A 288,358-nucleotide genomic window follows, 5' to 3' on the forward strand; every position below is an offset into this window, starting at 1 on the left:
AAAGCAGAGGAAGTGTTTTTCATGTGAGTGCCACAGTTACTGGCCAGCTCTTCAGCAAGAAATGAATGCTTAAACATTTGCACTGTCACCTCTTTGTCTGCTGGAGATCTCTTACAGAAGTGCAGTTTGTTCTGTTTCAGTATCTCTAAGGAAATAAGACAAACCAATCATAAAAAGAATTTAGGAGAGTTGTCTCACTAGTCATGTAAATAATGAGCAGCTATACTAAGCCTATTTCATTTAAATAATAATACAAAGAGTTGATACTGATCTGGTTTATGCACAGACTCCAAAGTGTTTTCCATTGACACACAGAGAGCATTCCTCCATGTTTGGGAATGGGAAAACAAAATTGCACAGAGGTTTGCCCAGGGCAGTGAAGAAAAACACAGTCAGAATAGGAATATAAACCATGACTCCTGGCTCCAGTACATAAAGCAAGGAGAATACGTATGTGCCAGCAGTAATATTCATGTTAATGAATAGGCAGCAATCTGTTTAAAATTGTTTCTTTCATAAAGCCCATTTGTCAGTACACCAGCTTAGCTGATCCAACTGCAGCAGATTGTATTTGTATTATCACAGAGACATTTGGGGGAGGTCAGCCCATCATACTGTAGCATATTGTTGGCTTTCACCTTCTTTGATGAAATTTTTTATTTTCCATAAAGGAATTAATTTTAAAAAAATCTCTGAACCAATTCCTTAATCTTTTTTTGTTTTTACATTTAAGGAAAGACAATTATTACCAGCCAGCACTCCAGTATTATTTAGCATAAAAGGAAGCGTGTCCTGCCCAGCACACAAAAGAGAAGAGATGTTTTAAACTGTAGACTTTCTCTTTACTTTAGCATGAGGGTGTTAATAATTATTCTCCTTACTCTAAACCTTTAGTTATTATTTAAGTTAAAGGTCAGATATGCGAAAGGCTTGAGATAGATACAACTCTGGAATCTCCTGATTTCCACAGAACCACTGAACAGACTGATTCTTCCAAAATTCACTGCCAAATGAACCTCCCTGCAGCCTGAGACAGACTGGGACCATCCTTTGGCAGGAGAGCCTTTCATTATGGACTTGTAGAGCTCCTGCAGGCTTCCATGTGATGGGAGATGGTCCACATGCCAAGAGACGGAAAGGATGCTCTTCCAAAGAAAAATCCAGTCTTTCCAAAGATTGTATGGGAAATGCCTGACAAATGATCTGCTCTGCACTAACTGAATATGACAAATATTTACTGAACAAAACAATGATCACCACTAATTGTGGAGCAGGGGTGAAAACACCCACACCTTGTTCACAATGGAGCCAGTTCCTGCAGTTCAGCAGTTGGTGAGAAGCAGCAGCTGTGCTGTAGGGTTGTGCATTTATTGCTCTTGCAGAAAAACTTGTGCAGGGAACTCCTGCCTGAGGCTGGGGAGGATTCTTACTTGCCTCATCCAGCTGTCCCCTCTGACCCTCAGAGGGACAATGTTCCATGGGCCAGACCCCTGTGTGTGCAATTCCCAGGTCAGAAGCTCTGCAGGAACTCTGACCAACACAGGATGAGCCCAAGGAAGAACGTGCAGCAGGGTGGGACCAGCTGCCACTGCACCCTTGCTGAGGATTCACACCGTGGGACTTCACACACTGTCCTCCAGAGCTCACAGCTTGTGTGTCTTCCTCATCCTGCCCATGGTTTTACCACTACTGCAGGGGGGTTCCCTGATGGTTCTTTCAGTTGAGGCATGGCCACTGAAAAAAGTCAACTGGATTTGAAACGTGAGCAAAGAATTCAAGCTGGATCCTGAGGTTTGGGTGAATGACATTAAGAATCAGTGTCTTCAAATCAGGTGCTTTACTGGGTCAGCCAAGTTTGATTCCTATTGCTGATGGCACTCTCAGCCATGTTTCTGGGGTGACTGCAAATTGAGGTGGTATCAAGCTGTGTTTATGGGGAGCTGTTATGTCTCAGAACTGGCAGGAACCAGGAGTCTCTAATCAGCAGGGCCAGGTGAACGCTGCAGTATTGAATTCTGCAGCTCCCTAACACTCAGTTTGATCTGCACTACCTGTTTGGTTTGATTATCTTCACGCCTTTCTGAGCTTCACAGGCAGGTTTTTGTTCAGAAACAACATCTGAGTCATGGCCATTCTTGTGAAAAAACCTCTTTTCAGATAATCCAGGTCAAGAGTGCACTTAAAGAGTCTGTTATTTTTTCCTTTCATTATTTTTTTGTTTAAAAAAGGCCTCTCATCCAACAGTGGGAAAAATTGCTACAAGACTCAGGTGAACCTTGAGACACTGTAGAAAGTGAAAAGCGAACACCTGACACATAAAAGTCTGTCAACTAATTAGTGTTCATCAGACTACTCACCAAAGATTTAAAAATAAAAGGCATGCTTGCATAATTCAGGATCAGACTGCAAAAGATTTCTGATTCTTAAAAAGAGCTAAGTTTGCTCATCTCTCTATTTAAAACAAGCAACCAGATCTGAGCATGGCCATTTTTTTGGTAAGTGAAGAGGAGATAAAAAAGATTAATCAGTCTGGAAACCTATTGCAGAACTACTCCTTTCTACTAATTTGTTACGTGCAAACCCATCTCAAAATTCACCTGGAATCAAAATACTAAAAATATCATTGCAAATGCTCTCCAAGGTTGTATGACAAAACAGTAAGGTTTTTTTTCAGAGTTCCCAGTGGTTTTTAAATTTGACTCCATGGAGCCAATGGTCAAATGCCTGTGGAAGCCTGGCTGTGCAGGGCACTACCTTGACAGGGCTCCAACCAAATTGCACCTTGTTCATACAATGGAAGTGCAAGGACTGTGCTCCTACTCCAGCTCTGAGTGCAAGGTAAGCTGAAGAAAAAAAAATCCCAACAAAAATAAGGACAATAAAAAAGAAATCCTGCAGGTTTTGCTGTTGTAGGTAAACTATGACAAGAAAATCTCTAGGACTGGTCCTTAGCACTTCTGATGGATTTTATGTCCTCTAGGACTGGGTGCTGAAAAGTTCTGCTGCTCCAGCATTGTAAGACACTATTTGTAGTTTGTCGGGCAGGACAAAGACACTCAAGGGATGTGGCATGAAATCTCCCTGTACTGGTGATGATTTCTGTCCCTTCCTCTCTCCCTACTCCAAGGAAGTGGGATTCAGAGGGGCTCCATACCAGGCTTGAGCCCCTCAGGTGCAAATAAGCATCCTTCTTTCCTGCCACCTCGAGAATGCAGGATATCCAACCCTAGCACAACATCCTCCAGGGACCCAGGGGGAATGAATGCTCTCATCCTTCCAGGACTTTGCATTGTCCCTCAGTCCCCACTGCCAGAGTCCTAGAGCTGCTGAGTGAGGATGTCCTGGCTGAAAGGAGAGCAGGACAAGGCACAAACGCTGTCCTTCACTGCTGTCCCTAAAACGTCACCCACCACTAGTTAAGGCTGGTAGCATCTAAAAGGTATAATCAACATCTATATAAAAACATCTATATCAACATCTATAAAACCTATAATCAACATCTGCAATTTGTTCACCAGCTTTCAGTAAGGGATTTGCTGGTATTTCTCAGTACTGGTGGGAGATGGTGAAGAACAAAAATTTTAGTCTTCTCATGCCAAATTAGCAACATCTCTAAAATCCTGCATCTTCTGTAAGATCTGCAATGCCACCATCTGACATAGAAGAGCCTCGTCTCCCTGTCTTGACTTTTCTCTGTCAGCTGCTCTAGGCAAGTCCCTGTCCTATCTCTCTGTCTCACAACTTCAAGCTGTTTTATTGTGTCATTCCTGTGTGCTTCTCACTCAGGGATTTGCCACTACTAACCTTCATCCTTTTCTCCCTCAGCACTGGCCACACAGAACATACACATGGCAGTCTAAATAATTTTGGCTATTAAGATTCCCACTGATCATCGACTCTTTGGACCCTGGGGTAGCTCCACTACTTGCTAACAGGATTTTAGACCACACCAGGGTGGCTTTCAGATGTACCTGAAGACCCAAAGATTTAAAAAAAAAAAAAACAGTATAGTCTGGCCAACATTGTAAAGAGTATGGGGAACAAACATATTCCACAGAATACTTTGGGCTGTAGAAATCCTGCCTGCACTGGGGGCACAAAGGGTTTCCAATTCCTGTGGAAGGGAAGTAATCATATTTTTCATCTGGTGTTGTTAACAACAACAGTGAAATACTTGAGAAGAGCCTGATTCTGATGCCGGAGGTACTGCTACTGATCCTGCCTGATCCTGCTCATCCTAATGGGGACAGAGTCTTTGTCCATGGTTAAAGGATCCTGGACAAAGAATGATGGAGCTGTAAGTGGGAGTTATTATTTCATACTGGCATTTCAATCAGTTGAGGCTCTAACTGAGGGGATGTGTCAGGGGGTGTTTCCATGGCACATGGAAGTATTTTAAGTACAGGCACAGCCCAAAAGCAGCTCAGATCCCACTCTGAACCTGCACAGCTCAGCTCTACAAAGCTCTCACAAATCTCATGGCTGGCACAAACCAGACTGCTGAACTTCTCTCCTGCTGCCTCTTTGATAGGGGCAGCTGTGCAAAGACCTTGGGCTTTTCACTGCAGCATGGAGAATACTTTGAGTTTTGCTCTCATTTCAGCAGGTGTATGTTTGAAGACCTAGAAAAAATAAATGGACATTTGCTTTCCTGATCACCTCTCCCTCAGCTTTGTTCTATCTGTTGTTAGAAACAGCGCAAACAGTAGTGAAGGAAAAGAGCTTAAAACAGGGCTCCCTTTCTAACTAAAATGCCTTTGATGGAATAACAACATAAGTGCAAATCTCAGCTGTGCTGGTCCCAAGACATCACAAACCTTCAGCATAGCAAGTAGCATTCTTGAATGCATCAAAATCTTGTCTTTTAGCATCTAATGCGAGACATTACAAACTAATGAAGAGGAAAAATGTATGCAGTGTTGCTGTAAACCAAATATACAGATGTAAAATAATTAAGAATAAACTGTTCCATAAAAATGCATGTCAATAAACCCCATCTGATAAAGTGATTTATGAAGAATTTTCTAGAATTGCTAAAAAGAATGATTTCTCGTTTGAGGCTCTGGAAGTCTTGAGTCACATTTTGTTTCTTTTAAAAAAATGTCTTAAAACACATGGCTTTACAGCTGCTGCTTGGAAAATATACACCTCCAAAGTCTGACTTTCATTTAAATACAAATGTACAAAATGTAAACTGAGACAATAGAGAAATTTACAAAACTTTTCTTTAAAAATAATAAAGACAAAATTCAGTTCTAGTATGATGCTATTTAAATACGTGCAAGTAGTCATGTTCATTGAATTTCTATTGCAATGTTCTAAAGAGACAAATTTGATTCACACAGTCTTGAGTGCCACCTCCACAAACAGACCTGAGTGGAAATTTCTTCTTAAAATGTGAGGCTCCACTGGAAGGAATGGATAGAAAATCTCCATTGTGGGAGATCCAGATTTTCTTTGTTTCACTCAAAGGTGGAGGCTCTCTCATCCACAGAAGCTCCAGAGATTATAGTGGAAGGATGCAACATGTTGTTTCATAGGACTGAGTTGGAACTAGCTGCTTCCAGTGGAGTTTGAACTTACGTGATTTGAATTTATGTGATGATTTAAACTGGCCTTTGAATTTGGAGAACTCTTTGAATTGTTCTGATGCTGTAGGAAGAGGCAGAAAATGACAATTAGATTTCCATAATATCTATGGTTTTATTTTTAAATCAACTTTGTTCCTTTCATGGTACTGACTGAGCTACAAGATTCTTGTTTGAAGATCTTTGGATGCAAAATATTCTTCATTTTCCTACCTGTAGTCTCTCTAGGTCAGCAGAACCATGGCAGTTCTTGAGGAATGCACCAAAGAAGACTCACTTGAGCTCCAGAAGCCAAATCAATTCACTGCAAAATGTCAGTATCTGCTAAATCTGACTAACAGAGAGCATACCTGCCAATGCTCAGGCATGGCTTTAACCCTACAGAAACAGAACAGCCTAAATATGTTACTGACATTTGCAAGGGGTTCCATGGTGCCTCACAAAAGCTACACATAATGTTTTATCTGGGTTGCTCTCTTCTTTATTGTCTTGGTTTCCTGCCACAACTACCTCCCTCAAAAATGCACATTTTCCTTTTTTTAATTTAATTTTTTAAAATTTATTTTTTTATTTTATTTTTTTAACCACATAAATCAAGGATTTTTACAAGAAACTTCTCAAAACCACGGAACAGTTTCAAAAGGCATTTCAGCACACCACATCAAAAATAGGTTGGGCAAGAAGTTTTTAACTGGAACTGCTGGTGGCAAGAAAAAATCACACAAGGTAGATGAAAAACTTGGGACATGGAGTTAAATGTGAGAGCCAGCCCTGTCCAAGATGCACTGCCTTTCTCCTAGCAGAAATATCACCAGAACAGGGCTGTGAAACCAGGCATCTACAGGAGTTTCCTGGTGTTAAGTCATAAAAGATCTCACCTGTCGCTTAAATATTCTCTGTAGCAATCCTTTCTTGGGTGGCTCTGGGGGGTAGCTTTTGTTTAGGTCTGGTGAAATAGTACCATTTGGTCCAAATACATTCAGCTCCTTAAAGCACTCTGTTTCTATCATCTAGTGGAGTATAGCGAGAGAGAGAGAGAAAAAAGAATTATTCATCTGCACTAAATAAATTCCAGTAGTGCTAGGTTCTTCAAAGTCAGCAGTGTGTGAGGAGAGTTAGCAGTTGGATTCCTACTGGTGTCTGTAGAGGGCAAATAGTGTGTATGAAAAACAGAGGCTGAGTCTGCTCTGTGTGTCTGCACATCAGACTTGTCAGAAGCTGCCCCACAAGACTTTCTGTACTTTCCTTCAGCACTGTAGAAAATATCAGGCAAAGATGGGCACACTTACAAAATCCCAGTTGGATCTGCTGTTCAATGCGGAGCTGGGTTCTGAAATCCACTCTGGGCTGTGTTTTGATATCAAACAGAAACAAAGACCCAGATATGGAAATGCTGGAGGAGTTCAGGATCCGGAGTGAACTGCTGCAGCTGGGGCTGACTGCAGGCAGTGGGTGAGACCAGGGTCACCAGTGGAGGATCCTTCTGTTAAGGATTTCCAACTGTATCACAGAAGGTGCTGAGAGCTGTCGAAACGCCTCTGTAGAAATCCAGCAGGAGGAAGTACAGTAGGATCCTTGCCAATTTACACAAATACACAGAGCCAACAGATACAGTCACCTGAACCTGACATCTGTGGAACATTACAGATCTTGAAAGAGGCCATTTGTAACTCATGAGAGCATTAGAGTCTGGCAAGTTATCCAGTAGCTATATATTACTGGAAACATAGACCTCCTCTTAAACCATCTGTGTTACGAGGTTTATTGCAGTAATTTTGCTATGATACATCCTTACCTCATTTTGCCATGGAATAGACACCGATCCTGTGGAAAACTTGGAATAGAAATCGTCATCTGTTTGGTCCAGGTTAACTCCTTTCACTGTGGAGAATTGCTCAATATCTAACACATCCTTGCAGTACACTGCTCTGGGCTATGTTCAGCAGAAAAAAAAAGGAGAAACGACAAGAGGAAAAATATTTCTGAGTCGGACCATGTGCTTTCATTCACAGATTCAGTCAAGTGAGAATGTCTAACAAGTGTGTGTCTGCATCCTCCTTCTCCAGACTTGCTCTGCCTGCATGTTTATCATCAAAGGCTGACTTCACTTTAAGCACATTAAGCTTCCTATTCTGAAGTCCTCAAAGCATCAGTCAAAGTGGGTTTTAGTCATCCATGTGCTATCTGGTTAAGAAGTGAGAGGAAAAGGACAGAAAGAGCCAAAAAAGAAAAATGGAACTGTTCAGTAGTCTTTTCATTTAGAGAGGGAACAACAGAAAACCCGAACGTTTATGAGTGGCACACTGGAGAGAGCTCTTAAAAGAGGCCTCAGACAGAAGTGCCCTCCTGCCCAGATAGCTGTGGAGTTTGCAGCTTAAAAGTTTAAAGGAATGTATCCTAATTGCTAAAGAAAACAGGAGGTTTGGCATTTTTCCATTGTTTTTATTAATAGCTCAGCTGCTGGAAGCTGCCCAGAATCACCTCTATTAACTCTTTTAACTTGGCTGCATTTCTTCAAAGAAACAGTCAGATGGCTTTGCCTTTTTGAACAACTTAATTTTCTGGGATGACAGAGACAAAACTCTTTGCAGTGATGCAACTTTCAGCTCGTATTCCAGCAGCCAGCCCCAGCGAGCAGAAAGAGTCTTCAATGGCTACCTATCACAGGCAGTGTGTGTGCCCAGAGATTTCCTATCAAGGGCACAGCCACCCTTTGGTGTGCAGGGATAATTGAGGGGTGGTTTGCGGGACCAGCCTGACCCAGCACTTGTGGAATCCTGCTGTCCATCCATGGTCTGCACAGACCAGGAGTCCGACTCTGCAGTACCTCATTTATCTAGTTCTGAGCACTGTGACCTAATTCCTGACAGAAGTCCTATTTGCTGAAGGCTGTACCCCTCTGCACTCCTGACAGCTGCAATCCACAACTTTTTTGTGGCGATGGAGTAATGTAGAAGAGGATGGAGAGACTTGATTTGGGTAACAACTTCTGCCATTGGCTATACAGCTTTGGGTGATTCAGCTGACTTCAGTAAAGACTGGGAGATCTATGGATGAAGTGTCAAATAAATTAAACTAGGGGTAGTTCTTGAGCTGTCAAAAATAGCCATAAAAACTTATGTGTCTTTGCTTTTGCCAGCATGTCTCTTAAGAGATGCCTCCTAAGCCTTACAGTTTTTATGCAGTCTGGCCGATCCCAAATTTGAGCCCAGAATTTTATAATTTTCTACATCAGAAAGAAATAGTAGCTTGTCTCTTATTTCTTCCCACCAAAGCAGGTTGTAACACCACGGGCTAATTGGCAGGAATAACTAGGGCACATAGCAAAATGTAAAGCAAAACCAGAGCAACTAAAGTAAACTTTTGTTGCATTCAAACCACTTTGGTTTGGTTGAGCTTGCAGCAATGGGAATGGGAACTGCCAAGATGTTACTTCCCTTAATATGTTAAAATAGCTGTGTTTACTTAGAACCATATGGGGACTTTAAGGATAGAAGCTCCAGCCAGAAAGAGAGCCCTGCAGGAGGGAAATAACCAGATAACTCTGCGCACTGGGCTAGAAACCCACACCACAAAAGGGTGGAAAAAGTTTTGTTGTTGCCAATGCAACGAAGACTTTCAGTATGTGTGAGCCTGGTGTGTAAATCTGAGTAAGGACTCAGTGTTGGGTTCCAACCCCCATGAACACCAAAAAGCTCCAAATGCTCTCTCAGGTCTAAGTCACCTTCTCTGCTTGAGGTGATACTTGATAGCTGAGCCTGGCTCAGACTCTCTGTAGTTTGCTACAGAGATGATCCAGTTCTCATGATGATCCAGTTCCACAGAGCTCTGGACTTTGTATTTCTGGTTTCATCTCTATAAACCTGTAAGCACACATGTGGCTTTCACTGCTGATTGTCCCAGGCACCACCTGGTTCTGAGCACACTTATTGTCACAGTAATAATGTGGATAAGGGAATGCAAAGGTTCCCAGTGCCTCCAGTGTTGTACAGGAAGGCCGTGGTAAAAGGAGTGGGAATGGATCAAGCCCCAGGTTACCAGCCTGCATCCACATGGCCACAGAGCCCTCTCTCCTCTTCCTCCCAGCCTCCCCACTTCAGCCCTGCCACTTATCACACCTTCCTGGGGTAGCTACCCGTGCAGAGAGCAATGAGAGCTCTGAGAGGGAGAAGCTATTTTAGAAACAAACCTCTTAAAAGAGGCCACTGGGGGTTCTTGCTATTGTACTTACATCAGGCACAAAGGGAGGATCCAGCATTCCTGCTTCTAACCGCTTGAAGTTCATGCTCTTGAAAAAGGGGTGTCTCTTCACTTCTGCTGCACCCTCCCCTTGACATCCCAGCCGCTGCTTCACGTCTTTGGTGAGGAGCTGAAACGTGCCAACAGGAATGGTGAGGGTGTCAGGAAGCAAGAGCTCCACAAAGATATTTTTATTTCCACTTGTTTTTCAATGTGCCCATAGGGAAGTACAGAAGGAAGTTGCAAATGCTGTTATTTAAAAGATGGATTTAAATGGATTAGGACTGCACTGTTCTACGTGATGGTGAAATCCTCAGAAAGTCACCTGCTGTAAAGTATTTACAGTCAAAATAGAGACCTTTTATTTTGTCTGCTTTCAGTGAACATTTTCAAGAGGAGGTCTCACATACCCTAGTAACATTGAAAGATGCACATTCATAAGTTCCATGTGCTTTGTCTCAGTTCTTTTGTTTCTCTTTTTATGTTTGTAAGAATAATTTTCCCTCAGAAGAACAGGTGCTTAGGAAAGAAAACCCCAAACTACCAAATTGTATTTCCCTCACCCACTGTACCACATTCCAGTGCATCACATGACACATTGAACCAAACCTTTACAGTCATGGGCTTATCTCCACTGAACTCAGGGGGTTTCATCCATGCACCCAGTGCCCAGTAATTATTCTCAGTTCTGCCTTGTTTGTTTTCAGTGAAGGGCAGTGCACAACCTCTACCTGCTACAACAAATCCTGCCTGTTTCCTGGGTCCCATAATGCAGCAATGCCCACCAACTGCACTCAGCATCTTTGGTTCACCAGAGAAGCAAGTCCATGAACAGAAACACTGTGATAATTGCAGGGGAGACTCTACAGCACCTTCCAGTGCAAGAGAGCTGGAGAGGGACCTTGCATAAGGGCATGTCACAAACAGACAAGGGAGAGTGGCTTTAAACTGAAAAAAGGTCAGGTTTAGAAAGGATATTAGCAAGAAATTCTCCCCTGAGGGTGATGAGCTCCTGGCACAGGCTGCCCAGAGCTGTGGCTACCCCTGCAACCCTGGAGCTGCCCAACTCCAGGGTGAAGCTGGAGCAAGCAGGTGCAGTGGAAGCAGCCCTGGCAGGGGCTTGGACTGGACGGTGTTCCAGGACACAAACCTTCCCGCGGCTCCAGCAGCGATGCTGAGCCGCCCGGGCGGTGCCGCCGGGAGGCAGCAGAGGAAAGGGCAGAGCGGCGGGGCCGGCGGCTTTCCCGGGACACGGGGGATGGAGCAAAGCTCCCGCCGCCAGCCCCGGCTTTGCTGGCCCGCAGTGGGGCCGAGAGGCAGCGATCGGCCCGGCCCGGGACAATGGCACCGACCCCGTCACCGAACACACGGCGGGGCTCGGAACCGGGCGGGGCGCGGCTGGGTTGGGTTCTCCGAGCCCGGACGGGCACCGGCACCGCGGGAGCAGCCCCGGCACAGCCCCCGGCACCGTCCCAGCTGCGGATGATGGATGCAAACATCTTTGGGAAGGCTGGGGGGGAGTCCCTGCTGCCCTGCAGGAGAAGGACCGGGAGCCAGGCGGGCTCCCCGATGGGACAAGGCTGCCTGGAGATGCTGCCTGTGTGCCCAGCTGAGGGCTTGTGTGCCCAGCTCAGGATTTGTGTGCCCAGCTCAGGATTTGTGTGCCCAGCTCAGGGTTCGTGTGCCCAGCTCAGGATTTGTGTGCCCAGCTCAGGATTTGTGTGCCCAGCTCAGGGTTCGTGTGCCCAGCTCAGGATTTGTGTGCCCAGCTCAGAGTTCATGTGTCCAGCTCAGGATTTGTGTGCCCAGCTCAGAGTTCGTGTGCCCAGCTCAGGATTCGTGTGCCCCAGAACCTTCTGCCTGGGCTGCTGAACAGCTCAAGCTGTCTCACCTCACCGAGGGGGAACTTGGAAATTGTTTGTTACTTATTTCATGTTGTGCTCTTTCCTCTGGTGCCTGTCTAGAGCTGGGGTTTCCTGCCCTTATCAGGGATTTATAGGGTCATGGCTCTTTAGGCTTCCCTGAATGCTCTGCTAGAATTGAGCATTTCTACCACCTGGCATTAGTGATTTTCTTATCTGACTTCCAAAAATCACCTCAGTCCTGCTGCTGTGCTGCTGGGGGACTCATTTCCAGCCTGAGATCGCAAATGGCTTTGGCAATCCATGTGCCCCATGGGTGCTGGGGCCACCCTCCAGCCAGGCCTGGGCAAACTGCAGTGGCAGCAGCCAAGCCAGAAATGGTGGAGAAGGGGTTTATAGACATAAAAAATTTTCTGCTCAGGTCTTTCTGCTGCTGCAGCAGCAATAGCAGGAGACTGGATTGTTGGGGGAACAGGTCTAAAGCCACCAGTGCTGGCCACAGTAGCCACCTTCAGCTTCCAAATAGCAGCAGCCCTTTCTTCCCCACACTTCCCTCTGCCTCTGTTGCTGTCTAGGTGGTGACATCTGGGCTGACAGATCACAAGTGGTTGATCCATAAATGTAAAAAGACTTGAGGAAATATCTTGCCATTCTCTGAGCAGAAAGATTCACATCATACTGTACCACATCCATCTGGCTCACTGCAAAAGATCTGCCTTCTCTGAACTTTGCTTTCCCTGCTAGAAGGAAAGAAGAATACTTTGCTTTCAGATAATTGCATTAGACTTTGAGTTCTCATGGTCCTGAGACTAGGATTTTTGTTGTGAGGGATTTTTTGTGTTTTTTTTTTTTGTTTGTTTGTTTGTTTGTTTTAATTTTTAATCCCAACACTTTTATGGTCTAGCCTACTTGAAGATGCTCACTTTGGAATTTCCAATCTGAATCAGGACTGCTCTATTCTGGATGGGCAAAGAAACCAAAAGTTCTTTTAATCATTTATTCTCATGTAAATAGGAGTTTTCTGACAGTTGGAAAGAAGACTCTGAAAGCAGAAAGACCACTTTTAGTACCCGTGGCTCTGATACACTTTTGGAAATGATACCTTGGATCTTTCAGCAACGGCTGAGGAGCAAGTGGTGGTAGGAAGGGATAGATTTGGACTTGTCTGGAGATGATACAGGAGACCTCTGCAGTCTCTGCTTTCAAGTCAGCCCTGAAGGGATGAAAAGGGGGTTATTTGCCATTTCTGCAGTCTGGATTCGGGGATAAGTGGGGAGACCAAGCTGATGAGTGAATTTGCCCTTGTCAGGATGTAAGATGTTTGGAGTGTGCGGTCAGAGAAAAGGGTAGCTGAGGACAGAAAAAGGCTGCCTGGGGAATCCTGGGTTCCTCCATGACAAACAAGGGAGTATTCAGTAACTTCAGATGCAAGAAGGAAGTTTCTGGAGCATGAATGCAGTTGGTTGTGGGTGGCTGGCCACTGCTGGTTGAAAGACACAAAAGGGAACAGGCCACTGGGAATAGGCTGGGACTGAAAGAACACAGAAAGGAGAGGATTCTCCTGCAAAACCCTGCTGCAGGGGAGCAGCTGACAGTCTCTTGAGAGTCCCAGGAGAGTCACAGTGGAGCAAAATTTAAGAAATAAATGGAATTTGAAAAGCTGTAGATGCAGCCAGCTCTAGAGATGGCAACAGGTGAAACCAGACATTCTTCGTGGCTTCTGTTGCAGATATCAAGATGCAGCATGGACTAGAATATTTTCCAGAAGGGAGAATCCTCCCTTTCACCAAAGAATAATGAGTCTTTTACCATTTCCTGCAGCCCCAGAAGCTTTCTGTAATAGTAAACCCATGCAAGAGCCTGAAATATGCATCCCATTTGGGAATCTGACACAGAAAAGAAAATGGAGATAACAACAGTATGCCATAAGTCACCTCTACACTTTTGTTTAATTCAGCTGCAAAGGGTTTATTTAACATAAATAGAGAGCAGAACAAAAGCAAGTCCATCAGGCTGATGAGAAGCTCTCCTGGGACAGCAGTGCAAGGGACCCCATCAAACATAATTTAAATGTAATTCTGCAGTAGAGCCTGCAGATAATTCAGAGAGTTTCAAATCTGGAGATGTCCTGGGCCACCCAACCATGCATGAAGTTAATGCCAAACAGCAGAGCTGTGTGTTCTGGTAAAAAAAGGCTCCAGTTGACACTGGACATTTAGGGTTTAGTCTACAGAGTTCATGGGCAGAGCATGACTAGAACAGGACTTTCAAAGAGAGTCTTGAGTAGCAGCAGTGAAGTTCCATCAAGATCTTGATATAAAGAGCTCTCTGATACTTTCATGTCACTCATTTGATCCCCACTGGGGATTCAAAGTCTGCATTGTCTGAGACTTTTTTCCATAACTTTGTTTTGATTCCTTTACAAAAAGAAACAACTGTTGTGAGGATTGCTAAAAAAAGCCCAAAGTCCCCAAAGTGCTGTTTTATCTTCATGTGATCAGTCAGTTCATATCCGGATCATACCATGTAATAAATAATTCCAACTTCTAAGATGTTAGTCCTAAAATTATAGGAGTAAGGAAAAACAAAAAATTGACACTCATGAAAGGAGACAAGGGGAATGCTAAAACCATTTCCACTGGCCCAGGTGATCAAGCAGTGTAAGAAATCACCTAGCTAAAGTTCAGCCCTGACACTGAAGTAAATATATTGTTTTAAGCAATTTTTAGACATTAGAAATGCAATTCTATGATCAATTACTAAAAGAGAAGAGAGATGACAGAGCAATTACCCTTTGGCACTGATAAACTTTAAGGTGTCATAATGCTGATTTCCATGGGATGAAAGCAGAAGGGAGAGATGGCAGCAGGAAGGAGTAGCTGTATGATGACAGAGCTCCTGATGGTAAGTGAGGAACAGAAAAAAAAATGCTTTTAAGGAAAACAGAACACATTATTTTTTAGTTGGTGGTGGGTGGGGTGGGCACTTTGGAAAGGGAATGGAGACCAGATACATGTAACAGCTGAGGCTGGAAGCCACATCTGGACATGGTCTACTCTAACCCCTCTGCTCAAAGCAGAGTTTCCTAGAGCAGGCTGTTCCAGATGGGCTTTGGGTATCTCCAAGTGTGGAGACTACACAGCCTCTCTGGGCAACCTGTTCCACCATTTGGCTACCCTCACCATGGAAAAATGCTCCCTAACGTTCAGAGGAAACTGAACTGCTCCTGTCCCTGTTTCCTTGGCTTCCTGTCCTGTTAGGGAACACCAAACCAAGAGTTTGGCTCTGTTTTCTTTACAGCCTCCCATTAGAGATCCCTTGTGTAGGGTAAAACAGGAGCTGCAGGGATAAAAGGCATCAGGGAAGATGAGTCTGTGGGAAATGCAGACAAGCAGGGCACTGACAGAGGAGCACAGCAATGTGGACCCATCCAACACTGCTGACTTGAATGCACTTCAAGTCACATCTTTGGATGCATGACTGCACTTGTCAGGGAAAACATGCATGAACATCAATGAAGTATGAGACAGAACAACAACAAACACGGAGCATTTCCTAGAAAGACTGGATTTTTTCACAGAAAAAACACACCAAGAGCAGCTATGTTATATGAGAACTATGGGTTGGGGACTTTCCCAGAAAGCCAGCTGCCCCTGCTCCTAATTATTTGTTATTCATCTCTGTTTCAGTCCAAAACGAGGTCTGATTTATGGGAATTTACTTACAAAATGAAACATGGAAATATGGGATGGATGATGATTAATGGGAGCTATGATATGTGCCTGCAAAAATGCAAAAGGGCACAAATATCCAGGAGGGGAAGGCTGACGTGGGGTGACACTAGAGGGTTTTCCTATGAGTAAATGGATAAAGGTAATGTATTTCCTGGTGGTGATGCTCTTAGCTCACGAAGTAAGTTCTGAAGAGAAGGTTGGGCAACACGGTGGGAAACATTTCCTCACTCCTGGCCTGAAGAGTCCACTATGGGAAAGCCTTTTGTGTTGGATCTTCGAGAAGGCTCAAGTTTCATTTATATATTGTGATGTTTAGCTTTGTTTTGCAGGTATGGTGGGTATTATATTACTCCTTTGTTTCCTTGTTAAGATGGTGATGCAAAGCAACAAAATTCTGGCTTTCAATATATAAAGCAAAAAGAATTTGAGAAAATCTTTGCATAACATAATTTTTAAAAAACATCACTTGATAAAATAAATTACTTTTGGATGGGAAACCACAAATGCCATCACACTCACTATCTGGACTTGGGACTCTTCCTGCCTCAATATATTAATGCTCAGAAAGGGAAAGGTTATCTTTGGATCCAGTAATAGTCTGCACAAACCACCTCAATAAACATGCCACATGATTGGACAGGGAAGCAGTAGTGATGAAGATTTCAGGAATATTTATATATAGTACAATCTTCCCTGAGGCAAGAGAAAGAACTAGATGATCTCCTGAGGTCCTGACTCCCTAAAACCAGAGTCTCCATGGGTGAAAGATGAAAATGACCACTACAGTGTGATGACTGTCTGCTCCCCTGGGAGTGTGGTAGGTCATCTACAGCACTATCCCATCAATGCTACATTGAATTCTTCTCAGCTTAAAGTTCTCATAGTTATTTTCAAAGTATATGCTCATTCTGTTATGCAAGGGATATAAAGAGTAGCAAGAAGGGCATCTAGAAGGTATGCCAGCCAGAAAAGGGAGGTTGGACTATGTGATCTTTAAAAGTCTCTTTCAACCCAAGCTATTTTGGTTCTGTGCCTCAAGCAGCACGGTGAAAGTTTTGCCTCACATCTCCATTTCAGATTAACAGCAGGACACACACAAGTTCTCTGCCACTCCAGCAGATGAGGCTCCTCACCTGGTGAGAGCTGAGATGCTCCCTGAGGAGAGAAGGCAGCCTGCTGGGGCACATGGGGTGGCCTGTGAGAGCCCAGGGCTGCCCCACATCCTCCTGTGTCAGCTTCACTGGGGGCTCTGCATCACCAGTTAAGGGCAGGGAATGGCCCAGAGCATCTATCAAGAGTGATGTCATTAATTACCACCCTGAGGATTCAGGAATGACTTGGTGCACTGTGAGCTAATGAATTCCAGGCACGATACTTGGCAGTGCTACCATTATTATTTTGCAAGGAGACTTCAGTGTCTCTTCATGCAGCCAGCCAAGCAGAGTGCTGTGGATCTGCTCCTTGCCTGCCTGTTGCACAAGACATTGGTGAAACTCTCCCTACCTATTTGTTGACCTTTCCTCCCCTTTGTTCTCCCTCTACCAGCAAACACAGATAGGTCATTGTCTCCAAAGGAGTCTTCACTCATTAGCAAAAAACACCCAGAAAAAGCCACATCCTTTTCCAAATTACAGTTCAGCCTTCTAAAGATGGATGTCAACAAGACACTGATGAATTCAGACACAGCTTTGAGATTTCTCAGAGGGATTGAGGATTTCTATTGTCAGACATGGCTATTGTGCTACAAAAATGACTCCCAGCTGAAGGAGTGAGAAAACATTTTGAAGAACAGCTCAACAGTATTAAGAAAAGCTGGATACCCTGGCACCCTGGGGGAAAAGCTGCTAACAAAGTTAGTGAGATGGGCCGGGACAACATTTGAGTGTCACAATAATTTCATTGCATAATCTTTGTCCTGCTTACCCCCAGCTCTCACCGAAGACAATGGAAGCGTGGGGTTTGCAGTTCCTTGCAGGAGACAATTAGATTCTTGCATCATCAAGTCCTTTTTATTTTTTTCTACAAGCTTATAAAAGACAGAAACGCATTCTTGACTGCAAACTAACATTCAAAGTCTCATGAGAATAGATACCGCTCCCTTGGCCATAAAACTCTGGAGAGGGCTCAGGATGACCATGATGAATCTCATGGAGAAACAAGACCAAATAAACACAATTTGAATGAATAGAGAGTGCAATCATCCCATCCACAGATGAGCTTGGTTAGTCCTCGTTTCTGCAGCCCTTCTATAGCACCCTGTTACTGCTCAGACCGTGTCAGACACAGCTTGTTAATGAAGCTGCCCCACTGGGCCTTCCAGCCCCTTACCATTTTACAGATGGACTTGGCCTCCTCAGAGAACTTATGGGAGTACACCTCCTCTGTCTCCAGCACTCTTCTGTCCACTTCTTCCCTCTTCACCTTTTCTTTCCTTCCACGGAACGGCGATTGCCCAGCAATCATTTCATAAATGAGACAGCCTAACCCCCAGTAGTCAGGGCTGAGTGTGTATCTCTGGTTGTTCAACACCTCTGGAGCTGTGGAGGAGAGTCAGATGCCTTGTGGAAACGGCTGGTATTCACATAGGCAAAGCACTTAAATGCCTAGAAGTTTCATTTTGGTGACTGAATACACATGCACAGAGAATGGTGGGTAAAATACAAAAACACCTCCTGATTGCAGTTGACGGCATTGCATGAAATGCAGCATGCTCCATGTCATGGTGTTCTCTCTACATGCTACATGCCTTGTGCATGCTGTCTTCTGATTTCTCTATCAACTCAGTCCAATTAAAAAAAAAATCATGAAAGAAGTTGGATCTAAATATTAAGCAGAGACCTAATTTTAAGATTTCCCCCCGATTTCTCCATTTAGGGAAGAAATTAAATGCAAACACAGATCCTGTAAACAGCCATGACATTTCTTCAAAAGCAAATTCTGTCTCTTTGGTCAATTCATAGCTTTTATTTTTCCCCTTCAAAGGAACTTTTGTGTTGCAACCACAGACAATACTTTTGGGCAGATAGCCACTGTCTTGCAGGCACCCTCACCTCCATGCATGGGCACAAACACACATCTGCACGTGCTCACAAGCACAGAGCCTTAGTGTGCACGCAAACTTACACTGAGATAACAAAATTTAGACATGACAACTGATTTGCTTGCTTTCATTAAAGTCTCCATATGGTGTAACAGTGGCTCACATCAGCTAGTTTCTATTCAGTCAAATAAGCATAAGCAATTTTTACTCCAAGAAATATGCCCACCCAGAGAATGCATGAAAATAATTACATTGAGTTTAGAAAACAGATCTAGCTAAATAAGGGAGTGTAGTTTTTGGGGTTTTTTTAGCCAATGTACAAATCTCTACTCATCCTCTGTGCAGCCTCCCCTGCACACAGAGGGAAGCTCAAGATGACAATAGGTGTGGACTTACCCATTTTATCATAACCACACAAATATATTGTAACTCCTATCCAAAGCAGCAGCTAGAAAGAAACCTTTGTTTTGGCATTAACCCTCCTAAGATAAATCTACACTAAAATCACTATTTGCTGTCTCGCCTTTCAATTTTCTTTGTTGATTTAAGGTTATAGACCAGCCTCACTGAGAGCTGTGGAGGTCCATCCTTTCACCCTCTTCTGATTTTCACTATCAAGATTTCTGCGAGAGTTGCTGCATGGAACTGGACCCAGCTGAATGTGAATATTTTAAATTCTTTTTCTTAAGCTTACTTGGCAGAAATATCTCTAAATCTGAAGTACTCTCAGTAAACTTTTAAAAAGATGAGCAGTGGAAGACTTACCCATATACCCTACTGTTCCTACTCTTCCACGGATTGATTCACCTTCGGGGATTTTAACAGCTAGACCCAAATCAGATATTCTAATATGTCCTGGAAGGAAAAAAGAAACAAAACAACATAAAGCAGATATAATAACTTGACCCAAATTTGTCCAAAACCCACAACTGTGGTCATTGCTAAAATTCTCCTGCAATTTACTGCTCAGACATTTTAAGAAAAGAGTGTTCTGAATCACTGAATTGGAGCAGTTTCAGTGATATGGAAAAGAGGCATTATTAAGGGCACTACAAAACAGTGAAATAAATGTTAACAGTAAGGCTGTGGACTGCAGTGGATTGTATTAGGTATTTTAAAACCCATGAAAAAAGGCAGAGAGAAGCATGCTGTGGGGAAGTATCTTGAGCTGATGACAGAGGATGGATGGGCTGACACAATTCTGTAACTCTGATGGCTGAAGAGGCTACATCTGGTCTGCAAGTCAGCACCAGATTTGATTATCACTGCCTTCAGCAGCAAATAGGTACCTGGGTTTGCATAAAGTCAGACTTGGCTCAGCAGAGGATGAAAGTACTTTCAAAAACGGAGATGGAAGCACAGATTTAGAAATTAGAGCTGCCTTTGTGTTGCATTGGCCTTGCAACAAGGATGAAAAAACAGTGAGCAAAGGCAGAGGGCCCCAGCAACGCTGAGCTCTCGAGAACAGCCCCTGCTGAGGGCACGGCTGCTTCCTTCCATCTGTGCTCCGAGCTCCAGCAGCTCACCCACCCCAAGACAGGAATTCTAGGGTATGCTGAGCCTCTACACCACTCCAGAGCATTATTTGTCTTTGTGCAATATATATCCTAAAACTAACTGAATCTACTTTAATCTCTGTAAACCTCTGAGACTTACCATAATCATCCAGCAGGATATTTTCTGGCTTCAGATCTCTGGAAATGAAAGATAGCAGTTATGGGTCTGAAGATGGTTTTGATAACATAACCATACAACTGCGTGAGGGCATTTATTACTTGTAATAAACCAGTTGAGTGTCAACTCAAACAGCAAGGAACTCCTGAAACCAATACAACCTTTTACAACTCACTTCACAGATAAGACTGAAACCATATGTCATTTTCTAAACTGGATTTAGAATTTTTCACTAAACCAAGCTTTTAGTTCCTAATCTACCCTAAAATGGACTCGTCCATCTAATCCTGTAAGCCCTGTAAATGAACCCCTATAGTCCTGTGTATTGTAAAATCCCTGTAATATTTTCTGTTATAAAATCTTACGGTAAAAATAAATAAATAAGGTTTTAAAATACTTTATTTAGATGCAAAAATGGAAATGGCAATCTGTTGGGCTCAAATTTTCTATGTTTGGCATCTGAGTCAGACTAAATATGTGAATGTGTGTCCATGCACTTGCACACAATCAATAATTTTGTTGAGTTTGGAAAATGTGGGGCAGAGGGGAGAATGCTGTGCCCAGATTAAGATTCTTCTTACAAACATCTGTAAAACTCTAGTGCCTGTGCGGTTTGGAGCAGTGCCATGAAAATTGGCAAGGTGGTCAGTCTGATGTCAAAGATGTGCCTTTTACTGTTCCTGAACAAAAGAAAATTCCCCAAATCTGTGCAAGGTATAAACTTCAGAAGTAAATAATACATTTAGCAGAGCCTTGGCAGATCATTCTTGTGAAAGGTTTGTCTGCACAAAACCTGCTCTACCAGCTGCTGCTTTGAGATGTTTCCCAGCCCAGCCACGCTGTCCCCTCCTTGACCAAGTCTGTTTTCCAGACCTCTCCAAGCCCAGCACAGCTCTGCAGCTGCTGCCATTCCCGGGCTGCTGCTGAGGTGGGAGCCAGGCAGGATCCTTCCCATCCTGCCCGTGCAGAATGGGAATGAAGCCAGCCTGGGAGATGGGACCAGAAGTGTCGGAGATGGCCATGCTGGGCAGGGAGTGTCCCAAAAGTGCCCCAGGACTGAGCTGTGCTGGCTCAGGAGCCCGAATGAGGCACCAGCAGCTGGGTGAGGCAGGGAAAACAGCATTGCTTCAATTCACCACATCATGCCCTGCCTTTTATCTAAAGACAGTGCTTAGCCTGGTGCAAATCCAAGCACTGCTTGGCCTCTTCTTTTTGTAAGGCCTCCTTGTATCTGTGAACCAGCTTGGTTCTGTTAACTTCCCAGCAAGAGGCGTTTCTGTGCAAAGAGCAAAGAGAGGGCTTGTACAAGAGAAACCCTTGCACCAGGGAACAGGGCAGAGCACAGAGGCTGTGCAGGAGCCCACCCTACCTCTCAAGCTGTACCACTCCAGTATGATGAATTTTCCTGTTCATGGAGAGGGCTATTTTATAGTTTTGACAATGCCAAGATTGGAATTTTGAAACGTGCCTTGTTTTTATTTATGATTTCAAGCAAGAACACAGAGCACTGTGAGTAATCTCTTCTTGCTTGCTTCAGACCTTCCTGACCTCCAAGATAAACCTTACCCAGTGCCCAGTGGTACCAAGCCTACTTTTCAAATAAACAATGCTGAAATATGTGAAGGGCAGCTGAATACTGAGGAGAAGCTGTGATTTTGTTTAACATACCACTGTGGGCTTTCCCTGCCTACCAGCAGAAGGTTTCCAATGCTGCAGCAGCACAGTCAAGGGCATCATCTATTTATTTCTGAAAATGTGTTCTAAATTCTGTAAGAATAATTTCTCTGAAGAACTCAGCCTTCGTCAGTTACTTCATCTTCTGCTCAGCAGTTATGAGTCCCACTTAAAACTGGGGGCCAATGATAAGAATCTTATGTGCAATTTGGGAAATGTTGTCTTTGACTGAGAAAACGAGGGACTCCTCAAGGACTCTGAGAACACTAGTTCAGTCCTTACAGTCCTCTGCGATTCAGGGCAACGAGAGGAAGTTTTCCTCCCTGCCCAGACATCAGTTGTCATTTCTGTTTTCAGACTTCTGGTTCCTCAGGGTCAAGGCTGGCTTCCTTTGCAAGGCCAGCACTTCCAAGGGTTCATGACTGAAACGTCCAAGAGGAATAAAACTCCCTGGTGGACACACTGACACGTAAAGCTACTACCCAAAGGCTCATTTGTAAAGTAGCCTTGCCCAAACATACTGAAACAACTGCTGGCACTGTGCCCATGCTCAAAAGGCAGTTGTTTGGCTGCGCAGGACAGCCTAAACAACTCAATTAGTCACTGTGGACAAGGCTTTACCATGTATTTGTGCAATGCCTGGGACAATGTGGACTTGATGCTGACTGGAGATTCCAGGCATGACTATAGTGCACATTTTTAAAAAATTACATACATTAAAAGTATTTATACAAAACAAAAAAGTTATATACACACAAACATATAAAATATAAAACAAACATATAAATACTTAATATAAATAATGTAATATAAAAGATCATATAGACATAAATAATTTGAGGACAACCAGCCGCTTTTTACATTTGCTTTCCATGAACAACCAGCTCGTTGACCTTTACTAACACAACTCAGTTGAGAAATGCTACACAAGTGCCATGTTTGACAAGGGAATTCTGAATGAGATAAATCTGACTCTGAGCCTGGTTGTTCTCCCAGGTCACGTCTGCAGCGTGCGTCAGCAGCGGCCCAGGAGATGGGGATGCATTTTCCAATGCTGTGATTTACTCAGGAGCATTTTGTTTATAGAAAATGAAATTAAGTCTGAAGAATAAGTGTTTTGTGCTGAATTATTCGCCTTGAGAAGGCGGTAGCATTTAGCTGCTGTATTTTATTGACCTATATAGCACTTCTCACAGGTCCCACAACACACTGCGCTATTACAAATGAGGGGTCTCTGCAGACGCTCCTGAAATACTGCTAGAAAATGTCACCTATCAGGATGTAGTATCATTCACCACCAAAATGAATGTGCCATCTGAGGTGTAAAGTAGCAGCTCTTTTAAGAGGAGCACGAAAACTCCTGCTTAAGGAAGTAGGTGCCATTTCTGACAGAGCCACACACGATTTTAGGTGGCCAGATCTGATTTGTTCTATTAGAAAATAGTATTAGTATGGCTTTTTACCAGCCACGTTATGAATGCACCAGACAATTTTTTTTCAGCGAAATATGATTGTGAAACACTATACTACCTCCTAAAATGTTTGAAAATGTGGTAGGAGGTTTTCTAAGGGGAAAGAAAGCCAGACACTTCACTTACAATTTGATTTTTCAATTGACATTAAACACTTAGTACCATTTTGTTCCTTGCGGAAAGAAAAAAAAACAACAACAATAAAAAACCTCCTTCTTGGGTGAGCACCAACTAAATCAGCATGTTATCTGTCTTCCCTCTGTGTACCAGCTAGCAAGATGCAAGGCAACTGAGTGTCACTTTGTTAGAGATCTCCAAGGAACAACAATATTGCAATTTCTACGCATACAAGCACATGCATCCTATGCATTACACACAGGAATATCAAACGATTTAAAGCGTGGCTTGGCTTTTAAAAATAGCATCTTATTGTCTATTAATCATTGTCCTTGGAAGTTCTTTCATCAATTTACAGGCCCTCTTCTGCTGTGAATGCCAGCAACGATGATTTCACAAGCGGGGATGATGAAGACAAACATGAACTGTTGTTTACAACTACAGTGGCTGCTGATTAAAAAAAATAAATCCTCACGGAGTCACAAGAACGCTGTCTGCAATCTGCTTGCTTATCCAGCCTGCCCTGGAAAAGTGCTTGTGTAGAGCTGCAAGCCAAACTGGAAGCTGAGAACTTTGGGATCTGCCCTCCTGGAAGTGGCAGTGGCGGCGCCGGGCAGCGCCGTGCCCGCTGGCTGCACCCATGGATGGTGGGATGCTGCCAGCAGGATGCCTCTGTTGTGTGGCTGGGAATGGGCTCCCTTCCATGGCTGGCACGCCAGGATCACCATGATTTTATCTAGCTTATCACACTCACACCAGTGGAAATCCATGCTGTCTGTCTCAGACACCCTCTTGGGATTGCACACCATCTGCAACAGAAGTCTTGCCGCATCTGACGTGCTGCAGCCCCTCGTGCAATGTAACCTAGCTAATTAAAATAGAGGCTTGGATGGAATGCTCTCCATTTCATCCCAACTAGGAACTTGATTTCTTACTGAAATCCCTTTAAAGGAACTTCCATCATTTTCTTACGTTGCCCAGTGCATGCTGAGGTAGGGTTTGGGGAGTTTTGTGCTAGTTCTGGATAATTTAGACAGGATGTATTTAGGGAAGCAACTGCTTCCTTCCATGATTATGTGTCATGTTGCATTTATACAAGGCTCTGTGAAATTTCAGCCAAAGCACTCAGGCATCTCAGCTGTACAGCACCGCAATAAGAAGGGAGGAAGCAGACAATTCTTTCCTACCCAGAAAAGACATCCTAAGACTCTAGAGAGTGCTTACCTGTACACAGTATTTTCTCTGTGTAGGTCTTCCAAACCACAAAGAATCTCTGCTGCATAAAACAAAGCTCTTTCCTCCTCGAAGCCTGGGTTTCCCATGTTGTAGATATGAAACTTCAGGTCACCTCCGTTCATTATGGTCAGAACTAAACACAGTGCATCCTTTGTTTCATAGGCATAGGCTAAATTGACCTAGAAAAATATTTGCAGCACAGTTGTGATAGTTCAGATGGCTGGTAAGAAAGAAGTGCTAGCTTTTCATTAAAGATTTTCTCCAGAAAATGAAAAAAAGACATTGACTGAATTTGGTATGAGCTTTCTTACAATGGCAAACATTTATTTTAAAAGTACAGAAAAATCGGATGTTAGGATTCTGCAGATTAATTTGTGGAATCCGGCCTATTTATCACCAGAAACCCTCAAGGCTCAGATGGCTTCAGAGGCTGGATAAACACACTAATTCCAGGCATTTTTTCCCATGTGTGAGACATCTTAGTAATCAAAGGAATCTACACCTCCTGCTGCACCATTTTGCATCTCAGTGAGTTCCCTTGAAGGCCCAGATACCCCAGTTCTAGGGTGACCAAATGGACCATCACAGAGATGTGAAGGTCAGCATCATCCCTGGGAAGCTCTGGTGGGTGCCCAAGGAAAAATCAGACCAGCTCAAACATATTCCATATTCATCACTTTTAAATGTGTGCCATCCTCTGGCAGAAGCAAGTAAACATCTAAGCAAACACCTTGCAATGTGTTGTATACATGGTGTTTTATACATGGTGTTTCCTGAAATAAGTAGAATAAGTAAAAAGAACATGGCAGATGCTGAGGTAACACTTTTTTTTTTAAATCTAAGGCAAGTTTTAAAGGAGTCACAAAAGCTGGTGTGACTCAGGAGAGCCCTGCATCAGGCTGACCAGCTCCACCTCATTGCTTAGATGCTTCTGCAAGCCAATCTCATCTGATCTGTTTGGGTTGAATCTCCTTCAGTCTCTTCTAAGCACCTCTCCCCCAGACCCTGGGAATTCAGGTAATCACACCGGATAAAGCAGCTCATCCTGCTGCAGCCGTGATGCAAGCCAAGGCTGTAAAACACATCACGCTTTACAGGCACGGGTCCCTTGACTGCTGCACTTCTCACAGAGCAGAGTGACTCGGCACAGGTACCTGCAGCAGGGCTAAGGTGCAAAGCAAAGGGATTCAGCTTCGGGCACCCTTCCAGGAGATGGAGAAGGCAATGGATTCAACCAGAACACTGCTCTGCAGGTGAGCAGTGAGTTCAATACTCACTACAAACTGACTATTGACTTTTTCTAAAATCTGCTTCTCATTGAGCGCCATGGATTCGCCTTTCCTCTTCTTTATCCTCTTCTTCTCTAATCTCTTGCAGGCGTACATCTTCCCCGTGGCTCGCACTTGGCAGGCGCAGACCTGCGAATTGAGCACAACAATTGCCGGGTAATTCGAAGCAAACGCAGTGTCTGGGCTGAGCTTTCCTCCTCACCATCTCCTCGGGTTTAGTCCTTTTAAGGCGAGAGACGGCGGCTTAGCGAGCCAGGCTTAGGCGGGGCAGCAGGGGGACTGACTACTGTTTCCAAACCTGCTGTGGAATATTGGTTTCATTATTTCACTTTCCTCCGCCTGCTTCCTCTCCTACCTCCCTTTGTCTGTGCAGCTTGCGATGTCTCAGTCCGCACCTCCCCTGCCTCTGCTGCCACCTCCAGACACCCGGGAAATACAAATAAAGGTGTGACCCCAATTCCATTGCCAATGCAACAGCTGAACGCAAAGTAACTCTCAAAAGTGTCTTTTTGAGATTACAGCGTCCTGAGGGGTTAAGCAGAAGTGTCAGCAATTAATGAAAATCAGCCTCTGTCACATCAGGCTTCTGTACCTGCAGTGTTTAAAAAGTAAAAAAACCACACTGAATAGAAAGTTTCTGAATTACTCACCTCCCCAAAGCCGCCTTTCCCCAGTACCCTGTACTGCCGGAACGTGTTTTTTGTTACTGGTTGCCTGAAGAAAAGGAAAGAAAGAAATAAATAACCCCCCCAACCACACTATGTTTAATGCACTCTTTGTGATTTATTTATTTCAGAGCATACTTTTGAAAAGCAAAATAGATAAATATTATATAATCCCATTATTTCAAGGTAATCATATTATATAATATATAATTATGTAATTACATTACTTCAATACTATGTATGGCTTGAACTTTTCAATTCCAACATATTAAGCTGTAATAAAATACAACACATTAGTGAGTCATCAGTATAATTTCTGCTAGACTCTTAAGACCAATGAGGGATCTGAATCTCCATTATACAGCTTTGGCCTTTGCTAAGCAAAGAGGAAGCCTGAGATCTTCCAGGAAGATTAATTCCCATGACATACAGGATGGGCTAACACATTGCTTTGCCTGGCCAGCAAGATGAGAAAAAGAGATCTAAAATTCAAACCACCAGAAAATACTTCTGTTGTGTTAAACAAGACATGAGACTTACATGAATCACATACAGAAACAATCCTGGGAGGAGGAAAGGTGGATTTATGTGAGAGAGCAGGAGGACAAGTCAGCCCATTCCCTCTGGGCTACCTCTTCCTGGGGGAGCATCACAAGCAAGAAGGGAGCAAAAGCTAAATTAAGGTTAAATAAGTCTGACCCTGAGGGCAGAGTACTCCCTATCACTTGACATGATCCCACTACAATCTCCTAGGCTTCCCACAAAATCTGCTCCACCAGAATGGCTCCAACTCTACATCCAGCTTTTACTTTGCCACTGCAGAAGTTTTGTAACAGGACAGAAGAAGAATTCTAGGCTCAGCGAGATCCCATTTTGTTTCCACCACCAAAGTTTTAGAAGGATGTCAGCAGTGAATTCCTGCTATCCTTGCTCCCCTCTGGCTGGTAGCCAGCCTGCAGAGGGAGCACAGCAATGTGGCTGTTTCCACCACAAGGATGATGAGGTTGATGACAATGAAGAATAAATGCTGAAGTAAAATCCTTTTATTAATGCCCATTACTGTTTTCCAAAGTAGAGGAAGAATAGTATGCAGACAGTAAAAGCTAGAAGAGGAAAATATGTTATTTTCAGTATTCTATGAGGCTGCTGCAAATGCTTTTGGGGTTAAAAGCAACAATTAGTAGTGATAACTACATGTTCAGCAATGTCTCTGGAATAAATGGACTCTGTGACTGCTCCTTTGGAGCCAGCAGGCTGTCAGAAGGAGCTGTTGGTCACTCCATGCTACTAACATCTGTTTGCTAATCTTTAAAACAATTCTCCCAGCTTCTCAAGACAGGCATCCATAGCCTGTCACTCTTACTGGAGGAATGGAAAAAGAAATCCTCAAAGCATTGCAGAAAATTCCTTATCCCTAATGTGAAAATAGATAAGAAATAGCCTGGCTAGAGATGAATCACCCGATGTTTTTTAATTGAAATGGAAGAGTAAATGCTGGGTTCAGTGAAGATGGCATGTGGAACATGTCTTGGCATGAAATGGCTCTTTCCTCTGCCCACCCCTCTCAAGCAGCAGCTTTGTGGCTTTCCAGGGAGAGGAACTGGCACAGCTCCTTTGATCTGCAGGCGTCCTGCTGACACACACCACTCATGGATCTGGCCCTAACTCATCCGCCGTAATTAATTCCATTTGTGGAAAATGGGGCTTCTCTCAGCTCAAGGTCACTGTCACCCAGCAGAGACTGTCTGCTACAGCACTCCCTGACAAGGGAAAGGCACAAGCCCCTTTCCTTACAAATTAATACCCACTAAGGCTGCCTGGTTATTAAATGTGCTCAGGAATGTCCAGCCAATAAATACAGTGAGAGGAGCCATGCGCCACATCTTTTCTCTGTTTAGAGTGATTTAATAACAGTGACAACTGGTCCAGACAAGAAGTCACCACATTCAGAGGGTAGCTAAACACAAAGACAGCTGAAGTTGCTGAATGTATGTTAATCATACCCAATATATTTAATAAGACATTACAAGGCCATTACATGGCAGAACATGAGCTGTAGCAGCAAACATTATCTCAACTGTCAGATTTTGAGCATATTCTACAGACTTTGCATGGAAAGTAAAAATAAACTTTCAAAATTACTCTTACTAAAAAAAGAAGTAAAATCTTGTGACACTTACCTTTCCAACCACTTCCACTGGAGAAACCTGTCGAAGTACATGCTGTTTAGGTACTCTTGGAATGGTTCCCCACTGAGGTGGTCAAGGACAGATCTATCTCAGATGAAAAGGATATATAAGCATTTTATAATCCTGAACTTCAAGCAAAAAAGAAACTAAACAAGAGGAGAAAAATCCAGGCTTCTTTTGTAGGATTATATTATTTCTACTTTATTTTGTACTTTATTTTCCTCACTGTTTCAATATAGAGATAAAGTTATGTGCTTGATATATTTTATAACAGGAGGCCTCATACAAGTTGAATACTGGTGCTGCTTGCTGAAAATTATCAGGGCAAAGCCAACTGGCTTTAATGGACTTGTACAGAGGTTGTTGGCCACCAGACAGTGAATGTTTTGCTTCTGTTAGTAAACTAAAACAACATCCTCAGGAACTGAGCTCCTAAACTTTGAGGGATGTTTACATCTGGATAGAAAATTTCTGCCTGAAGCCTGTTTCTATCAGGGAGACCATCAGAGGCATCATTTTGAGCAAAAAGATCAGTTTCAATTCCTGCTATATAGAAGCATTAGTACATGTGACTGAAGTCAAAGGGGGTTTCCTAACAGCTGTGTGCTTTATAGAGTAAAACAGAGGAAAGAAAAGTCTGAAGAGGGATGTGGATTTGCATCTGAACCAAGAAAAGAATTTTGGGGCTCACGCAGTGGAGTCTTTTGCATAATGGAAGGAATAAAGGAATTAAAAGGTCAGTCTGCAAATGTGAGAAGAAAGTCTGTCACTTGTGGCTGGCAGCAAACAGCCAGAGAGCATCAGACATCCCATAAGAAAGGCCAGAGGTTTGGAACTAAGAACACGTGGGCTGAGCTGGGAGCTCTTTAAAATGAGGGTGGTCATGTTGTTTAACAGCTCCTGGTGCTGGTTGTTGCTTTGTTTACTGGGGCTCCTGCATCCACCTCTGCTGGCAGCATTGGCAGGACAGAAGGTGGGTTTGGGTGAAAAGTGTCCAAAGAAAAGAGCATTTCTGTCTGGGTGTATACAGACACGTTTGTGTCCGTGTCTGAGGGTGTACAGACACGTTTCCAGATCTTGCTGGAAGGAGGAAATCCTCTCTGAATGACTGCTCTAGTCTGGAGATGGATAGTCTATGTCTTACCCTGGGGCAGTTCTCTGAGCAAACAAGTGACCATGAGTAATGTGTCTCTCCTCAGTTTAGTTCCTCCCTGTTAATGAGCTAGTATTTTTGGAACTTCTCAGCTGTTACATTATTAATTTTTTTTTGCAATTCTTGCACCATCGGTTTGGAGAAGGCAGGTAATTGTTCAGTATGCACAAGTCAAATTGTTGCTGTCTCCATTAGCTTTGATTGGACATAGATCATAACAGTTTCCCTTAATGGATTAAAGATCACAAAATAAAATAAGAAGTAAGATTTAATTTGCTTTAACAAATACCCAAATTCAAATCAGAATTCTTGGTGAAGTTGGAGGACAGCAGAAGCGGATAGTCAAAATATTAAAGGTAAAAGCAGGAGTTAAGTTATGCGATATATAATATCTATTTTTCTTGCAGACTGCTTTTTATGAAGATGTGAATGAAACTCATCCCATCCCTCCTCTTCCAGGACAGCAGCCTTCATATTTGTATGTATGCCTCCCTTTTCTGGTCTGACTGTGAACCCTTCCAAAATTAACATCATTCAACACCAGTAAATACCAACAGCAAGTTCTTAAAACTTCCTTTTGACCTCATTTTAGTCCGTGTGAAATGATCAGCGTATTTATTAACAAGGTCCCAAACCTGGCTCATTCCTGAGTTTCAGCTGGGATGAAGGAAGGAGCCTGCATTAAGGGGTGTCCAATGCTCGCCCTTCCCATTCAGTTAATTAAAAGCTGCACGTATTTTAAAAGAACAATAGCTGCCTTTCAGCAGTTGTTTGCTTTTTAGTTCCCCTCTTTGGCAACAACAAAGTGCATTTTAGAGGGAACTGTCAGCTTTCAAACCAATTTGAGAGCTGGAAAAAGGCAGGAGGGGGTTTGTGTGGAGCACAGCTCTGCCTTTGTCACTGGGACTGGCACCCACAACTGGTGCAAGTCACAGAGCATCTCTGCAGGACACCAGGCCAATGCAAGGAAACTGCCTGTGCCATAAGAGAGGGCCAGAAATAACCCACAGCTCCTACCAACGCAAAGAATAACTGGAACCAGAAAAGGTCAATGAAATGAGTCAAAACAATGAATGACAGCGGAGCAAATTTTACAAATCCCCATTACATCACCCAGGGAAAACAAACCACGCTCAGCCAGGAACCACATGGGCCCGCGTGCCATGATCCCTCCTTTTCATATTTTTATTGGTTTATGATCTACTGGCGTGGACCCGCTCGGGGGCAGGGCTTGCAAATGCAGATTGCATACCTGGAGCTTTAGCACATAATGGCACAAATCACTGCAGAAACTGATAAGCCTTTTCCCAGACAAAGGGTGAAATAATGCACGTTTGTTTGAACGGCACAGGCAGACAGAAAGCATTAAAAAAGCCCCGTTCTCCTGGTGAAGATTTTCTGGAAAAGCCATGCAGAGCAAGTTTGCACATTCCTCTGTCTAAATGGACTGTATAGCCACTTAATTTTTATTCACTTTGAAACAGAGATGTTTTCTTTGGATACATTATCATTGTAGCTCTTTTCACACAGCATGAAATCCACGGCTGGTTTACTTGGCTAGGACACTCTGTCAAATACCTGAAACAGTAAGTGCCTGTGTGCAGCGTATATAACGGCATGGAAATATTTATTATACTTCGTTCAGGTGAAATGACTTCACCACTGGTCAGCTCTGCCTCTAGGATTGTGAGCAAAGATACCTGTCTCGGGTTCAGACTGAAATGTCTCTCTCTACCTGGCACATTCCTGACAAGCTGAGCTGTGATGTTTGGGTATCGTGTTATACTTACTTTGTACAGGGAGAGAACAGCTCTTTGCAGGGGCTGTTTTTGAGTTTCTCCTCTGTCTGCTGGATAAGTTCTTGACTGACTTCGGGAACACAGGCTGGAGACTGGGGAGAGAAGAGAGGGGCACATTAACTCTCTGACGAGGTGCAGATCAACGTGTGAGAGGCACATTCATTATTTATGCCCCTGAGCTGCTTCCATTCAATTCCAGCGGTTGTGTAAAAGCAAAGGAGCTTTACGTCAAAGAGCAGTAAAATAGGATACCGTGGCAACTCGCTCCACATTCCACTCTATCCTCACATTGCTTTTCTGCCTTCTCCTGTACCTTCACCTCCTTGCCCAGCCTCATGAATATGCAGGACTCACTCCCTGCCAATTCTTTGAACTGCTCCCTTGCATCCCATGAAAAATGTGCTGGCCTGAACTGTGTACAGGCCATTCTATTAAACAAAAGAGAATTTGCCCAGTCTTTTCACTTCATGGGTGATTCATTGTGCTGTCTGAAAAATCCATCTTTTTCTTTCCTTTTTTTTTTTTAACCAGCAAAACAAAATAGGAGCAGAGCATTGGTACTTACTGATATAGAGCTACATCTACCTATATATAAAAAGAAGTTCACTAAAGTATCTGGACACATTACTTCATCCCTAGAAAGACAAAAATAATTCAGCAGCTTTAAAGTAATAATTTCAAAAGGAACTTTGCCAATGAACCACATAAACTCTTTTCATCCTCTCCTCCTTTTGGAGAGAATGTATATTCAACCCTGCAAAAAGCCCTTACCAGAGAGGTCTCTTGCAATATGCCTTGATGGTTAACCAGTTTAGGACTTTTTGCGACTAACTATCTAAAAAGACAGTTTTTTAGGCAGTCCATATTCTTACACATTGACTGTATACTGTAATTATATGACAAAGTATTTATCTGTGTGTGTGTGCACCTATTTATAGGCATTTCTTCCACGTACATGAACATCCCTTTATACAACCAGCTGGATTTGGGTATTTTCAATAAACACAGCAATAGATGATAAAATCCTCTTTCCTTGCAGAAGCCTTAATGCTCAGTAAAGTTCCCTGTCTATGCCCACAACCAGATGTGCTGAGTGGGTGGGTCACAGAGCATCATCCCTCATTCCTGGCCAGATGTTCTCATCAACTCACCCCTAGTTAGAGATATCTTGGCAAGCACTGAAATGCATTGCAGGCAGAGTTCAAAAATACTGGGAATGAGGACAGAGCAAGGGGCAGAGGTGGCGCCACAGAAAATCTCCAGCACGTTGAAAGCTGAATTAAGTCTTTTATCTTTTCCTTCCCACTGCTGAAACGTGAATATGATCCTGGTTGTGACATGAAAAAGTAAGTTTGTTCCACTTGAATGTTTTTAAATAGGAACATGGTTTACAGAACTGTCTGTGCATGCTGTGCAACACACTCTCACTGCTCAGCCTTGACAGACAATCTGCAGAACATGCTGGGGATGCCTCTGACCTCACTGAAACATTTCCTCATCTCCTCTGTATATTCCTCCATTTCCTCAGCAAAAGATATCGAGGGAACACCGACTTTTAATTACAGACAGAGTAGATCACTAATAATTAAGAAGTCCCACGGTTTCTTGAGAGGTAGATCATCTCCTCATGTTATCATCTAGAAGACAGAGACTAAGACAAAGCAGATTTTCTCAGTTTGATTGACCACTGAGGTAACTATACATGCCCACAACGAAATCTATCCCAGTTTTGGCTCAAGAGAGTACATAGAGGCAAGAAGGAAGCAATGAAAGAACTATGAAAAAACCTCAGAAGTCCTGTTTTCCAGTCCTACAGCACTGAAACTACTGGGGGAAAACACAAGGAAGCAGATTAAAGCAGAGACTTTTAAAGCAATGTTCAGATATGAACAAAAGCTTAATGATTAGCACTATTTCAGTTGATTTTAGGTAGAAACCAGATGAATGAATACCTCTAATTTATAATTTATGTACCCACTGTATACACATTTGCACACAAATGCTCACTGGTAGCCCAAAGTTGGTAGGTGGCTGTGTGAATCCAGGGGTCCAAGCCCTGGTTCTAGATGATCATCGCTCTGATTTACAGGGAACAGAAACACCCCTGAACTCCACAGTTTTGGGACTGCTGTGGACAAGGAGTGTCTTTTGATGTGAATGGAGCAGCACTTCAGTAAAATCCATATTGGAGCCTCTTACTGAAGTTACTACTGACTACATCTGGAACTTGTTCTGCATTTAGAGGTCAAAACTGGAATCCAAAAGCTAAGTACTAAACTGCATAATTAGTCATTTAGACCAAGTGACCTGATTCTTACTCATGCCAAGCAACTTCATTTCCCATTGGGAATTCATTTCCCAGTGAAAGGTAAACTGCCTTGAGGTTAGTGTTGAAGATCATGCCCATGACACATTACTAGAGTATTAATTCCATCAAACTTTGTCTGAGATCAAAGTATATTTAAAAATAAATTATAAGCACCAGCTAACTCTTATTCATGAAGAGGAAATTAAATCCTTGTAGTGAAAGGGGGGAAAGAATGAGCAAAAGAAATAGTAAGTAAGACAGTGTGGGAAGTATTTAAAAATGACGCAGACTGTGATTCCTCTCTCCAAGTTTGTTGGAGATACAGTCACCACTTGGTTTTTCAAAACCACTCATTTCTGACCTCTGAGTCTTTGCTTCCTCTGGACAAACTGGGAGCAAGGTAGCAATATCAAGGTAGGCAAAGACATGAACACCCTGAAATCCTGTGCATGGACTGCAAGCCTTAAGAGTGAGTGCAGTGCAAACACCTCCCTAGACCACTCCATTTTCTATAACAAGGAACAGAGTTGTTATTTTGTTTTTTGTTTGTTTGTTTTTTCCAAAGGCTGATCATTTCCTAAGCTTCTGTAGACTCAGAAAAACATTTTGTGTCATTCTACAGCCCTTCAGAGTTCAGGGCACCGCATGCCTGGGAGGAACATGCCCAACCCTTTCCAACTCTGCCTACAGTTCCAGGGAGCTTTTGTATGATCCTTCCTGCGAATCTCCCTGAGACTTCACAGTTCCCACTGTTCCCACTAAACAGCCATGGCTGCCACTTTCTCTGTGTGAACACTGTGCATATCCACAGCCTTCAGAAGCTCAAACAAAGCCAGAAACAATTACAAACCAAAACCCAACCCACCAACCTACTTCTGCTGCCCTGGAGAACAATTAGGTAGCGCAGGTTATGTGTGCAAGGAAACATTTGGATCCCAAGAGGGAAAGCTTCCAAAGGTAACACTTTGGCCATTTACAGATGAAAAAGTTCCCTGGAGGGGTGCAGAAGATTTCTGCAGCCACAATGAAATGGTTATTAACACCATTCTCCTGCTGCATTATGGGCAATGGCTGTAAAAACAAATTTGGCTTTTACAAGGGAACAGAGACACCTTTTCCAACATATTAAATGTCCTGTGGCAGCTAGGAGAGCCATACACCGTGATTAAGACCACTACATCTGAGCTTGTGACAAAGAATATTCTGCTAACTCTTCAGAAACACCTGCAGAAACCAGTTACACTTTCTTGCATTCAAAACAAAACACTGGGGAGTTATAACAAGTATAGTTCCGTATTTCCCCTAATGGCTATTCTGTTTCCTGGAGGCAAAGAAAGAGATTCTCGATCTCACTTACAATAATGTAAACAGTAATTATGCCAGTCAAATCCACTGATTAACACTAGGGTAAAGCTGATGGAACTGAAACCAGATTCATGGCAGCACAAGATGTGCTTAAGTTGGCCCTACAACAAAAATTTCTCTCATCACATCATCCTTATTGATCAGACATTTTAATAATAGTCCAAAAGTCCACACTACTTTTACCAGGTTTTAAACAAAATCTCCTACCTCCTGTACCTTCTGTTTTATGGCCAGAGACTGAAAACCTCTGTACAAATATTTTGCTGGCATAGCAATACCTCAGTTTTATGATACTCTCCCTTTTAATTTTTAAGAAAAGAATGCAACTAGGAATTGTGTTAGTGGTTATTTGAGAAACAAGAAATGGATATTCAATTACTTCTGAGTGCCATTAGCCCACCCTGAGAAAAGTCTCCACTACTAAATTCATTTTTTTTCTGTCTTTGTAAGACATAAGAGTTCTTCCCAGATGCTCTTCCCTTTCTGTGAATGGCATGAGAACAGCTGATATGTCACACACTTGCTCAGGGTTAGCTGTATTCCTGTCCACAAAAAGTCTGGATGCCAGCAGAGTCCTGTCCAGCAGCAGTGTCTGGTGCTGCCCATGGCCTGGCACCCCACTGAAGTACTGAAGAGTAGCAGAATCTGATTCAGATCTGATGAAAGCTCCCAGGCTGTGTGACTCCCCATTATCTGTCATTTTCAATGTCATGTTGCATTGCTACACTTGAAAACCTGGCCTCTCCTTTTCTGACAGCTTTGTAAGTTTTGCTACAGGCTGTTTCACTGAGACCTCCAAGACCCAGTCTTTGCTGAGTTCACTGAACAGGACAGCCATCAAAAAAACCTTCTCCTAAAGCCATCTCTGTGTGTTTGCCATGGGACTCACAACATCTCTCAGTGTTTCCCCTGTGGCTGTGGGGGGACATCCGACCTTTTGCTGATCTATCAGCAAATCAAATTCTTTATCAAACAAGCTGCAGTGCTGGTAGTACCAAGGGAGGCATTCAGAAGACCTTCTCTTTTACTTTTTCATGAAGATGTGTTATTTGTTCTACCTTTCCTTATGAGATAACTTCCAAACTTTACTATGCTCAGTCAAGATGTGTGTCAAGGTGTGCTACTGGTGCTCCCTCCAAGCCTGTGGGAGTGAAAGCAGGCAGCCAGCAAGCAGAGATTGGCACTTTCAAGGAACAGAAGCATTTTCCTGGCATCCCAGCAGCTGGGGTTCACAATTCTGGAACAGGGGTGTGGTGAGAAGAAGTGCGCCCAGTTATTCCCAGAGCTACAACACAAACCTGCATGGGCTGAGCTGGTTCATTGTATTTAATGCTGCCGTTTCCATGGGAGAAGTGCCCAAATGGGACAAAATGGACTGAGAGAGATGTGTTGAGGCTCCAGCTAAAGACATCCAGTTGGGGTCACCACCATTTGAGAAACCTATAGAGAGCTGACAAGAGCACCAAGTGTCTGGAGCATTGGGAAAGATACTTAGGAAAAAAAGCCCAGAGGAAAGCATCGAGGAACTAGATCTGTTTAGTCTGGAAAAGTATGGGTGAAACTTGATAAAGGTCTTTTAATATAGAAATGTTTTTAATAAAGAGGGCAGGGATCAATTATTCTGCATATTCTGCTCTGCTCTGGGGGAATGATGTGAAGAAATCCACTTAATTGGATATGAAGGCTTTTTATTCTAATTTTTCACACAGGAAAGCAGAAGAACAGCCCTATGAATATTATGGAATCTGTTCTCAGAGGTCTGAAAGACCTCCAAGGGCACTCAGACATCTGTTGATCATCTAAGTGTATTTGATCTCTGTTCAATGCAAGAGGCTCTTGAGCCCTTTCCCAGTCCTTTGTACCAATGATTTTGAAAAGCACTGGGCTTCATAAAGCACAGGCACATGGCATGGCCATGAGAACAGATGAGGAAGGGAGTTTGTTTGTTGAGTGCTCAGCAAAGGAAACCTGTAGCTCTGAGTAAAGGAGTAAGAATCTTTGCAAATTAACAGCCCTGCTTCAAAGACTTGTCTCAGTCCTCACTGTCTCCTAAAACAATAAATGACATGGCTTACAGATCCCTGAATTTCAGACCAGAAAATGGAAAGCATTGAGTTTGGCCAGAGTTCTTGAGTTTTACTGACTTTTTTAAAAAAACAGAGCAGGTCTGTAGTTTGGAGGTAATTCTTCATCCTTACACAATGACTTTCATCAAGAATCTCAAAATAGTAAAGCTTCATTGCAGGATTAAGTCTTCATGAGCTAGGTGGCAATCTCACAATATTTTACAGAACAGTGAACAGGAGATTAAGAAGTGTGTTTTGCAGAAGATTCAAGCATCACCTGTGACTGAAATCAAAGTAGTCTCACTGAGATAAATGAAAGCTGGAGATGCTCAGATTCCTCAAATCAGTCCAATTGTCACTTGCAATTAGTGAATAAAGAATGGAAACCTAGAAGTGAAGGCTTTCATTTCATACCAGCTCCTGCCAGTGGATGTGAGTCATCAGGGTGTCTTACAGCACAACTGTTCATCACTACAGAAACTATATGAACCAGAAAGATTCCACACTCTTTAGATTGAATAGACCTCATGCAATCTTCTGTCACAAACACAACTGCTTTCCTGGCAAGTTTCAGGCATGCAGCTGATACTGAAACATGATGAGTTATTTTCAAAGTCACTTGCGTAAAATAAATAACGTGCAGCATATGTTATGTTTCAGGTTATGAAAACATTCCACAACGAACTGGCTTAAAACAATTAAAAATGTTTCAGTCAATGGACAAAAGTTCAGGCTGTAACTTTTCTTGAGCTGCCTCTGCTTCCAAGCATTTGTCTTCATGATACGTGTATTTTCAGATGCTGACAGCAATGTTCCACATATAATCTGTTTGAAAATCTCCACACAGATTTGCTACTAGTAGAGATCTCAAAACTATGACAGAAACAGGCTAAAATGAACTTTTTGTGTGAGATGATGCATGATCAGACAAGAAGAGTTCGTACAAAAAAACCTGGAAATTCTGGCTTCATCCAGAATTCTAAGCTACAGCCAGGGAAGTTCTAACCATGCAGCCAGGGACTGACTGAGGGAAAGTGTGAAGGGGCTGACAGGGGGAATCCAAAATGCTTTAGATTGGGAAAGACCTTTAAGATGACTGTGTCCCATCAAGAGACTCAGAGGAGAGCAATGGATGAGGAGATGGAATGTCTTGGTTGCATTTTGATGTTGGGAAATCAAGGCTGGGCATTCCTGGTGAGGGAAAGGATCCCAGCACTGTCACAGCACACGCAGTCTCCTGATGCCTTTTGGTGTTACACAGAAATGTTGGAACATTCCTTTTCCTTTCCCTGTGTCTGATCTTATCTGTTCAGTTTGAGCTCTGTGTGTAGTAAGCAGCCAATTCTACATCAGCAGCAGCTGCAACACTTTAACTAATCAACTTCTGCATTTTCTTTTTACTTTTCTTTTTTTTCCCCCTGCCACAGTCATTTGGGTCTGTATGAGGTGAACCAGTAAAGCAAAAGGCTTCATAATTCCAGGATATTTGCTTTGAGATGACAGATGTAGGAGTTGGCAGTGGGGTGGATGGGGAGCAAGGAAGGCAGCTGTGTTATTAGTAGCCATTTATCTATTACAACAGTGTGTAGACATGACACCTAAGAATGTAGTGCCAGGCACTACAGACATGTCGTGAGAGCCAGAGCTTCCAAAGCAAACCACTCTCACCAGCCCTGGGAGTGGGAGCAGAGGCCAAAGACATGAAATACCTCATCCAGGATTACAGAGACAGCCAGTGGCAGAGAAAATACTGAGCCCAATCCCAACACCCAGGGCAGGATCACTTGCTGTATCTGAGTGAAGCAAATAATCAGTGTCTGTCAGCTGCAGGGTTTGTTTTGTAGCTGCAAGCTGATCTGGAGTCATGACAAATCTGTTTTCCCTCATATGCTACTAAACTATCAAAACACATGTTGACACACAGAAAAATGCAATGACTGGAGACAACAGAGCCCTCAGCAAGCAGCTGAGCATGTTCTAGCCTTGGAAGGGTTGTGCTAATACTACACAAAGGGCCACGCTACCGCCTCCGTTCTTGTAGACCTGAAGTAGCTCCAGGCTCCCTCGCCTGCCCTGGGCTCCTCAGGGTACCTCCTGTGCCTCAGCAAACCCAGCAGCAGAAAATGGACAAGTTTCCCCCCTGGGTTCCCAGTATCCTTCCTCTTTGGTGCTGGGATACAAGCTGTAGTCTAGAACCATGCCCTTCCTTGGAAAAACAGCAGCCTCTGAGGCTCCCTTTCTGACAAGTGCATAGGAAGTATATTAATTATTTTTTTGGCTCTCCTAGAAGTCAGCAACGGGGCCTGCTATCTGGCTGTACCTTGTTTTTCCTCTTCTCAGCAGACATTTTTGTAGCTGCTCCTTTCTAGAAGCTGCATTTCTGCTCCTGATAGTGGCAAACGAGCAACTGCCATGCAAATGGTGTGAGTCAACATGTTTCCTACATAAAGCTTTTCAGTCCAGTGTGGTTTCCTTGGAATGTTGACTTATTTGATTCAGAGAAATCTGGGGGCATAACCACAACAGGAGTTTCGGAGCAACAAAGGGAAAGACTGCCTAGGCTCAAGAAAGAGAAAATTCTTCCTGGCTCCCATTGGTGACCAGAGCTTAAACACCCAAAGACCCACAGAAAGTAATTTGGAAATAACAAATTGTCCTATGAGACAAAATGTAGTTGCTTCATCATCTCCTTCTGCAAGTCCAGTGAATCAGCTGCAGACTTCATACTCTTCAATTAAACACTCACCGCAATCCCAACCAGCTACGGGGGTTTTGGTACAGCTTATTTTAAGAATCTAAACTGGTCAGCACAGAAGATACGCTTTTGACTTCAATTAGGGAGAAATTTGGCCTCACAAGAAGTGCTTGGCAGGATATTATTTCTGGATCTTCAAACCCTAGTCCTTCCCTACCCATACTTTAAAAATTATTCTTTAGAAACATGCTCATAGAGGTTTCTTCAGCAAAGAAACATATTTTTCCTCCTTTCTGTAGATAATAGGTTTATTGGTGGAGGGGTTCTCATAAACCAGCCAGCTGAAATTGTTTAAAACAAGCTTGCTTTTAAAGCAGGGGAAGGGAAAGCTTTGTTTTACTTGTTGTTGTCCTTTTTCTGCCTTCAAAGCATTTTGCACCCAGATTAAAAGATGAAAACATGGAATAACCTGTACCTGTAGCAGTCGGCAGCATGAGGGTAGCTTAAGGAACAGAAAAGGGAAGGTTTATATCAAGCAGGATTTTCTGTCCATGCCACAGTGAGGCTGCTCACAATCCTCTGGATTGTCACAGAACCACTTTTGTTGGCAACTCAGTGGAGCCATGGCTACAGGGCATTGCTACAAGCAGTCTCATACAGATATGCGATAAAGGAGAACTATGTATTCCCACTGTTAGTAGCAGCAAACATGATAGGACAATTCTGAAAGCTTCTTTTCTCAGGAAGTTTTTTCCTCTTGTCACATGTGCTTAATAGGTTTGGATAACATCCAGCATCCAGACTTTTATCAGGGCCTTCCTACCTTTTAACATCCTCTTTCACTGATGGATGGCCTAAACATTAGCAAGCAACCTTATGTTGCAATAGTCATAGCTTGGCTTCCTCTGGTAAACCAAATGTCATCTGTTCCACTAAAAAAAACCCCCAAAAACAATAAAAACAACAACCCCTAAACATATAAACACTCCTTTACAACCTAAACCTTAGTGAATGGCTTTCTTGCAGGAAAACAAACAGATCCCTGCTTGAATTCACTCCTGAGACACAAGGCTGCAAACAGGAGTAACCCTTCACTTGCAAGCTGAAGCCTGATCCACACTGAGTTCCACTTAAGGGCTGTTTTGCCATCACTTGCAGAGGGAATTCTGTAAAATTTGCCTTCACCTTTTTCCATTAGCAGGTCAAAATCCTGAGGTCTCATTTGAATGAAAAAATGAAAATCCAAAATAGAGTCTGGGAAGGTCTTGAAAAGAATTAGGAAACTAATTAAACAAACATCAGGCAGGGACCAGTGGCCCACTCACAGAAAGACTGGAAACACCCAAGAAGGCAAACAAAATCACTGCTGGAAACAGGGTATTCCCACATCACCTGGATCACACAGTCCATTAACACCATACGGTAACAGCCATCTGCAAAGAGCTGAGAGGGAAGACATTTATTGTAGGGAATGACACGCTGTTTGCAGTGGCATATTCCACTCTTCCTCACTATTGGACAAACAACATCAGTGCAAGGATAACAAACTTGCGATATGCTTGGTTTTGACTCAGGTCAGAGTCTGACTTGGTTATAAAAAAATAAATTAGTATACAAGCTAAAGCTTGGCAACCAGGTTAAATGACTTTTTTCAGTGTTGTTGGATTACTGGGGAAAAGTTATTAAACAGGAATAGCTTGAAGTGTCACATATTCATAACTTAAATATGCTGATTATTTCTAAATAAATTTGTAAAAAATGGACTTTAAAAAAAATCTCACTTTTTACACTTATCTAGCAATATTTTAAGGAAATGAAATGCTTTTTTTTTTTTCCTGTGAAATTTAAAACTCTGTGATTCCTGGTTCCAATTTAAAATAGCACACTCTATCAGCTTACTGATTCTTCTAGTTGCATCATCCTAGCCAAAGGTGTCAGCCTCAGGCATCTCATCAAAATTTGCCTGACCCATTCTTGTGAGACTAATCAGATGCTGAAGTCTCCAGATGTTTTTCCAGAATCCTGATTTCCTATTACAATGAAATCAGGTGAGAAATAAGGCATGATTAACTTCCCTTCTGACCATGTGCCTTTTCATTTTCTTCTTTGCTGGGATCAAGCATGGGGTTGCAAGTTACTGCTTCTGAGTTTAGAACAAGGAATCCTGAGCTCAGTGAGACATTAATTGATCCATTATGCTTTTAGTTTCAGAAATCTGAAACTGAACCAACCATCAAATTTGCAGCAAGTGGAGGAATGAAAGGGCTGTGGAGGTCAGGTCTTTGAAGGACTCCTGAACTGTTGAGAAATTGTGCACAGAAACCTGTGAATGTATGCCATGCAAGATAATTTAATGTATTCTGCATTACACCTAGCACAGAATTCACTTCATCAGACTTTAATCACCTAAAAGCTGAGACACTCAGAGTCTCCCCACGCTCCCTGTAGCCAGTGGGCAGAAAGAGTCATCTCTCCAGTCCAGATGCCTCCAAGGCTGAGTGCTGGGAATGCAAGAGGCTGGACTCACCAGAGGTTTATTTTAATGTCATTCTGTGCAAACACACAAAAGCCATCTCCTCCAGATTTCTGGATGTTTTGCAAGTCAGTGTTCCAGACAGCTGGAAAAGGCTGATTCTTTTTTTCCCATGTGAGCAAAATTTTCAGGCAGAAGAAGCTTTTTCTGGGAAAGCTGAATGGACCTGAAAGTGTTTTAGAATTAACTTCCTTGGCCACTGGATAATCCACACAAACCAAATATAAGTCATGAGGGGCATGCAGCGGGGATAGGGAAAAGATGACCCCTGAAACACGGAGGAGAAAACTATAATTAGCATATTCATTAGCCAAAGGCAGGCAAATACAGCCTTCCTGTTGCCAGATAATCCTGAGCAGATCTGCTCTTTGTTTGCAGAGTGCTTTTGGATGGGCTGGCTGTTCTCTGGAGCAGCCTGGGGGGCCAGCCCTGCCTCACACACAGATGCAAGCCAGGTTTACATGTGCGGTTGACATCCATTAGTGGAAACGAGTTTCCATTTTCCAAAGGGTCAAGTCAGAGTAATCCCAGCAAACACAGGGAAGCCAGAAGGCTTTTGCCCAATGGCCAAGGCATCCCAATGTTTTTCCTGATCAAAAATGACAAACAGTTACGAGGCATGTACTCTGGGGAGTGTAACCTCTCCAGAAAAGCAGGGCAAGAGAAGCAGAGCTTCAACAGCTCTGATGAGCACAAAACCAGTGGAGTTAAAGACTCCAACCCAGACCTGCTACCAGTCTGAGCAAAGGAGTTGTAAATGCAGCCCTTCCTGAGTCTAAAGGACAGGATATGGGACCACCCAAGGATGATTCTGGGACAGCATCATCAGGACAGTGAAGGCTCCATGTTGTTTCCGCAGGCTCTCCTGCAAGTTTGGCACTACTGCAAGAGACAGAAGCCCTCACTAAGTGTTTAGTTAACTAACATTTGTATTATAAACAGTGGGTAAAGGATGAGGAAATAGGACTTGAGCAAACCATGAGAAAAAAAGCCCTTTTGCCTGAGACCACAGCAAAGGGACTCCTAATCAATGCAACACTGTGATTTTTCAGATACTCTATATTACAGCCCAGTTTCAGGGGCAGACAAATGTTTATTAACATAAATTCTGACTAGAAAGCATTAATTTGAGTAACACAGTTGCCGTTCTGCCACTCAGATCTTTTCCCAGAACTGAACTTTGGAAAGATGAGCTTTTTCAGAAAGCCCACTGAGAAGGTACTTTCGTGGACTCAGACACAGTGATCAGCAGAGATATTGATCACACTGCCTCTGCAACAACAACAGGAATTATACATTGATTTCTCTGGAGACTGGATTATGTATTGATTATGTGAGCTGCAAAGCAGAGGCCTAAGTAATGCTATCATGTCTGGCTAAAATGGTGCTCGTAGAGTAGTGAAGTCAATAGAAAGGGGAGATGAGAAATCCATTGAGGCAAAGGGCAAAGTCCCAGGATAATGAATTAAATGGCAAAATTCTCCTAGCTCAAGCGATGCCAGTATTTCTATTTAAGCATTTAGCATCCTGAAAAGTCTCCTGATAGGAGCCCAAAGGATGCAGTGAATAACACTTAGAGCAAGTAAATAATTCCAGCCCATCCCGAGTCCATGGAACGCACTGTGGACAGACAGGCACTTAATTCATTGCTTACTTCAGCTGGGTCATTAATGAAATGCATAGGGTTTAGAAAAATTTGAAAACTAGCCATGGAGATAATGCTTAGACCAAGCCTTAAGGGGCCATCCACTGCTGCCAGTGAAAAGGGATACTGTGCTGGCCTTTTATCAGCAAGATAATAAGCTTACAGGAGGACAGAGATGACGTGCTGTATGTAAGTGACATAAGCTGAATTTGTAGGAGAAAGATAACAATCTAGAAGACAGTCCCTAAAGGCTCACCTTTCAAAACACAGAGCCTCTGTCTCACATTAAACTCTGCAGATTGCTTTACAGAAGCTTAATGTTTCTATCTTACAGTGCTTCCCTTAGAATGGCATTCAACTTTTGTTCTGGCCATCCCAAAAGCTAATTATAACACGTTCCCTAGAGGCATTTAGTAAAACGGAACAGTTAGAGAAAGGTCTCAGGACTTGAATCCAATTCTTGGTATGGTGTGACCTGCAGGATTCAGCCAGAATCATTAAGAAGTGATAGATGAAACTTCCCCTTTGGGAGATGGAAGGGCTTCACTGACCAGCCAAGATTATTCATCCATATGCACAAGCGCTGAAGTTTGCATTTATTTTGGGGTTAAAAATAAGGAGGGGAAGAAATCTCCAGGAGAGAGGCAAAGATCCCTGTTGTCAAAGTAAACCACTTTGATGGTGCACAGAGATGGGAGAGGTGTCTGTGAGCAGGAGCTTGACTCATCTGCATGGCCTGGGCCAGCAGAAGGACTCATGTAATTATAATTTCATCTCACCCATCTTATGGAGATGTTTTCTTCTCCATAAAAACCTGATTTGAGAGACGGGCACATTTTTGTCAGTAGACAAGTGGAAGGCCAGGCACTGCTGGTCAGCCAGAGTCCCTTTCAAGGGACTTTATCCTCCCTTCCTTATCCTATGATTGTTCATAAAAACAAAGACATAGTTTTGTTTACAAAAATCCCCACTGATAGCCTTAGACTGGAGTAAGGAGGTTACTGCTGTGCCCAGCTAACCTCTTGCAGCAAAGAAAGTGCAAATATGGCCTTTATTCTGTGCATTTCCTGGAGGAAAGGGTACTGGACAGGAATTCAGATAAGAAAATTAATGCTGTTGCTGTTCTTCATATTCTGTGAAGTATTATAATGGGGATAACAATACACATTAGACATCCTGTTCAGTAACATTTTTAGTACCCAGCTGAGTCCAAATATAAACTATAATGGCATATGGAGACTGTCTTAAGAGCCATTTCAAATCAATTTAGTTTTATATAGCGTCTCTCCAAGTTTCTCAAGGTGATTTACAGCGAAAAAACAAATAGTGGGATAGTGATTTAGTAGAGTGAGGCATGGCAGCTGTCAGGCAGGAAGGCAAAAATGCTGCATGGAGACGTAAAACTCTAATTTAAAGCACTACTAAGGTAAATATATCTCTTTGCTCTTCCAGTACAAGAAGCAGTCTGGTAATGAAGCCAGGTTGGGTTCAGTTTAACTCAACAGTTCAATGGAGCCATTTACAGATGGAACTGGACCTAAAACTGAACCTTTTCCACTCAGCTGCTGAGATTAGGAAAAAAAAACAGGGAAGAAATATTTGTGACCAATTCATTTTAGCAGTTTTACCATCATATTTCACAACCTCAGAAATTTCAGACTTCCTGTGGGTTGGACTTCTGCCCTAGGGGCTTATGAAGTCAAGAAGGCAGCTTTAAGTGCCTTTTTTCTTGGAAATTGTTAAAGCCTTTTTAAAAGAAGCAAGATTCTAGTCAAGAAACCTTGACCTGGCTGGTGTGACAACCATTGTGCTGCTCCAGTGCATGAAGAAGGAATAATTTTTCAGGGAATGTTTCCCTCAGCTACAGGACACCTTTCCTGTGGGTTTTTGCCCTCCTGCTCACCCCTCAAGTGAAGCTGGTACAGAAGCCATGAAAACACTTGTATTTTGGTGTTGTTAGCATTGAAGATCACATGTGCTCCTGACATTTCCCACCCACCAAAGAGTTCAGAATGTGTTGGTGGATGTGTTGTGCTGTTAGGAGAACTTTAGGCAAGAGAGAGGGAATACTACTGTCTTCCTAGGACATGAGGACACAGAATCCTGGGACAGCTCAGTGTGAAAGGGACCTGGTCCAACCTTTCATGGAAAAGGGAGCCTTGATGAGATGATCTAGTGCCCAATAGTATCTTGAAAACCTCCAGTGCTGAGGACTCCACCACATCCTTAGGGAGGCTGAGGACTCCACCACATCCTTAGGGAGGCTGTTCCTATGTACCTCTTCTTTGAGAGGCCTAAACCACCCACGTTCCCTTCTACCTAAACCACCCACATTCCCTTCTACCTAAACCACCCACGTTCCCTTTCAGGTGCCAGGATTTGTCAGGATTTGTCACTCCTGCTGCCTGTAGGTCAGGGACACGGTGGAAGCCTGACCTGCTTGTCCACCAGGAGAAAGATTTCAATTCCCCAACAAGCAGGTAGGGACTGCTCAGGATGCCAAAGCTGTGAGAGCCTGAATTGTGATCACTTGAAAAAGTACCTCCTTGCTCTACTATCCTGGCAAGTGCAGGGCTCGTTTAGTGGCCTTGGGGCAGATGTCTTGCAGGCAGTGACTTTGTGAGTCACACAAGGCTGGGAGTCCTGCTGGGATGTCTGTTCATCTGGGAAAGTGCCTTCTCTTCTTTTCTGCCATACAAGAAGTGTATGTTTTATTAAATAAAGTGCATGTTCCCTATGCAAATGAACGCCCTTTGGAATGGTGATATACTGACATGCTGTATGTTAAATATGTATGCCCTTTAAAAACTGAAGCAGAACTAAAAAATCATTTATAAATATTAAAGAGCAAGAAGTCTAGTTTTTGTTTTCACTGTGCTTCTGATCCTGCACTCTGGGAAAAACACTCCTCACATTATAAGACTGAATTATCTGTCCAAGAACTAAACCTGTAATTTTATTCTATCAGTCAAGCTGCATGTCACGCTATTTTTGTATCAAGACAATCAGGTTCTTTGAAGCACAGACACACACCTACTTAAAAGAAGCTTTCAGCTGAAAGCAGAAGACTCCAGAAACAGCAGCAATTTGTACCTTTCAAGGGACTGATAATTAAATAGAGAAATGCTGATTCCAATGAAAAGAAGGTTTCTTTGCTGGCCAAATGATGTTTCAGTAGGACATTTGGGTCCAGATTCATCTGTTTGGACTGCCGACATCAGTCCTTTGAACCACTGACTTCTAACAGTTTCAAATGTGTCCTTGGGAGATAATTATTTGACAAGAAAGGACAGTAGTCCATCTGCATTCTTAACCTGACTACCTTAGTTAGGTATCTAAAATGAAGTTAAATCAATCCAGGCCTTGGTCTAGTTGTTTAAGTATTTGCTGTATGGGACACCTACTAGAAATTGTAGTATTCAACCCATTGTTACAGCAAAGTCAGCCTTGCCTCTAGGAAGCATTTTCTGCTACGCAGGGTTTCCACATCCCTCTGGGAAGAAGCAGAAGTTTCTCATTAAGGAAAAAAAGTGCAGCAAGGCCAATGCAGACATTAAAGCACCACCACCAGGGAGGCAGTTTTAGATTACAAGTGAAGGAGAGCAGCCCTGTGTTTCACAGGATCACAAAAGGGGTGATGTTGGAAGGGACCACTGGAGGCCATCCAGTTTCCTTCTGCTCAGAGTTGTTAAGGTGACTTGCAAATACCAGAAAAGTCTCAGGACAGAGTACAAATATTCTGTGCCAATTTTACATACTGAGAAACCAGGTACACAGGTCAAATAAGAATTACAGGGCATGGCAGAGAATGGAAACTCCAGCTCTGGATCCCAGTATTTTTCCTTCCTGTAACACCACCATTCTTTGTTGATGAAGAGGCAGCAGTTTTCAGCTTGGTTTTCACTGCACATTCACTAAATTATTCCATGTGCTTCTGGCTGCACCATGGATGGCAGGAGAGCCAATGGACAGCAGTGAAGTGCTTTTGGAAACCTGCAGCAAGACTGGCTGAAGTGAAGCAATGCTATCCTCCCCTCACTTTACTAGCTCTGCTATCAGCAAAATGCCTTTCTCCCTTTCCCGATGGGTGCTGGAGCAGTGGGAAATATCTGCCCTCAGAGTCTGTCGCTCGTTCCTCTGTTGACAAGAATTTTTAAGACAAAAGGTCATTTTGGTGGATTGAAAAAGCAGTGGAACTTCATGCCCCTAATGAATGGGCAGCAGGAACTCACACTGGCAGTGCTCAATGGCTGCACATGAAAGTAGCCAGGCTCAGTAAATGAAACCAGATCCCAAAATGCAGCCTGAGATAACTGAAAGTATGCATCCAAGTTTATTGTAGGAAAATGACTGAGTGGAAAAAGAGTGGTCTGCTCTGCCCCTGCACCTCCAAAACATATTGTACCATTTAAACCCTCTAGAAAGACATCTGCCAAAAATGTGATTAATTCTCCTGAAGGTCAAATGTATTTCTTTTGTAAAACAGTTGAAGCAGCAACTGAACATCTTTGATTACTCTTACGAAAGCAACTAAGGAAAAATCCTAGGACGGCTCTTGTGTTTGAAGCTGGATGTTTACTGCTTACTGGCAGTGACTTGTGTAGCAAAGGTGAAATGCGGTCAGGAAATGATTGTAACCCCCGCAAAAGGGTCAGTCCCAGAGCAGCCTGTCCCAAATCCCAGCAGCACATCCGTGCCTCTGTTTGGAGTGCCACCCTGTGGACACGGCTGCTCCCAGGAGCTGCTCTCCTTCCCACAGCCACGAGAGGTGACACTCAGGACCCTCCCTGGGGGACACTAGGATGGGTGACAGCACCTCTGAGCTCCCAACCCCACTGTCCCCTGCCAGTCCTGCCTGTCCCTGCCCACCCTGTGGAAAACGGTGCTGGGGGAGGAGTAGGAGTTTCTGCACCAAAATACAGGGTCTGCTATGAAAGACCATTTTTGCCTGTGCTTTCTACACAACAAAATATGAATTTCCACCACTACTTCTGAGCTGGATAGGGAATAATTGGGGCATCTGTTGGTAACAGCTGAGGTCTCTTGTATTACACCCCCAATGCAGGGTTTTTACACTGAGAAGAGACCAGAGAAGCCCTCGGCTCATCCACAGATGAATTAAGCCCCTGGTAAGTCAAGTTCATCCTTAGAAGTCAATTTCTGGATTGCATTATAATATTTTTTTTCTCTCTGGCTGTTCGTGTAAGACTTGCAGGTTTATTCACTGGAGATTGCCGCCATAAATTTTGGGAGTCTGGCTTACAAAGCCTGTAACAACCCTGTTTAGTAAAGGTGTGCCTTGCAGCCTTCCCTCAGTAATGCCACTTTGGCTGCCCCTTACCTCTGGGGTGAGGTATTTCATCATGATTTCCTTTCCTTTCTCTCCCAGCTTTTCATCTGGAGCAATTTCATATTCTGCCTGGAACAGACATATAAAAAAATAAAAGTCAATATTTGCACTCATATTTCACCATTATAACTTCATTTTGGATGTGGCCTTAACAGAACACTCTGTTTGAAAAATCCGAAGGACAAATATAATTTTCTGGTGGAAGTAAAACCTGTAAGCACAATCTTATTAAAACCTTTCCACTATATTTTGACCAGACCCTAGTAGTGCATCTTCTGGGGCTTTGTCTCTTAATTAACACCAATGTAATTTAATTAATTTATGCTTTATAACCTTGCAAAGCCAGCTTTCAGAAAGCATTCAGTGACAAGAGACATCAACTTCATTTGGTTTTGTTCAAAAGAAAGTGGGATACAGAAGGTAAAATTATTTCTCTGAGTAGTAGAAAAAGTGAATGTTAACCCTTGCCAGAAGGTATTTCAAGTGCCAGGTAAATATATATACATATATACAAGTATACATCTATACATCTATACATATATACATATTCTTCAGTATATTGTCTTTTTTGTTTAATGTGACTCTTCTATGTATTTATGCTTTAATCTTGGTCTAACAATACCCGTGCAAAGCAGAGACACCTGTCCATCACTATTAGTGATCCTTGGCTCAGTCCCTCCACGAAGCTGATTTCTTAGGTGAGTTTCTTAGGACCAAGAGGAAACAAAAGAGACCATTTAGAGGAATAAACACCATAAGCAAAATTCTCTTTGGCTTCCCTAGTGCATTAAAAAAGGGAGCACCCCATCCTCACACACAAAGTCTACCTATATTTTAAAATTCTGACTGTTCTAGGTATTGAAGCATTACTGACTTTGGATGAGCTTTGTTTACATTAGAAACAAAAGAAGTACTAAATGTGTACCACAAAGATATTAATCACTTCAGCTGAAGTTTTGGATTCATGGCAGGCATTCGAAGCAAACACGTGCTGCAGGGGACCCCAGTGGCTAAATGACAACAAATTCTTAGAGACATTCCTGCTTGGCACTGCCTGCATATGAAACTTTAGAGTTCAGATCAAAATATTTTCCAGAAGTAAAAAGAAATTAAAAAAAAAAAAGAAGATGACAGTTTTCATGACTGTATTAAAAAAAGGATCCCAGAAAATCCTGCCAAACCAATTAAATAACCTGGTCCAATACAAGCTGTCTGAGATGATAAATGAGGAGGAAGCTAAAAAAAAAATAAAAAAGGTAAATCAGACTGAACTGGCAAACACTTGGAAGAACAAATTTCAGAACTATTGCCCACTGGAAGATGTATATACTGCTCCAGGCTGGATGCAATAAATCTGCAGGCTGGCTGTAATGGATACCCCAGCTAAGCAAACCCAGGAACGACATGGAAACCACAATGTAGTAATAATGCTATTCCCCTTCTATCTGGCCAGTGCTCTTGTAGCTATTGCAGCTCAAGTCTGGAGCTGAATATTTACACACAGGCATAGCAGGTTGCTTGAACAGTCTGAAATTATGATCTGATTTGGATATGATAATGGTGACAAATAAAAACTATTAAATAAACAACGAAAAACTAAAATCCACAAGTACAGTACTTCTTCTTGAGCGACAGCTTTGGGATGAAACTGATTACATTCTCATAAAACTTAATAGAAGAGTTTAAAAAAATCTTTTATCTAATTTCCTGTCCTTTTAGATGGTATCTGAGTATTTCAGATATATTCTGTACTTTAAGAGCTGAAATGAACTGGGTCATTTCAGCTCTTAAAGTTCAGAAACTCTGAAATGCTTAGAGTGTCTTAGCAGCATTCTTCTCATTGTTTCTCTCTTTCATTTGCTTTCAAACTCTGATAATATATTGTCTCCCTAGCAAATAAAACTTGATTACATGTCACCATCTCCTATATGAAGTGCACCAGGGAGCTGTCGAAAAACTTGATGTCCTTTTTGCCATACATAACCTATAACAGTTACATCCCATCTGAACTGGACCATCTACAACAGGGAACAAATCAGGACAGACCAGAAGACAGAAACTCAGCAAGAACTGGATGTCTTGAAACGCAATTCCTACTGGGATCCAGCATGTGCAGAGCTAAATGCACACCTATACACACACAGAGCATCTAGTTCTGCCTCGAGATAGATAGCAAAGAATGGAAGGAAAGTTTAATTATACTTGCATTTGACATAACCAGGAAATGTGACATGGTGGCGGTGAAGGTGGGAAGTGACAGACAAGTGAGGATGTGAGAAGGAACCATAAGCTCCAACTGTGATTCACTATAGGTCTGCCTGTTCCATTTTGTTCCTGAGTTCATTATTATTTCTCCCTTAAGAGCCATTTTTGAGCTATTCAGCAACAGACCCTGGTAGATTTTCAGCCATGACCTGTTATTACAGGAGATGGACAGGGATGTCCCCATGCTCTCTCTGCCACCTGCCTGGGAAAACACCAAGGTCCTCAATTCCTGCTCTTGTTCTTAAATCACAAGATACCCCCCCTCCTTTCCCGATACTCAAAAGCATGACTGCAGTTTGCAAATTCCTAATTGCTAGAAATAACATCATTACTTAAAATCTGTGTGGAACAAAATATTTTCCATTATTCCTTTGATGAATCCAGGCATGTGTTTCAAGGTTCCTGCTCTGAAGTCTAAGAGCTTCTCCATGCCCTAGTTAGGTCAGACAGGGCCCTATTCATAGCCCATAAATGAGGGGAGAATTTACGATCACCCTGACTCTGTGGGACAAGCTGCAGGGAAGGCTCTTTCTGTGGGCAGGCACAGATCCTTTAGCCCAAATGGCAGGAGGATGTGGGCTGGCCACTGTCTGCTGCTAACCTTTCTTCTGGTTGCTGTTTTGGAGGTAGTAGTTACATTGGTGGCTCCTTCTGCCATAGAAGCAGCCCTGGTTGGATGCAGAAATGGGAGGCCAAAGTTCCTTCCCTTTGGAGCAGCTGCCCTCAGGATGGGCTGAGAGAGATCAGATGGAAAAATGCTCTTCAGCTGGAAAAGGGAGCAACATGTAGCCTGTGGCTGGCTGTGGGATGGAGCCACGGGCTCAGGGACAGCTCAGCTTTGGTGGCTGGAGGCTGCCTGTGATGGATGGACCAGGGCAATGACACAGGGACCCCACAGGGGCTGACATTGATTCTGACACATCAATTTATGTAGTATTTGATTTTCACCTTTATATTATTTGAGCTCCTGAAACTGCATGGCTAAAAATATGTGAAAATGGAAAAACATTTCTGCAGATCTGGGAGGATGCTCTCCCACAGCAGGCATCTGATGGCTGCCTGTGGCAGCATGGCATGGCCAAGGGAATCATCACCCCTTGTACCCACCAGGACATGGACATGGGAACAGACACTCCCACCAGAGCAGTTTTGCTTCTTGGTAAAAGTCAGGAACAGTCGAATCACATTTTGAGTATCTGCAGGAGGCTACTGGCATTCCAGTCCAAATTTTTCACCTCTACTTTCTCAGCTCCCTTCTCTGTTATCTGAGAATATCTCTCTGCTCAGTCCCTTCTCAGACTCCATGCTCTCATGCTCTGCCCTGTTATTGCTCTGTCCTCAGTGCTTGTCCTTGCACTTGCTTCCACTGGAGATTTAAAATCTGTGACTGAAAATTGGAAGGCAAACCCCAAACAGCTGGGATTCATAATAACTCACATTTCTAAATGAAAAGTGAACTTGAAACCATATTTTTCGTACTTAAAGGCAGGGCAAGAAGAGCCCTTTCAACTGTTTGAAAACACATTTTGAGTTAATGAGTTTGTTGATACCAACAAACTGGCATTTCTGATGGGAAAAGCCTTGAACAGCTTTAAGACACACACACACACACAGATGGTTTATATACCACAAAAGGGATTTAACCAAACGAAATCTCCCTAACAGCAAGACAGGGTTTTTACAAATGGCATTAAATGGATGCTCACTCATCCTTTCACCCCAGATAAGTGCAGTGTCTAGTGAAGCATTCAGCTGAAAAGTCCATGTGAGGAGATTGTGCCTCTCACCCCGGCTCCTGAGCCCAGATATCACAAGCAGAAACAACCTGGAGAGGCAGCAGGGCTATTTTCCTCCAGAGGTTGTATCTTTGTGTGACTTTAGTGCTGAAAAGTAACCTTGTTCACATTGGAGAGAAAATAATGACCAAAACTGTCCACATTCTCCTCCAGTCAACTTAAATCTGGTCCATATTAAATTGTTAAAAGCCCTCCCTTGGAAAAAAAAACAAAAAGAATGTGAGTAGATGAGGCAGGAAAGGGAGTCCAGAAGCTAAAGCCTTCATTTTAATGACACATAAAAATCACAGGAGAGGAGAAGGAAATGTCAGGAGCTGGGAATATGCTGATGAGAAGGAGACAGGAGCAAGAGGTCCCTGCTGAAGTGAACTGTCACCTTCTTGTGCGGGAGGCACTGGCTGTGGAGAAGGAAACATCTTGCTAGCACCTTGCCTGCTCACTGATCTGCCTTTTAACACAGGAAACATTTCCCCTCACACTTTATTTTAATGGCTCTCTTTCAACAACTCCAAAGTTGAATGATGTTGCTAAAATATTTGTAAGCAGAGCAAAGTGTGCTTCAGGGCTGTGCGTGATTCCTGGGGTAAGGGCTTCCAGAGGAGCCTGTTCAATCATAAACCATCTCCATCAAATGCTAACAGTTTATGCTCACACAGTTCCACCATCAGAGTGGCTCCATCAGGGTTTGGTGAGATATTCAGGGGAGATCTCTGTGGTTCCATGCACCCAGAGAAGCATGCAAAGCCTTCCTTCAGTGCCACAGGGGTGTTAGGTGGATATTTTATCTCAGCAATCAGGACCTCTGTCATGAGTTTGTTTGCACAATATCCTCAGTATGAGGTGGCTGTCTGTCCTTACAGCCCTTTGTGCCAGCTGGGACAAGGGGTTGCTGTTGCTCCATTTCCCAGACAGACAGACAGACAGACACACTGACAGGCACTCACTGGTCCCACAGCAGCAGTGGGAACCACCCACCCACAGCTTCACCAGAGCTGTGCTGCAGAGCTCTGAGTCTCTTTGTTCTTATCACTGCTATCATCTAATGTTGGGGCCTACTGCTTACAAACCACATGTCCTGTTAGTCTGGGCTACAATCGATTGTGACTAATCACCCAAACACTGCTCTCAGAAAACATGTAGAGATGTTATGCCTCTGAGCACTTTCATCTCAATTATTGGTTGAAATTGGCCAAGGTATTCACAGGTTTCAGAGGGAACTGACAGCTACACCCCTACATGCATGCAGAATTTAGTGATGCAAATCCTTTTTCTTCAGAAAGCAGCTTAACAACTATTTAACAGGCAAAAAAAATCCCCAAATGCAGCCATAATTACATTTGCAGGAGACTACATCAGACCAGGTTAGTTATTTCACAAAACAGCTGACATAAATGTCCAGTCAAGAGAGGATTTGTTTTGGTCTCTTTACATATTCTGGTCTGCAAGGTCTGGATGATTCTACCAGCCTTTGGAAGCAAAGGTGTGAGAGAGCTTAGTCTCTCATTAGGATGTTGGTAAATTGTTGAATGTCTGACTCAGCTTCTGGTTTTCTCCCAGAAGCCCCAGTCACTTTTTTTCCTTGCAGACAGCTGAGTGCATCAGTTGGAAAACTGTATAAAATATTGGGAGGCATCAAGTACTGGCTTCTGCCAGTGACTTACTGCATCACCTGGTACAGTCACTTAGATGGGCTCTGAAAAAGAGAGGTGGTTCTTCCCTTTCAAGGTGCAAAAAGCCCCGTGAGTCCCTCATGAACAGCTAAATATTATCCCCTTTTATCTTTTCCCTTTATTTGACATTACGCAAAAGCTCATTTTTTGCATCTTGTATTAGAAAAATGACTGTGAAGAAAAAAAGAAAAGAAAGGCTCTTGGCTTTTCCTGCTTGTTTCAGCAGGTGGTCTTGAAAAGGTTTCACATTCCTGGTGGTCTCAGATTAGGGCTGTAAAGTCAGAGACCTGGTCTCATTATAGGGATTTTTTTTTTTTTTTAAATTTTTTTTTTTTTTTGCCTAACATAGGGCTTGGCTTGAATCCCAGTACTCACTAAACACAGTGTGACCCCACCGGGCAAATTTCAGTAGCAATCATCCAATTTAATGGCAAAGGGCTGTGTTGCTTGACCTTAATATTGCCTAATGCAGGGATTTTCATGGGCTGGGAGCAAGCTCATACAGAATTTGAAATCAATAAACAAAGGCTGTTAATTAGTGTAAAAAAGAAGAAAGATAAGGATTCAGACCTCCATCCAGAGAGGCATTTTGTTTATCATCCTCATAGTGCCAGTCTGAGCCTAACTGGGAACAGACCACTGGCCCAGTCCAGGTGCACAGGGCAGCTCCAGTCTGCAAAAACAACTTGGGGTGGGTGCAAAGCAAAAGGATTTTGGGAATATCAGTTTGGGACTGCTCGGAGACAGACCTTTAACACAAAGGCAGTGCCACCACGAGCTTTTGCAGGGCTGAGGGGAGGAGGACACGGAGTCCCAGTGCTCGTCAGGGCTGCACAGGGCTCGGGAGGACAGAATGACCGTCCTGCCAGGGATTTCTGCAGGTGCCACTGCCCATCTGCCCGGGGCTGCAGGTGGCACAGGCGATGGGGCATTTCTGCAGGGCTGCCTCCCCCCAGGTGCATGCGTGGTGTTTCATCAGGGGCAGACAGATCACTGCACAGTGCTGGCTCAGGGCAGGACCGACACATTCAGGGTACCCAGCGTGTTCTGCTGGCCTTGAGCACAGCTGCACAGAGCATTTGTCAGATGTCTCACGTACCTCGATGGCTACACCTTTCACCAGAGAAAAATCACAAGCAGTGCTAGGAATAACAGGTGGAAGTCATGACCAGCTAAAACTGATTCAGATACAACTTATATCCAACGCTTTTTGTGATGCTGCAGATTTGCTGTGGTTACTGCAGGAGTTACACAAACCTTAAGAGACCACGTGTCCTCTCCAGACTGTTATTTTTACAGCTTCAGTGCCATCCTCACATTTCCCTGTACTTCAGAGTAGCTTCACCATGATGCAAACAAAACAGTTTTATTCCTGTTGGTATGCATTGTTTTGCTTCTGACTGTCAGTGTTAGCCAGGGAGCGAGAGATCCTGTGGACACTCACAAGTGACAAGCTCATCTTCCTCTTTGGTACCATTTCACCTTTTGGCTGATCAACACCCTCCCCTTCCACACGTTCCCAGCAAAAGAAGTCACCGAGAGACTTTTCCACTGTGAACAGCTGGCAGGACACATGGCCAAGAGCTGCCAGACTGGGAAAGAGCATCAGGTCCCCCAGGGCTTGGGGGTGATGCTCAGTGGCTGGGTCAACTGATGGCTCACTGGGGTGGAAAATGGAGCAGATTTGTTTTTCAGTGACTTCAAGTTATTTCTGTACCCTATGCCTCTGTTCTCCTATTTGAAAAAAACAAGGTGATTATCAGGATGTCCTTTGTAAATCACCCCAAACTCTGTGGATGAAAAGGCTTGGTAACATATATTAGGATTATTACACTCCCCATTCACTCCTGTCAGTCCATTCTCAACTTCCCTTGTCTCCTGGTGCCTCTCAGCACGGCAGCCTTCACTCCCATCAGCAGACATTACTCACAGCAGCTCAGCTGCTCGGGTGTTGGCATGAAGGGAGGCTACAGCAGCACCGTGGGGGTGACTGTCCTTGTCCCTCTCTGGTGGCTCATGTTCCCCAAGGCTGGCACCAGCCCCTTATGGGGCCAGCCATGTCCACTGCCCGCTCCAGTACTTCAGACACAAAATCCCACAAAACAGCAATTTCTTGGGGTCAGAGGGGTCTCCTCTGTCAGGGGAACATGCAAAACACCCCAAAAATACCACAAGAATTGACTTACCACCGAGTCAAGGAACCTAATGCAGCACTCGAGCTCGGGCCGAGTTTCACAGAACTGCCGAAAGAGAAGCCTTCCAATAGGCTGCTTTTCACATATGCTGCAGTAATCTCTCTCTAGAGGCAAGAAAGAGAAGAACAGAAGCATGGGAATGAGAAGAGCTTTGCCTTTTGGGTTGCTTATGAGTTAAAAGCATTGCAAGTGAGTGCAGAACTAGAACCCCAAATCAAAACATCCTCCTTCTCCTTTCCACCACATTTCAGGTATTAATGGCTTTAAGACTCAGTTAAGAGAGGCTGAATTTTGTAGGGCTGATGTTGGAAAAGGTCAAGCAAAAGCCATTCAGCTATTATGAAAAAATAATTTCATATTTTTCTGTGGTGGAAATGTATTCAAAGGTACAGCTCAGATTGGTGGTATTGGTGGGAATGTGGGGAGCAAATTACAAGTCCTTGAAATATGAGTCATACATTAAAGGATAGAAAAAGCTGGAATTTGTGGAGTCCTTCCTAGATGCTTCCAAGATATGCACTGAAGTGCCCCATATCTCTGGAAATGCTTAGACTACTTTCTATTAAACAATTATAGTAAATGATGCATTTTCAAAGGTTCAAAATTCCTGCTATTTAATTGCTGAGCATTAAGGAATGGATAGAGCATATGGCATCTGGCTCATTTCAGTTTCACCCAGCACTCCTTATAGAACCATATTTCCCCCTAAAAGCCATGTTTAAATACCATTCCCATGTGCTGGTGCATCCACATCCATCACTCACAGTAACGCAAAAGGTCCTTTGCCCATCACAAGGACTATCAGCAGGCGAGTATGGATGAAGGGCAGGCATCACTAACTGGCATGGCACCAGCACAAATGCCAAGGGCTTTGGATATTTTTCTGGTGAGAACAGAAAGTCCCCCAAGCCTGCTTGGAGCAGCAATACTTGCTTGAGACACGTTATTCCTCTACAAGTACACACATGTCAAACAACATACTGTGTTTCCTTAGGCATTCTTCTCACCACCCTCCTCGCTGCCATATGGCACTTGCTGTTATTATGGAAACAACCAGCTTCTAAACACATAACACAGCACTGCAAACAGACATACGAAACCCACACAAGTTGTCAGTGCCTCGGTTACTTCTCTCTTGGGCTTGCAGTCATTCCTGCAGTGTCTTGGACTCCCCCTCTGCTTTGGCACCCTCGTCCTTCAGCTCCTCCCACTCCATGGATGCAGGCACATGTTTGTGATGGAGCTCCCCTTTGCCATTGAGGCACCCAGCTGAAGGACCTGCTCATCTCAGCCTGTGCCCTGGGGACCATGTTCTGCAAATCCAGGACTTCACAGAATCATCACAGAATCATGGAATGGTTTGCGTTGGAAGGGATCCTAAAGATCACCTAGTTACATATCCCCTGCCATGGGCAGAGACACCTTCCACTATCCCAGATTGCTCCAAGCCTCATCTAACCTGGCCTTGGACACTTTCAAGGATGAGGCATCCACAGCTTCTCTGGGAAACCCATGCCAGAGCCTCAGCACCCTCTGGGTACATTTTTTCCTGAACTGAAAAAACGCTGTATGAGGTGTTAGACTACTGCCCTGTAGCTGGGTGACAGTGGGCAGGAGCAGCCAAAGCTTCCTCTTGTAAGAGGAAGGAGGGACCCTGCCCAGTGCTGCACCTGGCTGTACTTCAGGAACTGATTCCTGGAGCACTCCCAGGGTGGTCACTGGAGACATGGGCTGGGGATAGCTGAAATGCACTTTTAATTCAGTGTGGTCCTGCTCTAGTCTGGTCTTCCAAAGCAGTTGGGACCAACGCACCTGCAGCACTTTTTTGCTGGCACTGCCATTCCATTTTGGATCAGAATATCACTCAATTTGCTGAAAAGACTGCAATGTTTTGATGTTCTCTCACAAGTAAAACTGGATCAAAATCACTGCGTAAATCCTAACCTGACCTCCAGTCAATCTAATTATCAGCAGCCATCCCTTGGCACTGGTTTGTTTGCCTGAGCTGGAGCCTTCAGCATGGAACATCGTGGCACTGATACGTGTGGTGGGAAAACCAGTGGGATCACTGGGACACAGAGCAGCCTTGGGTGTCCTTGTGGGTGGTACCAGCTTGTGCTGCTTGACCAAGTGGCATTCTTAGTGAATAACTGCTGAAGGGATGTGCAGACATGTACAACGCTAAGGGAAGTGAAGGAGTCAGGAGAGTGGATCAAAACAGCCACTCACAACATCCCAGAGGCTCAGCAGCTCAGGTGAGCTCTCCTGGGAGGTGTGAAGGTTTGAGTACGTACATCTACCTGTTTTCTACTGCCTTGACTCATGAACTCTTGTGAGGGTGTGACTAGAACATACACCCCAAATACCAGTGCACACAGCCTGCCTGGTACGTCAATCCCCCCCAGAAGCCCAGACCTACAGCAAGCCCCCCATGCCAAATGAGCACTGCAAAGGATGAGACTGTCTGGATTCATAACAGTAAACCAGAAAGGAACAACACATTAATCTGCTGGTTTGCCTCATATTTCCTCTTGTACAACATCATTTGATGGACAGTAATAACGTTTGTTGTACAAAATGCAGTTAGTTTATCAAAGTTGTTATGACATGGTGACACCCAAGGTAGCAGAGGATGATCTTGTACCAAAAGGGCCAGTGAGAGCAGCTAAATTGCACATCCATAACTGTACTTCATAGCAGAGCAGGGAAAGAAAGCAAGCAGCTAAACACTACGACATATGTGGATAAACAAAACATAAATAAGACATGAGTACAGACTTCCTCCTACTCTACAGAACTTGGCCCACATGTAAGAAGGGTGGCCCATTCGTAATGAGGAAAAAGGAAATACCACAAATAATCTCTGAAAACACAACAGCCAGAGCAGTTCCCTGGAGCCATCCACTCCTCTGTCATTTGCATTTAACTGCTGGATATACTAACACAGACAATAAATACATGACAAAAATGCTTTCATTCCTTGTAGGTGACACAAACTATTTTCTTAGGCCCTGATCTTGCCATTGGCCTCACTAAATCAGCTAAAGGAATCCACACTCAACTAATTCTTGGGATGCACAGGCCTGGAGTGGACTAAGAAAGAAAAACATGTCTCTCAACTAAAGCTGAAAAAGGAGTGGATGGTTTTATTACTGCAAGAAGTGTTTTACCAGCGTGCTGCACCCCAGAGATGTGGCTGGAGCACCCCGAGCCGTGCTCAGGAGCTGCTGCAGGAGGGAAGGGATGGGGAGGCAGGAGGGAAGGGATGGGGAGGCAGGAGGGAAGGGATGGGGAGGCAGGTAGGCACGGCAGCCAGGGGCTCTCCTGGGCTGGGGCTGAGCCTTGTGTCGCTCTCGCATCGCCTGCCAATAAAAATATCCATCCAGTTTCAAAAGTTTAAAAAATAGAAGGAATGATTTCCTGAGGAAATGGAAATGTTAAACACTTGGAAGTGAAACCATATGCTTATGATGATGAAGTGTAACTAAAACAGCTCTGAGAGTGATATCTTTGGTAGTCAGACCCTCCTGCCTCAGTGCCATCCTGTTTAACACCTGCAAAGTCACCCAAAACGGGGGTGAAAAGCTGGGCGGGTCAAAGTCTTGGGAAAGCAGACACTTCTCAGTAATGCCAAATTCTGTATGTAGAAAATATCACAGGCAAACAATGCACATATGCAAGTGAATTCTCCATTTTCCTAACAGAGAAACAACACAGATTAATATAGAAAAGGTATTATATAAAATGCCATAATTAACATTCATAAGATAAATAAAGATAAATTATGTTTATTCATAATTCTACTGACTCATTTTTTCCCCGTTACTTCATAGCTTATGTATTGAAATACTAATTTCAAGAGCACCCAGCACAAAGAACATACCAAAATAGTTGCACCTTCACACGTCACGCTGTCACCATTTAAAGCCTATGGCCAAATTTGTTCCCAAACAGATATTCTGGTAAGGTTCTGAAAAATACCTAAGCCCATGCCTAAGAAAAATAGTCCTGTTAACAAAATTTCATGCCAGTCAAAACATATCATTGATGAAGTGAAAAGCTCAACACGATGTAACAGAGTTGCTGACGTCAAAATCCCCAACTTTCAATTAAAAGGGGGGAAAATCTAATATTTCAATTAGATAAAAACTTCCCTACGCACTGTGAAGATTGTTTGTTCTAATTTCTCCTTTAAATAACTTTCTTTTTTTTTGGCTGGCTCAAAATATCACCCTTTGGAGAGAAAACAGTGGTCTGCAGAGAGACCAGGTCCCCCCTTCTCTTTCACGTTTGCCATATACCTGTGGGTATACCTATGGAATGTGCTGAACTAAAAGAACAACTGTGGAATAACTCTTTGGCTGAAAATCAGTCTTTTATGATATTCAGTGTCAACTGCAGGTGTCTAAGTAAGACTGCTGTAAAAGTTGCACTTCTGCAACTCATTCTGAAGAGCTGCAAATCCAAGCCCTGCAATCAGCTGGAGAGGCTTCCTCCTGTAGATGTCCGTGGGGAGGGATGAGCTCAGTTTAAATGTCACTTTTAAAGTCTACAAAAGCCAGGAACATATTTTCAGCTTTTTGGTCATTTATTGGTGTGGTCAAGAATTGTATTTATGTACTATCTATTAAGCAACATTTTATTTTCCAACATACTGGAATCCCAAGAGCAGATTTCCCGAAGGAATGCACGGAGAGTTGCCAAGAAGACATGCACCACGCTGCTGCATGGGAACTTTTGGACTTGACCTCTGGATCCCTGCTATCCTTGGCATTAAATCAGAGGAAGAATGAGTAAGATCCAAATACAAAGTAATTATGCTGCCTAAAAAAAGCCCCCACAAAACAGTAACAACAGAACCCCACTAACAAACCAACCAACCAACCAATCAAGAAACAAACACCTAGAACCCTCAGTGAGGATGTAGGAAGACTTAATGTTAATTTCCTGCTCCTGCTCAGTGATCCAAGATCAGAATTAATCTTCCCTTCCCTATTTTTCTCCTTTAAGGAGAACCAAAACCATTCAGATGCTGTTCCAAGTCTATTATTTGTCTGCTGCTCTCTTCCTTTCACTTGCTTTGTCCCAGAACAACAAAAAGCACCCCAAATTAATGGAAGAAAGCATTTGAATGCCTCAGTCCCTACACTCAAGCTGGAGCAGCATTGGAGCCCAGGGGAGTAGCAGTCAGTTCCTAAGAGTGCTGGCACACCAAAAGTAAAACTTTCCTCTTCCAAGGGGCTGGGGCCTGTCAAAGTGATTCCAAACATCTCTGAGATAGATGGAAATTTCAGATAAAGATGTACCAAAATCACACGCCTCCCTCCTCAATCAAACCCAGGGACATGCTGCTAAAAGAGATCCTACTCAGCCCAGCCAAATATAAAAGCACTTCTGGGTTTTTTTGCCCATCTTTGCTTTCTTCATGTAAGTTTCCTTACAGGGACACACAATGAAAAGGAGGACAAAGGCAGGAACTAAGAGTAAGATTAAAGAATATGCAGCACAACTGAACTAAACAGACTTTCACAGCCCATCATACACTGTGCACTTGTAGCAATTTCCTTCTTTTTGTCAAAAAAAAAAAGACTAAACCCTTTGAGGTTCACAGAATTATTTTGTGCCCATTCAGAGTACTAATGGAAAACAAATTGCATCTTTAAGCACTGAATAACCCCATTTAGAGCTATATTAATATAAATACATTTTTCATTTAAAACCAGCAAGTCTAACACTGGTGCTTATAAAGATGTCTTATAATTTACTGCTGGTCTTCTCCAGCCAAAAGTGGAATTACCACTGTCTATGTATAAACTTAATAAACAGCACACACTAAACTGCCTAGTCTTTCAGGCTGATGAAAGTTGCTTCTTATCAAAGGATCCTTTGTGGATGTTTTGAAAGGATTTAAATTGCTTTGATTGCATTATTAACAGTTTCTGTGTTGCTCTTGTATTTCAGAATTATCTAGAAAGCTGGAATATTAGCTCTTGCATTCTACAAAAGACGGCTTTCCATCTCTAATAAAAATGCTTCAGCACAAAAGATAATCTTTGAGTTCAAGAGCAAAACCCCAAGACGGGCCATGTTAACACATCTGAAGATCTTTTTACTCTTACTCTTAATTTTCTATGGTCTTCAGTCCTGGAGATGTCATGGCCAGTCAGGACTTCATGAACTTTGCTGGGAACCCAGGTACTTGCAGTGGAAAATATTTCAGATATTTCTCTTTGAGAAACTGAAAATAGGGGACCACTTCTGATGAAAAAACGGGGATATTGCTGTTTAAACTGCAGAGCCTGATCAAAAACCTGTACAGTAATGTAGAGAGGGATCTCTTTTTCATGGTACCTATTTGGGAATGTTGCAGGAATGGGAGGAAGCAACAGGAGGGAAGTTCCTTGTACTTCTTGTCTGATTTTTCTGGGGTCTGAGGTTTGTTGGGTTTGGGTGTTTTTGGCGAGCGCGGGGGGCTGTTTTACAACGGAAACCTGTGGTTAACATGCTGAGGACTCTCCATTCTCCCTGTCTCCAGCAATGCATTCAAAAAGTGAGGCAAGCCAGATGGTTAGAGAGCACAAGACAGGAATAAAAATGTCACATTTCAGTCCATTCAAAAATTCCTATAAACTGTGGCAGTAAGTCATGTTATAAAATGAAATACAAGCATCCAGGCTCCCGTGGGAATTCAGTTACCAGCACAACTAATATTCTGTGCCCTGCAGACCTCAGTGGCAAGCTGTATTTATAAAATGGGGCTAATGGCACTGCCTGCCTCCGAGCAGCATGGCCAGAAAAAGTCCATTAAAGTGTGGGAGCCCCGAGTTACTGCTGGATGGCCCCGTGGCTCCTGGCTATTTACTTGCAACGCAAACTCCCGGAGCGGAAATTTAGTCCAGGAGAGCACAGCAGAGTCTTTTTCTACATTAACCACTATACTGTTCCAGAACTTCACCTGGCACTTCACAGAGATTAAAAACGACGACGCAGCCTCTGTCTCGGAGCGTATTTATCTTGGCAGGTCCAGAGCCCTGCAGGTGCCGGACAGCAACTCTGAAGCCAAGGGCTGTGATGAAGTTCTCTTGCTGGTGGCAAAAGCACACTCCCTCTGGCCATAAATATTTCATCTGCTTTCTTTATTTTTTAATAAAATATGGAAATTGTTACGACCTATGACAAGATAATGGCTTGACAGATTCCTTATTCTAAACAGCAGCTCGTCCCGGTCTGCAGTTCAAACCAGCCCTTCATTGCTGAGGAAAGCTCTAGACCTAGCACAGGAAGTACTGGGAGAGAACATATTTTTTGGCCTTCATTTATTTTTTGCCATTTGAATTTAGGATTTTCTACAAAAGACTTGGAGATCCTCATCTATGCTGTTACAGCGAGTGTTGTTCTGGCACTGACTATCTAAGTTTAATTAATTAAAAGTAAGAATGCAATCAGGCTTACTTGAGACAATGGAATTACCCCAAACTGGTTTTAAGTCCTGCCAACTTAATTTTCTCTGCTTGTCAGCTGTCTTTTTTTAAAACAAACAAAATGTAATCTCCTGATCATCTAACATCTAATGTAATTATTCAGATGCAGACAGTGTTTGCTTTGTGTAACTTCCCTGATTTCCACTCTTTTCATAGCATTAGGCTACAGGGATAAACTCCACACATCACAGCAGCATTACACTAGAGATGGAAACAGTCCAGTTGGACTGATATGGAAAATATGCTTGGAGAATATTGGAACAAACTCACAGTTTAATACACTTCAGTGATACATATGGATCTTCTCATTTGTTTTTTGAAAGCAGCTGTATTGAAGCTTTGCTCATGGAATTCTATTTGAAAGTCAAATCCTACAAGCAGTTGCATAAATATGTTTGCACGAGTACTTGAACCAGAACACATTTGTGGCTTTGTTGATTTTGGACAAAGATTTTGACAGGAGGAATAATAACCCACCCACCCTTTTGCAGCACCAGCAGGAGGAGGATCAAACAAGATCCTGTGATGTCAATATAATCACTGCACAGGAAAACATGAGTGGGGTCCAGAGGCTGGGGAGGGACCCTCAGCTCCCACAGGGGAGACATTTGGTCATCCAGCCTTGTGCCAGGAGCACAGTCAGATGGCAAAGAGAAAATGCTTCTGCCCCAAGACCAAGCTGTTTGTCAGTGGAAGACAAATTCTCATCCTAACAAAATCTGAGCTACTCTGCTGAGTTATTCCAGCCCTCCCTCAACACTTCTGGTATCTTCTAAAAGTAGAATACTCACTCAGGAAACTGCATCCCTTCCATATGGGTCACTGACCAAACCCTGTGTTCAAAAGCAGAAACTGCAGGGTCAAGGTTCAGCTGAAGAAGATAGAGTTTGCCATTAATGCTTGAGCCTCTCAATCAGAGAAGCAAAAATACTGATGTGTGAATTATGGGGTGCAGGGAAAGACAACAAATACTTGCTGCCAATAATGAAGACATTCTGCTGAAACCACAGAATATTCTGAGTTGAAAGGGACCCAACCATTGAGCCCAGCTTTTAAGTGAATGGCTCATATGGGGATTGAACCCCCCACCTTGGTGTTATCAGCACCATGCTTGGACCAACTGAGATGGAAAGAATGATTCCCATCAATTCCAGTAGCTCTTTGGTCAAGTCCACCTTAGTTTTCCCACCTCTCCTCTGTCAAGCACAATTTACATGAATAAACCACTCACTCAGTCCCTCAGTCCCTCAGTCCCACAGTCAACACCAGTAGGACACTGGAAATGCGTGCACCAGGATTAACCACCAGGAAATCTGGACTGGAAATGTGCAGCGGGAATATTTTAAAGTATATTTTTTTTAACTTAAATTATTAGGCACCATATTCTTAAACACATCCTTTCTTTTACATTTGGCTGCCAGTTAAAACAACGGTGCGCAGAAAGGGAACAAAAAGCAAAAAAGAGCAGGGAGACAGACTGACTGGCTGACAGACAGATGGGCAGGTGTGTTACGCTTCTAGTCAAAAAATTACCATTACTAGTAGTAAGCTGCTTTCCATTCCCATAAATTACACTTGAAAAGCACATGGCCCTGGATCAATGCCTTTGGTGAGGTTTCCCAAGCACAGTGTTTGAACAGTTGTCTCTGTGGCCAGTCACAAAGGTATTTAGGGCAGGGTGGGCTCCCAAACTACTTCCCACTGATCACAAAAGATGCCCCACCAACATTTCCCAGCACTTTCATGTGGTACTTGTGCAGCCCCAGGGGAAGGGCTGCCCACACCAAAACCCTGACCACCACCACCCTGGCTAGAAAAGGAGTTTGCCTTTATCTTCTTAAATGACTTTCAACAATGTCGCTGTGGCAAGGCCAGAGGACTGGAAAAAAAAATCCATCAAAGAAATATGAAAGCTCACCTCAGAAACGCCCTGTGAAATTCGAGGAACAAACACTTAGTTGTTCTCATTTTGTTCTCCCTTGGATGGGAATGACAGAACTGGATGATTTGTTCTCGAAGATCATAGCTACTGAGATTTTTTTTTTATTATTTGGGGCTTTTATGTCTACTCTGAAAGTTTTTAACTGAAATACCAAACTTATTTTCTGTCTAGTGCTGTTATTTAGACTCCTACCTGGTGACATTCTGGGTAACACATGCTGAAAGAAAATTTCATTGGAAGTTTCAATTTGAATGTTTAACGTTATGAAATCTACCGAACTGTTGCTGTTGTACATAGCACAAAATAAACACCTCGATTCCAGGAAACTAGTGGAGACATCTTGTGAATCACTTTCTTAAGACGAAAGACTTCTGCAAAACTACTCTGACTTCTAAACCAGTCTAGGTAGAAAGCAAAGCAGCTTTCCTTTTTCAAGATGAAACTTTTACCAGGTCAGTAAGTGGCAGAGTGTACAGAGCCACCAGCACAGTCACTCTGTGAGTGCATATTTAAGCAGCCCACGTTACTGACAAGCACATAATAAAACTATTCACAGGGATTACTTACTCTGCATGCTGCTCAATAGTCACTGCAAGTCCTAAGCATCCCAGCCATTTTATTAGTGAATCCCTTAACAGAATAGTAGATGCTTAGTCATTACTTCACTGCTAAATTTTCTTGGGTATTTTTCTTTCAATTTTTTCTCCTGATGTTTAGAAACCCCAAGCTTCAAATACAACAAAACTCCATACTTGTAAAACTCCACTTATTTTATAAGTGTTTTTCAATCCCAACCTTTAAAAAAATTGCACAAGAAGCTCAACTGCACCAACCTAAGTAATCAGAGACAATAATATACTGGAAAACATAATCAATTCTCAATGATTTTTAAGGGGTACCACTGACCTGTGATAACACTGCTAAATTACCACTTAACTGGATCTTTTGCTCAACGACAAGTGGCTTATTTGTAATAATACAGACACTGACTTTGCTTTGGTTTATACTGACAGGCTGATTTGCCTGCCTGCTGAGAGACAGCCCCCTCTGAGTGGGTGTGAAGGAGCTGAGCTGCTGAGTAAAATTGATAGGAGGAGTGGAAAGGAGGTTTTAAAGTCATTTAGAAACTCCAAATGCATTGAAAGTAACTTGTGCAAGAGGGGGATTGTCAGTGGCAAGTATTTCTTTCTCTGTTTTGACAGAAGTCTGCAGTACCAGGGATCCCTTCACACCAAATTTCATTCTTATGGAAACTGGATTGTCATAGGGAAAATATGTGAAAACTTTCGCAGTTTTAGAAGTTATTCTAGTATTTGAATTTTTTCAGTTTATCTCTTTTTTTACCCCCATCATTTCTTGGTTTATTTTCACACTGTCATACAAAACACATCTTACCCTTATGAAGTGCTTTTTTCCCCATTTTGTTTCCTAAATTTCAACATACAGACACAAATATCCAGCAACACAAAACAGTGGTGTTCAGATCTGCAAAACAAGAAGCCCAGACTATCACCTCCAAAGTTACTGAAAATATTTCAGTAAACAGAAGGCAAAATTAATAGGAACTTCAGGTAGGGTTGCCTACCTTGTAAGCAGTGATAGGATATTTAGATGCTGAAAACGTATTTAGACATTTTACTTCTCACTTGGAAGAGGATACTTCGACATGTTGAAGAAATAAATGAATAACTGAGGTCCTAATGCTTGCCTAAAGGCTTCTTCAGCACTCTTCTACCCAGGTGCTGAACGAAAACATTGCTTTGCTCAAATGTATCAGCTGGATACACTGAAATCTAACCCAGTTATCTCATTAACTTTTATAGCAGAGTGACACATGGCAAGGAGTAACTCTGGCATGGTAAAGCAGCCTCACAACTACATGAGAAATCCACTCCCAAATTATTCTGGTCAAGAACATACGAGGAAGTGAGGTGGATGAAGCCAGAAACAAGAACTGTGCAACTGCTCATGCTGCCTTTTCTGAGTTGGGCGACACCACCTTCCCTCTGGGTGAAGCATCATCTCTGAGTCTGTAAACACGAAGGGATGCTCAGAAATAGGGGAAAAGATCACTTTTATGGGGCAGACACTTCAATTTGGGTTACCCCTTCAATTCTACCAAGCAGAGGAGCCTCTTGTACTTGTACTTTCATGCTGACCTCCACAATGGCTAGGGCAGATGCTGTACATGACTTTTTGGTGCACAGATGTTTGGAGCAAGCTGTGTCTTCACCAGCAGTATTCTGTGTCCCATGTGCACAGACAGACTGTTCCTGTCACCTCACCAGTCACTGCAACCGTTGCTGGGAGTTCTCAAAAAATGCAATTCAGGATTGCTGTGTGTAATTATCCCTTTGGAGATGGGTAGGTTCTCCTGCAAGAGTGGGGTATGGGAACACTCAGCAAAGTGCACGAGGCTGGAAGAGAACCATCAGCTAAGGGTTAACAGCTCCATTCCCAGGACTGAGGTGCACTGTGTTCTTGGGTCCTCAACCCAGGAACTCTACAGAAGACAGGGATTTCCTCTTCAGCAGACATATAAAATTTACTTCTCTGAAAGGAAAAGGGAGAAAGGGATGGAAAAGAAGAGCCACATGGCTGATCTGAAAGGAAAGCATGCTTGCATCGTCACTGAAACATTAGAGACATTGTTTGAGTGCAGTTCATCCTTGCAAAAATATTATCCTCGTCTCAATGCCAAGGCTGGTGAAAGTATGGGCTACTTGCCATGGAAGTGCTGGGTATTTAGGCTAGACCTGTCATGGGGCTTATTTACTCTCTGTGCCCAACGCTTCAGACACACTCAAGTGTAGTGTTCATGTCTTGGCAGAAACTTCTCATTCATGCATTTTCTCCTGATCCCCTTTGAGGAGTCTTCCTCCTCCAACATTGCAGTGGTTGAAATTTCACTGCTTGCTGAGAAAACCAACACTGATTAATTTCATCCTACTTGCATGGAAGAGGTAAAGTATGCAGGTCTCCAGCCAGGGACAAGGAAATCCCTGCTGCTTACATGCCACATTGAATAAGCAGCCCATGGCTGAGGCCATTGGACTTCAACAGTCCTCATTCCACCCGCAGGAAAGAAGCAATTATCCATAGCAGCATGGGGAGCAAACAGGAAGTAATGCAACACATTCACTTTTGATTACAGAGTATCTTTTTTTATAAGACATAATATTCCACAAAGAAGAATTCAGCTGCAGCGTTATGCCGACGCACCCCAAATTATTAAAGGAACGTGATTGAGGTTGCAAAGCTAAGCCTCAAAACCTAGGAAAAACCTAAATTAAAGTTTCTGGTGCAGCCTGAATGGCACTGCTCACAGTGTGTGCGTTCTGGTGCAGTCTTTAATTACATCACTGCAAACTGCTTTTCCCACAGGGCCTCCGCCTCATTCAGCGCACAGGACGGACAGTGCTTAATAATGAGCAGCTATTCAGTGTTTGGTCCTCTCCTCTGGTTCAGTATGTGGCCCTGGACTGTATTTACTGCACACCAGTCAGGCCTGCTCAGAAGACACAGTGATTCACTTCCCCATGGACTTTTCTGTGACATTCCCCAAGGCAGCCTTTGAATACCACCGGTGTATTCATGGATCTATTTGCACCCCACCTTTGGGAGACAGAGACTCCAGTTTTGCAGATGGGGAACTGAAACATATCAATATTAAGGTAAAAACTGTCCACTGATTGCTGCTACATGATTTTCTGTGTATTTAAATTTAAATGCTGTTCTCTCTGTCCAAAGCCAACCTTCCATTTGCTACAGTTGGACACATTGGTAACCGAGACCCAAAAATCTCAAGGCAACTACTCAGAAAATGGAAAAAAGCACAATTAGAGGCCAACTGTGAAAAACTAATTTTAAGTGACTTGCCTGTCATCACATAAGATCCAGTTCCTTAGTATGCTTGCTATTCAACTGCTTTGGCTATGAGACCATTTCCTTTGATGCTGCAAATCCCCATTTAAATTTATCACATACTTTTTACCTCATGCAGTAAATGAGTCAGCCATTCTGTGCTCCTTTATTAGACAACCCAGTTCCAGCCCCAGACTAACTCAGGCTTTTGAACTGACTACATTAGGGCTCCTGGAGAAGAAAATTAATTATTTGATATATATACTGAAAGATGAATTTAAGCTGCATAGGCAGCCTTAATTCAAAATTTATTTTAGGTGCTTATTGTTTTAACACCTATTTTTGCATGCCTAATTTCCTAAGCTTTTAAGGAACTGAAGAAAAAAGCCTGCTGAGGACCAGTGGAGAAAATCTTGCTCATTTGGAAGAGTTTACACAAAAGGCTGGGAACTTTCGACTTGGCAACTTGAAGAATGTTCTTTTAACATAGCTTTTCTTGAGCTCTTTCCTAAGTTTTCTTTCAAACAGAAACTCCATCTTGTTGACACTCACAGTGATACCCATACCAGCAGAGCTACCCAGGGGTGTCAGTGTGTCTGCTTGTGCTGCCGGGAGCTGAGAAAGAAGCTGTAAATTGCGTTGGCTGATTACCCTGGGCTCTACGGACTCTGTGGACCATGACCCTCCTATTTTTTCTTTCACCTTCCCTTCCTAACTTTTGTCATCTTCTCCAGCAGTACTCCTCCATTCTACCTCCTCAAGATGAGCTATTTTCCTCCACTTCTACAGCCAAACTCAATCTCTCTAGACATTGAGTCCCAACTTCCCCACCCATCTGACCCTTTTCCTACACTGATCCTGTGCAGCAGTAGAGGTGGGATACGGATTTACTGCACACCAGCAACTCTGCAACAGCTCTCCAAGTGTCACCCTGTGGAAGACATCTGCAAGACTTTGAGCCTCAGTCTGAAGTGGCTGCTTTCTTTCACTGGAGGGAAAAGCATGGAGAGATCCTCCAGATGGGATCCTTCCCTGAAATGTACCCTAAATGGCCTCTTCCATTTTTTACTGAGAGGATGAACAGGTAGATGAGCTGCAGCAAAATACTGTTAAACTTTGTCAGTTCCCTCGGCAATGTGCAATGCAACATCCTCTGAGACTGCAACAGATCTCAGCCTTAGGATATTTAAGGAATAGCTCTAACTGTTAAATCACCAGCGCTCATTCCTTCACCAGACTGATGCTACTTCTTTGTCCTGATCAACCTTGGCTTTCACCTTCAGACTGTTAGTTTTAATAAAACAAAATTAAAAAGAAGAAAAAAAAAAGAAAAAAGAAAAGAGAAAAAAAGAAAAAAGAAAAAAGAAAAGGTAGCACAGAAACTATCCAGCATGGAAAATTTCAATCTACATAACTCTGGCCAGATCTTAATCTTATAATGTCCAATATTAGACAAATTCAATAATGGATGGTGCTGCCCAGCCCACCAGTATAGCAACCCTTACTCATAAGGTCTGACTTTGGGAGAAGTGTTGTTATTATTTATCATGTGTTACAGGGCCAGTTCTGTCCTGCCTGCTGGTGTTTGGGAACCTTGGCTTGGGATCCTCACTGGATGCTGACTGCAAAACTCTCAGAGGATGCTATCTTTGAGGGTCATATGGGAACCAAAACACAAACAGCTTCTTTTTCCAGAGTTTTAGTCTAAATATATAAACATAAAACATCAGAAGATGAGGAAAAATAAGAGTGACTGCATAAGACTCATGCAACATTCTGGATAATTTTATGATTTGTAATAATTAAGCATCTTTCTCATCTTATCAGGGATTAATATTACCTTTCTTTCCTTGAATTCCATTCAGTTCTTACGTTATACATATTCCACATGAGCACTCTCTTCTCCCAATACTTCTGGCATAAATCTGAGCCTCTTTGGTAAGGACTCATAAGGGTATGAATGTCTGGGCAGCCTGAGTAATGAAAGGCCATTTGGGGCCGAACCATTGACCACAGCTTTAACTTGCCAGGAAGCATAAAACATAAAATGTAAATTAGGTACTAATAACCCATTTTTCTTCTAAATCCTTGGTACAGATGCATGGCATGAAGTACAGATTATGTTTTGAGAGAGATTTTGGAGTAATTTGCAGTTAAAAATATTGCATGGGACCTTGTGTTGTGGCCTCAGAAGAGACTGAATTGTGAGTTGTTACTGCTGCCCTTGAACCCACTTCAGTCAATGGAAAGTTTCATTGGCACCTGCATTTGTTGCTTTGGGTAGCTGCCTAGCTACCAGCAAAACCCAGCACATAATACTGTCATCAGGAGAAAAGGAATGTGCAGTCCAGCAAGCAAGACATGCATGGAAAAGTACATTTCTCCCAGCATGTTTTGCAATCTCCATGCTATTCCCTCCCCATCTTCCTTTCCACTGATCTCATCTGTGGAGATGAAGTCAAGAAGAAAACTTAGGAAGTATCACTTGCAGGGCAAGACCATTTTACTGCCTGTGCATGACCAGCATCATCCCTAACATGGCTTTGACCCTCTGGAGGGGGCCAACCCCATGTGAAAAAATGGATGTACAGCTCTATTGTTCCTCTGTCAAGGGATCCATAGGCAGCTTGAGGTTGGCTGGGCACGTTTGGTTCCCATGTGAATTTGCCATTAGAGCTGTGGTCTTGGATTCTGCCAGCAACACTGTGTATGAAATTGCTGGGAAAGCAACAGTGTGCATGAAACTGTTGGGAAATGGAGCTACATGTTATGCAAGTCACAGCACAACATTTCTGTCGTGCTGCTTTCAGAAGACATATGAAGACATGTCCTTCATGTGTGAATTCCAGCCTCCAGCTACTTTATGGAAGAAGGCTGGAGCCATCAGATCCCCCTCAGAAACTATTTTTCTTGTTCTGTTCATTGCAACCCAGCTATGAGGAAATGACCAGCTTTTCTCTTTTTCACCTCAGCCTAGGAGTACCTAAAAATATAACCTGTGCAACTCACTTCTTGAATTAATTATGCTTCAGGTAAAAATAAAATAAATTTACTTGGCCTTAATGAGATCTGCAAGTGATTGTTCATCTCATGGCACACATCCTTTTTACGCAAAACCTGAATTCTTGTTATGTTTCAATAGGTCAGTGCACCTGATACAGCTGAGTCAAACCACTGCTCTACAGCTCAACTACTTCTACCATTCTTTGCACCTAAAAAAATGAGATAATTCAATCAATGCTTAAAAAAATTAAATAAATACCAGGGTTTTTTTGCATGTGAAGAGAGGAAACCTGGGGTTATGCCTCTGATGCAAGACTTAAAGAGAAGACAGGAGTCGATCTCTGCTGCATCTCTGCAGAATTGCCTTGCAGGATTAGATACCTTCTCCCAAAGAAGCAATGCAGGGGAAAGCAAACATATTTCATCATTTTATCATCCTCTCTTCCTGTTAATAATTTGTAGCATTATTACTAGTAAAGATTATTTTACTATGCTGGTGGCTAGTCATGGTACAGGAGCAAGAACATATGGAGGGGAGCATGGTGCTAGGCACTGAATAAACACAGAAAAACAGGGCAGTCCTACCCTGATGAGTGGAAAGGTTTAGAGAATACAAATAAATATTCATTACTTTTGGATGCCCGTCAGAGACACCCTCCAAGTCTTCTCAGGTTTGACTGCTATTATTGATGTAGCAAAAGCGAATCATGACTTAAACAGGGAAAGGACGAGACTTCTAAAAACACACATCCTGGCAAAACAGAAACAGACTAAGCGAGCCTCTTGAAGAAATATGCATTTGAGAAACTACCCTGATTTAAAAGATCTGGCTTTTTATCCTTTCCTCGCTGCGTGGACCTGTGGTACAGCAGCATGCTGGAGATACATCATGTGATAACTCAGGGACACTAACACTGTAGGAAAAGCCACAGTATTGCAAGACCAAGAAAATAAACCTTGAGATTACAAAGAAAAAAAAAAAAACAAGAAAAAGAATCCACAAAGTGTGGTCTAGCGCACACTATCGTTATTGATGTGAATCATGACTCTGTGATCCTCAGAGGAGGGTTTATGTGCCTCTCCATAAATCAGGTGTTAAGGGTATATACATTGCTAGCAAAGGACAAGCACCACAGTTTGCTTTCACATAATGATCCAGCAATGGCATTTAATTGAGCAGAATATAAACACCCAGGCTGGAATTTAGCCAGGACACTACATTTAGCATCCTACTCTAAATAAGAAATTCCATACAGGCTGCAGTGTCCAAGCAGAGCAGTGACAAGCTAAAGTAAAAGATCTCCTCTGATAATCCCTCTCGCAACAAATTATACAGACCAGAATTTACAGTCCTGGACAACATCAAGCGTTGAGTCGACTCTGGCTGAAACTGCCAAATGTGGTGGAGCATTTGGAGAGCATTTGCTGTGGATGACAGCAAGTGTCTTTTGTCTTGGAGTGTCCCAGCTAAGTCCCCTGGGGAAAAAACCAACCAGCCATCTGCAAGAGGTCTCTCTTCCACCCTCTCCTGCTGGCCAGCTTCCCTTGACTGATCACCGTGCTCTCAAATGAACTCACTCATAAATGTGACGACAGCCTCACCATTTTTTGGATGTCGGACTTCAAGCGAAAGGAAATCAGGGTGTTTGGAAAGTTGTCACCTTATCCTCTGCCAAGGACCAGGAGAATTTTCTTTCTTCATTTTTTAGGAGTGGCCAAACCACTGTTGAATCACACAAGTCAACATGGTGAGCATGACTGACTTGCCTTACTTTCCCCAGAACCAATCTACACCGTTCAACGACAACGGCTTGTGCAAATACTGGCAGGAAGTCAGCAAAAATATGACAGAAGGAAAATGTAAAATTTCCAGCACAATTAAGAAAACTAGTTTTGGTTACTCTCATCAATTGAGACTAATTAGATCAGTAAGAGTGGCCAGACCTGGCTCTAGTGTGGAATAATCTGCCTGCGTCTCTCACAAATGGTATTTCCACTGAACAGACCCAAGACAACACTCCCTTTGCCTTAGGTGTCTGTGTTGACCAGTCTGATTTCATCCATCCTGTCACCTGGTGCTGCCCTTGGCACAGGCTCACTGAAAGTACTGTAGCACATTATTCAGATAATTCCTCTCTTCATCCATCATTGTGAAAAGTCTTACAAATGTTGCAAGATAGTCCTGGAATTCATACAAAGTTCCTTGATTTCATTGGGAACTGCACTGTGGAGTTCTCCAAATCAGATAATTCATATAATTGAAATGGTCTGCTTCTCTTTTTCTCCCAATTCAGCATTCTTGTAAGACAACATTTTAATTTGTTATCTTCTTAAGTTTTTTACCAGGTTTTCCTGTATTCTTCATTCCAGCCTTCACATAATTTTTTCATTAAATAACTGAAAACACCTGCAACAAACCATGTCTTTCAGCATACCCTCAGAGGAGCCCAATGCCTTTGAAAAACTCAGTAAGCAAAGCCAGAGCTTTGAAATTTTCATGTGGGCATTCACATTTCAGTTGGAATATATTTGGGTTCAACAACAACAACAACAAAATAGGGAAGGTAAGAAATCACTGATTAACAAACTCTGTTAGTGCCCACAGTTAAGGGAGAGACCACCTTTTACTTGTGTCTGGGATCTCATCATATCTCACAGCTTTACATCAGCCCAGCCCATTGACTTCATTTCTGGATCCCACAAATCTCACTGTCCGTGAGTAGTTGGCTGTTGAGTCCTGGGTAAGAGCAGAGGTTTCAAAGAGCTACAGAAGTTTATTAATAATAAGGACAAATGCCTGAGACAATGCCTTAAAACAACCTTTCTCTAAAATTAATAGGGGCATAAATTCCACTTGCTGCAAATTAGAGACCAGGAGGTCCACGCACGATTCATTTTCTAACCATTCTATTTTCAAGTACCACAGATCAACACCATGAAATGACAGCATACGTACATTTTGAAATAAAAAATGCCTGCTAAGCCAGGCCAGCTGCAATGGGCAACACCATGAAACACCCTGGCACGTTCCTCTTCAGGTTGTGGGAAGCCTCTCAGACACATTAATTATTCCTGCAAATTCTTCACAAGCCTGTGCTGCCACTCTTTTTTCAGGCTGCTCCCATGCCCACAGCATTAACCATGTACAGTCACCCCTGTAATTCATGGGCTGCTTGGCAAGGGCCCTGGGAAAAGAGCTTCTGTTAACTCTGTTGAAAGATCACGAGAACTTCCACCAGCCCAACACCAGAATGCCTGTTGTGGTGCTGGCTTTGCTCTTCTCCACTTAATCTCGCCTTTTCATGATGGGATTTTATGGTGGCAATGTTTTCCTACTCATCTCATGCTGCCTGAGACATTAATTTTTGTATTCACTTTTCCCTTCCTTGAATTAGAGTGCAATCTTTTACCATGGCCATAGCTCTGTCATTCTCAGACTCTTTAACTCTGATCTGTTTGATTCCAGGGCCAAATATGACCCAGAGTCCACATTCCTTATGCTGACTGATAACTTCCTCCAGGCCACAGATAACTATTTGCTCACAGCAGTTCTCTCAGATAGGTCAGCTTTATTTATTACAGCACACTGACCACATGGCCTTGCCCTTCTTCAGCAACAGAAGCTGCAGAGCAATGCCAAGCCCTAATTCTCTGGCCCCAAGGACTTCCATGGGAGATCCACACCATCCCTTAGCTTTATTTGAGAGCAGACCTCGGACAGGACATCACATCTGGATATCTCTGGATACACTCTTGGGCAGCTGAGTGCCAGGCCAATCCAATAAGATTCGGAGACATTAACTGGAGCTTTCAAGCCTGAGGTGAGGAATAAAACTGATTTACTAAAACACATAGAAAAAGTCAGCACTTATGAGAAGCCAGATTGAAAGGAGGTTGTTCTGTCACTCAGGTTCAGGGCTGGGTTGGATTTGCCAAGTGCTTTTCTCCTTATGGCTGATGAGGAATCTGTGGGCTTGACATTTGACTATGGACCTCTCTGCAGTGATTCTGCCTCTCCCCTTGCAGATGGCTGAGAGCAGCAGGACGTTTTGCAATGGATTTTTCCTGCCGGGTTTCCCATAGCTGTCATTAGCTGGGAGCTGAGTTCCAGCTCGAGTGGAAAACACCACACCATAACAGCCCAAATACCAGACATCTGCTGTCCCTGTGCCCCAGGCCATGTCACTGCAGTCACTTGGAGAGCTCGAGATGGGCTCTGCAGTGTGGACTGGAGCTCTGCAAACACTCCTGGTGCAAGTTTTGTCTCCTCTGGGATGTACTTCCCCACTTCAGCTCTCACAGCCTGGATTTCATGACCCTCCCCCAGGTCATCCTGTACAGTCCATCTGCTTTCCCAGGCTCTGAAAGGGAGGAGAAATTTGGGGAATTGTAAGGCTGCTGTAGAAAAGGCTTATTTGTAACAGGAAGAGTTTATGCCTAGGGACATTGGCTCAGTGGGTAGAAATTGCAGGAGTATTGAGCAAATCTGCCCAGAAAGCAGAATGAGGAACTGTTGCTGAAGAGGCAAACACTTATTGACTTTCTGGGACAGGAAATAAACAATTTTTACAACCTGGTAAGTAAAAATATTCTGATTAAGACTTAAAGTCTATAAGCACAAAAAAAACCAAAAAAAAATAAGGAGAGAACAAGCAGCAAACACAGGACTTATGGTCCTAAGAGGAGAGAGGGAGGGATGGGGAAGTCCATTACATGGGGATTGTTCCAAGAGCCTACTTAAAATATTCAGTGCTGATCCCCCTGCCTTGTTGCTCCTTAAAAGAAATCACCTCTTACATCATGCCATTCAAAATGAATTATACTTTCAATTTTCCTTGTTTCTTGCTATATTCATATTAAACTATTACATTTTATGCAGGAAAGAATCCAGCAAAAGCAACTCATTGCATGCTAGGAATGGTTTTCTTCAGATGGCTTTAATGCTGAAGACAAAGGTCAGCAATTTACCCCAAACAAAGCATTGGAATTCAATCTTTCCTCTGCTTGGGAGCAGCATGATTCCACAGCCTTCACTGCGTTCTTCAAATACATTCCTACTGGAAAGCAGGGCTTTAAAAAACCTTTTATATCGTGGGGTTTTTCTTTTCTCCCTGAGAGACTTGAAGCCATGAATACTGTTTTAGGGAGCTGCCAAATTATCAGCAGAGGACCTCTACCACTTTACCTCTTCCAAGATTCTTGTTTAATTAACACATTCCACAGGCTGTAGGGCTCCTCACAGCTGAGGATTCCTTCTGATCCGTGCTGGAGAATGAGGGCATGGACAGTTCACATCAAATCCTGCAGCCCCCTGATCAGCTTTGCCTTGCATGCCAACTGCAGAGCCTGGAAATGCATCCCAGAGCAACGCGTGAAACCAGCAAACTGCGCTCTGGAATTGGGAAGGATGGGGAAGACAGCTGGAAATATGCATTATTTAAAATGCTGTAGGATGAGAGACAGATGCTGGCATGGCATTTGTGGAGTTGAAAGTCACCCAGCTCATGCTGCCAGTTGGCAAGCTAGCCTGGTATCAAACCCAGTTATGCAAAACCCAGCACCACAGCTGGCACCCAGGCTGGCAGAGCCGGCCAAGGGCCAGCAATCATGGTCACTGGAATGTTCCTTCTCTTGCCATTGTACCTCCACCCTGCACCACAGCACAGACAGGGAAGGCAGACTGCACCTGCCTGGGAGATGCACCATACACACAATGTCTCCCTTTCAAGGGCTGTCTATGTCACCAGGACCTAAATGTGCTTAAATGAAGGGTAAAAAAGGCAGGAAGAAAAGCAAAGGGGTGTGTTTGCTCTCTAATTTGTCTTGATGACCCACATATCACAGGCATAGAGCCTCCAGCTGAACTCCCAGTGCCTTCTCTCTCTGAGACAGTCAAAGGAAAGGCTTTCTGATCCCTTCCCAGTGCATGCTGTAAGTGGGTGAGTTGGCAGCAAGATGAGATTCCCTTCCTTATTGCTGCCTACCAAAAAGGGAAACCCTGGAAAACTGCCAGATCTGAGGACTTGTTAGGGAAATACGAGTTTGTTGATGGGAGGCAAAAAACAGATGAGGCAGAATTCCACATAATTCTGCCAGCTAAAGCATTGTTTTGACTTGCATCAGTAGAAGGAAGCTATCAGCTAATTTACACAAAGAATAAAGGCTTTTGGGGAGATGTGGTTTAGCATCACCAGCCTCCAGCAACGAGTGAGAAAGAAGACTAAAATCACAGAATCATAAAATAGTTTGGGTTGGAAGGGATCTTTAAAGGTCATCTAGTCCAACACCCCCCAACAATGAACACAGGGGTTTAGGAAAAAATATAATCTATCCTTGGGGATGGAGAAGGACAAGTTTTCTCACATCATATGAACAAGGAGGAAAAAAAGGAATATCCTTCCTATGCTAAGATTTACAGTGAGCACTAAAGAGCACTCTGCAGATGTCAGAGTCTATAGGTGCTGTACTAGGAATTGGGTGTGGGTGATGGTTACCTTCCACTTAGTTCAACGGTGCTATTGGGAACAAAATTCTATTCCCCCCCCCCCCCCTTTTTTTTTTTTGAACAGGGATGGCAGGTCTCCATCAGAGCTCCTTAGGATTTGGAACAGAGGCCAGTGAGTGCCAGAAAACTTGTGAAAACCACATGGCTACAGGGTGGATCCATGTCTTCCCTGTCTCTGTGCTGGCCCTGTTGTAATCCCAGTCTGTGCTGGTGCACAGAGCCCTTTGCAGAGCACAGTGGGAGTAACCACAACCTTGTGTGACCTTTGTGTTGGCAGCTCCTCTGCTAAGTTTGAAACTTAGCATTGCTTCTTTTCACTCCTTAAGATCTCACCTAAAGAAGCTGATTTTTAACTCATAAGAAAGCCCCCCGCCCCCTGAGGAGGCTTTGATGTAGATTCTAAAAAATCGTTAGTCCCAGTCATAAGACTTGGGGCTGTCCACGGCAAAGAACAGGGAGAAAAGGCTGTAATTCTCCCTTGCAGCTCTGACCACTGATTCATAGTCACACTGGCATAGACAATACTGACATAGACAATATTTTTAGAAGTTGGTTGGGTTTTTTTTTCCATAGAAGATAATGAGGTTATGGCGCCCCATGGACACACACAGTCTCCTGGACAGGGATGAAAGCAGTCTTAGAAGGAAAGAGTTTCTACCTTGGAGGAAGAAAGCCTCCATGGAGCTAAGGACAGTCATGAGGTCCACTTCCAGCACTGGGGCTGCTTAACAGCTGCCCTTTTCATGCTGGATTCTCCTCCCACAAGCAGAACAATTGGGAATACTCCCACTGATGATAAAAAGGGGATGTATCTTTGTTTATCTACAGCTTTTACCCCAGCTCACCCACTCTCCTGTCCTCTGTTCTCCATCTTCCTCGGGCACAGACCTGAGCACACAGAGGCTTCCAGGAGCCAAGAGTGCTGTTGTTCTCTCCCCAAGGACAGGTTTGTTCCCTCCCATATGGGGCCCACCCTGTCACCAGCACAGAGGTCTTTCCCAGAGATTTCCCACCTAGGTACTCATGGTCAGGCTTAGCAGGTTCAGCTGAAGAGATCTGAAAAGGAAATCTGAAAGGGATCTTGCTTGAAGTGGCAGGGCTGCCAGCTGGCTTTGGAGAGCTGATCAGCACAAACATGTCATACTTAGCTACATTAAATCAAATATTCCTTGTTATTCAGTAAGTTTCCCCCCACTTTTTCTCTCTTTTGCATTATAGAGTCAGTACTGTACCTTTGAGGGTGTCCCTACTTCCTTTTTAGACCTCTCTTGAAGCTCAGTGTGCTGAAGTCACTGCTCATGAAACAAACTATACCCACACCAAAAGGTCAAATGCAACGAACCTGGTGCTCAAGTGCTGAATGTTGTTTGTTTGGACTGGTCAGAATAGTTCTGAAGTGACTTACACCAAATTCTTCCTGTGCTCAAAACCATGTTTCTCCATAAGCCATGTTTACAAATGCCAAAAATATTTTGAACCAGGAGTTATGAAAGCCTGAAAGCACTTACTTATAGAGAGCTGTTTCAACATTGCAAATACTTGTATGTAGTTGAGCCAGGTCCTGTTGCTCATGAGAACAGCCTTTACCAATCTGTCAACACTGACCTAACTTATCCAAGAGAGAGCTCAGAAAATCAATGTGACGTGGACAGACCTTCAAAGTGCCACTGTGCAAATATAAATCTGGTGCAGGGCTGGAGGATGGTGAAATCTGGCAGGTACAAAGAAGTTTGCAACCATCTCCAAAGATTGTATTTTTGTACGTCATTTAATACTACAGAGACTCCCCATCTTTAGAAATCAACAGTTCTTCTGGAAAGGCAAAACCCTTCATGTTTTTCTTAATATGCTAAATTGAATTGTAATTTAAATGTCTTGGTCCATAACATATTTTTAAGGATTAAAAGACTTCAGACTATTTGTTGAACCATTTTTCACTGGCTTTACCAATGCCAGGACAACAGGGGGTTCTTCAACAAAATCAAGTATCAGTCTACCATCCTGCCCAAACTTGGGGGACTTTTTCACAGTTGGCATTATAGTACCCTGCTCTATAAATTTTGTTTATTTTCCTTAAATTGGACTTTCACTCATTGTTTCCATTAGTTCAGCTAAGGGACAGCAGTTTAGAGTACAGAGCATTTCATTTTACTTGTCTTATAATTCCTTGGCATCAGTTTAGCATGGTTAAAATGTGATTAATAAGTAAATAACAGTACTGGCACAACCAGGGGCTCCGTTCACAAATGGCCTCATAGCTCTTGCTTTGATCCCCCCGAGTGGAGGTTCTATTTTAATAGCAACATTTAGCAGAATTCATGGCCATGCCCTGATTTCTGACCTACAGAGCACAGAGAAATATTTCAAATTATCACCTCCAAGTATTTTCAAAGCAGCACAGAGTGATTACCTGAAAAATAAATGGAATCACTCAACGACTTCAGGGACTCAGCCAAACCACTGAAAAATCAGGCTTGTAACATTCCACATTTGAATTTCCCCATGCTGTCTTGAAATCAATGATAGGTGTGGGATTATCTTAAAAACCCTCAACCCTTCTTTTCCTTGAAAGCTGGAAGCCATGAGCACAAGGCCAACAACGGGCCATATTTCCACTAAGAGACTTTCCCTGGTGCATGACTGTTCCCAGAAAACCCTAAAACAAATCCCAGTCACAATCCTAGAGGCCTCTGTAGTAGTCAGCAGAAGCCAAGTCAAAATAACACTTCCTCTACCAGCTACTCCAAATGAGTTCTTTTCCTCAAGAAACGTTAACTTTGGCTAATCCCATCCCTCCCTGAAAGCCTGAGTGTATCCCCAAAGGTGAGGATTTCAGGCTGTTCACTTCACAGTATCCCTATGAAGTAGGTTTGGTAGATCTTTTCTCTCCTTGTTCCCTCCCTGCAGTTCCCTCCTTCCATTATAACAGGGCTCCCGCATAGTTTAATTTAAGGGAAACTTTCTCTCTGACTCCAGCAGAGCTGAGCAGAGCCAGCCAAGCTTTGTCCTGCCACCACCTTCCCATCACTACCAGGAGCAAAGCTGCAAGAGAGTCCTGCAGGAATAAGGAGCAAGATTTTACCACAAATGCAGCCCTACCTTTCATTCCCCATACCAAGCAAATGCTGAATTGGTTTTAAAATAAATTTCCTTAACAACCAAGTACTACTACTATATAACAGGACCTGTGAGTACTTCTATAGCATTTTACAAATCACTGCAAAAGTATTAATTAGACTTAATGACTCATATTACCTAATGAGATAATGAAAATCCCTGCAGCTCACAATATCTACTTCTATTTTCAGCAAGAGATGAAATGGATCTTGTGAAAGGATATATTCTCTTCTAATTCCCTCCCTGCATATCCCTGTAATAACACTGGAAAGTAATTCAAAGTGTGCAAGTCGTGGCATTTTTTTTCCTTCTCAGTTTGCAAAGGCTAATACAGTCTTTGCAACAAAACACAAATACAGAAGTTTAGTGACAATATTTGTTCCTTAGGAGGTTTTCTATTGAAGGATGACTGGTGGGGGCTCACTTTTTGGTAAGGAGATGTGGATTTGCTGCCTGTTCTTTATGGAGAATAGCAACATCTTTCTTGATTTCTTTCTGGGTTGCCCCTGCCAAGGTAATACTTAATGGATTAAGCCTTGTGAAATAAATTCTGTAAATAGAATGTGGACTGAGATCATTTCAACTCATTTCCCCTGCGTCCCCTTCCCGTCCTGGAAGCTGTCAAGCTCAAGCAGCCTGCAAGGAGCCTGTTCTCCCAGTGTTAGTCTTGAGTCTCACTAGATGCATAAAACAGCTTGTTTTTCACATACTTTCTGTGATGGCATTAAAAAAAATTACAAGGAAAAAAAAAAACAAAACCAAACCCTTCTCAATTCCACCCATAGCTATAAACTGGATACAGCTAATCTTGCAAGGGCACCAAACATTGCTCTGTTTGTCCACATTTGAGCACTAGAAACCTATGTTTATGATGGAATTACAGTTGAATCTGAAGGATTTTAAAGAAAGGAACTGAACCAACTGTGGGTTTGTAAACAAACAATATGGTTTTGACGTCAGCCATATCATTTCATGTGCTGGAACTGTTTCTATCATGTGGCCAGTTCTTGCCCCTGAAGAGTATCTAATTTAATTTAGATGTATTCACGATATGGGACAGCATGTCAAGTCCAAGAAACTACAGGGTAACTCTGCAGGAAGGTCTGTGCTGGAAAGATTGCATAAGCTGTGCTTTGAAGGAGCAACAGGGATCTTTTGGCTCAAGGAAGAGAGGGTAAAGTGATGCCTACTGCAGAAAAAGGAAAAAAGAAAGTGAGGGGAAGGCAAGTATCAAGGGGAAGGACTTTCTCCTTTAGAAATTAATCAGTTTGAGGTATTTTTCAGCATTAATGTAATCCAAAATCTCTGCATAACTTTTTCCAGAGCAATAAACCCTATCCACAGCTTTCAGGAGTCCTTCCAACTTTGTTTTCGGTCCTACTTGGGCTCTTCTCTCTGCTCTTTCTGTGCTGGCCCTGCAGACAACCACCATGGAGGATAACTCATCCCAGGAGATCTTCTGCTAGGCACCACTCCAGCATCCATGGGAACACTCACAACAAGCCCTAAGGTCCTGGTGACCCCAGGGGTGATGCAGAGCCCCACTCCCTCCCCTGAGTACCTGGGCTGTGAGCAAACACCCAGGTGAGGGGCTGGCACTTGGGTGACTGGAGAACAACAGCAAGATAACCCTCTGCTGCTGCTGAAAGTGGCTGAAATATGTCTTATGTTGCAGGTATCTAAGGGCACCAGTGTGGGAAAACTGCGTTCCATACAGGGCATTTGCTAAACCCACCCCAACCTGGCATCAACTGAATCTAAAGGGATGGTCTGTGTGGTAAAAAATTCTTTTTGAGCCTACATGTTTACCGGCTTGGGCCTTAAATGATATTAATTTCTCTAGACATATATTTAAGTTAACAGTATAACAACAACACAGTATGTTGTCTTATTTACTTAAATATTTTTACTAGACAGCTCCAGTAGTTCTAGTTCCCCAGGTTTTCCAAAAACCCAGTCATCCCAGAAATGGTGTAGAGTTCTGTGCTGGGTACTCAGCTCTGGCTGACACACATAATCTCCACCAGCATCTTCACAACTCAGCTACCCTGATTCCTAGACATTTCAGAAGAAATGAGGAGATGGGTCCCCTTGCAGTTATTTCATGCCATGGAATCTTGACTGCTTGTTGGAAACTTTTTCCAATTAAAAATGTAAGGGGTTGTTTTCCAATGAAAGCTAATGCTTTCTACCAAAAAAAAAAAAAAAATCTCAAAAACTTAAACTCTAGTTTTAGCCAAAAACATGAGATCAGCCTTAGGTGTAGGATTCAGACCAATACTACTAGACAATCACAGAAGTTATAACCAGCTGAGCTCGGTTATTTACAGTGGAAGGCAAGCTGCAATTCCTTCCTTTGATCTATTTGTTGGCTTCAGGATTACATTTCCTAACCACACTTTTTAATCACTGTAAACATGAGAGGTGAAGAATTTGGTGGAGAGAAATTTGGCTGCTTCTTTGTGTTTTTGATCAGACCAGGCTTTGGTGCCTTCTCTTTCCCAGTTCCAATGCCTGAGCTTTATAAGTGACACCACCAAGTGGCCTCAGGCTCTGGGATCTGCACATGGAGTGTATTTCCTTGCCTCCATCTCCATCTCCTGAGGGGATACAGCCCCAGGGGTGATGCCCTTCCAGGGAGGAGGGGCAGGGTGCCACACAGTTGCCCCACAATGGATTCTGACAAGCCATGATGTCCCTCAGTCTCTCAGGGGCAGCTTCCCTCCTGAGCAAGCCTGGAAACTCACACCTTGCTTTTGCAAGACCCCTCACCCATGAGTTTCTCTCTGCAGTGCTGGAAAAACCTCTGGAGTCAAGAAACCCAAGAATGGCTGGTGGGAATTCATGCAAGTTGTGCCAGCACTGTGCAGCAGAGCAGGGAGGTCCAAGCTGCCTTTGAACAACAGGGGTACAGCAGGAGGCTTTCTGCCACAGGATGGAGCTCAGTGCAGCCTGCAAAGCATTTCTAGGAAGCTCCACAAATACTCGAAGTATCTGAATGCCATTGCAGAGCATGCACCTCCAATTGTGCCTCCAGGCTGAAAAAAAATAATGTAGGTGAGGGTCTTGATCATGTCTGAAAAAGTACAATGCCCAAGAGAGCATGTGAACTCTGTGACTTCAATTTTGTCCCACTTACTCTGTTCACCAGCTCTACAAAGTGTTTCTCACACAGAAGTGTATTTTTAACAACACTGAAAAGAATGTGCCAGAATTGGAAGCCCAAGCTACTTTTACTCCAGGTACATGGGATGCAAACACCATGTAAGAGGTTAAATGTCAAAGGAAGATTTTTTTTTTTTAACCGAGAATGGCCAAATTAGTATTAATGAGGCTGATCTTTCTGACTGCGAAATCTCACTGAATAAAAATATTTGACAAGAGAAATCCTCAGTGTTCTCTTCCACCTGAGCATCATGCGCAACCAGAAACTGCTTTACCAAAGGAGTTAAAACGTTTTCTGCAATAATGCAGCAAATGACTGTATGCAACAAACAGACACATTCTGTAGCAGTTTCCCCACAAGGTTCAATCTATGGGGTAAAAAAGTCTTGATTTATTATATAGCATTTGGACAGTTGCAAATGAAAATTTGCCAAAGATCAGAATAATCAACTCTTTCACCCAGGCAGTTTTTTATGCAAGAAAAAAGCACAGAATGGGTCTGAGCAAAATAAATAAAAATTCCACACTTTTAACCAACAGAACCTTCTGCGTCATTCAGAAATATTTACAGACACCCAGAATCTTTTATCATCAAAAAGATGTTCTGGGCTTTCAAATTACAACTTTTTCTTACATTTTTGTTTACTGATGGCCTTTAAACTGGTGGATATCTCTAACTTGTGGCATCTCTTTGTGTCGAGTCAAATGCAGGAACTTTTAAAGCTGTTCCTTGCTTTTTTTAATCTTCCCTTGAAACATCTCTCTTTTGCTAAGCTGTCATCTGTGAGTTTTAAAGATAGCAGAACCCCATCTACAGCAGCATCCACCACATGAGTCATGGTAACTACGCCTCAAACATCAGTTTTTTATTGATTGACTGGGCCTCTGGTGCCAATATGGAAATCTTCCAACCTGGAAAAGGCCGGCTGTTTTAATACAATTAAATACAGCCAGGAAGAGGGCTGCAAATGGAAACATGCACTAGCCATTCATGGTATACAAGCCTCTCTCAGAGCCCAGTAAAGTGCAGCATCCCTGCTTCCCTTGCTTATTTAATTAGCACACAATGAAGGCCACTGAATTTCCCTGCAAAAGGTGTTGCGTACTTTGGACAAAAAAGAAAGGAGAAAAGAAGTTGCTTTTAAGTCCAGTCCAAAAAAATAGCTCCTTGGCTAAATGGTACTTTTAATAAAGATGTTTCCAGTGTTTGTTTATTTATCAAAAAGCAGTGTTTCTCTCGGGTGTTTTGATTTTTATTTCTGTGCACAAGAAGGAGGGGAAAAAAAGGGCTTTACTAAGCAAGTCTTTCAGTGAGACACCAGATGATGGATAGTCAAACACAGAGTCTCCTGTAAACACAGAGGTAACCAAAAGGTATGAACTGACTCATAATTGTGTCAACACAGGTCGCAGACCCTTGGTTTATTTCAGCCTTCCTGTTTTTCACAGATTTCTTTTCACACTACACTATTTTTTTAAAGACACAGACTCTTTTCAGTACATCTTAGCGGGGTGCAAAAGCACACACGTTTTTACACCAAAATGTGGGCATCTACACACACATGTAAGGCTGTACTGCCACAATTTCAACAGCAGCATTTTCCATCTATTGCTTATGGCTGCATTAAACTAAGCTGTGCAGTCCACGACTGCTCTAAATCAAAAAGTCCATCCCATTCCTGCCTCAGCCTTTTCCCAGAGGCTCTTGGGAAGCTTCCAGAAAAGAGGAATACAACAAAACCTCAACAGCCTAGTGCTCCAGTTCATCCAACCCTCTAAGACTCATGATTTTTTTTTTAACCTAAGTGGCAAGACTCTGACAAAAATGCTGGGAGGAGGACAGGCAGCAAAGAGGAATGTGATGAGCAGAACCTGCTTGTATTTGTGCTGATCTGTAAACAAATTGAATTAGTCTGCATCCTTTTCCTTGTATAAAGTTTAGAACCATGGTTTGGGTTGAAAGGTTGGAAAGATCATCTAGTTCTAATCCCCCTCAAAGACATTCCACTAAAAGCCTTATCCAACCTGGCCTTGGAGGAGAAAAGCCTTTCTGGGCTCTCTATTTCATTATTAGCACTGACTAGAAGGTTAAGAAGTTGTTTGGGTAGGGGCTGATGTGCAAACACCCCAAGACATTGAATCCCCTGCCAGTCCCAGAGCAGCTGGAGGGCCAGCAAAGATGTTTCAGTGCATTCCCTGTACCTGTGGGGACACTAGTCTGAAATCCTGAGATCCTTTTAAAGAACTTGCAGAAAATAACAACCGAAGAAGGGTTCTAGCCAGGGAAATTGTTCTTCCTCAGCAGAGGCAGGAAAATAAGTCATTTAAGGCCAGACTGCAGTGACCAGTGCTTGTTTCTGGGTGTCCAGGAAACACTGAGCCCAGTGGAAGGGATCTGCAGTTGATCCATCCTGAGCACACACATGGAAATAACTTAATGCTACAGACCCATCCACCCAAGATGTGTCCTGCATGAGGAGTCTGGACAACTGTTTGTCTGGGATGTTTCAACTTCAGAGATTTACTGAAAATGGTAGAGCCAGCAAGGACAGAGAACATTATTCAGGCTGAGCAGTGCCTTATTCCTTGTGTAATCACATCCAGCTCAACTCAACAAAAATCAGAGTTACAGAACCAAGATTTGGACCTTATTTCCCACTGTGGAAAAGGCAGTTGCTAAAATTCCAGGCTATCAGGTATTTACTGCAGTGACTGAAACCAAATCCACCCAGACATCCCACAATGGCTCTTGTCTGGTTACATCACCAAATCATTCACCAAAAAAATGCAAAACAAATTACATTAGGGTGAAGCTGACACACATACACACAAAATCCAGAAACTTCAATTCAAAACCAGAAATAATTGGGCAGACTTAATTTTTTAAGACTACTCATTTTAGGATAGTACATCTTGGTAAAGAGAGAACATTTTATCTGGAGTCATTTTCCCCTTTGGAAACCAAGACTGACAGAACAGTGGGGAGAATCCCCTTTACAAATTACAATATATAAGTCAGATTTGCTTCTAGTAGGTTCTGTACCTTTAGAAATTGGTTGGGCTTTATATGTTTGTCAACTGAGGAAAACTTACACTCTATTCTACTGCCTCCCCTCTTCTCTTTACCTTTTTTTAGCTCTACAACAGAAGGTGAAGCAAGAAAACTTTACTGAAGGAGACCATGAAACGAGTTTTCCAAACATTCCACATATTTTCTCTGCACAAACACGCTGTGGATTTTTAATGCAAATAGTGGCAGGGCACTGTCACTCAGACCCCAGGAGCTCACCCAAGTTAGACAAATTATGCTGCCCGTTATCTCAGTTGTTACAGATTCTTGCCTTTCATTCATTCCTTGCCAGTGGCTGGATTTTATGTGTAAGGAAGAAAAGGAGCCTCAAATGCTGAAGTTAACATCTTGTGTAAGACCAGCAATCCTGGGTTTTCCAGGGGAGAATGCAGAAGGAGATACCTACTATCCTTGTCTGCCAAGGCAGCAGTCAAAAGAATTCTGAAATTTGGCATGTATGAGCAGGAGAAATGCAGTGCTCTGAAAATGACCACTGCAAGCTCCTTGCCAAATCTGCAGCATTTGGCCCACATGAATAAAATAAATTAATTTAATTTTTTTTTTATATGTCCTGTAAAAATCCTCCATAAAGCTGTATTGTGGCTGTGAATAGGGGATGGTGCTGCTGAGCAAACCTGCCTGGCAGCAGCAGTGGCTGCTGCTTCAAACATCATATCCACACTATAATTAATACTAACCTTCAACTACAGCCAGCAGGTCTCATTTCCTCCCAGATAAGGAGATAATTATTAGAAGGGAATGCAGGATGTGATGAGGGGATTCCTTTCTGAAAGCGTTTTTACAGCCACACTAGTAGGGACAGTGTGAAAGCCTCTGTCTCACATGCCAGGTATTGTCCAGCTGTAAAATCCCTTTGGGTCCTGGAAACTGTGTATGGAAAACCAAGGGTCTGGATGCTGTCAGCCCCATGCCCTGTCCTGCAAGTGCATCATTCCAATCTCTCCTGCCTGGTCTATAACATCTTTTAGGAACAGAAAACGCTGAGTTTGCATGGCAGCACCATGGGAGGGAAACGTGCACTGCATGCCCACCTGTAAACTGATTTCCTGTAATGATGAGTACCTTTAATGCCTTTCTAATGAGCCAGTTCTGACGGAATGTTTTATTTAAGCAGCACTTCTAAAGAAGGGAAAAGCTCTTACCTATTGTTCTTCGGAGATCTTCACACTGGCTAATGTGAGGGAATTTCAGGATTTCCTTCCACTTTTTGCTTTTGCCTTTGCGTTTCCCTCCACCCCCTGCAGAGAGAGAAATATCAGGATTAGATTGCTTTGGGGGAATAGTTCCACCTAGAGTTTATCTGCCCAGTCACAGTTCTTATGGGTACCATTAATAATTAAAGCTGAGACATTGTGGGTTGATGTACAAGCAGATCCCTGGAAGTGTTCAAGGAAAGGTTGAATGGGGGCTCTGAGCAATCTGGTCTAGCAAAAGATATCCCTGCCCATGGCAGGAGGGTGCAACTAGATGACCTTTAAGGTCCCTTCTAAGCCAAATCATTCTATGATTTCATGATACAGATCAAACCTCAATTTGTTTGAACTTAAAATAGACCAAGGAGGTGGCACCTGGCAGAAGGTCAGCTCACTAAAAGTTGGGAGTCCAGGTTTGTTGCCCACCAGGTCCAGTTGAGATGACAGTGCTACCTCCAGCATCTCCCCTTCCCTAACCAAGAGCCACTTCACACAGTCAAACAATCCTGGAAAATTACAGTTCACACCTTTACAACACAGATATTCCCCTTCTGGTTTTGGCACAAGCCCTGATTCTATCCCAAAAAAGCACTGAAAACTGAAGATCAAAATTCAATTCCTGCCATCCCCTCCCACCCTCACATTACACATCCTGCCAATGTGACACCACTGCTGCTGTTACACACTCTGGTCACTGCTGCTTCCAGAGGAGAACTGTAGGAGAAAATTAATAGCTTCATCAGGAAAAAATCACTTATTGGTTCTTCTTTCTGTTCTGCTTGGAGAGGCTGTGCAGCCAATGGAGGAGAAGTATCTCTCTGGACATGAAAGCCCAGATGCAGATTGGGATTCTCCAAGTCACTGTATTTACTGCATTTCAGTCTCTGCACAAAATCTGATTTGCCTGAGTCTATTTTACATGCACTGGCATGCTGAATGACTAATTCAGAGCTGAGTTAATTCTATAGAGGGGTTGGTAGAGTCACAATTGCAGATTGAGAGTGTGTTGGGTCCTGCATGACATTGCAGGCTAAATTAGGAGAGCACTGACTCAAAAGACAGCAGACCACCAGAGAGAAAACAGGAGACTCGGAAAAAAATTACAAGTATTGCTCTCTGTGGGGCATTTCTGATCACACAATATCACCTTTGGCACAGGAGAGCTTCTTTTGCATCTCACATTTTATTCCTTTGCTTTGATGGCAAATGGTTCTGCCATCATAGACTCTGCCTTGAATTATTTCAAACTCCTTATTGACAAGAACTGATTGTGTTTCTAAGTATGAAATGTAGAGCTCAGGTATCTGCACTGGTCATACAGGAACCAGTTTGTCTGGGCTTTCAGGAGCACAGCACTGCTATCCTTTCCAGGAATTAGACTGCAGCAAGCACAGAGAGCTGTGACTGTCTCCTCACCACACAGTGTTAGCAACATAGACATAGCCCTTGGGTCTGTAATGTATTGAATGTCATGAATTCTGCCTCAACCCCTTCCTTCAGTGCATCCCAACCACTGCTGCTGAAGTCATTTCCTTCCCCATCCCTCTGCCCACAGCATCAGAGAGCTTGTCCTGCTCTCTTGGTCTTGCATGCTGAGGGCTTTAGGTGAACTACAAAGGGCTGCTAAGCATTTTGTGGGCTGGGGTGAGCACTGTGATCCTCTGTTACCAACTTCTGGAGCACATCTGTTCACACATGGCTCTGCTCTGGCTGCCAGTGGTTACAGGGGTTGGATTTAGCAACCCTGAGGGTCTTGACTGGTTTTCATGTCCCCAGAAGCCCACTGCTGCAATCCTGCACAGCCAGGCTGCCACCTCCACTTGCTCCTCTTTTCCTTCTCTTCCAGGGGCGTTTTCCTTTGTGCTCCTGCTCTTGTGCCTCATCAAACTGTACTTACCTTTTCTCCCTGCACCCTCCCTTCACATATTCCTCTGGGAAAAAGATCCTTCCACCAAGAATTCCTTCTTCCTTCTCTCTTCCAATCGTTCTCTATGGCTGCATTTCCTTCTCTGAACCATTCTTCCCTGAACTTTTCCTCTCTTTGTGTTTTTCCTCACACTCATTTATCTTAGAATCACATAATCCTACAATATACCGAGTTGGAAAGGACCTATCAAGAACATCAAGTCCAACTCCTGGCCCTGCACAGGACACCCCAAGAAACACGCCTGTGCCTGAGATTGCTGTCCAAATGTTTTTTGAACTCAGACGGGTTTGGTGCTGTGAGCCCTTCCCTGGGGAAGCCTGTTCCAGTGCTCAGCCACCCTCTGGGAGGAAAACCTTTTCCTGATACCCTCATTTCTGGCTGCTGCCACTGCAGCACCTCTGCCCTTACCAAGAGTCAGACAGAGATGGTGCTTGGGGCAAGCAGGAGCTCTCTGCTCAAGGGATGTGCAGCTGCCTGGGCAGCAATGCCTGCTCCAGCAGTATTTCCAAACAATTCTGGACACAGGAGGCAGTGGGGGTCAGCCAGGTGAAACCATCCTGCTCAACACTGGTACGTTTTCACCCACTGAAGCACTAGAGATTCCAGAGCACACCTGCTTCTCCAGCCACCTTTACAGAAGTCCTCCCAAAAAGGCTGCATTCTTTAGCAGCATCAAGCAACACAGAATATTACAAAACAGCCCTTTGCTCTAAATGACAGCTCTGAGATTTGCGCAGAGGTGATATGTTTCTTCTAAGCTGGGCCAGAACATTTTTAAAATCCATTCAGTGTAAAATACATATTGATGTATTTACATTGTATGATGTATTTCTGACATTAAGTTTCCATCAAAACTAGAGAAGGGCTCTGCGGTCCCCCGTTAAAACCGTGATCGATACAGCCAGCGTGTTCTCTTCTCTTTTGTGGCTACCCTCCAAAAATAAGCAGCCTTGCCTGATGAATCATTTGCTCTTAGCTGAGCGTGAAGTAGCGTTACTGCTTTGCTTGTGACGTCTTTATGTTAAAGATTCTGATCAAGTGCTTTAATCGACCTGACCTTTCCGCTCTCAGCTTTTCTTGTGGAGCCAGCAGTGTTTGCTGGCTCCAAACGTTAATTCTGGGGGGGGTTGAAGGACATTATGCAGTGAGACAGCTGAGACACAGTAAATTGTCTAGCAGAGCTAAAAGCTAAAAGGGGAGGTTTCTCTGAATAGGTCATGGTGCAGGTTGCAGAGGGAAGCTTCTCACACGTTGCTTTGATTGCTGCCTTTGCACTGTCTGCTCCATACAGGAGGATTTGCATTCTTCAAGGCAGCTTCTCAGAGCAGGACTTGACAGACGTGCCATGTTTTAGATGTAAATGTTTTCAATATAAGTTCCATCACGTGGTGTTGGAGGGTCAGACTGCTTTAAAATTTTGCTTTGCTGCTGACGACAAAAGGTGAGCTGCCTGCAAAAAAGCAGGAAAGCTCAGCCCCGCTTCCTTGCCTGCACTCAACCACTCAGCATTTGCAAACTGAGGGCTGAAGCTAATTGTCTGACATGTCAACCAGTCCTGCAGAAAACAAAAGCATTTGCTCTACATCTTACCTACTGAAAAATACATGGCATTTTTCACATCATCTTGTGATGCTGCATGGCAAGTCTAGCTCTGATCTCTGCCTGCGAGGAGAGAGACGTAACCAGAGGCACACGTGTAAAACATCTGCCAGCAGGAGCTACCCTTAGCCTAAAGTGCCTACCATTTCTTCCCCTCCATTATTCACTATATACTTACTCGCCTAACATCAAGAAGAGACAGGAAAAACACCAGTACATTATTAAGCCAGTGAGATATTAAGTGGCTTGTCCAAAATTAAATGAGAAATCAGAGGCAGAGGATGGAGGTGCAGATGAAGCTGAAGAAGCAAAGGCTTTGAGCCTGTTAATTCTGCTAAAGACAGCATCAAGCCATGCTCCTGCTCAGTTGATTGAAGATTATTCACAATACCAAGTAAAACACATTGTTGGATGAATTTATTCCAGCATCATGCCCATAGCATATTTCATTTGTGCCTCACGCCACCATTCAAGGTGGATTTTAAGGATGGATAATCTGGCTTCCTACTGCTGCTCTGCTCTTGCCCAAGTTGATAAGACAGCAGCACATCACGTGCTGCCAGGCCTGGCTAATCCAAAACAGCCAAATATTTCATCCAACTGTATTAACTGCAATCTAGTTAATCCACAGATCACTGCAGGATAACTACAGCTTCTATCTTCCACTTCACAACAGTACCTGGGTTGTCACCCAAAGCCTTCCCAACAACAGTAGAGAGCTCTATAACCTCAGAATGCAAGACCCTGATTGCACAGTGAAAGCAGTGAAACAAACTCCAAAAACATTGAATGTCTAAAAAGCCATGGTCAGTGTACTGTTTCCACTCACAAGATGTTTACAATTCTTCTCTTCTTCCTCTGCCACCTTTTCTCTGCTCTGTGCCATGGAGGTGTTTGAAGCCATGTGTTGTATATGGAATTGCCATATTAGATTAAGGTCTAGCCAGTACAGGCTAGACTGCAGGCAGCTTCAGAGGAAGATCTTGGAAAGCTGTTTCTGAAGTATTTGAAAAACATTAATTTTGTTCCATATTCTGTTGGTTAGATATGGCTAACAAAACAGGAAGGTGTATGGCTTCCAAGCAATTCCTTCTCCTTTTTTACCATCTGTGCTACTTAGAATAAGGCTGTTCTTATGATCCTGGTAAACGCCCTGCACTGTTGAATGCCCTCATGTCTCATGTGGGTGTGAATACCAGAGATTAACTGTGTATTTGTGAAGGAAAAGAATACTAATTTTAATCTTGTTTTCCTAGAGCCCCTCATCTTAATGAGACAGCATGAATAAAACTTACCAGCACATCATTTTCCCCTAGGAATTTTTCATGTCTAATGCATCCAGCCGCTAAGGCAAACAGTTTTACCCTTATTAGACCTGTTTCATGTGGAAGTTCTTCCAGGTTCACTATTCTTCTTTCATATTAGTTCCACCTACACTCAGCTGTACTAGCAAATAAAACTGGCTTGTTTTTAAAGAATGAAAGACTGCCTGCCCTCTGCCCTTCATCCTGCCTCTCTCCTGTGGGAAAGAAGAAAAAAAAACCCCAGGAACCTTGTTTTATTCTGAAAATATCTTAGATGATACTCCTGATTAACTTGTGCTTAAAACAAGCATTTACAAGTCTGTTAGGAACCTCTTTATGAATCCCCTCCCATCAGCCCAAGGAAAACACCAAGAGTATGAGGGCTGGACATCCAAAAGCAGGTGGGTGTCCACCACGCACTGGGGTGCAGTGCCTCTGCAAACCAGTCTCTAGAGGCTCTCTTTTATCAGATACAAAAAAAAGTCCACTGCAAGCCCTCCGAGGAGAATCATGTTGCACAGCTCCTCGTATCGACGCTAATCTGCCTTTATCTCCCGCAGCCGTTTTTGAGGAGCGCGGCTCCCAAGAGCCACAGACCATGATAAGGGTTTTGTGCCCACCTCCCCTGCTGCCACTGCACATCTGCTCAAAATGCTGCTACAAATGCCTAAGCCTGACAACAACTGTGTAAAACACCTCACTGCTTTTTTTTGGGAATGAAGAGCAGAAGTGTGTCATGTTTAAGCCACCACATTGATGGGAATTTCACAAGCAAAAGCACAAGCAGAGTCAGGCTGGCTTTGCAGTCTGGTTACCAGAGGACCAGAGGGCAAAATATTTTGTACACAACTGGCAGCTAAATTACTATTAACCTTGACTTACAGAAGTCAGTGTTGATAAACAATGCAGGAATATCTACCTATGATATAAAGAAGAGGTCACGTAATACTGCAAATACTGATAAGTGGCTGAAACATGACTTCAACAACACATTTTTTAATGTTAATAATAATGTTAATAATATGCTTTAGTAACACTCACTGCCCTGAAGGGACAGAGAAAGCTAAGGGATTAGTCTTTGAAGACTGATCCTCAGGGCTTAACTATCATATGTCAAGGCCATTTTGTTACTACCCTAGGAATATAAAGGAGTCTTTACACAAGCTACCTTCATGCCTGGTCAGAGCACATTGAAAGGACTCAAATCTAAAAATCAGGCCTTTAATTTCTTCTATTAGTCTTAAGTAGGCATCCCAGTTTGTGGCATTCTCCGCACAACTCTGCCTACATCTGCCACTGGATATTTTAAATGCATCTTTGAGACTATTTGAACCGGTTTTCTTTGGTTTTTGTGGGTCAGTTCACATATATTGGGTTTACATTTCACTGCTATGCTAACAGAGAGTTGCTTGGTCACAAATTTCCCTGAATGAAGGTTAATTTCCCGCAACATAAACACCTATAGCTTGTCTGTTATGGTCTCTCTCTCTTTTATGCCTTGTATTTAACTGCATTGTGTTTATCTGCAGCTGATACATGAACAAAAAGAGATTGTTGGCTTTTATGCCACAAACAAAAATAATCCAAAAGATATAAAGTCTGTGGAAGATTTACAATCCATTAAAAAACAAGCAAACAGTAAATCTTACAAAAATAAAGCCAGCTATAGTCTAATACAGAAAAATTAAGAAGAACCCAAAATTTCAATTTCCTATTCTTGACCTCAAAGTAAAACAAAGCTGCTGGCACAAAGCCAGGCATTTTTGTTGGGCTTAGAATGCACTACCATGTACTGGCTGATTCAAAGTATCTGGGGGGCTTTCTGGGGACTATTGAGAGGTTTTCTCCATCAATAGTGTGGATAACAGAAAATAAATTTAACACCTCCATATCAATGATTGCTATGGAAAACCATTCTTTAGAACAGAGCTTTTGAGATTCAAGGTAAACACCCTGTTGAAAATATTAAATCCCCTTCCCTCCAAACTGAGCTGAGACCGTATTTCAAAGTTCGACAAAATTCTGATGTAAAGACATTAAACCATTTCTCTATGATAACATTTGAGTCATCTCAGTTCTCTAACGTCAAAACATTATCATAGAACATATCAAATAGAGTACTAAGATATCACTGGAACAAAATGGTTATGTTAAATTGACATTCTTTACTTTGTTAAATAGATGTTTCTATATTGTCAATAAGAAGGTAGAAAAAGCAAATCATCTTTTCTTTTAAGCAGACACTTTCCTGCAAACCCTTTAATTTTTGACAAAACTTCCTTCTCCGAAAGGAAGATTCTTTTGTCAGAAATGTTCTCAACTGTCACATGCTTTGAAGTACACAAGAATTAAACAAGGAACGTGGTCTCCCCATAGCTGAATGTTTGAGTGACTCTAAATTCCCACATTTCTTACCAATTCCCTTGAGTTAATTTGCACAGCTGTGAGTTACACTGACTGTAAGAAACCTGCGTCCCATTCTTCCAAAGGAAGAATGCAAATCCCTGCTCCAGAAATCCTGCTTGAATAGGGCTTGATAACATCTTTCCAGGAAGGAACTCCTCTTTAAGCAATGGCTTTTAAACTTATGACCTGTTCTATATATTTATTACCCTGTTTAGCAGCACGCATGCAAGCTACCAACAGATGCCTCCAAACCCAAACCTGCAAATGCAGCTTGGGGTGGTCCTGTGCATGTTTAGGATGATGATCTTTGTGGGTTCCTAGTAATTCAGGATATTCTATGAGTCTGTGAACTCATCACCCACATACAGTCCATGTATAGCCCATGCAGACTGCCCAGGATAAAGCTGTGCTCCTCAAACAGCCCAAATGTTCTCAGGGATGGCCCCTAAACCCAAAACAACTTACAGGGACTCCTGGATCCTAGTTATACACTGAGATAAGTGACTAGAAACCTAAGAAGCTCTGCTGATTTGATGATCCATATTGTGCAGTTCTGATGTTTAGCAACACAACAGCACAATGTGCAACACGAGGCAAGGCAGGAGGACTTCAAGGAAACCTGGCCCTGGTATAGGCAAATACATGGGGCTCAGATCTCCTGAAAAATATCATACCTGTTCCAGAGGGAGAACACGCAAAAAACCCAGCCCTGAGCAGGAAACTATGTGGGCTCTGTCTGTCCCTCTCAAAGAGCTGTGTGGGCTTTTATTCCTGCAAATAGTTCTGCAGTATCTAAAAAAAAAATAACTTAGCCTCTGTGCTCCTGACATTTGAGTCTTACAAGGAGTATTTCTGAACTGTGGGCAGGAGATCCAGCTGGAGGGGAGGTGAGAATTCAAGTGTTCATATCAGCAGTCTGTAGCCAGGCTCTAAGAATTATGTTCTATTCTGCTTCTTTTACCCTCACCTAAATAAATTTACCAACAACACTAAAGAAAAGAATTTTTGTAAACATAATGAAAAATTAATGGCTTGAGACAGGCTGTTTTATTAGGCCTGGCTGATTTATTAGTTCCACCAGATTGGCAGAACCGGTAAAGCTTTGAGATGTCCTGACAAGAACCCAGAAATCCACAAGTTAAAAATGGTGAAAATTAGGCTGGGAACTTCCTTAGTATATGTACATGGGCTATACTGCCAAGATTGTTTTAAGGGAATTTCCCTTCTGTGACACCTTTTGCTTCCAGAGTCAGCCAGGAAGAAGAGCACAGCATCATAACATGTCTCAGACTGGGCCATCCCTCTATTTGGGATCAGGATCAGACACATCATTCTTCATCACAAAAGCAGATAATTACCATCTTCCTTGCCTTCTATGGTAAAATAACACACCAATTTCTCACACGGATGCATGTATGAGGAGCCTTCAAACATGCCATAGGGGCAATGTGGAGAGGGGGTGAAGCCCCCTGAAATGCCTGGCTACAACAAGCATTTGCCAGTTGCAGTGACTGACTGGCAGAGGGGAAAAGGTGTCGGCACAAGCTTTGATTTGGAGGAAGGAGTTTCTGTGTGAATACCAAGGAAAAGCTGGAAGACGGTGCACAGGACTGAGGCAAAAAGGACATGGCCTGCTTTAGGGGAGACTTCCCCCTTTCTTAGCTACAAAGCCTGGCTTTGGCCCCATCATCTTGTCCAGCAACAAGGTGCCAACAGTTGCTTTCTGTGGATTGTGCTGGCACAACCTGCTAGATCACCCTGAAACCACAGAAAACATCCTCTTTAAAAATCATCGACAGCCCAAAATGTGATGGTAACAGTATTGTATGCGTCAGCTTTTGGGATCATTATTGTAAAAGGTTACAGAAGGGATTTGGGTTAATGGAGGTAATCTGTGATTATCTGATGCAACAGATTGCTCTGCCAGTGACTCATTCCTTCTGCCACAATATACTGTGGGCTGCAGCTGCAAATAGCCAGCAGGATGGAGCTGGCTCCCAAGCTGAGACTGTCCCTGTTGTTTGGAGAAATCCCTAAAAGAGAGGGTGCCAAGCCATTGCAGGTGTGTGACAGCCTGGCACAGCTTTCCTGAGGGCAGTGGGCTGTAGAAGTGTACTACAGTCACTCATTCATGGGGGTTACTATAGCTACCAGTAGAAGGACTCAACACAATAAGCAGAAGTAAAAAAAAATAAAATTAGGAGGTAGAAGACAAAAAACGAGGAAACTTGCAGAGCAAAGGCAGAGGGTTCCTCTGATTAGCTAATGAAGTGCTTCAAAAGCAGTGACTGAAAAATGAGGTTTGAAGGTTGCATGGTGTAAGCGTCAGATGATGCAAGCAGCTGGCCCAGCTCGGCTGCCTCTCCCACCCACCCACTCACCCACCCGGCCGTCTTAGTAAACACAAAACAGCTCTGTGCCAGGGATGGATTAACTATTTCCTCATGGCTCACACAGTCCTGCACTTCCACTGGCTCTCGCTGCAGCCCTGGGCCCTGAACTAAAACAAGGTATTGATCTGGGCCATCAGCCCCTGGAGAGCAGTGTGGCAGCACAGATCCCAGCACCAGGACTCCAGGAGAGAGCACGAGCTAAGTACTGTCATAGCCTGGAAGATGAAGCAAGAAGAATAAACGGCACCATACAGCAATCCCACACCTCCCAGTGGAAAGCCCCTGCCTCTGGTCTGGATTCCTAAGGTAGCCCAGAGCACCAAAAGCAGCTGCAGCCAGGGATGGACACTTCTAATATGTACATAAATCTAAATAAATGTATGATTCCCATTCACATGCTTTCCTGACATCCAGCTGTTCCCTTTGCCTGCTGTTATCGTCACTCAGAGATTAATGTCACTGCCTGGGATAGCTTATTAGCAATTTTTATTACAAAACATATACATTTGGCTGGTGGTGGGCAAGAGCTAAGCCTTTGAGCAAATAAAATACTAGGACAGCTCGCAGGGAATGACAGAGAACAGATATCTGTGGGGTCTTTACCCTGGCTCTGAAAGCCAATAATGGCACGAGGTCAGAGATCAGCAGCTTAATTGTCCAGTGAATTAATGGTGGCGAACGTCTGTTTCCCCTCTTGTTAAAACTGACACCAGATATTTCAGAGAAAGCAGAAGGACACTTGGCTACAAAGGAATGTTTTGATGGCTGAGGCTGAGATTGTTGCCAGCTCCAGCCTATCAGAACAGTGCAGGTCAAACGAAGTCACCGTAGGAAACTGCTGCTGACTCCTGCACAAACCAGAACCTTCTGGGCCCAGTCAAGCAGACACAGATTATTCTGCTCACTTTGGAAAGAGAGATTGTTTGCTTGTATTTAATTAAAAAAAAAAAGTCAGATCTAGAGCTCTGAGTATATAAGCATTAAAAAAACCTAAAATTGGAGGAGTGTGAATTGCACCACAAAAATCAGCCTGCACATGTTTCCTTTCATTGTGAAGAAAAATAGAGAGCAACAAGAAAAAAAAAATTACCAGAATATATTGCAAAATGCAAAAAAATTCTGTATATTCTCCCCTCCAGAAACTATCCCTCTTTCATTGTCCTGCACAACCCTGGTTCAACAATGCATCTTTTAGTGGAATTGTCATCATGGGAGGAGTAAGGAAACTGGGAAATACATGGGGACCACTTTCACCCACTTAGTGACATTTTCTGAAGCTGACTAATACTTGTCTATTGAAGCAACTTCCACAGGGAAGAATGAAGTCCACTTATTTATTTTCTTCCTGTTGCTCAATCTCATTGCAATTCAGATTTTCATGTGTAGTTGTAGGAACAAGGATGAAAGCTTCCCTTTGTTATTAGGTGGTTAAGTTAGTTTTGAGCTGTTGTGAAAGAGAATGTAGGGCACATCTTTCCCCTTCATCTGAATATACGTGAACCCCTCTGGTGTTTAATTTAAGCTTCATAAACAAGGAACAAGCACTTTCTGAATATTAAAGAACACATTGTCAAACTGCCCGTCAGTTTTTGAGAACCCTAACGTGACTTCTTACGTGGTAAGTAATCCCCCTCATTATGGAACATGCTGATACCTTTAATTACCAGTGGTGATATACAGCACGGTTAACAAGGATCTGTACACTGAATTAGGTGACTGAAATCCAAGTATTCTTTCAGCAGTGTTTTCTGCAGGGGTCATGATGACCGCAGAGCAGCCACACTGGTTTTCAAGTCAATCTATGTGCTCAGTCTCTAGTTGAGCTAATTATAATGGTGCCTTTAGCATCACTGTCTTTAAGTGTCTGCCAGCATGTCCCTAACAAACCACCAGGTCCATGTTTTTCTAGCCCAGACAGAAGAGTCTGATTAACAGGTCAGAGTTAATTCATCTGCAATGCCAGGCTTCCACTCCACATGAATCCAGCTTGCTGAACTTCAATTACCAACAAAGAAGTTCATGACAAGACATCATTAAACAGTGTATTTGTTTGCTTCTTGCTTCTGCACCTAATCAATACCTGGGGGAGGAAGGCTTATCCTGGGTCCTCAAAGGATAAAAAGACTTCACATGGTCCTCAAGGGCTAAGGGAGGCATCTGGCTCAGCATTTCCAGTGTGAGGACAGTCTGACCTTCACATGGGCAGACAGACAACTGTTCCTGCAGGCCCCATGGCCCATGTCCTCCCAGCTGAGCAAAACTAACAGAGGGGCATTTGAAACAAAAAACAAACAAACAAACAAACAAACAAACAAAATCTCCTTGTGAGCTGCAGTTTTGGAAAGGGCAGTGGTCAGGGTGCAGCCCACACAACCTGTAACAGTGCTGGTGGCACAGAGCAGAGCACTGCAATGCCTGGGGTATGGCTGGGTATAAAGCCAATTGCATGGAGTGTGATTCTGATAAATGAGGTCTGTGTACTGCTTGTGTGGCACTTGGAGTCACTCTAGAGCTGAACAGATCTACAAGGGTGTCACAATCTGTGCAGCGAGAAACACTTTCTGTTCAGGTGGTTTATGAAATCCATTTTTTAGCCTTGCTATTATAATTCCTTGTTGGGTGTCAGGGAAAAGAAATTCAGCTATTGCTTTAGATAATATTTTGATGCCCAAACTCATGAGAGAAAAACCCCAAGCAGCTAGCCAGAAATCCCAGCCTCCTTATCTCATCCGACTGCCCCAGTGACGCAACACGGCAGCAAACACTGATCTTCGTGTCTGAGCATCTAAGCCCAAGTGGCACATGTGCTATTTTAGCACCTCTTGGGACCATTCTGGGAGATAATGTAATTAGTATTATCTTGGTGATGTCTATTTACCACATCCCACTGGGAAAAACTGCAATCTGTGCTCATGGAACTTGAACTCAATTAATACCCACTTCCTACCAGTTTCAGGTGTCTCCTAATTTGAAGATACATTTACAGACAAAACAGGTCAGTAACTCTTCCCAGTGAGCCAAACAGCATCTTAATTACTTGTGTTTAATAGGAAACAAATGACTGACCACTGATAAAGTTCACCATTATGCTTTTGAGGAAAAGAAAAGTGACTACAGAACAATCTGATAACAGGAGAATTTGCTTCCTGTGTAACTCGATATTTATAAACCCTCTCAGTAAGGGGGCAAGAAGGAAATCATTTCAGCTGGCTGAACTTAACATTCCAAAATACTTTTTAAAATGACAACACAAACAGGACCCCAGCTGAAAAACATGCAGAAACCAGAGGAGGCTGGGGCTCCAGTGGCTTCTTGGCACGGGCTCTCTTGTGGACATTCCTGCAGCTCACACATCACAGACCCACCCTCAGCCTCCCCAACAGCAACAGGGTGGCAGGTGGAAGCAGGATTGTCCTGGCTGTGCTTCCCACCCTCGATGGAAAGACTGGGCTTGACAACCTCCCTCTGTCTCCAGCAAGCAAACAAGTGCCTCCACAGGCATGGAGACACAGGACTTTTTTCAAGGTAAAGGCTAGACTTTCAGTCTTACTAGGATCTTCAGCTATTTGCTATGCTTTTCTATAGTTAATCCTCTGGAACTGCAGGCTGTGATTGGCCTAAAGCTTGACTACTGTCTCAAGAGCAGAACCAGTTCTCAACCCCAAGAGCCTCAAATCCAGCACCTACAACTACAGCTGATTTTATCAGGAACCACAAATTCCAGCAAGCCCTTCAACAAGCCCCTTGTGGGAGGGAGAGATTAGGACCCGAACTGAGGAGACCCCTCTGCACAAAATTTTAAATGCAGAGTGTTTCTGGAGTAAGTGCTGTTTTCCAAGACTTCCTGGTATGGAAGTTTTTCATGGAGTATAACATGGGAGATATGGAAGTGTTCTTACAGTGATAGTAAAAATAAAAAGAAATTATTTGTATTTTATGCCTAAAAAGGCAATGTTCAACATTATTAAAAAAGAAATGTTTATCTCCCAGAAGCAGAAAAACAAATATAGGAGGAAAAAAAAAGGCAGTAGAAGGTGCATCTATTTTGTTTCACATTTTCCATGTCAGTAGATGACAAAGCCATTTGCACTTTGCTGCCTTGGCTTCAGATATTAAGTAAAAGATTTCTGAGTTGCTTTTAAAGTATATAAATAAAAATAATAAAACCAACATAACCCTTGGCTTTTCAGCAGTGTCCTCTACTTAAAGACATAAAAGCATTTTTCAAACAAAAATAGTGAAAGCTTTTCCAGCTTAAAGATTAATTTTGCCCTCACATAAATTAGCATGACTTTTACAGTCCTGTTGAGACACTCCACATGTGCATCTGGGAAGAGAAATTATCACAGGCAGTTTAAATGCCCAGCTTTAATTACGAAAAAGAAAACCAAAATAAAACCAGACCCATTCTCTTGAAAAGTTTTCCAGCTGATATTGTCAGAGGACATAAGAAAACTAGAGCTGCTAGATGCTAGCAGGAAAAGCATTCTTAAATTTGTTTTAAGCTGCCCAGCTCTGGAGAGAGAACACACATACGTGTAGATCCCCTCCACCAACTCCAAATGGCTGGTCACTTTTCCAGGGGCTTGCACATCACCTTCCTGCTGCTGAGAGAACATGCAGCTGGAGAGAGTAGAAAGACGTGCTGAGAAAAGCCTGACACTCGCCCTTTACCAAACACCCGAGGATCCAATGGCCCCGACGTTTAATTACTTGTACTGCTCACAGGACAACTTAGCATTTGCTTTTCTGCCTGGAGGCAAACAAATTCAGGACCCCTTTGTACGAGGCAGCACATGAACACAGATCCCATCCCTGAAGAGTTTCCAGCTCAGTGCAGCAGCCAAAAGCACTCCCCCTGACATCCTGAACCCATTGCTGTCACTGGGGATGCTGCCTTTGCCTTCAGCAAGGGTTAGGATTTCATCCCCTGTGGCTTCAGAGGGTCACAGTTTTCCCACTCATCAACACAATTGCTTTCTGAGGAAGGCCCATTTTTCAAGATGGGGTGGTATTACTGAAAAAACATTAAAAGTTGCCAGGAACAATCAAGGGCTGCAAATGTACTGTTGTCCAGAGCTGACTGCATTTCAAATAGATTCAATAAAAACATGATGATGGAAAGAACATTTAAAAATTAAGAGCAAGTTCAGACCAGGTGTTTCCCCTCACTTTCACCCTGACATTTCTTGTCTTTCTGTCCTTTGCCCATCTCTAACATTTCCAGCATTAACTACTTATTTTATTTTCCAATTTTGTCCTCTTTTCACCTCTTGTTGACTATCAGCCTCTGATGACACCTTCTATCCCTGACCTGTTCCAAACTGGTCTGCTACCCCTCCACATCCTTCCTGCTCTTGAAAACAGCCCTAGGAATAGGGGCTTGGAGCCTCTTGTTCTTCTCTTCCCTCATTTCAGGGTAATGCCTCTAGGAATGGACCACAACAGGCAAGCATCCATTTCTGAAGAATAAAACACTGGGGATTTTCCTTTTGAAATCTCTTGCCACAGACCTGTTCATCCTCTTCAGGAGCTGACACATTAGGACAACTGAATAGAAGGAATTTATGACAATTTGCTCACACACACACCAAAAAAAAAAAAAAAAAAGAGAGAGAGAAACCAAGATTAGGACTTTGGTCTTGTCCTGAAATCTAAGAGAGATACAACAGCAGATGTCTTTCATCTATATGACCTTTTCCACTAAGACAAAAGAGAGACAGGATATTAAATCACAGTTTAAGATTTTTATGACTCTTGGCAAGCGTTTATTTATTATGGGTTTGTTTGTTTTGGGACTTTGTTTTTAGGCAAAGTGTTATTTTTTGTACTTTTCATAGAACTCCAACTGAAACATCATAAAAACGTCTGAGACAAATTTCTTTTGGGTGTTTTGGACGTTTTCAAAGTCACAGGCTGACTCCCCTTCCAGCTCACGTTGCTCAGACCAGTGTGTTTAAACCAGAACAATGACGACACAAAGATTGCAATCATTGTTTCACAAAGTCATGGGAAACCTTGATGGTATGTGCCATCATCATGTGAGGGGGATAGCAAATCCTTTAACCAGCAGATCTAGAAAATATGCTCTAGAAAAAAGCTGCACCATGCCCAATGAAAATCCCTCAGTGACTACAGTGGGGAACATATGGTGACAGCAGGGCACAGCACAAGGAATGGGAGAGAAAACACAGATTAATTGCATTTGTCTTCTTAATTTCCTTACACCCTTGTCTGGTGAGAAGCTCTCCCTACCATGCTCAGCTTACCTCACAGATGATTAAGCAGAGGAGGATAGGAATGGTACCAGGAAAGACAATCCAGGGGAAAGGACATTAACCCCAGACCCAGGCAGGATTAGTTTTAAGTTCTTCTTCTAGCAGATTTCTCACATTATTTTAGGCAAAGAGTTAGGCTGTGTTAGCATCCTGTGGAAGTAAGGGCTCTGTGATGACAGAGGGACTCGGAGATGGCTGAAGCAGACACACGTGTGTTCACCCAGCCCCTCTGCCAGGGACTATTACCTTTGGAGAACAGCAGGTTTAATGGGCTGTGCTCCCGATTCACAAAACTCCCATTATCCCAACGGGCTCTGATCCCTCCCTGCAGGTTCATCCCACCTAGAGCTCCACAGCATCTCAACTCTGAGCCCTTCATCTTGCCCTCAATCAGTTCCCAGCACATAACATGAGCCCAGAGCATTTCCTAAGCCTCCCTTTGATATTGATGGGTGTAAATACATTAAAGACTGAGAAACCCTAAAGCCTGATAGGAATTTTCAGTGAAACATTTTTCCCTCAGAAAATACCAGTCAGCCAAAAGTAAATGTTTCACAGATGTGTCATTTCTGATAACATTTTATTTTTAAGTGTAGGAAATTTAAAAGGTCTCAGTAAGATTAGAACAGTATTTCAATGTCTGATTCCAAACTATTTTTACCCCCTTTAAAATACTACATTATATCATAAGGAATAAAAGAAAGATGTTGTTCCCATTTATTCCCAAATAAAACATATAGGCTGAGTTCAAACATTTTTCTCCCTCATATTTATTTAACAGCACATTAGAAATGTTTGTATTCCCTTTGTCTCAGAAGAGAAATGTTTTCTTGAAATTCAGGAAGGAAAGCAAACAAACAAGCAAAACCCCAAAACAGGACAACAGCAAAACCTTTGGCCCTCAAAACCTCCCCAAGGCCCTCAGCTCTTGCAGTCGTGAGGGCAGGTAAGGACAGGCTGGAACTCTGCGTGTTCTTTCTGAGTGACTAAAACACGACATGGGCCAAATGCAACCACATGATACTTCCAAAACGAGAACACATATGGCTGAGCGTTTCTGAAAAGTCAAAATCTGCTCGCACTGCAATCAATGGGCGTTTCACTCTTGACTTTTTGGAAGCAGGGTTAAGTCAACACCGGCTAAGACGGGAAAATCCCAATCAGAGATCAAGCACAGCGTTCCCCCTAGAGATTATTCATAAAGTGTGTGTAGACGTCACGAGAAAACAGAAGGTGCTACAGTGCTGTTATTTTTAAGCTGAGGGTGAGAAAATAGGCAGTGAAGCGTAGAGCAGAACTTCATACGTTGCTTTGTCACCAGTCTTGTTAAGGAGCTTGGGGAATTTATTTTAGGGAGAAAAAAATTCGTAGTTATTTCTGTTTCTTCCATTCAGAACAGACTTAATTTTACATGAACTTTTGCAGGTTTTTTGAATACTTCTGTATTTTCTGAAGTTATTTCTTTTTGAATGCTGTTTCTCTGTGGCCCACCCCATTTTCAGAAATGTCCAAGAATAAAATGTCCAAGAATACTTCTTTAAACTACCTAGAAGATATCAGAAGTTCTATTCAGAATTTAAATCAGGTCCTAGCTGGCTGCAAAGCACTTGCAGAATTGTGTCTTCCTTCTTTTGCAAAGAGCAATCAATTTGGAGAAGCTGAGGCAGTTGCTGAAGTGGAACACAGGGAGCATCTGTGCACAATACAGGGAGACCAGTTCTAATCATCAGCATTGCAGGACTGTAATTCTTGAACTCAGGCATCAGCAATTATCAATGTGAGAGCATAATTTATTCCTTGTAGTCAGACACAAGATGGATATCCCATTGGGCACCAGTTAGATTGTTATACTCATTTCAGAAAGCTTAACAATACCACTTACCATGTATGAAACAGCACTAATGGCAGGCAGCCCAAGCCATCAGATGAGTTTAATAAAGGGATTCACTAAGTTTGCACTGCTCTCATCTTTCAGGGGGGCAAAAATCCTGTCATGTAAAAAGGAAGTACAGCAGCTTCTTGGACTTCCATACTGAAATCTTCCTTTGCTTGCAATCTCAACTGACACCCTCATTCATGCAAACTTTCAGAGTATGCTACTTAATTCACCACAGGAAAGGAAATATAAGAAATAGGATTTCAACACCAGAACCTTAGAGCCATACCTAATCTAACAGCAGTAGTCCTGTCTCCATTATGATTAACAACAATTATTATCAGTAATAATAACGTTAATAAGACCCCACCTGTCTGACAATTAACAAGGAAAAAAAACCAGAAACTTGTGTCTGTATCTCACAGTCAGGATTACAGCCTGGGATCTCAATAAATGCACTGGCAGTTCCCAGTCTGTAAGCAGCAGAGCCTGATCCATCCTCTGGGGATGATGTTCCCCAAGAGCCATCCCTTCCTTCCCTGGGGCTGCTTTTCCCATCCCAGCACTGACCAGCCTCAGCCACCCGGTTTATGAAGCTGGACAAAAGCAGCCACTCAGTGTGGCTTGGCCGAGGTGTAAAATATATCAGACAGGAATTTGGGTTTGCTCAGCCCAGCAGTCCCAGGCGCAGCTGTGACACCCGCAATTAGGGCTTGCGGAGAACACACATCGTTACAGCTTCACCCTTGGGCATTCACCAAAAGAGAGATTTGCTTTTCTAATTGGCTCAATATTTTGAGAAGGTAAATGGTGAATAATAACAGCCTCGGAAGGAACATGAGACGGGATGAAAGCAACACAAACTCCCCGTTTACGCTCCCGGCTTCGTGGCGTGAGCCACATGTTGATTGACTTCCAGCCCTGGGAGGAAAGTGTCCTGCAGAAATCATCCCTCCTCCCTCACAGGACCACGGGGATCGCCCAGGGACATCTCTCCTGGCTTTGGTCACCTCAGCTGGCTTTTGGCCTCGGCGAACTATGCTGTATTTCTGTGCAGCTACAGACCTCTTTTGCAGAGCGATAAGTTCCCCGCAGAGTTAGGAACTCACTTCCCTTATTGCAGAGAAGAAATAAACAGTTCTTTGAAGGAAATGGAAGCGTTTAATTTGCATGGGCTGGATACTGTTCCAAAGTTTAAGCTAGGTAAAATGTTAATTTCTGTAAAGCACTTCTTCAGCAAAAGCAGCGTTATAAATGGATTCTGATAAAAACAATAAATTGAAATATTTTCTTCAGAGATTCTTAAATCCATATGCTCAGTCCTCTCAAATGCAAGGAAAAAAATCAAAATAGCAACATCCATCATGAGCTTAACTACAACTGGTCACACTTAACCTCTGATAATTCAACCATGAGGAGTACCTTTTGCTCATAAAAGCCGCAGCAAATGTAATGCAATCTATAAATATCACTGAGGCCACCGGTGGCTGAGCTGTGGAGTTTAACCTCTGGGTTGCTGATTTAAATGTGCTGGGCTACGAGCACAGTGTGCTGCAGCCACTGACTGCTGCCTGGGTTCAGGGCTGACAGATGTCCCTTCCCAGAGCTGGAGAGGGGGATGAATGAATGAAAATCCTCCACACCATTCATGGCTGCCAAACAGCTCATTTTTAAATGCAGCTGAGAGCTGCGTCCTTCCACTGCCTGCTGATAACAGCTCCAAACACTTCTGCATTCCCTCTACCTTTTTATTTTTCTATGCATGACATTGTTTCAAGTCCTTTTTGCTTTTGTGCAGAAGCCTAGAGCCTTCTCTCCTCAATGCCAGGGACATAATTCTCCTGTTTGCAGGGAGGAGCATGACCTCAGTCTTCTGCTCTCCCCGAAAGAGCGAATCTTCCATTGACGTCAAGGGCTCTGCACACAGAGGGAGGGAGATAAGCATATTGGAGGCAGGATCTGCTTCGTGAATGAGAATTTTGCTGTAGGAATTTACAAGCCTCTCGCAGTCTCCTCTCTTGATTAAAGCCGGTGGGATTATTTCACAGATTCAGCTGCTGAGCCCTGGCTCTTGGAAATCTGTCTCACACAGGGCTCTCTGCTGTTAACCCACCCTGCCTGTTTGGGCAAGCCAAAAAAGCACCATTACCTGAAAAAAGCACATCAGACTTAGAGAGGGTCGTGTCAGAATGGAGCTGCTGACGCCTCCCTGTATGGCATCTCACACCTGTGAGCTCTCAGGAGCTCTTAGAAAACCCTGCATCCTGCTTGTGGTGCAGATTTTAAGCACCATGGACCTGTGGGTTAAAGTAGGGTGGGTTATACCCAGCCTTATGCATTCCTTTCCTGAGGGAGAAGATGGGGCTGCTGACGGGGCTCAGCACAGGGCTGCAGATGAGCTCTCTGTGAGTCAGTAGCCAGGGCAGAACAGGCAGAGCAGGCACACAGGGAAGGATCCCTGGGGAGAGCCCCTGCCCATCAGCCTGGGCACAAGGCCACCCCAACATGGCACTGCTGTTCACATGTCTGCAGCAAACCTGGACTGTGGGGTCGGGGACCTTTGGATCATGCTCTGCTCCATGTGCAGGTGAGCCCAGGGTCAGCAAAGGGCCAACAGCCTCCTCTGCCACCAGCTCCTCCTCTGCCACCAGCTCCTCCGCTGCAGTGGAGCTTCCCAGTCTCACTTGGCTCCTGGGTCCTCTGGGACACCAGAACTGGGAAGCAACCTTGAGCTGCCCTGTTTACACACACCATAGCACCCTCAGGAACACCCCCAGAGAGGACAGCACTCTGCACGAACACCAGGCTTTCAGGCAAAGCTGCTTATTACAAATACCATTACAACAACACAAACCAGCAGCACAATCTGATTACACCGTGGTGTACATTTAACCAGGATTATCTGATCCTACATTTGTGTGCGAGCTTTCCACTACTCTCACGCACAAGGCTGTTTCACATTTATTTTTATGCTGTTTTGCAGTTCATTGCTTGGTTATGCTTTACATTCCCTTACCATGTGCCACCTCTGCAGGTGTTGTAGCTGTAAAGTGATAATGGCTGCACATCAACAGCAAGTTTTGGTCACAAGCAAGAGAAAATAGAGGTTTGAAAAGATGCACACACAATAACTAAATGCCAACTTTCTGCAGCAAAATCTGAAGGGGAAGGAGTGCTGTCAGTATGTCAGCAATACAGCCAGCGATCCTCATGGCTAGACTGTTATACCCGGTGGAACATTGTAGTAGGAATTTCTGTACAGCAGGTCTAGGTAGGACACTTGAAGAAAGTGATGCCCCTCTGTGCAGAGAGTGTACCACATTACAGAATTTAAGAAATATTAGGGTCTGTACACTTAAAGCCTGAGTGAATCCTCTGTGTGACTCTCAGGCTTGCTGTTACACCCCAGCACAGCTCACCCTGCCCATGCTGTCAAATGCTGGAAGGACTGGAGAGAGGGGCTGATTTATGGCCTTATGGGTGAATCATGTTGCACAAAGCAAAAGAAAAAAACAAAGAAAACCCAACAAAACCCCCTTGTTTAAACAAAAGGTAAACAATGTGAATAAAACATGAATGAACAGAAAATTATGAACTTCCTTACCAGCTCATCCTACTTCAGGGTCAAAGCTCATTCACAAATGTTATGGCATCACAAAGGAAGAACACGATACCCACTTACAGCCAAGACCCTCCTCCTTTCCTGTTTTCCTGCAGCCTCAACAGAGCAGGACAGGTATGTTAAAACAATATAGGAAATGATCAGCTTCAATATACATAAGACAGTGATGATGTGGTTTGCAGATAACTCACACAGGCAGCTGCAAGTTACTGGTTAAGGTTTCCCAGCCTCGATCACAACATTCAGTCATTGTTTCTGCTTGATACTTCACACAGCAACCTTTGAAAATGCCTACTGAAGTGTTTAATATGAAACTGGGGAAGAGACAAAGGATAGATCATATCCTGAAGTACAAGATCTCATTTTCTTTTTCTTACTCTTCCTACGCAAAACCACAAACTTTATAATCGTGATAGTACCAGGGTTTTTCAAAGTCTTCCTACAAGAAATGGGACTCTCTGCCAAAAGGCTGCAGCAGTGAGTGCCCCAGGTTGACTGTTCTTATGCCCATTTTTTCAGCCATTAGATATTGCTTTATACCTTCCTAGCATATTAGAATATGATCAGAAGTCCCCCCCCAAAAAAACCCCCCCCCAAAAAAAACAAGGAAAAAATATGCTTAAGTTTCAGTATGATTTTCTGCAGTATTTTTTCTATTCTCTAGTTATCTCTTTTTTAAAAAACATAGGGCACATGTGAACTTCCAAAATATTCTGATCAATTAAATTAAGGCATTTCCTTCAGTTCTCCTTCTTTTCCCTCTCCCCTTAGGATTTCAAATAAATTGCTGGTTGTCTAAATGCCAGGGGAAATCAAGAATTAAAATACAGAGCCATTCAAAACATCCTCAAGACCGTAGCCTGACACTGTGGTTTTTGTCAGCGACCACACTTTCATCTTGTTGGGATGCCCTTGAAAAAGCTCCTGCTGTCGGAAGCAAAACCTGTGCCCAATTCATGGAATACATGAATGCAGTATAAACCCTCACAGGCCAAGAAATTCCAGAGACACCACACGGATTAGCTGTGATAACATCTCTTCCCACAATATTGAACAGCGACAGAAATAAAAGATGAATGTTTTTAACATTTAAAAACCTGGGGCCAGCCCCTGAAGCAGGGCAGTGTGTGCACCACGGGAAGAAGCTGCCCAAAAGCTGGCTTGTTTCAGAGTGGAAAAGTCTGCCTCATGTATGGAGATCTCAGGAGGGCACAGAGCCTTCACAGCAGCACAGCAGCACCACTTTGACACTTGCCCTTCTTGCACCCCAGCCACCAGTCCGGTGCTGCAGGCACATCTTGGCACAGCAGCCCTTGGGATGCTCAGTTCCTTAGGAAGGGATCAGCACAATGCAGGTCCAGGGAGGGGAAGCTTTGAATCCATGCTGTAACCACCTTCATGTTTTCTCTCTGCTTAAAAACCCCTCAATCACAGGTGAGATCCTGTTTCCCAAGAACATGGCAGATGCAGACAGTGACAGCTGAAGGGTGTCAAATGGGTTCCTTGTTGATTTAAAGAAATCCCGTAAGTAGCTTCATTGGTTACATTTTTTGTATTTAAACCACAACTCTTGGCAGGGTTTCCCCCAGCTTCTCTCCTGACACGCTGGCCAGTGCCATAAGATGTGCCCTCTGAGGAGTGAAGGCCACATTTGAACAGCCACTCCACAGAATAAAAACCTTCAGAGGGCAGAGCCGCCCCCACTAGCCCTGCTCAGGGACTAGCAGGTATTGATCATGTAAATCCTCTCTGTCAATGATAGGATTTTCTCAGGCCTCCAAAAGCCAGATGCTGAAAGATTCATTCTCTCCTGCTGCCATGAACCAAAGCCCTGTGCAACCAAGAAATAAGTGCCTCAGGAAATAGGAGTTACAGCACTTCAGGATGGACCGGTGTACAGAATCAAGCATGCCTGTATTGGGTACTTCCAAGGATTCTCTTAACTTGACTAAGACACCATGAGATGGATGACCCTTCAAATGCTACCAAAAAGCTGGGACACAGCCCTTGGGATGGCCTGCAAAGCAGCAGCATGTCCGGGAGTGTGATGGTCAAAAGGAGAAAATAACGTATTTGAGGTGTGACTTTTCTGGCAAGCACAACTGAAAGCAACAGATGGTCAGTCACTTGCTCCTTGCTCAAAGGGCTCGTGTTCCAGACAGCAGTGCCCCTTCCACATCCTTCCTGGGCTTGCTCCAGGGGCCATGCCTGAGGGACCAGTGCAGAGCTGTACATCCAAAAACCCTCAGCTGAGATACCTTTCCCCAGTCACACCAGCATCCTTCTTACAACATATTTATGTGAAACCCAGCAGGCCAACACAACTGTACTCCTGTGGCTTTCCTGTTCATCCTTTATTAGCCATCACCTTGTGTCCTGCAGAGAGATTTGTGTGTCCTGTAGGCAGGATGTTGCTCAGCGAGGTGAGGAAGCTTCCAGGCTGCCAGAATCTGTCCCTGGCTGCCATTCTCCTGGATGCTCTGATGCAAACCCAAGCAGGCTATTTTGAGAACTTCTGTGGTCTTATTTGTTACTGAATGTGGAGATGACACTCTGCATCATGCCCACCTCTGGTGCTGCTCCTGCCTCAGCCAGCCATGGTCAGAGTGGATTCATCCCCAGCCTGTCCTCTGAGACGTGGGCACCACACACAGACAAGAGAGAAGCTGGAAGCTCTCTGGGGCTCTAGTCACACATTATGTTAAGCAGTGGTGTACCATCCCCTCCCAGAAGCTCTCAGTAGTTTTCCACATTCTGTTGATCTCCACACCACACTCACTGCAGCCAGATACAAGGGAGACTTCCCACAGCAAGCTCAAAGAGCCCAGTGAAGAATTTGAGACAGTCCTTCCCTGCAGCCCAGATAAAACAAGAGGGAGAAGAAGCGACTGGCACAGACGCTGCTGGACAGCAGGAGTTCAGACAGACGTGATGGCCACAGAAGACTGGGAAGGAGAGCTGTGTTTGTAGCCCCAGGTGTGAGCTCCTTCCCCAGAAAACAGATTTCACACCCCCCAGTGTTTTTTTGGCAGCCTGTGCTGAGGCCTGATGTCAAGAACAGTGAGGTGCCTGGTCAGGAGCTGGCTCCAGCATTTCCTTAGCCAGGCAAGCCAAGACTGCTCCTCTCCAACAGCTCCTCATGCACAGCACAGCACAGGCATGGTTCTTCCTCCACATGTGTGCAACAAACACGTGTCACCCCACAGAGAGATGTGTCTTCAGACCTGCCAGGTGGTTCTCAAATATGGAACCTGAAAACATAACCCTCATAGGCCATCTTGGGCAATAAACATCACCTCTGCCAGTTTGGTAAGCCTAAGGAACAAAGCAGTGCTCCCACATGAAAAGTTCAAGTGTGACAAGCTGCTCCTTGTGCCCCAGCTCCCTCCAGCAGTGTTTCCATCCCTGGGATTGAGGGGAGCATGGAAGCTTTGTGCTGGGTTGAGTTGTGTTGTGTTGTGTTGTGTTGTGAGATAACTCAACCTCTGCTGATGGGTTCAGCACTCCAAGGAAATCATTTGGTTCCTCATTTTAATGTATGGCAGCAACAGGACCCAGACAAAGGCTGGGTGCCTCCAACACCTGCTGAGATTTCAGCATGGCATTCCTGCACAAAAGACACACGTTTTAGGAGAGCCCTCACACCACAACAAATGTGAAGATGTGGCAAAGGGCAGCGAGCACTCCACACACCTCACATGTGGAATGGCCACCGTGTGTGTGTGGTGACTCTGGCACTCTGAAGTTCAAACCCTGATGACAAGGAGGGAATGTGGGATCCCTGCCTACAGAGCTGCTTTGAAAATGTTGCCCAAAGCCCCAAAGTTTATTCTCAAGAGGACTGGATGAGTCAGGGCCACCCATGCTGACACACATCTTCACCAGTATAAAGCCAGATGAGACTGACAAACCATTTCATCACTGAGCCTCCTCTACTGCCTCAGTCTGATTTAGAAAACACTGGTGCCAACTTCACCATCCATAGCACTGGCCGTTCTTTCGATGGCCAAAGATATCATTTTGAAATGAACAGGAGGCATCCTGAAGATTCTACATAAAAAGCACCACAAACACGTTTTAAGGATAGAATCACCTATTGAAAGGGGTTACTTGTGATGCTCCTGCTCTGTCACTCTTGGCCCTGCCCTGGTCCCACCATGAAGGAGAATGGTGCAGGAGAGGTTTTACCATTAAGCCCCTAATGAAGACTTAAAAAGAAATGAAATAAACAGAAATAAAGAGAAATAAAGAGAAATAAAGTTCACACTCACCAACTGATCAAGCACCAAAAGGCAATAAACTGTGATGTGGCACTGGTGGGAATTAAGGGTGGCTGGAGGAAAAAAAAAGCATCTAAGAGGCAGGGAACAGTGCTAAGGGAAGGGGACAGATCCTCTACAAAGACAGTGGCAGGCAAATTAGAGAAAGAACACAGAGGTGGATGTTAGAAAAATATAATGTTCCTGTGGGTGTATCACTTATCAGCCATTCTTGCACATAAAACACATTTTTTCAACATTTAGAAAAGAAAAAGAATGACTGATCTGTAATTAGCAGAAATAAAGGCCTGGCCCAGATCCTAGGATAGAATAACATTCTTGCAAAAGTGAATTTTGCTGAAATATTGGTATTAGACAGGGCAGGGCTGCTGCAGGAAAAGGGCAAATCCAGAATAATTGGAACAGTCTGCCCACTAAGAGCCACCCAGCTGGGGGCCCCATTTAATAAGCTATTTAAATCCTATTTAACAATCCATTTAACAACAATATGACCCCACTGAAGGGAAATCCTGGGGGAACAATTTTGCATATTTGATATGGGCACCTTTTGCACATTCTGCTGCCAAAGTTTCCCTCTACCTCCTCCTTTCTGGGGCTCACTAAGGAAAGAAATCCCATGGCACAGCTGCATGGTTTGGAGTTTAAATGCAAACTGCCTTGACAGTCTCTCCTGTCCTCCTCTCTCAGTGGCACAAACCCACACTCTGTAGGCAGCAGATGTCTAATTTTAAGTTCCTCTGCCTCTCTCAGCAGCCTGCATCCTTACATGCCTACTTGTTTTGATGGTCATCATCTTCTGTCAAGCCTTTAAAGTATCTTTCCTACCACCAATCCTGCCCAAATCCACCCTAACATTCAGCTCTGGACAACACCATCACTAGAGCAGCACCCTGTCCACAGCATCTCTTTAATCATTGCTCCAACTTCACCTCTGCTACGTGGTCTGCAACCTCCTCTTCCCATCTCAGTCTCCTGTTTTCTTCCCCAACCTGTGCCAGCTGATGGAAAGCCAGGAATGAGGGCACAGCTACCACCCCCTTGAGTGGGTTGAGTCTTCAAAGCAGCTAGAACAACAAAGGGCAGCAATTTATCAGGAAAATATCAGCTGTCAAGAAAAGCAAATGCAAATAATTTCTCTGCTGACTGTTCTTTTCATGACTGCCACACAATTGTCTTGTTGATTCCCACAGCTGGATGCTGTAGCTTTCTCCTTGGCATATGTAATTGAAAGTGATGCTAGAACAACTTGAGTAAATTGAAATTGATTTCATCAACTGTGTGTGTGTGTCAGTGACATGTGCCTTTTTGTCCTCCCCTCCCATTGTCCACTAGCATGTTCTCCAGCCCAGCAGCTGTTGACATTTTGTTTAATGGCACATTTTCCCACTGGGAAATGATGCTTCCATTAAGCTCAAGTGTTCCATGAGAAGATACACAATTTGTCAACATTTTCACTAAAAATGGTAATTCAGACTTGACTGGTCTGGAATACCACTATGTGGTAAGGTCAAAATGCATCATCTTAGCTTCATGCTTTAGCTTTCTATGTTATTATAGAATCATATAACTCAACACCAGCTGATGCAAGTGGAAAGCTAAATATTCCAGTCTCAGTGAAATATTTCACTGAAATATTAACATGTGAGAGAGGAAAAACCTTTCTAAAAGGAAGTTGCACATGGGAAATATCACAGCTTTCTACACTTGTCCTAATTGGAATCTCATTAGCTTCAATACTGCCCATGGAGTAAGATTTCCATGTTCCAGCCAGGTGACGGCAGCCTGTGGTCCTGAGTGTGAGATTACCAGCCAGGGACATTTGCAGAACGAATTGGTGAAGAAACTTCTCTCTTGCTGCCCTCACAAACAAACATAAATCTTCACTGCCTCAAGGCTAAAGAAGAATTTACAGACTTACCAGTGACTCTGGGCTTTGCTGCAGACAACTTTCCTGGTGCATGCTCTCATCCTTCTTTTGCTTCCTAATCTGTCTCCTCCTCCATCCTTCCCTTTCCTGTCCTAGAAGCATCTCTGTAGCTGTGGGGTTCTCAAATGGCAGTGTCCAGAGGCTGATTACCTGGGAGGTCCTCCCAGGAATTTGTCAGGTATGAAAATTTTCCTTGCAACTGATGTCTTACAGGTAATAGCTGTTTTTAAAACAGCAAGTAAACAAAACACCAATTGCTTTGGTGAATCTGAGCGAACAATTGAAGTGTAACCTAGATTGAAAGTTTTTAATTACAGTATTAAAAAAAGGCATTATCAACTAAATACAGCAACTGGAGAAATTACTCATGAATATGCAAATTACCTGACAAAACCTTTCTGTAAATGCTTCAGTAATTTTTAGAGATAAACCTTGAACCAGCTGCCTTTTTTATTTGCAGTTTTATTTGTTGATGAATATCCAGTGCTCTCTACCTTATTTTGAGGAAATATTTTCAGTGCAGTCGTCCTTTAAAAGCACTTCTTGCAGATGAAATGCATTAAATGTACCCGAGGTTCTCTTCCTGCATTAAAGGACATTTTAAAGCCTGATGTATAAGAATTTTTGTTTCCTTTTAACATGAAACACAGTAAGTGAACAAAAGTCACAGTGAACCTCAATGTCCCTGGCAGCGCATTATGTAGCAAAAGTCCAAAAACCAGACACAAAATCAAACATCAAAATTTTATATCCATCTAGGACAAGACTTGAGCTAAAGGAAGACCTCAGGGAATTTTAAGAAGCTGCACTGATGTTGCTCCATGGACTACAGCAGGAAGTGTGTGCAGCTGGAAGTGCGAGAGTAGTGGAAGACAAGGAATGTCCACTGTTAAAAGTTTGCTTGAGTGCTTTGCTAAGGCGCTTTAGATTGTTCTGGAGGAGAGCATCAGGCTGCCCTCAGCGAGGAGAGCTGCTCTGAAGTGTGTGTATTGAAGCCAAAGAGAACCCTTCACTCTCCTTGGAAGGAACCTGGTTCCTACCTGACCTGTGTTCCCAGAGAAGCCCAGCACTGTGGCCAGTGCCATCTGTCCTATCCTGTTAAGGCATATCCCAAGGGAATATCCTAAGGGACTTTCCTAAGGGTATGCAGACAGCCTCCCCAAGCTCAGATGTGCGAGATGCTATCTCCACCTCTCACCCATGACTGCAATCATCTCCACTACCCACACAAGACTCCTTAGAGAAGGAATTATAAATTGTGGCCACCTCGGGTGCGCTCCGAAGCGAGCTGGCTCTGCAGTCACTCTGTGCTTGAAGAAGGCTCTGAGCAGATCCCTGCCTGCCAGCAGCATGGAAACCCAGCACTGCTGAGGAGAGCCACTTCTTGCCTCCCAGCCTGTGCCACTTTCTGTTCAGCTGTGGGAGACTTGGTGGGAAAGTGAGAACAGCCAGAGTCTGACACACAGCAGCAGCCACAGACAGCAAGTGTGGATGGATCCCCATTCCCAACACACGTTTTCCATGGCTCTGCCTGCTCCCACAGCACTCCTGTGCTGCCTGCCCTTGTGAAAATTGGCCCTTAGAGTGGGGAATATTTAACCTATCTGGTATGAAAGCACAAGCAGATTGCCCAGCCTACACCCACCATCAGTGGGGTTTATTCTGATCACTCCAAGCAAGGAAACAAACACATCATCTAGATCTGGCTTGGGGAAGAGCCTTAGGAGAGTCAGTCTGCCTTAGCACACAGACTTACCTAGCGTGGTCCCAGGGCCTCCTTGGAAGCCACTGAGGGCTCTTTTGTTTTCACACTTCCCCCTGCACCCGAGCAGCCGTCACACACGTCAGCATCCCAGCCTGAGACCCAACATGTGCATTCACGTCCAAGGGTCCTGAGGGCAGCCAAGGCCAGCCTGAAGGGCGTGAGAATAACTTAGGTGGGATGTGTGTGACACTAAACTGTGGACCTTTATCATCTCTAGGCTGTAATCCTACAGCCCAAGCCTTCATTTGAAAGGTGATGTCACATGATTAATTATTTTGTTACACTGAAAAACTTGTGCAGTGAAGAGGAAGAACACCATATATATAAATGAATGTGTATATATTCATATGTATACAAAAGACCAAGTATTTATTGCTAGAATAACTGAAGATTTAAGACCCTAATCAGTATTAGTCAAGACTTATTTTTTCAATTTTTTTTTTAATTACAGAAGATAAAAAGAATATTAGCACAGTGAGAACTGATATACACACAGACTTAGTTTCTACCCTGTTTCCTGGTGCTACCCTCTCCCTTTCCCAGTCTCTCTGGATCCCAAGACCACAGGTTTCATTCTGGCATTTGGGGCTGTTTCAGTGAACCCCCATCACCCACATCCTTCTCCCAGCAGGAATGTACTGTTCTTGTTAATGTTCTTTTCTTCCTCACACTCAGACCCCCTTGGGGTCATTTTTACTTGTTTGCTGACACACTTTTACACCTTTTCTCTTTCTTCACTGGCCTGCAGCTCCACATTACATCTGTATTTGCTATATACTATGGCTTTTGTGTGTGCTAGATAACGTTTCTTTGTTTCCCATAAAAGCAGTTCTGAACATCCCCAGCTCTGCCTTTCTTTAACATACCAAACGGGACTGGTTTGCATGGGGTTAGGCTGCTGTGGCCTTGAGCTACAGAGGAAAGGATCCCAGGTAAATCACCCTGAATTTTGGAAACCTGTGTCTTCCTTAGGTGTGTTTCTACAGGCAACTACTGTGCACATCAGAAACTTCAAACAGGTTTGTTCAAGCTGCTGTTTTACAGCTTGACCACAGACTCACTCTTTACAAGAGGAAGTGAAGCTGTAGGAGGTGGCAATTAGCTCTGTAGCCCCCAGACATACATGGGTTTGTTTATTCTGTGGGAGCAATTCAGGATCTGGAAGTGCCTGTAGCCTGTACTGGGGGATGCAATTCAATCCCCTGTTTAGGGGGTAGGGAGTAAGAAACTGCTCTAAAACAAGAACAGTAAGGAATGTTTTGTGATTTGAAGAGAGAACAGTGTCACACCTTACTCTGCCATGGCTTCAAGCCATTGGATGATGAGAACATTAAAAAAATAAATAACAGCAAAAGAAGATATTTACAATGACTCTGTTCCTTCTCTGTGCAAACAAAGCATGTCCATATGCACATAAAGCACACACGTATGGATGCTTGAACAGATACTATCCCTCTCCTCTGTTATTTTTTTAATTGTCTCGGACTTCAAACTATTTGATCATAAACAGTTATTGTCCTGTTGCCACAGCAGCAGGATGGCAAGGCTCCGGTTTTGTTTAGGTCTTGGAGTGACAGCTATGATGAACACAGTGCACACACACACACCAAAAAAATCCTCCAAAAAACCAACAAGCCCCTCTATAATTTACTACCACAGCTGTTATGTAAACATACACAAGAGATCTGGAGGAGACTTGGGCAGATTGGGCAGAGCCTGTGATACTCCTGTCGCTGGAAACCAGGAATACCCTGACTATGGGCTGCTTCTCAGAAAAGAACCTGTGTGTGGTTGTCACGCTGCCCTGTAGAGTTATTTGTTCCTTTTCCACCCTGCAGTAGGATGTGCATTTCCCACCTCACAGAGAGAGAAAAAAAGCTCAGTGACTTTTTTTTTTCCCTGCTCTGACTGCCTGGTGACTGTCAAATCAAGGGGTTGAGATACATTTTTCTCAAAATCCAGCCAATCTCATCTGGCTTTGAGACAGTTATTTGTAATTACTTTTCTCTCCCCTTAAAACCAATATAATTTTCTTCTGGACTTAAGATCCAGTTGTACTTTTTAATGTAGAAAGTAAAAGCTTTTTAACATACAGTTCATTCTCCTCTTAAAAGTAATTAATTTTTACTACTGAAGAGAGAAGATTACTTCATATCAGAGAAATGTCATAACAAAAAGGACTACATAACTGAGGAAAAGATCCTGATCAACAAATAAAACAGGAGTTGATTTTTTTCATTCAATTTTAATATTTAGCATCTTGAGGCAGCACTTGGTATACACATTCTAAGAGGTGTGTTAAACTGATATCTGGCTGTAAATAAATATCTAGCTGTAAATTAAATATCTGGCTGTAAGTGGCACTGGCATGAAGCAGAATATCCTGAGCACTCCCTGTCTCCCAGGAAAGAGAAATTACTTTTTAGCCATCTTTCCCGTAAAGCCATCCCAGCCTGGCCCACACACGTGACTTTCTATCAGTGTAGTCAGTATGTGACAGCTGAAATGCAGAGATATTGATGAGCAATTTTGTGAGTGCCTCTGCCAACAGATGCCTCTGTGATGTACTTGAGGGAGTGCTGGGCAATGCTGACCGTCTGTGACACCCCCGCCATTTACTGGGATGAAAAAGCACTCAGGACCTCTCAGGACTGTGTGCTAGACTGTGTGCTCATTTTACAAAGAGTAAAATGTCCTTTTCAGACTGCTGGGAAAAAGAATAATAAAAGGCCAAAGCCACACCTGAAGCAGGGTGAGGTTCAGAGAAGGCTGTAAGACTATGCAGTTAAAAGTCATCATTGGCTTCCACAAGCTCTGGCTCCCTCTGATTTGTGACAGTGTTGTCACTTACTCGTGATTCATATCCTAATAGGGAAAAATAAATAATATTGGAATCCCCAAACACCTTTTTTCAGCCCTCTGACTAAACTGAGCAAGTGGAAGAAGAGATATCTCCTCTCTTGAAATATAACAACAAAGGAATGAAATACTCAAAATATCTAATACAGAGAAGTTCTTAAAAAAAAACCAGGAAAGCTGAGCACTAAAGCGATCCAGTTGTCACTCTCCCAACCATGGGGAATATATTCAGACCAGCATGAAGATCGACATCTGCAAGCAGAAGATTATTCTTTTTACAGCTTTCCTAAAAAAGCCCAGAAACTCTCCTGACGGAAAGGAGACTCTAAGTGCTATTGATGTTACTGTGCTTTTGGGGATGGAGGGGGAAAATATCAACAGAAAGTGAAAGTGGGGGTCTGAACGCACCAGTTTGTAGAAGGGATGTCTGCCCCAGTGACTGCACCGTGGTTCCTCCACAAAAGAACAGGGAACACTTCACGAGCCAGCTCATGCTAGTGTGAGAAATGGCAGATCTCTCCCTATGCAAACACCCCAGGTTTGGAGGACACAAGGAGGAGAAGTGTTGGGAAGAGGCAGGCTAAGTTTCTTTATAGACTTGGCAAACAAAGATTATTCAAGCACCATTTGGATTCTGATTCTGAGCACAATATTTCAGCACTAACCCAAATGAAAGTCACCCAAGCCTTTAAATTCACCTACTGCTGGATATAACATTGCCTCCAGGTCTTTTAAGAAAGGTACTACCACAAAGCAGGAAAATGGAAAATACTAAGAAAAAAGTAATAATAAAAAGTCTGCTGATGTTCTAAATTACTCATTACCAACTCCTACAACCCTCCCCACTCACTCTGTGGGCACCATAATTTTCATCCTACTTCTCCCCTCGGGTTATGTAACATTTTGCGTACTTTTGCCAAAGTCTGGTGGCAATAGAATTAACCCTGGCCCAGATGACCTTTACATAACGTGGGGCTGGTGATGGCCAAGCCACTCACACCCAGCAGCTAAACCACAGCAGAGGCACCAGAGCAGAGCCACGCCGTGCCCGTCCCTCCAGCCACCGCTGCACAGAGGCGGTGCCGCTAAACAACGCTGCGCTCTCCTCCACCCTCACATTCTCATTTTCCAGTGCTAACGCACCAGAAAGCACAAATAAGCATTTAAATCTGTCAGTGCGGCCTCGCTACAGAACTCAAGTGTTTTACTCCCACTCTTTTTTTTTTTTTTTTTTTTTTTTTTTTTTTTTTTTTTAAGTAATACTGAAATGTCCCTACCAGCCACAGCTGGAAGCGTGAGTTCATAAAGCACTACCAAACCCTCAGCCAGTGCAGCAACAGAAACCAGGAAAGTGGCTCAAAAAATAGGAGTTGGGAATTTTGCTTCCAGTCTGGAGAAAGAAGATAAGCCTGGATTGCCAGGCAGCTTTGTGAAAAGGAGCTCTGGCTACTAGACCTGGGCAGAGATGTAGGGACATGGAAAAACAGCGATGAACATCGGCTCTTAAAATGTTCAAATGCATAAAGCACTTCTTTCTGTAGGTACAGCCTGGACCCCACTGGCAATGCTGGCCACAGAATAAACATGTCAACTAGGACGTGACACTACACACAAGCAGACATTTCTACTGTCATAAAGCAGTATCAGAGAGCAGCGTGCTGGGCTCCATCAGCACATACCACAAAGTACATACACACACCATGCACTCGCTGGGTACAGCACAGCCTGCACCTCAAACAGGCACCATTCAGCTCAAAGGAGGGTTTCGAGGGGCTGCAGGTAAGGAGAGAGGAATTTAAGATGCTAATTTGGGTCCCTGAGTATCTGTAAGGGACAAGTGGGGATGCAAGTGGGGATTAGCTGGAGAACGCAGAGATGGAAACACAGCCTCATGTGAAGGATTAAGAAGAGTGTGTGGAAGAGCACCTCAGGACTATCAGTGGAGAGCGTGGAGCAGCAGAAGAGCTGGTGGCAGGGAAGGTGAGCTGGCAGGAAGGGGACTCCTGCAAGCAAGGTGAATCAACAGCTTTAAAATGCCAAGCTCTCCATTACAGGAGTGGTAAGGGGGGAGGATTTATTGCAGCTGGCATTTTCTAGAGGAAAATAATTTACCTTAGCCTTTTAATGTATGATAAATGCATAAAGATCCTGCTAGGAAAAAAAACAAACACCCCAAAATGGCGTGAAATATCATGGTATTATCTTTAGGAGAAGATTAGTTGAGTAAGCCTTCGCTGTTTTGCTCAGGCTGCAAGGTCTGGATGATGCATTAGGAAGCACACTTTTACAGTAATTTTCTCCTCAGGCATGACATATAAATGTATGTCTAGAATGTATGTCTATGGATGTCTACCACAGTCACATTATCAACACAATGTACCAAACTCCGTGTTCAGCTTATTTTTCCTTTTTTTCTCTTATTTCAGCACTGATAATGTCAAGAATTTGGAGCATTTGGATTCAGCATTACAAGAAGCACTAACCACACTCTTTTTGAGCTGATCCAGCTTCCTCCTGACAGCCCTCTGAAGTTACTACAAATACATTGAAATAAGGAATATGGAGAGGCTCCTAAGCCCCAGATTGACCTGTGGAACCCCTCCAGGCTCAGGAATGTTTTGTGTTCGTTCCAGTTACCCAGGCCAGGTCTTCAGCTGCTGTGAACAAGCAGCAGTGGGGCTGCTGTGCCCGAGCTCCTGTTCTCCAGACTGTCCAAGGCACAGGCTCACAGCCAAGCCCTGCTGCAGGTCAGCTCCAACCCACAGGCCACCAGCTGCAGCCCCACGGTCTCTGCTGGCCACAGAGCATCCACAAGACTCTCTGCTCAGCATAGGGAAGGGGAACCACGAGCAGACCCAGCAGGAGAAAGGAGAAACAATTCCCCATTCATTTTTGTTGTGCCAGCCTCACATGTCCCAGAGGTGTGCGAGCTCACACCACCTCCCCATCGGGCAGATCCACTCACTGAGCTCCTTAAAGGATTTAAACATCAACTTCCCAGGGAGGTCCCCTTAATCTTTGTTTATAAAGGGAGTAAACAGAAAGGTTAAGAGAAATGCCTATGATCTGACTTTTTGGGAAGGCAGAAGTGAGTTGCTGAGAGGAGCTCTGAAAATGCTCGTGTTCTTCCTGAAAATAAACAGTCAGGAAAATCAGGCTGTCATCTGTCAAGTAACAACCCAGTGTCAAAACAAAAAAGTTCAGCCCAGGGTCCTCAAGTCCTTCTCGAGAGATCTGGTAGCATTCAAAGCTTTCCCTAAGCATTGCACATAATCCAAGGATTTCTCTGTAACATTCAGAGTTTGGCATTCAGTAGACTTCACATATCAAAGATTCAATAGCACACAAGTCTCCAAAGGGAAAGCATTAGATGGATACAGGGAAAGCATCAGATGGACAATTAAGATGTTTAGCTTCAGATGTCAAACCAATTTCAAAGTAAAACCATATCACAAGTACATTTTCCAAGTATGGCATATAAAAGTGTGCATTTATCTACACAGCACTAAAAAAAAAAATGCTTGACGCCTATAAACATCAAGGCTACAACTGTTAGTTCTTCCTCTCACTACCAAGAAGAAAACATAGGCAAAAATCAAGGGGAAAATAATATTAGAAGCCTATGAAAATAATCCATAAATATTAAAGGACTGGGGGGGGGCAGGAACTGTAGAGAAACCTGACTTGCCTTTGCAAAGTCTTAAGAAACACTTCAAACAACAGAGATCAAACTTTTTAAAAATAAAGTAAGGCTTCTGACTCTAAAGGAGTTTTAATCCTAGGCATGTTTGGTTTCATTTCATTCAGAGTTTGTGCCAAGCCACAGAATTTGGGTCTGACCATTTCCCGAAGTTTAGAGCGTTTAGAATCCAGAGATTTTGGTTTGGATCCACCACTAATGCCGTTATTGTACGGGTCAAATATCTTATTATAATGATAGTAAACAGCAAAGGAAAGCTCTCACGCCAGCCAGGGCTCCCTCTGCCAGCTAATCACCGAAAATGTTCACAACACTGGAATGAGGGATGATGCTGTGGATACCAGAACTGGCCACAAACACTGCAGCCCTTACACAGCAGATCAGGCAAGCGGTCTCTGCACTCTAGGTTATTCAAATTCAAAGGCTGGAGCAAAAATGCCCATTAACTACTGTTACTGAGGTGTCACAAAGAACCTTCAAGCTATCACTGTATTCAAACCTCCTCCTGACCCTGTCACTTTTGGCCACCTGCTCTCAGAAGTTTTCTTTCATAATCTATGCAGATGAAAACATCTCCCATTCATTTCCCACTGCCTCACCAATACTGAGTGGAAGGGAGCAAAGATCACCCACAATTGAACTGAATTTGAATTGAACTTCATATAAGGGTGAAGGGAATGACTGTCAAATGCAGAATGGCCCAGTTTCCTGCAAGGACATGAACAGGAGAAACAGCCGCGAGCAGGGATTGTTAGAAAAAGCAAAGAGAGGCAGACAAAGCTGCAGAATGTGTCACTGCAACAACCACACGCAGAAATAAATACATTTTATACCCCTGTAGAACAAAGCTTGCCTATGAAGATCTTAAAGCACTTCTTAAATGCCTGATGATGCGTTCATCCTGGTGGGAAACTGGGTTCATTGTCATTTATCAACAGAAACAAAGGCCCAGGTGACAAGAGGCTTTGCTACAGGCTCAGCAGGACACTGATGGAGTTTGGGAATGAAACAGAACCAGGTCTCTCCCCAGCCCCTTCCCTACACACCAGTATTACTGCCCCTGATGAGACTGCACCGCAGCAAAAGTAAACCACAAAACTGCCTCTTGCCCGAAAACTTCTCATCAATAAGCACAAATTGTGACTTGTACAGCCTAACCACTCGACAGTAAATTCCATTTTGGTGCATTAGCAGGACTGCAGTTTTAAAACCTTGCTTTAACTTGGGAAGCTCCCCCTGCAATAAGCTGATTCAGTGGAGGGTCTCTGCCCTCGTGCAAGCAAAGAGCTTGACCTGGCAAGCACAAATGAGTACCAGGCTTTGTGTGCAGGAACAAGTTGTTATGGTTCATCTTAAAACCCTGAAGGAGGCACAGGATGTCTAAGGAAAACATACTGCAGGGCTGAATGAATGGGACATCAATTTCCCTGACAGAGATGTCCTGCCTGGCCGCTCTGCTCTTCTTGTATTTTTGATACACAGTTTGGTGCCTTCATTCTGTAATAGTGGGACCTCTGCCAGGTGTTGCTACAGGCATTCATAGTGAATGGCTTCAAGTGTGAAATCAACCCAGTTTTCCCTCTTTATAGAGTAGGGAACTCTCTTTGTGATCCAAATAAACCTTGAAGAAGGCTTCAAGCCAACTTCGTCACTGTTTGCTCTTACGTAACTGGACTAGGAACACTCAGTACCCAGAGGTAACAACAATTCTCCTATATACCTAAAAACTACATTTACTTTGAACTTATCAGCAGCAAAAGCCTGTCATCTTTGGACATCATCCACTAGAACTGCCCGAGACAACTTTATCTGTTATTTTTGGGTGCCAACAACAATGGACTTGATATTGTCTGCATTTATCAGAACGGATTTGTTACCCAAGATGCAGATAATAAAAAAACAATTCCTTGCCTCATGGGCAATATTTTTTCTGCTGAACTGAAGTGACTTATTATATTCACACACGAAATTCATGTCTTTAGGAATTCAAAGCAATTTATTCTTCAGGGCACAGATGAGCACAGCTGAAACCTGTCCACAGGGATCAGCTTCCAGCTCTGCTTGTGGTTAGAGCAAACAATGCAGAACCCACAATTCTTCTTGTCTCCACACTGATCTTCTCTCAGAGGGCACCACAACCTAAATAGCTGTGCTACCCTTGGAATCCCAGCCAGTTTGCAGCAGGAGCACCTGAAGATTTCCAGCTCGAGCACTGAGGGACTGAGGCTCTGCAGGAGCAGATCCTGCCAGGGTCAGCCCCAGCCCAGACAGTGCTGAGGGACTCCCCAGAGCCAAATCCTCTCCAGTGCCCACCAAAGTCATCCTGACCACGACAGCCTTAGCCTAAATCCTGCCTGGCATTCACTGATAAAAAATATAGGAGAAAAAGGATTCCCAGCCATGTTGTGGAGCTATCACTGGAGAGCTCTCTCCCCAGAGAAGCAGGGGGAGCAGAGGAGGCTCTGACACTCAGACAGAGAGAGGTGGGCAGAAATGGGCTCAGGCACCTCAGGGGAGGCTCCCTGATTGAAGCATCTGACTCTGGGGTCGTTGAAAGCACACGAAGCACACAAGATTTCCCATCAGGGAGCTGTGGTGCAGGACCCAGCAGTGTGGGGTGGGTGCACATGGTGCCCAAAGCACATCCCAGGATGCTTGGCAGAGCCTGTGGCAGACTGAACGCCCTGCAGAGAAGCAACAGAGAGCAGCTGTTTGCCAGGTACTATGATTGCTCTTAAACTGCTGGTTTGTTTTTAATCCTTGGTGGACACCTGGGAGCAGCTGGACCCTGAGCCAGCACAGGCACTGCAGGGAATGCACCCCAAGTGCAGGCTGCTTCTGCGCAGCCAGGCTCTGCTGCTGGAGCTGCTGACAAATGTAGAACTGCTGCAGAGCAGGCACAGAGGGAGGACTGTAACACGTACTCACCGCCGGGTTACCCAGCCCAAACTGCTGGGTGACAGTCAAGCACAAGTCCCAGAATGTTTAACCTGCATAAAGGGCTTTAAGTTCAAAATGAAATGAAATAAAAACAGCATTTAACTGTGCATACAGCTTGCTGCCACCTCTGGTGGCCAAGCCAAAAGTATTAGGTAGAGTTAACTTTGGCTGACACCGCAGCATTTACCGTTTAATTTCCTGATACTTAAAAAATAATTTTTTAAAAATATCTGTATCTTGAATATATCTGTGTTGGTGGGAACAGCTTCTCATTTTCTTTAACAACAGCTGTGTTTTTGAGTTCACATTTCACAGATTTTTCTCCTCCTAAACTCAGCTCCATTCAGCAGCACCCACAGCATTTTGGCACAGGCCTCCCTCCCTTGGACAAATATGTCACCAGACATTTCTGGCAGGCTGTCCTCTTACAGATAACCAGCATGCCAAGCTAAGAATAGGGTTAGCTGCTTCTCTAGCTGCTTTGCCCAGGTGCCTGCAGAAGATCCCTTGGTGCGGCTGTTCAGCTTCTCAGAGGGGTAATGCAGGACCAGGCTGTAGCTTCAGCAAGTTATTAGGAAGCCTGTGGAAGCATGCGTGGGTGCTTGGATCAAAACACATCAAAAATCAGTGCTGAGCATCAGATTTCAGCTGTCCAGTGATCCCTGGCTAGCAACAAAAAAAGCCTTTCCCAAATATTTTATTATGGGACAGTCAAAGCATTACGCCTTCCTCAGTCGTCTGGCTCTAGTTACTGTCACAGAAAAAAAAAATCCAGATTACAGAGGCCAGTAGTATACAGCCCAAGATGTGACTCTGGTTTAGGCAGAATTGCCTACAATTCTTAAGCGACTAATATAATATACAAACAGTTCAAATTATGTTTGTAATTAAAAAGTAAAATAACTCAGGCAAACAAGTTTAGCCTTCACTGGAGAGCCACATGTAGTGCAGGTGTGCTCAAAGGACTGCTGAGCAGTATTTATCATAAAACAGTTACAAGAGGTCCTAAAGCTTTCCAGCCGTTTGTAGCTGTAGCATTCTGCAAAGCCAGCTGAGAGCCCCAAGAAAGGCTGCAGCAAAGGGAGAAGAATCACAGCCAGGAAGAAAGTGTTGGCATCTCCTGGTGGTGGTTTCAGCCACTAGTGCAAAAGGACTAATTCTCTGGAACTGCCACTCAGCTGACTGCATGTTCCTGTGCCTGTATGCAAGAACAACATGCCATACAAAGACAGGATGGAAATGCAGCTATTCAGTGATTACCCATTTTGATCCTTTTCTGTAACTTCACTTCCTCTGACTCCTTTGAAAGAGATCTGCAGCCTCTTTGCCAATGCGCAGGGGCGAAACTGGAGAAAATAACTGCAGTTAAAATATCCACTTTGTCAAGTGGAGGCTTCCTCCCTCTGTGTGCGTGCGAGGACGTAGTTCCCCTCCCATTGTGTCCCGGGGACACCGATTGTCCCCCTGAACAGTGCCTGGCCAGTCTCTGATTAGGCTCAGCCACCTTATCAGCTTGCCAAGCACGCACAATTCAGATCTCATCACCAGCCTACGTCCTCTTCTTATCCCTGCTCCAGCACTTCCCTGATGTTTTTTCTTACGTGACTGCCCGCTGCACTTGAGGACCACAGTGTTGGTGGGGACAGGAGCCCTGTGAGGAGAGAAAACAAAGCCAGAGCCCCGTGCAGCCTGGGCCAGGTCCTGGCCAGATAAGGCTCTGTGAGCTGTGCAGGGACCGACGCAGCCACGATTGCCCCTGAGGTGCCACGATCTGCTGTGGCCAGCGAGGCTCCCCTGGCTGCTGCTGGGCCGCTCACCATGGCTGCTCATGGCTCCATGATAAAGATGTGGCCACAGCTGTTTCCAGACGCACAAAGGAGCCAAGGGCTGTGATAAGAGAATGAAACTCTCCGTACTAAAAAGGAGGGGCAGGCAGAAAAGCTTGAGGGGGCACCACTTCAGACGGCCAAACACACACAGTTAAATAACTCTTTCCAGCAGGTAGGAGGAATGGACAGAAAAGTGACCTTTCCCATTAAGAATTACATATTTGTTTTGTTTTCCCTTCCCGATTTTTTCTGGCATCGTGACATGTAAAACATTTTGAACTTTCTAAGGAAACTGCTATTAAAGCACTGAACATTACTGTGAGGGTGCGTTTGAAAAACAGAACAATTAGGCATTTCAAAGTTTATCTAACTTAGTCACTGGTACCTTTCTAATTTGTCACCATGAAACACAAACAGCTGGGGGGGGGGGGGGGGGGTGGGAGTTAAATGATTCCTGTGTACAATACCTCTGTCTATAGGAAGAACAAACCTCTTGAAAATGCATCTTTGTCTATAAGCCACCCTCCACCTTCCTGCTGCAGCCTTCTAGTGCACATACTGGAAGGGTTTCTGAGACAAAGGTGGGGAGAGCCCTTAGGGAATTACTGAGAGCAGCTCTGTGGAGCTGAGGGTCCAGCAGCCCCAGGTTTGCACACAGAGCCACAAGGCTGGCAAAGTGAGAGCAGAACAGGAGTCTCCTGGGGAACTGTGTGATGCTACGTTCTTCACTCTTGTTGTAATTCACCATTCCAGCTCAGCTTCTACCAAGTTCCCCAGAAAAATTCTGCAGAGCCACTGCCAGTGTTTAAGGCTCTTCAAAAATTCAGGCAGACAGAAGAGAAATTCATGCCACATGCAGAAAGTCTGAATGAGGGGTTTCTGCTAGATAACAGGAAAGATGGGGCTGAGCTTGGGCTAGCACTTCCCTAACCAATTGTATGAACTTCTCAGAGGTGTTCAAAGAGGAGGTTAAAGGTGTTCAGAGGAGGTTTTCTATTATGTCAAGGGACTGCCTGAACAGAAAAGTAATTGTTAAAAAAAGCACAGAATTCAAAAGGAAATGTGTTTCACTAAAGGAGAAAACTACCTACTTCTGAGCTGCTGTATGAGAACAGTAATGGGGAATTCATTAGCTTGATCCTGCTGGGAGGGTTTTGAAGAGTAGGACCCTGCCATGTTTCATGAAGTCTATGTAAGTGAATTCAACCTGTCCTATTTGAAGTCATACCACCTTTCCCCCTTTTAAAATAAAACACAGAAGGTCTCTTTTAATTTTATTCCAAGTCCTGAAGAGCACAGAGTACCATGGTGCAGACCCTACTATTCCGGGAACGTGAGGCATCTCTGACCAGAAATGTTAGGGAGACCTAGAAATAAATGCCATGACTTCATTACATTGCTGCTGAGCTTCTCAAAACAATAATCTTGAGAGGAACTGTCAGTGAAGAAAGGACAGAGGACGTGATGGCAGTTTGCTCAGAGAAGCAGGAGGGGACAGAACAGACGTGATACAGCCACTGGCTGAGAGCTGGTGTACAGCCAGGTCTGCAAGTGGGGATATTTTAGCTTGGGAAAGAGAGAGGTGCAGGGGCAACAGCCTGGTGTGAACAGAGCTGCTTGGAGCTGCCAAGCCTCTTGCACAACGCTGCTCTTAGGAACTGAGGCAAGAAGTTAAAATGGGGGCAGATAACAACAAAAGAGGCTGGGACCTGGCTGTTGTTTTAGGGGTGAATGTCATTAAAAACACAGTTGGAGGCTCCATGGTTGTTGCAAAGAAGAGGAGCTTTGATTCTGGAAGAGGGGCTCATTGCTGGAAGCAGCAAATAATGCGGTTACAGAAACCCAGAAAAAGGATCCCATCTCCCAACAGGTTTAAACAAACACATGAAGCAAAAAAACAGAAACCCTAAGAAACCCAGGAAGACTTCATGCCATGTATGGAACCACAGAGGGCTTCAGAGCCTAACACACAAACTGGAAACCCAAATAACTAGGATTTCCAAAGAATCCCATTGCTTTCATTCCTTTTCAATGCTAAAAGTCTTTTCCATACAGGAAAAGGATCTATTTATGTTTCATTAGTGCCAGTTTTGTGTATACCAATAGACTGTGTGTATATAGGAGAGAGGGGAGTGTGCTATGCAGCTGTGAGCTTTCTTGGCTAATTACTTGTTTTCTCTTTCTGAGCAAAATAAATACAACAACAAAATTCAACAGGGCATACCAGCACATCTATTAAGGCTGTGCTTTTTCCATCAGATTCCACTGGTATTTGTCTTAGGCTGAGGAACCCAGTCTATGGTATCATTCATAAACAGGAGCTGCACAAACACATTTCCTCAACCAAGTAAAATAATACCCTGACTTGACACACAGCAATGTATGGCAGTAATGCCAAAATGCCACTTATACTGATGTTAAAGTATTTAAAAAAGAATTGCCTCTGCAGCATCAACAGCATCAAAACATTTTGTCCTGGGCCTGGGAGCCTATTCCTTACATATACACTCCATCCCCCAAGTTGAAAAGTTTTATAGGACACCACAGACTCAGCCGGGTTACTCACTCAAAAAAAAAAAAAAAAAAAAAAGTTTATTTCAGCATCAGTTTTGGTAATGAGAAATGTTCCGTGTTCTGAGAATGCTTTTGGAGTTTGAAACTCCTAAAATGCATTAAAACTGTGATTTTAAAACAGAAATATTGCAGCACTTAATACCCCCAAGCTTAACAACACCTTGGGCAGCAGCTGAATTACAAAGTTTTACAAGATGAAACAAAAGAAAGTTTTCATAAATGATCTGCAAACACCAGCCTTCCAAATCACAGTCTGCAGCATGGTGTACTTGCACTAAGTAATAACAGATATTTCAGGTCCCAGGCTGCCAACTGGCAAAACCTACTGGTGTTCATATACTTTGGAAACAGGTCCCAGACTAGACCTTAAAGCAGATTGACTTGGGGATGACTGCCTAATGATACAAAGATTTAAGAAGAATTCTTGAAATTTTTACATTTTTGTTTCTAAGTCACCTTTCAGAGGTGGACTCTGAAGCCAGATGTGCTCTACTTTGAAGCAAGATTAACTACTCACATGCATATATTTCCCCACACATAAGGGTTTGGGGAATAAAGTCATATTCAAAGGTGAAAATCAAATATCTTTAATAACCAGTCCATGCACCAGTCATTTTCCTTTGCAGGAAAGAACATTGTCCCTAAGCGTTTAAAGTAAGTTATAAATCAGAAAACAGAAATTGAAATATTTTCCATATGCTTAATTTTACACTGTACTTATTCATTAACAAAGTCTACAGCTACACGTTGTTACACTTATGGGAGTTCAAACACTATTCTTACTATTTAAAATATGTTATTCAGTTTGCTGCTAACTGCAGACGTTTATTAGCTCCATATTTCACAGGCAGCAATTATTGCTGGGAGCTATTCACTCACAACCTCTGCAGATCACAGGGAGGCACCTGTGTGGATGTAAAGCTTAGCCAAGCCCTAAAACTGCCTGAAAACTTTCACTCCATTTAAAAGAGCAGGTTGCAAATAAAACTTCCTATCACCACTACTTTTTTTTTTTTTTTTTTTAATGCATGCTTGTATCTGACACAGCCCCAGGGAAGGCAGTGTGGCAGTGACACACAAGTGGCACCAAGCTGCAGCTGAATTAGCCAGAGGGAGCCACACACACTGCTCTGAGTCCTGGCACAATCCACCAGCACTTCTGAACCTCCCTGGCAGTGAACACGTGGATCTTGAGTTTTATCATCTGGGAACAAAGGCCCCAGCATTTTCTCTTCCTTCTTTCGACTCCTTCCCCCGAGAAGCTGTGGGTTCCCACATAAAGTTATTTCTTCAATGCTTTCCAGAGCAGTTCTTTTGTTTTTACTGTGAACGACTTTGGTGATGCAAACCAGTATTTGAATCCCACTGCTGTCAGATGGGGTGGGCAGTGAGTTCAATAGGTAGCCACAGTATAGCAGGAGCTCTTGTTTTTCACTGTGTTTTATTGCACTTGTACTTTGGAAAATCTCAGATCTTAATCTGCTTGGGTAAATTGTTTGGAGGAAACCAGCAGCCCTACAACCGCCACACACTTTCCCCTCACGGCAAAATGCTTTCCCAGAAAGCAGAATTACTTGCAATTTCGAATTCTTAGTTACAAGAATTCGAAGCTGCATGAGAGAACAGCTTTCTCAACTGGTTATAGCCAAGAGGTGAGGTGAAATAATGAATCACCCTCCTGGGTTGCAAGTGACTGCTGCAGTGGGGAGCTGAGATTTGTGAGTGCAGCGATCACTGCAGGGACCTTGTGCTGCTTTCTCAGAAAATCTGTGGGACCACAAGCAAGGGCTGCTCCTCACCTGCACTCTTCTGCCCACCTGGGCCCATGGATCAGTTCAGCTTTATGCTGCTCAGGGAAGAGGCTGCATCGTCTTTCCTTGTGCTTGCCACTACTGAGCAGCACTAAGGGATTCTGCATCTGCAGCGCTACTATCATCAGAGGTAAACACTGAATATTTTTAAAGTTCATAAGGAGGACAGGAAACACTAATGGTCACTTCTGTAAAATTACTGGGCTGTCGACATAGCCTCTAGCAGCCAGCTTTGTGAGGAAAGGTTAAGTGCCTACATAAGGCTTTCCATACTGATATGCTTTTAAATGTTGCTCAATTCAATATATGTGAGATTATTTTAAGCTTATAAACTTTGCAGGAGTAATGCTATCACCCTTCAGGTATGTGCATATTCCCTTTCACGTGTCAGCACAGAGCTGTCCAAAACTGAGAAAGCAAACCAGGAGTTCCAAAAGCTTTCAGAAAACTTCCAAGAATTTAATTAAGCCATGCCTGTAAAGAAAAAATCACAAACTTTGGTGGTCAAATACAGATACTTAAGAAAATGTGAGGGATACTTAAGAAAATGTGAGGTATACTTGGTTTCAGTGACTCAGGAAGAACACAATATGCAGTCATCTCAAAAAAAAAAAAAAAAATGAAGAAGCAAAAAGAATTAATCTGGTTTAACTAATTCTGAAAAGGAAGACCAACCCGGACATAGTCCTGAGGTTTTCAATCGGCCAAAGTTTACAGTGACTTCAAAGGGAAAGTTTCCAGGCCATCAGCTATAGGAATGTTCCTTGATCTGCCTAGACATCAGAGTGGCATTAATCATGACTCCTCTATAAGATAATTAATGATGACATGCATTTTTAAAAGTTTGCTTACATGGCACAGCTAATGGAAGAACCAGGCTGAAAAATTAGTCCTAACAATTAAATAGGGGCTCGTTCCTGAATAATTAGTGCAGGTTCCTGTAGAATACACTGATCCATGTATTACAAATTACTACAAAACAAATAAAATATGCTGATTTATACACAGAAAATAAAAACCACATGCTGCTCCACAACAGAAGGGAACGTCATTGCATACTCTGTTTTCCATGTAACAGAGACACCTGCATTAATATTCCTTTATTAGATCCTCAAGTTCAGCTGCTTTACAGAACACAGATAGGTCGCAGAAGAGATTTTTGACCATGAAAGATTAAACAGTTGACTCAGATGCACCAAGTTAACTGGTGGTAGAGACCATCCTCCTGTTCTCCAGCCTCATCTATCACAACTGAAAAGGGCAGAAAAAAACCCCCTTCTATGCCAGTGCTGGGATACACAACTGTGAATGGTGCTTGGTGGCTTGTTTCGCTCCAGATTCAGTCTCCTGAGTCCTTTCCTCTTTCCAGGTGCAGGGTTTACTCACAGTTTACAAAACTGCTCAGTTTCTAACTGAACCCAGACCCCTCTTAAACAGCTGTGTGTCCCTGATGTGTCTCCTAGGTCTGGAAGTTTCTTGTTCCCAGGGGCTGGATGAAGGGGCCATCCCCTGAGCCCTCTCCCCCTGCCCCTTCCCAGGCAGACAGGGAAGGCGGATGAGCCCCATGGCACTGCACAGTTGGGATGCAGCAGAGGGAAAGTGATTCCCACCACTCAAAAGCCCAGCTACAGCATCCTCTAAGGGATCTGTACTTTACCCAAAAAGTACTACTGTGTGTTCATGAAAAGCCTGTACAGTAAGAGAACAGGCAGACGTAGATAGCCACAGACAGGAACATTTACAAATGACACAGTGCTCACCACCACAGGTCATGTCCCATCACTTCTCACCACATTGTAGTGGCTGGTATGTGGGTTACCCTGGCCAGAAAAAGAGCTGATTGTCAAATAACACTCCTTCACTGCTAAAAACAAGGTCGAGTCAGAGCACAGATTACACTTAGGTCTGTGCCAGTTGTTACAGATTGACATGAAAGCCTAGGCATTTGACTAGGTTTCAAATACCCAGATTCCAGTCTGGTCAACTGGACTGATTCTTCCCATAGGCAGGTTACTGTATGGACATGAATTACTGGACTCTTGCTTTTAGTCTAAAACAGAGGTTTTGGACCCTGCAAGAATGGTAAAAACAGTAAATTGCAATGGTGAGGAGAAATTTTAAAAACCCTACAGAATTCACAGAGTTCAGTAAATTTTATTTGCTATCTCTGTGCTTACGCCATTGATAGAAAGTGATTACTAATATTGCTGCAGAAGCAGTAACCTGAGCCTTTGGCTTATTTCTAAAAAGTTAAAGGAATTGCCACTAAATACTCTTTCTTGTGCTTTTTAGCTTAGAAGAAAAAAAAAACACACTTATGGCCAGTGGGTTCAATGGAAAATGATGGTGACTTTGCCATGTTCCATTAAAAAAAATAGCATCATCGAGCTTGAATTGAGCCTTGGCCTCCTGCTCAAATTTTGAAACTTTCTTCTTTTGAAAGAAAACAAATATACATTTACTGTAGAACATCAAGACAGTGGTGTAAGACAGGAGCTGATGGAAAGATCAACGCAGAGCTTTGTCAGGCTAAAGAAAGCTTCTCTCTCCTACTGAAAAGAATTAATAAAAACTACAAGACCTGAGGTTATGGAAGAGAAGGGGGAAGAGATTCCCCTTCCCTCAAATCAAACGTGAACTACAGCATCAAACTAAGCATTAAGCACAATCAAAAATGGGGGGACTTAGTGCCTCACACCAAGGAGTATTTCTAGACTGCTAAATCCTGAAATAAGTAGGTAGAAAAGCAGAGGCATGTCAGTTGTGGCTCCTTTTGTATTGTTATTACTGTCTGCAGCAAGTGTATCAAGTAGGATTTGTGGTAGGGGTGATGGCTTAAGAGGGAGGAGATTAATATTTTATACAGCAGAAGTGTCATGAAGCTGTTCCAAAGTATGGACAAAGCATGCAAAAAAGAAAAAAAAAAATGCAACCATGGCCACTGTCAGAATCTATTTAAAAATCTATTTAACAGCTGAATTTGTATCCACTGAATATTTTCAGGGAATGCAGTGGCATTATTCTCAGACTAAGACAAAGAGTGTAAGATTCTAGCTGTAAAATTAATAGCTGTGTTTACATGGTCTTTAAGATGCTGCCTATTTTTACTCAGTGAATCATTGCCCTTCTTTACAAAGTATATTTCATTAATCTTAGCAGTACACTCAAATCTCAGTGGAGTTGCTCTGCTTACATACCAAATCTGAGGTTCTAAGTCTAAACTATTTGTCAAAGTATTTAACTTTAATAAAATCTGTATTTATTGGAAGATACCGTTTCCTCACATTCTCTTAAATCAAAACAACTGATTCCTGTCAAGCTATTTCTCTCCCTCTTCCCCCTCCCTAGAGGAAAACAGTAAGATTTGTAAAAAGCAAAATTCACTCCTGTGCAAAATTTTGCAATCCTAAAACTTAGCTTTATCCTCCAGCTGAACATCATCTACTAAGATCAAATGAAACTTCATCTGCAATGAGATATTAGAGGAGTTAATATCACTTGTGTTTTTTAAACACAATAATTGTGATTTGCAATCAGTCCAGATGAAAAGATAATAGTAATAGTGCCCATCTATGTCAGCGAAGCATCTGCAAATCTCATCACCTTTTTAATGAAACAAGCAAAACCTCCCTAAAAAATAATCTTCCCACAATTATCTGCTGGAATAAAGCATCAGGCCCTCTAATTATTTACACAAAATATGATTTTTTTTTTAATACAAGAAGGCAAGAGCCAGGAATGTGAAGAATTTGCTTTCACTGATGTGCAACTGCTCAAATTGCCTCTGTCAACAAATTCTTCACTTTATGGGACACATCTGAAACTTATTACCTGGTTCAGTGTTTATAAAATGGCATCTTCAGTTGGCATCTGCAATGGCAGGTTCCCACAGGCAGCATTTCTACACTCCCCCTTTTAAGATGTGATAGTGCATCCCAAGATCTGAGTGATAGCAGCGAGCACAGAGATGAGCAAAGGGCAGAGGTCAAAGTTTTGCTGCCTGCCCTCCTTGGTATCTGGCCCTAGAAACATGCCAGACCTCTCACATTTACCTCTTCCCTGCACAGAATGCACATTTTAACAGAGTTTAATATCCAGTAGTTAATTCCTTATTTTAACTTCTTCTCGGCTCATTGTATCTAAAAGCTGAAATACATGTATTTTTAAAAATCACTAAGTTTTTTTTTTTTTTAATTTAGGCTAGGGACTCTGAACAAAAGCATGCTCTGCCCTCACCTTGTAAAATATTTCTGGGCTTCTAAACAAGCTTCATGCTTTCACACAGCTGGTAAACGTTTGCTTAAAAATATATTCCAACAATCCCTTTGAAACAGATTTGTAACATATAGACTTGAACTTCATCTTGGAAGTATCATTTGCACAGCACACCCGTAAGTTTTAAAAAGCTGCCTTCTACTTATTTCACACTTTGCAATTACCAGTTTGTTTATATCAACCACCACACGAAGGTCTTGGAGAGGTCACTCAATAAATAATAAATTTCCCTATCTGCTTTCCCAGCAATGCTGACAGAGCCAGAGTTTACTTCCTTCACTTGCCTCCATGAACAATCCCAGTGTCATGGTATTAATCAGGCCATAAGCTGCTAATAAGCAAGGATAAATTATTAGCAACCTGAAATGCTGGCAAGGTTAAACATTAACGTGTTGGAATTATTACAGCATTACTTTTAGGCAAGCTCTGTGCAGTGCAGGCTCCTACCTGTGCCACCTCCACAGCCCTTCGTGGCCTCTGGTATTTATGAGACACAGAAAAGAGAGATGTGTTCCCCATGAGAGCTGGAGGCAAACAGCATCCCAAAAAAGGAAGAGAAAACAATATGCTGAATCCATCAAAGATTGTTACTTCATAGACTTTTCACTTTTCACAGCCAAATAAACATTCTGCAGCTGGAGGTCTGCATGAGCCAGAATAACAAATGTCCCAAGACCTGCTAGAGATTTTGGATTAGGCTGTCTGATGAAAGAGGTTGATGAGGTTGATCCTATGCATGCACGCATGGGCAGAGGCAAGTATTTGGTGTACAGGTCCTGAAGAATAATTACATGAAAACACCTGTCATTTTCATTTATTTTTTTTTTTTGTGCCCATGATTGACAGGTATCACACTCCTCTGGGGCATTGGGAGTGATCACTGACCTCACAACAGCTTCAGATTTGATGGGTACATTTTACAGTGCCCATTTTAAGAGTGTTCACCTGAGACCTTGTCCCTCAGCCCCTGGCACAACCCTCATTCTTTGCCAATCTCCAGTTGTCTCAGGAATGGCTCCTTCAAACACTGCCATCAGCTGGCAAATTCCTACATTTCTCATTCCCTTTTCCTCCCCACCTCTGGAAGAAGTTGGCTGTACTCACAGCTGCCTGGGCAGGTGGATTTTGACACTTTTGAATAGTGGTTTTCTTGGCAGTGACCTTCCCAACAATTCTTAAGAAACTAAACTCTTTCTGGAGAGGAGACCCTGCTGTGAGTCAGCAGCAGTTGACAAGATGGAAAATCAGGGATAAGAATTTGACAGTGGAGCAGGGCTGCTCCCAGGGTGCCACAGAGATCTGCAACAGGACTCGGACTATTCAGTGTATTTATAAATGGTCTGGAAAAGAGATAAATAGCAAGATGGCATCTGCTGCCAAGATTAATTTCTTCAGGACAGTTGTAACAAAAACAGCCCACAAAGAGTTGCAGGAGTATTTTGCATCAGTAAATCACTAAAAAATTTGGAGGGAATAAAGCTATATTCTGTGTCAGCACAGTATTGCTCATGAAGGAAAACAACTCTTGCCATATCCACCAAACAATAGGCTCCAAATTAAACACTGCAGCTCAGGAGACAAATTTCTGAGGTCACCATCAATGGGCCTACTAATGAGTACTTGTGGCAGTGGGGAAAAAAACACAAACAAACATCAAGTTAAAATGGTGACAAGAAGAAAGTATGAAGTGGTCAGCATCACTGTGCCACTGCCCACAGTGCACACCAGTGCCAGGTAGTTTTGGTCACCTAATTCAAAGAAGAACACAGAATTGGAAGATGCAAAGGGACAGAGATGACAGACTTGGTCCTTTCAGCCTGGAGATACATGATTTATTAGAGGAAATGATAAATCATGAATGGTCTAATATAAATCACAGAAGCAATGAAATCAACATGTCAAAGAAAGTAAAAACCAAAGCAATGCAGCAAAACCCCAGAAACATTTGATTGATTTGCAGATAATTCCCTTTCTTCCCACTCCAAGACACTTCCATGTCTTCACAATGACTGTTTTCTGAGGCTGCCAAAACATAAGTCATACGTTGACCAAGTCCCTCGTGAAGGACACGTGGGGAAGCTTGCATGCTTTTGTTACATGATGGAACTCGTGGCCACAGAAAGCTGCTCAGGCCAAAAGCAGAAATGTGATCCAAAAATTGGTTTAAATAAATTCACAAAGGATAGATCCCTCTGTTAAGTCCCACAGGCTAAAGCCACCTTCTGCTCAGTAAGTTCCTTGAATGGGAGGCTGAAAAAAACAGCCTGAGGAGGGACTGTGATATCCACAGTATTTCCCTTTCCACAGGCACCTGCTTCTATTCCATCGTGTGACAAGAAGGAGATTTACTTCAAATGCTTTTCTGTTCTATCACCAGCACTCCAAACCAGGGTGCTGAAGTTTTGCGGGTTTTTTTTCATTCCTGAACCATTCCTGTCTCTCGTCCAGCAAAGAGTGAAAGGAGATGCACACTAAACACACAAAGCTTCCAGGACAGGTGTATGGTGACCCTGAGAAAACCTTACATCATACGTAAATCATCTGGATAGTTCTTCCCAAAACTCTGCTGCTGCTGAAATAAACAAAGCACAAACTTTCCCAGATGTGTGCTCATGAGGAATTCTCACTCAATGTATGATTTATAATTTGGCATCCTCAGAAAACACAAAACCATGATTCAAAGATGGAATGTAGATGTGGAATTGCTAAGGAGGGAGATAGAAAGGGTTTATTCATAGATTAGTCCAAACTCCTGTATTTGTAAGCATTTTCACAGCTTCCAAATGTTGCACTGGGCAACTATCCTTCCTCTCATAGTAAGATTAAGGATGAGTGTCCAGATTCCCTTAATTTTCCATAACCGATAGCCAAGTAAAATTTCCTCTGCAAAACTTGCATGGTGAGCAGCTGCATTTTTGTGCAACAGAAGAGAAGCAGGTTGTTCCACTGATGTCTGCAGGAGAAAGGTTTGCTGTGCAAGTAGCAAGATAACCCCTGCAAAAAGCAGCCCTATTGATTTCCAGAGTGCTTTCCACTAAAACCTCTCCTCCTTCACAGAGACCCAGAGCACTGGGAAGATAAAGAAACCAAGTCTATAACAACCAAAACTGAAAAAGATGGAAGAGAGAACACTGGCTGAAGAAGATTACCAATATAACCTCCCTCCCCAGGATGAAAGAAAATCTAACCTAGGAGGGAAGAAGAAATCAGCAGAAAACTAAGGACAAGCATTAAACAACACGAATATGAATGAACATTATCTACATATATCTATATCTTTCACAGATATTTTGGCAGCCTTGGCTAAATGATGATTTAGCCTGGCATCCATTCTTTCCAACTCATCTGCTAGTTAAAGGTGTCAGTTCCCTTGCACTGCCTACAGGAATATTTTGACGGAAGTGTCACCAAGGACTCACTGGTGCTGTTTTCACTTGGCATCACTGACACCTTCCCTTTGTTTCTGAATCTCCTCTTCTTCCAGCTGCATTTCTCTCCTTTTCTAACCATTTTTTTTTTCCCCCACAAGATGAGATCCTCCCTCAGTGTCTCCTGCAGATGCTGCCAAGTGAACAGCACTGTAACGTTACAGAATTTCCCCATTCTCCTGGCAGGTAGGCTCTTTCCTGGGACACACAAGATAAAACTGAGGGAGAACACTGAGGCAGGCAGTCTAAAGCTTTCATTGTACACAAAGACTTCCTAAAGAGCCATGAAGGTCTCTCATAACACATGCATAGAGAGGAAAAAAAAAAAAAAGAACAGTTTCAGTAATTTTAGACAGGAGCCTTGTCACACAGACTAAACACTGACCAAAGAGCAACCAAGGATAATAGGAGTGTGCAAATACATAAAGCCTTACATGTGGCCGGGAAACTGACATTTAATCCAAACTAATTAAATGTGTTTTAAACAGTACATCAAAGACTTCTCAAATTCAAAGGTGGTGGCAGAAACAGAAGACAGGGAAAATAAACTAGACAGAGAACTGGGAAGAACAAGATATGGGAATTTTGGTCTAGAAAAGTTTAGACTGCTCCAAGAGGGAGAGGAAATAAAATCATCCAAATTTATTCACTGGGAGAATGATGCTAGGGAAAAGGGATGGGTTCAGGAACAGTGAGAACCACCAAACAGCATCCAAAAAGTCATCATTCTCCACACCCACACAAGGTAAAGATCGGCTCTTCGAGCAGTGAAGCAACAGAGGTATTGTATGAAAAATACGGTAACTTCTAGAACTTGCAACATAACCTCAGCCTACCAGGAAAAGCCAGGCTCATAGTGAAATCATGCATTCAATGGGACCCAAGAGAATACTCAACCAAGGCAAAAAATAGCTGCTCCAGCTTATTAACCACCTCCCCCGACCCTGCATCCTGGGGATAAGAGGGAGCTCCACCAGCGACCTCAGCAGTAGAAACTGCTCAGAAATATCCTGATGAAAATACCCTGATGAAATGCCCTGTGTGTCCTGCCCACCACAGAAGCTGTTCTGGCTGAGTTTGAGGTGGGGCAGATTGAGGAGTAGGCTCAGCCTCCCTGCGTGCCCAATCTGTCCCTCTGAACAAGGAACCCAGCACTGGGAGGGAACTGGAACTCAGGGCTGGATGCACAAAATCTCAGCTGGGCTATCTGAGCTGACAGGCTGGAAGAAGGAAAGAACAAATCCTGTTCAACTTGGCAAGACCGTAACTGCTGAGGAACAGAAAGTACCTGGAAAAATGAAAGCTGTACCAGAGGGATTGCATGAGTAAAGGAGATGGGAGTAAGGGAAATGTAGCCAGCATTTAAAAAAAAACCAAAAAAACCAACAAAATCAAGATTTCTTGGGCTCATTATAAAAAATCTAGAGAGACAGACCCATAAATGGAGTCATTTTTATACCAAAATGTTTCCTACCTTAAAAAGTACATGGCAGACCAGGGACAAGATGACGTAGTGGGCCTTTCCCAATGGCTTCCAGTGGTTTCCCTTTAGCTCTATCCATGTTTTTACTGCCTGGAACAGCTCTGCTGCAGTGAGAACTGGCTGATCCCTGGGCACAAGCAAGCTGCATTTCTAACCAGCAAGCAGTGCCCATGAAGTCCATGGGACTACTCATGCATAGCAAATGCATCCCTAGGTGCTGGAAATGATGGATATAGACTTTTTTCAGCCTTGGATGTACCACCAAAAATTTATCTGTGAATAACTATTCTCATCCTGGAACACAACCACCCTTCCTTCACTATTTGCATTATTTACTCCCAGGTCTGAATTGAGGCTCGAGAACCTGTGTGTAATTCTGCTCCTTTCACCCTGCCCTTCTCCCCTGAATAACTGCTTCTGACACTTTCTTAACTATATCTGAAAGGACATTATATGAGCTAAAAGCAACTGAGTAAGTTGAACAGCCTCATCCATCCTCCTCCTCACCTGTGTTTTGATCCATCCTTTCATTTTTAACAGGCAACTTGGTACATTTTTTTAAATTAAGTAAAATACCCATAATCTTTGCAATATTTTCTTTAGATTGTTTACTTTAATTTTGGTTTCCCTACTTAATCTTTTTCACAAAGCCCTATGCATTTTTAAATCTTCCAAGGAAAATAATTACAAAGATAATCCAGCTGAGTGTAATCAAACTGCAGGGTTCTTTATTTTCCTGGCCTTTTAATTTAATTTCCCATCCTGTGGTCTTAAAGAAATATTAGGGTTATATCATCTTGTTATTGTTTAGTTTACACGCCATTAAAAATAGGGGGTTACCAATTCTTTTCATCCCCACTGCCACACAAAAAACTCATACAGCACACAGAATATTTTTCAAAATAAAGATGCAGGGGAACAGTATGGATCCTGATGTGATATTGTAGCTTTCCATGGATCAACACAACCAAAAGTCATCCACAGAGTAACTCTGGCAGAAAACCAGTGAAGGAGAAGAATCAGTCACCTGAACAACAAAACCACAGCTTGTGTCCCTACCCATGCAAGAGGACCCTGCCCCCATCCTAGCGCTCAGTTTTGAGGTTTGGGGGGATCAGAACACATCTGCACTAAGTCTGACTTTCACAACTGGGGCTTCAGACCCTCCCCTGCAAACATCAAAGTCCTCAGCACACAGGTCTTCATCCTCTGAGCGGGGAAGAGATCATTAGCAGCTCTCAGCTGGCACAGCAGTACCTGGAAAGGGAGCTCATTTTCCAAGAAGTCAGCCAGGGTGCAATTGTGGGGTCTTTGCTGTGTATTTTTTTCCAGGAGTTGTGCTGTCCAGAGGTATAAAGGAAAAAGGAAGCAATATCAGTCACCAAACAGGTGCAACATACCCCCAGGGCCTAAAGCAGCAAAGTCAGAACTGCTGAATTCCTCTTAAGCTGTTTCTCCTTCAAAATGGGCAGCACGTGCCAATCCAAACTCACTGGGGACAAAGGCATGGACAGGCAGGGCTCATCTTGGGGCACCAGTGCTTGAGACTTTCATTCTGGAGCTGTTTAGCACATCGACACGTGGGTTGGTCTGCTCCATGTGCTGCTGCTCTGGCAAAACTCAGCAAAGCATCACTAAAACCACCTCTTTTGTGTGTTTTTGACTAAGTTCTCAGAGTATTCTTAACTAAAGCAAAAAAAAAAAAAAAGAGTTGTAAAGTTGTGTCAATGTCTTGTATAAGTACCGAAAATTCTTTTCTGAGTGGATAATTTCAGCAACACTAAGTTAAAACCTTCTCAGAAAAAGAACATACTGATAACAGAGACAGGCAGTCTCTTCTTAGATTTATTATTTTGCACTGGAGGAAAGCAGTCCCATGAGATTAATGGAGCAGATGTAAGTAGTTCTACTCAAACCTCCACAGTTAACATTTGTACTAAAAGTTTTACTACATAATAGGCTCTCTGTGTTAATAACCTGGCTCACTACTAAATATTTTTTAAATGCCTACAAACCCAACAAGACAGATAGCAATCAGGCCATAACAGTTCCACATAACAACACAGGAAGGAGCGTGGTCTCTCTCCAGTGAAAAAGTCTGGATGAAGAGCTCTTGATTCCTCCAGCACTGCCACATCCCCAAGCCTGCTGCCCACATCTGCAGACTGGAGAACCCCAGAGTGTCCAGCAAGGGCACAACTACAGCTCTACCTTGCTCTGCATCGGCCCTGCTATCAAAAATAATAAAAAACAGGGAATATATTTTAAGCCAGTTCTACACACACACACACACAACACACACACACACACACACACACATTTGCCCCAAGCCAAGTGTGGCTACAGAACTAATTCCCTTCTCTAAAGAGACATTTTGAAGCGATTCAGACCTACACATTCTTTTCAGAAAGGCCTGAAATATCCTCTTTTCTGAATTTCCTTGATTAAAATATGAGATAGTCTTGACTCTTCTGGGTACCTTTTCTTCCCCAGAAAAAATGATTTCAAGAAACTATTTTTTTTAAACTACTGCTTAAAAGCACCCTGTTGCAGCTGAAGCAATGGCTGACACCATTCTTGAAATACTTTTTTTGAAAGCTATTACAGTGGTGAGCTTCTCTTGAATTCAGAAAAGAAAACTAAACTGAGACACCACATGGAAGCTTCCTCTGCTTACAGGGTTTTCCATACAAAAGATTTTGGGTTTACTTCAAGGGATGGAGGACAGGACCTTTGATTCTGCATTCAGTGCACTGGTTAATGAAGTTGCAACAACCATATCCTCCATGGAGTTTTGGCTGTCACTATAGCCACCTTCTTTCCTTCAAAATATGCTTTTCATTGTTCTCCTGCCCTTTTTCCAACTGCTCTGCAGCCAAGTTCTTGGAAAGCAATCACACTTCATGTTTAGGATTTATTGCTAGTCTTTTGCCAATACAGACACACACAAATCTCTCCTGTGATCATCCTGCAAAAGCAAGCTAAAAATACAGCAATTTATGAACAGGCACATTTTACATGTTATATGGCACCAGTGTGCACTCATCAAAAAATTCTGAAAGTATATAAAAGGTCACCCCTTTTGTCTAGGCCAACAGAAAGCTGTGCTTGGGTGCCATAAATAAGCTTATTTTAGTATTCTAGACTACCTAAAAAGGGAAAAAAGCATTTGCATTGTGTTTCAGCAGTTGAAGATTTTTTTTCCTTTTACATGGTAAACTTTGCGCTTTAGAAACTCTAGGTCTGACAAAAAAACATAGTTCATCTTCCAAAGCAGCTGCTTTAAAACTAATGACTAAAATAGACATCACAGTTATCATGAAAACTTCGAAGTGGTGAGAATTATCTGTTTGACTGTACAAATTTTTAAAGGATTTTTCAATTTCAGAGTCAAGCTGTATTTGTGTTTTGAAATGCATTTCAGGTTGTCTGAGGAAGCTCATGCCCACAGAAGCAGCAGGAAACATCAGGGAAGGCTGATCTTATGGCTAGGAAGGAACAGCTCATGAGGGAGAATATTCAGGTAATCACCATCCTTTGGTAATGCTTTTCAGACCATACTGTTTATTTTTCATACAAACACTGTAGTTTAATTTTCAGCATCTTTGAAAGACTTGTCTTTTATCAGCTTATTGCTTTTGACAGGCAAGGAAGGGTAAATTCAAGACTCTGTGGGTACAATTGAAATCTTCTCTGGATTAGGACTGTTGAAGTCCCTCTGAGACCTTGGCAGACTCAGTTCTTGGTCTCTCCTGGCTCCTTGTTTCTGATGATGCCCTCTGTCAAACAACCACAAATTGGGAAAGTGAACTGGGACTCACTGCCTAACCTGGACTCGTTGCTGGCAGCGTGGTGGATCTCCAGGACTCATGGCTGGCTGATTCTGTGCCTCAGACACCACTGCTGAGACTCAGGAACAAGCAGGCTGATGACAATAAAGGTCATGAAATGGCTTTAAACTGATGGAGAGCAGGTTTAGATGGGGTATTGGGAAGAAATTCCTCCCTTTGAGGAAGGTGAAGCCTTGGCACAGGTTGCCCAGAGAAGCTGTGGCTGTCCCTGGATGCCTGACAGTGTCCAAGGCCAGGATGGAACCTGGAGCACCCTGGGATGGTGGAAGACGTCCCTGCACATGGCAGGGGCTGGCACTGGATGATCTTTAAGGTCCTTTCCAACCCAGCCATTCTGTGATGCCATGAAGATCCAGATAAATGTTCTATCACCTCCTAATCTGAGGTTCTTACTCAACCCAAAATGACTGCAATTGTTATTGTTTTGATTTTCTTTTTATTACTCTCATCTTTCTTGTCTTCCCTTCTTAGCTTATTCTTCTCCCCAGGCAATACTAGATAGTTCCCAAATACCTATTTGTTTCCTATAATTAAACCAGATGTATTTTCTATTCAGTCTGAAAAGGGATTAGCGATTTGTGAAATGGGACTTTGCATTCAAGAAATGAGAAATTATAGTTGAGGAGACAGCATAAATTTACTCCTAATAAATAATGAATAGATTTTCAAATGCAGTATATCTCCAATCTTACATGTTCAAACTGACAGACTTCTGAGTATAACAAGTAACTTATGTGTAATTTTGTGTCAAAGCCTTCATATTCTGCAAAAATATTAAAATTTCCTAAAATTTATTCTCTGCTCTAAATTATTCACTGAAATGCATTTTTGTATGTGAACCACATTTACTCTTTTTGTTGCTCTAATAAGATTACTCATGTATCACATGGCATCAGTTAATTCTGGGTGTGCTTCTCATTGTGATCATCAGGATTTAAGTGCAAGTATTTGTGTAGCAGTTATAAAACTTGCCCCCTGGTATTTCAGCTAAAAAAGCTCACTTTACATGAGGGGTGAAGGAACTTAGACAAGGGATCACAGGCAAAACAAAACAAACAAAAAAAAAAAAAGGCTACCAAGGCCAGAGCAAGAGAATTGCAAAATTTAAACCAATATTTGCTATAAAACATTTGTGGTGGCCACTCAGCCGACTCTTTAAACGTCCTCACTGCTGAATTTTACACTGCAGCTCTACCTAAACCTCTGATATTCCCTTTGCTACTGAGAGTAGGCTCGCGTACCTCTTGCAATCCTGACAAAACTTCTGCCTTTACTAACATTTGTAGAGTGGATCCCATCATTTTTCTTCTCCTAAGATTAAGGACCACATTGCAGGCACCGACCAGCATGTGATTGAGCTAATACAGCTTTTAATTTTGACTCCACAAGTGGAAACACACAGGCATGTACTTGGCTTAGGCTACACGCTCACCCAGCTAAATCTATTGATGGAGTCTGCAGGACCTGGACAAACTTATTTTTAGATACCATAATCTCAAATACATTAACTTGCTTACATATGTTGTCTGCCTTTTTCATCTGCAACGAAAACCGCCTACATTACTTGCTGCAAATTTTAAAACAACTTTACTCACAGCAGCTTGCAACAATAACTGAAGTGTGGCAGCCTGTATCTCATGCAGCAATAATACTTGTGGCTCTGGTGTCAGGTACACTATTTGTCTTTGTTCTTCATTTTAAAAAAATTCATATCCCCAAAAAAAAAGAAAGAAAAAAAAAGAAAAAAAAAGAAAAAAGGCTCTAAAATAAATTAGCACCAGGCCTCCAAAAAATGTTGCTGGAGGTTCATGCATGGTTTAAAGAACAGTTGGAATGTAGCTTGGAGGAAATCTTGATAAATTTCTGCCATTTGGATTATAGCTAACAGCTTCTTTAATACAACTCTAACACAATAAACAACATGACTGTAACCATCTTCCTGAGAATGGTAGAAAAGGACCATAAAACTGAGCGGCATATTTAAAATATCGGCTCTCTGTAAACAACACACAATAACTGTAATTAATGCCAGTCTTTTAAAGTATTCCTAAGGTCTACTGAAATCTGAACCAGCATTTTATGACTGGTAGCAACAACTGCATCCTAAACAACGTGAAAAATGACTACAGAAAATAAAAGATGTCCATCAAAAGTCAAAAAGTTAAAATTCACTGATCTGCTGAATGGGATAACACCTTTGCCCTTAATATTTGTAAAGCTTTTTTTGGGAGGATCTCAGGACTTTACTCTTTAGCTAAGCCTCAAAAGTTCAACAGCCTGTGAGTTATATAAACAGTATTTTACAATCTGAGTTATTTTCCCAGCAAAAGGATCGCTCCAGGGGTGGACTATTCGACTGATCTCTCTTAGAAAATGAACGTTGCTTTACTCGTAGTTCCAGAGCTTCAGAGTGGTCGAAGCTGAAGCTCACCCAAGCGGTGCCCAGCCTCGCTCGCAGGCAGCTCCAGCGCTTCGGCGGACAGCGGAGAACGGACTGCCTGCAGGTTGTACCGCACCTAAAAACGCCTGGTCCAGAAAGCGCTCTCAGGGAAGAAACTCGGAGCAAGGGCTTGGAAAAATGCCTTATTTGAGGCGGCAAGCAAGTAAATAAACACAAACATAAAAATGGGCTGGAGCAGACAGAAGGCGATCGCGTCTTGACAGCGACGCCGCAGCCCTAAGACGTGTTGCTTGTGCGTGGCGCTCCCGCTCCATCCGGAGGGATGCTCCGAGCGGACGGGGGCTGTGCGGGGAGCCCCGAGCCCCGGCCCCGCCGTGCCCAGCGCCCCGCAGCCGCGGGAGGATTTCCGCCCCCGCGGGGAGAGGAAACCGCGTCCGCTCCCGACGGGGGAAAAGCAAGCCCCGGGAGCCCGATTCACCGGTGGTTGTCGGGGCTCGGCTCCATCGGGGTCGGGACGGGGATGCTGCCGGGTCTCCCTCGCCGCAGCCGGCAGCCGAGCGTCTTTTCAGGGCTCTCCGCGCCGAGCAGCGGCGGCTCCGGCATCGCCCGGAGCATCCCCGGTGCCCGAGCGCGGCGGCGGCCGCGGGGCACAGCCCCCGCTCGGAGACCCCCGCGCCACCCGCGGGCGGGGACTGAGCCCCCAGCCCCTCTTGCCCGGCTCCGGCTGGGGACAAACACGCTCTCAACAATGGGCATGTTTGCAGCAACATGATCTCACCTAATAACGCCGAATAAGGCAATGACTGTACGGGGAAGCGATACGATCCTGCCGGTCTCACCACACGGCGCGGAAAGCTATTTGCAGATTTGCTAAGCCCTTTTGAATGAATGCATCTGCAGCTGACCTTTAACAATAGACGCTGAAATAGCACAATCTGTGGGACCAGATTTGAGGGGGGGGAGGCGGGAAGGGGGAAGGAAGAGATGGGTGAATATTGTAATCTCCGCAATCTCATTCACTTCCTTTCCCAAACCCCCGCGCACAGGGAAAAAACAGCGGTATTTTCATTTTCACCGGGGCTCTGTCTCAGACAAGCCTTTTCCAACGCCGGCACAGCCACACCGGCACCTCCGACAGCCGCCACCGGCGGGACCGGCGCGCATCCCCACCGGCGCCCGCCCGCACCCCGCGGGCATCGCTCCGCGGAGGGGCGACTGCGACAAGGATGCTCCAGCCCCCTCTCCCCTCTCGCCGCTCTCTCACCTTCCCTGGCTTTCAGCAAAACGGTGTTGGCAACGATGTTTTCCAGCTCCATTGACGAGCTCGGGCAGCGCAGGCAGCGGCACTGCAGCAGGACGTCACTCCGAGGTGCGGAGTCTCCGGGCGACCACCCGCCTCCTGCCCCTAGCGCGTTGTCCCCCCGCGCATCATCCCCGCCCGCCTGCCCGCTCCCCCGCGCTCCCCGGGCGGAGGCGGCGCTCCCCGCACTGCCTGCTCCGCCGCGCCCCGCTACTCCATCCTCCGCCCCGCCGGCTCCCCCGGTGGTTTGAGGGCTCGGGCGCTCCTGCCTCCCTCCCCGGGGGTGTGGCACCGCGGAGCGGCCCCGCAGCCCCGCGCAGGCGCCGGCCCCGCCGGGCTGGGCACGCCGGGACGTGTAGTCCTAGGGCGGCCCCGCCGCACCTGGCGCCGGCTTCGCAGCCGAGCAGGGTGCCCAGGGAAGGACGGGCACCGTGCGGCTCGGGGAGGGCGAGAGCACGGGCAGGGGCACGGGCAGGGCGTCCCGGCCGGTGGGGGTGGGTGTTCGCCGCCGGGGATGCGCGGGGCTCCCGCGGTCCCGGCCCCGGAGCCGCGCTCCATCCCGCCAGGCTCCATCCCGCTACATCCCCGGGCTCCCCTTGTCCTGCCCGGCTCTTGGCGCTAGTCACCCTCCCGCAGGTGCCCGCACTCTTGGGAAGGGCTCGCCGACACCCGGCAGACGTCTTCTCCCCCCACCCTCCCACCCTTCTCCTCGGGCCGTGGCTTCTCGCCTTTCTCGGGATCTCAAAAGCCCCCTACGGAAGAACCCGAGGGAACCCCTTCTCTTCTGCCACACCACTGTCCTCACCTTGTAAGGAGCTGTGTGAGGCATCAGCCACTTGTGGAAAGTTTGTGAATTTTAAGCGCTAGATTACAACATAAACTCTATCCTGTCTGCATAGGACAGATGCTCATGTCAGCATGATTCTGATTTTCCTAGCAACGGGGTAGATCGATTCATCAGGTCAAGCAATGAAAGAGGAATAAAAACAACCCATTACTCCCACTGACACTCTTCCCCCATCTGTATTTGCATTGATTAAATCCACATGAAGTAAATGAAATTAACATGCACCTTTTTGTAAGTGGAGCATAGACACTACTTTTTTTTTTCTGTACCAATTTATTTATTTCCACAGCCACACAGAAATGACTTGCAATAGCAGAGCTTGCAGACTGCCTAGAACACATTTTCTGAACATAGGAAATAGATGAGAAATGCATTTAATGAATAATACCTCGGGGGTAAAATTGCTACAATAAATGCCTTTTGTACCTGATTAAGTGTCAAAGGTTTGACCTTTGAAAGTTATTTTGCATAGCAGGTGGCAGTGCTATGTACAATCTTCCACAGCCTCTCTCCTGTAGCTTCAGGAAAACATTCAGCCTTCAGAGCCTTCCATGTTGTAGTTACTTTCTTTGTAATACAAGTTCTATACAGCAGCAGTGTGTCTGTAAGTACCGGAAGATTTTTCTCTGATTAAATAATTCTTGAGGGAGAAATTGCTTCCTGGAAACCAGAGCCTTAGCACAGAGATGAGGCTCCTAAAGAGCATCTGCCCTGCTTGTTGTTTGAACTCTTCTGTGCAAGCAGTGATGTAAACAGAGCAGATTATGCTCAGTTCTAAGTGCATTTCACATCCCTGCCCAGCCCCACCAGTAATGATCATCATAAGGACACTGCAAACATCACAACGTGGCTGACGGTGGAAGACAGAACTTTTATTGTACACAATGTTTTTAACGCTACAAGCAACTCCTCTCTCCAGAGGACAAATGAAGGCATGTGTCTAAGTGCCCATTTTGTGAAGCACCACTCACTGCAGCAGCAGTGTTATGTTGCTGTGCCTGCTGCACCTCAGGATGAGACTGATCACTGGGGAGGGATTTACCTTCATGGGAGACTCCACAGGGAGCACTGACTGTGTTTGAAGAGTTATTTTCATAGAGATGCCTGAGTGAAGAGGGCAGATCTTGAAGAGCTCAAGTGTGAGTTGCACTGGAAATCAGCACGTGCACCCAACAACTCTACTGCTCCTCTTTTATCTAATATCTGCATGTACCCTCTAGATATGTGGAGTCACCCACAGTGTTGCCCTGTGGGGCAAAAGTATGACTCCAGCACACTGATGTTGTCCTGTATAGTTTCACATATTTAATTCTTGAAAGGGCAAACCTATTTATCAAAAAGAGTTACGAGAGATCTGTCTGGAGTTTGGAAATCCCACGGAGCTACCTAGTGTTCGTGAGCGGCGCAGCTCCGGCGCGCTCCACGATCCTGGCAACCAAAGGCACAGTCAGCCAGCCCCCGCAGGAGCGGGGACAGCCAGGCAGCAGCGTGTGTGCTGCTGCCACACGGGTTACTCCAGCTCAGCTGCACGGCTTTACGTCGAAGTGGACCAGAGGCAGCCACATAAATGTGGCTGAGTGCACGGAGGGGGGATAACTGAGCTCTGCTCATGCGTGTCTTAGTTACACATCTACATCGACAGCAGCGATTTGGACTCCATGTTTATCGGGAAGAGCAATGGAGAGGTTTGTTTTTCAATATTGTGTTAAATAACAAACTCCCCCTTGTTTCTAATAAATCTGACTCACTGTGGTGCACTAGGACATGGAAGGAGGTGTGTTCACTAGCACTCACTAGCACTACTTTGATAAACAAAATCAAGGTGGGTAGTCCTCACTGCATCTTTTTTTCTCCACTGCATTTTTAAAGCCTGATTAAACCCCTGATATATGACACAGGCCTGAGCTGGATGGCCCCTTTCATGGATGAGGCTCCCCACGTGTTGCCAGAGCAAATTCCACTGCACAGCAAGTCCATCAGTTGGCTTTTGCAAAACCAAAACCAAAACCAAAACTGCAGCATTTGGACTCTTGCCTAACAACTGCTTCACAGCTCTCAGTATCTTCATTCTCATGTCACCTGGGACAACTGGTTCACAAAACCAACAAAAAAAATTAGGAAGAGTTAGATTTATTTGTGTCTGTTTTCTCTTGTGGTGACACCGTCCTTCGACTTCAAGCTATGTCCACACCTGATTTAATGGAACAGTCAGCTTCTCTGTGAGTGAGGGAGAAGGAAACAGGAGACCTGTAAATCTGTTCCACTCCTTATCTGACTCTATTCACTATTGTAAAATGGTGCTGAAATATGTGGACTAAAAGACAGGGTGGCAGGGAAGGAATGCAGGGAAGGAACACAGGTCTCTTTTGCTGGCCTAAATATCCTGATCTAACACTTGCTAGGAGGAAAAGGCAAATTTAGTCTGAATCATATGCAGAAGCAACCAATATTGGAAGGGAGAAAAAAAAAGGGAGAGGCTACCATAAAAATTTCATATTCTGAAAAATGTGCTTTCTAAGGTGCTTTAAAAACGTGCTTTAAAATTTCCATCTGAAGTCATTCAAGAGAGGCTCCTAAAAACCTACAAGCGCTGAACATCAGGGCAAAGCAGGGCTGGCAGCCATCTTTCCTTTATGGGAAAAGCGAGGTTTGTAAATGAAACGCCAGCACCGAGTGAGACCCAATGCATCAGTGTAATAGGAACAGGGAAGCAGCAAGGCACAGTGTGATATTCTGAGCCACTCGAAGGATGAGTCATCGGCAGGGTGGGCTCGCACAGCTCCAGCCAGAAACACAGCGGCAACACACCCAGTTTTATCCTGCCACCAGAGAAAAGCCACTCGGCCTCAGCACGGCCGCCTCGAAAGGCAAGGATAAGACCCACGGTGAACCAGATGTCAGAAAGGCTTTTGCCTATACTCATCAATTAGAAACCTAACCTAACAGCAGGTTAGGTTCTAATCCATGTTCTAACACTTAATTCATGCAATAAAGCCTGTTCATGATTAGCCCTAAGATGGACTGTGCTTGGAATTGCTTCTGAAACTCATTGCTACAAATGGGCAATTTTTTTTCTCTTGCTTGGGTATCAGCAGGTGGGAGCACACAGGCCTGCGAGAGCATTTGCAGGCAGCTGGAATATTTTCCAGCGCCCCTGTGTGCAAGGACAGAGGCTGCCATCTACCAACAGTCACGGGGTGATGCATCGTGTTGCCTAAGCCAAACTTTTTGCTTTGGTTTAGATAAAAATGCTTACGCCTCTGTTTTTTTTTTTTATTTTTTATTTTTCCATTTCCCGGCCTCTTTTTCAGCTATCTACTTCCTCAAGGTAGAGGACAAATGATTGTTACAGCATTTGAGCACATGGAATAACATAACCTTCTAGAAGATGAGCAAGTTTTATTTTTAAACACGCAGACATATGTATCCCATACTCTGCACAGAATTTGCCACTCAGTGATCCACTGCAGCAGTTCTGATTTGGGATTTGCTGATCCCTTTCATCAAGTTTAGAGAGAAACAGCTACTTTTCCCCTAAAATTTTGTTGTGTGAATGATGATCTTTCAGAGGTCTTTAAAATCTAACATTTACAAAACAATAATGGAAAAAACACACAACCATTATCTAGTATTTTTTATCAATCTTGTAGTTTTTCAGTGAAAGACATAGTCAACTATTCCCAGAGAGGAAAACAGATGCACAAAATGGGAGCAGGCAGAGAAGTACCCTGATCAAAAAGAACATTCATATCTCCCATTATCTATTCAAGCACCTTATGGACTACTTTGCACCTCGTATACCAACTTAAAGCCTGCTGAAATTCCTGGAGAGTCTTTCGCCAGCTTCACGTCTCAATTTGAATCAGGCTTAAAGACAGCAAAGGAGACAACCAACAAGGTTTGGAAAAAGATGTGCATATGGTATCACTCGGTAGATTGATTTTGAGCTTTGGATGTCAACAAAAACCAGGTTTAGCAGCTGCTCTAACCTGTGGAGAAAGGAGAGCCAGAGCTGAGGGAAAAGGAGCAACTTTTATCAGGTGCACTTTGGCAGTGACAAGGTCCATCTTCAGATTGCAGGGATGCTCATTTTGCAAAAGCAAAATGGAAAATACCCCCTATTAAATGGCAGTAGTTCAAGCTTTTGCACAGAGGTCTGAGAAGCTGAATTATGCTGCCTCCATAACAAAGCATGAGCAATATTTCCCCACCTGCAAGCCAAGAGTTTAAACAAAGAGTTTTAAACAAATATAACTTTCCGGGGATGGGGGGAAGGGCATCGGTTTTGAATACATCAACTTAGAAGTTTTATGAATAATCATCTGTGGATCAGACAGCCATCCTCAGGAAATCCGAGCAACAGCCCTTTTCTGGATGCCACAATGCAGCTGAGGGAAAGAAACTGAGCCACCCCTGGGCACACAATTTGCTGCCCAGCCTCAGGGCACTGTCTGGGTGAGCACGTCTCTGGTCTCCGTGACCGAGGGCATGTGACAGGTTTCAGACACAAATGCAGTCATGCCATCCTGTACTGCTCTGAAAAGAAAAAGCCCAGGTAATGGCTGATGGTTTTGCTGCTCTCCACCCACAGCCACTGCTCCACAGGTGTGCCAGGCTCAGCTTCACTGCTCACTGCTCCGCTTGCAGCCCTCAGCAGCAGCACAAATAGCTCCCACACCTCCACCCTGGTCGCAATCTCCACAATCACTCCTTCCCTCTCCTAATCCAAGGCTGCAGACTAGGGCACAGCTCATCCACACTCTACCTGACACACCTTCTAATGTACAAATTGTTTACTGGCTCCCACTTTCATGTTTTGAGTAGATAACATTGTTCTGGCTGGTCTGCTAGGAATTACCTTTTTTTGGAGAAGATTTTCAGAGCCACATTTCCAGCTGTCACTGGCTACATCTGGATTAACAAATTCAAGGTGCCAGTGACTGAAATTTGCCATGATGTTAAATGCCCAGAAAGATCTCAGCACACTTTTGGACACCACCAACTAATATTAGCCCAAACAATTCCTAGTCATAGTAGAGAGTTAATACCAGCCAGTTGTCAACCCTAACAGGCAGGTTGAACACAACCCTCCCTCTTTTGAAGGCTCAGAGGGTTCACTACTACAGAGGTGACTGGAACATGCAGATGGATCAGAACCGGGAGTAAGTTCAGAAGTGTAGATTTAGCATTCATTAAGTTCATCCCAGGGGTAGCTGACATTGCTCTGGCTGCCATTGTCTTTGTCCCCCGATGCTGGTGGCTGAGCTTCTCCTGCTAGCAGAGCCAAGCTCTTCTCTAATTCACAAGGTCTGCTCTTTCTAAAATGTCATGGATATTAATAAATATATGAAAGCAGAAATTACTAAAACCCAGAAGAGAAACTGGGTTCAGCTTGGTTTAAGTGTTTAGATGAAGGAACACAAAGAAAGAAGCTAGGACCTGCAAAGATGGTGAAGGGCCTTGAGGGGATGCTGTATGAAGAGTGGCTGTGGGCACCTGGTGTGTTCAGCCTGGAGGAGACTGAGGGGACAAAACACTGCAGTCTACAACTTCTTTGTGAGAGGAAGAGGAGGGACAGACACTGATCTCTGCTCTGTGATCAGTGACAGGACCCGAGGGAACGGCCTGAAGTTGAGTCAGGAGAGGTTTAGGTTGTGTATTAGAAAAACCACCAGGTTTCAGAAAAAACAGAGAGCGACTGGGTGCTGGAACGAGCTCCCCAGGGAAGTGGGCACAGCACCAAGCCTGACAGAGCTCAAGAAGTGTTTGGCAATGCTCTCAGGCACATGTTGTGATTCTTGGGGTGTCCTTTGCAGGGCCAGGAGCTGCACTTTGATGACCCTCGTGTATTCCTCTCAACTGAGAATATTCTGTGATTCTGTAACTATAATCAGAGTGAGTTCAACAAAGTCAGAGCCAGTTGTAAACGTGTCTGTGGAAGGTTTCTGAGCACAAGCTGGGCTCTGCCAGCACACAGCAAACACCACCCACCCCTGCGAGGCCAGGGCCGAGGGGCTCAGCCCGGGGAACACCTTTGGGGACATGGCACTGCTGAGGCCACACCTCGAGTGCTGTGTCTGGTTCTGGGCCCCGCAGTCCTGCGAGGACACTGAGGTTCTGGAGCGGGTCCAGAGAAGGGAACGGAGCTGGGGAAGGCTCTGGAGCACAAATCCTGTGAGGAGCAGGTGAGGCAGCTCAGCCGGGAGGAGGCTCAGGGCGGACCTTGTCACTCTCCACAACTCCCTCCCAAGTAACAAATGGCAAGGGGACACGGCTCGAGCTGTGCACGGGGAGGTTTAGGTTGGACATTAGTTAGAACTGCTTTCCAGAAATGGTGATTAGACATTGGAATGGGCTGCCCAGGGAGATGGTGGAGTCACCGTCCCTGGAAGTCTTCAAGTAATGACTAAACGCGGCCCTCCTCCGTGCCATATTCTGGTTGAACACCCCTGTCCCACCAGCCCTTCCCAACCCGATCGATTCCGCGACTGGGTGCCTGTGGGTCCCTCACCGCCCCTCTGCGGTTCCCGCCCCGCTCCGCCCCGCTCCGCCCGCCGCTCGACATGGCCGCCGCTCTGGGGAGGCTGCTCCGCGCCGCGGTGAGTGAGGGACCGCCCGCGGGCCTGCCCGCCCGCCCGGCCCCGCCGCCCTCACCCTCCTTCTCTCTCCCTCCCTCTCCCTGTCCCCGCAGGTGCCCGTGGCCGCCGCCACCGCCGGGAGGAGGGGGACGGCGCGGCCCCCGGCCTGCCCCCGCCGCGCCTTCAGCCTCGGTAAGTGCGGGAGGTTGGGCGGGGGACGATCCCCGGGCCCCCCCCCGGGCCCGGCCCGCAGCTCTGCCTTCTCCCCTCCGCAGGCTCCTCGCGGTTCGCCGCGGCGGTGACCCAGCACGCCCCGTCCTTCAAGGGAACGGCCGTGGTTAACGGAGAGTTCAAGGAGCTGAGCCTAGATGATTTCAAGGGGAAATACCTGGTTCTCTTCTTCTACCCCCTGGACTTGTGAGTGCGGTTTTCTCCCCGATGGGCCTTCTAGCCCCGCTGAAGGTCATCACGAGCCCTGCAGGTCGTTCTGGTTTTGCCCGATTTGGGTCGCTCTTGCAAAGCAGATGTGCCTGTTTCTAGAGCGTGAGTGATAAGATTGGGGGCACACGGCCGCTGTGTGTTAAAGCAGTGGATAAGGTGGCTGGAGAGCATCTTCTGGCTGCAGGGACTGCATCAGGAGCTGGCTGTGGTTCCTGTTACAGTCAGATCGCAGGGGTGAGGGCATTTCCTTGCAGTTTGCAGCTGCCTTGGAGACTCTGTCCTTGAAGCAGCAAGGCTAGCAGAACTGCAGCTACATGGCTCCAAGGCAAAACGTGACAGGATGGGGGTCAGTCTGCTCAGAAGACTTGAATCCCCAAGAGCATCCTGGTGCATGTGGGCACATGGAGAAGGGTTTAACCTGCAGATCTTTCTGCTATAGTTTCCAAAATCTCTCTGGAGAGTCTCTAGTTGAGACAGTTTTTCCGTCTTTATAAGGAATCTGTCTAAAACTCAGAGAAGGTAACTGGTGTCCCAGCTGTGTGGCTCTGACTGTTAGTTTGAGACTGAAACCAATCATGAGCAGGAAACATGGCTAAAATTATCAGTCTAAAGAAAACACTCTGCTGCATTTATGCCTAGAAACACACACGAGAGTCTTCTCTAGAGAGGATGGCAGAATTATTACAACCTGATCTGTCTTTTCACCAGCACCTTTGTCTGCCCCACGGAAATTGTGGCTTTTAGCAACAAAGCAAATGAATTTCGTGACGTGAACTGTGAAGTGGTGGCCGTTTCAGTGGACTCTCATTTTAGTCATCTGGCCTGGATAAACACACCACGAAAGGTAGGAATGGAGTATCTTTTTAGGGCTTTCTCTGTTGGTTTGGTTTCTTTTCACAAGAGCTCCAGAGGAGAGGAGTTGAATAAATAATTGTGCCAATCCTGATTTTTAATAATTTCCTAAAGTTGTATGCAATCAACTTCTATATTTGGTGACATAATTCTGACCTCTGACTTTTGTTTTTGTTCTGTTTTTCTTAATTATTTGGTTTGGGCTTTTAGCTTGTTTTGTTGTGATGATGGTTATGTTGATAGCGTTGCATCCTTGTACATTTATCTCAAAAGACAAATGCTCAGTTTATATGTCATTGTGGGACATTTGTATGTCCCAAAGTGCCTGTGACAGCTGATAGTGCACAAAAACTATCACAGAAAAGAAGCAGCAGCTGTTCAGTTGTTACTGTTGACAGTTACCCAGCAGAGGTGGCTTCAGGTTGGAAGCAAAGGAACCACCAGTTTATTAGAGCACTTGTATCATTAACTCACTTGCTGAAAGGGTTCCACTCTTGCAGTACAAGTGGAGGATTTTAGCTTTTTTTAAGAAAGGAAAGTGATGAAGACAGCCTTTTCCTGGAGGGGAGCCTCTTTCAGATGTACATAAAAATACATGCTTTTGATGACACAAAGCATCTCCCTGGTTTAGGTAGTTGTAGAGAACCACAGGTGTCCCAGGAAGGTGCAAAAGTGCCTATGCCATCAGTCCCAGCCTGTGTGGACAGCAGTGCAGGGTCTTCTGGCATCACTGGAATATGCAGGGAAGGGAAGAGAGTTTGCTGGATTTAATACACCTTGGCTGAGCCTGTCAAGGGTATTTCTTTTCTGCATGCTTTGTTCAAAGCTCACCAGTGTGACTGTGGCCTATCTTCACAGCTTTATCCCAAAGGTGTTCACGGTATGTCAGTTATGCACATACTATTTTACAGATGCACAGACTGTTCTGAGTTGGAAGAGACCCACAAGGATCATCGAGTCCAACTCAAAGCACCCTGCACAAGGTGGAAAGAATTCCATGGTGGCACAGGCAGGAAACTGACACCCAGAGAAGCTGAAGCCTTGGTTTCTCTGACATCTGTGCTCAAATCTCTGTGTAGGGAACTCTGTTGGGGACAAGTGTTTGTAGGATCAGGGTCTGAGTGGCTGAGATTACACAGTGATTCACTGGTGATGCCAAGAATAGCAAAGCCAACAAATTCCAGCCTTGTTTCAAGGTTAGAGAGCTTATCTCTCTTGCAGTCTCAGTATGTGGCAAAACTGAAAGAAATCTTGTTTGGGTCTTCAAATAGTATTCAAATTGATTTGTGAGAGGCAAAACAAAAAAAAAAGTGCACTTAATAGAGCAGCAGAACTCTGACATACTTAGTATGCTGGTAGGAGCATTGTGTTTGGAATCACAGAATTGTTGTTGGAAAAGACCTCTAGGAGCATGAAGTCCCAACTCACCGCCACCATCACCATGTTCACCACTAACCATGTCCTCAAGTGCCACATCCAACATGTTTTTTTCCCATGCCCTGGGAAGCCTGTTCCAAAGCCTGTTCCAATGCCTGACAATCCTTTCTGTGAAGAATTTTTTTGATAATATTCGATATAAACCTCCCCTGGTACAATTTGATGCCATTTCCTCTTCTCCTGTCCCTTGTTACCTGGGAGAAGAGGCTTACCCCCACCTGGCTACACCCACTTTTAAGTAGTTGTAGAGAGTGATAAGGCCACCCCTGAGCCTCCTTTTCTCCAGGCTAAATATCCTCAGCTCCCTCATTTGTTCCTCATCGGGTGTGTGCTCCAAAGTTTGTTTGTTCACAGGTTTGTTTCCCTTCCCTCCCCTCCCCTCCCCACCATGTTAATCCTGTTTAATTCCAAGCACTTAAATATGCAGTATAACTTTTTCTATGTAAAGCTCCTGAACAGGATACAAAGGAAGTTTTTCTGGAAATTTTTGGTAGCTGTTATCACCAAAATAAACAGTTCTAAAATGCTCAGTGCAAAAGAAATTTTCGCTTTCTAAAGAAACAAACTGTTTCTGACTACTTCAAAACAAACAAACAAAGCAAACCCAAGCAACACCACACACACTTGGTTATTTTATTGGAGCAGATGCCCTGGTTGTGTTTTGTTACTGTGCCCTCAAGGTCACAGAATCCAGCAGCTCAGGAAGAATGATCCCATTGGAGCTTTTTGTAACCAAGTGGAATCTTACTCTGTTCTCTAGAGCGGTGGTTTGGGCAAAATGAATATTCCAGTTCTGTCAGACCTCACCAAACAGATCTCCCGTGATTATGGGGTGCTGCTGGAAGGGCCTGGCATAGCACTGAGGTAAGGCTCCACTGCTGGTAGCTGTGCTGTGACACAACCCAGTCTAACCAGCATGGGGCACACTGTCCCCTCCTGCAGGGAAATGGCTTCAAGTGAAGACTGTGAGATGTCTCCTGCTGCAGCGTGGCTGGATCCCACCCTAGGAAAGGGGCACCTGGCCATTGTGGCCATGAAGCTGAGAATTTTCAGGCCTCTGAAAATCTATGAGGGAAAAGCCAGCGCTTCTTCTCTGAGAGAGAGGAAAAGGGTCACTAAGGAAAAAGTGCAGCCTAGAAGGGCAATTTCCGATAATTTTTTTCCATAGTAGTCCCTGAGAAACTGTGGATTGGGTAGGAGTCTTTCTAGGAGACCTTCAGTTCCTGATCTCTTTTGATCAGGGACTTTTGACATTTGTTTACTGACAGATTAAGTTAATTAATATGGTAAGATTGGGACTTTGTTTTTCACAAATGCTTGTATGCAACGGGATTTAGTTTAGTAGCATAATGCACAAGCAGCTCTTCGCTCAGTACCTACAGATTTAACAAAAAAGATGTGGGCAGGATGCCTGCTTTCAGTTTTGAAGTACAGGTGGAACATTGTTCTCCCTATGCTCTGTGTGCCTGGATTGATTAGTTCCTATGCATACTCTGTAACTTCACAGTACCTTAGCAGCAGATCACTTTGCTAACAAGATACCAAATGCTGTAGTTAGCTCCTAACCGATGCATTAACTAGGAGTTACCTTGCTGAAATTGTGCATCCAGTTCCTTGTGTTCGGCCTTGGAGCGTGCTTTGCCTTCCCTAAACTCCTGCTCCATTGCAGAGGTCTGTTCATCATTGACCCAAACGGGGTCATCAAGCACCTGAGCATCAACGACCTGCCCGTGGGGCGCAGCGTGGAGGAGACGCTGCGCCTGGTGAAGGCTTTCCAGTTCGTGGAGACACACGGAGAGGTGTGCCCGGCTAACTGGACTCCAAACTCCCCAACGGTGAGTGCCTGCTCAGGGCTAAATATAACCCTCCTAAAGATAGGCAGTGGCCTGTTTGTACCTGTCTGGAGGGCTGGGATCCACTCCACGTGAGGTGCTTGACTGAATCTGTTCCTGTTGTCTAAACACAAAGCTTTTATCGGTTGGGCCAGTTTAGTTTGTTTGATTCACAATATGGGATTTCTGTGAAGAAAGTTACTGGTTTCCTTTTAGGAGATGCAGATTGTGTTCAAACTCCAAATTTGACTTGGACTCTCCATTAAACGAGTTCAATTTTTTTACTTAAGTAATGCATTGTAATTTAACAGGAAAAATGCGGTTTATACTTAAAATTTTCAAGCGGGAGTTGTACATGATCTAGGCTTTTGTCTTTCAACCAGAAAGCCAAATCTAGGCTTTTGTCTTTAAAGTCCAGAAACAGAAATAGATTACTGTTTTTATAAAGCATGCATGGATTTTCTTGGATAAAGTGTCAAATCTGTAATGTTTTTAATCGTACCTGTAATAACTAAAGTTGCATTGTACTTATTATATTGTAACAAGTAATAACAAAGCTTTATTTTCTTGACAGATCAAACCAAGCCCAGAAGGTTCCAAAGAATATTTTGAAAAAGTGAATAAATAAACACTCAAATATGTAGGCAAAACTCTTAGTTTTGTCCACTGAAGACATTAGGAAAACAGCTGTGATTGTAAAACTTAATAATAAAAATAAAAGGTCTCACCTTGTCATGTTTAAGAAGAAATTAAATGCTGAAATATTTACTGACTCCCTTGTCTTGCTTTAAAAAGGGTAAAACTAAGGCTTTCCCCCGTCTTCTGCAACTTCAGTTTCATGGATTTCTGCGACCATTAATCATCTTCCTGAATGTGATGAGTATACAAGTTACAGTTGCCATCTGCTGGCTTTTCCATCTTTCTTTAACTAGTTTTGGGCCAGAAAATGTCCTGCATTTTGTTGTCTCATACAACATAAAATTCTGTCCAAAAAAAAAAACAAACCAACTTTGTACAATACAAGGATAAAATTTTGATACATGGTTTGTTTTTAATTAATTTTGCAGAGGAAGAGATGAATGTAACAAGTAAAAATAATTAAAAATAATTGGTTGTGTGTGTAAATGCACTAAAACATGGAAAGAATGTAAATATGTGCCATTAAAAAAAAAAGTGGAGCTCGTCAGGAGCACTAAAGTATGAACTTTAATTTTCTTTGGGAGATGGTAAAAACTTGAACCCCCACAGTGCACTTACTGGAGCTTAATGGCAAGTTTTCTTTCACTTGAATTTGCTTGACTCTTGTACTGCTTTAAACTGATGTAGCACCTCTAGCTATAATAAAATAATCTTAACGTGACCTAGCAGCAGGTGTGGTGCTTTGCTTTTCTTTCTATTTCCCCCTGAGCCCTGTTTCTCTGTTTTGAAGGAATGGGATGTGTTCATTGCCTCAGCAGCTCTGTCCTGCACCTTTGTTCACAGCTGCTGTGGGGAGCAGCCCCTGCACACAAAGTCCTGGGGGGGCTGCATGGATCGGTACAACACTCAGAGGGTTTCTGTTTTTCATCTTCTGTCCCTCTGAGCAAGGTGGCTGAGTCCTAAGCTTTATAATGGGGATCAATGCTCCAATGTAACAAAGAATAATTGAGACTGAAACGGTGCTGTGCCTGTCGATGCTCCAGGTTCCACTACTTGCAAATGCTTTCAGTCCCGGTGTTTGATTGTTTTGTGAAATGTAACTGTGGAATTTTCCCAATAAACCTGGTTTTTGACCGGTTCGTGCCTGCGGGGGCCGTGGCACCCCGACCTTCACCTGGCCTGGCCTTCTCCTCTCTCTGCCATCCCATGGAGGACGGAGGGTTTCCCTGCAGCCCGGCTCCTCGGCTTTGCCTTCCCGAGGGAATCCGCTGGAAAGGGAAGAGGCCACGGGGCCTGGCGTTCCCGGGGAAGCCGCTGGAAAGGGAAGAGGCCACGGGGCCTGGCGTTCCCGAGGGAATCCGCTGGAAAGGGAAGAGGCCACGGGGCCTGGCGTTCCCGGGGAAGCCGCTGGAAAGCGCAGCGGGCCCCCGGCGCGGCGGCTCCGTGCCCGGCCGGAGCGTGCTGCAGCGGACCGGGCCCGCCGGCACTTCCGGTGCCGCGGCCCCATGGCCCCATGGACGCCAACCTGCGCTACTGGAGGGCGGAGGGGCAGGTGGGCAGCGCGGGCGGGGGTGTGGGGACGGGCCGTGCCTAGGGAAGGTCCGAAATAACGCTTCGTCTCTCTCAAACCTGTCTCCCTCAGTCGTTCTTCCAGAGATTTCTCCTCTGGGCGGATGCCTTGGATCCGCTGCTGCTCCTCAAGTCCTCGGTGAGTGCGGCGCGGGGAGGGTCGGAGTGAGCGAGAGACCTCGGGGGCTGCTGAGTAAAAGAAAATACGTGAGGAATATAGCAGCGAATGTAATGTTCCGGTGCCTAAAGGGGCTGCAGGAGAGCTGGGGAGGTGCTCCGGACAAGGGCACGGAGTGATAGGACAAGGGGGAATGACTTTGAACCGACAGAGGGGAGGTTTGGATTATGGAGCAGAAAGGAATTCCCTGGGCTGGGGAGGCCCTGGCCCGGGGTGCCCAGCGAAGCTGTGGCTGGCCCTGGATCCCTGGAAGTGCCCAAGGCCAGGTTGGACATTGGGGCTGGGAGCAGCCTGGGACAGTGGAAGGTGTCCCTGCCATGGCAGAGGTGGCACTGGATGGGATTTAAGGTCCCTCACAACCCTAGGTGTCCCACAGTTCTACAATAAACAGAAATACATGTGTATGCACTTCTGTATCTGGTTGCATAAGCCAAGGAACATTTCTAGGCACAACCATCTCAGCAGCCCTGCTCAGATCGTGGCTGCTTTGGCAGCAGTTGAATTATCCCAATAATTTAAAAGTTTCTCTGATTAAGAATTGGTTGTCTGTCTGGGTGTGTTCTTGCTTTCACTGCTCAGGTGAGGAACAGGTGCATCATTAGCTTCTAGGTTTGTATTTGTGGTGTTTCATAGCTGATGTATTGCACTCAGAATATTGAAATCTGAGGGGTTTTTGTTTGTTTTGTTTTTTTTTTTCCTCAAACACAGAATGAAATAAAAAGAACCAGGTTATTAATACAAAGTAATGAGAAGACCCTAAGTGAGCCCATACAGAATAATCAGGTATTTTGTACTGCAGTTAAAGTCTTAACATAAGTGTTTAGCCATATTTAATTGTTATTTTATGTTTTAAAATACCTACTAGTTTTAACTTTTTAAATCAACCTTCTGTTCTGTCCTAGTGTGTGCTTTGGTGCTGTTACACAGCCCATGGGATGTGAGTGTTTTATATTCAACAGGGAGTATATGGAGAGAAATTTTAGGGGAAAATACAATTAAAGGGATGTATAAATAGATACACTTTGTATAAAAAGAAGTTATTAGAAAAATACATAGAATAAATTTAGAAAGAAGATCGAGCCTCTTCTGAAATTTTATTACTAACCTAATTTTCCAACTGTTTTAGACCAAACAAGCCTTCTTGCTAAGCCTGGTAAGTTTACAAAATATTTAGATTAATGTTTTTTTCCTTATTCAAGTATGGCAAAGATGTTCTAATTTGCTTGTTTTTTTGCCTTTTTTTTTTTTTTAAGTCCAGTGTACATCCTGATACAGACAAGATAATTCCTATTTTGTTTAGACCTCCAGGTAGGTTCCCTTGAGTGAAATATGTGTGTGACTGAAACATCAGGAAAATCAGCTCATGGTAGATAGCTGCTGTCATACCACAATGACACTCTTCTCCATATAGAAAAGCAAGCAGACTCTTCTGTTAGTTGCATTGTTAAATGTGTTGAAGGTTTATTTATTTATTCCTATGGTTCTGTTGAGGAATTTCCAGGATAATCTCATCATCCAGTTGGAAACTCTCAGATTAGTCTCTGCTTCTTGTTGCTGCAGAATGAGTTCCCAAATCCCTCCACATTCAACTGTCTGCTATAATTTAAGTTTTTCCTTTGATGGCTGTGGCTGCTGGATGAATTTACTTTCTGGTGACAGATCAGGAGTGCTTGGGGTGTTGTTTAGGCAGCACAGGTTGTTAATCAGATATAACCTTACTCATTATCACAACTGTGGCAGCTTGTGTAATACCTCTCTTTTTGAACAGAGAGCTGAATTGTATGCAGTTATTTGGGTTCCAAGCAGCCCTGGTCAGTGGAGTTCATGAGGGCTCCTTTTGGCTGTGAAATCTGAGCAGGGATTGTGGCTTCTTGAGTGAGGAGTCAGAGATAAAGCTTAGGGTTGAAGTTAATGGTGATGCTGGGATCTGTGGGCAGTGTTTTACTTGGAAATGGAAATAGATGGGGTAAGTTAGGGGAATTTTCTGCTCAAGACTATCCATCTACACTCACAGATGTTATTTTTACTGAAATAAAGTTTTCCTTCTTTTTAGCTTTCATGCCCATAACTCTTCCCTTGGTGAGTAATCATGACAGATCCTGGTGTGCATCCAGCAAGGATTTCATTTTCCATAGCCAAGGGTTGGAGGGAGGGAATGGAAGTTTTGGGGCTTTGTTGTAGCTTCAGCACAAGCTGTTTGAAAGACATGTGTTTTATGGGAAGTGCTGAGTAACCTGGAAATCGAGCCTTTAAACAATCTCCCTGCAAGTCCAAAGCTGTGAGTTACCCTTCTCCAGCAGCATTCCAAGAGGTTGTTCATGTGTGAAGGACAGCTTTCTGATGCAAGGTGAGATCACTCAGCAGTGAGAACAAGACCTAGGTTTGGTCTGTTCAGCCTCAGAAATTTGGCATTTTAGTGGGAAGGAACTGTGAGTCTTGTGTTCTGTGGCTCAGACCCAGAATATGATTTTTTTTCTCATGTAGATGGTGCATTTGCAAGTAGGAAATGGTGTTACCAGTAAATTACCAAAGATATAAAAAACCCCTTCTTGTTATTGTGCTTAAAAATGGCATCATTTTGTTTCATAAAGTTTGTAACTGTAATTATGTGCATATTTACAAATTTAGATTCATTGGGTTTGGGCTTGGCCTGAGTGTGCATCCTGAGATATGTCATTCCATACAGACATTACAGCCTGAACTTATATGGCACTGGTAGCAAGTACAATGAAACTCTTGATGGCTGTTAAATTCATTAATAGCAATAGTAAAATTAATAGAAATACTTGGTTTTGATATTTACAGTTTAATGTGCTCTCACAGATGTGATTAGAGTCAGTGCTGACATTAATAATAAAGATGGTTGATCCACTAATATTAGATGAATTACTGATCCTTTTCTGAGGCTTTGGAGATTTTCAGCCTTCCTCTTATTCATTATTTTGTATTCTTATCTTGATTGACTTTGTTTTTTGAAAGTTTTCCACACCTTTAGTTTGAAACCTCAAGAAAGGTTGTGGTGTATTAAAGCTGAAGTTCTTATTCACTGTCTGAATTTGAGAAGAAGCTGGGAATAAACTCCTAAAATCTTTGATCATAGATCAGTTAGATCTAAACTAGTATTCATACACCCAGCAAAACCAATCTGACCCTTTCTCAACATTTCTTTAATTGATTTCTGTTATCTTAGTTATTTTATTTTCATCTATTTAAGCTTCGCAGCCACAAATGCATTTTTCTTCTGGGTAAGAAAGCATCTTGCTGCAATAATCTTGCATATATGTGTCTTTGTTTTATATGTGTGCTTTCCACTGAATAGAAAAATGAGCATGTCACTTCTGTAACAAGGGAATGTGCTAGCCTAGAACCAAGGCTGATGGCTTTGGGCACTGGCTGGAGCCTTGGACACTGCTGCCAGTGGTACCTCAGCAGTTCTCCTGGTGTCCTGCACAAAAGCCTCTACACTCTTCAAACCTTATTTTCTTGTGCATTTTTCATCTTAGGTCATTGTTTCATCTGTTCAGCGCCAGGCAAAGCATTCTTTTTTTTGGCAGGTAATTTTTTTTCTACTTTTATAGGCCTTCCAGTCTCAATCCTGAATTCAATTTTTCTTACAATATCTTCTTTCTGCAGTTTGTATTTCACACATACACCGCAGCTTTTAGTCTGGTAAATGGAAATGGCACCCCAAAAGCTGAAGTGAGTGTGCGTTTTTATTTTTGTAATAATCTTAATTGTGCAAATGCCATTTTGAACTTGATTTGCAAGTGTTTTACAATGTACTTATGCAGTGTGGTTTTTCTGTCCTTAGGACTACTCTCTTCAGCAAAAGCAGATCTTTCTTGGCTTGGGAGCTATTTCCTATTCAGCCTGTATTGGTGTAAGTATTTGCTCAATGACTGCTTTCCTAACAAGCTCTCCTGAGAAGGAGTAGGCACTGAGGTAACCACAGTGCCAGATGTCCTTCAGGACTGTGCTTTGGTGCTCTAATCTGATGTCTTGCCACAAAACTGTTCAGAATAAGAATATTTTCTTTACTGTTTTGCAAGTTTAGCAAACAGGTAGTGAGAGGAACTGGCCAGTGTTTATAAACACAGGGTGAGCCACTGGGTTGTTGTAGCTGATTTTTGATGTGGTGCTGTGGAAGAGATCTAACTCTAAACAAGTGGTGGGATCTGCAAGCATCAGTACTGGACAGTGTTTGCTCAAATCCCAGGAACAGCATAGCCATGAAAATACTGCACTGCATGCAGGGAAATTAGTCTTCCAGAAGGGAGCTGACCCTGTGGTCTCTGCTTGAGTAGGAGTTTGTGGTTTCTGCAGTTTGCTACATCAGAATGAGCTCAGGTATCTTGACACTCTTCACAAGTGTAGACGATTCTGTAATGCCTCTCCTCATCCCCCACATGAAGCAGTGATTTTCATAAGCTTCTGGCAGAAAAATGTGATGGTACTTGCTTCTCTTAAGAGGGACTTTCACCTCTGCCCACTGCAGGGTAAAACAGCTGGCCAGGGTTGCTCAGGGTTTACAGAAATCTGGGGAAGCAGCCCTGCCTGTGGGTCATCATGGGAGTGCTTCCCTTTGTCCTTCAAGGGAGTCTCTGAGGGCCAGCTGGTGTCCTGGCCATTTATTCCTAAATGAAACTTCCTGCAAGTGTATTATGGGAATACAGAATTGGGCTGAAACTGCAGAGAATCAGGAAAAATGCAGAAATAAACCAGATCTGTTTCGGGGAGGGAGGAATATGTGACAAGGAATGTTAGTCAGAGGTAATTATTTTATTTTTTCTTTGTATTCACACTGCTGCTGTCCTCTGCATAATAATGCTAAATGCTTTTTTTACCATAATGTTTTCTATTCTTATCTGAGAGTGATTACTAGCACCTTCATTAACTAGAGGAGGCATACATTTTGTTGGCATGTTAAACCAAGACATTTGCTTATTTCCATAGATGGTAACTATGTACTAAGTCACAGATTTCTTTTCCTAACCTGTTACACTGAACATTGCTGCACATTTTTTCAATGGAAGGTGCCTGTTTCCTCTCCATGCCTTAGGCTTTGCCTCTTGCCTTCATGAATCGTTACACGTTGAAGAGCTCATTAATGCAACTTGTTGTCAGAAAACTGCTACCTGCTCCTCTGCTTGGTGAGTAAAACAAATTGTGCATCCTGCAGCTGGTCTGAGGGCCATTTGCCTGTCCCACTGTAGAGTTTTCTTGCTTTTGCACAGGGGTGATCTCACTGTTTATTCTCTGGCTGCCTTTGCTGGCCCCTCCTCTCTGTGGGAGACAACTCTCACTGCCAGTGTCCCAAACCTCATTGGATTCTTGCTGGTTTTGGTTTCAGAGCTGCAGAGCACTCTTGTGACCTTGGTACACATACCTGAAAGCACCAGGACAGATCAAGAGGGCGGTAGCAGTGGCAGTGACATGACCTGGTGTGGCACATCTGTGACACCAGAGTGCAACATGGCTCTAGGAGTGCAGAAAGTGAGACTTGTTCCAGCAGGGTATCTTAATGTTAGTCCAGCATTTGCAAAATGTCCTCTGGTACACTGATGAATTTATTGAATAGCCCTACCAAGAACTAATAAAAAGAGCAATCTGTTATTTCAAGCAAGGTCAGTTTGACAGTCTGTGCCCTTCCTTTCAATGCAGGATGCAGCCTTTTCTGAAACCCTGTTGCTTTCAGGACTTTGTCTTCTGTGCTGGATTTTATGCTGAGCAGGACAAAAATCTAACTACAACAGAAATCCCTCCACTTTCTCCTAAGACAAAGTACTCATGGTTTGAGCTGGATGGAAATTATTTTAAAGCTCTGAATCCATGACAAAGCACCTTTTAGGGCTGAAGCCTTCCAATCTCATGCAAGCTTCTGAAACAAAGATTCAGATCCCAACCAGGTTTTCATGGGGCAGTGTCTTTTTTAAGTTGTCAGGTTATGTAGTTGTGAACTGCTGAACTGGAAATGCAGAATGCACATCATTATGAATGTTACTACTGAGGCAGTCCTTTTGGATCTATTAAAGCAAAATGCCCTTTAACCCTGCAGGCTTGACAAGTGCATTTACTGTGGCAATGGTGAGAAGCCCAGAATTTGACAATGGGATAGAAGTGATGGACAGGAATGGCAAGGTTATAGGAGTGTCTAAGAAGGCTGGTGAGAAGGTAGGTGAGGGGGCAGAGAACTTTTTTTGACTTGGGTTTCATTCCCTGCTAAGAGCAGAATGTGGTGCTGAGAGTAGATAGGGTTGGATGTATTGGATAAGGAATCCCACATCAGGTGCTGAATCTTTGGGCAGGCTGGGATTAGGTCTCTGGAACCAGGTCCCACAACTTTTGTGTCATCAAGGATTGGCTGCCTCCCCAGACCAGTATACTGAGGACCAGAGACACTGGCACAGACATTTCTGTTCTCCCTGGTCACCTCCACAAAGAGATTAGACTCTTGGATCTTCTGATGGGACACCTCAGAGGAAAGCCCTGTATTGTGGAAACAGCTGCATGAGCATAAGGATTTGGGGACAGCTGGAGAGAGAACTTCAGATGTAACACAGGCTAGTTAGGATGCCCAGAAGGTATAACCAATTGTGTGAAGTTCAGCACAACTTTAAAAAGCAAGTGTTAGCAAAATTATTATCATGGCAGGAAAACTGATCAGTAGTTTCACCTTCCTTTTAAGAAATTTCTCAGTCATAGGCAGAGTTTTTGCCTCTTAGTTTCCATTTAAGAAAGAATTCCTCTAATAGATGTTATTATCCGTCATTAACCTGTTGCTTTAAACTCCAGAATGTAAGACAAAAAAGCCCTCAGGGAAGCAGGCAGTGTTTGAAGCTGCCCAGAGCACTGTTTTGATAACACTTGTTTTGCTCTCTCCCCAAAGGCTGTTATTGAAACAGCATTGTCCAGAGCAGTCTTGTTTGGGACAACGTTCTTCCTGCCAGAAGTGCTCATGTACTTTGTGCAGAGGTAAGAGGCACTGCAAGGGGCTGGGGGTGCCTGGTCAGTGGTACTCTGGTTTTCAGTCTGACAGTTAGCATTTGCCAGGTTTTTTCTTGGGTTTGCAGCATTGCTTGCCTCTGTGGAAATGATGATGTGGGACACTGCTGTTCAGCTGCTGTGGTTCTTTGAGATCATTAGGTGAATCTGGTTATATCTGAACCCATGCTCCAAGGGTTTGCAGGAACGAGGTTTTCCTCTCTGCTCCCATGCAGGAATTATGTTTGTGCTCTCCTGACAGGCTGTTTTCCAGCATCTACCTACCTCCAGTTCCCTAATTTAAGGTTTGAATTCCAGCGTCTGTATCAAGGTTGCTCACACCACTTAGCTTAGGTTTGTATTTTTGAAGAGGTAGCACTTGAATTTGCAACTAAAGCTGGAACCCAACTTCCAAATAGTTTTCCACCTATTGTAAAACATGTTCTTGCTTTTCAACATTTTAAATGCCTATATCCTAAGAAGAATACATTATATACTTTATGAGAGGATTCTTACCCTGCTCTGTGCTTTTGGTCATGATCTTTTGTCATGTAAATAGTACAGGCAGGGATCATCTCTATCAGGTAATTTGGCATTTCTTAAATTAATTCCCTATCAGCTTAAGGGACTCCTGTTACCAGAAGACAAATGCAGATGTAAAATAAAATTTTAAATATGTCAAGTGATAAATTTTTGCACAAAGCAAAATAGGGCTGCCCACAGGAACTGAATGTGTAAGGAAAGGGTAACGCAAGAAAAATCTTAACCAAGGACCTGAGACACTTTTAAGCATTAATGTACTTTCCTTCCTTTTGTCACTTTGATCTTGCTGCTTTTTTTCTTAATCTTGACAGTCTGAGCTTGGAAAATGCTGCAGGCAAGCACAAAACAAAGGGAAAGCACAGGAAGTTAAGAGTAAGAACATAGGAAATTAAGTAAGGAAACATCTTTTAGGAACCATAAGCCTAGATTGTTACTAATTTCAACCAGTAAAATAGTAGCTAATGCTCTGTGTGTCACTGTCAGGCTATCTTTCAATATACTGACATATTTTTTCAATGTCTTGGACAGAGCAAGATTTGTTAAAAATCCTCGTGCTTTTGGTCCAGTGAGGATGTTTGTGATTATGTCAGTCCTTGCAGGGATGCTGCCAGTCTCATTTAGTATGTTCCCACAGTGTGGGGAGGTAAGTCCTTTCACAGGAATTGATTTAAGATTATTGTGACATTAAATCAGCCTTTCAAAACTATGGCCAGCAGTCTGAAGGCCACATATAAAAAAATCAACAGGATTAATGTGATACATCTAAAATGAGGCAGCAGAGAGGATACCTGTGAAGGCCCATGTACCAGGCAGAGGCTCACAGGAGGCTTTTGAGGTCTGAATTGCATTGTGTGTTATTTATATTTATACTTTTCAATGTAGATTTATCAGACTTTCACAACAGTCTGAAGCAAGGAAGGTCAGGAGAACTCTGTTGAAGATTTAAGCCAAGACTCTTCCAGCACTGTATTCAGTCCTGCAGGAGAAAGGAAAAATGTAGATGAGAATTTTTTCTCTCATGTAAAGTCAGCATGAGCTCACTGGAGAGGTAAATCTGCTCACTTGTGACATCTCTTCACCCTGCCTTGCTGAACTGGGAAGTGTAATCTGTTCCCTGGGAAAGAATGGCTTCCTGGCAGTTTTAAATGGAGGATGTAGCTCCTGAACCTTGGGCTTTGGAGAAGGCCAAAGGAGAGAGGAGCCTTTCTGCATTTGGTTCCTCTATGTGAATATTCTTAGCAAATCACAGAGTGAGCGCTTGCAATTTTTAGTGGTTTCTTTTATTTGCCTAAACTTTCTGGCATTTTAGTTGCTTTTTTTGTTTTTTAGATTTCTTAATCTCTTATGACAACGAAGCAAACTGAACATAAATGAGGGGACTTATGAGGAATTATGTACTGAGATTAGAGCTGGTTGATGCCCTTTGGGTTTCCCAATGGCTCAGCCCACAGCAGAAGTTCTCCTGTGTGTCACCCAAATACATTTACAGATGGATTTGGTGGTCTTAAAGATCTTTTGACACCTAAATGATTCTGTGATTCTATAGTGAACAGAGATAACGTCACTATTTTAGTAAGTATAATATATATTAAAAATATAATATAATAAATATATATAAAATAATATTATAAGAATAAATAATAAGTATTTATTCCCATATGTGTGCACATGTAGAAAATGTTGGAGAAAAAAAAACCACAAAAAATCCCTCAAATCCGCAAATAGACAAAGAGCCTCAAGTCCCAAATACTCAATGCAGTACTTGAATTTGTGCAAAGTGCAATGCAGTAACAAGGACTTAAAATCCACTTAGCAGGCCATGGTGGTGCTGATTCCCTTTTTTCTTACACTGCAGATAAAGCGAGCAGACCTTGAACCGGAAATTCTGTCATCTACAGAAGAAACAGAGTTCTTCTACAACAGGGGGATTTAGAGCCTGGCTTTTATATAAATGTGTGCTTTGATCCAAATGAATTCTGAATGCACCACTAGCATTTGTGACTGAACTGTGATTCCGTGGTGACAGATCCAGTGTACCATGGTGTGTATGGCCTGTAAAGAGGCAAACTTGGCAACGTGGCTTTGCCAGCCCCAGCCTGGAGGCACATAAACACACCTCACCTGATGCTGAAAAGTGCTAGAAAAGCACTGTAGTACAACCTTTGTCACAACCTGTGTTCTGTGCTTCTCTGGTGATTGATTTCTTAATTAAATGACAGGTGAGTGCATAAGTTTGTTCTGTTGCTGCAGCTTTTGGTACACTTCTTTCCGGGAACCCAGCTGGTGAAGGCTTTGACATCAGTACTCCTGTGGGTAAAGTCCAGCTGGTTCTTCTCAGAACACTTTGATGTTTTCAGTGATCTAACAATGCTCATTTTGAGGATGAGACATGAGTGAGGCAGGCCTTGAAGTGATATTAGACAAAGAAACCCTGATGATAGTAGAATATTGGTTTAATTTAGTTGTTTAAAAAGTGTTCAGGAAAAGAGTGTCAAACGTGACTGCCAATTAATTCCTGGTTTTCTAAACATCCTTGAAGGAGTTGTGAGGCCTGATGGCCCTTGAGCTTTAGAACTTGGTTTTTTACACTAAAGCCATGAGGAAATTCCATGTTTTTCTGACCTGGACAATGAAGAATTCCTCTATTGCAGGTCAGCTCTGTTTATCCAAAGAAAGCAAGCTATTTTCATATGTGGCATCATTTTGGCATGTTGATCGGCAAGGTGACACATTTTGCTGATCCTGTGTCATTATTCAGGGACTCTTAGCTGTCTGGGAAGAGCTGCAGAAAGGGCTTACAGGAGACCTGTGATTGTGACAACATCTTCAGTGATTTTTGAGCAACCTCTCCTACAACCCCTGCCTATAGTTATGTGAGGTGCTGCTAAGGCTGCGTGACAAGGATGAAAATGCACTAAATAATATAAAATTATTTATGTGAAAGTGATTAGCACAAGTGCAGCCTCCCAAGTGTGCCATAATTTAATTTCCTTTTGGCACAACATGCAGATCACTGCTGTCCTGTTGCTGGAGTATTGGATTTCTTTTCACAGTGTGAGGAAAACAATGGTTGCCCAATCCAATCCATCCTACAGGAAGTATAGAGCAAAGTAAGGAAAAATAGCAGGCCTGGACTCTTGCAAGAAGAGATTCTTGCTGTGCTTTTGGCACTGAACAAAAGCAGGAAGTTGGGGGTTGAGTTTAATTTCTTGTTTGAGTTCTGCTTTTTTTAAGCCTTCTAACAACTTACTGGAGGGAGAGGTCAGACAAGGGAAGAGGAGAAAGGAGCAGCAGCACATCCTAAGGACCTGGAACTAGAGGGGAGCATGCTGTAAAGCTGCTCCTGGAAGACTGTATGGATACTGTCTGTAATTGGCAGAGTTTGCAGTACTCCACTGGAGGAATGTAGTGAATTTTTAAAAGTAAAGGACTGTTTTCACCTACTGAACTCTGCAGGCTCACTCAGCCTCTGCGGGTGCTGTTCTTCACTACGTGGTAAAATCTCATCAGGGTCAAGAAGATAATTGTGTTGTGTCAGACCAAAGGGTCTGCTGAGCCAAATGTCATCTGCTCATGGCAGGAGGTTAGAACTAGACAATCTTCAGGTCACTTCCAACCTAAACCATTCCATGATTCTACCACAGGGTCAGGTGGAACAGGCTGAAGCCTCAGCCTGCCTCTGGCTGAAGTGTTTGTCTCCTTCCAAACCTTTAATAGCAGAGGCACAGATAACATCCTGTAGTTAAATGACCTAAACCATGTTTCTCTGTTCCTATTTCAGTTACATACCAAAGGCAAATGCAGAAGGGGTCTGATTCCACTCTCAGTAAACAGTAACTGGCACTGCAGTGAAGACCTGTACCTCTTCCCACTCCTTTTTTAAACATAATTAAGAATGGCTAAAGTAAATGTTAGTTACATGAACCACAGTGGGAACAAACAAAAAACCCCCAAAACCTAAGAGGAGAGCAAAGCCAACAAATAGAAGAGAATATATTAAACTTTGGATCGTCATGGTAACTGTACAAGCTATAAATTCACTTGGATGTTTTAAGCAAATTGATGTCATTACAACTTCATGAGTAAGTCTTCTGGAATAGGTCTGGTAATAGTGTCTGTTATTACAGCTGTCCCTTCTCAAACTCCACCAGCTCCATACAGAATACTTGAGTTGAAATTTGCCATATTAAACTCAGGTCCCTCAGGATTATTAAATACCCCTTTTCCCCATTCTCATAAATGTTTCTGTTGCCCAAACCAGAGTTTTCCAGAAGAGGAGGGCAGGTGCCTGCCATTTAAATTGTCAGCTTGGCTGATTCAGCTGAAATCAGGGCAGGGAAATACATTGCTAAAAAGGCCCTGGCATCCTCAGCCTTGAGTCAGTCACTGAGAACTGCCAGGACCAGACACCAGGTAGTCCAGAGATACTTGTGGAACAAGACTGGGACAAGTAGCAAAGCATCATGTTTGAGGGATCTGGGAAGAGGAAACCTTCTCCTTTGTAATGTGGAATAGATTAGCAACATACCAGCCCAAGGCAGGTCTGTCTCCTGCCTTAGCTGGCCCTTGGGTTAAATGACAGTGCATTAGTGGTAGAACCAGTTTAAGTTGTGGTAAATGACAACAGATGGAAGCGTTCAGCTTCAAGGAAAACAGAAGTCTTAGTACAGCACAAAATGCTGTGCCTCACCCACTCAACTTGTCATCTTGAAAAGTAGGAAAATCCAGTGAGGCTTTCAGGCCCCTTTTATGTAGTTTAAAAAAAACCCCAGCCACTCCCATGTTAAGAAATACTGAGATCAAAGCCCTTCTCAGCTGGAGCCGTGTCCCTGCTTTACCCCCAGGCCTGTAACACAGCCGAGCTGATTTTCCCTTTTCTCCACATGCCGGGGGTGGAGGAAGGAAGGATGAAGGCAGAGAAGCAGCCATGCACTGCAGCTCCTTCCCCATCAGACAGTGAAGGCCACGTGCTGCACAGTGTCACTCGGGAAGGAGCTTTGGAGTCTCCTCCCGTCCCACATCACTCAGCAGCTCCAAGGAATGACTTCACCTGACCAGAGATGCTCTGACTCAGACTGCAGCCAGCCAGCTGCCTAGGGAAGAGTGTCAGACACTGTGAGGCAGCTGGGAACTCCCTACACTGAGCTTCATGGCTTGTTTTCTATCTAGAAATGGAGCTGCTTCAACTCGCATCTCACACCACACAATTAACAAACCCTCAGAAGCCACTTCAGGAATAGTCAGAGCCAAAAGCAGAAGCAGCCAGGACATTTAAGATGGATTCTGTCAGACATCCCGTGCCAAGTTTCTCCAGGTTACCAAGCATTACACTGTTCTCCATTGAACATTCCCCCTTCACACATTTGCCTGCAGGGGAAACAGGGCAGGGCAGCTCATACCAGGAACTAAAACCCCAGGGATGAAAGCAGTAAAGCAAGGAACCCAATTTACTCAGCAAAATCTCAACTGCAGGGACTGTGTTTATCCTGCTCCCGCCTTTGCCAGCCTCTGCCCTGTTCACTCTTTACCCTCCAATTTCTGCAAACGTTGTGGAGATGTTATGGTGCAGGAACCATTCACCATTTTGTATTTCTCCAAGAACAGAAAGGTAGTAAGATGGAAAAGTATGAATAAAAATTTCGTTTTTAAACAGCTTTTGCTTCTAGGAGGAAGAAAAGATGTCATCTGACTGCAAAAGAGCAACTGCACCCACAGTCTGCTTCTGTGCATCCTGGGGAAAAGGAAGTGAGAAATAAGTAGAAGTATTCTCCTGTCCTGACCTTGCAAATTTTTCTATTTTATTTTAAACATTTTTGAAAAGAAACAGTGTCAAAAGTCATTGAGAAAAATGCAAGAACATTAAGACAATCCTTTGAACGCACTGAAGCTGAGGGAGGCCAATAAATTTTGTACAGCACTGATGATAAAATCAGCAATGACAGAAGTGTTTGAACATTTCCAACCTAAAGACCAAACCATAACTCAATCCCAGTATTGCAAAACTAAGAGCTAAAGCCTGTGACTCCATGGTCACAACTATTCAAGAATAAATTTACATAAATTAGAGGGTAGACTGTTCAGGCATTTTTTAATAGGCATAAGCATGCTATGAGTCCAGTTCCTTAAGTGCAAAATTGTATTTCATCTGTGTTGCACAAACATCAGGAGATCTAATACAACACTGAGATTTTTCAACTGAAACATTTTCAGAACAGAAATCAAAACAGGCATTCAATGTTTAGTTTGCAATTGAGCTCCTCTGCTTTGTGTGGTTGTCTCTAGGTATGCCTTAAGGCAGTTTGTTAATAAGAAAGGATGGGAATTTCTTCTCGGTACACTGTGGTGTTAAGACAGCTGGCTGAAGCAGATTCAGATTTTCCTTGGTGAAATAATTCCTTTTCAGTGGACTTTAAAGTAGGTCCTGAATACAATTTTCAGCATAGTTTTACTGTTCTTCTAATCTGACTGTTTTATAGGTCCCAAAACAGAAGCAGCAATATTAAAGAACCATTAACAAAAACCATTAATGGGCAAATGGGGAAAAAAGCTGTAGAGCACTTACAGGTAAATGAAGGCAGCTGCAGTATTTTTCTCAGAAGTTAAAAAAAATTACATGCTACTGTGTTCAGAATTTAAACTTCAGACTAACTGTTTAAAGCAGAATTTTACACCCCTGAAAATAGGGGATTGTTCTGAAGCACTTTCATTTCCTGACTGTAATAACCACCCATTGTATATACAGATGCCACATTGCTTAATCACATTCTAAAACAGATTTCCTTAAGGTATCATACATAGCAAAAGGACAACTCTTTTCCAAACCAATATTGCTTGCACATAGTTATTGATGAGCTCTACCAGTTTCAGAATAACAAATATCCAATTATTTAACAATATAAATATTGGTTACTAAAGTTTTAATCATAAGTATAAAATCTCTATGCAAAAACACATGCCACAGCCTATCTCTACAAAGGCCAGGAAAAAGGTTATTTTTTCTTATAAGAAAGTGCTACTGCAGAATTGACTGACTTGTTGTGGACATTTCTGAACAAATACAGACTGTTTGGCTCAGAGCATTTCCTTGCAGACTCGAAATTCTTCTCAAAAGATTGTAAAGCAGTTAGCTTCAGGCTGCTCAGTAAGAAAAAACAACAAAACAAAAACCCACTCTTGAGTTATGGCTATGCAACCAAACAAGTAGGCAAATTTTAATTTTCTCCAAAGTCTTTCCCAGTTTTCACTATGACTTCAGAAGTTTCCATCTAGATTTAATTTACACAGAGCACTGTCAGACAGTACCTGTGTTACAGCTCCAGTCATTCAAGAAGCTGCTGCTCTACCTGTGGCACATGGCCATTTGAGCATTCCTGGTCCATTAGGCTTTGACTCATCTGACTTTCACATGGATCAGGAATGAATGGCCAGGTCTCTTCTCAGCTGAAAGCCCCAACAACTTCTTAAATGACTCCAGCTGTAAGGCAGCACTTGTCCATGACCCTCCTAGAAAGCCCCACTTCAAGCACAGTAATCCTGTATCTTATCCCTCCATCAGAGGCACGGGATGGAGTGAAAGGGGGAAAACCTCTTAAGGCAACAGTCCAAAAGAGGTGCTCAACTCACACCCGAGCTTCAAAATATCCCTTCCTTTTCACACTAAGGCTACCGTCAGATTTTCCCAGACATCCTTTATTCAAACCTAGACACTTTCAAGTAGAAAGACAGAACTTGTCCATTTATTTGGGATTTCCAGGTATCAAGCAGTCCAGAGCAAGAGCAGCATCTGACAAGCTGACATCCCTGGAAAGCCAGAAGGAGCACTCGGAGCAGCTGCATGTTCAGGGTGTCACATCCCAGCTGTGCTGGGTTCACAGCATGTGTACTGCAGCCACGTTCCAGACCCCAGGCAGACAATCAGAGCTGTCCAGCCTCTGGAATGTGCAGGACAAACAGCCACCACACTGGTGTCTGCCACAGCCTGGACACTCTGGCCCCTGCTACTTGTACATCCACTCACTTTGTGGTGTGAAATACAGGAGCCATGGGCACACAGTTAAGAGTTGGGGGGGATAATGACACCAGGAATGTTCCCAAATATGTCTCCCTATGTTCCCAGTTAAGCTCCAATATTCTGCATTACATCGTGGTAACTAGAACATTGACTGATACCTTTAGTTTTTCATATAAAATACCAGGTATACCTATCTGGATGGCAGAGACAGCTTTTTCAGAATTGGTCCATAACACTGCAGCGCATCAAAATCAGATTTTGAGCATTTGTTCAGCAGCTGCTAAATGAAAAAGGAAGTTTTCTGTGGCTGGTGGAAATCGCTTTTGTTTCAGGGCCTCAGCATTAAGGGTTGGTTTTTCATTGCCATCAGAAACTTCAGTAAGTGATGCTAAAGTAGCCAAGATTTCTTTTGTCTTCAGAGAAATGTCCTTAAGGAACAGAAAAAGAAGCAACCATGAATATAGTATTAGGTATTAAAAGGTTTTCACATACATTTACAATTTAAAAAAAAACAGTACAGAACAAACAAGGGAAATAATGATAAATAAATAGCTCATTTAAAATAAAGACCCCATTTATTTTGAGGCAAACTTGTAATAGTTCTTCAGCCTGCTCTTGTGCCATATTGAATAAAGGAAGCACAACCACTCCTCTCCTGACCTTACTGAGCTCCACGACTAAGTCACTCAGTTGTGAAATGTCTAATATTAGATGGGGGAGGGAGTGATAAAATGCCATAATCATAAAAGTCAGGTTTCACAGGTAAGAAGCAATATTTAGCAGGACCATTTCAAGGTATTGCCAATACTATTGACAAAGCATTGAGCAAAATCCATGCCTTGTGGAATAAAACTGGGAAACCAGTCTTACAACCAATAGAATTTCTGAACTTTCTTCAGCAATGTAGCTACCCAAGAGATAATATAAACTAAATTATCCTTAAAAACCTGCATGATGAATAAAAATGCTCATTTGTAAAACAGCAGAAGGTAAAAGAGACTGACTGATTCTGAGTGACACTCTTCCTCCTACTCCCACCTTCTGCCAAGATTTAGCAACAGAAGTTAATAGATTTAAAAATAAAATATTAACCTTAATGACTTGGCTGTCTGATTTATCTGGATCTTCTGCAGACTGAACAATTAGTTGTCCAATTTCTTTGTGAAGTTTTCCCATTGTCATTGCCTCTGTGTAAGAAAACAACAAAACACCACACATAAAGTCAATTTTTTGTGATACCTAGAAATGCATAGGAATAACACACTAAATTGAGGAATCTTTTCATGACTGCCATTTGAAATCTGTTGGTAAAGGCAATAACCTTGTGTCAACAGCCAGTACCTCTGAAGTGGCCCAAAGCAGTGATAAGGAGCAGCAAGATGATAAGCAACATACAAGGTTTTCTTTCAAATAATGCCCAGTCTTCGAGTATTTAGTGCCATGTTTTTCTAAAAACTCATTAGTATCTCCATTCAGTTGAAAGTCTCTTTCATGTCTAACATGGACATTATGAAATCTCAGTTGTGCATTTGTTGGAAAACAAAGCACATCTTTCCAAACTCCACCTTTACCCAGTCTTCCAGGGTGGCAATAAACTGCAGACAGAAATTTACATATTGACTTTTCAAAACCTGGATGCAAGAAGGATCAAGACTGTTTAACCTACAGCAAGGTTGAGCAATTACTGTCAGCTCTGGAATAAACTGCCTTTAAATCCAAAATATAAACAGCAACCAACCTTTTACTACAGGTGATACTGTAATCTCACTGTCTGCCAAATTCACATACACATCATAGAGGTCTGATCTACTGCTCACTTCAGAGTCTGTAAATCCAGCGATGTAACCTAGAGCATGGAATTGAGTAAGATTAGGATCTTCATAAATAAAAATCACAGTCCTAAAGTATGATTTAAGAGTATTTGACACAATATCCATTGGACCCAGGAGGCTGCCCCCTTGGTATTTTTAGTCATTCAACAAGTGTTCTGCAATTGCTTCATTTCCAAGGAGCTTAAAAATCGACCTCTAAAATTGCCTTGTACATGGATTAACTGTTAACACTACAACAATATCACCAAGTTATCAATCTGGAATTTTAAACTCTCATCCTGCCTTCCTACTAAAATTACTCATTTGCAACTTTTTCATTACAAAAATCTCCACTCTGGAGCCTACTGTCACGAAGTCGGTATTAGATTGGAACAGAAGAATAAACCCAGGAGATTTTCTTATTTATAGCATGTCAGATGAGCAAATTTGGAGCAGTTTTTCTCCATGGAAAATGCTTAGTGAGCTGTAGAAATATTGGAGATGAGTAGTCTTCTTGCTCATATTCTGTATAAAGAAGCCTCTTACCACATGATGTGTCACAGTAACCTCTGCATAAAACAAGGTCCTGTTCCTGGATTATGCATTAAGCACTATGCACACACAGCACTCTGTCACACAGACCAAACTCCTACAGGTAAAGTTTACCTGTGCTTAGGAGCCTCAGACTTCACTGACATCAAAACAGAAGTCTGGGACTTTGGAGTTAGGAACTAAAAAACACAAATCATTCCATTACTAGTGATGTGCAGAAGATGGGAAAAAGTGTAGCTTATCTAAGTGAGCTGCTTCTCTACAACAGGAAGACTTCTGATCCCTCCAATCAAAGCAGCAAAAAAGTCTCAAGGCTGCTTTGCATCGGTGATTAGGGATAGACTGATGTGGATCCACCCAAAGCCACCAGATTAACTCTTTATCTTTCCACATACTTGTTTAGTTGATTTGCCCTTTCCAAAGAAAATGATGTTTAACTTTGATCAACAGCATTAATAGCAAAATAATCCTTTTTCCCCCTCCAAAGTTCCCTGGTGCAAAACTTTGCAGCAACAGAAGCTGAAATTGAATTTTCCTGGTATTTTTTATTAATAAATTCTCACTACCTGTGCAGGCTTTTAAGGCTTCCAGTTCCTCCTCATTTAGATGCACATATGAATGAAGAATTGACCAGTCCTGTCGATGCCACACTAAAGCAGGCAAAGTCCTAGGGAGATTAGGGTGCAACTTGAGACACAGTAGACTTTTACTTACACTAACTAAAGCTTCACAGTAAAAATTGCATTCCATGAAAAAGAACAATCATCACTAGCTCTCATTTGGGGGATATAGAACTGCAGAGATATCTGCAATCAGTGCAAGCAGAATTTACCACTCATTCCACCATTAAATTTCTCTGACTTGAGCAACATACAGCTAAACCTTAAGGGGGATTCAGCAGAATTTCTATAAACAGGTTTAAGAAAGATTTTTTTTTTTTTTCCTTAAAATACAGGCTTTTTTCTCAATGAAAATTTGTTGGACTTGTGGGGGTGGGTGTGTGGGAAGGAAGGAACTGATAAAGTACCTGGTAAATTCCTGGATAGCTTCTATTCTAGGATGGTACACTACAATTCTCTTCTTTAACATCAGTGCAGTATATAAAATAACTGTTTCCATTCCAAACTGAGACACTATATCTAGAAAAGAGGGGAAATTATTTTACAGAAGATATATATGCTGATATTATCATGTTTTTGAAGAAGCTTAATAATAACAGCACAGGTAACAGTGTGAGCACAGTTTACTTGAAGCATACATAAAAACAAGCCTGTCTTTTAGGCTGTAAGAAAGAAATCAGAATAGAGACTCTGGCAGAGATTAACCTTTGATGGAGCCAGCAAGGTAAGCCTTCCGAGCATCAAAGTCCTTGCTGAGGAAGGATCCATTTTCTTCACTTTGGCAGATGCCCTTTGTAAGGACTGCAATGTAACTCTCCATCATTTTAACTGGACTTCCATGCTTCAAGTAGATTCTGTGTGAAAAGAAGAGAGTCTGATGTTTTAACTGCAATCAGTGCACCTCTCTATATATATATATATGAAAAATAAAAAATTAAAAATCAGTATCACTAATAGCAATATTACTGGCAATAATTCTCATTCTGGACACCTGGCTGAGGTTTTAAATACTAAACTAGAAGTTTTCCAACATGCACACAAACAAGTCTCTCTTTTAGAATTTAAAATGACCCTGTATTTTTATTTCAGCTTTCTATTTTACGAACGAACCAACATGGACTGAGATAGAAACACACCCCAGAGGTGCAGGCAGGTGTCCAGACAAAGGATTCTTTGCACTTGGAAGGTGTCTGCTTAATGAGAAAGCAACTATCACAGTAACTCCTGTTATTACATGCAGACTATGACTGGGTAGCTTTTAATTTTTAATCCAAGTATCTTTTGCCATTCTTCTTTACTCTTTGCTAAATGATGAAAGAAAAATATAAACATGTCCTTGATACTCATTAAAAACCCAAAATGACACAGAAGAAGCACACACTGAGAGAACCCATGCACTGTCAGCTGTCTTCCAGGAAGCAGGGAGACACTGTAACCTATTTTACAGGTTAAGAGATTTCAGGAATAGCACTGAAGCTGTCAACTCCACATTTTCCATGGTAGCTATAGCACAAAGCTACATCACATTTGAAACTCAATTATTATCATGCTTAGAAGAATCCATTCCAGATTTGAAAGGCAGTATCAGCTGGTAAGTCAGCAGAAATGTGATCCACAGTGAATCTAAGTATTTCATGTATCACCAAAAAGAACAAATCTCAGTTTTTCAGTACCCTGCAGAATTGGTAAGCCTGAAGGCATTCCCAAGTCTGCATTATATATAGTATGTCCCAAAAGCACAATAACCTCACAGTTGCATCAAATTAGCTGCAAAATCCCAAGGAATACTCTTGGTATCAAGGACTGGGACCAAAATAATTTGGAAACTGAAGGAAAAGCAAAATAAGAAGCAGAGAGAGAGCATGAGAATGGGGGCATGAAGGGAAGTGAGTAAACACAACTAGGAAAAGAGGTTTTTCTGGTTGGAAGAGGGCTCTCACTTCCCTACAGGAAAAACAAAAAAAAACCCCAAAACTGGGTGCTGTGCTTAACTCCAGAGAGATGCAAGCAGCATTTACAAAGATGTTGTGAAAGAATACAAGTCATTCACCATACACATGGTGACCTTTAAGTCCAGCACTGACATCTTCCCAATGAACATCTGACATTCACCCAAAATTTTCTCTATATGACAAGCACAAATCAAGGATTTTGATAATCTGATTTCATTTGTAGGACTGAGTTTCCAGCAATTTGTTTGAACAAATGCAACACAATGAATCCAACCTTTTGCTCTGGCAAGATCTAAGCATGCACACAGCAGTATCTCAGCTCAGCTTTTATACAGACCTACAGAGGATCCTGGTGAAGGCTGCATATTTCTCTGGGTTGAAGTCTTTGGCCATCAGGACAACGGAGAAGTGGGTCACCTGTACATGACACAGGCACAGAAACACACAGAGCTCAGTTAATGACCCCACATGAACAGTCTTGGTCACTTTACTGTCAAGGCTCCAAGCTCCTAACTGCAGGAATGGCCTGGACAGAGGACTTCTGATGTGACTCAGCTCTAGTAAAGACTATCTTTTGCTTAACCTATACACAAGACCTGCTTTCCTCTAATCTCATGAGGTTGTTAAAAAAACAGAAAGGCATTTTTCTTCCCATAGCAGGAAGGAAACTTTCCACAATTTGTTGCCAAAGGAGGCAGCAGAAGCAGACAGTGTCAACATATTTAGAGACTGGAAGAAATACACAGATAGCAGGCACACAAAAAGAACTATTCTAACTTCCTCAATCAAATGATTGTGGGCTGGGACAGTACAAGACTGAAAGTCTGCAGACAATGAGCAGGCTCACGTGTCCTCCTGAAACAGCATTTCCCACTGCAACTATTGAAGACAGCATTGTGACATTTTATTTTATTTTATTTCATAGGAAATATAAACCTGGAATGAGGCAAGGCAAGCAAAATTCTGCTGTGGGCATACAAAATTACCACATTTCTATTTAACAACATAGCATGAAACATGAAAATTGAACAGACTTAACCAACAGTTTAATGATTTTCACAACAGGGAACAGATAGAAGATACAACTATATTTGCTGTCTTCCAGTAGTCAACACAGTGGAAAACAAAGTACCTACATAACTTGGTCCTTTGGGGGAAAAAAAAGGCAGCAGGTTCTAGAGGAGCAAGATTCTGGACACTATGAAACAAACTTTGTAGAGAGAAAAAAATGCTGAAATTGAAATGCAAATTAACTAGAAACGGCAGCATGAAATAGCACTTGTATGTTAACACAATGAATTGGGTAATGAATATGTCAATCATTCTGCAATTCCAAGACTTGGTGACAAATGAAACATAGACTGGCTGGACACCTGAGCACACATCACCTTAAATCCTTTCTCTTCCTCACCTTTCTCTCCATGAGAAAACACTGCTTAATCCAGAAGAAGCTCTGCAGAAGCCCTCCCTGCATTCTACCGAAAAACCCCGCCAAGTCATACCTTTTTCAAGGCTGGAGAATCCTGAACTTCTACCGTTGTGATGTAGAACCAAGACCTTTTATACTGACCAAATACAAACGTATGAAGCAGTTTGTTTTCATCCGTAAGGCAGCACTTTCGCAGCAACAGAGTCCTCAGTTCAGCTGTTACGGACGGATAACACCAAACCCACAAAGCATCTCCGTTGGTGTCTTTTTCTATGGTGGAAAGATGTTCACTGTGAGAACGCCCAACAGCAGCAAGGAAGTAAATTGATGGGTTAATCAGGTTTGTTTCCTGGAATCAAATTAAAATTCCACCTTACCCTGACCCTAGACATCCAGTTCTGCCACTGCGGTTTAAGCCTTAAGGCAGGAATTCTGATACGGGTTTTATTTTCTAAATATTAATACATTTCCATTCTTGACCTGCTTCACGAGGTCAGAGAAGGACCAAGTTTGAACGCACATTCAACACGAGCACGATATCGAGGAATAAAACACCCGGAGCAGCTCATTTATGATTTTTCCCTATTGCTGATTTCGCAACACAAACCTCGGAAGCCGCGAATTTCAGACACTTCGGCCGAGTTGCGCACGGCTTAGCTCCGCAACAGGCAGAGCCGGCACCGCCCAGGCCCGCGGCCTCAGCGCGGCGGGCCCCGGTACCGCCCCGGGCCCCGGTACCGCCCCGGCTCCCCCGGCCCTCACCGATCAGCCCCACGGCCCGCAGCAGCGGCGCCTCCGGCTCTGCCATCTTCGCTCCGCCGCCTTCCGCCCGCCCAGCCCCGCTCCGCCCGCCGGGGCCCGCCCGGCCCGGCCCAGCCCCGCTCCGCCCGCCGGGGCCCGCCCGGCCCTCACGGCCCGGCCCAGCCCCGCTCCGCCCGCCGGGCCGGGCCCGGCCCCCGCCATTTACTGAGCGCTCCCGCCCGCTCCCCGCGGCTTCTCCTCTGCGGGCCGCCCGCCTGTTCTCCGGCGGTAACGGGGGAATAAAGGGTCTGGGAAAATGTGTTTTTTTTTGTTGTGTCACAGGATAGTTCCGGTTGGAAGGACCGTGGAGCTCAGCCGGTGCCACCGCCGTGCTCAAAGCAGGTCCCCAGAGCACAGCACTCGGGAGGAGTCCAGACGGCTTTTGGACATCTCCAGTGAGCGACTCTAGACCGTCCGTGGGCAGTGTCCCAGTGCGTGATCGCTGCACAACACAGAAGTTCTCCCTCTGTACAGGTGGAATTCCGAGTGTTTCTCATGTTGCTTCTTGTCCTATTGCTGGACACCACTGAGCAGAGCCTGCTCGAACCTCTGACACTTCTCTTCAGATAGTGACAGACATGGTTGAGGTCCCTGCTCAGTTGTCTTCTCCAAGCTGAAAAGGCCCAGCCCCCTCAGCCTTTCCCGAAATGAGAGGAGCTCCAGTGCCATCATCATCATCATCTCCGCAGCCGTCTGTAAGCCATGGGGCACAGTTCATGTGACATGTTACGCAGAAAGTTTCCCTGCTGGCAAACACCTCCTGAAATCACGGCCAGGAGCTGTACCCTGAGTAACCCAAAACACAGACATCCCTGTTTCTACACAGCACGGATAAAGGCTGGCTTGTGCCCAAGTGGGGACTGGGTGGCTTGAGGAACAGTCATGGAAGCAGAACAACTATTCCTGAGTAACTCCATCCATCAGCAAGTTTATTGAGAATGTAAAGATCTCATTTGCAAGTTTGGATTAACAGTGGCACCTGAACATTGGACTTCATGATCTTAAGGGTCTTTTCCAACCTAGATGGTTCTAGGAATACCATGACACTGCTTAGAAGAAACTTCTAAAAATTACTGGGATAACTAGAGTAGCACTAGAAGCTGGTAAAAAAATGTGTGAAGTTCTGGGAGACGCCAGGCCTATCCCAGGAACACACTAAAGGGCAGCCTGCTATGTGATTTTCATGAAGTCATGAAGCACACACATTAAATATACTCAACTACCACATAGGAAGAAACATGACAAGACAGATGATAATAGCTGCTCATGGTACAAAATCGTCTTGATCCCAGCCTGGAGGGTTTTCAGGAACCTCAGAGATCCAAAAATATGAAGTGGGCTGCCCAATAGCAAATCCAGTGATAAGGCAGGACACCTGCAGTCCCCATGAGAGCACAGCTGTCCCCATGAGAAGGCTGCAAGGACAGTCACTGGCTATGGTGACATGGGCAGAGCTGCCACCCAGACCTCAGGTACTCACTCACCTGACAAACTTTTAAATTTTATGAACACAAAAAATTTATAGTGCTTTTGTTCAGCACTATAAACACCTTAGTGATGACTCTACTTAATGCAGTGTGTACTAAAATACTGTCATGGCTTAGGAATAGATTTCCCGAATTTAGTGTTCCCACTGAAACACCCCAGACCATGCACCACTCGCTCACGTCCTCCCTCACCTCCCCGAGATAGGATGGAGAATTGGGAGGTACAAAAAGGTAAAGATCAAGGGTTGGGCTAAGAACAATTTACTAGAAGCAGCAATGGAATAAGAAAACAAACAGTAAGAACAATGCTAACAACAGTGTGCGAGACAGGCGTACGACTCACCCAGCGCCACACGACCTGCGGCAAACCCCCCTGTGCCCCCCGCACTGGTTTAAGGATCATTTACACAAAGGACTTTGTGGAGCTCTCCCCGCCATCCCCTCCCGATACCGATCCAGATCTGCCTCACGGGCCCGATCTCCCCATGACCCCATCTCACGACCCCTACAGTGTCCTGGTCCCAATCCCCTTCCGCTTCATCCGCGATTCCCCGTCGATCGGACCCCATCCCGGTCCCAATGCTCCATCTATCCGGTCCCGGTCCCAATGCCCCGTCTATCCTCTCCCAGTCCCGGTCCCAATGCCCCGTCTATCCGGTCCCGGTCCCGGTCCAATGTCCCGTCTATCCGGCTCCAATGCCCCGTCTATCCGGTCCCGGTCCCAATGCCCCGTCTATCCGGTCCCGGTCCAATGCCCCGTCTATCCGGCTCCAATGCCCCGTCTATCCGGTCCCGGTCCAATGCCCCGTCTATCCGGCCCCAATGCCCCGTCTATCCGGTCCCGGTCCCGGTCCAATGCCCCATCTATCCTCTCCCAGTCTCGGTCCAATGCCCCGTCTATCCGGTCCCGGTCCCAATGCCCCATCTATCCGGTCCCGGTCCAATGTCTCGTCTATCCGGCTCCAATGCCCCGTCTATCCGGTCCCGGTCCAATGTCCCGTCTATCCGGCTCCAATGCCCCGTCTATCCGGTCCCGGTCCCGGTCCAATGTCCCGTCTATCCGGCTCCAATGCCCCGTCTATCCGGTCCCGGTCCCGGTCCCGGTCCAATGCCCCATCTATCCTCTCCCAGTCTCGGTCCAATGCCCCGTCTATCCGGTCCCGGTCCCAATGCCCCATCTATCCGGTCCCGGTCCCGGTCCAATGTCCCGCCTATCCGGCTCCAATGCCCCGTCTATCCGGTCCCGGTTCTCGCGCGCGCCGGGCGGGGTTTCCGGTTCCGCCGCCGCCGTCCGGGCGCGCGCGGGCCCCTTTCCCTCCCCTTCCCCTGCCGCTCCCTCCCTTTCCGGCCGCGCGTGCCGCCTGGCTGGAGCGAGGAGCCGCCGCCGCCCCGTGAGGAGCCGCCGCCGCCGCCGCCATCATGCCGGTGTACTTCCAGCGGCCCGAGAACGCCCTGAAGCGGGCGAACGGTCAGTGCGGGCCGTGCCCACACGCACACAGTGCCGGGTCGCCTCCCGCGCTGCTCCCCGGCTCCCGGCCGCGCCCGCTTCGGGACCTCCCGGCCGGGCCCGCCCGGGAGCGCCCGCGCCCGGAATCCGTCGGCGCTGAGCGGAGGCCGCCCGGGAGCGCCCGCCCGGGAGGGAGCGGGCGGCGCGGCGCCGGAGCGGGGAAAGGGCCGGGCCGTGGCCGGGCCGGCGCGGCCGCGCCGCATGGCGGAGGGGAGGGAGGCCCGGCGGGCGTGGGGAGCGGGCCCGGCCCCGCCTCCCGCTCCCCTGGGCCCCACGGCCGCCTCCGGGCGAAGGGGGAGCCGCGGCGGCCGGGGCCGGCACGGCCTCGTCCCTCGGGCCTGAGCCCCCCGGAGGGCAGGGGCGGCTGGGGCTGGGCATGAGCGGGCCGGACCGCGCTGCCCTGCCGGGGTGATCTCAAACCCGAGCTGATCCCGGGTCATTCTGTCCCCTGTGGGCATCGTGTGTTGCGTCCCGTCCTTCACGTGATTCCGGTGAGAACGCAAATGGTAAAACTCCTTCACTGCTGCACTGGCTGATAACACTGGTTTGCCCCTGGAAGACCAACCAAGGGAGACAATTCAGCGCTGTAGCCGTCGCTTGCTGACTGCCACATAAAAGCTGGACTGGTTATATTTATCAGCTGGCTCATTTCGGGCCAAACATGTGTCTTTGACGCTTCTGTTTTTTATAGTATCCTATTTTAAGCCCTTAGCAAGACCATTTAGACCCTTCATTGTCACAGGGCTGGTCACAGGATGACACTTGAAGGCATCCACATTTACAGATGATATATGGGTCTTGAAATGACAACAGAAGGGACTGTGCATTATTCAAGTACTTAGTATATTAACAAGAAAATGTGACACTACTGCACGTCCTCAAGATTTTTAGTCAAAAACTCGTTGTAAAAATCTTTTCCACAAAGATAAAAAGGTGAAAGTTATAATCAGCTTCAGTTAGCTTTCAGGGATGAAGACGTGTTGTGTCAGTGCTTTCATTGGAAGAGATGCACGTACCATAATATATAAACTTTATTTATACTTGCAAATTCTTGGGTAGTGTAAGTGGTACTTGGTGTGCAAGTGACATTTCTGGAAATTGACTTTAAACTGCTCTCTATTATTATTGATGCTTTCCTGGTATTTAAGTTCACGTTTCTTACACTGCTGCAAGTCTGCTAAATCGTGTTGAAGTGAGGGAGTCGAGTTGAGCTGAAGGGTGGGAACGGAAGGGGGTGTTCTCCAGACAGATGCTGGCAATCCTGAATTTCAGTGGACTGAATAGAAAACGTGATAAGCAGTCTCAAGTGTTACAAACTGCAGGGCCTCAATCTTACCGCAGCCAAGCATAATAAAGGGTGGAAAGTTGTACCTAAGGCAGGTTGTGTGTTTCAGTGTAATGTTAAACTGACATTTCAAATGGGGACATTCAGTGCAGTTTCCAGAGTTTCAGTGTGTGTTTTATACATAAGGCTCAAGTGAGCCTTAGGAGCACTTCATGTTCTCAGTGACTTCAACACAGAGGTGATGTTTGGAAATATGAAGAGCATGAAGGATTTTAAGTACAGACAGATAAGTAAGAAATTATCAATTTTTATAATTGATAAATGTAGGTCAAGGCCAACCTTCAGCTGTTGTTAATATTTGCTTTATTATATGCTTTGTACTCAGTGATGTAATGCAACTTTAAGGACTGTTTTTATTGTTGCAGATATTAAGCTTGCTCACTATCAGAGGTACTGTAAAGCACATGACATCTTTGTCACCTCTTATAATGACATGTTTTCTTAGATTGAAGACTGAGTTTAATTCAGGATTTTGGATTAGCAGTAGGTGAATTGTTTATGTTTATAAGATGGCTCTTGACCACTTAGCTTCATTTGCTACTCTGGATACCTGTTAGGATTTTGAGTAGTATGAAAGAGCAAAACTAGTAGAAGGTAACTCTTACAGCTACTTATGGACTCAGCTTTACAATTGTATATTACAGATCTGAGTTTCCATAATTTACATTTCCTACTGCAAAGCATGGTGTTGTGTGCTGTATTTGATTCTTCAGGTTCAGTTTGTGCTTTTACTGAAGTACCTCTTAAATTAGCCTTAATTATTTGACTTACTTGTAAGAACCTGCTTGGCCAGAGTTAATTAAAAGTGTCAAAGCAACATAAATTAATTTTATGCTTTGTCCAGTTGGTTATCGTCCGCTGAAAGCTGTTGCTGGAGTGCCCTGGCATTGTTGCAGGGTTACTTGCCTTTCAAGTTTATTTTCATAAATAAAGCATAAAACAACAGTAATTATCTCAAAAGCAGCTCTGAGATAGAATAGCAGTGTAAATTATGGGATGGAGGGTAGCTTTATTAAAATTCCCTTGGTGAGTAAAGTACTGCTGGATACTGCCCCACTGTAACTTTGATTATCTTCAGTTGTATCACAGTGCTTTCTCTAGAAAGGAGCTTGCTCATCTTCTGCCAGCTCATTATTTACATAAACTGAGCCCTGAATATGAGCGGTTGTGATCCTTAAATTAAAGCCACTCTGCTGCTTTCAACCTAAACCTTTTGCCATGTTTAATTTCAAATTTGAGACTCCAAAACTTGCAAGCTCTGTCTGATGTCTGAGCCCCTGAAGCAGGCCCCTATTTTAATAGTTTCTGCCATGATTTAGGAATGGAGTGCTTTCCAAAGTACTTCAGGGGTCGTACTGACTCCTCCCCTTGGCCTTTAAGAACAGGCACATTTTCCATTAGCTGTACTTGACCTCCCTTATCTTATAAACCTGTTTGCTTCCCATTCTGTGTATTCAATTCTCCTGCTGTTCTGCAGTGCAGGGTACTTTCAGAGCAGGGTCTGTGTGTATGTGGGTCACTTCCTCAGTGTTTCCTCTGGGTGGTTTGCTGTGTTTTGTGCGAGGCGGAATGTGTGGGATCTCAGAGGTGGGAGTTGCTGTGATGCTGAGAGCTGCTGTTATTAACAGCTGCTGCTTAGGGATGAGTAAATGAGGCACTGGTTTCAGCAGCAAGGCTGATTTAAAAAGTGTCTGACCCTTCAACTGAAATGCAGCAGCTTTTGATGTAACTTCTGTAAACTGAAGTGCTAAACCACTCAGGAGTTAAAAACAACCAGTGAACAGCTTTGCTGTGTGAAATTTTTTCCCTTCCTCTCCTTCCTCCCTCACCTGAGAGCAGGACTTTCTCTTTCAGTCACATTTGTGGTATGGTTTGCATCCTGTTAAACACCCCTAGTAGGTGCTGTACCCAGGAGCCTCCTGCTGGGTATTCCTTGTCCTTGATGAAAGCAGGATGGTTAAAACTGGGTGTGTGCATTCATACACACTCAGGTATATGAAGTGCTCAGTCATGCCTGGATGGATGGAGAGACATCTGTGCTATCCTGAAATTCCCATGTAAATTTACTGGTCAGCATTTGTTTGCCAGTTATGTCATTGAACGACTGGCACTGAGTTGCCAACGTTTTCAATCTGGCCAGCAAAGTCAAGCCATCAATGCACTCTGGGTTAGAATTGGTTAAATTCTGAATGTTTCCTGTGTTAAGCATAAAGCATGCACCTTCTGGTGTTCAGGTCTTTTGCTAAGTGGGATTTTTCTTTCAGAATTTCTTGAGGTTGGCAAAAAGCAGCCTGCCCTTGATGTTCTCTATGATGTTATGAAAAGTAAGAAACACCGAACATGGCAGAAAATCCACGAACCAATTATGCTGAAATACCTGGAACTCTGCGTGGATCTGCGCAAGAGTCATCTGGCAAAGGAAGGATTGTACCAGTACAAGAATATTTGCCAGCAGGTATGGCTTTTGGTTTTTTATTGTACTTATTTATAGCAAGCGTGGTATCTGTCAGTTGATAAAATCTCAAAGTAACTGATTTGTCCTGAATTAGGATTAATCCGCCTTTTAGATATTCTAGGGTTTGTAGCAGTTACATTTTAAAATATTTGTTGCCTGTTGTGGGTGGAAACATCTTCCCCTTTTTTTGCCTTTGGTGTAGGTTAACATCAAATCTTTGGAGGATGTTGTTCGAGCCTATTTAAAATTAGCTGAAGAAAAAACAGAAGCAGCTAAAGAAGAATCCCAGCAGATGGTACTGGACATAGAAGACTTGGATAACATTCAGACTCCAGAAAGGTGTGCCTGTCTTTAATGTGTAGCAATTCACAGAAATTTTCATTCACAAAGCTGAGATATAAATGTGGTAGACTTGAAATGGTATACTAGGGGTGTTCTAGAGGTTTTGAAGGTATGGATAAAAGCAGGAATTTTACACTGAATGAAATCCTAAGTCTGAGTAAAGAGATGTAAAGAAAGCAAGCTGTGAGGAATAGGAAATCTAGATGCAGTGGGAATGGTTCTGGGGGTTGGCTCACCACTTTCCAGTATCTGCTCAGATCTGCATCTGTAGTGGTATTGGAGAGTTTATTATGGCAAACTGCTCATTACTGGTTGATGTAGAAATGCTGTTAATTATATCAGAGCAATGTAATTCCTGTATGTGACAGCCTCCATTTTTTCTGACCACACAGTGCACGTACAAACAAAAGGAAATCCTGCTTTGTACTTGCTTGGTTATGTGATGAGATAATACAAGAAAGGGCATGAAAAGTACATTCAAGAGAGAATTAATAGGATGGATAATGAGAATGTAGAATGGTGATAGAAATGATAAAAAATTAGAAGAAATTACTGAATATTTGTCTTGTGTAGGAATAGAGTTGTAGTTAAATAATACTCACAAAGACCTGCGGTAGAAGGCTCCATATTTACATGTTAACAGCAGAACTCTTTAGTAGAAGTTGGTTGCAAAAAGGAAAAGGTGACAGGCATGTCTTTGGTAGGGGGGCAGTGCCATTCCTGTTATTTCCAGTGCCTGAAATTGTCACAGAGGAATCCACTAATAGTTAAGCAGGGAAGACTGACCTCTCTTTTCCTTGTTCTCCTTTCTGTAACAGAGGACTAGAGAATGGATCTTTTCAATCACACTTCTCATCTAAACAGGCACAGTTTCCTTAGTGTTTTTTAAGTCCTGTTTTCTAGAATTCTCATGCTTTTTTTGCTGGATACACCTCTTAATCTGTAAGGGAAAGCACTGGTGACATGTCACCTTCAGTAGTGTATGTAGTACCCAAATATACAAACTAGAACTGGAAATGGTGTAGTAGAAAAAAGTTGAGACTTTATATTAGAAAACAATTCAAAAAGAATTTTAAAAATGAAGGCTTAGGGAAGATATTTTTTGTGAGTTTAACATGTTGAGTGGATTGTTCAGCAGAAAGGGATCACGTGGGACATAGCACTGAATTGGTCTCAGTGTCTTGAGAAGGCTTTCCCCTGTCTTACATTCCTGTGATGAGGGAATGAAGTTCTAAATGGAAGATTAGCAGATCTCACTTCTGACTTATTTAAGCATCATTTTCATGTCAGAATTTGTGAAGGATTTGAAACATCCATGTGAGTATTCTGGTTTCTGATGTGTGCGGATCATAACACAGCGCTTGTGTCACATGTCAGCATGAAGTGAGCTCTGGCAGCAGTGCTGGTGACTAAAAGGGAAGTGTCAGCAAGTACTAAAGTGTCTGCATTGACACTGATACTTGACTCTAGTGGAGGAACAGGATGCAACTCCCTGCTGGGAAAGGGAAGGGGAAAATCCTGGAGTTAGTTTCCTTTGAAGGATACAAGTTTCTGATGTCTTGCCTCTGGAGCTTGGAGTCAGTCATATATGCAGTGGCCAAAGTTTGAAACTTAAAAGTTTGAAATAATTATCTATGTCTTTTAAAGGAAAAGAAAGCAGACTGAGGGGCCAGTTTGAAAATAAGCAATAGACCCTTCAGCAGCAATTAGCTGTTCAGATTTGTCCAGTCTCATCTTAGAACTTGGTAAGAAAAATTGGTAAGAATTGTAGGGAATAAGCCACTTCTTTTTTCTCTTTCCTTACCCTGCTGGCCTGACTATAGTGTTCTTTTGAGTGCTGTAAGTGGAGAAGACACTCAGGATCGTACTGACCGCCTGCTTTTGACACCCTGGGTTAAATTTCTGTGGGAATCCTATAGACAGTGTTTGGATCTTCTTCGAAATAATTCTCGAGTGGAACGCCTGTACCATGACATTGCACAGCAAGGTAGGTGTAAAAGATGGAAACTTGAACTATAATGATGCGGTATCCCCCCTTAAGGGGAGGGGAACATCCAAGTTTTGTAGAAGCCTGTGGTCAAAAGGAACAACAAGAATCAGAGAGTTCTCAAAAGCTCACGAAGTTTTGGTAGTAAATGACACGCTTGGACTGAAAATTGGTGTGTTAGTCCCTGACCTCCCAGTATAAGCACATGGCAGTGAGTTTTGTATAGAGGGATAGGGTGGAAGAAGAGGGTTGAATTAAAACAGAGGGTTAGAGAGAAAGAATGGGAGGGAAAAAGAGAAATCACCAGTTCTCACTCCAGTGTTGATCCATCTGGTGGGAGTATCCAGGGTCCTGGTGTGTAGGCACACGTGGGCTTGACCTTTTTATAGATAAGTTTCTCACTTGTTATGCAAATAATGTTCTCATGCTCCATCTGTTCTTCTGGACCTTTCTAGAAATGGGGTGGAGGGCTTCCAGGGTTTTGAGTGGTCTTGATCCCCCTGTACTGTCCATTCCCTCTTCTTGACCTCTTTCCTGCACTTGTGTTGTGCTGTATTGTGCTTATCTCCAGAAGGCAGAACAAGGACTGTTTTTTGAGAATTGTGGGATTAATTACAGAGATTTTATGTTATTTCCAGTCATTTGAAGGCTTAATTGGACTTTACCATATTTAGATGACTTGAGAATTTTTCCCCCACATTTTGCAAAGCCAGATCCTGAATTCATGCCATTCACAGGATTTTGTGTGCTCTTAGTTCAACCTAAAAGCTGGAATCACTGCATAAATTAGAAAATTTTAAGAGACTTAAAGTATTCCCTTTGCTCTTTTAGCTTTATTATGTAGAAACATCTTCATCTTTTGAGGTCAAGATGAAAATGTTCCACATTGTCACAGATTATGTGTGACAGATTGTATCATGTTTGAGATATGTTTTGACTGCAGATGAAGATTCTTTAAGTGTGCTGTACTGATTTACATATCTGAATCCCATTTAGAACTACCACAAAGTGACCATTAGTGAACGTTTTAAGTTTCCATTATTCCTTTTTGCAGCTTTCAAGTTCTGCCTGCAGTACACGCGGAAAGCGGAGTTCCGCAAGCTCTGCGACAACCTGCGGATGCACCTGGGGCAGATCCAGCGGCACCACAACCAAAGCACAGCCATCAACCTCAACAACCCTGACAGCCAGTCCATGCACCTGGAGACCAGGCTGGTGCAGCTGGACAGTGCTATCAGCATGGAGCTGTGGCAGGTATGCAGCAGGGCTCCCCATCACGTTTGCTCTGCAGCCTTTCCAGAATCTGCTCCACGTTGTTTGTGTCTCATGGTGTATGCATCGAGGTGAAGAAAGGATAAGAGCTAAAGAATAAATATCTGGAATATTGAGTGCTTATTCTGGTGTTCCTGTACGGTGTTTCAAACCGAGCTTTGCTGGTAGAACTTTTGGAGATTTTTTGTTTGGCTTTTTTTCTTTTCTCACCTTGGTTTGTAGCTTGAAAATCTGAATGAAACAAGTTTACAAAAATGCCAAATTCTAAGCAGATAGTTAATGGAGTATGTCCAAATAATTTTTTAGGAAAGAGGTATTTCATTTAATGTAGCTGACAGAACTGAAGATCACAGCTTTCAGTAGTATTAAATATTTTATAGTCTTACAATCTTTATTAAATTTATATTTTCCCTTTTTTTGGGGTACTGCAAAAACTTCATAACAGTAGTGTGTTTGGTTGCTTTGGGTTTTTTTAGGAAGCTTTCAAAGCAGTGGAAGATATTCACGGACTATTTGCACTGTCTAAGAAGCCACCCAAACCACAGCTGATGGCAAATTACTATCACAAAGTTTCAACTGTCTTCTGGAAATCAGGAAATGCTCTTTTTCATGCATCCACCCTTCACCGCCTTTATCACTTATCAAGAGAAATGCGAAAGAATCTCACGCAAGAGGAGATGCAGAGGTGGGGAAAGATACTTGCTGTGATCTTAGAAGCTGTTTTTAAACCCCTAGGTTCAAAAATAAACTAAATTGTACCCCAAAAGAAGCAGATGACATGTGTGGCTATGAGCAGCTCTGTTTAAATTGGCCAGTACTAATTGCCTCAAAAGAAATCTAGAGCAAGGAGGATATTTTACAAAGCTGCAGTGTAAGTATTGTGAACATTAACATCACCTTAGTTAAGCTTCCTTCTCTTTACTGACTGAAAAGATGTGAGAGTCAGTAAATATCTGGGGGTTTGTTTTATTTTTCTCTTCTGAGTGTTGGTATTTTCTTCAGAAGATTTCACTATTTCCTCTCATAGTGTGGTTGGTGTCTCCTCTGTTATTTCTGGTGTTTTTACACAGTTTTGCATCGTGGATGCCAACTTATTCCTCTCTTGAACTGGCATATAGGTGACCAGGAATTAGTAAGTGCTCTCTAGCAGTTCATCTCTTGCACTTCTGCTTTGTCACCAGGATGTCCACTCGAGTCCTACTGGCCACCCTGTCCATTCCAATAACTCCAGAGAGAACTGATATTGCTCGTCTCCTGGATATGGATGGAATCATCGTGGAGAAACAGCGGCGTCTGGCCACCCTGCTGGGGCTGCAGGCCCCCCCTACACGGGCCAGCCTCATCAATGACATGGTAGGTACTGGGGTGCAGGTGAGCAGCTTCATAACACTGAGTCCTGCCCCTTCTAGAGCACTGTGCTTAGCTGTGGGACAGCAATTTTAAAGCTAAAACAGCTGTGTGGTTAATGGGGACTTAATTGCAGATTCACAAGGGCTGTTTGGAAATGGCAGTGTAATGAATGCTTGTGTGCAATTCAGTGTAGTCTTTTATGTCACCCAAGCAACAAACATTGATTTGAAACACTTAGGGGCCTGAAACATGTTGTGATCTGGAACTTTGGGTTTTTTTTCTCCCGTCTCTGAAGTGTGTAATTAACTGAAGCAAGTGCTTATTTTTCTGTTTTAAATGTGTTTTGGATAAGCACAGGCCAGATGTCAAATGTTGGACCATATGGATCTAAGTGATTATGAAAACTTCCTTGGCTTTAATTTGAAGGGATGTTAGATTTATCTATCCTCAGACCTCCCCAAATGTTTGTAAACAAAGTAGACATGAAATAATGGGTATTTTCAGAGAATGTTTGAATTTCTTGCAGTCGTTTGCACTCATATCTAAAATTTAGGTTCACAGCTCATTTTACAGTTTGAATTAATTCTTCTTGCAGCCTGCCTCAAACCCACAATTTAAGGCTTCAGAAATTTAATAATGAGATGTGTGGTTTTAATTTGGATGTGGGCCTATGTTTGTGTAATAGGCTTGTGTCTTAGAAATTGCTGAGGATGGTCTGTTTAGCTTGTTTGTTTTTTGTCTACTTTTCCATTTTTAGCTACATTTAAGTGATGTTGTATAGAATTGCTCTCACTCCAGTTAAAAAAATGTGATAAAAATACATAATCTATATTAAAAACCACATCTGTTGCCTGTTTCACTTGTTGAATATGAAATTCTTAAAATATTGACTATTGGTTAATACTGCATTTATGTTGAGATCTTTGGATTTTCTTTTGTTGACTGTAGGTCAGGTTCAATGTAGTGCAGTATGTTGTCCCAGAAGTGAAAGAACTTTACAATTGGCTTGAAGTAGACTTTCACCCGCTCAAGTTGAGTGCCCGTGTCAGCAAGGTAAGTTTTTTGGAGCTCTCTGTGTGTAGTAATTTGTCTTGACTAATAGTCTGTTATTTCAATATTGATTTGTGGTAAATATCAACTAGCTTCTTCTATTGCCAGGTATTTCAATAGTAGCCTTGATTTGGTGAAGTTCTATCACCATGGCATGTGATAGAGTAAGCCAGCTTATTGAAATAGAATGAAAATTCACTCAGGTCTTTTGGGTGCTGTTCAGAGAGCTCCATAAAGGTGCAGAGTTTTGGGGATGCATCAGGCTTTGTTGTTGGAGATGATACGGAGTTAATTTTGGTTAAAGGTGCAAAATAAGACTGTGTGCACACGTGGGCATATGCTGGCAAGTGGGTTGTGTGCCACGTAGAAAGATGAACCAATGACTGATTTTACTATTAAAAGGCAGAGTATTGGGAGGTAGAATAATATAAGAGCTGTTGATTAGGTTAGTGTAAATTCTGCAGTTGAAGCACATCATGTTCTTTTTCTTTGATAGTGGGAACAAAGATACTTGAGGTGCTAAAAAGAACTTGAAGGTAAATTAGCAGTGTGGTAAATGTTGCCAGTACTGTCAGTCGCCTTCACACAAAAACTGTCAGCTCTCCTTTGTAACTGCAAGTGTTCTGATCAAAGGATGCACTTCAGTAAAACAGTGCTTTTGTTTTAAGAGCTGTAAACCAGAAATGTTACTTTAATGGTGAAGTTTGTGCAGGTCAGTGCAGATAGAGTAACTTTTCAGACTTTTGATAGGTTCTGAACTGGGTGAAGGACCAAGCTGAAAAGGAACCTGAACTGCAGCTGTACATTCCTCACCTGCAGAACAACACCATCCTTCGACTTCTGCAGCAGGTAAGAGTAAAGATCGTGCATGTTCCTAAGTACAGGTAAGTTGGAATATGGTTTGGTGAAAGATTAAGTTGGAAACTAATGCTGAAACAATTTTTCCTTCTATAAAATAGAAGACTGATTTGAAAATACATTTTTCTGATATATGACCCATACCTTCAGTTTGTGTATCATTTAAATACAGCTATAGTAGCTGTACTTGATAGTGGGGTACTGTGGTGTAATCTCTTCTCTAGATTTTCTTCATTTTGTACCAAATTTCTAAAAACTTCTCTTTGGAGTAAGGTTGGGGAGGGGAGTATTTCACTTTGGTATTTAGTTTCTTTTTGGTTTTTTTTATTGTATATTCTTATCTAAGTTTTTTTTTTATACAATGCACATTTCATTGACCTGCTTTCATTACCAGTGATGAGCAGTGTTATTTCTGGTGTGCTAAAGAAATAGTTGAAGGCTAATTAGCAGCATAGCTGGATGTAGTTACTGCTGCCAGTCTCCTTCATACAAAGCAGCCATTCAGGAATGGGGTTTAATCTGAATACAGTACAGAAATAAAATCCTCAAGCAGTATTTGCAACTACGTTAATATGTATGCATTCATTAGTTGACAATACAGCGAGTTAACTTTAATGTCTGTACAACAACTTCTTATATCTTTTTGTTGAGGAAAAATACCTAATGTTTCTGTTCACTTTCAGGTGGCCCAGATTTATCAAAGCATTGAGTTTGCTCGTCTGTGTACCCTGGTTCCTTTTGTGGATGCTTTCCAGCTGGAGCGTTGTATCGTGGATGCAGCCAGGCATTGTGACTTACAGGTGAGTGCTGTACAAAGACTTTGTGTGATGTCTGGGTTTCATGTGTGTTGCATGTGATGGAAAGGAGCTGGTTGATAATGTGGAGGAAGAGGCAAAAATTATTTCAGTGGTCATTTCATTGAAGGTTTAGCTTCTCCCAGTGATTTTGTTGTTGTTTTGGTTTGTTTTTTTTTTTTTTATAAACCACAGAAACAAGACAAGACTTCATTGACATTGCTGATTTTCTCCTGCTAATTTGGCATTTCTGATAGAGTGGTATAAATTTTTTTCAAGTAATTTCTTCTTAGAGCCTGTGTTGACTCATGCTGGTCATAGGCAGAGCAACAGAGAAATTGTTCAATAACAAATACAATCCTTTTTCTTCCTTTTTTTCTGTTTTTGCAAAGGTTCGCCTTGATCACACAACCCGGACACTGAGTTTTGGTTCAGATTTGAATTACTGTACCAGAGAGGATGCTCCACTGGGCCCTCAGCTGCAGAGCATGCCTTCTGAGCAGATCAGAAATCAACTGACTGCCATGTCCTCAGCTCTGGCTAAGGCTCTTGCAGTCATTAAACCTCCTCACTTAATGGTAAGTCATTTAAAGTCCTAAGAGAATGTTAACAAAGCTTGTATTTTAATGAATGTGTTTGCTCAGATTAGATGTACGTTTTACTTTCTTTTTTTTTTTTTTCAGCTTAGTAGTAGTTGTCAGTTTTTTGTGCTTGTAAAGAAGTCATTCTTAGAAGCACTCATCTACTTAGTTTCTGGTCATAACAAAAATATGGCAAAATGTACATAAGAGGCCTGAGTTTAAAGTTTCCAGTCTTGAAAATACCAGGTTTAGGATATAACAGATAATAACTTTCCTGTGTGTAAGCCTGCAGAACTAGAATTTGTTTAAAGTTATGCTTGCATTTCTGAAAATCCAAGAGCCTGCTTCACTTATTCTTCCTGGAAAAACTGCTGTTGTGAAAAACCTGGAATGTAGCTTTATAGAATAAAACATCCCACAGCTCAAGAACTGACCTGTCTTTGTCACTTTCCTCCTCCCTGGGGATCTTGGCTCCAAGGTCAGACTCACATTTCAGGTTTTCCAGAGCTCTGTAGCAGCAAGGTGTAAATCAGTCTCAGATTTCCAGCATGCTTTGGTTGTGGCAAGTTAAACCTTCACTTCTTTTACTAGAGCAGTGGTAATTTTTTAATTTGATTTTGGTTCTTAAGAACTTAAGATTTCTTAAGAAATCTCAAGATTTCATAGCTAACATATCAGATATTTATTCTATAGGGGAGAAAGGCTGATAGCAACATGTCCATGTTAGATTCTCTACAGGCTGAAATACTAAGTAATATTCTTAAAATTTAAATGCAGAAAGTAGATCTGTATCATGACACCCAATGCTCACTTCCTTATGTTAGCTTGAACATATATTAGTGGTTTTATAGTGTTTAAGATAAAAATATTTCTATATAGGTTTCCCCTTAAAATGATTTCATTAGTGATTGGTATTAGATTGTCATTTTGAAAGAAAAAAACATGCTTTAACTATACATTCGTGGATGGAAATGGCAGTTAGTCTTGCACTTGACATATTAGTACAGTTAGTAGCTGAATAAGACATAAATCCTCCACATTTAACTCATTAGTAGTCATGACACTTGTAAAATTGGAGAACAGTGTCAAGGTTAATATCAATCCGTGTGCTTAGAGAAGCTAGAGAACAAGTTGATAGCCTTTCTTTCTTTCACTAGTCAGGTCAAAACCTTCTACTTCTGTCAGGTGCTTAAAAGCTTTTAATTTGTCATATTTCTAATAATTCACAAATTCATTAAATTTGTCTAAGACTTTTTACTTTTGTGTTTCTGGCACCTCCATTTAGCTTTCATTGTGTGCAGATCTGCAGCAAAGTACGGATGTTTCAGTGTTTTTGCTGAATGCCCTAGAAGTGGCAGGTTACTAAAAATATCTCCGTGGGTGCTCACATTTCAGGAGTAGCAGGGCTGGGGGAGTGTGGGGAGCTGATGTGGGCTGCAGTGTTTGGCTGGGCTCATGGAAATGGGCAGCTCCCTGAGCTGGCACAGTGACACCTCCTTGTGTACAGCATGAATGTCCACAAAGAATTGTGGGGAATGCTGGGGTTGGGAAGGCTGCCTAAAGAACAGTCTGTGTTCTAGTGTATAGAAGCCTAGTGTTTTTTATAAAGTAATAAAATTAGTTTTAAATACAATGTTTAAATTGATGACTTATGTTTTAATAATCTCACAGATAGTGTTTTGTGTCAATTAGGATACTTTTTTCTTCTATTAATATGTTTGGAAAAATAACAAAACTTTAAAAGAGAAAAGTGGCTTTGGTGAAATGCAGTACATGTGGTGGTATGCTTACAAACACATACAGAGACAAACAAGATTGGCCCGCAAACCCATTGCAGTTAAAGATTACGGTGTCAATAACATCTGGTTGTACAATATTTTTGTACAGAAAAATGTTAAACTGTCATACCCAAGCCATGTTGCAGAATAATGTCTTTTACAGACAACTTTGTCCACGTGCACATGATTCTGGGCAGGGTACTGCTTTGGATGCCACTTGGATGAGTGATTAGATTTGCCACTACAGCTCTGTTCTCATTCAGTTCGCAAGTCTGGAGAATAGAATTAATTTGACATTTTCCTTGAGAAGCATTTGCTTTGCTCGCTGCCTTTTTAAAGAGGGACTGTTTACATCATTATCTTATTCTTAACTTCAATCCAGCAAGAGAAGGAAGAACAACATCAGCTGGCAGTCACCGCCTTCCTAAAAAATTCCAGGAAGGAGCATCAGCGTATCCTTGCCCGCCGTCAAACCATAGAGGAGAGAAAGGAGCGCCTGGAAAGTTTGAACATCCAGCGTGAAAAGGAAGAGCTGGAGCAACGGGAAGCAGAACTGCAAAAAGTCCGGAAAGCTGAGGAAGAGAGGCTGCGCCAGGAGGCAAAGGAGAGGGAGAAGGAGAGGATCCTGCAGGAGCATGAGCAGATCAAAAAGAAAACTGTTCGGGAGCGCTTGGAGCAGATTAAGAAGACTGAACTGGGAGCCAAAGCATTTAAAGATATTGATATTGAGGTAGGGGATTTATTGGGAGTGGGGAGTTATTTTTGTTATGCTTTCAGTATTACATTACTGGGCTAGCTGAATTTCATGGATTTGTACTGCAACTGGTATTACAAACAGTCTCTCTTAAAAATGAGACAATGTAAGTAAACTTTAGTTCTGGGTTTGGGTGGGACCTTTATTATCTGGGGGAACAAAGACCACCTTTTGTGGTAGTATTTTCTCCTTTTTATATTGATAACTTGGTTGTAGGACCTTGAAGAATTGGATCCTGACTTTATTATGGCTAAACAAGTGGAACAGCTGGAAAAAGAAAAGAAGGAACTTCAGGAACGACTGAAGAATCAGGAGAAAAAGGTATAAAGTAGGAAGGGTAAAAATGTCCATACATGCTTTTAGTGAACATGATCTGTGTTGACACATATATATGTTCATACACGCATACATAATACTGGTGTTGGAAATGTCACTGTTTGAAACTAAAAATGGTAAATGTGTTATATACAAATTGGGTCTCTGGTCTCAGTGTAAAAATCTCTTCTAATTAATGGAGTTGGTTTGACAAAGGACCTTTAAGCTGGATGCGAACTGAGTCTTAGTTGGGAAGGCTTGTAATTAAAAAAATGTTCAGAACAGGTTAAATGTTCAGAGAAGGAGAGACCATTATAGAGAAGTGAAATTAATTAACCGTGTTAGTCCTCACTGAAAGAGGAAACTCCACTGCTAGAGCCCTCCTAAATGGCAGAAGAGGATCTGTCTCAAACGTGGGTAGCTATAAAAATGTGAGATATATGTAATAATAAATAGAAACACATGACTTGGGCAGGTGAAACTCAGCCAGACTTCCTGCTGGGGTTCTTCCTGCTGGGATTCTATGGTTCAGTTGGTGACTCAGGTCACTTAAAACTGGTTTGAAGAAAAATGGCAAGCATAAAGTGGCAGGTTAGTTAAAAAGGTTCCAGTGAGGATCTTTGACACTGCAGGTCTATAAAGCTGTTGTTTATACTGGAGAGAGGAGCAGAAGTTCTTTATACAATAAAGAACTTTGTTCTTCTGCATTTTGAGCACTGTCTGCATTTCTGATCTCTTTATGTCTACAAGGATGTGGCTGAACTGGAAGTTTGACAGGAGGCCAACAAGAATCATCAGTGATGCAGATTGGCTTCTGTGGGAGAAATGTCTTTGTAAAATAGTGCCCCTCTGTCTGACAGATGTCTAGAGAGAGGATGTGGTGCCAGTCTGTAAGAGTGTACCTGTTGTAGGAGCTGATGCTGGGGGCAGCTGTTCTTGCACTGCCTGCAAGGGGCAGTGGCCTGAGAAGCACCACATGAAGCCAGCAGGAGCCGTGTTCACAGCTGTTTGGAGGTAGAAGTTGGATCTTCATGCTGTGAGCCACAGACACAAACGAGTTCTTTCCAAAGTCCATTGTTGTATATGAAAAGCTTTGAGTTCAGAAGGACAAGAGAGAAAATCCATTAATGTTTGAAATATAAAAATACTTCCAACACAGAAATGCTGGGAGCTGAAAACGCATGATGCTGAGAGAGAATTGTGGTGTGCCCGTCTCCATTCCTGCATCCTTGCCTGGGAGTGCACTTAGTTGCCAGTGGTAGAGGCAGGTTCTTGGTGTTGCCATTTTGCCATAATATATCAGCTATATTGAAGAGGTCTCCAGAAATCAGGGTGCATTATGTGTGCATTATGTCACACTAAAAATGTGTTATCTTTTATCAGATTGACTACTTTGAAAGAGCGAAGCGCTTGGAGGAAATTCCTTTAATAAAAACTGCCTATGAGGAGCAAAGAGTGCATGATATGGAGCTGTGGGAGCAACAGGAAGAAGAAAGGGTAAGAATATTTTGTTCAGTTGATAAAGTGCATTAGCAGTGCATAAAAAATAGTGGGCTTTGCACTGTTTGTTTTTTTTCCCCCAGGTCTTTCTAAAAAAGAAAGATTGAAATGTTAGCTTTGTAATTTCATATTTTAGTGGACAGGAATTTCTTCTGTCTTTGCTCTGAAAGGGGAAGAGAGAATTTCTCCTTCTCGGGGCTGGGGTAGATTGAATCCAAATGTATAGCAAAGTTATACTTTGTATATTTTCTGCTTTCAGATCACCACCCTGCAGCTGGAGCGTGAGAAAGCCCTTGAGCACAAGAGTAGACTTTCCAGGATGTTGGAGGATAGAGATTTATTTGAAGCCAGGCTCAAAGCATCAAGACGAACAGTTTATGAGGTACATGAGATGTGGCATTGCTAACAAAGTACACCCCTGAAATGAAGAACTAAAACTGACCCAAGGATTCTTCATGAAACTAGAAACAAATTAGTATTTTAAATAGTTCAGAACTGTGGAATTACTAATTTTCTTCTTTGACTTTAAAATTAAATTTCTTGCACCCCTTCCTAGGTCGTATCACTTAAGATTTTTTACAGTTTCTTGAATTGCTTATGTGGAAAATAAAAGAAGGGTAAATTGTTTATTATCAGTACAACTACTAGTAAGGGATCACTGGGTGTCATATAGGCAGGCAGCTGTATCTGCCTGTTTATAGCTTTGAGTATCTGGCTATGTTGCAGTAAAAACTGGCTTTACAAAAAAAAAAAAAAAAAAAGCATAAGAGTTGTCATGTTAATATAAATTAATAACTGCATATGATTCTTTGCAGTAATAGGAATAATTTGGGGTAATACGTTTTAGGTACACATAAATTATTATTTAGGCAGTTCCTTTTCTGTAAAGCAGATAAAGGACTAATACTGTGCATGATGATTTGATTGTCTTTCTTCTACACTGGGGTATATTCTCTTATACAAAATCAGTTACAGAAGAGGCAAATGTGGCAAACAGGTAGTTTTTCAGTGGAACAAAATGAATATGTTGCAGTTGTTTTGAGTTTCTGTGTAGCTTTATCTAACAATTTGTGTAACTGCCTAGCTCTTAGACATTACAGCTGTGGAGTTCTGAGGTGTCCTGTTGGTGTTTCAGGATAAACTCAAGCAGTTCCAGGAGCGGTTGGCAGAGGAGAGGCGGAACCGTCTGGAGGAGCGCAAGAAGCAGCGCAAGGAGGAGAGACGCATCACTTACTACAGGGAGAAGGAGGAGGAGGAGCAGAGGCTACGGGAAGAGCAGCTGCTTAAAGGTGTGATTGAGAATGTGACTGTTCCATCCTTTGCATCCTTGAGCCTTTCCGTTTTGGAACACAGCTAATGCCTGGTTTTCCTGTTTCATGAGTTTGGAGGAAGTCTTTTCAACTTCCAGCTGTTGCGCCTTCCGTGCTTACCTGTGCGGCATAGACAGGAAGGTAAAAGCTTTGTAGCTCCTAGTGAGTCAAGGAGGAGATAAAGTAAGGGAGGCTAATGAAAAAATGAGTCTTTGATTTTAGCCTGTAGTTGGAGTTCTGGCCGCTTGTTTGTGCACATCTTAAGGAGAAAAGAAAGGGAACATTGGTGTCAGATGTAGAATTCCGAAGTTGCAGATGACTCACACACACCTTTGTGGATTGTTTTCTCTGATATCCCTAATAGCCTGTCTCAAAGCTTTAGAGGTGAAGAGGTGGTTGGCAAACCACAGGATGAATTTCTGCCCTGTTTTTCAATTGGAGGATGAAGATTTTTATATATCAGAGTTCATCATGATGCAATATTTAAAAAGCAAACAAAAACTGAAGCATTCTTGAACATCAAATTTCTGATATTTTTGTTTGACCTTTTCTGAGGAAGGGATCCTCTACCATGTTTGAGGTAATTACTGATGTTTTAGTTGCTACAGTTATGGTCTGTGTATTGAATTAACATACAGGTATTGGAACTTTTTCTTTCTTGCTAGCTGTTTCAAGTTGTCTCATTAATGATGTATCAAGGGCTCTTTCCCTATTGCTTTTGAGTTAAGAGACTGCAGAAAGCAGGTTCTGTGGTTAGCTAAACACATCATATGAAATGCCTGTATTTTTAAGTGTTTATTTTTTATAGAGTCCAAGGGGAGAGATTGTATTGTCTAACCCTCCTGTGGATACAGCAAAGTAATGGAATTTGTGTTGGTAGTAAGTTCTTTGTATGTCTCCAACTGGGCAGAGCGTGAGGAGAAGGAGCGCATCGAGCGCGAGAAACGCGAGCAGGAGCAGCGGGAGTACCAGGAGCGAGTCAAGAAACTGGAGGAGCTGGAGAAGAAAAAACGTCAAAGAGAAATGGAGATAGAGGAGAGAGAGCGCCGCCGAGAGGAAGAAAGGAGAGGGCTGGATGATCCATTTTCAAGGAAGGTGGGTAATATCTGCAGGTTTGTTTCTTTCTGACTGCTCGCTCTTCTGTAGATTATTTGAAAGAAGCTGTTAGCATTGCTAAGTCATAGGTTTGTTTATTTATTTGTTTCTTAAGTTATAATGTGAGTTATATTTCTTAAGTTTTAATGGCTAATTGAATAGCTCACTATCAAGATCTGGAATCTCCAGTTTAGCAATAGAGTAACATAAAGAAACTACTTGGAAACCAAGATCTCCAAGATGCTTAAAAACTAAACTAGTCAAGAATAAAATGAATATTAGACAAAACTTTCTTTAATACAAAAAGAAAAAAAACTCTTGGAAGTGAGTGCAATGACTCATGCAGAAGTCAGAAATTCAAGTAGATGTTGGAGGAAAACTTCTTCCACATGAAACATAAAAACATAGTTTTGTATTTTATAAGTAATATGCAGTAACATAACAAGATGTGTGTGCAACTTTCTGTTTACAAATATAACTTGGATTGGGAAAATTCATTAATCCCATCCAACAGGAAACAAAACAACAAAAATTACTTAGAAATGTTTAATGGTTTAAAAGAATGTAGCTAATAAGCCTTGTACACTCCCATTTTTTCAGAACTTACCATTCAAGAGAAGTAGTTTTCAATTTCATCCCCCACAGCCTTTCTCTTTGTTTAATACATATTTCATTGAGTAACACCATGTAGATAAGTTATCAGGTTGAACAAATTGTTTTGATAGTCTGTTAAGTAAATAATCATGATGGGTATTTTTCACATAAGAGGTGTCCTATCTGTAGGCACTTGATTATATGGAGAAGCTGGTTCAGGTTCTGAGAGGGATACCTGTACCATTCCAGAAATTCCGTTTGCAGTTTTGGGATTCTTTGCTCAGCATTGTTATTTGGGGTAATTTCATAAGCATTTAAGGACACAGAGTAGTGGATTTGCAAGATCTTAGTTAACCCATATTGACAAATAAAAACGTTTTACAAAGAGGGATTTAAAACTGGAATACCCTTCTTATGAAAAGGTGGTGTGATTATGTGAAATCTGGTATTTTGGATGGTTTAGCTAACTAGTTTGTGGTGGTGGAATTAAGGCATAGAAATCAGTTTAAATGGTTTGTCTGGTAATAGAGAGAGACTTTCAAACTTTAAAGAACAGTGATTGGTTATTGCTCTACCCTGCAACCTGTGTGAATCACTAGTACCTCAGCTCTTGTGCACTGAAGTTTTGGGAACAAGATTGTCCTTGCCACAGAGAGCTTTCAGTGCATTCAGTTACGTTTCCTGCTGAGATCAGAAAGCACAAAAGCAAATAACTACTTAAGTTCGTTCCTGTTGTCATAAGCCCCCAGGAAAAGTGAAACTGTTAGAACATTTCTTTTGTGTCAACAGGTAGTGACTGTAGCTGTTGTTCAATTGTGCATACATTTTTTCATAACCTTTTGTGTGTATTTGCATATTTCCTACCCTACTGGTAAAGTACGTGGCACAGGGGGAACCGTGTTTTTGTTTGAACTGCAGCAGAAACAATTAAGTCAGTTAAATCCATATTTTAAAATAGGCACACTCCTGCAGTGTGATAAGTGAGTTTTTAGCGACGTAACATGCTCAAGGATAAATTAGGTGTTCAAAATCTTCATTTTAAAGTATTCAAAGAGAATGTCCCTAATTTCTTTCAACACAGGAATCTCGTTGGGGTGACAGGGAGTCTGAAAGCTCCTGGAGAAGAGGTGGAGAGCCGGAATCTGAATGGCGTCGAGCACCAGTGGAGAGGTAATCAGGGGTTACTAAGCTATGGTCATACTGGGGTCAAAGTATGGAGGCTTCCATTTTGTTGTTACTGGTGCTAAAGCTGCACTAATTTGATGCCATGACTAATATCTCATGCATTTGCATCTCTGAAAGTTACCTTCTATTACAAAGTTGCTTTGTAAGGATCTTGGAATGAGAGAGAGGTTTGTTTTATCTAGGAACCATGCTCAGATAACATTCCTGTTTTATTTGGCTTAGATATGTGAAGGCAAGCAGACACCTGTGTGTGATAAACAACTTGCTTCCTTGGATTCCTTTTAAAATTAATAGGTTCTCTCCCACTCAAACATTGGTATCAATTCTATAAATATAGAATGGGGAAGGATGACAAGCAAATGCAGGGTTCCTGGATGATGAAATTCTGAGATTTTCCATTTAGGAAGCTGACAGTAAATATGCAAGTCCCAGAGTAAGTCACAGAGCAGAAAACACATGCCATATCATGTTCTGAAGAACTGTATTGAACAGGGAGGGATAGATTTCTGAAGGAAGAATATTATGAATATACTTTGAACGTTAAAAATAAAAAGATGTCCACACTAGTTTACATCTATTTTGGGTATGTTCACTAATAATGAAAATTGTTTATACAGTTGTAGAAAACAAGATAGTTAGCATTTGTCTGTTTTTCTGCTCCACATCAGGATGAACTGTGGCTAAAAATATTTCTAATGGTGCACATCAAGTCCTTGAAAACCTGTGCTGATGGAGATAACACTGCTGATTCCAATTGGCAGTATATTTTATTGCTTAATTAGCCTTGCAGGTAGATAGATTTTTGTAAATGTCTAACCCTAATCTCCAGTAGAGCAATTTAAATCCATTACTGCTTACTTTGACTCCAGTGGAAGCAAATTTGTTGCTTTTCTCTCTAGTAATTTCTTAAAATGTTTTAGAAGGGTATGATCTCTATATAAACAAAATAGAATTCCATCTTTCCTTAAAAGCTGTGTTGCCATTCCTGATAGGGATCCACTTTCTCATGAACTGCAGAATCTAACAATTGGATGAAACTGCTGGGAGCAGCCTTTCATTACTCATATACTGCATAAGTTGTGATGCCTCATGCCTGGAAATGTTCCAGACAGGTTGGACAGGGCTTGGAGAAGCCTGGGATAGTGGAAGGTGTCCCTGCCCATGGTAGAAGGTGGAATGAGATGATTTCAAGGTCCCTTCCAACCCAAACCATTCTGTGATTTTGTAAAGTGTTTAATGCACTTATTTGTATGCTTCAATGGATTTTTATTTCCACACAGAGTGATACAGCTTGCCTTAGTCATTTCTCATTCAACTTTTCTAAAGATTGATTAGACGGAGTTCAAAAGTAATAGTTTAAAATTAGATTTAAAAATCTGATGACCCTGAGACAGTATCTGAATTAATTAAATACTTGTTCATCTGATAAACATTATAACCATTCTTCAACATGTATTTTATGGTAAAATAATCAGATTTTTTCAAAGGGGAAGGTTATCCAATTTGACTCTAAATGGAAGTTAACAATCACCATGCCTTAGTTTTTACCTCACAGATCAGTGATAATTGCATTCTCCCTTATTCTTCCAAACCCAGAAAATGCACTGCTTGCAATTCCTCAAAATTCTTGAGACTCTGAGTTGTCACAAACTGTTGTCTCTTTGTTCTCACCTCTTCAAGTTCTACATCTGCTGTTTTGTAGCAAGTCGTTGCTGTTTTTTTGTTTGCATTTTAATAGCATAGTGGATTTCTAAACCTTCGGGTGTTCTTTTTGTTGGGTTTTGGTTTGGATTTTATTTTTAAAAAATCCATGAGATTCAACCCCAGTGCAGTTTCTCTTCTTCTGCCAAGAAGCAGGTACCAATACATTTCTGTGATGTTCTGTTTCTTTTTTTTTTTTAATTGCTGAGGAAGGTTAATTTCATGAAATAAAGAAATTAATGTGGTGATTAAAACAGGGTTTGTGGTCTAAATCTATGTTTAAAATCTTGTAGACAGCAAACTTAATGCTGTGTAGCGTTGGCATGTGCTTGGGGAGGGGGGCTACTTAACTGATGGTTGTGGAGTTTTTTAATATTGATTCTTTCATACTTGGGTCAAGTTTGCAAAATTTGGCTTGGTGCAGAAGCCAGCCCTCTTCTCTGTGATGTTGCAGCAGATAACCAACAGGGGACTGTCCAAACTGTAGTTTTGAAGGAGATTAACTGCTCAGTCTTTCCTGAAACTGTAGGGACAGTGACTTACTGCTTTCCCATAGCAATGAATGGCATTAAAAGGCGCATTTTGAAACTGCACACTTTTTGTTTGGAACCGAGTGGGTGCAGTCAGAAATGGCTTTGAGGAGTTTGATGCTGTTGATGTAAAGCTTTCCTGGATGTCACCTTCCACTTCTCACTCCGTGTTCCCTGTGGTTTTACAGAGACTGGCGTCGAGGAGATCCAAGAGACGATGACAGACCTTTCCGACGTGGGGACGATCTGCCTCGGCGAGGGGATGACCTGCCCAGGCGTGGCCCTGCAGATGAGAAGGAGCGTCCTCCAGAATCAGCAGAGGACAGACCACCTAGACGGGAAGGGGATGAGGACAGACCCCCGAGGCGAGAAGGGGAAGAGGACAGGCCCCCCAGACGTGGCTTGGATGAGGACAGGCCGCCCCGGCGTGGTTTGGACGATGACAGAGGAAGCTGGCGAGCTGCAGATGACGACAGGGGTCCCAGACGTGCCCTAGATGACGACAGGCCCCCCAGACGTGCCCTTGATGACGACAGGCCCCCCAGACGTGTCCTTGATGACGACAGACCACCCAGACGTGCCCTGGATGACGACAGGCCCCCCCGGCGCGGCCTGGACGATGACAGAGGCAGCTGGCGCGCGGCGGATGACGACAGAGGGCCCCGGCGCGGGCTGGATGATGACCGGCCACCCCGCCGGGCTCTGGATGAGGACAGGCCCCCCAGGCGCGGGCTGGATGATGACAGGGGCAGCTGGAGGGCTGCAGATGACGACAGGGGGCCCCGGCGCGGGCTGGATGACGACAGGATGGCCCGGCGGGATGAGGACAGGGGACCCTGGCGGAACGCGGACGATGACAGGCTCTCCAGAAGAGATGATGACAGGGGCCCGTGGCGTGGCAGTGAAGATTCAAGGCCAGGTCCTTGGAGACCGTTTGGTAAACCAGGTAAAGCATAGTAATATAATAATCCTCCCTTCGAAGTGTGTGTTATCCTCACAGACAGTGGATGTAACATATTTGATGCCAGAGATGGGAGAATAAGCTGTGAAAATGGCTGGATTAATTTGGCTAATGTGGACACTCCTCTACAACCTTTTAATTTGGTTGAATTTTAAAGCAGTTGCTTGTCTGGAAAATACGTGATGGTCACACACTTAACAATGGTCACTTCCCTGTGTGCAAAACAAAAATATACAAGTTGAATGCTCTGTTGGGAGCATTCTCACTAGATTAGCACACCTTGGACTCTTACCCTACCCCTTCCATGTGTCTCAAGTTAATCTCCTTGTAAAGGAGTACCACATTCAAGTGGGTCTGGTTTTGATAAGCCCTGTCTATGTGTACAGAGATAATGTTTTTAACGTTCCCTTTCTGTTTTTAACCCTTCCTTGAAAGTCCTCCTTAGAGCAGAACTTGTATTAGATGACCTTCTGAGGTCTCTCAAATCCTATTCTTGTATTCTTGTTTATTTCTATTCTTAAGTGTCACTGATGTTTTCTAGAGCTATTTCTGATTCTTTTCTGAACTGTTGATGACATTTGAATTTTAGGTATGATTTTGATTTCCTGGTTCTTTTCACTTACATATTGGCAGGCACCATGTCAATTTTCACAGACACTAATTCTGTAATCCAAAATTTTAGAGACCTTGCTATAAATATCAAAACTTGCATTCCAGTTTTTCCTATTTAAAGCCAGAGAAGGCTACATAATAAAGAACTCCCATTCATAAATAACTAAGCAGTGTTGCAGAATTGTCTTAAGTGGATGGTAACAAAAGTCACATTTTAAAGTAGTGCTTTAAAAAAGCAGCAAGTTCTTTAAAAATCTGCTTGCTTAAAATCTCCTCACTTGTGGATTCACACAAAGGAATCTGGTATCTGAGCTACACCCTTTTCTTCTTCATGCACTTGTTTTGCACTGGACCCTTGAGGTTTGTGGCTGAAAACTGCAGGGTGCATCCAGTTTTGCTGGACTACTCCAGGTCCTGACAGGAGGTGTGACATGAGCCTTGACATTACTGGCTTTCCATTTAGCAGCTCACACAATGTTTTCTCTGTGGCTCCCACGTGCAAACTTCTTACAAACATCTTGATTTGGATCATCAGGAGTCAGAACTTGAAGAACCAGTTTCTGTGAGGACTTAAAGGGTTCTTTGTCTTCAGGAGAGATCAGAGGTCAGTCACAAACTCCTTTGACTGTGTTTCTTTCTTACAGGGGGGTGGAGAGAACGAGAGAAGGCTCGTGAGGACAGCTGGGGCCCTCCCCGAGACTCCAGACCTTCAGGAGACCGGGATTGGGATCGAGACAAAGATCGGGATGAAAATGAGAAGGAGCGGGACTTTGACAGGGAGAGAGATTTTGATCGAGACGATCGCTTCAGGCGTCCCAGGTCTGACTTCTCTGTTTAAGTACTCCTAGAATGTTTCTGCTAAAAGAAAAAAGGGCCTGCTGGTACAGAAGTAATGTGAAATTGCTGAGTGATAGGAAAAGGGTTAGTTTGTGTGAAACTAAGCACTTTAAGGCAGCAAATGGATAGGGGCATTTTGGGGCCTTTTTAGTTTGTTATTTTTAGGATGATGTTATCTGTTTACAGGAGAAAATCCAAAATGGTTAAAATGCTTTTAAATTTTTCTTTTTAACCTATTATCAAGGGAATTTCACTTTAGGTTCCAGAAAAACAAAACAAAAACTTTGGAAGTACATTAAATAGACACCTACTGGATCTGTAAATAGCCATGTTGTGATTTATTACTGCTCCTTTCCATAGCAAAAGTAAAAATCTTAACATCTAGTTTTATGTTTCGCATGGCCGAAGGGATGACGGCGGTTGGAGGAGAGGGCCAGCTGAGGAAACTTCCAGCTGGAGAGATTCAAGTCGTCGTGAGGAGTGGGACAGAGGTGGTCGTGACATGAGAGACCGACGTGGTGATGACAGGGAGCCACCCCTCAGGAGAGGGCCACCCCTCCGATCCGAGCGGGAAGAGCGTAGGTTCATTTTAGTGTCCCTAAAGCCTACATCCAGCACAGAGCCTCCCTCTTCCTGACACTGCTGAGAGGGCAACACATGGGAATAGGTTGTATTTGCAGCCTGTGTTTAAGCTGCCTTTCTGTAAACAAAATAATAAAAAACACCTTTGGCATAATTGAGAATTCTTCAGGGAATCTTAACTACTTGTAGTTGTGTTCTTTTCCATCTTAGTAGCATTTCACATCGACAGTAGGAGGATAACATTTCCAGTATGCACTTCTCATGGGATTGTGTTCTGAGTGTATGTAATCCTTGTGTTTAGATTATCAAGACACATCCCAGAAAGTAGTTTATGGCTCTTTCCTTAAAACCATTAAAATGCGACAGAAATATTTCTGAATGAGGGTTTCACACTATTAGTGGTAGTAATTTTGTGTATTTATTAATCCTTTGCTGTGTTCTAAAGATACAGTTACAGCAAATCCATTTAGCCTGGAGGTACCACCATGTCTTGCAATTCTGGCATTCTTACCTTCAGAATTTCATTTTGTCTCTGCCCCAAATATGGGTGTTCCTGCACTTGGAAGCAGGCTGGAACAGAAGATGGGATCAAACACAGGAGTGCTGCTGGCAGAAGGGCAGTGTGGAGATTTTTTTTTTTTTAATGTATCAAGAAGTTCTGGGATTTGACTTCTTGGCATCTGCCACAGCTTTGTTCACAGTTCAGCTGGGGCTGAACTTTTAGCATTCTTTTTGGTGGAAATGAACAGTTTTTCATACAGTAAGGGGTTGGTGGATGCTGTTACCAGTGGAGTCATGTAATTCAGTGCCATTTTACCTCTGATTCCAGTAGGCAGAAGAGCAATTTCCTGTCTTTTAATAACAGTGAACACCTAAACATTTCCCACAGATGTTTTTAAGTCAGGGTTTTTTTCTGTTTTCAGTCACATTTCTAAGGAGACACTTTTGTGGTTTTAATTCTGCTAATATAAGAATATATTTTTACACCATAAAAAACCACGTACATCAGTAGAACATTCTTATTGCAGTTACTGTGTTTTAAAGATGACACCGGGCTTGCTCACCACAATCCCAAACTTGAGAAGAGGTTTGAGTAGTTTTGCTGATACTTCCCCACAGAATTAAAAAAAGTATTTGGCCGTTGTCATCGTACTCCCTATTGGCAGGGCTGAGGATCAGTAAATCCCAGTGCCAGGGTCAGGACTGTTTGTTTGAACTCTTTGACTGAGTTGTTTTTTTTTCCCTGTGCCGTAGCGAGCTCGTGGCGACGCGCTGACGACAGGAGGGAAGAGCGCGGGGAGGAACGGGAACGGGAACCAGCACGGCGGTCAGCCCCTGCCCCTGCTGCTCCTCCAGCTTCTGCTCCCCCAGCAGCATCCAAAGAGCGGGAGAGGGATGGGGAGAAGGAGAAAGGATCCTGGAAAACGGAGAAGGAGCGTGAGCCCGTACGCCGCACTAAAAACGAGACAGATGAAGAAGGGTGGACCACTGTACGACGTTAAGTGGGAATCACAGAGTTTAAGCAATGTTTTAGCTTTGATTTGATCGAATCCACAGATTATATTTGTGCTTATAAACATTCTGAATTGGAATTCTTTAACCAATGTTTTTGAGGTAACATGAAAGCATGAATTACTTACTCGTATAGATTGATCATGCACAAAACTCACAGCAGAAGGTTGGAAATTGAATGCCAGTTTTTGAAATTTCAAATGATGCTTATTTCATGGGTCATTTGTCGCTAAAATAAAAAGAAGCAAGCCCAACAGCTGTCTTCAGTAGAGCTTCTCTCTTGCACCAAAACAGGCTGTCCTTTATATTTTTAGTCTTTCTTAATTTGGAATGGGGTATTATTGTCACAGGACATGCATTTGAAAATGCCTCTGTTCACACAGTGGAATTATTGAAAAAGCAGAGCTAAAAGAATTTACATAATTAGCCAAAAAGTAGAAAAGCCCTCTTTTACCTAGGAGGTTTATGTTGGAGGGTAAGTGGTTTCTGAGATATTTTATCACTCTCTAAATTCAGTAAAAGTTGTTTAAATTTGAATTGAATACAATAAACATTGTGAATTAGCTACACTGGGATATTTTCTGTAGATTTACTTGAATCCATAATGCCTCTGAGGCCACTTTGCAGTCATTGTTCCAGTAATGTACACACTGTTGCAGTGTACAAATCAAACTTGCAGTTTTTACAATTTCAGTGTTTTGGTAAGCATATGCCTATGTACTTTCTGTTGCCAGTATCACAACTGCTTTTTCCATTACTGGATAATTCATGCCTTTCAAGGATTTATAAATATTGTCATATTTAAAATGTGTGGTTTTGGAGAAATTGTTAAATTTCCCCCCCAATTCTTTGTCTTCAGGGTCAATTCTTTCCCTTTCCAAAAAAGTGATTTGTAGTGATGGCTGTGTTGACTTCAAAGCTGGGGTGCAGTAACAACAAGGAACTATCTGGTCACAATGAAGCCAACACAGAACTTGCTGCTGTGTGTTTCTTCAATGATAAATAAACAAGTTAAGGAATTAGCTGCTGCAGTGTCTTGACTTTTTAGTGAGTCCTGCACCATGTGTTCATGCAGAACAGCTGTTGAACAACCATTTTCTGATCTCGGACCTGTTCTGTACCAGCTGAAGGAGAAGCTAGGCTAGTTTCTCCCTGAGAAACCTGGTGTGTGAATAGAAAGTTGTAATACTCCTCTTGTCCTTTTCCTGCCCTCTTCTGGGTTATGCAGGGCCAGTAGTTTTCTTGGGAAAAATTTGCTCTCAGAGCCTTCTTTTTGTGTCTTTGGATCCTGTCAGGTCATTGCTGGTTGAGTTACAGGGCTCATTCAGAGAAGTAGTGCTTTCCAAGCATAAAAAAATAACTTTTTTTTTTTCTCTTTATAGAGTCCCAAAAAGGATGGGACTAGAGAACAGCAGCTGTACAGTAATGGTACTTTCTGGATCTGGAGCAGGGGGTGCTGCTGTTCTTCAGCCACCTCCTGCTGTCCTTGCATCCTGTGCCATGGGATCAGTGCTGTTAAAGGGGACCCAGGAGCTCACTTCACTGCTGGCTGTGAAATTCCTGTATTACTTAGAACCATGTTTGTCCAGTGTGGTTTTGAAGACTTTCAAGGCTGTGGACTGCACAACTGTTCTGGGAAGCCTCTTCCAATGCTTGACTGGCTCCAGACTGAAAAATCAGTGTCACAGAATGGTTTGGGTTGAAGGGGACCTCAAAGGTCATCCAGTCCAACCCTCAGCTGTAATGAGTAGGGAGATCTTCAACCTGATCACCTTGCTCAGAGCTTGAATGTTTCCAGAGATAGGGCATCCACCTCTTGGCAATGTGTGCCAGTGTGTTTTCCACCCTCATTGTTAAAAAACCTCTTGTATTTTATCTGTATCAACCATCCTTCAGTTTAAAACCATTTAAAACCTTTCCCTATCACAACAAAATCTGCCAAAAAAATCCATCCCCATCCTTCTTACAGGCTCCCTTCAAAGCCCACAGTTAGGGCTCTGTGGAACCTTTTGTTCTACAGGCTGAAAAATCCCAGCTCTCAGGCTTTCCTCACAGGGGAGGTGCTACAGCTCTCTGGTCATTTTTGTGGCCCTCAAAAAGTTTAAACCTCTCTTCTGGCTTCTACCCTGTCTCTGCTCACCATGTGCTACTGTGGAGAGCTGGAGTTTTCCAGATAACTTCCTAGTAGGAAATGGGGGGGCTGCTGTGAGGTCTCTCCTAAACCCCTTCCTTTTTCCAGGCTGAACCAGCCCTGTCCCTCAACCTTTCTTCCCAGGAGTGTGCTCCAGCCCCTGAACACGGTGTTGGCCCTCTGCTGAACTCAGTTTGGCCAAGCCCTTCTATGGGGGGAATGGAAGCCCAAGGAGCACACAGGAAAGAAGAGGTGAGCTGTGGAGGATCCTTTTCTTCTACAGTTCAGTGCCCAGCTCAAACAGCCTGGGACCTGCTGGCTCATGCTTCCCTTTTCCCCTGCCAAGACCCAGAGGTATTTGAGCCCCCAGCCTGCCACTGCAAGGGCTCCCTCCTTGGCTAGGCAGGCCCCTGCCCTGCTCCCTCTTGAATTCAGCAGCCTCCTGTCCATCCATCCCTTTGGCCAGCAGCCCTGTCCCAGGAGTGTGGGCTGGAACTCCCCCTTCAGTGTCATCCTGTGGCTGCCTCCAGGGCCTAAAAGGTGATTCCAGCCCACAGTGCTGAGCCTGGACACACAGCCAGTTTTTCTGTCCTCTTTGTTGTGTGGGCTGGGTACAAGAATACTGGGTGAGAGAGTGCTGAAAGCCTTGTTAAAATTGAGATGAAGAACATCTAGTGCTCCTTCCTTCCTTCACAAAGATACTTTATTATAGAAGGCAGGTCAGCCAGGCATGGGTTACCTTCAGTAATTGCATCTGGCTGTTCCCAGTCATCTGCATGTCCCCAAAAAGACATTCTGAAAGGACTTCCTCTGATTTTCCCAGGGACTGAAGTGATACCATCTGGCCTGTGCTTTCTCACATGGTCCTTTCAGCCTTTTATCAAAGACAGGCACAACATTTGCCTTTCTCCAGCCTTATAATATGCAAATAGTGATTATACCTTCACTTACATAGTTTTAATTGTATCCACCAAAAATGCTTTCACACGGGATGAGTATTAGTCATCCCTGCAGCAGCTAAAGCTGTTTCCCAATCTGTGTTATTAATTTGCATGATTTGAGATTGTTCTAACATTGTCAATGAGTGTTACATTCTCATAACTGGGCAGCTTGAGAAGAGGCTGGGGAGATGTGAGCTTTGTAGGCATGCCAGTATGTCTATTTAATTGCTTGATCTGTTTAGACACAATACTGACAGTGATCAAAAACCTCTGCTGACCAAATCCAACAGCTCAAACCTCCACCTCCTGCCATCATGAAACATGAGAACAAAATTTGGTTACCTGAAAATGTTGATGAAGCCAAATGAATTCTGTGTCAATCTTTGCCTTGTTTGAGTCATGTCCCATTAAACAGCTAAAATTTTCAGTGAACCTTAGAAGAATACAAACTATAACAGGCTGCATTTAGAAGGCAGAACTTAAGGCTGCTGCTATCTGAATGGATGCAAAAGTTGCTGGATTAAAATAAATCTCTAGCAAGGCAATGTCAGGTATGAAAAGTGCTGTTTCCTTCCTCCTCCAGGAACAGTCCAGACAAGTAGGACTGAAGGCCATCAGGGCCCTCAGCAGAAGGAGGGCATAATTGGCATTATAATTAAGTTTTCTCTAGAGTGTTTTACCTATAAAAACTATTTTTTTCAAAATTCATATTTATGAGAACTGGCAGGGTGCAGTGGTGTTACTCCTGACTGGGCACAGGCACATCTGCAGCCCAGGACAGGTCGTGACTTGGATGACCTCAGTGAGGCCATGAGGATGTTGGGGTGGGCTGCTGGGTAGCCAGGAGCATCTCAGACAGCAAGAGTACTGCAAGGCTTGTCTGGCTATAAATGAAACTTGTATTTGTTTTACTGTCCTTGGGCTGCTGTCATTGGCAAGAACTGCTGCATATAAGCAAGTTCTGTGGCTAAAGGGTACTGCTGAATGGTGTCAGCCTACAAAGGGAAGGCATTAGATCAGTAAAATGCAAGATCCAAAATCTACCTCGTATTCAGGCACTAGAGCCCATCCTGTGGATTCCTGAAGCATTGCAACAAGTAGGCACTCAAGTGGTGTAACAAAAACATCCAATTCTTCCTTTTTTGCCATGGCAGAACCAGCTGGAGCTGAAATGCTCTACGCCTTGTCTGCTCCTCCTCTTAAATAAAATGAATGCATTTAATTACGTAGGATGGAGAATCTAAAAACTATTCCACTGCATTTTGCTAATCAAAACTTCCCTTGCTGCACTTTAAGCTCTGTTAGCCCTTTCTCTCTCGTGCAGGAAGCTTTGCTAAACCTTGTTCCATTTTTAGTGTATCACTTGTTTTGTCCTGACAACAGGCATTTTACAATGATATATTCCTCCCCATGCAACTCTTCGCAACTCAACTCCAGTAAAAATTAATCTATATATCTGGTGTGTCAAACTGGGACTGTGAAAAAAAAAAAAAAAAAAAAGACATTTTATAGTCATTGTGGTTTGGGTCCTATGGCATCTGCCTGAGGCACTGGTCAGCAGACTGACAGCAACCTGCCCAAACACAATTTCCACTAGAGATGGGCACAGACTTACCTGACTTCAGCTGAATCAAGTTACCTATACATCTGGAAGTAGTTTCCAGTTAGAAGTAGCTTGCTTTTTGCCAAGACTAGAACCAGCTGAGGATGATTATCCAATATTGTGTTCGTTCCTCTTGCCAGACCATCACTATAGAAAATATTCCATGATTTACATGCACAGGTTTAAACAGGTTACAATGACATTTTGATTTGCAGATGCCCATGGAAGAGTGAAAATAGTATCTCACTTTTCATAGACCTCTTCTGTCTAACACAGTGTCTAATTCTAGTTAATGTCAAATTCTGTCTAGTACAGGAGCCTAATACAGTGCTAACCTCTGCTGCTTTCAGATTAGACTCTTTGCTCTTCCTAGAATTTAAATTACTAATGCAAACGGTTCCCTGTATTTAAGAAGTCAAAGTAGCAATACAAACACTGTCTATTTTAATAACCTTTTCAGAGTGACCAAAAACAAGCGTGTTTCTGCTCACTCAGTGCCGCAAGGACCATGCTTGTGCACTAGAAATCACAGGAGCTTACTTTAAAAAAATCCCAATCAAAAAGCCTTTAAGGTTTAGTCCTTGTTAGACTCACACTTGTAAATCTTTAAAGGGCCAATTGTCCTGTTGCATGTACATAAAATAACTGCATTGCTGTCAGGCTCTTTTGCTGAATCCTGTTATCTTTCTGCAATAGTCTGAAGTTTCTTGTTTGGTTTTTTTACCTCCCCCTCCCCAACTGGTCTTGAAGCTGTTACTCTACCACTTTACCTGTTTAGCCTTTGATGAGATGTCTAATGCTGGGTGGCAGCATCGACAGGCAGCTCTCGGCCTTTCCAGAGAGCAAGGCTGCAGGTACTTGGAGAACAGAACCAGGAGCAACAGGCAGCAGCACGGGCCATGGATTTAAGTTTTCCTCTTGTACAGGCTCTGCAGAAGGCCAGTGCCATCCAAGACACAGGATCTGCTGTTATCCTGAGGGATTTTTCCAGGTGTTGCTATAGGGCTGGTACTGCACAGCAGCTTAATGTAAAGACCAGAGAGCTGGGGCAGGGACATGGCAAACACCTCCAATCCAGCCCAGCCAGTTAACCCTCAGAAAATACCCCGAGACAGATTTTCTTTGATCTTTCTTGCTTTTGTCCAGTAACAGTCAACTGCATTAAAATGTATATATAAGGATCTTCAGACTTCCCAAAAGGAGGTAACAAAAGAACAGAAGAAAACTCTTCCCACAGCATCACACTTGAGCTCGATTCTAATGTGTGGTGGACACAGACTAAACCTATGTGGACCAGGAATCACAAAACCAAGCACATCTAACTTTAACAGCTTAGAAGAGCCTGTGGTGCACTCCCCATAGAGCAAGAGACAAAACACAATGTATTTAGCACAAGGAGAGGGAGGCTGGCACAAGGATAGCTGTAGCCACTGAGTATTATTTAATGCAAGCCCCACTGCATTTGATAATTACACCTGACACCATCTTTGGAGCCATCTGATGGAGATTTAAGGGAACACTTCCAAACAAAATCACTTTCTCCTTCCTAATTGTTGTGGCTGCAAGTCAAGAGCAGTGATGAATAATGAACCCTGGTGAATAATCATCCCCATCCCACACGTTTTGACTCTATTCTTGACTGTCCTGCTCTCCTCACCCCATCTGCCACCCTGCTGAGCAGCTTTTCAAAAGGAAACCACACAAGTGCAGATTACTCCTCACTTTCCTAGTTCCCTTTTTCTGCCAGGACCCATCACCTCCTTTCTCATCTTCCTGGTGATGTCCCAGCAGTTCCTCCACAAGGCTCTCTTCACCTCCCTGCTCTTGTCAGGGCAGCCCCTGTGGACTGAGCACCCCTCCACACCCCAGGTGTTGGTAAAGACACACAGCAGTGTGACCCTCTGCACTGAAAACTCCAGCACCCATCTTTTTGCTCCAGAGGACTCAAACTCCAAACCGCTGCTGCTCCTTGTCCTACCTCTGGGTAACAAAAAATAAAACAAAACACCAAAAACCAACAAACAAAACAACAAAAAAAGTGCAATTTCTTTTATCTTGGGAATTAGAAATGATATAGCCCCTTGCTAATACCAAGGAACTGCCATTACCCAGAGTGGTCCAGGACATCAGTCTAATACTTATGCTTTGTACAGTTTGTGTTGTGCTAAGGATATCTATTATCCACATGGGTAGATCTCTTTTACTTGCAAAGAGTTAAAGCCACGCTCTCTAAACTCTTGAAAATAAACAACCTCCTTTTCTTCCATTCTCCTACGGTCACAGCTTTCTGCTTTGTCCAGGTCTCATTCCACCAGGCTTCCCCCATTCTCCACCACAAACACGGCTGCATCAAAGCTTGCTCAATCGCCATTCTTACTGCCTTTCTGTCAGAAGAAAGTGCTCAGTTTGCACTATGGCCCAGAGTCGTCACGTTCTCAAACACGCACTTGGATGTTTTCTCCTCTCAGACCTTCTCTAAAGCTGAGTATTCGACACAGGGACCTGCGAGTCCAGCGCCATCGGTGCCCACAGGAGGAACGGTGACCGCTCGGATGCTGCGATTTCGGGAAGCAGGTGTTAATTACCGAGAACAGGCTCGACCGCGATTTGCTCACGGGTTTTAAAACCAGCAAAGAAAACCGCTGGGATGTTTGCTTTAAGAACTGAAAAGCAAGTTCTTTTCACTCGAAGGAGTATCGTACCCTAAATACCCTGCCATTAACCGGCAACGAGGAGCAGCGACGTCCCGCCGGCACGGACGCTCCTCGGGACGGGCAGAGCCGGGCGGCAGAAGGCGGCGCTGCCCCGCCGCGGGCACCGGGGACCCCCCGCCACCTCCCCGGCCGTGGCTTTAACCCTCGAACCCGCCCCCCGCGGCACGCCCACCCAGTCAGATCTCGCCGTCTCCGTAAAAATCACATATAGATATATTTTTTTTCTTACAATAAACAAACACAGCGCATCTCCGCCTCGCAGTCCCCGGGCCCGGCGCCGGGCTCCGCGCGTTCCAGCGCGCAGCGGCCGCCCCGGGGCCGGGGCGGTGTCAGCGTGGGGGGGAGCGGGGCGAGCCCCGGGGGTCCCGGCCGCTAGCGGCCCTTCCTGCCCAGGGCGGTCCGGGAGTGCCGGAGCTGCCGGGCCGCCGGCACTTTGGAGAGGGGGCAGTACTTGATAGTGTGGGCATTGTCGCCGCTGGCACCGCAGAGGGGGCAGGTGTAGCGCCGCAGCACCGGGCACAGGACGCGGCCGTCGGGTCCCTTGAGGATGTGCGTGGTGTAGAGGGCCACCGCCTCCTTGTTGTTCCGGCAGAAGACGCAGACCTGCAGCTCGGGCTTGAGCAGGCGGGAGGCGGCCCGCGGGTGCGCCGGCAGCCGCCCCGCCACCACCACGCCGCCCCAGGCGTGGGCAGAGCCCTCCCGGCCCGGGTGCTCCCCCGAGCAGTCGAACACCACGGCGGCGGGGCCGCCGCGCCCGGGAAAGGGGCTGAAGTCGGCGAAGCGCTCCTCCAGCAGCCCCTCGCCGTGGTGGTGGTGATGGTGATGCCCGCACAGGTCCAGGTCGTGCAAGTCCAGCGCGCCCTCGAAGTACGGCCCCGCCGCCTCTTCTTCCTCTTCCTCCTCCTCTTCTTCCTCCTCCTCGGCCGGCGGCACGGCGGCCGCCACCACCACCGAGGGGGGCTCGGCGCCGAAGCCCTTGCCCGGCCGCACGGCTTTGGTGATGAGCGTGGCCAGCCCCAGGTAGTCGTTCCAGGAGTTGAAGACGTTCCCACAGGCGCTGTGGCTCCGGCCGCCGTAGCGGGCGCCCGGCAGGCACTCCACGGGCGGGAGGTGCCGGTGCTGCTCCAGCTTGGTGCCCGGGAATGCCTCCATGGGAGCGGCCCCTTCCTCGAGCGCGGTGCGGGGCAGCGCCGGGGCCGCTCCCGCCGCCTCTGCGAGCGCGCGGCCGCGCGGAGCGCTTCAAGTAGGGGGCGGGGGCGCGGCCGCCGCGCTCCCATTGGCTGTAGGGCCGAACCCCACGCGCTCATTGGCTGAGAGGCGGCAGGGGCGTGGCTCCGTCGCGGTCGGGGCGCGCTCCGGTCCCGCAGGTGCGGCGGGATCGGGATCGGGATCGGGATCGGGATCGGGATCGGGATCGGGATCGGGATCGGGATCTGGACTGGGACTGGGATCGAAACTGGGACTGGGATCAGGACCAGCAGCGGGACCGGGATCGGGACCGGGATGGAGACGGAGATCAGGACTGGGACTGGGACTAGGATAGGGATGGGAACCAGGATCGGGACCAAGACCGAGGGCGGAGCCGCAGGGTGGTCCGGGAGCAGCCCGTGTGAGCCGGACCCAACGAGGCTCAGGCCCGCCGGGGAGGAGCGGTGCCGCTCCGAGCATCCCGGCACTGGCAGGGAGGAGTCTCCACTCGCAGCAGAGCGATGCGGGGACAGAGCAAGTTTAGTGCTGTACGAGGGGGAAGAGGCTCCAAGGAGCCTTGTACGCTCATGGAGGGCAGCAGGTACCTTCCCATTGCTGCTAATAAGTTGTGTGGGGCAGAGGTGATTTCTTCTTTACATCCCTGTTAGAAGTGAGTTTTAATTAATTAATGAATTAAATTAGAGAAGGTTTGGCTGGGGTCTCGGGTGAGGTATGTGCCCTCACTGGAGTGCCGCTCAGGTTGGGGGACCCAGTCGGGAATGTTCAGCCCTGGACGCGCTGTGGCTGTGAGTGCTCCGTGTGCAGTGGGTGGATGCAGAGGCACCCTGGGCAGCAGGACAGACAGCAGAGTCCCGTAGCACCCACCTGTTGGGCCTGGGGTACCCAGGTTTTGGTGGCCCAGCTCTCACCCCTCTGATCAGTCCTTGCAGGGCGGCTGCTGTGCTACAGGACAAGGGACTGTGGTGGGGAGATGCAAGTCCCTTTTGCTGCCCCTGATGGTTCCATTCCAGTCAGGCCACCCAGAAAACAGATCCTCCTTCGGGAAGCATCAGGTGTGCTTTTCCATTTGGGCAAGAAAAGTTGACAGTGCAAAGATCCTATTAATTTCCAGCCCCTGGTGATGAGGCCCCGGGCTGAGCAGGGTGGGTGGAGTTTTGTCAGAAGTAAATCTGTCTCCCCTGTGCACGGCCCTTATTTGTCAGTCTAACAGATGCTCCTCTGGCAGGTAAAGCAGCTTTCCAATGTGTTTTGTTTGCATCTGAAATCGGCAGGTTTCATAAGCTCAGGTATCAGGAACACCTCCCCAGGGGCTGCCTTCCAGCACGAGGCTGGATCCACCTCCCCAGCTGCCCCAAGTGCCTGGGAAGTGGGGTATCAAGGACCAGGGAACAACAAGGATGGCTGCAGTGAGTAGAGCTGGCTGGAAGCAGTGTTTCAGAGCATGAATTCTCTGGCTGGAAAACGGAACTCATTTCAGTACTGAAAACATTCACAAAGGAAGTCCTGCTCCAGATGTTTGTGTGGGACACAGTTCTGCCCTGGACGAGCACAGGGATGTTTCACAGTTAAGGGGTGTCAGGCTTAGCCCAGAACTCTTTTCTGAGCTGCAGTTATGTGACAGACCCTTGCCCTCTTCAGTGGAGTGTTTTGGGGCCTGATTTGCACTGGAACCAGCAGGGAACGGCAGAGATAACAGATGGGTGACAGGGCACAGGGTGATCAGTCAGAGTGGTTGAGCATCATTTCCTGGAGCAATTGTTGTATCTCATCTTCTGTAGACATTTTAAGAGGCAGAGTGAATAATTTCGTATCACTGCTGTAGCAGTGAGGGAAATGGCCCTGTTCCCCTCACTGCCAGGGCAGGGAGTGATGAAGAACCTGGAGTAGCATAAAAAAATATAATCAGTGGGAAAATATTGTGAAGGATAGACACCTGTCACCATCACTGCAGTAACAGCATCCTCTATTTGACCAACAGCTCAGCAGTGCTCACATGCCTTGGCAATCCAAGTGTTTGAGGAATGTTGCAGGAGTTATTTAATTGCTTTCTTTGTCCAGACTTTTGCCCATGGACCAGGATGTTCCTGGTGTTGAGCAAATACTCAACAGCTCCACTCAGGTCCCTGCAGAGCTGTCAGCATCATCAGACTCACACTAACCTCATGCCAGCTGATTGGGGTCACCCAGTCACAGTGTTGGTCCAAGAGCAGGGAATCTCACTGTTGACATTGGAAAGAATCAGTGTCTTGGTGAAACTCTTCATCAGTTTCAAGCAGTAAACAAAATACATGGTCAAGAAGAGCTAATGGACAAATAGATACTTCTAGGAAGGATTAGTGGCTTGGTGTGCTTTGAAATGTTCTTCATTTGAAGCACTGAGAAGTGCATGAAAAACTACTGCTTTGTCCTCAACTGGAAGTTGGGATTATTTCTGACTATGCCAAACTACCCTTTAGGCAATCCTTGTCGGGATTTGGGCAGTGTAAGACCACAGCTGTCTTGGTAGTGTCTCATGTGAGTTCCTGTGGCAAGGCTGCACAGCAACCCTGGCAAACTATCATCTGGAGCAGAAGTGACAAATAGCTGTTGGCACTGTGAATTCAACACCACGGGCCAAACTCTTCCCAGCCAAGGGGAAGGTTTTCTGCTCCCTCAGAGCAGTGAGAAACGGTGTCAGAAATTCAAGCTGATGTGAGCACAGGAAGCCATCAGATCTGCTGGGGTCTGAGAAATCTGCTTGGGGGGACTGGTGTGGGAGCTCCCACTGGCCACAGGATTTTGTAAAGTCCAAGTCTACTCCTGGGAATGCACACACACACACACACACACACACACACACACACACACACACACACACGTATCTGAAAGAAGTCTGTGGACGTGCCAACTGCAGGTGAGTGAGGCCTTTGTTTGGGGTTGGAGGAAAGATTTCTTTCTTCATATTAAAGCAAAAATAATCTAACCAGTGACTTAACAAGAATGATAGAAGGATTTAAGCACAGAGGGGTTTGAGTGCATGCAGGACAGCTGTCAAGTTTAGAGAGGGGATTAGCAGTTCATTTGAGAGATACATTAGGAAAGGGCTTACTCTGGGGGGCTGTGAGCTCCCCTGAGGCTGGGGAGGATTTACTGTCTGTAAGTGTTGATGTATTGTACACGTTATGAAGCTTGCCATCCCAGCAGCTTTGATATGTTCCAGCTTTTCTTTAAAACCCCTGTGGATTTTAAAGTGTCTTTCACTTAATGTGGGAGATGTTGACAAGCTCCCCCAGGAGGCTGGCAAGTTCTCAGAAGGGTCTTTTAAAATATTAGCTTCACCACCCCTTCTAGAAGACTTATTCCCCCCTCTTTGGAATATCAAGGAGTGGTTTGTTTCTGACAGCACTAAAAATACATGAGGTGTCTGTTGACATAGGGAAGATATTCCCTGTGCTGCTTGGACTCCCAGCCTAGTGTTCAGGAATCCTATCTAAAGCTTTTGGCTTAGCACACGATGCTTGTGTTTGGAAAGCTGAAGTTTATAGCACAGAGCAATCCTGTTCAAAAGATTGGAAGCAGCTGGTGGGACTGACATGGATGAGTTAGGTTTCAGTGGAGGATACAAACACAAGTTGTGGAAGCAGAGCTTCAGCCTGGGTTCTGCTCAGAGGCCCCAGCACTGATGTTTGATGTGCCTGTGGGAGATTTTTCTCTGGTGTTTCCCTTCTCAAGAGGGAGGGGTGCACGAGGGCTTGTGCTAGGGAGGAAACCTCTGCTCCTTGTCAATGGTGTGAGGACGGTGGGGGATCCCAGGCACTGTGTCTCCCAGACTCCAGGAAAAGGAGGGTCTGAGCTGGCATGACAGTGTTGGTAGGAAGGACAAAGAAATGCCTTTTTACTGGCAAAAATCTCCCTGGGATGGAGGGTTAGGGATGTAAAAGCCAGCCACAAAATTTGACTGGTTTTGGTAATCTTTCTTTGGAGGTGTGCTTTTACTTTTGTTGTGTGGAAGCAGCTGATCCTTTAAGGAGGTGGAAATCTGACTGCAAAGGAGGCAGTGGTGGTTTCACCTTCTCCTGATATGTGCTGAGCCCAGGGTGCTATTTCAGCATGATCTAACACATAAGGCGTTTCTTTAACAGGGTACCAAACTTTTTCAGGGCGTGGAGCACAACCTTCAGTGCATGGGGGCAGGAGTGACTATCCAGATCACTCATTTTAGAGTTACATGCAAGTCCTCAGGTAACTGCAGCAAATGTTTACCGGGTCAAACAGAGCTGGAGGTGAATATGATGCATTTTTAGCTGTCTCTTAATTTGATTCAGTCATTGAAAGTGCAGAACAGCACACAGCATTAGCCAGCTCTGTAAGAACTACTGCTCCACCTTGTAGCATGCAGAAAACTGGAAAGAGCTGAGAGCAGAAAGTAAAATGTGCTTCCAAGAATATATCATTGTCATCAAGTAAAAAATGTGCTCATCACAGCAGAAAGTTATATGGGCAACCTAAACATGGCTCTGCTTGAATGTTGAGTGCTCTAATTTCCAGCAAAATGCCATCATTTCTCCTATTTTGTTTTATCTCTAGCAATGGCACCTTGAACCAAGAGCAAGTGAAGCTGAGCACTCAGCAGAGCCCAGACTGCCACATCAGCTTGGCTGTCCTGTAGCAGTAGGAGTGCTCAGGGGGCTTGTGGGGACTGCAGGGGACAGCTGAGCCCCCTCCAGGGCAGACAGCAAAGAGGAGGAGAAGAGACTTCCTGCTCTGGGGGCTGATAGTGTAGAGAAAAGAGAAACTGAATTTCCTCTCCCCCTGAAAAACTTTGTCAGCTGAAGGAGACTAAGTGTTTCCTGGACACAGAATTTTAAAAATCTTCACAACACTGCTGAAAGTGCTGGAACTAGTAGCTATAAAATAAAAATTTTTAAAAAATCCATTAAAATACTGTTCTTACAATAAAAAAAATATCTAATCTAATTATTGTGGCTGATAAACAGTAGACACTATCAGCTCTTCCATCATCTCTTGCAAATGCATGGAATTTAAAGGAGAATGCAAAGGTCATAGATAACCAGCCAGGGTTTTGACTTGCCCATCCAAACCACTGCAGAACACAAATAAAGCCAAGAGCCAAATGTTTATCAACAGAACCATGTTTGTCCTGAGGATATACTGACTTATGGAGAGGGATGCCAAAGTGGCATAGAAATTCATATATACTGTTTATGAGAAAATAAAATGTTTTTTATGAAAACTGAAAGGTAGGTTTGGTTCTTTTTTTGCTGAAGAGCAGTCTGTGTTTAAGCATTTTATTAATATATCAGGGAAATGTAATAAATTCTATAAACACTTCAGTTCCTAAATGTCAAATGTGATTCCCCTTTCCAACAAATCAGACTCATGTTGAAATGGAGAATCAGGTTCTTCTGCAAAGATCCTGTGAGCTTGAAATTGCACAGGAAGTGTGTTGATTTTACTATTTTGTGTGAATTAAATCAGGTCTATATTACTGAACTTTATTATTACTGAATATCCCTGGAAGTCCAAGGTCAGGCTGCACGAAGCTCTGAGCAGCCTGGTCTAGTGCAAGGTGTGGCAGGAGGGTTGGAATGAGATTTAAAAGCCCTTCCAACCCAAACCATTCTGTGATTCTGTGACCTCAAACTGAATTATCTGGGGAGCAGGAGCTGCCTGACCCCAGCTGAGCTGCTCAGTGGGCTGCACCTGCTGACACCACCCTGTGACCTGGCCTGTGCACTTGGAAATGCTGAGGTTAGAATTCCAGCCTGCTGGACACCTCTGCAGCCAGGGGTTCATCTTTGGAACTTATTGTGGCTGACAGGTTGTTATCACGTGCCTCTGCCCCAGCAGCTGTGTCAGCTTTTTGTGCCTCTTGGGGGTATTTTGGGGGTTTCACTCATCGAATTTTGCAGTGGCATTTGGCTTTGCCTGCAGGTAATGATGTTTCACACTTTCTTATAATTCCAGGGTAATAATAAATGAAATCCCAGTCCAGCAAACATTAAGTATGTGCTTATCATTGCAGACCTTGCCACAGTACCTGCAGTTTTTCTCAAAGCTGGCAGTTTTTGCTAGATTTCAGGTGACCACAGAGCTTTTAAGGCACAGAAAGATGTCCTGGTGACTCACAGTGCAGATTAAACTCCTCTTTAATATCAGTGATGAAACTCCTCCTTACTTAAAGGGGGTGGCCAAGAGTTTGTGTACTGCTACCTCTGCTTTCTTCTTTCTTCCATAGGGTCATGGAAGTGGAAGGCCAAGTCAATATGTTTGGGAAAAATCTGAGATTTTCTGTTTTGGACAAGTCTCTGGATTCATTGAAAAGAGTATTTCAAATAAAATTTTGGCTAGACACTCCACATTCCTTTATGTATTCCTCCTCTCCAAAAATCACTGTTCCAGGATATCCTTGAGAGAGCTCAATGCTTGCATGAAAATTGATGATTGCTTTTGATGATTATTGCTTTTAGTTTCTGAATCTGTTCTGAACTGAATTAGTGAATACTAGAGCTTATTTCTAATAGCAACAAGAATTCCAGCAGAATTTCTGAGGTCTCTCTGTCTGATTAAATCCAGCAAAGTCTCCTGCTAAGCTCCTTGGCAGAGCCAGCCAAATTCAAGGACTTTTAGACAATCAGAAATTCTGTTCTGAAGACTTTTTATTGTGTGAAATTTTACCAAGCAGAAGAAATATGTACTAGTTGCAATGATCCGTATAAATGTCATGCACACATGCAAGACAGTAGATAAGTTCCTGATATATTAATTTCACATGGTAAGGATAATAGCATTTCTTCTGACAGCTCAATTAAATTAGTAAAAAATTCCTAGCAAAAACCAGTCATTGCATTTTCTGTCAAACTGATAAGCACAATTTAGCTGAAAAAGAAAAATAATCAAAAAAATCAGGCTTGCACTTGGAAATTACTTGTAAGAATTTACACTCAGTTTCTGTTTTGTTATTTGATACAAGGAATATCCATAGGGCTCTTCACTGTCCTGCCTCCTTGGTGGTGCTGGCTTTCTTAATCTGAAATTAAAGTTGTGTCTTTGGGAAGAACAGCGGTGTCCAAGAAAATAAACAACTGAAGAATACAGAAGTCATTAAAACACCAAGAAATAATTTTGAATCAGTCTAAACGTTTTACATTTCTGATACATTCTGGGATCTGTTGTCTTCTCAGAAGTCACAGCCTGGATACCTGTGGGCACCACTCAGATTGGGTGCTCCCAGTGTGTGTCAGTGGATTGCCACTTTGGCATTTCACATCCTCGAGGAGCCTGAGTTAAGTTTCTAAGTTCTTGCACTCCTGTTTTCTCACAAATCCCATTCAGAGTCTGACCTGAGAGCATGACTTCATTTGTGTTTTCAGTAAGAACTATTTTGCTCAAACCTTTGGGTGCTTTTGAATTACTTTTTTTTTTCCTGAAGGGATAACCCACTAATTATACATGAAAATTGTACCTCAAAGATCCATCTTAATAATATAATTGTAGTAGCTAAGCAACTGGTGTGATTATGTGCATCATTGCACTTTTCAGCCATTAACCAGCTTTTCTTGGTTAATGAAGTTAGTAAAACCTAGAATGTGCTTTGCTGGAATATATCCAGTGCAATCTCATTATCACCTACAAGCCTCTATAATTGGGGCGATAATGTGCAAAACATTATATGGCTGATAAATGCAATGGGATTAAAAGAGGGCCAAGTTCTGCTCTCGGGCACACGTGACAGAGGTTGGTGTGTGCTTCTGGAAGTCCTGTAGCCCCACGTGGAGTTTTGGGGGTGGCACTGGAGGTGCAATTGGAAAGAGTCCAGTGGCAAAAATTAATGAAAGCTGTGGCCTTGCAGGAGAGGGAGAAAGAATTGGTGCTGTTGAGTCAGGAGGAGACTTTAGTGAGGCATGAAAATGGTCTTAAACACCTTCAAAAGATGGAATAATCTGTCCTCTGTGATGCTGTTGGATAGGACACAGAGGAGTGGGTTTACAGCACAGCGCGGGCGGTGGATGTCGGGTATTAGGGAAATGCAGGATGGATAACTGAGGACTGGTTGGAATTGCCATGACCAGGGATTCTCTGCTGCTGGTGGGCAGCAGGAGGGGAGTGAGGAGCTGGATTGTGTGCTGGCTCCAGGCAGTGAGGAGGGAGCACCAGGGTCACTAAGGTGGGGTTTTATGGCCCAAGGCTCATGCAGGTGAGAGGCTCCTGGTGGGCAGATGAGAGATCCACTTGGTGCTTACACAAACACAGAGCGGGTCTGCCAGGGGGATCTGTGATCAGAATTATGCTCTCAGCTGTTACACACTTGGAATTACTGTCAGGACTGCTGGTGGAAGGGAGAGAAGGTTATGAATGTGAAAAAGGAAGCATTGCTGTTTGCTCCCTTGGATAATACAGGTCACAAGGCTGGTTCTGTTTGTGCTTGTTTGAATTTCAACATGTCTTTTCAGGAAAAAGGCATTCAAATGTTATTAAAAAGCCCTATAATGAAGAGTCATCCTGTCTGCTTCAGCTCTGGCTTTGGTAATAAATTCATTATTTACACTGGTAAATATGTGCCTCAAGTTTCCAGTCAGGACTTGCTTGTTTTCAGTGTCAAGGTTTTCCTGTGCTAATTGAGGACCCTGATCTCAACGTTTAATTCCCCATGTGAACACTGATAGTCTTTAGCCAAGTCATCCCTTAAACTCCTCTCTTCATAAGCTAAATACATCAAGCTCCTGCAGCTGTAAATGATGTTTTTCCATCCTTCATATTCCTTTCTGAACTCTCTGAAACTTGTCAGCTTCCTTTATGAATTGTGGGCTCTAAATTTAACATGGCTCTCCAGTGGGAATTGCACCAGTAACACCAGAAGCACAGGAAGATTTGCATCCTCTGCTACAGTACAACCCTCAGACATTGTGTACAGCAAGAGGAGCATAAAAATAGGTTCAGACCAAGGTTGCTCTAGCTCAGCGTTTTATTTCTGACTCTAGGCTGTAGTGGGTGGATTCTGAAGGGTGGTATTTCCCTGCACAGCCTCCCCTTACCTTTTAAAAATGAAGATACAATCTGAAATTCCTTGCAAAGCCTTTGGAATTCTTACGTCTTTGGTGTCCAAATGGTCTGTTAGGCCAGTAGCTTCCCAGCATTTGCATCGTGGGCTGCCCTAGGAGTTAAACTGCAAACCAGAAGATTTGTGTCTTTGCTAAGAGTCTGGGAAAGGATATTTTTAAACCCCGGCATGGCCCTGGGAAGGCAGGGCAGATGGAAGGACAGCATGTCACTGCTCCGTGGGGGCAGTGCACAGCAGCAGACAGGGTTACCCTGATGGCTGTGCCAGGCACCCCAAAAAGGACACGTCCTTGCCCTGGGTCTGTCTCAGCTCAGGAACCACCACAATCCCAAACCTGTTTGAGCGTCTCAGACCCCCAGAACAAAGCCCTGCCTCCTCCATGCTCCCCATGGAGCTGGGGAATTTGATCCTACCCCACTGAGGTGCCTGGGACTCCCTTGCCTCTCTCCAGCCAAGTCCATTGCAATGAAAAATCCTCTCCCTCAGTTATGGCTCTGCCCTGCTTTCATCTGCCTCTTATTAGAAGATGATTTCATGTTTTCTTCCAGGAAGGATGTTACATAGCTGAGAACAGGTCACCATGGAGCTTCTTGGAAACTCCTGGGTGATGATTCCTTGCAGCTGGTTGCAGGTTCTGCCCCGTGCCCCAGGTCAGCTCTGTGCTGCTGTGGCTCCTCAGTCTGTGCAGTCTGTGAGGTTGAGTGCAGCATTTTCTGACAGCGTCAGGACATGTGTTAGCACACTTCACCACCCTCAACAGGCACCAAGCCAGCTCACACAACGTGCTTGCTTGGACACGGAGTCACAGAAAGCTTTGGGTTGGAAGGGACCTTAAGGCTCATCCCATTCCACCCCCAGCCATGGGCAGGGACACCTCCACTATCCCAGGTTGCTCCAAGCCCTGTCCAACCTGGCCTTGGACACTTCAAGTTTAGGCATTGTTGTCTTGCTACAGCCCTTGGGCTGCTGGAGAAATTAAAAGAGTGGATATTTTAGTCCATTCTAGCAGCAGGCTGACTAAAGTAAGTATAATTCAGTGTAATGGAATTTTGTTTATGAAACTTTCTCGGAAAAAAACAAGGTTTCCAAACACAGAGCCAGGTTTAGAGGGAGAAATGGATATGTTTGCATTTTGAACTGTTGCTGGCATGCAGATTGCCAAGGACATACTTGGTAATGGTGGACAAGAGTGGTGATGAGGAAATTTTACTGCTGGGGAAGGAGATCAGAAAAGGCATTGCTTTAAGGACCTGAAAGTAAGAGCAGAGATGAGGACACTGAGAATGTGGAGATGAGACAGAGAAAAACTGATTTTGAAATATTTAAATCCCGTTTTCTAAACAGGCAGAACAATTGATGGCATAGGCCAGTTAGAAGATGTAAAGGTACGTGCACAAGCGTAAATGCAGATTTCCCAAACGTCACTGGATCCCGATCTTCCAAAAAGGAAAGCTCATTATATCCTGATTCCACTGAAATTAATGAGAAGACTCCTGCTACTTTTATCCTTATTTATTAATTTTAATATTTATTTTATTGAGATAATTGAAGCACACAGAGCCACAATGACAACATATTCCACTTTTGTTACTCAGGCAAAAAGAGCAGCTGACAAAAGCAAAAATATCTACTCATGAGTATGTTCAATTGTGAGAAGATTACTCTACCATTCAAAATTCTGGAGGGTTCATCTTTGGTTTCCTCAGCAGTTTTTTCTGGTACCAAATTATTATAGCTGTCTGAATATGAGTGCTCTTCCCTTTTGAAGTAAATAAAATACAAATAAACACCATTATGCCCTAAACTAATGGACACATTTTCTCTAAGTTTAATACCCAGATGTTATAAAATTTGAAAGTGCATGCTACTGAAAAGCAACTGATTTTGGAACTGATTTTATATAAGGTTAAAAAATAACAATGATAAAAAAAATGAACAGTGCTGTGAATTGGTCAGATTTTTCTCTAAATTAATGATGCTCCTGAGACCCTAGATATGTATTAACTTGTGTTTTGGAAACAAAATGTACCTCTTGAAAAGTGTACTTGAAAGCTTTTACTGAAATGGAAGTATTTCAAATATAGGGAATTCATCAGTATTTGAACAACGGTTTTAAAACCTTATGGTTAGTTCAAAATGCTTCTTAGTGCTGTTTCAGCAACTCTCTGTAGCCATCAGAACTATAAAGCTCGGGTGTCTTGGCCTTGCTGTAATAAAACATCTTAACCCTCTCATTTTACCATTCCTGATTTGTTTTTTCCCAGAAATCGTGAGAAATTTAAAAAATGTCACTCACTGTTTTATTTTGACACGCGCCAAGTTTCACCCATCTCTAGATATGTTTTGCTGCCGCTCAGGAAAACCTCGCAACAGAAATTCATCCATGCAGAACCCAGATGGTTTCATTTAAACAATTATTTTGGTCATGGCCATGGCTGTGGTGTGGAGAAATGCTGCTGCAATGACAGTGCTCGAAAAAGAGGGAGCAGGAACAAGAGAGGGCTTCATTCCTCTGCAGATGAAGGGAGAGGTAAAATCCTTCCCAGAACAGGGTTGCTTCTTATTAATGGAGTTTTAAAAATTGCCAGAATTCCTTCTTTTTAAGGCAGAAGACAAAGGTGCTGTATAGCTTTTCAGCAATGTCTCAAAACATCACAACACTGGAATTCAAAGCTGTTCAACGTGCCTTGAAATAGAGCAGTCTATGAGGGTGAAAGTTACTGTGAAATGAGACAAATAGAAATATAAGTAATTGTTAAATTCTGACAACATTACAGAAATTATGTCTTTGACTTACCATGAGTCAATTTTGCCAGAGACACCATGCTAATATTTTAATGTGTAAATCCATAACTGCACAATCCATGCTGGACTGTCAGGGTGGTGGTGCTGGTTTTCATTGTGTTTCTTACTGCCTCACTCCATCTCCCTTCTCTCCCCATTTCTCTCAGATTTTCATCAGGCAAAGCACAACCAGACTTTCAGCGTTTCAAGATTTTTTAAACAGGACAGAGATGTTAAAATCTCAATGTTTTGACTACTCCTGGATACACTATATGGTGTGGCAAACAGCACTCAAATCTTTGAGATTTTATTAAATGCTGCCTGAAATGTTCTCTGAGGGCACGCTTTCTACCTCTTGATCGCTGGATGCAGGCAGCTGCATCTACTTGAAGGAGGATTTTTTGTAAAAAATTCTTCATAATGAGAAAAAAGATCGTGGGTTGGATTTTTAAGATGCTTCAATACGGCATTTTTTCATACCACTGATTTTTATGTCTTTACAAAACAGCTGAAATGTTTTCTCATTAAGGTTTCTGTTGTTTTCCTCTAGTGTTTGCTAGCATGTGAGGAAGAGATCACATTTTCATCTCACTGTGAAGAGGAGACTTCCATGGAAACCATGCTGGATACTCCAGGGAAGCCCATCAAGCAGGTTAAGGTCAGAAATCAACCTGAATTTAGGGAAAAGGGGCAGTGAGCAGGGGAGCAGGGTTGGGAGGTCTGGCTGCTCACTCAGCCACGCTGCTCCTGTTGGACTGGGACACGTGCCCCTCTCCCCTGCCCAGTGATGATCATCCCATAACAACCTGCTGTTATTCAAGCCATTTTTTTTGCCATTTTTCTGCTACCATAGCTTGGTTGTTAAGTTTCTGCAGCCACAAAGAGCAAACACAGAGGCTGCCCACATTGTCAGAGAGTTGAGTGTGGTTTGAGGCACATTGGCAGCACTGGATGTGGCAGTGGCCAAGCTCTGCCCTCCTCCCTTCCCATGGCTCTTGTTGATGGAAAGCCCAGTTTTTAAGCCCTGTGGCTTAAAAAAAAAAAAATAAAAGGGCTAATCCCAGGACAGTAGGAGTCCAGAAGTGATTTACAAAAAAAAAAAAAAAAAAAAAAAAAGGTGTGTGAAATACGAAAATCTGGGTTGGCTTTTACTTGCTCTGTGGAAAACCAGGAGATAATGTGTATAAACAGGGAGGAGAGAGATGTAGCAATAAGCCAGAAAAAATCCACCAGTATGAAGCAATTTAAAGCAGATAGGACAGTATTGCTGAATCAGAATGATGGGAGCACAACAAAAGCCTTTCCACAAAAGTTACACTTGGTACTGTGTGGCATCAGCTGTAGAACTGTGTGAACTGGACAGAACTGACTTTACACTGGTTTCACTGGAACCAATGGGCTGCAACTCCTCAGGGTAGCTCCACTTTTCCTGTTTTCTAGTTAGTCACTCACTTTCTCATTTGTTTGTGACTTTCTCCTGCAAGAGCAGATAGAAAGTGTTGTTTCACCGTTTCTTTCAGAAGCGGGTGAGTGAAAGGTGACACAGATTGTCCAGGAGGTTGGGCAGTGCCTGGCACTCCTCATTCCTGGACTGAAGGGGCTTGGCACTGCCTCCACCTGCCAGGGTCTGAGGAAATCCCTGTTGCTGCAGGGGCTGCCTTCAGCCTTTGGGCAAGGCAGCACCTTTAGGTCTGGCTGCAATACCTGTTGGCATAAGTATGTAAATACTGAACTAAAAATGGGGAAAAGACACTTTTCCTGCCGTGTTGGTGCCTGAGTACTTCAGTCCCTTTGATTTATTTCCTTCTTAGTGTTAAAGGTGGGGGAAGAGGTGGTTTCAGGAGCAAGCTGCCCTCTGCCCTTCTGCAGGAGAAGCCCCAGCCCAGCCAGCAGTGTGGTACCCGAAGGTAGGAGTGAAGGAAAGCCTGTCCCTTGGTGCCCTGTGTGGAACACACAATTGTACAGATGTACAATAAGCACAAAATGCTTATTGACACCCAGCCATGTAACAGCTGCTCTGCTTGCTGGCTTCTCCTTCCCGATGTATTCCAAGCAGGCTGCTTTTGGGTAGGATGGCAGGGAGGAGGCAAGCAGTGAAGCCACATTTGCTGCAGGTGTTGCTCAGAGATCCAAAAGACCACTGTGATCCAGCTATTCCATGCAGGCTTTCAAAGCCAACGCTGCAGGGCTTGCTCCAATTTTAGTCTTTACATTTTACAAGCATTGCTGTGACATTCATCCTCTAATACCTGAACCTGCTGCATCCTCCTGTGAGAAAGGGCACTTTTATCTCGTTATTGTGGTGGGGTACTCCTGAGGTAGAACACGGTTATAGAATTTGTTCATAATCACCTGCTCAGGCTGTGAAAACAGCCAAGAACAGGTTTGTTTCCCCATAGTAGGCCTTAATCCCCCAGCAAAAAAAAAAAAAAAAAAAAAAAAAAAAGAAAGAAAATCCTTCCACTCCAGTGAAGCACTTCAGGGAGCTGCTTTTGCACCCGTGTGCATTAGTCCTGCAGCTCATAGAACTCCCTCATTAAAGAGTCACATGCTGCAGCCTGAATGCCAGGCCAATCTCCCAGCCGTGTGTTTTCAAGCTGGAAAGGCAAATGCTGGCACGGAAAACCTCAGCTTTCATTAGGCACTGTCTGCAAGGAGCTGGTCTCGTTTGAGCACACATCGGAACGGTGATGCTGTAAACACAGGCGTTTGCTGCTGGGCTTTGCTGGGGGGTACAGCCACATCAGGGACTGTCCCTGGCTCTGCTGGATCCACCAGCAGCCTCCCACTGGCTGGGAAACTCTTGGCAAAGCCGAGAGAGAGCTGAAACTGCCGAGCACAGATACTGAGAGCAAGTAAATAACAATGGCCTTTGTAAAGAGTAAATGAATAAAATATTTGTGACCTTTGGTGTCCTCAGGGAGCTTTGTGGTCCCCAGGTAGCAGGAGTTCAGGTGTCACTGCCAGAGCTGGGGAGGGTTGTGATAAGTGATGAGCTGGTCTTGAAATATGTCTTCTCACATTACTAAACACCTTTCATTAGCAAGCGAACAATGTGTGCTTTCCCTCTCTGCTGACCTTTGCTGGCACATCTTCCCCGTGTGCCTCTCTTTCTTCTGACTCCCTTTTCAGGGACAGCGCTGGGGACCTGCTTTTCCAATGCCTTGGGAATTGTGCCCACATTTGTGTCTGGTTTCGTGTGTGCACTTCTTCAGGTCTTTCCTCTGGGTTTGTCAGCAGCAGTGAGAACAGCAGGATCCTCTCTCTGCTCTGGTGGAGTCACCTGTGCCTCTGGAGAGCAGCTGCAAGGAGCTGTGAACTGTTCCCATCAGCCCAGGAGGTCTTGGTGCCTTAACAGGCTCACCTGTGGGTACAGGATACATTGTGGAGGGCCAGAATCATCTCAGGTCTCACCTCGTCCATTCACTACATGGCAGCAATAGCTGTGATGGTGCCAGTGTTACAGGGGTTTTTAAACATTTCTAGTCATCATTCGTTGCTTCCCAGCATGTGTGAGCTGCTGTTGGTCACTTCCTGATTGTTTTATAGCACAACATAAGCAGATGCAGCTGGAGGGTCCTGCCTGGGGTGTGTACCTGGTGTTGTAGGACTGACATGTCACTGAGTCTGATCATGTTTGGGATGTAGAGGGAAACAACTCATATGTGAAAGGAACTTATCTTAAAAAGAGCATTTTCCTAAATGGATTTGTTCCTCTGAGTCACTGCTCCAGTGCAGGCTTTCAGTCTTCCCAGAGCAGCTCCTCATTCACTCATTTTTCCTCTATTAATAAACACACATGAGTACTTAAATGAAATAATGTACCTCGTAGAAAGGGAAAGAAAAGAAAGAAAAGCACACAACTTGCTGTCCCCATGGTAGAAAAAAGAACCTACACAGGGAAAAAACAGTGCAATTCCAGTAGATTTTTGTTTACTGAAATGTATTTGATTTGTAGGCTTAGCTCTTGAGGCTGTGTGGGGCCAGGGCAGTTCATACACTCCCCTTGTTCAAGGTACCCATAATTTTCCCCCCAGATCTTTCCTTTCCTCTTTCTCTTCATATGTTGTTGTGGTCTATATCTGAGTCAAATCTAGTACTAATTTGGTGAGGTTTTGTTTGAGCTGAGTATAAATTAGTATTTGACAGGGAAGCTGGCTCAGGATTGGAGTGTCACAACACTCACTGTGAACAGTGTGAGATAAAACAATATTGGAGCAGATCGTAGTTTGGAGTGAAAGAACAGGCTGTGTGACATGAAATATCTTATTTCTGAAAACTTTGTTCTTTTAGCTGAGGTTCCCTCTCCTTAAATGGCTCTAATGTAGCTGTGTCTGGGGGTCAGCTCCCCTTTTCTCCCCAGGTTTCTCCTTTCACATTGTAGTTTAACTGGGCTTTTTATTCCCCACTGGAAGAAATCTCACAGCAGCTCTGAAATTCCCTTACCCTGGGGAGTCCTGCCAGGAGGTTTTCACCTGGGCAGACAACAGGTCTCAAGGGCCCAACCTCCTCTGAGCTCCTGGGTAGAGGCTGTATTTTACAATAATATTGAACTATGGTAATGACGGTGCTTTTAAGTTTTCTTCTAAAGCTGTGCTTCATTTCCAGGGGAGTGTGTGTGTTTCTGTGTGTGTAGGACAGGACATCACCCTCCAGGAGTGACACTGAAGTCCCTGCTGCATTGCCAGGCTGCTGCCAGAGCCTCTGGAAGGTGGAGAGCACCTGTGGTTTATCTTCTCCCCCTTGGAGAGTCCAAACTGTGCTTCACCCCCACTGTTGGGGGTTCTCTTGTGCCAGCAAAGGGCACATCCCTCCTCTTCCTCCCCTGCAGCAGCAGGGCAGCTCCTCCACCTTGCCCAGTCCTCTCCTGCTGCCTTCCCAGGTGGTGTGCAGGAGGTTTTGTGTCAGGGTAAGAGGGGCACCTCTGGCACTGCTGGGAGAAGCAGCCTGGCTGCCTCCAGGCTCCCCTTGCAAGGGGGAAAGCAGAGGATCTTAAAATGAGTCCAGTGTATTAATAAGCCAGGCTGCCCCACATAGAGGGAGCGAAAGTGGGACAGGCAGCACACTGCTAATTTTACACAGGCCCAAAGGGATTTTTTTTTTCCAAGCAGTGTGTTATCATTATTTTGTGTCCTAAAGGGCCTAAAATTAGGGCTTGAAAGAGGCAAGCCATGGTTGGAGTCTTTGTCCCAGGCAGCCCAGGCCAGGGGGCAGCTGGGTCTCCTCATGTATGTGCCCCATTCCAGGTACTCCTCAGCCTGGCAAAAAAAAAGGACGTGAAAGCAGAGGTGCAGAGGGGTCTGGCTGCAAGTCCCCTTCTGCAGCCCCCACCCCTGACCTGTGCCTCTCTGTCTTCTGTGTCCACTCTGTGTCCACTCTGCTCCAGCCCCTGGGGACACGTGTGCTGCAGCAGGGCTCGGCTGTTCCTCTGCTGCAGAGTGGGAGCTGTGGGCAGTGTTAAATGAGGGATGTGCTTTTGAGCATGAAAACTTCCAGTCAGTTAATTACAGAGAACATTTGTAGCTTCTCTTTAAATCCCAGCACTGCCTCTATGCATCCCCTTGCACTTGGACGCCATCCAGGATGGGAGCAGCGGACACTTTGGTGGATCCTCAGCCCTGCCAGGGCTCCTGCCTCACCCACCACACTGTCAGGGGAGCCCTGGGGTGTCCAACACCCTGAGCATGCGCCCTTGGACAGGTTTGGGGTTTGGGTCATGGTTCCCTCAGTTATATCCCCCTAACACCTGGGCTGAAGGGCCCCATCCTGCAAGGGGCTGAGCCAACCCAAGCAATGCCGTGTTCAGTCAATGGGTTTGTTCACATGCTGGAAGCTAAACACTTCGTTAAGTGCTTTTGATAATTAGGCCAGACCGCTCTGTTCCTTGTGGGATTGAGTGTGAAGCGAGGCACGCTAGGTTAGAACCAATATTTTCAAGCATAAAGCTAAAAACGAAGCACTTAGCCCCCAGTTCTGCAAATAATTAAGCACATGGGTAATTACTGATTTCATTCAATTCATCAGTTGTGTTGATTTCAGTGGGGCCATGAGATGCTGGTGGTTATTCAAGTGTGTGAATGTGTGCAAGGGTTGGCCTCAGGTTAAAAGATCTCAGAGGCTGGGGAAATGGATGTTTGTAGAGTCTCTGGCACACGGGGTCTGTGATGCCTGCACGTGTCCCTGGGTAGTGCCATAGGAATAATAATGCCACATTTAAGTACTAATGATATTTAAAGATGCTGAGCATTGGCCTTACCCATGGAAGTGTGGCTTTCTGTGGCAAGCAAGCCTCATCATTAATGGGACAAATGAAGCAGCATTTGGTATCTAGACAAGGAAATCTCTAGTCTTGTGTCCACCTGGGCTATTATTTTGTTCAGAGAGGCTGTGGACTCTCCATCCCTGGGGGTATTGAAGATCAGGCTCTCAATAACCTAATTTAGCAGAAGGTTCCCTACCCATGGTAGTGGGGTTGAAATGACATGATACTTAAGATCCCTCCCAGCCCATACCATTCTGTGATTCTCATTATTTTCCAAAATATGAATGCTAAAATAACTGTTCTCATTACTGCAGCCCCTTACCCAAAAGGAAAAAATTGAAATCCAGGCTGAAGTAGAGCTTGACTCAAGAAGTCAGCAGGCAAGACTTCAGCTGATATTCTTTTGTCTGTTTGCTTTTCCCTGGGCATGATTTGTTTTAATTCCTTTTAAAACCAGACACAGCTCTTATCTGTGAGGAAAGACTAAATTCTTGGTATCATTTTGTTCCCCTGCAGATGGTTTGACAGTGATGTTTACAGAACTCACAATTTAGGGGGAAAAAAAAAAAAAACTATGAAGGGAGGAAAGAATAGGAGAGAACTGAAGTGAGCTGACCCAGGAGAGGCTCCTGCCACTGCACAAGCAGCTGGTAATGATGCCTTTGATAAGGTGCCATGCTGAGGGGACCCTTACATGATTTCTTTTCTGTATACAGACGGGTTTAAGCTAATTGTGTGTGCCCTGGGGGGGGGGGGGGGGGTGGGAAAGGGGGGTGACAGTGCTGTGTTCTCAAACAGAGCCACATGAAGCACCTCGTGTCACAAACAAAGCTCATTAGCATAGCTCAGCAATTAAAGCCCTGCTCAGTCTGCTGTCCTGAGATAAAGAACTCCCAATTTATGGCCCGGTTGACTTTCGCTGGAGATGAATTGGCTGACAGCTTGGAGTGGTGACGTTTTGTCTCCTGGCTACAGCTGTTCACAAGGGTGATCTTTCAGAATGTGACTTTTCCACAGCCCAGCCAAGGGTATTAACAAGAACTAATTACAGGGAGAAGCCAGGGGGGATGGTTTTTAGGAGTGGGAACATCACTGGCCCCAAACAGCTGGGTAGTGCCAGTGCTTTTCTCTCCTGGAAAACAACAGCCCTGCTGGGGGAGAGCTCCCCATCTGGCAAGCTCTTCTAATTCGTATAATAAATGCAAATGATATTTGTCTTATTTATTTTTTACTAGACTTTAATGAAGTTTAGAGTGGACTGGGCACATGTGGCAAGGCAAGGGGCTTCTCTTCAGAGTGAGCCTGCTGTAATACTTGATCAGTGACATCGTGTTACAGGAGCTGTCTCCAGGTTAGTTTGTGCTCAATTTTGTGAACATCGGTTTTAGGAAAGGAGTTTTCTTCTGCTTACATCTCAGTGCAGTGACCTTGTGCTGCTTGATTTTGGTTCTCATGGGTTGAGTTTGTGTAAAACAACAGCATAGCAGGAGCCATCACATACAGAGCTGGTCAGCAATGCACAGGGGCAGACACAGGGAGGGATGTGACGTGTGCAGAAGATGTCTCTGACTTCTGCCACTCTGGAGAATGAACTCCTTGTGCAGTGAATGTCCATATGAACCTTATTCTTTCCTTATTAAATTTTTTTTTCAGTGAGTACATGGATCCCCATAGAGCTAATTTAAGTCCATTAACAGCAGACTCACTTTTCTTAATTACCCTTTGTAGAATTATCTCAGGATTCCCCAGGGTTCCTGGTCTGCAGGTCGAAAAGTGTCTATGCATTGAAGGATGAGGTGTCTGATGGTGGGAGCACAGAACACAGTTTCTGAATTAAGGGTGAACTACTGGTGTTTGTTTTGTCATGATCCCTCTTACTTACCCCAGCTTGTAACTGTAGGGAACACTGTTCTGAGTGAGAGCCACGGCCCAGGTGGCCACAAGTTCTGTGTTTGCTGCAGACAATGTTGGTTTTGAGTCTGGGCCAAGCACGGAGCCAGCCCAGGCGCTGAGTGGTGAAGGATGAGAACATAAGACTCTGGTCTCTGTATGTGACCACATAAATGGCAGCAGGAGGCCTGGTGTGCCTGGGACTGTAAGATCAGCTTGTGTTGACTCTTTTGGAGCCAACAAAAGTGCTGGTTAATCTGCATGTGGCTACTTTGAAATGTCACTGCTGTTTTGGCAGGGTGACTCAAGGATTTCTTTGAATGGATGGTGGTGGGAGGTGGGAATAAGCTGTGTACACTGATGGTTAACTATATGGTGTATTTCTTCCCAAGCATGTGGGATGTTTTGGCTCTTTTCACAGCTTGTGGTTCCCTGCCACAGATGCTGCTAAGTGTCTGAGGAGCCCTGAGCTCCATATTCATACACATGTTCAGGTGTATCCATACAGAGCAGAGACATGGCCAGTGTGAATTCTAAGGACCAGAACTGCCAGGTCCACTGCAGCATCTCCCTCTGCTGCTGTGTGGAAACAAACCCGGGATTCTGTGATTCCAGGACTGCTGCTTCCTACTACAGAGTAGGTATTGTCTGGCAGAAGTGTTTCAGGAATTAACAAAAAGCAGAATTGAGACTAGCAGAGCAAGCAGTCTCAGCAAACTGTCGAGTGTATCTTTTTCTTCATTATTTTCTCACTGAACCATGATGATGTCTGATGAAGCATTATGGATGGGGAGAAAGAAGGAAGGAAGTGCCAAAAAGCAAATTAACAAAGCTTTAAAACTAGCCACTGCTTTAGCTAATGAGGCTAAAAGGAAATTCTGGCTGTAGCAGCAGTGAAATCCAACAAGAGAGAATTTGGTTTAAGTTGGAGTGAGGGAGTGGAGAGTGCATGAAGACCCTTACTGGGTGAAACAAAAAAACTTTTACTTTACGGCTTTTCCTTGTCTTCTTATCTAGAAAGTGAGCATTAACATGGACATAAAACTCACACCCACTGCATGGGTGGCTTGCACATTCAGCTGCAGCGATGGTGGCTGCTGCAATTTGTTGTGGCTTTGATCCAAGGACCTTTCTGGTCTTTAGAAGATGAGGAAGACTAGGAACTATGCTTTTCCTGCACATCTGTAAATAGTTGGAGACAGGTTAGTGATCCCTGACACCAAATAGGAGTACACACCCTTTCACTCAAACCAGTTTGGTGAAGGAGTGTTTTCACCTTTATAGTGCAATTGTGAAACTACAATATGGTAAATGAAGGCTACAATGTGCTGCCCCTGTGGCAGTAGTTTCTCAATTGCATTTTGGACAGATATGGCCACATTTTCATACGAGTGTCCAGGCCTCACAGTTGGAGAGGATTGCATTCAGTGCTCTGCTGTGGGGACCCTGTGTTGTGACCTTTTAAACAGCCCTGGCTGGTGCACTCGGCATCAGTTGCAGAAGTTCCTGGAGATATGGACAACTTGACAGTTCTCCAAGTTCTTCTCCAAGTATCTTAGAAATCACATGTCTTCCCATGGTATTGGCTCTCTGGCTGGTTTAAAGCACAGGATGCTCCTGTGCTTGGTGGGTGGTGAGGTTGCAGTCCCTGGTTGGGAGCTGGTCACAGGTGCAGTAAAATGGAATATACTCTGTGTGCTCTGTCATGGTTTCTGTTACCAGAAAACAGAGACAGATACTCCCTGTGACTCTTATCACACACTAATGAGCTGAGCATTAATGCTGGTCATTAGTGGGCAGGAGGAAAATGAGCACTCACATCACCATTGGTCGTATCAGGTGAAACACAGGGGTGAATAAAGAGTTTGGATCTTGTACTGCTGAGTTTCCAGGTCTCCATGCAGGAGACAGCTGTGCTGCCAACCTGGAATTCCAGCTAGCCAAATCCACCTGCTAAATAGGACTGAGCGGCATTAACTGGGCATTAACTGGGCATTAACTGGGCAAAGTCCTACAGGAGGTGACTGTGTGCAGGTGATCCAACCCCCTCATGGCAGTTCCATGCTCCCTGAGTTTGGAATTCCACACCAGAATGTGGCTGCAGAGGTAAACACCAGCTGGGTGTCATGTGAAAGGGAGAGAGATTAGTGGAACTTGACAGCTCCTGGACAGCCAACAGTCTTGAATTTCATATTCCTTTAGAATGAGGAGATCAAAGCACTGTGATTTGGAAGCAGCAGGGCAGCCTGTCACGGTGCATTAGGAGGGAACAACAACCCCAGGTCCAGGTGAAAATGGCTTTTGTGCGATTTGGTACGTGGCTTTAGGATGGGAATCCCAAAATGCCCATGGATTAGGCAGACAATGCACAAGTCCTTTGTGAGTTTGGCTAAGTGCTCTGCTGCCTGGTGGAATTTGCCACCCTGGGTTGCATTCTCCAAAACAGGGAATGAAGAGAGAGGCCCTGGTGGGGGCCAGATGGGGAGGACTAAGGGGGTGCTGGGCTGGAGCTGGCACCTCTGTCTCAGCTTGGCATCACCCCTGCTTTGAAGTGACAGCTGTGAGCTGTCTGGTGGGGCTGGAGAGGGCCGGGCTGGCCTGACACCACTGCTGGGGAGAGGAGGGAGAGGCACACAGGCAGCAGTGAGTGCCCAGGAACACAGCAGCTGTGCCAGTCCTGTCCTCCACCTTGGTTCACCTTGCCCTGTGTATGGAATGGCCTTCAGGAAGGATGGATGCACAACTCTTGTACACATCTAGGCAAGGATTTATTTCCTAAAGTACCTCCAGGCTCCTTTTTCATGAATTTATGCGAGGTCTTTTGAACCCATATACACTCTTGTTGTTCACACCCATAGGATTATAAGTGGTGACAGTGTGGTTGAAATCTTTCAGAGGGACCAGCCCTGAATGCCAGACTTTCTGTAGGATTTCTGTACTTAAGTTACCTCTGACAGGATGCTCAAAAGTGCTTAGTATTAAGCCTGAGCTCTTCTTTTATTAGAGCTGCAGGTGCTGATATGGCCATTTAACAGGGGTAAAAATAACTTAACTAGAAGATGCCCTTTTATTAGGCCATCACTGTGTCTTAGGTAAAGTGTTCTTATTCTATAAATAGATGTCACTTTGCCCTGGGAACAGCCTGGTATTTTATTAACGTTGTCTCTTCACTAGAACCTACCACCTATTCTGTAGTGCTAAAATGGGAAAAAGCTCTTAACTTTTATAGTCTATCTCAGTTCTTTGCTTCCAAGTGCCTGTAAGACCACTGCATTAGGTTTAAGGTCCAGTTATGGCTCCTTTTTTTTTTTTTAATGGGCACTTTTTGGTTTTGTTTTGACTTTTTCCCTCCTATTGATTTGCAGTGCTACAGAAAATAACAGCTGAATTACATTTGGCTTCTCCTGCTTCCTTTCTCTTTGAGATGAGGTTACAACGACCTCATCTACCTAAATCAATAATGTGCACCCAAATCTAATAAAGATTTAGCAGGGCCTGTAAAATAGCATGTAGCCCAGATGGAAAGGGAGGCCCTAATGTCCAAGCCACTCATTAGCTATTTATCAACCATTAATGATGAGAATAGGAGTGGTGTGTGGGGAGAAGGACACAAAAGCAAGACAGCAGAGAACCTTCCTGAATATGAGGAGGAGACAAAGACTGTACAACACATGTGCAGGCTGCAGCCTGACACTGGCTGGGGACAGGGAAGCACCTAAAAAGTGGAATTTCAGTGGGACTTTACTTGCAGAATCACATATTTTCATACAAAAACCCCTGAAGTTACTGTTCAAGAGACTATAACTAACAGTTGAAATACATCTGGTTTTCCATCAGCTGACCTTGCCTCCCTGTGCAGATGTGAGAGCACAAAAAAGCCGAATTTCCTGGAACTGATTATTATCACAATTTTTATTTTTTTCAGTAAAAGAGAAATCATCTATGTGATAGTGGGCCCATCTCTTAATCAGTGGTAGTGTTAGGAAAAATCCACAATTTCTCTGTTTTTTGCTTTAATTCCAAAACTTTTCTTTCAGCTGAAGGAAATGAACGCGTTTTGAAATGAAATGAATTGATGAAATGAATGGCCACCAAAATTTTTTTCTTTCACCAAATTGTGTGAGTGTAGAATAAGGCAGGCAGTGAGTGCAAATAAAGAAATATAATTTTTCATCACTGTTTTTTTGTTTTAGTGTTTAAACCTTTTTACGTGGGTTTGAAGTTTTCATGCTTTTCTTGAGGGAGAGGTATTGATATTTATTTGTTGGAGATAGGAAATATTTTTTCAAGAGCTGGAGCAGTAGCACAGAAAGGAATTTGGTATCTCTGGAGTTTGTGGTATGCACAAATACAATCATGTTCCATGAAACAATATTTCAGATTCCAGCAATGCAGAACATAGTAGCAATTTAAAAGAAAACAGGAAATAGAAGTAATTAGTCAGGCAGGAGGAAGAATCCCAAACATGACTAGGATACCAAATGCTTTACAAAGCAGTAGCCAAACCCCTGTCATTTAGTCTTTGAATATTGCTTCAATCTTGCTTTGCAGGTGGAAAGCCATAATCAGTTACAGTAAATCTGAATTCTCTTTTGATGAAGGCTGACTTCAAATTTGTCTGTTAAACAGCTGCAATGAATGTTTTCCTCTCCTGTAGAAGTAACTGTTCACATATCTCACCTGGCCATGGTGCAGAGCTAGGTGCTCTCCTACAAGGTGGGGGTGGGAGGTCAACTCCCTCTTCCTTTCCAGCATCTCCCATGGCTCCAGCTCTGCTGTGTGCAGATCTCAGCAGTGCTCCTTGCAGGCCTGGCCCTTGCTGGGAATGAAGGCAGCTGTGAAGTATTTTTCAGGATGGACTGAAGAATCCACTGCATCCTTTGCCAGCTTGCTCTTGCTGTTAAAAATCTCTGCTGTATTTTCTATTTGGAGTTGTCTGGCTTTAGCTTCCAGCCATGGGTTCTTGTTAAGCCTTTCCCTGCCAGATTAAAGACCTGTCCGTGGCTGCTATTTTCTCTCCATGGAGATACTTAATTCCCTGTAATCAAGTCACCCCTGGTCTTCTCTTTGATAAGCTCGATGAATCCTGCCCATCAAATTTCTCACTGGAAGCAGTTCCTCTTCCTCAGCCTTTACATTGTTTTGGTGGCAGTTTTCTCCATCCTCTGAGCTTTGCAGTTTCTTATAAGACAGTAGACATCCAAGGGTTGTTTGTGGTCTTTCTGCCCAGATGTACCACGATTAATGGAGAAACACAGCTGCAGCCCCCAGCAGTGCCAGGGGAACACAGATGCTGAGCTGTGTGACTGCAGCTGCAGAGGTGCTTCCAGAGGCACTTTGTTCACATGTAGACTTGCAGGGCTGTTGGCATCCCCTTCGTTCCTTGTCCCTTGCTCTGTAACTGGAATAAATACGTTTTTATGAATAAGCCCAGTTTACCAGATAAGTCATTAAACTGTCTGATTTCCTCCTGGGAAAGCCATGGATTGTCCATACCTGTGAAGACCACTTTTGCAGAGCTGTGGAAATAGCAACTTTTGAGGAGAGACTTAGGAAAGGAGAGTTCTCCATGACCATGGCTGGCTCTGGTTTGGCAGAGAAAGGTTTTGCACATGGAAGGGATGGCTTGGCAGGCATCCCATGCCACATCAACCTCTCCTCTGTGTTGGTTAAACTGTCCTGAGGTTTTACAGCCAGAGGTTCTCCGGGAGATGCTGGGTGAGGGAGAGCCCCACAGGGTGTCCTGCAAGTTCTGTTGTTTTATCATGGTGAAACACCCTTTTTTTTGACTCAGTGCAACTACTGGTTCTGCTGGTGGCTGCTCTGTAACTCTAAGGGTTTGCATGGCTTACAAACAGGTTTTGGATGAAGTCTATTCATTTCCTTCTGCAAATATGATCATGAATGCACGGTAAGTTTTCTTTGTCTGTCTTTCTCCATCAGGACTGCAAAGGTTTGGGTTTGTTGGTTTTTGTTGGTGCTCCCCACCTGGAGCAACAGGCTGCAATTAAAGATGTTAAGAAGCTCCTCCTTTTTCCAGTCCAAAGTTTAATTTACCGAAGCATCTCTAACTATCTGGCAGCTGAATCACACGTTTTGTATTCTCCTTTATGGAGCAGGACAGAAGACCAGAGACACCACATGCAGAGACTCCCAGTGCTACTGAGTGTATCTATCAGCCAAAGACACCTGTGGCTGTTCACCTTCCCTCTTTCAGAGCGAGGCCTTTTTCACAGCGCTGCTCCAGACCTGTATTTTTCCATTTGCTGGCTGCTACTGTTGTTCTCCCTTTGTTTCCAAAAAGAAAAATGAAGAAAAAAAACCAGATGGGTTTAGTGCTGTTTACCCCAGGAAACATTTTGAGCATTCAGTAATAAAACTGGGAGGAAATCCTTCACTTCCTTTATGCCTCCTAGCAAGTAACCACATCAATATGAAGCGAGGATGTTTTTGGGTACTAACCCAATGTCACCGATCAAAACACAGCCATAAATACTTTCAAGATGCAGTCTTGAATCAGGATGGTAGATGAGGAAAAGCCACTTCTGTTTTGGAAATGAATCCTTTCCTTCTGCAACCACTTTCTAAATTGCACTGACATTTAGCAATTAACATACAAAAGCTTTTGTATCCGCAGGATCATTTTTCATGTCAATAAACACATTCCTTTGCTTTTTGGTGCAATGTTTAATAATTCTCATTTCCTATAGGGGAAGAGAGCCCTTGTACTTCATTGGTATTACACAAATTACATGGAAGAAACAAAGCCATATCTGATCATAATTATTAAATTAAGAACATTTGCATAAATCCTTTTTTTCCCCCTCCCCTAATCTAGTTTGCTGTTGGTAAACAGTGTGTTATCTAGGTTTAGCAAAGCATTTGGTTTCTAGCCAGATTTTTGCTTTCCCCTTATCCTTTTTGAAGTTCTCTTGGCAGGCAGGATCTGCTTCTCCTAAGCTATCTGTCATCACACAAAGTGGATTCCAGCTTCAGACCACAAACGAGTTGCTATTCTGGATTCATGGGCTGAACTGTCACTAAGTCACTGCCTCTCTGCTCTGGGGTTTTAGGAATTGTCTCTGTTCCATCCCAAAGCTCTACTCTGGGAGCTCCTTTGGGGGCTCTTTATGAATGGTGGCACATTAAGTGGAAAGCTCCATGGTGCTCCCTGTCTGGTGGGTCCCTGGGCTGGGGGTTGAGGGGACAGCTTGGTGTGTGGGAGTGATAAAATGGGAAAAGGACTGTCTGGTCTCCATGGGAGCCCCTCAGATCAAGTCACAGTGACATGGTGGCAGTTAGGATTGATGAGAGAAGAATAAAGAAAGAATAAATTAATTTCCCCCAAGCCCTGCCTGGAAACAGGGGCATGTGTTGACAGAAGTGATCTAACCCTTCCTCCAGAACAGGAGGGATTAGAAACACCTGGAATACCCATGAAATGTTTATGCCTGGCAAAGCAGAGCCCTGGGGTTGCTCCTGTGCTGTAGGGCTTTTGCCCTGCGTTGATAACCACGAGCAGCCTGTGGTGGCACAGTGCAAGTCAAGCACTGAATGTTGGTGTCTGCTGAACTACTTAGCTGGAACCTGCAGAGGTACAGAGAGCATGGATGGCAGCCTCCAGTTACCTTAATTTCCTGTCAGGTGGCTTTCTTGGGGTGCTAGAGGGGTTGTGGATTTGGGTGGATGAATGTAAAGGCTGGGGCCATGTCAGGCTGCTGTTACTTAGAAGTTTCTGGGTGGCTGCTTGTAAGAGCTTTGGTGGGTTTGTGGGAGAGGTTATGGACTCCTTTCCCATTCCCAGTGCCACCTACTTTGGGACAACCTGATTCCATTCCCCTGCAACCACCTTCTTCCTGCTGCTCCTCTCACTTCTTGTGGGAGTCTTCTTCCCCTCCCCAGCTCTGCTGTTGGTTATTCATTTACAGCAGTATATTTTTCTTTACAAGGGAGAGAATTCAGCAATTCCAATCCTGAGCAGCAGAGGTTTTTGTAAGGAATGAAAAGAACACTTGGTGTTTTTGAAGGTAGCATTTTGACCACCTTGTAAATAGTAGAACTTTACTGCTCCAGGGAACCCTGTCAGATCCAAGCCAGGAAATACTTTCTTTTAAGAGCTTGCTATTTAGCTGGTGGAGTGCTTTTCCAAACTGGAGATGCAGCAGGCCCCGAAAAAGATGGTGGCAGCCAGGGAGCAGTTACCCTGCTGAGATGTGAGATGTGCTCACTGCCCTGCCCTGGAGCTGGCTCCCATGTCTGTGTGTCCGCAGGGGCAGCTGGAGCTGCTGGCTCTGCCTGCTCTGCCGTGCCTGCTGCTCGGGTGCTGGGCTGGGCTGCCTTGTGGCCCCTGCTCAGCCAGGGCTGGGCTCTGTCACTCTGTCCCTCCCCTGCCCCATGAGCTGGAGCTCTGCCTTGGTGCGTGGGGGAGAAGAAGGTGTTCAGACATGAGTGAAACTGGACAGATTATGGAGCTGAATCTCTCTGGAGCACAGCACCTCCAGCCTTGCAGGTACCACTGTAGGTGTCGGGTTGTGTCTCCATGGTGTCTAAATTTGGGGCTGCGCCAGCTGGGCACCACCAGCAAAACCAGCTGGTGGCCAGCCCACTTCCCCAGGGTGCAGCTTGCTCAGAGATCAGCCTTGGAGGCTGTCACAGCTCGTCCTGATTGCCTGGAGACTCTGGGAGACACGGAGGAGCTGGCACCATGAGATACCTGACAAATCCTGCAAAGAAAGGATTTAGAGTGTGAGAGAAAAGAGGGGTCCTACATTTGTGGAGTCAGGTCCGACAACCTTTACAGACAGGAGGTTCACATTGATTTAAATGGAATCTGGATTGACCCCTAGTAAATGAGATCATTTGCAAAACTGAAGCCTTTGTCTACTTGCTGGATTGGAGCCTGACTGTTGGTGGGGTCCCAGAGACAGAGAGCCAGGCACTTAACTTGAAAATGACTTTGCTGCAATAATGTCATTATGTTTTATTGACCAAGCATTTCCACAAGTGGTGAAAGGGGATTACTGGGAGATTGGGATAAATGTGCATTATGTCACTTTTGAATCATATCCTGTTTGCAGGGAAGATGTGAGCCCTGACTGAGTGAGCCACCAGGCAGAGGGGGTTTGTGTGTAGGAGCTGTGCTACTGTGTGCATAGGACCTGGGGCTGCCTGGATGAAGGTTCTGGTAGAAAACTACAAAGCCAGATCAGAGGAAATGCTTTCAGCTTATCTAAATCAAGATGTATGGGCTTTTATTTTTGCATGTGTTACGTATCCCTGAGCTCTTTCTGGTCAACTGATAGTCATTAGACAAAGCTGCATTGCTTTGCAATTTACTCATTGCAATTTACTCATTGTGACTTAACTGCTAAGAGTAATATTTTTCCTCATATGTAACTTATAATTTGTTGGATGTGCATCCAGCTCCTGCCACGTATTAAATTTCCAGAGGTGTGCCGCTGCTGTCCAGGCACTGACAGCCTTCAGACAGCTGCTGAGCACAGCCAGATGGGAAGTGTTAGCACAGTTGCCTGCAAAGGCCTTTTCCCTTGCACCCACACTCAGCTAGGAAATGAAATACAAGATCAGCGTGACATCAATAAAACATTCTGTCAGCAAGACATGTAAGTTACCTGGAAGCTGAATTCCATTTACAGGAATGGCAGTGGAGTACACTATCTGCTTTTTTTCCCCCCCCAGGAATCAGTTTCTCTGATTGATTGCATTTGTGTTTCATCATGCGTTTCCAGCACAATTCTGTGATTTTGTGTTAGGGTACCTTGTTTCCATTTGTGGTATTTTTCTAAGGCTTATGAAAGTGAGTGATACTAAACCAGGAGGTTTAGGAGAATGGTTTTCAAGCAGAAACAATAAGACTGGAAAAGATTTTCTGTGCTTGTTACTGTTCAGCTAGGCTTTGATCTTTAAATCCTAATGCTCTGCATTGGAGGTTATTCTAAAATTTATTGCTCATAACAGAACCTTTTGGCGTATGTGTCCAAATATACTAAAATATTTATCCTAAAACCCACCTAAATTACTTTTCCCGCATTTATGTGACTATGGTTGTGCTGAACATGCCCAACTTCAGTGATTCTTATACACAGGAATTCTTGGTAGGATCATCATAAGATGTATGCCCCCCCTCCTCCAGGACTAGTGACATGACCAGTGTGAGGATCTAAGGGTGAGCTCAGGGCCAGTCCAGAGAGCTGTAGAGGAATAGCCCTGCAGTAAGTAATGCTGGGCTTTTCATTTCAACAAAATTTCTCATTCAGTGCCAGAAGTGATTGTCTTGGATGCTGCATTCTCATCTAAATTTATATTTGGTAAAGCAGAGGAAGGCACCTCACATTAATTCTTTTAGGGAGAAGAATACGACTGAAAATCAAGTTTCTTTTATTCAGATATTTAGAATGTAGAATAATGCCATGTTATAAATAATACAAATAGAGCTTAGGGTTAGTCAGACAACTGTTCTTTTCCCTCCCAGTTTGATTAGTAAATAGCATTGTGCTCCTGTTTCTTCTGCACTAGATCTCCTCCTCGAGACTGTAGTGATGCTCTCCCCATGACCACAGGAGCTGTCCCCAGGCACAGAGGCAGTGGAGAGCTCTGTGCCTGCTCAGCCCTTGTTCCCTGCCTGGGTCTTGCCCATCTTTTGGTCTGTTGTGGCTGCTGGTTTTGGGCAGACACCGCTTGTGTTTTGGCTAAACCATTTGTGCAGCCTAATCCGTGGTTGTGGCATGAAGTCACACATCTCCCCAAGCGATATTTTATCTAATCTATTTCTGGCTTTATACAAATTATAAATTTCTTTCATTGAGCTTCAGTTTTAACAGAAATAAAGGAAGAGTTGTAGATGAGTTTGCTGCTAAGATTTGTGTGTGTGTGTATGTGTATGTACTGAGGATTTATTTATTAGATTTATAACCATAAACAGTTTAATGTTTTTGAATTACTGCTCAGTCTCATTTAGTTTGGTTGTGACCTTGAGCCATACATTTCCAGGGCTCTTGCTAATGGACCTTTTAAATGATGACAAAGACATACACCAGCCTCCTTGATAGGGGGACCACTGCTGCACTTCATATTATTTTAATGTTATTCTACAAAATAACCATTATAATATCGTTATTATTTTTTAACTCCAGTTTTATTTTGTCACACCAACATTACTACAATCTACATCTGAAATATTTCCTCATTTGTGCAGAGCACATTTCTCTGCCAGGGGTAATGAAATGACCAAGCAGTGACCCTCATTTTTATGTTTCTCCTACTGTGAAGAGGAATTGAAGATGAAATGTAGAAGCTAATAGCTGTGCAGCCCCAGTGAATCTAGCAAATCTAAAGAGCCCAGCCATGGGATACATTTAAATATTAAAGCAGTTTTTATGTGCTCTAAACAATATTTGATGCAGCTCTCAGTATGCTTTAATCTGGCTAAATGTTTATTGTGTTATGTGTCCCAGCTGTAAAACTGTTGAGCTCTTTTGTGGTCAGGATACTTCTCCCCACTGCAATTTAGATTTGACATCGATAAACATAAAGGATCATTCTCCAAAATGTATCCTGAACAAGTTAATCCTGCATGAAGCAGGACGCTTGGAAACCGTCCACATTTATTTAATGCTTCCTTCCTGATGTGCACTGTAACATTGCACAGTTGTAGGGTAGGGAAAGTGCTGGTTTTTCAAAGGGGGAAAAAAAGAGACCTTGACACAGTTCAGTCCTACAGGGAGAGTGGCACTGGCAAGGTTCAGGTCTGAGGCAGGAAAACCTTGACTAGTGGCTTCTTCTTGACTGCTGACTTGTATAGAAACAATAACAAACATCTTAATTTCTTTTTTCCTGTCTTAATTGCCTCTGTCCACTCTGGCTGACCTATTTCTTTAGAAAGGAAAACACTTCCTGGAAGTTGGCTGCCCTGGCTGATGGAGCATCTCCAGGCAGAGGTGTTGGACTAGTAGAAGTTTTTTGCATGTGTCAAGGCTGTGACTGAATTACCTGCAGTTCTGTGTCTCTTGTGGGTTTTTTTCAAGGCTTACAAAGGTGCCAATAGAATTTTTCCTGGTTTTGCAGTGTTCTTAACTGAGCTCAGGTTGTAGTATTATCACCAAGGGTAGTAAAAATATCTCACCTCCTTTTTACCTGATTCATGTCCATGACATGCGTACAAATTTTTTGCCCTTTTTTTGTCTCCCAAATGTGATTGAAATAAGGTAGTGACCTCAAAAGTGACAAGGATCCATATGAAGCCTTATTATTCCATATTTCTTTAGAAAACCAGACCAAGTATGGAGAATATACACATTCTGGCTTTTTCCCCCCTCTAATTAAGAGAAAAAGCCAGCACCGTTTCGCCTCTTCTTACTTCTACCCCTGAAGAAACGAATTCAACCCCCAGTACAGCGTGGCTGTAGTAGTAATAAGAAGAGCATTTAGTAACCTCTGGGAACAGAGTTTCTGAATTATCCTGAAATCTCAAAATTACTTTAGCAATCTCCTTAAATCCCAAGTGGGCACTAATCCATATTGTAAACCTTTCACATGTAATTCGACACAATTAGCAAATTCTGCTTCTGAGACCATCCTGTGACTTGTGCTGGAAGTGTTTCCTCCAGAGGAGCTGTGGGCTGTTCAGGGCTGGGTGGAGGTAAATGAACAGTCCTGGGGGAAAGCTGATACTGTCCAGCTTACCCTGGGCCAGCATGATGTTGATTAAAGAAAGTCTGGCTTATCCACTGTCAAAGGAAATGTTTCCCTGCTTATGTTCCAGAAATAAAGCAGACCATTGCACAGATTCCCAGTGCAGGTCTTTTCTGGACTCTGACTTGCTTCTGGTCAAACCTGTTTTCCTTAAATAAAGTGATTTTCCGATTCCTGTAACTGACCTTGCTATCGCCAAGTCGAATGATCTTTTGTCAGTCTGACTCTTTTATGATCTTGCTAATGAACTTTCCATTTTATGCTTCTTGTCTGATTAGCAATGCCAGAGATTTAACCAAGCAGAGATAATTCATCAGTCTGAGCCACAGCTCTGAGGGCACGGTGTCAGACCCTCCCTTCCCACTCCCTGCTCTGAAATCTTCTCCATTTGTTTCTGAGGGAAAAGGCAGAAACCTGCTCCTGCTGCTTGTTCCTTAAGAAGTATTGGTCATTCACTGACAGTGAAATTCACAGCAATGTTTTGGGAACTATTAAGCTGCCATTTATTTTGACAATCCATACTAAGGTTCATGCAGATCAGTGAAAAAAGAAAAAAAGGTAAAAATTCTGACTTGCAGTGTACAAAAGTAAGAGATTATTTGCAGTTTGTGGGTGCAGTATGCTACACTCCCTTTTCTTTCTGATGTTGTTTTAATTTGCTCCCCTTGAAATTCAGAAGTGAAATATTTAATTTGTCTCTGAGTAAGTGGTGAAGTCAGTGTACCGTGAAGAAGGATGGAGATTTCTCTGAGAATGACTATGTATGACTCAAATGTGTTGGTTTGATCTTGAGCTTCTTGTCTGCTGATTGCAGGGGGCTGTTTCCTTTCTAGAGCTGCTCTCTGGGATTGGGAAGCAGGTAGTCAGTGGATCCATCCCTGTGCATGCTGCTGCCTCACCTGCTCTGGGTTAGTGGATTGTCCAGGCTGACCATCTCTTGGCCCCACTCTTTAGCAGGTTGTATCAATTCCATGCCAGAAATCTGGTTCTGCCAGACAGGGAGTGTGGTGAGAAGGGAGCAGCTGGGATGGTGGGGATTCACCTGGCAGAAGGATAAGTCTCGCTCCCTTCAGTGGCAGAGTGGGTTCTCAGGTAAACTTCAGAAAATCTTGTTTCAGCCTGGAACCAGCAGCAGACTGGTACCAGCTCCACCAGAAAGGCTGGAGTCAGAGGCAGTGAAACCCTGCAGGGAGTGAGAACAGATATGGGCCTGGGAGTCCTCCATGTCAGAACCTGCAACAGCCAGGTGAGATTTTTTTGGCTGAAGAGTCTCTAAGATAGCTTGGCTGCTCTGACACATTTCTTTGGACCTTTTTTATTAGCTTTTGCCCAATTTCATAATCACTGCAAATTTGGTAGATTCACCAGATTCACTCAAGCTGTACCAGATTGTGCCAGTGATGTTTTTAGAAGTTATTTCCTTGTAAGCAATGGGTGCAAATCTGTATTCCTTGTGTACTCACAACTACCAGACAGAACAGTGATCATTAATCTGTCAGTGACACGGTCATTGCAGTGAGAAAAAGAGACATGGGATGTTCTGCAGAGGATGCCATTTATTTATTAGCTCCATGAAAATCAGATGTTTTGCAGTGTGGACACTACAGCCATTGTCTCTTGATGCTGGGTTTAGTTCCCGTGTACAACACGCAGGACATGCCAGACAGAGCACATTGGGACCTCTTTGTGATTATCCCCCCACTGCCTAACATGTGCCCTTCTCACTTCTGCTGCTGCTACAGAGGGTAGGCAGGGTCTAATTAAAGACAAGGAGGGATGGATCTGCACATGTTGTTTGTGTTTGGGGGCTGTCTGGCTCAGAGGAGTAATAATTTGCTACAGGGCCTTTCACCTCTATGGCATGGCTTTGAATGTAGATCAGCTTAGTGACTTTTAATGCCATTACCATGTGACAGCTGTTTTACATGTGAAATTAGCTGGTTGTTTTAGTGCTCTTCCTACAGGAAGTCAATATCAATAATTACCACATCAAATGGTGCTATTAGGACTCCTTAAAAATATGTATAATTTTAAGTTTTATGGACTTGCTTCAAGTATACTTGCTGGTGTGGGTTGTAGCAACCCTGAAATAATTATAAATCCACTTCTTATTTAATCTATGTACAGAAGAAATTCATGCTGTAGGTAAGATATAACAGTAGCATCTAACTGGAGGGCTCCAAGATCTCTCTGCATTTATGGTCCCACTATAATATAGGGCATGTAAGCTTATGATGCATTTAAAATTATTCTGTGTGACTCTCCCCTAAATGTGCAAAAATCACAGTGAAAAAGCAGCATCAAACAGAAAAGGTCAAGGTAGCTCAGGGAAAAGTCCTCCTTGATAAATTACTTCCATTTCCATGGGGGGAGCTGTAAGGAGAGATATGTCTTTTTAGGCCAGATGAAGCAGCTGAGTAAAACAGATAAGCTTTTGGACACATGGCCTCCTGGTTTTTTTATGTGCCAGCCCTAGGCTGAGGCAGCAGCTCAGCTCTTGTTAAAAACTTTTGCACTTTGTCAGCTGCAACTGGTTTGCCTGAAGAGGAATAGTCCATGTCCTCCTGACTGATCCCATCCCTGCTGCTGGCTGAGCTGTAGATGTTTGCAGGAGGAAGTTTTGCCACTTGTACTGTGAAGAAAATGTGAACTCATGAGAGAGATAAGGGAAATGTGCTGAGGCTGAAGGCTGACCTCAGATTCTTTGTCCTCTGCTGCTTTTTTGGAGTTCTGTTTTCCATGGCAACCCTACCAGCAGCAGTAATGCAGCTGTGAACCCTTGCCTCATTCCCCCTTCTTCCCACCTGAGTGGGAAGCTAATGATGCAGCTGGGAATGTTGACTAAATGTATTTGTGCTGAAGAGCAATGGCTCATGAAAGTTAAAACCTTCTGTGGAAAATGATCTTTTTAATTTTAAAAAGAGCTTTTTATTGCATATTCCTCCTGGATCACAGAGAAAAACAGCTCCAATAGAAGAATCCAAGGTTTTGTGGGTCTCTGGTGGGGTGAAAATCCTGAGTTTGGGTTACTGCTGTTCTGTGCTTGATACGATACCAGATTTGTGCAAAGAACAACAGATCCAACAGAAAAGGCTTGCTGGAAAAGACACAGTCTCACTCTGCTCAGAGGGATGAAAAGGAATATCTGACGTTTTGCCATTTTTCATAATATGGAATTATTTCCTTCCAGCAGGTCCTTTTCAAGGTGATGAATGGAAATTTCTCAGCATGACTGTTCCTTGCTAATCATCAAGATTTTCTACTTGGTTGATTCTGTAGGTTTGCATGGTTCGCATGCAATCCCTTCCTTCTCTGAATCCTGTAATATCTATATTCTCATACAGTATTATGGTAACTTGTTCTCCTCAGGGTGAAAATTATTAAACTCCCCATAATTCTGCAGTTCCCCATAATACATGTCGCCCCTCCCATTAGGAAATGAAGCCCTTATTCACTAACAAATTAAACATGCAAGTCTGTGAAGGTCTTTTGTAAACAGATAAGGTGGTGTCTGTTAGGGCAGAGAACCTCCAGGCTATCACAAAACAGGATAATTTACATGATGTGAAGGATGTTCCTGAGATCCTGCAAAGACACAGTAATAGAGGATATCTTGATTTACAGTGACACGAGGGGTGGCTTCTCAGGCCCAGTGTCTTGGGAATCTTCAGAGAGTATTTTTAGAATAGGTTAGAGACACATCTGGCACAAGTGCCAGAGTCTCTGTGTGGATGATCTCCTAAAGCCCTTCCCAGACTGCTCTTCTGTAATAGATTCATGCCCAGGCAAGCACAGGAACAGATTTCTACCAAAGGAAGTGGAAATGTTGCCTAACACAGGATTACACAGTGATACAACAGGTCGGGACTACTGGGTGAGCCCTTTGTGCTTCCTGCTGCTGCCATCCCTGTCCTGGGGTGCACCTGAGCCTTTTGTCCTTTGAAAAGCCTCCTGTCAGTGCCCCAAAGGAAAGACATGCAGGATGTGTAGTCGACTGAGAAATGCTGAACTGTAGTATTGACCTGGGCTTCAAAAAACCCAATTTTACAGGTGAAGTACTTGATAGGAGGGGCCATAGACAGAGGGGTGTTGGTCATTTAGCAACAAGGGGTGGGAGCAGCGCTTTATGCAAGGGAAAATGAAGTGACAGGAATGGGAAGAAGAACAGGGATATGTGTCACTGGCACAGACACACCGTGTCTCAGTGGGGTGGAGATCTCTTTCATTACTGCATCACACGAACAGCAGCCTGTCCTGCTCCAGATATGTTTTATACCTTCATCACAGACCTTTCTGCGTGAAAAGCAATTCCCCCACAAATGGCCCTTCATTAGCTGTGGGGTCAATGTCAGAAACAATCATCAGTGTATTGCTGATGTGGCCAACACAACTTGTGAACTCCCTGACCCAGCAGTCAGCAGGATTTCTTTATGTGAGCACTAATATGAAAAGCATTAGCATTAATAAAAGAGTTCTCGACCTAGTTGGTGCAAGGGGTCAGCAGAAGTTTACAGACACCTTTGCCTAACATTCCTGTCATGCCTGGCAGTTTGACTCTCATCTTGTTTTTCACAGGCTCTGAATAATTATATAATTCTCAAATCCTTCTGCAATCCATCAATATAGCAGAGTCCAGCACAACTGGGAGCCACCCTAACTGCATGACATCACCCAGTTGGGGACTGGTCTGTCTGTTCACAGTCACTCATTTATGGTGTTGTGTCAACTCATCACCCTGCTGGAAAACAAGGAAGAGGGTAGAGCAGATAAAGATTTGATGATTTTTTTTTTTTTTTGAGAAACCTTATCCTCATGTGTCTCTTGACCTGGCTAAGAATCTCCTCCATAGATGGGACAACAGTTTCCCAACATCCCTCGATCCAACACACTCAGAGGATGCAATGATAGATGCTGGAGGTCTTGAACAGTCCTTACCCATTACAAGAGTGTTTGAAAGAAGTGCCAACAAATGAGGGAAGCAGAAGCTGTTGTGAAGGGTAGAAGTCTTTTTTTATGAATACATTTTCTTTATAATTAGATGCCACTTTTAAAAAAGCATAACTGTATACCTCAACCTAATTTTTACTTACAAAAATCTAGTTTGCACTTGGATCAAAGGACATAGAGATAGAGGGTACAGAATCCTGATTGGTCTGTTGAGCAATAGCATACATTAACTGCAGAGCTTGAAGGATGTTTTATTTTGGAGCCCCAGAAAACATTCAGGTCCCATCTGAGAGCCACCCCCATTCCCTGTGCTCACAGGGATTCCAAAGGGGAGTCTCTCAGATACCCATGGCTGGCAGCTAAAGATTTGGTGGCCCTTAGGGTATCTCAGCTTCCTGTGTTGGGGAGGACTGGAAATATTTCTAAGTGAATGGCAGGCCAGTTTCAGCTGCAGAATGAGCTACCTGTGTCTATATAAAAATGTGGGTAAACATAGTTTGAATTCTTACATCTGTTTGGGACTCCTGATTCTGGTCTTTACAGCAGCAACTGAGCATATTATGCTTCATTTCTGCACTTGCCTTACTCCAACTCCAGCTCTGATTTGCAGCCTTGCGAAGCAGCTGTGAGTGGAAGAGCTCTCTGTAACTGTTTTGTCAGCCTTTCAGAAGTGGTGGGATGAGTATAGGTAGGAACAATGACTCTGGCAGTCCCAAGACAATAGTATCTTTTTTGTTTCCAGCCTGGAGTGCTCTCCTAGCTGTCTGGCATCTCGCAAAGCTTGTTATGTTTTAGAGGGGAAAAAAAAGAAAGTGGATGCTTGGCTGAGCTATGGGGCTAAAAGTTCATTGCAAAACAAACGGTATTTCAGATGTCTGACTTTTTGTAGGAGATGTTTACTTACTGCAGGAAGGTGATTGTAGCAGCCAGCACGAATTTTCTGTGTTCTTAACAGTGTGTTTTACTTTGATGGCAAAATTTAGTTGGGTTTGTTGTTTGGTTTTTTTCTTGCCCAGTTGAACTCTTTCACCTTGCCAGGGTAGCCATATCCCAGCTTTGTTGAAAATGTGGGACAGCAGAGGGGGATGGTGATTCCTGACCACATGTCAGCCCCATGGTGGGGTCGACAGTGTCTGTGTGTGCTGTCCAGACCTTTCTCTGTGATGAGTATGAGACTGACAAATTCACCTTCACCATCTCTAATTCTGCACCTGCATCCAGTCTGCAGGAGCTGCAGCCCTGCCAGGATCACAGAATGGGCTGGAAAGGCTCAACAACAGAGGGTCCAAGGTGGGAATGCAGAAACTGCCAGGGCTTTGGCTCTTTGGTCCTTATTGCCCACAGCACCATCAGGTCCCACCTCAGAGAGACAGAAGAGGCTGTCTGGAGGGAGGTGTGGGATATTTCATGCTCCCTTTAGGGTAAACATTAGCTTCTGTGGGAGTTGCTTTATTTCTGGATTTGTTATGCTTGGTTTGTCTTGCTGGTTTTAAATATTTGTACAAGTGACTAGAGCTATGCAAACTGTGCCTGCAGGAACCGTGAAACAGAGGAGAATTAACTGGAGGTACCAAAATTGGTCAGTATCCTAACTAAAAGTATTACAAGGGAAATTGAAGGAACGTACCAGAAGAACAAGGAAGTATTTCCCTTCTTTTGACCTGTGGAAGCAAATGTCCAGGGGATGTACTTGTCTGACAAAGAGGCCAGTGGTGAGAGCTTGTCTTTAAATAGGTTTATGATTTACAATGTCTTTTAAAGCAGTAATTTATTTGTGTTTAGATATAGCAGTTGGTAGGGAGGCTGCCTGTAACTTCACTGTTCAGACATGTTGCCTTCTGCTGCCAGTTTTTGTCAATATTTACCTTGATTTTTTTTTTTTTTAAGATTTATAAAATGTGTGGTAACCTTTGAATGGCTGTGTAGATATTGTCAATATGGCCTCTGTTCCGTAACCCACAAGGTGAGCAGCACCAAAAATGCTCTTTGCCATCACATGAAGCAGTGAGGTTTAAGTTTCACTGGACAAGTTTGGGCAGTGTTGAAGGGTTTAAAAATACCTAAGCGTGGGACACATCACCTTCCCAAACACACAGTTTGCTATTTGATGTATCAAATGACAGAATTTCATTTACAAGTATAATATTTCCGTGTGGAAGCTAGTAGATGCCTTTTAAATTAATTGATTCCTTCTTGTCAGCTGCTGTAGTGGAAGACAATGCTTGTTAAGAAAAATGTAAAACTGCCAAATGGAAAACACTGAAAACCAGAGATTTCTTGATATGCAGAGAATAGCAATGGTGGTGAATAGCTGTATAGAACACAAGTACACTGGGGGTTGCCTGGACTAAAAAAAAAAATCCTTTATTATTGCTGCTGCCTTAACTGCTGGTTAAAAACAACTCAGCTGACAGGATTAATGGCATAAATCCATTAGAGTGAGAGAGAAATGAGGGAATAGGTTTCCTCTAATGGCATTGCTCTGTAGACAAGCACCTGAATATCATTTTTAGCTTGTTTGCTGAATAGGGAGGATGAAGAGACCACCTTGCTGTGATGCTAATAAGATCTAGTTGCTGAATATCATCTTCTGGAGGAAAAAGGGGTGGTAGCTGAATTCCTGTGACTCTTCATAGGCTTGAATAATCCAACACTTTCTACTACACAAGGGAGAGCTACTTTTATAATTTTCTTCTGTATTTGCCATTTTTAATTTTTTTAAATGCAGGAAAGAAAACAATAATAATTTGGCATTACTTTGGGGTGCTGCAGAGATGAAAGTTTCTCTGCCTCATTCCCAATTCATTACTGTCTCAGTTCTACCATGTAAAACTGTATTTTGATATTAATTAGGGTTTTGTTTGCTTGGTTGTCTCCAGACTGTTCACTGATTATGCTGAATATTAGTGAGCTGAAATATCATTCAGTAAATAGAAATGTGTCCTATTGTTTTCTGAAAGTTTGAAAGAAATAAAAGTATTCTACAGAGGGAAGGACAGATTTAACAGCCTGCTGTCCCCTTACAGCAGCATGTGACTCTTTCAGCTCCAGAGGGAACCTCAATTCATGCAGCAAACTCCCCAGAGAATTCCCATTTTGTAAACTGCTGCAGACATTTCTGTGAGCAACAACAAATCGAATCTGGCAAAATCAAAGCCTGCCAAAACTTGCTGAATAGGAGGGCAAGATGTTTTCCATCTCTGCTCTTGCAAAGCAGAATGTCTCCTGCAGCTTCTGTCTCTGTGGCTGAGCTGGGATTTATTCACTAACATACATGCAGATTTCCCTCCTAGGAAAACATGCAGGTTTTGGAAGACTGCACCCAGCAGAAAGGGCTGTGTCTTTTGGCTCTCACTTCCAAACGAGTTTGTAAGCATGAGAAAGAAATGCCTTAAGGAGGCTTAAAAATAGTTCTCATAGCTGGAATTTTTGTATCATATTTCTACATAAGCTTATCCACTTTTGCTCTCCTGTTCAAAATTGCTATGGGAGAGGAATAGCAGGAGCAGCAAGTGTTATCTGATAACTATTTAATGTGATAGCATTACTATCTAACAGAATTTGAAAATGGTGCCTGGGAAAAATCCTAATTCTTAAAGCTTCATGTTCTGGCAAACAGTTTGCTAGAGATTAGCACTGTAGTTATGATTAAAGTACAATCTGCATTATTCCACCATTTTTCCTTTCACATAGCACATTATGCTAATCACGCTATATTCCATTTTTCAATAAAAGGTCAACAGTGCACTGTTTGTGCAGAATGTGCAATTTAAACTTCATGTCTGTCATTAGAGATAATCTAGGTTTGCTGTATCAAGTGAGGTTGTCATAGAAACTAGACCTGAGATCTCTGTTTACAGCCTTTGGAGAATAAACACTTTGCATTTATTTCACTGAAAAATAGGCAAACAATTAAATAAGGTTTGAAAACAAAACCGTAACGGCCCAGAGAGAGATGTCATTCATCAAAAATCAATATATGTTATGCAGCTGGTAAACTCCAAGCATTCTAGCAGTTGACTGACAGCAATAGGGAAATATTTCCCGGGGGGTTGAGGGTAAGGGAGTGACTGATAGTGTATCCTAATGCCTGGAGCAGAATTGATTTAAATTTGCTAATAAATTTTGTCCCAGGAATTACAACACTGAAAAATATTTGTTTAAATTTTTTCCTTATGTCAGGTAAGGCTTTTTGTGTTGACTATTTGGATATTTTAATAGCACTGGGAAATATTTCACTTTTTACTTTTCTGTAACATTCTGTGTCTTCTTATTATAGCTGAACTTTTTGTTGTGGATTATAACAAGGTTTGCAGGCATCCCTAAAAATATCTCTGGTGTCTGCAGCTTCATTAGTGAGCAAAAGGGTTACAGCTTCCAGCAGAACACAGAGGTTTTAGCTTGCTCTTTCTGTGACGTGTTATTTGGAGAGCTCACCTTTGTCAGGCAAGGGTATTTAGCAATGTTTCAGGAAAGGATTAGAGAACTACGTGGACAAAGACAGCTTCTGTGGTTATTGCACAGTAAAATCAGCAGGACTATCAATCTTTTTTTCCTCAGGGCATAATCATATTACCAGCTGGGTGTTTATGTAGGGGTTTTGTCAATGGCACAGCATTGCTGTGCTGATGAGGTGAATTATGTGGATTGTGTCTTCTGCAGCATCTGAATACTGCCTGATGTCACACGACAGGGTCTCTTACAAGCAAGAACGCATTTTTTGTCTACCACACACTCACCCGCAAAGGTGCACCCCAAAACTGCTGCCAGCTTTTGAGGGGAAAGTGAAACACAAAACGTAACCAGATCTTGAAATGACACAGAAGCAAGCAGAACTCGTGGCTAAGGCAAGCTGAATGAAAAGCTTTTGATATTTTGCTTCTGTGTCAAAGTAATGATTTTTCTCCCAGCATACAGGGCAGCTGAGTTTTCCCAAGTGGGAGGTATCCATGCTCTGCTTTTCATGGGGCAAAACAAAACAGCAAATCCTGATGTTTTCTGCTGGTGGAAGATGTGCACAGCTCTATTTGCTGCATTTCTCTTCATTCCTTCTAGCGATGAATGTGATCTGTTAGTCTCCAAGGGTTGTCCCTGCTATCTCATTTTCCTAGGAAAGAAGGGGACAGCTCTGCTAAGGGCTGCCTGCACTGTGTTATGCCACTAGTGAGTTTGGTCCTTCAGGTCTATACAGAGCTCCATGTTCAAACCCTAAAAGTGAAACTGCATTACTACAGGCTGATAATCTTGTATTTGTAAACTTGCCAGTTCTTGGTTTTTCATGAATGCTCAAACCAAGATGAGGTAGTTCTGTAAATGCAATTTCTCTACCTTTCCAGAGCAGAAAATCTTCCCATGCCTGATGTGTTTGCACCACACACTTCCCTTCTAATTATCTGCTCTATTTGTATTTCTTGACCTCACATGGATCAGTAAGGTAGGTCTGTGAATAAAGTCCTGGCTTGTTGAACTGACATTCAGACAATTTTTATGATAAAATATAAAGCAATACAGTATTAGCAGGAAGACAGACCTTGAAAAGCACTTTGTGCTAATGTTGAGACTCACAGCCCTGCCTTTGGGTGACTGGCACTGCACTGGTTGAAATACTGAGAAAATCATTACCCATAATAAGTTGTTTATCCTGGTCTTAAGCTTCTCTCAGAGCTGTTCCTGCCCCTGTGCTGCTTTAGCATGTTTACAGTCACCTCCAAACAGAGAAGCTCCAGCAATGCTGGGGCTCACAGACAGCATCTCCACTTGGCTGAACAGCCTCAAAGGCCTGGGAAAGCCCTGGGGACATCTGCCAGAGTGTCTGCAAGCCTGGAGCTCAGGCCATGGCAGGGATCAGGGTGGATTTGGGAGGGATGGGGTCTGCTTGCCTGGCTGTGTGTGTCAGGTTTGCACAGGCTCTGCTTGTAACACTTGAATTTCAGCACATCACAAAATCTTAGGTTGGTGGCTACATCATATATCTGAGCTGGCAAACAGTTGTCTGGAAGGAATTATATTGCAGATCCAAAGGAATTACTCTTTTTTTTCAGCCTGGCTTCGTCACACAATCCCTGGTTTTATTGGCTGCATTTGCCAGTGCCAGTGAGTGTAACCACGCTGGTGTGGTGGTGATGATGCCCCAGGGGCAGGGGATGAGGTTTGGGGTTTGTGGTGGTGATGCCCGTAGGACAGAGGGGCTGAACACCCACCCCAAGTGGCTACAAGCCACATAAGTTTTTTATCATGCCAGTTGTCCTCCACTACACCTGCCAGGGAAGGTCACATTCACACCTCTGCCTGAGGGTGTTCATCCCTTCTGATGGGGCAGATCTTGCCCAGCTGTGCTGTCATGTTTTGGGAGGGGTCATAAACCATCAAAGGCCCTTGAAGCACCTCCAGATTAATTTCTGGGGCTTTCCACCAGAGGACTGAAAGTTCCCTTCCCCCAGGGGAGGTACCTGGGTGTTTCCACCTGAATCTTGCATGGCGTGACATTATCCTTCCAGCTGGAGAGACAATTGACAAGTGAGAAGGAGTATTCTCTTGTTCCTAGATTTCTCTCTTAGTCTATATGACAAAAATATGTTTAATTTAAAAATCCTTGGCTTGGCAGGTAGTTGAAAGCTGTTCTGTCCAAAGTCTTACTAGGTAGGGCTCACTTTTTGATCTGTGCTATGCTACGTTTTCTCCCTAGGCAGGAATCTCTGCCTTTTATAAGAGACTGAGTGAATATTGCAGTGCATCACAAACAATCTTCTATTTAGAGAGGGGATTATTTTCCTTCAAGTGTCTTTTCATTTGGGTTTTTTTGTGCACATCTAGTCAGGTTCTCCAGGTAAATGATTTGCCTTGCAATTCTCAGCATTGATTAGAGTTCCTTCATGCTCAGCATGGATTTTTCCAATTCCAGTTTCAGGCTGCTTCTCACTTTTACCCACAAACTTCTTCTCTCTAGTCCCTTGCATTTATAGGCTACTGTTGCCTCCTTTATTCCCCAGTTTGCAAGCTCCATGCATGTTGCTCCCCATGATCCTTTCATGGGAAATATCTGCCACGGCTGCTGTAGGAGGGAGCAGAGTGGGAAGAGCAGTGATTGCTCAGGTTGTCCTGGTTTTGCTAAGTGATGAAGCCAGCGTCTCTTTCCAGAAGGAAGTTTTCCCTGCACTTGGCTCGTGCTGGGCTGAACTGAATTGTAGACATAGATTCTGCTGTTGTGGCAGTTAAGAAGTCTGAAGAAGTTTTGGCAGTTATCAGTGGGTTTTTTTTCAAAATTTGAAGCAAACTTCTCCTAACAGAATGGATGAAAAATTGCATTCTGTTGTAACTCTTTCCTTTGCACATTTCTCCAGGCCTTTTGTGTGAACTCTGCTCAAGGGACTTTATGGCCTTATCCACTTGGTGGGAACATTTTGGTGTGGAGGGTGATGGTAACAATGTCCCAAACCTTGCAGGGGGACCCTGAAGGGCAGCCTGAACTTCAACACTGTGTGAGCAGTGCCAGATGTCAGGATTTGCCCTGCTGCTGCTTGGGATCATGGACAAACAGGGAAAGATTGATGCCACGATTGAATCAATGTTTCTCGAAAGCTCTTGTTGAAAGCATAGTGCAGATTTGTGATGGACACAGTCTCCAGCTCCCCAGGCTCCTGGGCTATGAAGGTCAAGGCTGTCACTGTGGTGGCCTGATAACAAAGCTTAATTACCTTGAGTGCTCAAACCTTTCCAAAAGGCTGTGATGCCCAAGATGGGATGATTACAATGGCTATTCTACGAGGTTAATCTACAGAGATCACGAGTTTGAATGTGGTGATGAGTGATTTATCACGTTCACTGTGCCCATTTCACCATGACCTCCTCTCCCTCTGTTTGGCCTTGACCCCTACAGGGTGTAATGGGGAGGGACAACTTCCTCCAAGCCACCTGGCACCTGCTCCTGCCTCCACCCTGGGTGCTACAGGAATAATAATAAAAAAACCCAACAATTCAGCACCTGCTGACTACTTCCCCCAGTTCTTGGGCTTTTCATTCAGTTGCTCCCAAGTATTATGAAAAAAAAAAAAAAAACAACAAAACTATGTTTGCATCATGTTTTACAATACTTTTGTGAAGGAACTGATGACACATGGCACATGCTGAAGATGATTTTGAAGGGATCTGAAACAGACAGTAAAGTAGCAATTGCAGATTATGACTAGAATTTACTGGGAAAATTTAGTTCTTATTTTTTTTTTAATAATAAGATGTCTTCACAAATTCTATTTTGGAAGGACTGGGATATAATGTGACAGCTTATTGCTGCCTGCCTCACACTCAAAGGTTTTAGTTTTAATTTATGACTGTCTCTGTGTCTTTATTTTCTGTTTTAAATAAATATAGAAATCATCCATGGGGAGAGTTTCAGTTTGTCAATGGTGTTATTTTCCAAGATGAAATAATTCAGAAGGACAGTCAGTGCTTGGCAAAGCTGGCATCTATGAACTAGACAGACAAGAGAGAGCTCATATGTGACTCCAGAGCTCAGCAGGTAAATGCTTTTGTCTCCAGCTTGGGCCAGCAGATTTTGTGCAGCCACTGCAGCAAGAAAGCAGTGGGGGAGGAGAGGGCACAGGCTGGTGCTAATGTTTTAAATTTCTCATTTACTATCAGGCAGCTCCATATGGAGCAGAATGGAGCATATAGAAAAAAGAGGAATGGATGCCATTTTAATTCCTTGAGCTTCTTGTCAGAAGAAAAGGAAAGTGAATTCTCTGCAGGTAGCTTGAGCCTTGCCAGAAAAGTGTTTTTTTTTATGATTGGTAATGCTGGTGAGGACTTTTAATTTAATCAATCGTGTGGGCTTTTGGGGTTTTTTAATTTTTTTTTTGTATTCTTCATAGGATGAGTAGGATTGACTTGTGCCTCTCTAACATTTTCATAATGTCAGTGCATTATTTTCTTGCTGCATTCAGAAGCATACTAGGCACTTGTCACAATCAAATATTATTTATTTGGAGACTCGGTAGGATGCCCAGGCATCTGAATGCCTCTAAAAGAAACACTGCTGCTTTGAGTGATTGTGCAGTGGCACTTCTCCTCCCAGCTGTGCCTCACAGTCTCAGGCTGCCAGCAGATCTGTGGTGAGCAGAGACTTTGCACTTCCCTACTGCTTCTCCTCTGACATCTCATTCTCCCTCAGGTTGCATTGGTTTTGTTTTTTTTTTCCAGTGACCACTCAAAGCCAAAGGCTTTGCACTTGGTCAAAAGCTTTGAAATTGGGTGAGGGGAGGGAGAAGGACCTGCCAGGAAAGTGCCCTCGCCGATCTGATGTCGTAACTTGTGTGCAGAGTGTTTTTGAGAACTTGTGGGAGCTCTGAGCTCCCCTGCAGCACCAAGAAGGCACTAAAGATGTGGGTAGGAGTAAAGGCTTGGGAAAAACTTTTTAATAAAGCATCTCTTTGGAGCTGTGCCATCCTGAACATAAAGCTGTGCCTGGTCTGTGGGAGCCAGGCTGCTCTGTGTCAGCAGGGAGGCTCTCAGCAGAAAGCCCCTCCAATCCCCGGGCAATGGGACCAAAAAACCTGTGTGTGCTTGTTTAGACATGCAGTGCTCATCCAGCTCCCCAGTGCCTCTGCTAGCAGGGTGCCTCTGGAGCCCCAGGGAGCAGAGAATTCCATTGGCATGGAGCTCTCCTCCAGCCTCATGCACCCTCAGCTCAGTGCTGCAGATTTAAATGATCTAAAAAGCATTATTTGCCAACTTCCCCTTTTAATAGGGATTAGTGTATCTTCTATCAATCCCTTGTGCTGAGGTCATTGTTTCATAGCTGCAAGGCTACAACCTTATGACTCCATCTCTTAATTGTACTTTAGGACTGCTTTCCTTATCCATAATGGATTTGCAGTGCAGTCAGAAATGAAAAACAATGTTTATAAAAATTATTGAGTAGAGGGTAGCACAAAAACACCCTCAACTCTCTCTTATGAGTCTCACTTACAGCTCCATTGACAAAAGATAATACAGGCACATGTCAAAAGTGTCAGTATGGTTTTGTAATGGAAAGGATGTCCAACTGTTGATAGTTTTTTAGAAGTTTTATCTTCTGTAATTAATTCTTAAAAGCCTCACTGTGTTTTTCACAAGGGCAAAGAGACATTTCAAGCAGGTCAGGTGTGCTGGGGTCTTGGGTATCCTGTGTATTCTGGTTCTTCAAGCAGCAGGCAGATATTTCAAAACGTGTTTTAGTGGAGTGGGTGGTTAAGTGCTGTGATCAGTCTTGAGCTTCTGCTCTGCCTCTGTAAACCCAAAGAAATGCTGATAATCCTCAGTGAGAGACAGTGGAGGAGTGTTTGATGCATCTCATGGGTATGGGCTGGGGAAAATTAGTACCAAAACCATCTAAAGAAAAAGCATGGTGTGAGTACAAAGCCCATCTTGGCTGGTCTTGCAAGAATTTGGACAAGGCTCAGTCTTTCTCCTGCATTGTGTGACTGGGACTCTCTCCAGCTGAGCCTGGCACCTGCCTTGGTCATGGCATCTGGGACTTTCCTGACTAATTGCACTGCATTATTAACTGCTGGCTCAGGGAAAGCTCACAAGGGCCTGTGTTTTGCAGCCCTGGTCACTGTCCCAAAGTGGACAATAGTTGTTATGCAGTAACATTCACAAAACTGCTGTAAATCTGCATAGGTGTGTATTTCTTACCTCTCCCTGCTGGCTGTCTCTTCCTGTTTATGCATTACATCCTGGAGCAGGTATGAAGGAACTTGTTTCCCTTGATGGTGACAGGCACCTAGACATGAAAACCATCTCCTGATTGAAGCCAAACAATCATATTCAGGGTTTCTGACTAGCCTTCCCTTTGTGCTGACTATTCAGTACCTTATTTTTTTTAATGCTTCTGCTGCAAAATTATTTCAGTGCCTGAGTTAGAGTAGTGCAGCAGCTCCTGGTGCTTCACTGGGACATGCTCAGGTGACACACACCAGGGTACCTGATGTACCTGTTTGTGAGGGTGAGGAGCCCTCAGCTGAATCACTGAACCTTTGCCGATGCAAATTTGTAAAATCTTCTGGGAAGTGTTCAGCGTGCATGCTCCAGCTCTCAAACTTCCAAATTTGTGCAGAAGAAAGGCCTGCTGGGACTCACTGCTAATCTGCAAGAGGTGCTTGCTTGCCTTGTCCAGCTGGCAGCCTTCCCAGGGGCTGCATCCAAGTGCCCAGGCAGCAGGGTCACATCACAGCTCCCCCGGGGAAGGAAGGACCTGTGCTGTGCACAGCACTCACGACAGCAAGGGAGGAGATTGGAGAGGAGCTTTCAAGGAAGAGAAAAGAGATAGGTGACCTTGAATTGAAAGGGTCTTTATCCTATTTCTTATCTGAACCTCACTGGATCAAGACTGGCTGAAAATGATTTTATTGTGCTGGTTGCTCAATGGCCTGTGTTAAATGTCATTGACATATTTGGCTGTGATGTTGCCAAGTGTTCAGGCTCCCTGTGAGTAACACAGTTCTGGCCCCTGCTGTGTAGAGCCTCTCACACTGTAACGTGAGGCATTGCTTACTTTCCATGATATTTTTGGGGAAGAAGGCAGTTTTCTACCCCACACAATGACTCACAGCTGAGAGAAACACAAACCACAAGCCCACGCGCTAAGTTTAGTCTGTTGTTTAGCTCGCTGCCTGCGTCTCATGAGAACACTTTCATACAAGTTGCATTCACATCAGTCCTTCGTTAAGACAGCAGTGGGGGTTTGCAGAGTGGAAGGGTATTTCAGATGATATTAGGAGTGGGCTGCAGGAGCTAGAATCATCACACCTAGCCGTAGGTGTTCAGAGGAGGTGGGTCTCAGCTTCTCGTCATCCGAGGAAAGAGGCATTTGTTCTTCGGATTCCTGGAACTCTTCAAGGCCAGGTTGGATGAGTCTCTCAGCAGCACAGTGAGGTGGCAGCAGTCCCTGTCCATGGCAGGGGGTTTGGAATAGATGATCTTTAAGGTCCCTTCCAACCCAAATAATTCTGAATTCTGCAATTCAGTGATTTGAGAGGGTGACTCTACTTGGTAATTCCAGGTGGGTTTGGACAAGGTGTTGGCTCCCCTGCTGTTTCTGACTCAGTGCTTGGGAATTGGCTCCTCATACTCAGCTGGAATCTTTCAGCCTTCTTTGTTCTTGAGACCCAAGCTCAGTTCCTGCAGGTGATTCATATGAGCTTGTTGCTGCATCTCACTAGTGCTTAAATCCCAGTCTGCTCCAGCTTTTGTGAGTGAGGGGTTGTTTGGGGTGGTTCCTGTAATTGGCTGACTCACTTAGGAAAGATTTCTCCAGAAGCAACTGTAATATAGGATGTTAGATAGTGGTGTGCTTCAGACTTTTAGTTTATTGGTGACTTTTCAACGTCCTTTACAAACAGAATATAAAGGATTGTGTCATTGTTGGTGGGATACATATCCAGCATCCTATTGTGGCAGTGTGGAATGGGAAACCCTGATTCAGCCCCTGGATCTCCTCAGGATCCAGCTTCAGGAAAGCTGGGGTATTGAGATAGGAAGCTGGATATTGTGCCAGTGCTGTTTTAGTGCAGGGCTTTCCATATTTAATGTAGCTAAGTGAGGCTGACTCTTTAGGAGTGTCTCTGTGGGAAGGATGCTTCCTCTGTGCCTAGAAACTGCCTTGCTCTTCTTGGGTAAGGTCTGAACAGGTAATTCTAAAAAAGAAACTGTTTTTTGAGGCAGCAGGTACTTTCTAAAAGGTGTGAAGATTTCACTTGGAAATTGGCCACACCTTGGACATTGCCAAGGAGCTCTGTAGTATTCAAGGTTGGCTCTCCAGTCTGAGCCTTGTTCAGTCATGTTTAGAAATTCCTTTCAGTGGATGTTTAATATAAAGTGAATCTGCATCTCGTTTCCAATTCTTTTTCTGGTGCTACTGTCTGTCATATTCCCCTGAGACATCCACCTGACCTCTAAATTGATCCAGAGTCTTTTTTTCAGAGAAGAAAAAACCTTGCTGCTTTTCCCTAGGTATCGAGCAGGGCGGCACTCTTCCAGCATTTGTTGCACTTGAGATATGTGATTTGATCAAAGGTTTATCCCACGATGTGAAAATCCTGCTTTTGTGCTCCTGCCCCAGGAAAACACCTTGGGCTCTCCTTCCTCCTTGCACTTGGGGTTTCAAACTGGCAGAGGAGGTAAAACATGTACAGGTGGCAAAACCCAACAAAGCAGCAGAGAGAGCAACGGGTAATAAGAGAGCAACAGGTAATAAAAGAAGAACATTTGCTTTGTCAAGCCTTGCAAAATCTTTGGGTGCCAGAAGATGTGGGTGAGGTCCTGAAAGCTCCTGAAGAACAGGCAGTGAAGTCTAGCCCTGCAGAGCACCTCAGTGAAGCCCTTCATTACCACCTCCTTGCTGTCATCTTCCTCCTCTTCCTCTGCCCAAGGCAGCTGACGCATAGAAAGTTGAAGGGACAGTGTATTTCCACAGATACTGCTGCTCTGACTGCTTAATTTAGCAGCCACTTTGGCAATTCCTCAATGCCCAAAGCTGTTGAGAGAGTCCTCGACGTGGTGAGGGGAAAAAAATAAACAAGTCAAAGGCTTCATTAGGGAATGAGTCCATCAGTGGTGGTTGGGGTGAGAGATGAAGCCCTTTGCTTTGCTGGGGCTCTGTCACAAGTTTTCCTGTCTTGTGTCCTTTGCGTTGGCCTCACCTTGGAGTTGTAGCTGGTGACCCTGGTGTAGCTGCCACACAAGCATAAATTGGATGAGAGCTAATTAACTGTCAAAACTCAGGGCAAAAGACAATAAACCCCTGCTTCACCTCCTGGTGGGTTTCAGTCTTTTCTCTTTGATGTGACAGCTTGTCCTCCATTCCTTTTGCAAACAACTCACCATTGCAGAGGAAATGCAATACAGCAAGACAATCACTTATTGCCAGTGACAGCAAATAAACATGAAAAATGGGCTTTGAAATACTAAAGGACAATGATCAGAAAGGTTTCTTCTTTCATCCTAAATCATGATGTTTAGCACTCGGCTGTAGTATTATAAGTTATTTATAAATGTCTTGGCTTGTTAGGAAATATATGTTTTTATATAAAGATAAATAATCTTTTTAATCAGATGATAGATGCCCATGCTGTGCATGGGGAGGGGGGATGTGGAGAAACCAAGGTGGAATTGGTGTAATATCTTCATCCTACTGGGAAAGCACCTAACCAAGCAAAATATTGCAAAGTGACGTTTTCTCCTAGGCAACAGGAGTAACACAGACTTGTTTGTATTGAAGGAAAGCCCATTAAAATTTCTGAGGGAACAATTTTCTGACAGAAAATTAAATTTCATCAAAATCAGAATGCCTTACTGAGAGGTGTCAATCACACAAATATTTGCGGCTGAGCAACATTTTTACTTTGCTTTGGAAAGGTAAAATCCTTGTTTCTGTGTTTGTTTGGATTCTTCACACAAAATGTTGATATACTTTAGAAGGTTTTAATTTGTTACATTGCTCTGATGTTCTCAAAACAAAATTTTAAGTGTATCAATATGGATGGGTTAAAAACTGGATTTTTTTGGATTGTCACTTCATGAGAATTTTAATTTTTTTTTTGTTCTGATTCAATGGAAAAACATGCCAGAATGTCAGTTTCTCATATGACACAAGTTCTGTTTTTCACTCAACTCTAATTATAGCATTTGAATTTTTGAAATTTAAAGAAGCAAAGAAAAACAGGAGGCAGGAAGAAGATGTGTCAAAATCACCTTTTGTTCCCCCCCTTCCTGAGACACATGAATCAGCTTTGGCAAACTCAGCGTTTTCCAATGTTGTTATTGGAATTGGAATATTGGTGTATTATTATTTCCATGCTATTGTAGGCACATTCCTAGCTGGGCCTTGTGGGGATGTATTTTTTTCCTGTAAAAGTTCAGTCCTTATACCTGAATGCGGAATGCAACCTCCTCTTCCCACTGAAGGGGAGGTTTTGCATGTTTTTTTGCCTTTTTTTGTGTGGTTTCTTATTTCTGCTGCTTGTGAGGGATTTGGGCCATTTTGCTGATTGACTGTTTGCAAGTAATGGAAGCTGCTGCTCTCTGCAGGCTCTGGGGCATCCTGCTGACTTGGGGGACCGAGCTGTGGAGTTTCAGGGTCCTGTGGACAGTGAGAGCTGTTAGCAACAGCCTGGGAGCTGTGGAGGCAGCAGAAGGCAGCTGCACCCAAAATGAACAATCCCACCCCTCTGCAGCAGCTGCTGTGCTAGCAGCTTTTATTTAAAAACAACTCCCAAATCTTCCATGGAATGTTGCACAGTGTGAGCATGCTTCTGAGTGATTTGTTTTCTTCGCAAAGAAGTTGAAAGGCACTTTGGAGCAGCCTGAGAACAGTTACAGGTGCATCTATTCAAGGGTAGGTTTATCTTGCTCCGAGGTGTAATAGCTTTGGAGGAATACTTACCTTTTGTGAACACACAGGCAAAACAGGAATGCAGAAGGAGCCGGGTTGGAAACAAGACTGCAGTATTGCCCCAGCAGCCCCTTACTGCTGCATACACTTTTGGATTATTTCAGCTGTTTCGAGGTGGAGGCAGCCTAGCTCAGGAAGTCTTCCAAGGGGGAATGTAAGTCATGCTGAAATGAGACTTTTGGAAAACAAGAACACAGATTTACCCCATATAGGACGTTTTTGGTGTTTGAAAATAAATTCTGCTCAGCAAAGGCATTCTCTGCTTAATTACATGATTTTGACAGGTTTCATTCCAAGAAGAAAATGTCACCATTTGTCACAAGCCAGCCTGAATAAGACTTTGTTTATACATTCCTTTTCCACACTACTTTGAATTATACTGTAGTAAATTTGGAGCAGCTCTACTGAGCTTGCTGAAAAGTGACTTTGGTTTTATACAGGTGGAATTAAAAAAAGTTTTGGCCTGTTGCACTTGGATTTGAGGCTAATCTAAGACTTCCTATAGCAAGTCTTTGGCCTTCTTGACATCATTCAACTTATTGCACTGTCTTTCTCCACTTTGTAAGAGGTTCTGATTTGCTTTTGGGTCCAGGGTTTGTTTTGCTTTTGAGGGAAGGAAGGAAGATTTTCACTGTGGTGAAAGAAGAAGGAGGAAACTGTAACCTTCACATGAGATTTTATTTGGCTTCTGTGTGGTTTTCAGATGGATGGGAAAAATGAACTTGGATTGCAAATGGTTCTCAGTGTGATAAACTGGCTTGCTGGGAACCCCTCCTGAAATAAGCCCTCCAACCTGGAATAGTTTCTTGTGGAGGGGTGGGGAACAATCCTGCATCAGCCAAAAGCTCTGCAGGTTTTGCACTGTCCTGTAAGGAGCAGGCTGGTGGTGCTGTGAGAACCTTGGGCAGCAATGGATGGAGGTGTGAGGCTCGGTGGGGTGTGCAGCTCCTGATGAGCCTTGCAGGCTGAAATCCTGCTTCAGGAAATGAAGTTGTCAGAAATCAGCCTTGTCCAGGTTTTATTGGCTCTGTTTGCTCCTTCGAGGTGACTTTTGGTGGTGCACAGCTATTAAGTGCAGTGGCTCTGACTCCCAAAGAGCAGAGTGAGGAGAAGGCACTGGAACAGTGAGGACAAAGTCGTGCCTTGGTGAAAGATTCCTTTAGCTGAACTGGAGTTGTGTTAAGTTCTTCCCTGAGGGCAAATACTTGATTTTATTTATGGCTCCTGAGTTAGAAGAAAGCTTTCATTTTAGAAAGGTTTCAGCATTATTTCCCCTCTCTCTCCCACTTGTTGTATTTGACTAGCTGTGGCACTGACTATCGTTTCACATGATAAAAACACTCTGCTATAGAAATCAGAAAAGAAATGAACCTTGTAATAAACTAATCTTCCTATTTCTTGGTTTCCAAATCAGGTTGCTGTGTAAATGCTTATACCTTGGGCCTTTTAAAATTCCCATCACTCCAGTATTTCCCTCCACACAGATTCTATGTTAGACTCAAGCCTTTTAAAACACATTTGTTTTCTGAAAATAATCATGGACATTTTTGTGCCCAAAACCTTTATGCTCTACTACTGCTTACAACTTCAATAATGGGATAACCCATAGGGATTCTAGTGGTATATCAAAGTGGGGGCGGGGGGGGGGGGGGGGGTGTGTGTGTGTGTGACCCATTTAACTGTTTCTAGCCCTGCTGAAATGCAGAAAATTTAGATCTGCTCTTTCCTTCCCCTGGCAGCTCCCATTTTCCCCAATGACCCTGCTGTTGTTCCCTCTTTAGAGCAAAAAAGCAGGATAACCATGTCCTTTGTTGGTATCTATGCCCACATTGTGCAGTGAGAGACATGTCTGTTCTTAGAAATGTGAGGAGAAAGCTTGAAAGGGGCATGACATAGATTAGGGCAGCTAAAATCTTATTTTACGTTTTTCCCTCCCCCTTCACCAGCATCAGAAATATGAGAAGCCCGAGGGATCAAGCAGCCAAGCGGGTTTTGCATCCTCAGGACACTGATTTGTGCTCAGATTTGCCAGATTCCTGCAAAGGCTGCACCAGCCTCTGCCTGCTTTGTCCACCTGCATGGGCACAGCCAGAATCCAGGAGTTCTGGCTCCTTGTGTTTGGTGATGTTCAGCTTGCTGGACCTCCCTTGGGACTGTTCCCATTTCCAGAGCTGATGGTCCAGCACAGTTTGTGCAGAGCTCAGTGAGCAGGAACCAGAGTTTTGGGGTCTGACACACCTGCAGTAGAGTAACAGACCCCTGTGATGATCCCGTGGCTTCCCCAATGACCCCCTCGTGCCTTGGGAAATGGTTCTTTTTGTCTTTTTTTAAGCTCATCTCTGAACCAACCTTTGTGGCTCTCTAAGGTTTAGCTTTCTGCACCATTCATTTGTTTTCTGTTCCCACTTAAATTGCTAGTCTTGATGCCATATGGCTCACTTATCAGACAAAAAAGCCAGTGTATGTGGTGTAAATATTTTCTTACAAGTTAGACTGCAAATAAGGAAGTTATTTCATGAGAATAAATTGAGTTTTCAAAGTGAGATTAACAACATAAACAAAAAAGTCTATTTCAATACTGCTCCAGAGGACTTCACCTTGAAGGTTTGGAATGCCTAATACATTTTTTTTTTTAATAATCTGACTAGATTTTTAATTACTCTTTAACCTGCTCTTTGGTAAAACTTAGTAAGATCTATTGGCATGTTATAAATAGCAACAAAAGACACATCTCTTTTTTTTTTTTTCCCATCAGTGGATGTAGTATTAGAATAGGAAATGTCAGGTGTAAGATTATATGATATGAATGGTATAATGGAAAATATTAGGCAACTCACAGTGCATGTACTGCTGTTCAACCCAGTACCCTCAGCTGAAAGCTTAGCAAAGCTGCAAAGGTTAAAACAACAACAACCCCCCCTCTCTCCCATGAATGTGCTCTGGGAGCAGCTTGCAGCTTATTAAATTATTACAGATACTATAAAAGGCTGTGTCTCAAAGCTCATCTCTCAGATGTGTTCTCCTGTTGTGTACATTGAGCTGCATATGGGAGGGAGAGCCCTGATATTTACTGCCCTTAAAATACTTTGAGGATAACACAGCCCCATCCATTTCTTGAACTCTGCCTTTTTTTCACAGACTGCTTTAACCTGATCTTGTAAACAGGGGTGAGAACAGATGTGTTTAGAACAGAGATGCCAAGGAGTCAGTGGGGAATGAAAAATCAAAGCAAGGGGTGGATGAGTTTCAAACCCATCCTCTGCAGAAATCTGGAGTAAGGCTGCTTGCTCAGGATGCAAGTCAGACACATGAACATAGCTGAATGTTGGTTTAAAAGAAGTTTAATGCTATGCCACCTTCCAGAGCTCAGTGTTATATGAGTCTTTTTGGGGTTTTCTGGATTTGTTTTGTTTAAGCAAATTTTTCAGCTATTCATGGCTAAGCAGGACTCCAACCTGATCTCAGTATCACTGGGTGGACAGATATGAAGAGTGGACACTGTGGCAGTACCTCCAAGGAGACTGAAATCCCAGAGCTTTCCCCTGCAACACAGCACTGCCTTGCAGAGAGGGAGGACGAGGGAAGTGATATTCAGACCAACCAAAGAGGAGATCAAAGTTGAAACATGATGTAGCCTTAGGTGACTTGTTAACATCCCAGTACATGTAGGTTGTGCTTGGAAAAGTTCTAGCCTTCATCTAATGGAATAAATTGCTCCTGGCACTAAGTGTTAATGGCTTTGGGAGTGAGAAGACTACTGAAACCCAGAGATATGAGAAGCAAATGCTGAGAGTCCGACTCCTGTGCATTTTGGAATTTAGGCTTCTAGCTCAACTATTGTCTTCTGAAGATAAACCAACAGGTTAAAGCAGACAGAAAATATTTCAAGGGAGAAGTGGCTGAAACAGCAGAGCTGTAAGTGATTTTATCTAATCTGCCTTTGAAAAACCAGATTATGGCTGGCAGGTGTGCTACAAAAGCCCACTTGGAGTTTGCTCATGGAAGAAACAGTCTGTTTAAGGGAGATACAGCCCTTATGTGCTGCTGGAGGGGACTACTGAGATGTAGATTTGTTTTGTTTGAATGGGATATGCAGCTGTTCCAGGCTTCTTGTGATTTAGCCACGGATTTTGCCATGGAGTGTGAGCAGAGCATGCTGTGAAATGGGGATTTTGGCAGGTGGCCGGGGCTGAGTTTCTGACCTGGTACTGCCTTTGCCCTGTCTGGTGTGGGGCAGGCTGCAATTAGTGTGGGTTGTATCATCTTTTGTTCCTTCTCCTGGGCACACAGGCTCCAAGCACTGCTGACACAAGAGATTTGAAAGCAAACGTCCCAGAGGCTGAGGTGGCTGGCAGGGAGCTGGCTGGAGCCGGGGCTGCCTGGCACAGCTCTGTCCCTGCACCAGCTGGGGATGTGCACTCCTGACACTGAATTCCTGGCCTTGGGTCAGTCGTGGTGGGGAGGAAGAATGCACTCCTCATCAGGCTGTGGGTCGCCAGGGAGAGTGCTGTTCCCAGGAGGATCCCTGTCACCTGGCAGCGAGGAGAGCCAGGATGTGTCCTGACACAAATTCCAGCCTTGTGGTCCTTCCAGACTGGCTGCCTCCACTCTTCCTAAAGCCTGGGGATGTTTGAGTAACACCCTGCTATGTCCTGTCACCTGCAGTGTTTTTCCCTGGTCCTGTTGTTGGGCCATGCAAAGGTGGTAGAATACCTTCTCCCTAAGCTGCGCCTCTGAAATTTTCTCTATCATTCCCATTTACTTTGTCATCTAGGATTTCCTCGTATAATTTTATAATTATTTTTGACACTAAAAGCAATGTTTTCACAATGTTTGGCCAACCCCTATAGCCTGGAGTGTAACTAGAGTTCCCACCGTGGTGTTTGCAATTCAAAGTGTCTCCAGGTTGGATAAAAAGTGTAAAGAAAAGAACACTTTTGTGCCCTGTGACATATGTGCTCAGAATGATCAGCTGGCAGAAATTTAATTTTGTTTCCAGTAATTTGAGGTTATGGATAGGATTACATCTCCCAGTCAGAGAGAGACATTAATCAAGAAATAGGCCTCTTAATCCTCCTTTCAATTTTAATGAAACACTGTAAAAATGCCTTTCACCAGGGGATGTCAAGTATCAGTTGTGCTTTGATTAACATGCTTTTGTGACAGGTTTACTGTTGTACCATGTACCAAGTTATTCAGCAACCTAATTTAAGCTGTCTGTCAAGGGAAAACAAGTACAAAGAGAACATTATTTTCTCATTGGACTTGCAATAACAGACTTCTGCATCTACCAACTTTTTTCTTGAAATGCTGGTTACTCCACAGCCATTGTGACATTTTTAACCTTCAGAATAAATGGGTAAAAATTGGACGTGACACACATCACACTGCCCCCTGAATGGCAATTAAGAAAGAGATAAGAAATCGGAAATGTTTTTGCAGCTGATGTAAGTTAAACACTTGCCTTTCTCACAGCAAAGTGGAATTTGGATCAACTCTCCTGGAGTATAATAGGTGTAAGTCTGGGGCAATTGCTGGGCCCTGAATCTCTAATCCTCTCTTCTTTTTTCCTGTCCCCCTTCTGAAGTCAAAACCCACTTTCAATGGAGGCTTTGTGGCTTGGGTTGCCTTTGGCTTCTTATCTGCTCAGTTTTTTCTAATGTGGCTTGATTATATTAGATATGAACTTCCTTGTGGCTGGAAGCCAACACCAGACAGACTATTCTCTCTCCCAGTCACTGAAACCTGACAGGGAATGCCAAGCCTTTGCACAAGAGTTGGTTTATTTTTAGAGAGGGATGTTTTTGTTCCTGCCTCTTTAAAAATTGACCTCTTGAAACAGAATGGCCCCAGATTATCAAAGTAGAATGTAGCTGGAGACTGGAATCTTCCATGCAAATGCAGCCTCTTCCAGCTAATATGGAACACAAATCCACAAGCTGCCCTCACCAACCTGGCACCCACCAAGCTTTAAGAGCTCAGTTAACAGAAGTTTTCTGTGTGAGTGGGTGCTCCATTCCATTCTCGAGCTGTGGAATACGGATTGAAGCTTTCACAGTCCCTCCTCTTGTATGTTGGCTGCTTTTTGAACAGAAGAAATTAATTACAAGATGGTATTTCCGTTTGAAAATATTATAAGTGAAGTCTCAGCCTAATTCTGATGACCAATTGCTGCCAGGAGGCTGTGGCACCACATGCCTTGCTTGGCTTCCTGGTGGGAAGGGCTGGTGGAGTTGCAGCACCTGGAAGCCAGGGAGGGAGTCATTGGGCTGGCAGGTGTGGCAGAGGTGCCAGTCCTCTCTGAACCGGGCTGGCTTTCCCTGCTGACCAGCCAGCAGGGCTCTGGCAGGAAGGAAAGCTGTGGCACGTTCTTGCCTCGTCAGGTTTCTCATGGCACCTAGACCTGCTCAGGTCCTCAACCTCTAACTCCCTCTGCTGCTCTGCCATAGGGTGCTCTATATGTCGTGGTGACCTGGGAGGGTGTCCGGGAGCCATTTGTAACA

The 288,358-nt window shown here is 43.7% G+C and overlaps 6 protein-coding genes and 1 non-coding gene across 12 annotated transcripts; 4 read left to right on the plus strand and 3 right to left on the minus strand.

The window, feature by feature from the left end:
- Window positions 1–6,002: 6,002 nt before the first annotated feature.
- GRK5 (G protein-coupled receptor kinase 5) lies at window positions 6,003–152,824 on the minus strand. The gene is made up of 15 exons (XM_062496049.1): window positions 152,773–152,824; window positions 90,930–91,016; window positions 57,611–57,723; window positions 49,685–49,762; window positions 31,723–31,823; window positions 28,771–28,863; window positions 26,576–26,639; window positions 25,914–26,054; window positions 24,625–24,815; window positions 20,120–20,157; window positions 19,229–19,318; window positions 17,752–17,960; window positions 9,820–9,957; window positions 7,384–7,521; window positions 6,003–6,598 (listed from the first exon to the last, which is right to left on the minus strand). The coding sequence occupies exons 1-15, from the start codon at window positions 152,822–152,824 to the stop codon at window positions 6,446–6,448; spliced, it is 1,686 nt and encodes a 561-aa protein (XP_062352033.1). The 3' UTR covers window positions 6,003–6,445.
- A 7,391-nt stretch (window positions 152,825–160,215) lies between these two features.
- On the plus strand, window positions 160,216–165,561 carry PRDX3 (peroxiredoxin 3). Its single transcript, XM_062496444.1, has 7 exons — window positions 160,216–160,254; window positions 160,347–160,425; window positions 160,509–160,650; window positions 161,383–161,518; window positions 163,724–163,827; window positions 164,633–164,798; window positions 165,370–165,561. The coding sequence occupies exons 1-7, from the start codon at window positions 160,219–160,221 to the stop codon at window positions 165,421–165,423; spliced, it is 717 nt and encodes a 238-aa protein (XP_062352428.1). The 5' UTR covers window positions 160,216–160,218; the 3' UTR covers window positions 165,424–165,561.
- Window positions 165,562–166,936: 1,375 nt separating this feature from the next.
- Window positions 166,937–176,930, plus strand: SFXN4 (sideroflexin 4). Of its 6 annotated transcripts, XR_009933355.1 has the most exons (16): window positions 166,941–166,986; window positions 167,077–167,142; window positions 167,890–167,964; window positions 168,308–168,334; window positions 168,435–168,489; window positions 169,235–169,260; window positions 170,685–170,735; window positions 170,815–170,880; window positions 170,993–171,061; window positions 172,241–172,331; window positions 173,237–173,352; window positions 174,068–174,153; window positions 175,234–175,348; window positions 175,588–175,753; window positions 176,035–176,277; window positions 176,561–176,583. XR_009933355.1 is itself a non-coding variant. In XM_062496641.1 (14 exons), the coding sequence occupies exons 1-14, from the start codon at window positions 166,948–166,950 to the stop codon at window positions 176,636–176,638; spliced, it is 960 nt and encodes a 319-aa protein (XP_062352625.1). In that variant the 5' UTR covers window positions 166,937–166,947; the 3' UTR covers window positions 176,639–176,930. The 6 variants fall into 6 exon arrangements, 2 of the variants coding, with proteins under 2 accessions (XP_062352625.1, XP_062352626.1); XR_009933353.1 differs by having other exon boundaries at window positions 175,234–175,753; XM_062496641.1 differs by lacking the exons at window positions 175,588–175,753; window positions 176,035–176,277 and having other exon boundaries at window positions 166,937–166,986; window positions 176,561–176,930.
- A 3,683-nt stretch (window positions 176,931–180,613) lies between these two features.
- On the minus strand, window positions 180,614–189,888 carry DENND10 (DENN domain containing 10). The gene is made up of 9 exons (XM_062496282.1): window positions 189,843–189,888; window positions 189,154–189,350; window positions 187,989–188,068; window positions 186,405–186,553; window positions 186,107–186,218; window positions 185,646–185,746; window positions 184,455–184,562; window positions 183,809–183,903; window positions 180,614–183,144 (listed from the first exon to the last, which is right to left on the minus strand). Exons 1-9 carry the CDS (start codon window positions 189,886–189,888, stop codon window positions 182,968–182,970), a joined length of 1,065 nt encoding a protein of 354 aa, XP_062352266.1. The 3' UTR covers window positions 180,614–182,967.
- Window positions 189,889–192,721: 2,833 nt separating this feature from the next.
- EIF3A (eukaryotic translation initiation factor 3 subunit A) lies at window positions 192,722–221,191 on the plus strand. The gene is made up of 22 exons (XM_062496144.1): window positions 192,722–192,836; window positions 196,485–196,675; window positions 196,878–197,014; window positions 198,841–199,004; window positions 200,059–200,258; window positions 200,753–200,961; window positions 201,458–201,629; window positions 202,575–202,679; window positions 203,427–203,525; window positions 204,218–204,334; window positions 204,721–204,906; window positions 207,070–207,417; window positions 207,658–207,762; window positions 209,140–209,253; window positions 209,516–209,638; window positions 210,392–210,545; window positions 211,477–211,661; window positions 213,337–213,425; window positions 215,860–216,617; window positions 217,889–218,063; window positions 218,490–218,659; window positions 219,918–221,191. Exons 1-22 carry the CDS (start codon window positions 192,788–192,790, stop codon window positions 220,163–220,165), a joined length of 4,098 nt encoding a protein of 1,365 aa, XP_062352128.1. The 5' UTR covers window positions 192,722–192,787; the 3' UTR covers window positions 220,166–221,191.
- LOC134046479 (small nucleolar RNA SNORA19) lies at window positions 203,896–204,028 on the plus strand. Its single transcript, XR_009933366.1, has one exon. It is a non-coding gene; the product is annotated as a small nucleolar RNA SNORA19 (small nucleolar RNA).
- Window positions 221,192–227,936: 6,745 nt separating the features above from the next.
- Window positions 227,937–228,716, minus strand: NANOS1 (nanos C2HC-type zinc finger 1). Its single transcript, XM_062496951.1, has one exon. It carries the CDS (start codon window positions 228,714–228,716, stop codon window positions 227,937–227,939), a length of 780 nt encoding a protein of 259 aa, XP_062352935.1.
- Window positions 228,717–288,358: the final 59,642 nt, after the last annotated feature.

The sequence above is a fragment of the Cinclus cinclus genome, chromosome 7, assembly GCF_963662255.1.
Source record: "Cinclus cinclus chromosome 7, bCinCin1.1, whole genome shotgun sequence".
NCBI lineage: Eukaryota > Metazoa > Chordata > Aves > Passeriformes > Cinclidae > Cinclus > Cinclus cinclus.

What these genes read in the sequence shown, in the direction of transcription:
- GRK5 (XM_062496049.1), bottom strand. Translation starts at nt 152,824, where the DNA reads ATGGAGCTGGAAAACATCGTTGCCAACACCGTTTTGCTGAAAGCCAGG. An exon ending in AGATCTCCGAAGAACAATAG is followed by an intron (nt 57,724 to 90,929) that starts GTAAGAGCTTTT and finishes TCTTGCCTCTAG; the next exon opens with AGAGAGATTACTGCAGCATA. An exon ending in CTATTCCATGGCAAAATGAG is followed by an intron (nt 6,599 to 7,383) that starts GTAAGGATGTAT and finishes ATACTCCACTAG; the next exon opens with ATGATAGAAACAGAGTGCTT.
- PRDX3 (XM_062496444.1), top strand. Translation starts at nt 160,219, where the DNA reads ATGGCCGCCGCTCTGGGGAGGCTGCTCCGCGCCGCG. An exon ending in GGAGGCTGCTCCGCGCCGCG is followed by an intron (nt 160,255 to 160,346) that starts GTGAGTGAGGGA and finishes CTGTCCCCGCAG; the next exon opens with GTGCCCGTGGCCGCCGCCAC. An exon ending in GGGCCTGGCATAGCACTGAG is followed by an intron (nt 163,828 to 164,632) that starts GTAAGGCTCCAC and finishes GCTCCATTGCAG; the next exon opens with AGGTCTGTTCATCATTGACC.
- SFXN4 (XM_062496641.1), top strand. Translation starts at nt 166,948, where the DNA reads ATGGACGCCAACCTGCGCTACTGGAGGGCGGAGGGGCAG. An exon ending in AGCCCATACAGAATAATCAG is followed by an intron (nt 167,965 to 168,307) that starts GTATTTTGTACT and finishes CAACTGTTTTAG; the next exon opens with ACCAAACAAGCCTTCTTGCT. An exon ending in CTCATGTACTTTGTGCAGAG is followed by an intron (nt 174,154 to 175,233) that starts GTAAGAGGCACT and finishes TGTCTTGGACAG; the next exon opens with AGCAAGATTTGTTAAAAATC.
- DENND10 (XM_062496282.1), bottom strand. Translation starts at nt 189,888, where the DNA reads ATGGCAGAGCCGGAGGCGCCGCTGCTGCGGGCCGTGGGGCTGATCG. An exon ending in TTCACCAGGATCCTCTGTAG is followed by an intron (nt 186,554 to 187,988) that starts GTCTGTATAAAA and finishes CTTTTCACACAG; the next exon opens with AATCTACTTGAAGCATGGAA. An exon ending in AGTATCACCTGTAGTAAAAG is followed by an intron (nt 183,904 to 184,454) that starts GTTGGTTGCTGT and finishes TTTCTTACACAG; the next exon opens with AGGCAATGACAATGGGAAAA.
- EIF3A (XM_062496144.1), top strand. Translation starts at nt 192,788, where the DNA reads ATGCCGGTGTACTTCCAGCGGCCCGAGAACGCCCTGAAGCGGGCGAAC. An exon ending in AGCAACAGGAAGAAGAAAGG is followed by an intron (nt 209,254 to 209,515) that starts GTAAGAATATTT and finishes TTCTGCTTTCAG; the next exon opens with ATCACCACCCTGCAGCTGGA. An exon ending in ATGATCCATTTTCAAGGAAG is followed by an intron (nt 211,662 to 213,336) that starts GTGGGTAATATC and finishes CTTTCAACACAG; the next exon opens with GAATCTCGTTGGGGTGACAG.
- NANOS1 (XM_062496951.1), bottom strand. Translation starts at nt 228,716, where the DNA reads ATGGAGGCATTCCCGGGCACCAAGCTGGAGCAGCACCGGCACCTCCCG.